Source organism: Meriones unguiculatus, chromosome 16, assembly GCF_030254825.1.
Source record: "Meriones unguiculatus strain TT.TT164.6M chromosome 16, Bangor_MerUng_6.1, whole genome shotgun sequence".
NCBI classification, from domain to species: domain Eukaryota; kingdom Metazoa; phylum Chordata; class Mammalia; order Rodentia; family Muridae; genus Meriones; species Meriones unguiculatus.
The window spans coordinates 3,908,328-4,191,871 of record NC_083363.1 but is presented as its reverse complement, the minus strand read 5'-3'; the positions used below and the strand labels follow the sequence as shown (position 1 = coordinate 4,191,871).

The 283,544-nt window shown below is 52.4% G+C and overlaps 5 protein-coding genes and 1 pseudogene across 14 annotated transcripts in view; 3 read left to right on the top strand and 3 right to left on the bottom strand.

Annotated features, from left to right (window-relative positions):
- The first annotated feature begins 45,066 nt into the window (after positions 1–45,066).
- Tcp11 (t-complex 11) lies at positions 45,067–52,947 on the top strand. Its single transcript, XM_021630269.2, has 9 exons — positions 45,067–45,214; positions 47,218–47,290; positions 48,593–48,713; positions 49,177–49,397; positions 50,060–50,196; positions 50,524–50,732; positions 50,837–51,018; positions 51,907–52,070; positions 52,562–52,947. Exons 1-9 carry the CDS (start codon positions 45,103–45,105, stop codon positions 52,789–52,791), a joined length of 1,449 nt encoding a protein of 482 aa, XP_021485944.1. The 5' UTR covers positions 45,067–45,102; the 3' UTR covers positions 52,792–52,947.
- Positions 52,948–59,805: 6,858 nt separating this feature from the next.
- On the bottom strand, positions 59,806–214,784 carry Anks1a (ankyrin repeat and sterile alpha motif domain containing 1A). Of its 8 annotated transcripts, XM_021630096.2 has the most exons (26): positions 214,489–214,784; positions 151,141–151,221; positions 149,241–149,397; positions 147,224–147,286; positions 140,735–141,031; positions 140,025–140,100; positions 139,711–139,812; positions 139,516–139,617; positions 137,358–137,554; positions 134,524–134,610; positions 130,064–130,184; positions 117,316–117,899; positions 85,288–85,354; positions 80,806–80,912; positions 71,624–71,722; positions 71,151–71,303; positions 70,964–71,071; positions 69,825–69,989; positions 68,537–68,662; positions 68,207–68,278; positions 67,798–67,884; positions 64,565–64,702; positions 63,936–64,106; positions 63,575–63,673; positions 63,078–63,175; positions 59,806–61,985 (listed from the first exon to the last, which is right to left on the bottom strand). In XM_021630096.2, the coding sequence occupies exons 1-26, from the start codon at positions 214,668–214,670 to the stop codon at positions 61,982–61,984; spliced, it is 3,543 nt and encodes a 1,180-aa protein (XP_021485771.1). In that variant the 5' UTR covers positions 214,671–214,784; the 3' UTR covers positions 59,806–61,981. The 8 variants fall into 8 exon arrangements, with proteins under 8 accessions (XP_021485771.1, XP_021485788.1, XP_060225141.1 ...); XM_021630113.2 differs by having other exon boundaries at positions 59,806–63,175; XM_060369158.1 differs by lacking the exon at positions 63,575–63,673 and having other exon boundaries at positions 214,489–214,783.
- Positions 214,785–214,940: 156 nt separating this feature from the next.
- On the top strand, positions 214,941–222,690 carry Taf11 (TATA-box binding protein associated factor 11). 2 transcript variants are annotated; one of them, XM_021630252.2, is made up of 5 exons: positions 215,586–216,665; positions 218,927–219,075; positions 220,947–221,034; positions 221,556–221,652; positions 222,143–222,690. In XM_021630252.2, exons 1-5 carry the CDS (start codon positions 216,495–216,497, stop codon positions 222,271–222,273), a joined length of 636 nt encoding a protein of 211 aa, XP_021485927.1. In that variant the 5' UTR covers positions 215,586–216,494; the 3' UTR covers positions 222,274–222,690. The 2 variants fall into 2 exon arrangements, with proteins under 2 accessions (XP_060225140.1, XP_021485927.1); XM_060369157.1 differs by lacking the exon at positions 221,556–221,652 and having other exon boundaries at positions 214,941–216,665.
- Positions 222,691–223,601: 911 nt separating this feature from the next.
- Bltp3a (bridge-like lipid transfer protein family member 3A) lies at positions 223,602–273,747 on the bottom strand. Its single transcript, XM_021630086.2, has 21 exons — positions 273,403–273,747; positions 250,765–250,927; positions 250,630–250,668; positions 250,188–250,279; positions 246,911–247,100; positions 246,481–246,621; positions 245,958–246,128; positions 244,549–244,747; positions 242,463–242,549; positions 241,754–241,924; positions 241,298–241,437; positions 240,717–240,858; positions 240,117–240,310; positions 238,520–239,967; positions 234,145–234,335; positions 231,628–231,779; positions 231,386–231,536; positions 229,583–229,845; positions 228,392–228,500; positions 228,172–228,272; positions 223,602–227,624 (listed from the first exon to the last, which is right to left on the bottom strand). The coding sequence occupies exons 1-21, from the start codon at positions 273,444–273,446 to the stop codon at positions 227,499–227,501; spliced, it is 4,314 nt and encodes a 1,437-aa protein (XP_021485761.1). The 5' UTR covers positions 273,447–273,747; the 3' UTR covers positions 223,602–227,498.
- Positions 231,778–234,149, top strand: LOC132648314 (large ribosomal subunit protein uL15-like; annotated as a pseudogene).
- A 5,089-nt stretch (positions 273,748–278,836) lies between the features above and the next one.
- Positions 278,837–283,544, bottom strand: part of Snrpc (small nuclear ribonucleoprotein polypeptide C) — an 11,031-nt gene continuing 6,323 nt past the window's right edge. For both annotated transcript variants that reach the window (XM_021629480.2, XM_060369155.1), the window contains one exon: positions 278,837–279,164. In XM_021629480.2, the coding sequence (XP_021485155.1) occupies positions 279,040–279,164 (125 nt within the window). In that variant the 3' untranslated portion in view covers positions 278,837–279,039. The remainder of the gene's footprint in view (positions 279,165–283,544) is intronic.

Genomic DNA, 283,544 nt, shown 5'->3' with positions numbered 1-283,544 from the left:
CCACCCCGGCCCTGCTCCGGGATGGCAGGTGTGTGCGCACAGCACATCCCGACCCAGAACCGAAGCTGCAATTCCCTGGGGTCCTGCTCTGGTCTAGGAAAATCCAGTCTGCAGGAAGTCACGGCGGGCTGCGGAACCAGCGGAGGGCTGAGCCTTCAGCACTTGGTCCAGGGAACACTCAGCCGACGGCGGGAGCGGCTTCCAGGCTGCAATGCCGACCATCACCAGTAGGTGCCGCTGTCCAACATTCCATCCTCCAGCCCCGGGCTGAAGTCGTGAACGAGACCCTCCCAACCCCCCCCCAGCCTCCCCCAAGGGCCACAGGCCTCAAACACGTTTGCAAGTGCATTTTAGAGACGGATGGGAGTACACTGGGGAAGCGAAGATGCAGTGGTTGTGTGCATTTCATTTTAATAACCACTGCTTGATCTTTGACCTACCGTTGTTTGCCAGGGTCTTACAGGACGCTGGGATTCGGCGTGGCGCCTGTGAGTAGGAGAGAGAGAGACACACAGGACTAACTAGTCTGCGGGACTAAGGGCTGGCGGTTTAAGAACACTGGCCCTCAGACGGACTCGGGACTCCCCCAGATGAGGAGGCCGGAGGGAGGAGAACATCTCCCAGAAACTAACAATGGCACTCAGACGGGTGTGGGGCTGGGAGGCTCGGTGGTTAGAGACATTGCAGAGCGTGCATGGAGACCTGGGTTCAGTCCCCAACACCACAGAAAGCCAAGGTGTGCTGGTGCACACCTGTAATCCTCACACGGGAAGGGGGGCAGGCAGAAGGGTGAGTCCTGGGTCATCCTTCGATACTTAACGAGTTTGAGGCCAGCCTGGGATGTGTTAGACCTTGTGTGTGACCCTGTGTGTGTGTAACAGTTGGGGAAAGAGAGGGAGAGAGACAGAGAGACAACTGACTAACTGACTGACTGACTGAGGGGCTAAAGGGAGCTCTGAGAGACAGGACGGGCCTGAAGGACAGTGGGAGGCAGGGGACTGACAGTACTGACTCAGCTTTGGCCGCTTTACAAACTACCATTTCCCAGCACTCAGGTGGCAAAGGCAGGTGTATCTCTTTGAGTGCAAGGCCAGCCAGGGCCACACAGTTGGACCCTGTCTCAAGACAAGCATCTTTACCATCATCTTGCGAGTCAGGGAGGGCATGCGTGCGCACCCATGCTGGTCAGAGGCCAGCTTTCCCAGAGGAAGCGAGTGGAGCGGTTTCTCTCCTGCCGCACGTTGAACTCTGGTCCTCAAAGCTTCCCCGGCAAGCACCTTATCCGCTGAGCCATCTCGCTGACCCCCAGCGACCTCCTTTCTTTTCTAAGTAGCAGCTGGACGGGCTTGAGCCATGGATCTGCTCTTTGCAGGGTGCGCAAAGGTGAGCTTACTTCATCACTGGAAGAGACCAGGGAGAAGGGTAGAAAGGAAAGAGATGCCGTAGGGCTGTGGGGAGGAGGTCACAGAGAGATGTGGACAGAGGAGGCCCAGGGAAGAGGCGGCGTGCTGGCTTCTCCAGGCTTGGTCCACCGCTTAGGAAGATGTGGGTTTGCTGGCCTCTTCTGCTGACCCTGTTTGTTCGCTGTCTGTCTGACAAGCAGCATGTCTGGGGCGGGGCTGAGGAGATGGGTGCGTGTGCCGCGGTGACAGTGGCCTCCTAGCTGTGCTCTGGTCTGCTAGGGTTCTGTCATGAGGATTTGTAGGCATCAGAGCTGGACTTTGAATGTCCCAGTGAGAGGCCTCTATGTGAGTTAAAGGCTTCCTCAGTTTCTTCCCTGCCTCAAACCTCAGTTGTTTAATTTTCTTAAAAATTGTTTACCTTTATTTTACGTGCATTGGTGTTTTCGTCTACACGCATAGCTGTGTTAGCATGTCAGATCTTGGAGCTCCAAACAATTGTGAACTGCTGTGTGGGTACTGGGATTTGAACCCAGCTCCCCTGGAAGAGCAGTCAGAGCCCCTAACCTCTCCAGCCCCTAGCTGTTTATATATTTTTATATTTATGATTTTTATTGTTTTTTTGAGACAGGTTTCTCTGTGTCGCCTTGGCTGTCCTGGACTCGCTTTGTAGGCCAGGATGGCCTCGAACTCACAGCGATCTGCCTGCCTCTGCCTCCCGAGTGCTGGAACTAAAGGGCTGCCACAAGCGGCTTCTTAAATTTTCAGTGATTGCATTTATCTGAGGAGGGGTAGGCGCAGGGTCTGTGGACGGTGGGTGTGTGGAAGTCAGAGAACAGCCTTTGGAAATCAGGCCTCTCCTTCCTTCATGTGGGTCCTCAAGGCTCTGACTCAGGTCATCAGGCTCACGATCTTTACCGGCTGAGCCAGCACTGTGGAGGCTGAGAGGCAGGAGGATCTCTATGAGTTCGAGGCCAGCCTGGTCTACATACTGAGTTCCAGGCCAGCCGGGGCTACACAGCGAGACTCTGTCTCAAACAAACTAAAAAGGGGACTGTGAAGTTAAGAGAGAAGCCTTTTCATCCACGTGCTCTCGCTTTTACTTTGAGACAGGTCTCATGTAGCCTGGCCTTGCATTTTCTATGTTAATAACCCTGAATAACAATAATAAACAATAACAACAATCCTGTCTCCACCTTCCATATCTGAGATCACAGTTGAGAGCCGGCACGGCCCCCTTGTTTCAGCTTGTGGGTGCCCCACAGAAGACCCAGTTGCTTCCACATGAGGGCTTTACTCCCTTGTTAAAATGGAGATATACTGACTCTTGCAAGTCATTGACACGTGTGTATAAGCTGGCAATGAGTGTTGAGGCGATGGGGCCCTCCCCCCGAATCAGATCCAAACCTTTGCCATTAGTGTTTGTCTTCTGTAGTGTTCGGTAACATTTCGTAACACGTTCACCCCTAGTTAAGGTTGGAAACACATCATTAGTGTACAAACGTTCATTTCCCGCCCACCTCTCCCTCTGGCTGGTCAGCCAGACCCTATGGCCCAAGGTGTCTCTCCTGAGGTGTGTGGTGGGAGGGGCCAGAGCAGAGCCCTTTAGCTCTGGGTTGGCCTATCTGCCTGGCAGTGAGCGATGGCTCTTGGTGCCCAGGGGCCGGTCATGAGCGCGCTGGGAGCACAGGACACAATGCTCCCTCAGTACCGGCATCCTCAGCGATTGCACAACACGCTGGGAGGTCAGGAAGGGACAGTGCTGGGCTTCCAGCAGCTGTCTGGAGGGAACCTCCTCGCCATGGACAGCCTCACCTCCTCTGAGGTGCGGCAATGTCTCCAAAAGGCCCCGTGGGGGCTTGGAAGAGGAGCTGAGGGTAGCATGTGTTGGCATCCTAATATCTGGGAAGCAAGGCTAGCCTTGGCTGCTTAGTGAGTTCTGGGTCAGCCTCGGCTACACGAGACTGTGTTTCAAAAACCATGAAGAGAGATGGGGAAAGAAGAGGAGAGAGAGAAGGGAAGGAGGAGGGCCAGGTTAGGCAGGTGGGCCCTTCAGTAAGTGCTTTTCATGCATGCATAAGGACCAAAATTTAACCCTGCCCTCAGCCCGTGTTAAAAATAATAGCAGCCAGGGGTGGTGGCGCTTGCCTTCAGTCCCAGCAACTCAGGAGGCAGAGGCAGGTGGATCTCTGGGTTCGAGGCCAGCCTGGTCTACAGAGTGAGCTCCAGAAGAGCCAGGGCTGCACTGAGAAACCCTGTTTTGAAAAACCAAAATAATTAAGTAAATAGGAGTCTGTTTTGGGGGTGAAAGCATAGGGGAGGGCACCAGACCTCAACCTCCAGCCTCCTCAGGCGCTTGCATATGGGTGCAGCACACACAGAGAAAGCAAGGCTTCTTGGGAAGGGAGCTGGGACGGGCAGTCAGCCAGGGGAAAGCAGAGCGCTCAGGGCAGGGCAAGGAAGGTTAGAGGTCCGTTTGCGGGGTGGGGTTCAGGTGTGCCCGCGCCGAGGCTAACAACCAGTTCACCATGCCCCAGCCTCTCTCTGCGTGTTAGGTTGGTTCCCTTGATGAGTCTGGTGCTCCGGGATCCACCAAACCAGCCCTGAGACCCCAGAAGAAGTCAATAGAGCATCCAGAGGAGCGGGGCCTGCCTCCGTCCTGGCTCCCTCTCCTTGTGTGGCCTCGCTCAGGGCAGGGTGCGGACCCCACGAAGAACCTCTGCGGCCTCCTTTGGAGAACAGTCAGCACACCTGCCCTGCTCAGAGGAGAAATGAGGTCATGCTTGGGCCACGTTCTGAGCTCGGGAGACAATGAATGTATTCTTGCAGGCCGTAACAATAATAGTAATTACGGCAAATCTAACCAGTAAATACACCCGGAGCTGCAGCGGCGGGGGGGCGGGGGGGCGGGGGCACGGGGGACCTTGGAGGGCTAACAATGAAGGTTTGGGGTTGTTTTTGAAATCTCTAGGTGGGGGAGTTTTTTGGCGGCCTATTGATCCGGGGTTTGTGCAGTTGATACTGTGGGAGGGATTGAGGCCCGAGGCAATCTCCCAGCTCTCTTCAGTGGCATTTGCTGACTGTCCCTGTGCCCGAGTATACCCCCCACCCCCACCAGTGGCCTGCAAGTTTCCTTCTTTCTTCTTTTGTTCCTTATGTTTTTATCTTTCCAAGACGGGGTGTCGCGTGTAGCCCAGGATAGCCTAACACTCACCATGCAGCCGAGGCTGCCCCTGGCTTCCTAATCCCCCTGCCTCCACCTCCCTGGTGCTGGGGTGACAGATGCATGCCACCCCCTCAGTGGAGGTAGATTTTCGGACTTTTCAGACCTCTGCCTCCTCTACCAGCCAGCATCCTGTCTGCTCAAAGGGACAGCGAGCTGGCTGCTGGAGAGCCTGGGCCACAAACTCGCCTGAACTAGTGGGTACCGAGTCTCTTCCGTCTGTCCCTCTCAGTGGGCTGAGCCGAGGTGCGCATGTGAAGTCCCCAGGGATGACTCCAGGGCAGCCAGTGCGGTGCTGATGCAGTTTGGGCTTGCTAAGTCTTCCACCTTCCACCACGGATTGTGTGGGGGCTGCCGGCTACGCCATGCTGCCGTGCGGAAGCTGGCTAGTATAAAGAAGCTGGAAGATGGACACCCTCTCCTCCCTGACTCTCTGGCAGGAGGGATGTGGCTCAGCTTGTCCAGCTGCAGGAGGCCCTAGCGGCATCCCCAGTGGTGGTGGAGCCCCGCAATCCCAGCCCTGGGAGGTTCAAGCGGGTGGTCAGGGGTTCAAGGTCATTCCCAGTCTGTGACCCGAGGTAAATTCAACACTCTAGCTCCTACAAAGGTCAGGTTCTGGTTCTATACAGCGTCAGGATAAGACAGGAACTCACAGAAGATCGGACATTTGTGCTGGTTTGAAGGAGACGGTCCCCACAAGTCTTGGGCAGATGAATACTTGGTCCCCCAATTGGTGATATTTTTTGAGGACTAGGAAGTGTGTCATTGGGGGTGGGCTCTGAGGTTTCTTTTATCTCTCTCTCTTCTTTCTTTCTTTCTTTCTTTCTTTCTTTCTTTCTTCCTTCCTTCCTTCCTTCCTTTCTTTTTTTTTCAAGACAGGGTTTCTCTGTGTAGCCTTGGCTGTCCTGGACTCTCTTTGTAGACCAGGCTGGCCTGGAACTCACAGGGAGCCGCCTGCCTCTGCCTCCTGAGGGCTGGGATCACAGGTATGATCCGGCCACCTGCTACCTCAGCTCCACCATCTTGGATTCCGAGTCTCCGGAATCATGAGGCCAGGCTGAACCCTTCTGAGAAGCTGCCTTGGCCATGGTGTTTGGGTCACAGCGACAGAAAATTAAGACAGGGACAGGTGTGGAGGGCGGAAGGCAGACACTCCACAGGCACACGCGTGTGCACAACCGCCCCTCCCCCACACCGGCCACAAAGAACCTCAGAGAACAGAGAAAGGAAGGAAAGAAATGAATCCTTGGATTGGCCACACCCAGGAATCGACACACGTTGTAGTAAAAATGTTTGAAGGAGAAAGGAAGATCTAGCTGCTCCTAGGGAACATTAAGAAAGCAAGTGTCTGATAAAAGAATTCAAAGCTGGCCTCGGGCATGGCGTTCAGAACCAGGAGCATTCTCTCCAACGCTCTGAGGGTGAGGGGGGGCAGTCAGCCTGGGTTCCTTAATCCTGAGTCCCTAGGGTCTGCCCGGCCAAAGACACTGACTACATCGCTGCTGACAGAAAACTTCTCCCGGTGTGTAGAAAGGAGAGAAATACTTTGTGTCTTCTTTCAAGTTTATTGTGTGTGTATTTTTTTAAACACGCGGTAATTTGTCTGCATGTATGTATGTGTACCACATGAGTGCCTGGCTCCTGCAGAGATCAGAAGAGAGAGGTACACGTGGGGGTGAACCACCTTGCGGGTGCGGGGAAGCCGACCAGGGACCTTTGTGAGAGTAGCCAACCTGGCCGTGTTGGCACACGCCTGCAATCCCAGCACTCGGGGAGGCAGAGGCAGGTGGATCTCTGTGAGTTCCAGGCCAGCCTGGGCTACATTAGACCCTGTTTTAGAAAGGGGGAGGGATTTCCATATGTAAGAAGAGGAAGCAGGCTCGGTGGAAGGTGAACCCCACCTCTGAGCTGGCTTCTGCAGGGTGGCGGACACGGAAGCCACACAGACCTCCCCTGCTCTGACACGTCATCTCTCTCATCCGTGTGGCACCCACAGGCCAAGCTCTGGAGGCAACAGTTCCCCACGGCCACTCCTCCTGCAGTTCTAGCCCGAAGCCTTGCTGACCCCTTGAACACTGAACGGGCCTGACTTAGCTGGGGGAAGAGAGGGACACCCCTCTGGTTGCCTCTGGTGGCATGTCCCTTCTTCGCCACCCGCAGCCACAGAGACAGTCCTTGATCACCCTCACCCTCGAGACGGTGGGTTAAGAGGCCGAGGCCGGGGACTTGCAGGAGTATGTCACCTGTCTAGAGTCAAGCCTCCGGGCTCCCTCAGCCTAACCCTGATGAACTAAGCCTGGCATTGCTGCCCCGCCCCCAGTGTCAGGAAAGACCCCTCGCTTTCTCCGTCAGGGCTGTGGGTTGGAGTCATTCCCCGTGGTAGTCAACCGAGAGAAGAAGCCAGGTGTTCGGGGTGTGAGAAGTCAGGGCCCAGAGGACTAACACCTCAGCCCCTGGCGACTTCAAGTCGGCTGACCTCCTTCTCCTCCTGCGCCTGCTTCACTTCTTCTTCCTCTTCCTCCCTCACCCCCTCCTCCAACTCCTCCTCCTCCCCCTCTCCTTTTCCTTTTTCTTCTGTTTTTGAGACAGGGTCCCACGTAGTCTAACCTGGCCTTGAAGTTACTGTGTAGACCAGGCCAGCCTCAGCCTCCCAAGGGCTGGGATGAGGGGCATGTACCACCACAATGCTGACCCTTTCGACTTTACAAATGAGGAAACTGAGGCCCAGAGAGAGGAACTTGCTCAGTCCACCACAGAGAGAAGCCATAACACTGAAAAACAGTCTCAGCTGGAGCGGTCGGGCTGAGGTGGGGGTAGTTAGGGGCAGGGCCAGGAAGGGTCAGGAGGTGACAGCCTTCCCGGCGCTGTGGGAATGGCATCAGCTTGTACTGACCTCTCTAGGGTGGAGGGCTGTCCCAGGCCTGACCAGCACAAGCACATAGAGTCCACTGTCCCCTCATCCAGGCCAAGTGCCACCTCTCCTTGCCTGCGGCCACCCTGCTGAAAGAGGCCTCCCACCCCTCGGTCCAGGGAGAGAAAGTCCACAACAATGCATCCAAACTAAAAACATCTCCGTCTTTCTCCACAGAACAATGGCCATTAACAGGCGTGGAACTGGAGCAGGGAGAGACGTGAACTCCAGAGGCTGAGAGCCTGGAGGGTGTAGACCGTAGGGGTGCTGGGGAGAGCTTTTGTCCCCACCTTCAGCCATCACCCTTTCCCCAGAGGCGTTCCCAGGGAAGCCACCAGACCGTGCCCCTCACACACTCTCCGAGGACCTGAGCCTGCAGAGGACGGCACCCGTGCGCCAGCCTCACCCTGGACTCTTGCCACCCACCGGGAAGTTAGAGACTTCAATAAGCCAACAATTTAAAACAGTTCCCACAACACCCCCAGCAGGCTTCGCCCCGCTCCAAGAAGCCCAGCCTTGACTGTCCTGCTGGAAGGGAGCGGGACTTCAGGGGTGACCTGGAGGCCAGCGCCAGGTCCCCAGTCCCCTTACCGCGGGAACCCCAGCACCCTAGACCCTTTTCTGTTTGTTTTTTTAGGGGGGTAGCTGAGACAGCGAGTCCTTGTCGGGAGCAGGAGATGACGCATTTTTCTGCAGCCACAAGCCGCCTTTGACGGGTCCGCCCCATCGGGGAGCAACGGAAACCTCGCCCCACCCAGCGCGGCCTTTGTCTGCACCACATATTTATCTTATTTGGAAGATTTTTGTGGGTTTTCCCGTCTTTCTCCAGTGCAAACTGCCCTGAGGGGGACTCGGGCTGTGGGGGGAGGGGGCGGAGGGAAGGGTGAGAGGCGTTCTTGGGGGCCCTGTGGCCTGGTAGTCATAGCGCACTTAGGGTGGGGGAGAAATCTGTCCCCTGGCACCCTCTGTGCCCAACAAAGATGCTGGAGACCTAGCCACACCCCAGGCCTCTCTCTTCTGGGTCTCTCTCTCCTCAGGACTTGCTCTGACTGTCTGTTTTGCTTTGTGACGGGTCTCAGGTTTTCCAGGCTATCCTTGAGCTCACTGGGTACTGACCTTGAACTTCTGATCTCTGATTCCTTTGAGTACCCCCATTTCTGCCTAAATTCATCCTTTTTTTCAATGACAGGGTCGCAGGTAACTTCGGCCAGTGCTCTCTAGCTGAAGCTGGCTTTGAACTTCTAATCCTTCTGTCTCGGGTTCTGGGTTTACAGGTGGAAGCCAGGAAGCACCTGCCCACCTGATCTTTTTCTCCGAAGAGTCAATTTCTTGTTTGTGTGTGGATGTGCCTGTCTGAATTTATGTGCGCCACATAAATGTGGATGCTCAACAAGGCCAGGAGAGGGCGCCAGAGAGCCTGCAGTTCTACCCCACGCAGAGACCTGAGCCCAGGTCCTCTGCAGGAGCAGCAAGCACTCTTGACGGCTGAGCCTAGTCTCCACCCATCCCCACACGGTTCCAACCGTGGGGTGGTCTTCCTCTCCTTGAGCTTAATCCCAGCTACCTCCTGGCTTTCTAGCAGCACCTGCAGCTAGGCTACATGAGAACATTCTAGGGGCTGCAGAGGTGGCTCGGTGGTTAAGGACGGGTCTCATTCTTGCAGATGACTGAAGTTTGGTTCCCAGCACCCATGTTAGGCAGCTCTGGGCTGTACCCCTAGCCCCAGGCACACACACATATACAGACACATGTAACGTAAATAAACAATAATAAAAACAACATTCTAGTTTTTTCTGTCTCACTGCTACGGTCCTGCACCGAGGCCTTGTTTATTTTCTCCCTCCGTCTCTTCTCTTCCCTTCTTCCCCCCTCTCTCTCTCATCTCCACCCTGTTCAAGTGAAGAGGTAATCCAGGGAAGGTTTTGAGCTGCTGTGTGGATTCTGAGAGCGGAACCCTGGTCCTCTGGGAGAGCAGCCGGGTGCCTTTACCCTCCAGGTCCTCTCTCCAGCTCCTGTGGCCCTTTCTAATCTGGGGGGGGGTCCTGTTGTACGAGCTATTAGTGCCCCCACAGAAGGCTGCCCTCATGCAGCCTCAGAGGGGCTCCCTGCCCTGTGGTAGCCGAGACGCCCTGAGCAGAATGACTCGACAGGTCAGGGGACAGGAGGGGGATGGGGTAGGCGCTGTGGCGTGGCCTGTGTTTAGTTGTGCCAAGCAGCCCTCCTCCACACTGTGGGAGCCACAGGGCATCCCCACATACCTCAAAAGGCCACCTCCCCGGCGTTGGTGTGCATTTTAAGACAGCTATTCGGAGGGCTACCTGATGTGTTGGGGCGGAGAGGGTGACTCACTGCGGCTTTTCAGGCAGTGAGATATTTTGGGACCAGAAGCCTGGCAGTGCCCGGCTGGCTCCCTGGCCCCTGTGGGTGTTGGACAGCCTCCATCCCCAAGCATATTTGCCTAAGGCCAGGTAATTCTCAAGGGGCTGTCCCTTCCAGACCCCAAGCTCTCCACCAGGCTAGATGGAAATGAGCGCTTTTCTGTCCTGTGTGCATCACCGTCTTTCTTTCTTTAAAATTATTTTATTTTTTAAAGAGAATTTTTTTTTAATTTCATGTGTATGAGTTTTTGCCTGTTCTGCGTGTGTATAATACCAAGGGAGGCCGGAAGGGGGCATCACATCCCTTGGAACTGGAGTTATGAATGGTTATGAGCAGCTGTCTGAGCGCTGGGAACTCTACCTGGGCCCTTCGCAAAAGCAGCCAGTGCTCTCAACCACGGAGAGAGCTCTCCAGCCCTCTTATGTAATTTTAGTGTGTGTGTGAGAAAGTACAGATTCCCTGGGGCCTGAGGAAACAGAGCCTCTGGGCCTGGCAGGTAGAGGCAGCGAAGAGCCACCCTGCCTTGGTGCCGGAAACTGAACTTGGATCTTCTCCGTGCCCTTAGCTGCTGGGCATCGCTGCATTCCCCCACCCCCACCCCCTTCATCACAGATATAGATGTGGGAGATGGATGATGCAGGCGGGGGGGAGGGGGGATGCAGAGATGGTCCAGCACGACAGAAATCTCTCCAGCGTTCTTGAGCCGGTCCGAAAAGGAAAGCAAGTGAAAGAAAACGAGGAAACACTGGCTACCCGTGGCCGGCAGAAAAGCGTGATTTCTTCTTTTCTTTTGTAGCCCAGGCTGGCCATCCTCCTGCTTCAGCCTCCTCACTACTGAGACTGTAGGCGCCCACTCCCATGCCAGAGGAATGGGGTGGTGTGGAGGGATTGCCATTTGCTTTCTTCACGCTCCTTGTACTAGGCTGAGGTCCCCTGAGGGAGGGCGTCGGTCCTCCTCTAAGGACTGCAGGGTCACTGAGCACAGACGGAGGCCTACCCGTCCTGCCTGCTTGTGTGGTGTGTGTTGTGCAGACAATACTGTGTGTATGTTTGAGGGCTGACCTGATTGGCTCTGTTATATTTCAGCCTTGGGAGAGATGTCCCGGGTTCCCCAGACAGATCTCAATGCTGACGAGACCCCGGGTTACCAGCGGCTCAGGCACAGCTGACGCCACGTGACTTGGAACATCCTTGCCTCCATTTTTAATAGTGGACTCGAACCCAAGGCCTCGTGCCTGTTAGGTGAGTACCATATCTCTGAAGCACCTCCCCCAGCCAATGTCTAAACCATTTATTGATTTATTTGTGAGACAGGAAACGGCGCATCTCAGGTTGGCCCCAAACTTCCTATGTGTGGGAGGATGACTTTGACCTTCCCCTCGCCCTCCCTCTCCAGAACACCGGGGTCTGGGGCATGGTGCCCTGTGTGCGGGGCCGAGGGTGGAGCCCAGGCTTTTGTCACCCCTGGACATGCTCTCCAACAACTGGGCTGTGCCTGGACCCCCGGGCGACTTCAGTGGACAGATGATTTGAAGTAGCAGCAAGATCAGGAGCAAGGCCTGTGCCCAACCCCTGAGACTCAGGCGTGGTCGTTCCTGGGGCAGGATTCTTCTGACTGACGCACGCGCGTTTGTGCGTCTAGACCGCTTAATTTTAATATCACCTTATTCATTGTGTGAGCGGGTAGGCAGGTGCCTCAGTGCACACGTGGGGGTCAGAGAGCACTCTCACTTCTCTCCGGGGTTCAAACTCAGGCCACCGGGTTTCATGCAAGCGCCCTGTCCCCACCCCCCCTTAGGCCAAGCGCCACGGCAGGGAATCCTCTGCAGTCTTTCCTTGGTTGTGAGTGTGTTTGGCTGCCTAGCTGCGGACCATGGAGGAACCGAGACTGGCTGTCCAAGGCAATGTCTGGATTTCTTTTTGAATTGTTTGTGGGCACGAGGTGAGCTTGAGGGGGGAGTGCACACGCCTGCTTGGAGGCGGAGGCCAGCATGGGATGCCGGGAGTCTGGCTGTCTCTCCCTTTCTGCCTTGGTCCCTCGCTGAACCAGAAGCACGGTCTCCGGCTGGGTTGGGTGCCTGACCGGTCCCAGCAGCCTCTGGGGGCGTCTGCATCAGGATTCTTATCTGGGCGCTGAGGCCCAGAATCAGACCCTCCATCTTGCTCAGCATCTGTTCTCAGCCACTGAGCGGCCTGAACTGGGGTTTCTAATGGGCTTTCCCAATACCAGCTCGAAAGACTCTCACCTCTGAGCTTTTCCGGCCACCCCAGAAACAAGGCAAGGGGAAGACAATTTTATCACCCAGGTATGAAAACAGAAGCACAGAGAGGGAGAACCAATGGCCTGAGGTCACACAGCAGGATGAGGGTAGATTCTGGTGGGAGAAAGGAGTGGTCCCCAACCTTATCTGCCCCTCTCCCCATCCGAAGCTCTACCATGAACAGCTGAGGCTGTGTGCATGGGGCAGCAGCTTCTGCAGACCGTGAGCCCGGCCCCTCAGAGTCCACTCAGCTCCTCGTGGGACCTGAGAGAGGAAGAGGCCGAGGTCACCCTCCTCCCACGGAGCAGTGATGTCAGGTTGGCTGGCCAGGAGCCCAGTGGTCCCGCCACTGGGCGGCCAGGCCACCGAGCCTGCCAGCACACGGGGGCTGAAGAGGATCCCAACACACAGCAGGGACAGCCTCTGTGGGTGGAAATGACATTACTGGCTTTAAATAGCTGCCTCTGGAGCCTCAGCCGCAGCAGCGCCCCCAAAGCCTGGGTGCTGGGGCCGACGTCACTGTTTGCCTAGGCTGGGGAAGAGCTCAGGCCTGCTCCTGTGTCTCCCTGCAGGGCCCCCAAGCCGCCTTTCCAGGGGTTGGCTCATTCCTGGCATGGGGTTCCAGCTGACCGCAGGTGGGTTTTATTCTCCCAAAGTGACGCCGCTCACGTCAGCGGGGGGTCATGGGCAACTGGAAGATGTTTGTTGTCTCTGGAGTGAAGGGAGATGGGTGCCGGATGAGGGGCCAAATGCAGCCTTATCCAGACACTGGTGTCAGCTCAAGGGGCCCCACATGTGTTTTTCTGGTTCTCTTTTGGGGCTTCAGTTCTCCTGAGACAGAGTCTCATGGAGCCCAGACTGGTGGCTAACTCACCTTGTAGCAACACTGAGTCTGATCCTCCTGCCTCGGCGCCTCCCAATGCTGGGCAACAGCCGTGCCCCACCACGCCTGGCTCTGTGTTTTCCTTATTGTTTTAAACAATGGTTTTGGTATGTTCGCTTTGGGGGAGAGGCAGGTCATCGTGTGCATTTGGAAGTCACAGGATGGCAGGCACCTCCTCACCGTCCACCAAGTGGGTTCTGGGAGACTGAATGTATGCCATCGGGGTTGGCAGCAGAAACCTTCGCCTGCTGGCCAGCCAGCATAACGGCACGGGTGAGCTCCAGGCCCACTGGGAAACAAGGCAGGGGTGAGAGGTATATGAGGCTAGCCTGGGCTACATGAGACCATGTGGTTAAGAATGCTTGCTGCTCTTCCACGCACGCACGCATGCACGCACGCACGTGTGTGTGTATATATATATATGTGAAGGCTGTGACAGGAAGAGCCGCTTCTGCGGTTAGCAGCCCTTTGACAGCTCCCAGCTGGAAGGTGGGAGCCGGGTTCCGTGGACGACTGCTCTTCAGTGGTGAGAATAGATGACAGACACACACAACGGTGCCACGGATGTGACCCTGAAAGGAGCTGGAGAGGAGGAGAGACATCTGTGCAGCCATTCCAGCAGCTCCCGAAAGCAGCTCGCCGAAGGGGCTCCGGTAGTCCTGCCCGTGCGGGCGGCCCGGCTGTATTGAGAAGGGGTGCTTGGCCCCGGGGCTGGCCCGTTATTTGTGTGTATTCACCTGCAGACAATCCGAGACGGTTCAGTCGGTGTCGCCTTCTCTGGGCAAGCAGCAGGACCTGCGCCCAGATCCCCAGCACCCACACAAATGCCCTCAGTACTGACTGGAAGGCAGAGGCGGGTGGAGATCAGCTCCTGGGAATGGGAATGAGTGTCCTGGTCAGCTTCAGTGATAACCCGATTTAGCCTGAGAGAAGGGGAGAAGCTTCTATGGACGGAGGGGTTCCCCAGGCCAGGCTGGTCTCAGTGGATGGTCTTAACTGTTAACTCGGGGCCCAGCCTGCTGCCAGAGGCACCATTCCTCAGGCAGGCTGCCCTGGGCTGCATTCTGAACGAGCCAGGGAAGGAAAGGAGAGCGACCTTCCTCCGTGGGTTCTGTGTCAGTTTCCTGTCTTGAGTTCCTGCCCTGGCGTTCCTCATTGCAGTACAGCTGGAAGATGGGGAGCAATAGCAGATACTCTGGACTGACTTCCCGGGGCCCGGGTGCAAGCATCCCTTCACACACCCACCAGTGAGTGCACACACACACACACACACACACACACACACACCAGAACATAAAAAGTAAAGGAACTTAAACACATAAACAAAGCAAACCCTAGAAGCTGCTTTTCCTGGTCCTCTTTCTCAGCAGTCTTTTTGTTTTCTGGAAGTTCCGGGAGAAAGCAGGGTGAAGCAGCGTGAAGGAGCGGGGAAACTCGAGCCTGAGCTGCACAGGCTGAGCCTCAGGAGCAGCACTTGGGTCTTGTAATTCTCTGCCCCACTTAGGATTCGCACGCCCCCTCCCCCGGCCTCTGGAACTAATTAGATTTTGACCTCACCGAGGAAGGCTTTTCCCACAGCGCATTCTGGGGGTGTGGGGGGAGGAGACCTGGACGGGAAGTGGAGACCCTGACCCCGGGTACCCAGCCCTGGGAAAGAAATCCGCCGTCACCTTGGGCTGGGGCCTGTGTGATCGCCAGCATGTTGGGAAGCTCCTCCAGGGCACTCCGGGCTCTCACTGCACCACCCCTCACCACCCCAGCCGAAGAAGGGGCCCCGGTGGCTGAGGACCCCAGGGCTGGGGCCTGGAGGCCTGACAAGAGCTGTGCTCCTGGCCTGGGCTGTCCCAAGCTGACTCCTGGTGACAGGGAATGCCTCCGTGGTTGAGGCTGGTGGGAGTGCCGGGGGTGGGGTTGTTCTATTATTATTATTGTTTTTGTTTGGTGACAAACTGTAAATGACAGCTCTGGCTGGGGTTTTGGCTTCTCCTCCGCTGACTGACCCATATGTTGGCTGACTGACTCAACGGTGGGTTATTTTGGCCCTGCAGGGGGCCTAGGCTCAGCCGCTGCTCCTCAGGCCTTCCCCTCTCTGCTGTTGGCTAGGCCTCCCCTGCAGTGTCAGGCTTGTTTGCCTATCTGTCTGGGCCCTGAGGACCCAGCTCGCAGGAGGCCTCTGTTGGACTCCGAGTGTCCGTGGGTCAGTCCTCGTCCCTCTGGTTCCCTGGGCCCCCAGCCCTGCAGGGTGCAGCCACTCCTGGCCCTCTCCTCAGAGACAACAGTAACAGCTTTCTGCCACAGGAAGAGAGCTGTCTGACTCCCGAGCACAGGCCTCTCCACTGCCCTCAGGCTGGGGTTAGGGGCTCAGGGAGGCCCTGGACTCACAGAGGTCAGCTCACGTCTTTTGCCCACGCCTCCTCTGACCCCAGGTGCCCTCACAGATGGAGAGTCAGTTATTGCCACCCCGAGTCCATTTCCTCCTAAGCAGTAGAACCTTCTGTGCCCCAGGCAAAAGAAAGCTTCTGCCCCTGGAATTGCTTAACTGGGTGGTGGGGGAGCCAGACCCCTCCTACCTTTCCTCATGGCCTAGAGTTCAGGTGTCACGGCTGTGGCTTCAGCAGCTGCCTTGGTGCTGAAAGTTGCTAGGATGGGAGAGTAGGGATTCAGGAGGGGCCGGAGGTCTACACTTCCCCTCCAGGTTTTTTTTTCCCCTGTAGCCCTGGCTGGCTATGCTGGAACTTGCTCTGTAGACCAGGCTGGCCTGGAACTCAGAGATCCGCCTGCCTCTGCCTCCCGAGTGCTGGGACTAAAGGCGTGGGACTAGACCTGATTTGTTACTGCTCAGTTGGTTGACTGGAGTTGTCTTCCACGCCTCTCGGACTCACTCCACTGTGCCTCATGCCCGTCACTCACCTTGGGAACTGGTCCCTTCCCAGGATGCTCTCTATCCCAGGGTTCCGGAGATGGCAGTCATTTTCCACACACATCCTAACTCACGTGGAAACGAGGCTGGGCTTGTCCCGGCCGCGAAGCTGTGGAGGCTGGCGTGATCCCCTGGCCCAGCGGCTCTCAGCTCTGCACCAGAGGGCCTGTGTCTCCTCACAGCGTAACCACACACGTGTAAATACGTGTGAACATACTCCTGTGACACACGCATGTCACAGGCAGAAGCAAGAAGATCGGCACACGTTCAAGGACAGCCTGATCCCCGGGCCAGCCTGGGCTTCCGAGACTCTGTCTCAGAATCAAATGTCACAAAAAGTAGCTGGGTGGTGGTGCATGCCTTTAATCCCAGTGCTAAGGAAGCAGAGGCAGGTGGATCTCTATGAGTTCAAGGCCAGCCTGGTCTACAAAGTTTCAGGACAAACTCACAAAAAGACACATACCCTGTACTCAGTTGAAACAGTTTTGAAATCGGTCCTCTGTAGCGTAACCAGCTCCCATCTTCTCCAGTCTCCCAGGGCACCTTCCTCTACATGCACATACCCATGGCACACCCCTGTAATTCCTAGCGCTGGAGGCAGGAGGATCAGAGGTCTAGGTCTGTTCTCAGCTACAGAGTGAGTTGCAGGCCAGCCTGGCTGACATGGGACCTGTGCTCAGCACATGACTTCTTGACGTGTGGGCTGTTTCTTAGATCCATCCATGCTGTCCCATGGGCACAGAACTGTTGCATTTACCATTCCTGTTGGCTGACGACGCCTGTCCCGGGTGTGGTGACAAAGGCCGCTGCCCGACACCCCATCACCACCACTCCGGCACAGGCTGATCTGCATTTGGCCCTTCTGCTTGGGTCCACTGATGGCTCCTCTGGTGATTTGTCAGGACCACCGGGCCTTGTCTTCTGCTGCCACACAGCTGTATCTCCGCTGTTGGCAGGTGGAGCCGGGCCACAGTGTCTCTCTTCCCCACAGCGCGGCACTGTGAGCCCGCTGCTGCCCGCAGCCCCTGCGGCAGAACCTCAGAGCTGCTTCAGGCCCCTCGGTGGCAGACCCAGCCTGGGAAAATCTGAGGTCCTGGACACCCGCAGCCTCCCTTAAAAGGCAGGCCATCACTGGGCCTGCTGACTTGGTCAGGTGGCCCAGCCCCTTGTTTCTGGTTCCCCCTGGGGAAGAAGCTTCCTGATGACTGACAGCTTGTGGCCTTAGGTGTAGGAGCCTCTAGGACTCGTGTGTTTGGTGCCCGTCATGGCTGGCCTCTGTCTGAAGAGAAAAAATACTTCCTTCTCGGTCTGGCTCCCTCTGTGCAGCCCCAAGGAGTCTCTTGGGCTACACAGACCCAAACTCTGTGAGTTCCAGGCCAGCCTGGTCTACAGAGCAAGTTTTGGGACAGCCAGAGGCTGAGATGAATGATAAAATCCCCAGACTACTGCGGCCCCCACAGACTTGGAGTCAGCAGGAGGGCTGGGCAGAGGGGGGGGTGCCAGCATACCCTGCACTGAGACGGGGGGCGGGGGACGCCGGGTAGGGCCAGCATCGCCAGATGGGTAATAGGACAGCCGTCCCAGGCGATTTCCCCGGAAACTGGCCGCCCCTGTCTCTCCTCCTCCTCTTTGCCAAGCCCCGATTTCAAGACCTCAGACAGCGGAATTAGGAGCGGATTTCTAAAGAGATCAAGCTATCTCAACCTAAGCCCAGCAAGGGAAGAGGCCCCGGGGTGGGCGGGGGAGCACTTCCCCATGGGCCCATCACGCTGGGCCACCCAGAGGCTGAGACTTCAGACTGCCTGGCCACAGTCCTTCCTTCCAGCCCTGAGAACTGGCTCTTGATCGTTCCTTGGAGTTCTGTTGACTCAAAACCTCGATGCCCTTCGGGGAGAGAGGCTTTGGGGGGAGAACGTGTCTTGATGCCCCTGCAGCCGTGAGGCTGAGCATGGGTGCTGCGCGTCCCAGGTGCCCTGTCTTTCTCCTGACATTTCCTCCGTGTGTAAACATGCACACATGGCTGGTCATTCCTTAGGTGCCATCTACTACTTTTCCAAAGCAAGGACCCTGGCTGGCCCGGGGCTCTCTGGGTAGGCTGGACTGGCCAGCCAGGGAGCCCCAGGGAGCCCCTTCTCCCTGTCTCCACACCTGGCTTTTGACACAGGCCATGGGTTTGGAACATAGGTCCCCAGGCCTTGTAGTGCAAGCGCTTTAAAAACCGAGCAGCCTCGCCAGCCTGGAGCTCCCCTTCTTCCTGCCTCCCTGACAGCAGGGTATCCTAACTAGGACAGGACTAAGATTTGTGGTTGGATTGTTTTTTTCCAAAAAATTTGGGGGACGGCAGAGACGGCTCAGGACATAGGCTCAGTTCCCTAAATTCACATGGTGGCTCACAACTATTCCAAGCGGATCCAACACCCTCTTCTGGCTTCCTTGGGCCCCAGGTACATAGGTGGCACGCATACCGACATATAAGAAAACACATAAAATAACATACATCTTAAAGGTTGGAGGGCAATGCATGAGAATCAGGTCTCCATTTCTACCGTGGTCCTGAGACTCGAACTCTGGCCATCAGGTTTGGCAGCAAACACCTTTAATGTGCCCGTAGTCAGGCCCTTCAGTGGCATCCCTGCCCTCTGTCTCTCACCGTCATTTTTCCAAATGTGACCCCCAAAATGTCTCCTGACATTGCCAAAGACCCCCGGGGACGGGGTGGTCTGGGTCACTGAGCGAGAAGCTATTTCCCAGCCTCCCTTGCAGCTACCTGGGACGGCACCATGAAGCTCTACCCAGCCGTGCGCGGCCTGAGGCACGGGCATGTGCAGAGGCCAGGTCCTGGCCCTGTGCTTCCTGGCGGGTCTTCCCTCTGGCTGGAAGGCGACGGCGGCCATCTCAGGATGAGGCGGGACTGTGCGTCAGCGTGCTGGGTCTCCGCTTCCGCCTCGCTGCTTAAGCGTGAGAAACAACCTCCCGTGGCCTCTCAGGCGAGCTGTGTCCTTGCGGACGTGAGTACCAGAGACAGTGAAGCTGCCTCTGCGGCTCGAGAGATGCTGGCGCGGTGCATCGTTCGCTGCACTAGGATACGGTGGTGTGAGCTTGGATCCCCAGCAACCGCGGAAAAGCCGCGGTGGGGGCAGCTGAAAAGACGCAGACAGGAGCGTCGCTGGAACTCAGGCCCACCAGCCTGGCTGGGTCAGTGAGGAACAGCAGCAACCTCTGGTCTCCATGTGAGCATGTGCGTGCGTGCACACACACACACACACACACACTCACACACACATGCACTCATCACACACACTCACACTCACACACTCACACACACACACATTCACACACACACATCTCCATGGGCCTCCGCCGAGTCTGAGACACCATGTTGGGACCTTTTGTGAATTCTCCAAGTAAGTGGAGGAAAAGAATTCACTGTCTGGTTCCAGAGGGAGACACCCGAGGCGCAGGGAGGTCACGTGACTTGTCTGTGTATCACAGCCAGCCAGGGTCAGAGCTCAGCCCCAGCCCAGGAGCCACGGGAGGATGCTCACGCGAGCACAGGTTTGGTAGGAACAGGATCGTGGCTCTGCCTCCCCTGCCCCTGCTGTGTGACTCGGGAGAACCGCTGTCCCTCTCTGGGCCTCAGTTTCTCCATCCACAAAGCAAGAGGGTAGGCCCTGGGGGGAGGGGGTCACCACTTTGGGCAGCAGGCAGCCTTTTGTGCACCCCGTAGGAGGTGGGAACCAGGCCTGCTGAAGCCTCACTTGTGTAGAAAGAGACCCTGTGTAGAAAGAGAGAGGGAAGGAGGGAGGAAAAGAGAGGAGAGAGAAAGCAGAGCTTTCCTCAAGGTGATGGTTCCAGCATCACCTGTAACTCCACGGCCAACTGTATCGGCCGCCCCCTTCTGGCTGCCCCGGGTATTGCACTCACGTGCACAGACACACTCACTGAAAATAAAAATCCCTCAAAAATGAAAGAAGGAAAGATGGGATTACGGGAGAAACAAAGAGGAAGCAAGCTGGCATGCTGGCTGGGTGGTGGAGACATTGGCTTCCAAGAACTTGAGTTCCATCCCCAGGACCCACTCCTGAGGGTCTCCTGTCCCCCACGACTGTACCGACACAACAAATAAACAAGTGTAAAAAGAGGAAAGAAAGGAGAGAAAAGAGGGAGAAAGAAAAAAAGAAATGGTAGCCGTGGATCTTTAAAAATTTTTTTAAACACGTTTATTCTTATTTTACGTGAATTGGTGCTTTCCCTGCATGTGAGTCCCTGTGAGGGTGTTGGATACCCTAGAACTGGAGTTACAGACAGTTGTGAGCTGCCATGTGGGTGCTGGGAACTGAACCTGGGTCCCCTGGAAGAGCAGCCAGTGCCCCCTACCCCTGAGCCATCTCTCCAGCCCTGAGCTTTTTAAGTTTTTAAAGTGATGGGGAGAGCCACTGAGGTGGTGTACAACTTTAATCTCAGCGCTTGGGAGGCCGAGCCAATCAGATCTCTGTAAGTTCGAGGCCAGCTTTGTCTATGTAGGTAGTTCCAGGACAGCCAGGGCTACACAGAGAGACCCTGCCTCAAAACAGAGCGACAGAAATGGGATGGAACAGTGCTTGCCCTCATAGCCAAGACCAGACGGCAGAGCGAGGACGAACGGCCTGGTGGTCAATTGTCTGGTGATGGTGACCGATTCAGGAGCTGCGTGCGGTCCTTTGCTGTTGGGTGACTGCAGGTAACATGTGGAGGTAGGCACGAAGACTGAGTTGGGTGGGGGAGCCACGGGCCCTGATGCCATGCCCAGGCAAGGAGGGGGCGGGCTGTGGGAGCTGAGGGGCTTTGTAGTTCGTGCCCCTTAAATTCTTCTACTTGTTTGATTATTTTGTCTCCAGACAGCATCTCAGTCTGTAGCGCAGGCTAGGCTAGAACCTGTGATCCTCTGGAGGACCAGCGTGCCGCCACCAGCAGCTCTCCTTGCAGTCTTCGTGACTGTGCCAAGCGCCCCCCCCACAACCTCCGTGGTCATTTGGTCATGGTTGGTGGCACTGAGGATCAAACCCAGGACCTCAGGCATGCCAGACTTGCTCTGCCCGCTGAGCCTCGGGCCTAACTCTGGGGACCAGCTTCGGGAGTAGTGAGGAAAGGCCTGAGCTTGCGTTTCAACCCTGCCACCTACCTTCACCTTGAATAGTCACATGGTTTATCACTGACACAGCCTCACCGCGAAGGAAGGCGGGAAAAGCTGCCTTTTGAAGGGTTCCGAGCACTCGGGCCTGTTCGTGCGCGTGCACGGGCCAGAGCGCGACCCTGGGTTGCTTTTGGGTTCCGTGTTCTACCCTCTGAGCCATGCTAGCCTCGCGTTCAGGAGTCTGTCCGGGTCAAAGGTCGTCACAGCTCGCTGTTCCTTCTTGGGAGGCGGGACCCGGGCCCATGGATGCGCCTGAGCAGCCAGCCAGCTGTAAGTAAATTTGCCCTTGTTGCATGTGGTCTCAGGGGCTCCGGGAGGGGCCGAGGATTTAGGTGAGGCAGGCTGGGGGGGGTGGCCACTCCCCCTACACGGCCATGGGGAGATCACGGCCTTCCTTGCTGAGTGTGGACCTTCCGTCGTGGCTATTTCAGGGTCACCCACGCTCTGTGAGTAAGCCTGATGAGTTCTGGTTACCGCACTCACACCTCAGTCTGTCTCGAGAGCTGGGAGGTGGGTGTTGTCTGGCTCCCCCGGGGAAGGAATTTAGGTAACAGCCACTCCTCACCTTAGTTTTTGAGGCAGGGTCTCTCACTGAACCTGGGACCCACTGACTGGCTACAAGGACAGGCTGGCCCAGGGACTGTGAGTCGTGTGTGTGTGTGTGTGTGTGTGTGAGAGAGAGAGAGAGAGAGAGAGACAGAGGCAAGCAGGGATGAAGGGCATCCCTGCTGAAACCCACAGATGCCCTTTCTGCCTTGGGAACATGGACGCTGTGACATCCACAAACTCGGGCTTCTCCTGGCTGAGCTCAGGGCGGGACCTTTAGTGGGCTCTGAATGGAAGCAGGCGCCATGCTCTCCTCGCTTTTCTCCTACCTAAGAAGGGGTCCGGAAAACCTGTACCAGAGACTTTCCAAAGCCCAGGCTCTTTTCCAGAGGGCTCAGCTGGCTGAGGCCTGGGCCCCCCTCCAGCCTGGGGTCCGTTTGTCCTTTGATAAATGCAGTCCAGGATTTTTCTTGGCGGAGGCCCTGGGCGCACAGCTCTGGGATTGTGTGGCGGGAGCACTCACTCCCAGGTGATTTGAATCAGTAGCTACAAGGAAGTTTGTTTTCCAAGGCTTTAGTCAACAGGCGGCTGTGGAAACTCCGGCCAGTTTCAAGGCAGAGTCAACTGCTTTCTAAATAGGGACTTTCACGTTAGTCAGACTTCTCAAAACAACGTGCTATTTAAACAAAATTCCATTTCCCTTTCCATCCTGGACAGCGGTTGCTAAAGATATTCCTGTCCTGACCAGGGGCTTCCCCAGCCTACATTCAGCTGGTGTGATGTCATGGCGCTGAGGGGGGAGGGCCAAATTTGGTGAGGTTTTTTTTTTTCTTTCTTCCTTTATTTTTTGACTTTTTTTAATTTTTCCTTTTTCATCTGTTTGAGAACGGCCTCAAACCTGCAGACCTGCTGTGGGATAGGCTTGAACTCCTATCCTCCTGCCTCAGACCTAAGTGCTGAGATGACAGGCATGTGCCATCATGCCTGCTTGAAATTGTTCCGCCGTGAGCCTCAGTTTCCCCTCTGGCTCCTCATGAGACCTCAAAGCTAAAGCTGCTCGGGCCGGAGTCTTGACGGATTTCATTCATTTTGAGTCCCTGGCCCCCTGACTGCCTAAGATCCCTGCAGAGATGACCCCATCCTCCGTCCTCAAAGATGCACCCCTAAGCCACGGGCCCCACCCCAGGCTCCTCTCAGGGCCGTCTTTACGATCCCAGGATTTGGCAGGAGACAAAGCAGCGCGTAGTCCAGATGTGGCCGCCTCTCGCAGGCCCAGACTCTCAACTTACATCCTACGGAAACCTGTCGCTGGCGTGCAGCACCCAGACCTGGCACCCCTCCACGGCGGAGACCCCCCATCTCCTCCGCCACTGTGGCTCCTGCTTCTCCTGCCTCTTGCATCAGCCTGTCCCTTCTCTGTGGCTGGTTGGGCTGGTTGATTCAAATCTCCCACACTGACGGGCAGTGAAGGAAGGGCAGGGGCTGCCGTGCGCACCTCACTCGCCAAGGGCGCTTTGGCTGGGCTGCCCCGGGATCGGTGCCTCGGCTGTGTGCCCCGGAGGAGGGGGAAGGAAGGTAGGGCTAGGGAGGAGGCTCAGTTGGTAAGGAGCTTGCCACTCAGGCCGGAAGCCCTGAGTCCGGGTCTCTGGCCAGCATGGTGGCTATGGTGACGGGCGCCTGTAATTGGAACAGGGAGGTGAAGCCGGGGCGCCTGGGAGCCCAGCAAATCCTGCTGACTATGTGAACTCACTCAGTGAGAGTTCACACACTGAGTGCAGTGAGAGGCGCTGTCCCCGAAACTAGATGGAAGGCTGGCTTCAGTGGCTGGGAGTACTGGCTGCTCTCAGCCAGGACCTGAGGAGCCAGGATGGATGGAGCCGAGGGGAACTCCGCCCAGAGCCTGGCCAGACCCTGGGCTAGGCACAGTTAATCTCCAGCCATCCTCCCTGGCTTCACCTGGCTCATTAAAGCCAGACACGTTCTGAGTTTACTTAGCATCTGCAAAGAGCGTCTTTCATCTTCAAAGGCTTCCCGAAGCACCGACCAATTAATCCTTACAACTGCCTCATCTCGTAGACAAATATTTATCCTCATTTCATACCCAGGAAAACTGAGGTGAAGACAGAGAAAGACCAGATGGGGTGGTGGTGGACCACTTAGCTCCCCGGCCCGCTGGATGCTGGGAAGTAATTCCGAAGTAATATGCTCCCTCTCTGCCTCCCACCCCTCCCCTCCTCTCTCCCCCCTTCCCTTCTTTCTTCCTCTTCCCTTCCCCTCTCTAAATGGAATCAGAACCTTTTGCAAGTTCAGATAAATTGCTAGTTTTTTAACGGTGACCCAAAGGAAACACATTAAAAGCGTATTCTATCAGTTACAAATCTTCGTGTCACCAGCCAAGGACGAGGGAAGCAATGCCGGGCCCCAAAATACATATAGTCAGCAACTCCCGAGCAAGGGCGGAGAGGATTTATAGAGTGTGGGCTCTGGCGGCTGGAGCAGGCAGCAGAGCTCGGAACTGAAGCTGATGCGGGGCTGTTCTCAGATGGAGCTGCCCAGGGCAGCTGACTTAATCCTTGTTCTCATTTCTTCCCTATGTAAATCCTCCCCCCCCCCCCCCGTGCTGTAAAAGTCAGGTTTACATCTGCCTTCATTACCTGGGCTTCCATCAAGGGTGCTTTGAAACCCATCGGCCCCTAAAAACGGTCCCCGAGTGTGTGCACACACCCATCTCCAGACAGTGATCGATTGTCCCCGAGGAGCGGCCCCAGCAGTGATTCAGTTGGGAATCTGGACAGTGTGGAGAAAACATTTATATGGTCATCTCGTTAACGTGACTTTAGTTCTTCCAACAACAGGGTTTTTTTTCTTCTTCTTTGCCATAAAATACCAAAACAAAGCTGGTGTGGTGGCACAGGCTCTTAATCCCGCAGATGTGAGTGGGTCGGTGAGTTCCAGGCCAGCTTGCTGGACACACTGAGTCTCTGCACAGTCGGGGCTATAAAGAGAAAGAAAGAGCCCGCTTCAAAAGACCAAAATGAAGGACGCCCAGGGACAGAGAACAGTGTGGCGGGGTCTCCTGTAGCCCAGGCTGGCTTCACAGCCCCAACGTAGCTGCACATGGCCTGGAACTTGGACTCCCGCCCCCATTAATTGCTGGGATTGCGCCGTTATGCCTGCTTTTACTCAGTGCTCTGGATCAAACTCAGGGCTCTGTGACTATGCTGGAGCCATGCCCCCTGTCCTACTTTTTCCCAAATGTGTGTGTCTGTGTGTATGAGGTGGTGTGTGCACGTCCCCTGGATGCCAGAAGAGGGCGCTGGATCCCCTGGAGCTGAGTTTCCCCATGTGGGTGCTGAGACCCAAACTCATGTCCTCCGGAAGAGCATCACATGCTCCTGATGGCCGGGACGTCTCTCCAGCCTGGCATTACTTACCTTTTGGACCCAGTGAGGATTGTGACAAACCTGAACCGAACTCAGCCTGAGGAAAGTCAGGTTTGACTCCGGAGGGCGTCCCGGGCCCACTGTGGGAAGAGGGCTAAACACAAGTGAATGGCACGAGGATGCCACTGGGAGGCTGACCCGTGCCAGCCGTGTGGGAGCTCGTCTCAGAAAAAGGACGGGTGAGCTGTGGGCACGGCCAGACCCACAGCGTCGTCCTCCATGGACCTACGAGAGGAAGCAGGGCGTAGGTCCCATCCCAGGTCCTATGTGGGTGCTGTTCCCTGAATCCTTCTTTGGCCGTGCGCCCTGGCTGGATGCCAGCCCTCGAGGTCTCTCTATTTAATTTTTTTTTGGGGGGGGAGAGGCTGGAACCTTTCTAAATTTGATTCTGAAGACCTTGGCCCTCAGCAAAGAACCTCAGTGGGGCCAAGCTAGCCCCGTGGGCTGATCTTCACCCTCCACCCTGGAAGAACCAGAGGCTCCCGGAGCGGGCCTCAGACCCCAGCTTCACGGTGATCGGCCCGGCTCCGTGCAGCTCGCCCGCTGCTTGCCGGGAGGGCCCGGCGGGTCTGGAATCAGAGCTGGAACCGCTCAGCACAGGAGCCTGGCTTGCCTTTCCAGCCCTTTCTTTCTTCTCTCTCTGGTTTAACTGCTTTTTCTGGCCCCAGGGGATCCCTGGCAAGTTAATAAAACTTACGACATCAAAGGGCACCACAACCATTACCCAATTAAAACCTACCAGGGCTCCTGAAGCAGAGGGGGCATCATTAACCCCATTTTACAGATGGGGAGACTGAGGTTAAGTGGCTTGCCCCCGGGCTACCTAGGAAATGAGGTCCCAGCCATGCGGCTTTGTGGTTTGTTCTGAGGGGACTCCTGGAGGGTGGGTGGGGGCTGCTGCTGCAGACTTGATTTTCTTTTTTAAGAATACCTTGATTCTTAGAGGAAAAAAAAAATCCCCTCCCTGCAGGAAATGATTCCTCCCGGGCTATGATTCCTCCCGGGCTATGCCGGGCCTGAGGAACGTCACCACTGCTTGTCGCCTGGCGGCAGCTCCGGCCTACAGCCTGGAGAAGCACCATAAAAGCAGATGAAAGCCAGAGGTTCTGGGCAGCAATTTGGGAAACAACCTGGGCCTTTCAGAAATGAATGTTGGTTAAAGGTGCCGATTCACCCACCCAGGGGCCTTCTGGGAGCTCAGTCAGCTTATTTTCTGACCCTTAAATCCTCCTGAGCTGTGGTGCAGCTCAGCTCCTGGGGGGAATCGGCAGGAATGAGAAAAAAAAAAAAAGCAGAACCTCTCCCTCTGCCAGCCAGAGCTCAGGCTCCTCCTCTCCAAACAGCATAAAATTCCTAATCCTGTTTATTCTCAGCAGGGCATAAAACTCCAGCGCACAGACAGGGGGTCCCAGGGGCGTCTCCCCTTCAGCCCTGGGTCCTCCCCACTGTGGGTGCGGCTAGCGTGGCTGGGGTATTTCCTCCCCAGCCATCCTCTGAGGAGACCTCCAGATCTCAGGGGCATTGGGACTTAGGTCTGCCCGGCCTGCTGGAGGGATCTATGGATTATTCTGGCTCGTTTCACACGATCTGAGGAAGATCTTGGAGGCTCAGTCTTTCCGAGAGTCTCCGGTACGGTCCCAACCAATTATAATTCACCGAGGCAGGGATGCCGTGTTTATACAGATAATTACCAGATTTCGGGGTGGCCAGACTTGTTTCGGCACCCGAGAGGCAAGCCCGTAAACTAATTTGGGGAATTAAGGGTCAGATGGATTTTATCTCTGCCAGCCAGGCCAGATTCCGGCAAGCTCCGGGGGACATCCAGGGGGGACACCCCGGGGGACATCCCAGGACCCAGCACCTAGGGGATGCTGCTCCCACCACCCCCTCCTTCTCACTTCCTGCCCTCCCCCTTCCTCTCCCCCATGGCTCTGGGACAGGCTTAGGAACTTGCTCTCTGCTTACCCCACAGAGGAGAGAAGCCAGAGAGGGGTACGGGCACCTCAGTCCCCTGTCTGTGTTTTTGTCCTGGACTGCATGTCAGCTAGACACCACCGCCACCGGGGGAGCTCTGTCGGAGCCTCCTCACAGGCTGCTTCTGTGTTGTCGTCCAGCCGGCGTGCAGCAGAGGAGCTGGGGCACGTGCTAGCCTGAGGGGCCCTGGGCATCATGGCAGAGGGCTTGTAGCCCAGGGACCAGCATGCCTACCACTGAATTCTGGCTTTGTGCTAGCAACCTGATTCTCTGGGCCTTGAATTTCTTATCTGAAAGTTGAATAATGACAACACTAATGCCCCCCTCAACCCGCCACACACACACACACACACACACACACACATACACATACACACACACACATTTTAGAATGGGCAAGGAGTAAAGGAAGTCGTTTGTAGAGAAGATGATGCCATCCTCTGACCATTACCTGCTCATAATCTTTTTATTTTTTAAAGACAGGGTCTCTTGTAGCCCAGGCTGGTGTTGCACTTGCTCTGTAGCTGAGGATGACCTTGAACTCCTGACCCTCCTACCTTCAGTGCTGGGAATCTAAGCATGCAGCACAGTTGACTGAGCTCAAGGCTCGGGGTATAGCCATGACCATCCTAATCAGCCATGATCGCCAGCATGAGACCCCAGTAAGGTCTGGCTGTTGAAGTGGGGGGTGGGGAGAGTCCGGACCCTACCTGAGAGTCCAGCTCTTGTGCACCCGCCCAGCTGTGTGGGATCCTTCCCAGTGGCCTGAGGTCTTGGGTGTGTGCAGTTCAGGAGATCGTGCTGGGGCGGGGGGTGGGGTTCTGTGAAGAAGCTGTTTGGGGGTCAGCCCTGCTCCTGGGAATAACCCTTGACCCCTGCTCTTGTAAACCTGACATCTCGCCCATCTGAACTTGGAGAGCGCCGTGTCTTTGGTGCCCCTCCTGGGGTGACCATGTCTCCCTGGCAGTTATCACAGAGGCCGTAGGAGGGGGCCGGGCACCGTGGAAGCAGCTGGCAGGTACCGGCTGGCTATGGCAGCCGCGGGAGGCACCCGTGGGCCTCCCTTAGACCCGGCTGAGGCAGCATGGTCACCCTGACAGGGACATGGAAAGAGGAGGTGGTTACACTGATGGAAGGAAGCTTAACCCGGGCTGGGCAGGTTGCTAGCCATTCTGTAAAGTGGTTCCATCTTGGTTAAACAGTGACAGGTTTGAAAGCTAAAGTAGTTCGGTTCCCGGCATTAAAGCGCCTTAATTTTCTAGATTCTTCCCTCCCTGCCCTATTGACCCCGAGTAATGGTGGGCACCGGAGATGGTTATCGTCTCCTGGCATTCTTTAACTTTCCCCCACCAACTGCCACAGGGAGGGAAGCCCCTCCTCCCCTCCCCCTCCGCCGTTCCCGTCCCCTAACTGAGTGGACACTGGCCTCTGGCTCCCTTCACCCCCGGCCCCTTCCGCTGGCCCTTTCCAGAATAAATCTTGTGTGGCTGAGTCATGTCTCCCCACAGGCCTAAAAAGGATATGTGAGAATCGCCATGAGACGGGGTCAGGGAGCTTAGGCAAGGCCCCCAGGGAGCCGAGAAGGAGGGAGTCCTCCAGTCTGAGGCCTTCACGCCAAGAAACCCAATCTGTTCTCTTAGGTTTCCGAAACAGTGTCGGCCTCCCTCAGAGAACGGAACTGTTTTGAGCAGAGAGCTCGCTCACCGCTGAGCCCGGGGGACTGTGGGAGTGGCTGGCCAGTGACCTCTGACCTCAGCAGGGCTGGGTTACAGCACCGCCACACCTGTCTCTGGTGTGGGTGCCAGAGATCTGAACTTGGGGTCCCAGCTTCTGCAGCGTGCGCTTTTCTGACTCAACCATCTCCTGTAAAGGCCACTAAGCTGTCCTTTGACTACACACTGAGCGCTGGCGATGACAGAACGTGGTCTCTCCTGTTGGTGTGCTCCCTGTTGGTGTGCTCCCTGTTGGTGGTCTCTCCTGTTGGTGTGCTCGCCCGTGTCTGTCGTTTTCTGTCAGTTAGGAAGCAGCTGAGGGGCTGGGATGCGGCTCAGTGGCAGGCACATTGCTTGCCAAGCATGCTGGGCCGTTTTTACCAGCCTGACATAAACAGTCACTGGAGCAGGAACCTCAGTTGGGGAATTGGCTCTGTCAGATTCATCCATAGCGACATTTTCTTTGCTTGCTTGCTTTTATTGAAATATTTATTAAAAAAAAAAAAAATGTGTGCACAAGTGTTTTGCCTGCATGCATGTCTGTGTGCCGTGAGGGTACCTGAAGACGCCAGAACTGGAGTTACAGGTGGTTATGAACTCCCGAAGTGGGCGCTGGGATTGGACCTGGGTGCTCTTTAAGGTCAGTGACTCAGCCACCAAACACCTCTCCAGGCCCCAGTGGGGCACTTTCTTAGTTGCTAACTGATGTAGGAGGACCCAGGCCACTAAGGGTCCTACCATCGTGCCCTAAGCTGGAAGTACCAGAAAGGTGTAGCTGTAAGGTTCTCCTGTAATTCAAATGCTGATTTCTGTACCCCCCCCCCAAATCTGGCTGCAGTCCTTGCTCTCAGAATCTCCTGTCTCAATGTTGTATAAGCTCTGCTCCCCATTTGTCCCCTGATTTGTCAATAAAGCAACTTAGAGCCGTTCACTGAGCAGGGGAGAGAGTAGGGCTGGACTTCCTGCCAGCCAGGGGAGGCGGAGTTAAAGGAGGAAGTAGGGGATTCATGGACCTGAGAGGTCCTGGTGACATCAGGAAAGGAGGGTTGACAATGGAGTAGTGACTGCTCAGTTATTGTGTTGTGAAGCTTATAATTAAACAAATACGAAGAAGTCTCAGTTATTTTGATGCTGGCCGGGGTGAGAGAGAAACTGAGGAACAGAGTCAGTGTTATAAAGAATAACTTTTATAGAAAGGTGGAAAAGCAGGTTAGCAGACAGTACTCCTCCATGGCTCCTGCCCCCCCACCCCCGGGGTTCCTGCCCTGGCTTCCCGTAGGGATAGGTGGCGACCCAGGAGCTATGAGATGAAATTTCCTCCCTGAGTTGGTGTGTTCAGTATTTTGTGACGGCAGCGGAGAAGCCAGCTCTCTCTCCCTACGCATCTGTGAACCAGGTGCTGGTTCGATGGCTTGTGCCGTAGTTCCAGCACTGTGGAGTTAGACCCAGGAGGGTTAGGAATTCAAGGTCATGCATGGCTACATGGCAAGTGTGAGGCCAGTTTGGGGTACAAGAGAACCTCGTCTCAAGGAAAACAAAACAAAACTGAAGTCAGGTCTTCATGAAGCAGACTTAAAACAAAACAAAACAAAACGTTCCTAGTCTGTGAGCCTTTAACAGGTAAGCCATCTCTCCAGCCCTGATGACATTGTTTCTTTCCTTTTTTTGAGACAAGGTTTCTCTGTGTAGCCCTGCCTATCTCAGAACTTGCTCTGTAGACCAGGCTGGCCTCAAATTCACAGACATCCCCTCTGCCTCCCAAGTACATGGATTAAAGGCGTACACCACCATTGCCTGGCTCTGAAAACAGTCATATAGCATGTTAAAAAAAAAAAAAGGTTAGGCTTGGCTCCATGTAATTTCACAAGAAAATTTAGTCTTCATTAGAATAAGAAATGTAAGAATTTCTTCTTTAAAAAATTACCCTGGTCATCAAAAATGGAGTTTCTAAAGACACTTTGCTTGGACATCACACAGCTTACAAAGATGAGTCTATTCCAAAAGCATTCAGCAAATGTGGTGGCCATGGGCCTGGCCCTGCTGCAGCCTCCACAAGACATGAGAAAGAACTGGGAAAGAAACAAGGACTTTTTTTCCTTCCAGCTAAAGTACTGTATTTACCCTCCTGTCTGGTGAGTGGCGGGAGGGGAAGCAGGGAGGCCTGGAGAGGTGGCTCCTCGGCTGCTCTTCCAGAGGCCCCGGGTTCAGTTTCCAGCACCCACAGGGCGTCTGTAGCTCCAGTTCCTGGATATCTGACGCCCTCTTCTGGCCTCTGTGGGCACTGCACTCATGTAGTGCTTGACCAGACAAGCAAGCTAAGGTACAAACAAAAGTAGAAAATAAAGATTATGTTTTTAAGCCAGGCATGATTGCACACACCTTTAATCCCAGCCCTGTCTCAAAACAAACAAACAAACAAACAAGAAATCCAACTCCCCCCCTTCCCCAAATATATACATTGTGTTTTTAAAAAGAAAAGAGGTTATGACGGGGAAGGAAAGGAGGAAGGGCGGGAATAAGGAGCAGCAGTTTTCTAGAACTTCCGGCAGCGTAGAAGATGCTTCCTGACGGGGAAAACGCAACGTGGTATCGCTGCAGCTGATGTGAACTCTAAACCTTGCCCTACCTCCTAGGCCCTAACTGCCACCGTGCCCAGTCACGAACTGGAAATCTAAATTCAGTGAAATCTCTTCAAGTGGGCAAGGGGGGGGGGGGTTGCTGCCAAGCTTGAGGGCCTGAGTTCAATTCCCAGGACACCCAGGGCAGAGGGACACACGACTCCTGCAGGCTGTCCTCTGGCTGTCATGCACGCACAGACACAGGCCAGTGAGCACACACGTTTGCTGCACACGCCTACGTAAAACAGATAAAAACATAAAGAAATCTTTAGGAATAAAAGTATAATGAAAGGCTTTTCCAGACATGGAAAAGTTGGAAGGATTTATCAGCAGCAGAACTGCACTGTGGGAGACTGTCAGAGTCCCCCCAGACAGAGGAAAACGATGCCAGATGGAACTGTGGCTCTGCCCAGGAGAACAAGGGCAAAACCACGGGATTTCAGGCAACAGTTTGTATCTTTCTCAAAGATAATTGACTGCTTAAACCAAAAATGTATGTTGTATTGTGTGGTTTAAAATATGTATATGTAAAAGCATATAACAATAAAAGCTAAAAGGTCAGGAGGAGAAGCGAATTCATACTATAGGAAGATTTTTGCACAAAAAATGGGGAAGAGGAGAGTGATAACATTGTGCGTGTGTGCGTGCGCGCGTGTGCGTGCGTGTGTGTGTGTGTGTGTGTGTGTGTGTGTGTGTGTACGGGGTCTGGACAGATGGCACAGTGGTCAAGAGTGCCTCCTGCTGTTATGACCCGAGTTTGGTTCCCAAAGACCAAACTACCTGTAACTCCAGCTCCAGGAGATCTGATGCCTCCTTCTGGCCTCTTTGAGCACCTGCACCCATGCACACAGACACACACACAGATACATAAATGAAAAATAAAAACTCTTATTATTATTATTTTTTTTTAAGAAAAAAGGTTGGGTATATTGGTGCACACCTTTAATCCCAACACTTGGGAGGCAGAGGCAGGTGGATCTCTGTGAGTTCAAGGCCAGCCTGGTCTACAGAGTGAGTTCCAGGACAGAGAGGACTACACAGAAAACTAATGGACAAAAAGTAGTAACTGAGCCAAGAAAGGAGACAAGTGGAATCACAGTGGATGATACAGGAGAAATGGAGCAGATGAGGGGCCATGGCCCAGCCCGTGACTGGTAGTGCTGACGGTTAGCAGCGATGACCCTGAAAAGGGAGGCTCTGGAGTTTAAGGTCAGCCTGAGCGGTGAGAATCCCCACTGGGAAATGGCTGGGCCTGGTGCTTTATAAAGTGTGAGGAGTTCACACAAGAGTGGGGTTCCTTTAGTGAGGGGACCAGCCCTGGGGAGGCTGGCAGCCCTGGGCTCCTTGGCCAGCCAGTCCAGCCTGTGCCGAGTTCCAGACCAGTGAGACACCACAAGCTTCAGGTTGGATGAAAAAGACCAAATGACATAGAGCCGGGCATGGTGGAGGCACACCTTTAATCCCAGCACTCAGGAGGCAGAGGCAGGGGGATCGCTGTGAGTTGGAGGCCAGCCTGGTCTACCAATCAAAGTCCAGGACAGCCAGGGCTACACAGAGAAACCCTGTCTTCAGAGAAAAACAAAAGAGCATGAGACATAGACATGATAACGTCAAAGACTGGGGCGGGGGGGGGGGGGGGGGCTGTGGAACAAGACAGCAGAGGACTGCTCGGCTGTAAACATCGTTAGCCTGACCATGAGTTCTAATCCCAGGACCCACACGGTGGGAGGGGAGAACCGACTCCTACGTCCTCTCTCACCATCCACCCACGCCGTCGTCCTGTCTTGGCACGTGTGCCCACCCACCACCGCCCTAACATAAATAATAAAGATGTGAAGTGGTTCAGAGCACTGCTCTTCCAAAGGACCCGGGTTCAATTCCCAGCACCCGAATGGCGGCTCACAACCATCTGTAATTTCAGTTCCAAGGGATCTGACACCTTCACACTAATGCACATAAAATAAAATTAGCTGTTTTTTAAAAATCCTGGGATAGAGGCACCCCGTGCCACCGGCGGCCACACCAGCTTAAGTGCGTGTAACCCTGTCTGACCCTGTCTGACCCTGTCTCGGGAGGTCAAGCAGGGGTGAGCCCGTTAGTACTTGGTGGGAGAAATGTGGACATTATTAAAACCACACAAAGAAGGTTTCAGAGTGAAGAATGTTGTTATGTGTTAAGAAAATACTTAAGAGGCAGAGGCAGACAGATCTCTGAATTTGAGGCCAGCCTGGTCTACAGAGTGAGCTCCAGCATAGCCAAGCCTACATACAGAAACCGAAAAACACAAAACAAAACAAAAACAAAAAAATGCTTTAATGATGTCACTCAGCTCACTAGAATTCTTTCGTTGCTTGCTTTGTTGGTTTTGAGACAGGGTCTCCTAGCCCAGCCTGGCTTCAAACTCGCTATGTAGGTAGGGATGACCTTGAACCTGTGACCCTCCTGGGCTCCACTCCCAAGGCAGTCACCACCATGCCCTGTTTGTGTGGTGCTGGGTACCAAACCCATGGGGTTGGGCACACTGGGGAAGTGTGCTATCTGCTGGACTATACCCCTAGCCTCCATCAAACCTGAAAGCCTACGCACCCCAGCCTCCATCGAACCCAAAAGCCTACGCACCCCAGCCTCCATCGAACCCCGAAAGCCTACGCACCCCAGCCTCCATTCACGAAAACCCTGAGAGCACAGAACTTCCAAACCTACGAAGCAGAAAGGGGGGAACTACAAACAGAGCAATCACCATCCTTGGCCGCCTCACCATCCCTTCATTACTTACATAGAAGTCGAGAGAGGCCTGGGTGACACTGCCAGCTTGTGACCTCGTGGGTTCTGCCATCTGACAGCAGCAGAGCACGAACGAATGCTTCTCAGCCTCCCTGAGGACGGTTACCAAAATAGGCCATATTCTTTCCATAAACTGAATCTCGGCACATTTATAAGGATTCGAGTAATATATATATAAAAAAAATGTTTTCTCACCACAATGGAATTAAATTAGGAGCTAATAATAAAGATCCGTGGAAAATCCCCAAATATTTGGGAACTTTGCTTCTAAATAACTCACGGGTCAAGGGAGAACACAAAGAGAAATCCAAATGTATTTTGAGTGGGATAGGAACCCTACATGAAAATGTGTCACCATATCGGTCTTAGGGGTGTTTTGTTTCAGTCTCGTTTCTGTGGCTGTGATAAAAGTCCTCTAACAAAAAAGGGACCTACAGGAGAAAGATTGGTTTTAGCCCACAGTGCCGATTTACATACAGTCCATCTTGTGGGAAAGTCAAGGCTGTGACTTAGCACAACCAGTTACATCTTCTCCCCAGACAGAATGAACCAGGCGGGCTTCCGGTACTCAGTTCTCCGCACAGTCCAGGATCCCAAGGCCAGGGGATGGTGACGCCCACAGTGGACCGGGCCTTCCGGCGTCAGTCAAGGCAATCCTCCACAGGCCTGCCTGACCTAGGCAATCCCTCACTGAGACTCTTTTTTCTTAGGTGACTCTAGGCCAAGTTGAAAATTAAAACCAGAGCCAGGAATAGGCTAGCACTCCACTCGCCTTTAATCTCCGTGAATGTCTGTGAATTTAAGGCCAGCCTGGTCTGCGTAGCAGGTTCCAGGACAGCCGGCCTACACAGTAAGAGCCTACCAAAGACAATTTACAAAAGAAAACTAAAACCAACTGTTGCAGCCACAAACCGATAACTTTAGTTTCCACCTGAGAGCATGAGAAAAAAATCAGCCTTGGTGACTCAGGCTGGTGATCCAGCTACTCAGAAGGCTGAGTCAGGAAGATCACAACTTTAAGGCCTGCCTGGGCAATTTAGTGACATCCTGACTCAGGAAAAACAAACAAACAAACAAAAAACACAGGCTACACAGTGTCAGGAAGGAAGAAGCAGACAGGTCTCTGTGAGGTTCAGGGCAGCCTGGTCTACAGAGCTTCAGGCTAGCCAGGGCTGTTAACGCCTCGTCTCAAAACAAAACAAAACAACAACAAAACAAAAACAAAAAACCAAGTTCGGAGCTGTTCCTGCTGGCAGGAACTTGGGAGGTTAGGGCAGGGGCTCAAAGTTCAAGGCTGCTTGGGTCCCAGGCCAGCTGGGCTGTAGCGTAAGATCATCGCGAAGAAAACAGCAAACCAAAATCAGAGCAACAACAGATGCTTTGGCATAATGGCTCATGCCTATGATCACTGCTCCAGGGAGGCTGAGGCAGGAGGATTGCTGTGAGCTTGAGGCAGGTGGAGGCTACGGAGTAAGTTGCAGGCTTGTCAGGGCTTTGGAGTAAGACCCTCAGAGAACCAAGCTAGCTAACCAACTAGCTACACAAACACAACTCTTTAGGGAAAAGAAAGAAAGAAAGAAAGAAAGAAAGAAAGAAAGAAAGAAAGAAAGAAAGAAAGAAAGAGAAAAAAAGAAAGGAAGAAAGGAAGGAAGGAAGGAAGGAAGAAAGAAAGAAAGAAAGAAAGAAAGAAAGAAAGAAAGAAAGAAAGAAAGAAATAGAATATTTGCATAGGTGCCTCACAAATGAGAGCCTGAACCTGAACTTGGTGGCGCACGCCTGTGATCCCAGCTCTCAGGGAGGCAGACGCAGGAGGAGCTCCGTGAGGTCAAAGCCAGCCTGGTCTATGAATGGGACAGCCAGGGCTACACGGAGAAACCCTGTCTCGAAAAACAAACAAACAAAAAGAAAAAGAAAAAAGAAAAAATACTTGCTGCTCTTTCAGAGGACCTGAGTTGGGTTCCCAGCAGCTATGTCAAGAGGTCCCTGTAACCTGACTTCCTCTTCTGACCTCGTAGGGTTCTCTCTCTCTCTTTCTCTCTCTCTCTCTCTCTCTCTCTCTCTCTTTCTCATGCACGCACGCACGCACGTACTCACTCACTCACAACCTTAAGAAGAATCCCAGATGTCAGGAAGCCTCACTTCCACTCTTCTCCCCAACAAATTCTCAGAGTCAGGAGCACAGTATGTGGTCTTGCTCAGCCAAGCCCCCCCCCGATTCTGAAGCCCGGGGGTCGCTGTCTCTCTGAGCTGTGGCCTTGCTTGGGGCAGGCTGGCGGTGCCGGATCGGGGAGGGGTCTGTAGGGACCCCTAAATGGCTCCTTAGAGAACAAGACAGCTTCTTCATGAACGAAGCCTCCAGCCTGGGTTAGGCTGAGGCGGGGTGGGCGGGAGGTGGCTGGCTGGGCGGAGAACCTAGGCTGGCAGCCGCTGGACGCCCCGACGGTGGGTACAGGAGATGCCACTCCCCTTGCAGAAGGCGGCTCTGCTGTGTTTTCTCTGTGACTGGACTGAGAGTAAGCCTGGGTGTGCGATGAGTCCAGCTTTGTAGCGCTGAACTTTGTTCCCAGCCTTTGCCATGGGGGGGGGGGGGAACCTCAGCCCTTCTTTGTAATTGCGCGTGGACACATTTGTGTTTTTGCACTTCTGTGAAGGGGTGCACTCGGCACGCATTTGGATGCTGAAGGCCACCTTCAGGCGCCTTCTCATTGTGTTTTAGCTGTTTGTTTGGAGACACTGACATCGAAGCCCGTCAGTTTGGCCAGTGAGCTCTAAAGATCCTCTGATTTCACAGGAGTAGGACTACGGACTCTCGCCGTCCTGTGCTAGGCTTTTCTGTGGGTGCTGGAGATCTGAACTCAGGCCCTGCACACACACACCTTCCACACCTTCACACACAAACACACACACACACACACACACACACACATGCCCTCGCACACCCTTTAAGGGAGCTGTTGAGACAGGGTCTTGCTGTAACAGCCTGACTCTGTTCAGCCCTGGCTGCTCTGGCATTAGTGACAATCTTCCTGCCTCTGCCTTAGCATCTCAGGGGGAGATTCCAAAGCCTGGAATCTGAGGGTGCCCAGGGAGACCTCCACGTCTCTTCCTGTGTCCCCATCTCTCTTAGCCCCATACCTCCCCAGTATACGGCTGCAGGGATACGAGGGCTACCATGGGCTCTGGCTACCGAATCAGCCACAGGCTTGTCCTGTCCTTGCTTCCTCAGACTATCAGGGTCAGAAAATTCTTGCCATTCCTCAGCTAGCAGCGGAGGCTCAGCCCCGTGACCTCCCTTTTGTTCTGCTGGGGGCTGCAGACCCTCCAGCGAGGCTAAACCATTCCAGCCAGCTCCAGGGACCACAGGCTCCATCGTGCAGACTCCGCCATGGACCTAGGGCAAGGGAGAGTGGGGAGGCAGCCCTGGCAAGGGTCTAAGAGGGGGGGAAGCAGTGTGTGTGAGTGTGTGTGTGTGAGTGTGTGTGTGTGAGAGAGAGCTCATGCTACAACTTCCCATTCTCTTGTTGTGGGAAGGGAAAAAGGCCCAAAGGAAAACTGATATATGAGACTTTTCAACTATTAGAGATGAAAGGGAGAGGGAGAGAGGGCTGCTGTGGTCTTGGAGGGGAGGCATGGATGGGAGTCATTGTCCGAAGGGTCCAGAGCCTTTGTTGAGGATGAGAGAGGCTGGGTCCAGATAAGTAATGATGTTACTCAGCATTGTGACTCTAATTTATTTAATGTCTCTGAATGGTCCGAGTAGGAATGGGCAAAGTGATAAATGTTATTTTACCACAATTAAGAACCCTACAGCAGTGTCCCCTGACTTCTCAGCCACGTCTTTTGAGATGGGCTTCAAACAGACCGGCCCTCAAATGCTGCATTCCTTGTCAGGTCATTGTCCTCCCCTCCGGTAATTACAGCAGACATGAACTGCTGAAACGGATTTATTTCTCGGGCTGGTTTGTGCCGCCTTCATCCCTGTCCAGTCCTGCTCGTCCTGTCCAGTAAGAGCTCCGTCTTGACTGAAGTCAGGAAAAATACGAAGCCCCAGGCCCCACCTCACGTGGGCCCTCCTTTAAGGAACCGGCCTGTGTGAAATCCCAAGATTTCGAAAACAAAATTGGTGGCCGGTCGCTTGCCTCACAAAGGCGGCCTCCCTCAACAAAAGGGTTTGCTCAAACCATCCTCTAAGCAGGGGCCCCCTGGAGCATTTAATGATATTATTGGATTAAAATGAAATCCCGTGGACCATTCAAGGACACCGAGTTGGAAGTATATGAATGCATTGTATTGTGTTGAGAGGAGTCAGGGTTCTTGACAAATGGGCCATTTGGGCCCGAAGAAACACAAGAAAACATGCGTTTTCTTGGCCTGCTCTCCTGGTGCCTGCCTGGAAAGGCTTGAGGAGGTTTGTAAGTGATTTATTGAACACCAGTTGGGCCTGAGGCCTGTGATGTGTCCATTTTATGAGAAAGGGCTGGTGCCATATTTAGGGTCAGTGTCGTGGCTCCCCCGACCCCTGTCACCTGCCCTAATGGAAATGGCTTGCTGGGACCCGAGCTTGGCTCTGTCCTGCCATGGCAGAAAGAAAAGAAAATATCTCTGTGTCGCCAGAAAGCATGTTGGGCAGAACTGAGGCCATTATTTATGTCTGCATTAGGTACATTCTGGGGCCCAGAAAGGTTTCATTGTCCCTCCAACTCAACTTTTTTTTTTAAAAACCCACAAAGAGGCTGCCAGCTTCCCCCAGAGCTGAAAAACCAACTGAAAATGGTTCTTTGGGAACAGCTTAAGTGTGTAACTCTCGCCCGTGTCCCGGGCACAAGGAGCAATTGTTTTGGGGACGCAGCTAAGGGAGCTTTTCAAGTTGGTGTTTGTGGCTGCTGCCGGGCCTGAGTGGCTGGGGAGAGGGGAGGTGGGAGGTGGGGGGGGGAGATCCCAGGTTCTCCCGTGATGGCATCCCTACCCTCTGCTGCCCCCTCCCGGTCGAGGGGACCTCAGTGTCCCAGGGCCCGGCACGTCTGCTCCCATCATGCCCCACCCCCATTTCAATAAAGAAATGTGACTACGAGTTTTAACGGCTGCCCCGAGGAAAAGGTGTAGAAAAAAGCTAGCAGGGGGCCCCGGAGTTTCTCTGAGGACGTGGGGCCTGTAAGGGGCATGACTAGAGTGAGGGAGCCAGGAAGTGTACTCCAGGCGAGGCCCTGGGGTAGGGCCATGCAAAGCCCCCGGATGTTGGCCAAGGGAGATGGCCAGAAGCAGGCGGTAATCGCAGCTTCCAGAATCTTCTTTGTCCTGGGCTTTGAGCCTCCTCTACAGGATCTGTCATGGTCGCCAGCTTCCCCCCAGGGCGTCCCAGATTACACCAGCCTTTCTCATTACCTTGAGGGTCTGTGGGGAGAAACACATTTGTCAAGGGAGTAAAACCAATCGCGTTGACGTGCGGGCCTGTGTGTGAGGGAGGCCCCCGGGGAGTCAGTCCCCGTTTACACGGCTCCAACTGGTTCCATTTAAATGTCTCGCCCTGTCCCCACCACTTTGGTTGACTGTTCGTCTTCCAGTGGGCCCGACCTGCTTGGCCTCTGTCTAACTTCAGCCTTTACTGTTTCATTTACGCTGTTTTCCTTCAGAAATGCAAATATTTATTTACGGTATTAGCATCGGCTCTTCCGAAGCTCTTTACCTCACACAGTAAATACACAGAGCCATGGGCTCTGAGCTACGGGCTCTGAGCTATGGGCTCTGAGCTATGGGCTCTGATGTCAGTTTTTCCATAAACTGCTGGTGACCTCAGCCCCGTCATGCCAGAGCACAGGGCAGCGGTAGAGAATTTAGATGCGTTTGTCTTGCCTCTGTTTGGCCTTTTACTCCCCCATCTTCATGGGGGCGTCTTTTAAAATTTGAGCTACTGGGTCCCTCTTAGCCACGTGGGACTGTTTTCCTGACCATCTTGGTTTTTAGCCGCTGTTTCTCTTCAGAGCATCTTTGGGGATTAGACCAACATAATTTGCTCCTTAGCGGTAGTGTGCACAGATTTAACCAAGGGGATAGCTTAGATTCAGCCTCACGTGTTGGGGATCGGCTGCAGAGGCCGGACATTTCTGTTGCTTCCTCCTGTCTTCTCCCACTGCCCCACCCAGCTTCACCCTCTCTTCCTTCTTTTTCTTTCTGAAGGAGGTTCTTACGTAGGCCAGGCTGGGCAGCCTCGAACCCTCTCCACAGCCAAGGATGACCTTGAACTTTTGATCCTCCTGCTTCTCCTTCCCAAGTGCTGGGATTAAAGGTACGAACCATCAGGCTAGGCTCGGACTGCAGTATCTTAACGCCTGTTCCTCAAACACAAGACGACATGGAGGCACCCTAACTGGGGCAGGCAGCCCTTCCTTGGAGGACAATAATTCTCAGCTAACCGAGGAGACTGGGGTCTTTTAAAACAGACGTGGAAAGACAGGCATGGAGATAAAAGTAAAGGGACATCACAGTGAGCCCCGAGTCCGGCTGTCCCGGGTACTCAGAGGCTGAGAAGTCCAAGGCCAACCTGGACTATGCAGTGAGTTCCTCCTCAGCCTGAACTCTGACCCTGCCTCAAACAGTCAGGTGAGCTGGGGGCTGGGCAGCTGTGGGCACACTTGAGGGTGAGGGCCAGCGAGGCTTCCACCCCCACCTTTGAAAATCCTTCCGGGTCTCCAGGTTAGCAAGGAGGGGCAGTGCTGAGGAATGGGAGACAGCTGGAGGGCCCATAGCCCTTAGGAGCGAGGAGGGCAAGCCAGGCAGGACCAGAAACACCTCCAAAGACAAAGGGCCTCCAAGGACGTCTCCCCTTCGGGAGACACACACCTGCCCTGGCCTGGAACACCCTTTTCTCTGACTTGCCTTCCCTGGGTGCTCCCTGTGTGGAGGTGGCTGTGTGCAGACCTCAGTGACAGTCTCAAACAGTCAAGCTGGCGTGACTTCACGAGAAGCCCACGAGCAAGAGTCAAGCTCCTGTCCACCCGTGTTTCTTGGCTCCCCCCACAATGCTCTCATGTGGCCTCTTCCGTGCGGACAGTCCAGCCGGATGCCCACCTTGGCCCATTCGCACTCAGGTGGGGTTGCGTGACGATCGTTTGCATTCGGAATGTAGAGGCACCGGGTCAGTCATTAATGGACAAATCAGTCATTAACTAGGACCCCCGAGGGGAAGGGGCGTATCGCCCCTCATCTCTCTGGGCCCCCCGACTTCTGCCCGGTTGGTTCTGATAACTGTTGGTGATAAGATCCACGAATGTCTGCACGGTGCCTGACCCCGGGAAAGAGCTTCGCTGGGGGGGGCTTCTCTGCCACCCACACTGCTCTCCTCTCCTTGCCCTACCCCGACCCGGAGAGCCCGCTCTGCTCCCTCCCCACAGCCCTCCGAGAGAAGGTAGATCGTAAAACTTATTCTACGTGTGTGCGTATGCCTGTGTGTGTGTGTGTGTGTGTGTGTGTGTGTGTGTGTGTGTATGTGCTATGGCACACCTGTGGAGGTCTGAGGAGCGGTGTGGCAGTCAGCGCTCTCCTTCCACTCTAGGAGTCCTGGGGATTGAACTCACGCCCTCAGGCTTGGAAGCTGGCTTCTTGGCCCATTTGTCTGTTTTCCTGATAGGAAGGTGACAGCCGTGTCAAGACTATAATCGGGCATCTAGGGAGATCTTTATAGCAATGTTATTTAAAAACAAACAAAAAAATTTTTTTTTTCTCTTGACATTAAAATGTCCAAATATGCCGGGTGGTGGTGGCACACATCTTTAATCCCAGCACTCAAGAGGCAGAGGCAGGGGATCTCTGTGAGTGTGAGGCCAGCCTGGTCTACAGAGCAAGTTCCAGGACAGCCAAGGCTACACAGAGGAAACCTATTTCCCCCCCAAAAAAAAAGACAAGATTTTTTTTAATTTTAAAAAGATTTATGATTTGCCGTATGTACGTGTGTGTATGTATGTGTGTGTGTATATATGTGTATGTGTGTGTCTGTGTGGTGTGTCTGTGTGTGTGTATATATGTGTGTGTGTATATGTGTATGTGTGTGTATGTATGTGTATGTGTGTATGTATGTGTGTGTATGTGTGTATGTATGTGTGTGTGTGTATATATGTGTATGTATGTGCCTGGTGCCCACAGAGGCCAGAAGAAGGTGTTGGAGAATCTGGCGCTGGCGTGGCAGATCCCTGGGAGCAGCAGGTGGTCTTGACAGCTGAGACACCCCTCCTGCCTCTATGTATTATGTGTGTGTGTGTGTTTTCATGAGCACCATGTGCATGCAAGGGCCCATAGAGGCCAGAGGAGGGCGTCAGATATTTGGAGGCCGCCATTTGGGTGCCGTCTGTCCAGACCCCACGTTTTCCTTTTGGAAGAGAGAACAGCAGAAGAGTCTAAACGCCCCCTCCCGTGACAGCGAAACAGCGTGATGCCACCGAGAGGCTCCTGCCCACTGCAGTTACCCGGAGGCAAACGCCAAGGGCCATGACGGGGAGGAAGGAGGCTCGGCACATCCTGGAGATGCACGGCCCTGCTGTGTGGGCACACCTCCGTTTCCAGAGTCCCATGAACTTTCTAGGGTAAACACGCTCCCCTCTTCACAGCTTTCTGCTTCAAAACTCTTCGTGAAACTCACACTCCAGGCTAACAGGGCGGGGAGCCAGCCAGGCAGAGGTTCTTTGAGGAGACACAAGTCTGTCTTAGGAGGAAGGTCTTGCTGAGCCCTCGGCTAGGGGACTGTGAGCTGGCCGGACCAGATCGTGTGTGTGTGTGTGTGTGTGTGTGTGTGTGTGTCTGTGTGTCTATGCACAAGTGGGCAGGTTTCTCCTTTCCTTCCCATTTTTAGTTCATTTCTCTTTCTTTCTGAGACACGCAGGGTCTGTTTTATCTCACGCTCCCTGGGATCTCATAGGAGACTTGTAGTCTTCCTGCCTCCACCTCCCGGATATTGGATTGTAGGTGTGTGTCTGTGTCTCGGCCATGCCTGACTTGAGCAGTGCTGAGAGTCAAACTCAGGACTACCCACCACTCGACAGCCCTAACCGCCCTTTAAAAAACTTCAGGCACGGCCAGCACTTTATCACCGAGCTGCGTTCCTGCCCAGCCTTATTTTAAAATTTAAGTTGCTTAGTTTGCCGTTGAATGGCTGTCCACGCAGGCCTTGGCCAGTCCATCTTCAGCTGTGTGGTAAGACTTCACGTCAGAGTGAGGAGAGGTGAGAGAGAGTGGGAGGAAGAGAGAAAGAGTCTTTCCACATTCTCGCCCCACGTGCGGGATCCGGGTACATGCCAACATACTCTGTTTTTAAAGACATAGAAACTGGGTAGGTAGTCCACCCCTTTAATCCCAGCAGATGCAGGAAGAGCTGGGTTCGAAGCCAGCCTCCTCTACAGAGTGAGTTCCGGGAGAGCTGGGGCTACAAAGAGAAATCTTGTCTCGAACAACAAGAGACATAGAATCTTGGACATATGGGGGCTTTGCCTGCGCCACGTGCAGTGCTCCAGGAGGTCAGAAGAGGGCGCCCGAGCCCCTGGAATTGGAGTTACAAACGGGACTCGGGACTCGAACCCTTGTCCTCTGGGAGAGAGCCAGCGCTCCTGAGGGCTGAGCCTGAGTTCCCAGGCCCCACCCTCCGTACTTTTTAAGACCCTGAGGTTCGGGGCCAAGCTCAGCGCTGCTGGAGCTCTTCCTGGCGGCTCACACTGGTGACCCCAGCACTCAGGCCGGCAGGAGGAGGGCCAGAAGTTCGAGGCCACCTCCCCTCGGCAGGCTCTCCTGAAGCCCCGGCTCCCACGAGGGATAAAGGACCACAGGGGATAAAGGACCACAGGGGAGCTCCGGGCTGCTCTGAGCGTCCGGATGCTCCCCCTGCTGGACCCGAGGGCCGTTGCCAGGACACCAAAGCGGTTTGTTTCCCAATCGAGGGCGCTCCCACTCCTGCCCCGGCCTCGGGGTGCGTGACGGCCCAACGTGGGGCTCAGTGGCTCTGCCCAGCTACCCGGCCCCGCCGTCCCCGCCGCCGGCGCCCCCGCCCCTGCCTTCCTAGGTGGTTGAGCCCGTTGCCCACTCGCCCCGTGCCACAGAACCAAGCTAGAGCGGGCGGGCCCGCGGGAGGAGGTGGTGAACCGAGGGGAGACGGGACATGGAGGGAGAAGGGATGGGAAAGGAAGGTGAGAGGAGGAGGAGGAGGAGGAGGAGGAGAAGGAGGAGGAGGAGGAGGAGGACGGTGGGAGAAAGGGGTGGGGGAGAGGGAGGGAAGGAAAGGGGAGAGGGAAGATGGGACCAGGAGGAGGGAAGGGGAGAGAAAGAGAGGAGAGAGGGGGAGGAGAAAGGGGAGGGAGAGAAGGAGAGGGGACGGGGAGGGAGAAAGAGGAGAGGGGAGGGAGGGGAAGTGATGAGAGAGGGGAAGGGAAGATAGGAGGAAAAAGGGATAAAGGGAAGGGCAGGGGAGGGAAGAGGGAACGGGAAGGGAAAAGGGAAATGAAGAAAGGAGGAGGGGAGGGAAGGAGAGGGAAGATGGGACGGCGGGGGGGGGGGAGAAGTGGGGGAGGAAGGGGAAGACGAGAGGAAAAAAAGGATGGAGGGGAGAGAAGGGGAGATGGAGAAGGGGGAAGGGAGAGGGTAAGAGGAGGTGAGGGGGTGAAAAGGTGAAGGGGGAGAAGAGGAGGTGAGAGGAAGCGGGGAGAGGGGAAAAGGGAGAGACAAGGGGAGGGAGAGACAAGGGGAGGGGGAGAGGCAAGGGGAGCGGTGAGGACGGAGGGGGGGAGGGTCAGGGCGCGCGGGGGCGGGGGAGGATGGCGGCCTCTGAAGCCTCCGTTTCCCGCTGCAGCAGCCGTGGTCCCTGAGGAGCGTCTGGCCCACCCGGACACCACCACCACCAAGATGCCAGACGTGAAGGAGAGGGCGGCCCGGAAGGAGGGCGGCGAGGCGGAGGGCGCCTCCCGCACGGGACACACCCGCGAGGACCCGAGCAGCGGCCAGGGCCACCGATCGCGTAGGTTCAACTGTCGCCTGACCTCGGCCGCCCTCGCCCCAGAGTCCCCGGAGACACCGGCTGCACCCAGCCGGCCCCGGGTCCCCGTTAGCCCTGAGCGCGGACGCGCGCGCTCGGCCGGCGGAGCGCCCCGGCGCCCCGAGCCCCGCGCCCCAGCGCATGCCCTCCTCCGGGGCGCCGTTTCCGGCCGCCTCCCCGGGCCCTGAGCTCGCACGGGCTGCGCGTGTGCCCGAGGCCGGGTCCCCCCGAGCCGGGCCGCCACCCTGGGCTCAGATGCTCCCGCGCTGCCCTGGGCGGCCCGGCACGCTCTCCAGCCAGTCTCTCCCGTGGCCACGCGGGGGCGCTGCTGGCTAACAAAATGACTGCAAATGAGCCGCAGGTGTCTGGGGTTTGGTCATCTAACTGGGAGCCCGGGCGAGGGGTGTCCCTAAGGGTCGGGGCTGGCTGCTGCTGCTGCTGCTGCTGCTCCAGAAACAGCCCTCACGGTGGTAGTTTAAGACCACAGGTAAAATAGCCGAGTGCACGACCAAATCCCTTTTGAAATTTTCTGGAAGTTCGCTTTGTTGTCTTGCAGTTTTCTTTGCCACCCCCCCCCCCCCCCAGCTGGATTTTTAAGAATTCTGTTTTTCTCTGTTTTACTCTGTCTACTCTGAGCCTTCCCGGGCCCTGGCTGGCAGGTGCGCTTCCGGTGGTCTCTGGCTGTTTCGTTTCAGGGCGCCCTCGAGCTCAGCGCCGCCTGGAAGTGGCTTTTACCTTACCTCTCTCATTTAGTTGTGATGAGCTAAGTCTGTTCACGTGTTTGATGGCGGCGTGCCCGCCATTTCGCCATTTGCAGCAGGGCTGCAAAACTGAAGAGGTCAGCGTCGGTTCACCTCGTTTTTATAAAAAGATTTTTAAGCGTGAGCGGGTGTTTTTGCACACTGGGTTTGCTGAGGGCCGGAAGAGGGACTGGAGTTAGAGAGGCTGGTGAGCCACCATGTGGGTGCCAGGCATGGGATCGTTAGTTCTTGGCAAAGGGCAGCGAGTGGCTGAACCGCTGGGCCGTCCCTCCTGACCCTAGTTTTACCTTTTGATAACCCAGGCAAGGCCTCTGGGTTTCCTGTGATGCCCACAGTCACCCTTTGTACTCTGGAAATATTTTGGATTTGTTGAAAGGGAGAATCGGAGACTGGCTGCGCCGTTAATCTCTGTGTGCTTCCTAATTGTCTGAAGGCTACGGTCGTGACTTTAAAAACTCCGTCATGTTTCCTTCTAAGAGAGAGGGCTCTCCTCTGTGCTGTCTTCCAGGCATCTGTAAATCTTTCTACTATAGGAAACTTCTACCTTTCCAGGCCTGTGGGACAGCTTGGCACCTACCCTCTCCACCCTCCCATGGAAAGGTGGGGAGCTGACCCCACCAAACTGCCCTCCGGCCTTCGGTATTAGTTATTTTAAAAGACACACTTTCAAAAGTAGGATGGCCAGCTTTCTGCATCCCCCACCGCAACCTGGCTTCACTTTCACAGGCCTAGGTTTGGACGGTCTTAGAGTAGAACTTTTTCTTGTCCACGCTTGGCAACACAAAGACTCTGCAACTTGGGATCTTTAATCTTAAATGTTCCTTGGAAATTTTACCAGTCTGTGAAACCCTGAAATCTGGGAGCTACTTAGAAAACCAAATAGCTTTGGCTATTTCCACATGAATGCCCGTGTGTTACCTGTAGGGGGCCCCCTCCCTTTTGTGGGGGCCCCAGACTGCTCAATAAACAAGTGCTTAGTTAATTGTTATTATTATTTTTGAGAAGCCACAAGTTGTTGCTTTGTAGCTTTGTGATCTTTTTTTCCCCTAAGACAACTTTATCTTTCAGCCATCATTTCACACTTTCCTGAGCTAACTTGAGCCTTCCCCGTGTTGGACTCCTCCGAGCATTTCCTGTCTGCCCGTGGCTGGCATGGGGGAGCGGACTGTGGGGGTCAGCCTTGTGTGGGTTGGCTGCGGCCCACCAGAGGTCTTCCGTTTGCAGGTCTGATGGAAAGGGGGCATGATGTTTCCAAGCTTGAGGGCTACTCAGAAGAGAAGATATCATCCTCCTGCAGGTATGGCTTTTACGCCTACTCTGTTTGTTCTATGCCTGCTCTGTCTGGCTTCCGAACACCGTTATTTAGCACCGAGGGATGCTAGGAGAGATGACTCAGTGGGCAAAGACGCCAGCTGCTGGGCCCGGCAATCCGAATTTCAGCCCTCAGACCCACCTGTGCCCCTCCCCAGTACACAGGTGTTCTTAAAAGTGCACTCAGCTGTGTGTGATGGCACGCACCTGTGGTCCCAGTGCTTGGGAGGCAGAGGCGGGTGGCTCTGTGAGCTGGAGCCCGGCCTGGTCTACACAGTGAGTAGAGGGTCAGTCAGGGAGACCCCGTCTCGAGCAAAGAAAACCCAGCCCAAGTGTGTGTCTCCTTGGCAAAGTGTGTGGAATATATTGGTTCCTATTTTGGTTATTAATGTCTTTGAGGCTAGCTACACTGACTTAAATTTCACAGTGGAAACGCGGGATGCCTTTTGGCCACCTTACTGTTTTAGGTTCAATTCTCTCCGTGAGGCTACATAGCTGTTCTCCCAGCATTTGTTGAAAAGATTCTCCTTTCTACATTGAATCTCCTTGTTTTGTTTTGTTTGTTTGTTTGTTTTTTGAGACAGGGTTTCTCTGTGTAGCCTTGGGAGTCCTGTTCTTGCTTTCTAGACCAGGCTAGCCTCTAATAGTGATCCACCTGCCTCGGCCTCCCTGAGTTCTGGAATTAAAGCGGGTGCACCACCATGCCTGGCTTTTAATTTTTTAAGGCCTAACAAGGAATGATAACTAAATGTAACCATGACTGGAGAATGCTAACGCTAGGATAAAAACATGTGAGGAAGAGGGGGTGCGGGAAGTAACTTTCTTGAAATAGCTTGTATGTGTGTGTGTGTGCGCAGCCCTGACTGACCTGGAACCTGCTGTGTAGACCAGGTTGGCCTCAAACTCACAGAGATCCCCCTGCCCCTGCCTCCTGAGGGTTGGGATGCCATCACACTTAGCTGAGCCCACTTATTTTAAGGCTGACTGGTTTGGAGGCATCTGCTACATTCAAGTGTTGTCAAAAAAAAAAAAAAAAAAGGAAAATGTTTTCCTGGATCTTGTGAGTGAAAGAAAATAATGACTAAGCCAGTGGCTCAGTGCATCGGCATGTGAGCACAGCCGGCAGGTCACGCCTGTGAGGACAGACTCCCCGCCACCTCAGGCTTGCTTCTGTTCCCGAGGGAGCCTCGCCGAGTCAGCCCAGCGGTGGTGGTTTCTCTGGGCCTTAGACTCTGGGCCCGGAATGGTTCCTCATGCAGTGAGTTCTCTGCCTTTGGCCCTGTCGCAGCCTGGAAACCAAGGGAAAGGATGCGATGCCCTGCGACTTCTGGGAGCATCTGAAAGAGCAACTGTCAGCCGTGCCCCCCGACTTCAGCTGTTCTCTTGACCTTCTGAAGGAGATCAAGGAGGTAAGCCGCCTCCACCTGGAGGAGGAAGGCTTGGGAGGCAGAGGAAGCCACATCTGTGATTTGGTGGCGGCACGGCCCAGGCTGCATTTCGGGACAGCTAGGGCCACACATCAAAACCCTGTCTGGAAAAGCCACAAAAATATAAATAACTAAAAGAATTTCAGTTTACGGGTGTGGGGTTTCACCTGTGTGTGTGTCTGGGCACCATGTGCAGGCAATGTCCGGCAGGCCAGAAGAGGGCACTGCAGCCCTAGGCCGGTGCGAGCACTTGATTGCTGAGCCTCGTCCCCAGCTCTCCTCGATGTCCCCGTGTGCTTGGCGGAGTCCTGGGTTCCATTAATCTCTTTACCTCACACTGACCGATTTGTCACCCACCGCCAAGCAAGGACAATACTCAGCAGGCCCCCTCGGTCCTAAACAGACTGGGCTGTGTGTAAAGGATTGGGGATCTCTTCTGCCGCAGATCCTGCTGTCCCTGCTGCTGCCGCGCCAGAACCGCCTCAGGAGTGAGATCGAAGAAGCGCTGGACATGGACTACCTGCAGCAGCAGGCGGACCTCGGCGACCTGAATGTCTCCTACCTCTCCAAGTACATCCTCAACATGATGGTGCTGCTCTGCGCGCCGGTCCGCGACGAAGCCGTGCAGAAACTTGAGACCATCGCAGACCCCGTCCGGCTGCTGAGGTGTGGCTGGGGGACAGTCCCCTAGCCCGCCCCGGGCTCTGGGCTGGGACGGGAGGCCTTTGTCCTGAGTCTTCCTGCTCCTCTCTGGCCTGTGGGTTTTCACTTTTCCAAAAAGGACCTTTGGGTCGTCCCTAGCCTGATGGGACCATCTGTATAAGACACTACGGTAGACAGAATTCTAAGGTCCCCAACCTTTCTCTGCTTTCGGTTCTCGCACCAGGGGACAGTGGCAGGTCTCCTGTCTTATGATGTGTGGAGTTTAGGAAGCACATTCAGCAAGTTAAAACACACACACAAACACACACACACACACCCCTACCTCTTCGCCCGAATGGAGAGTAGCATCGCTTAGAACCCTGCTTCTGCTCACGGGCTGCTCTTGCCCTGTAGCCCTTGTGGGGCCTGAACTCACAGCCCTTCTCTCTCGCCCACCCAGTGGTGGGCCTTTCCTGGTGCAAAATGCCCCACCCAGCTGCCAGCAGAGAGGGCGTGATGGGAGGGACGCGGCCTTTTCCTGGGGGCCACCCGCCCACGGTGGGCCTTGGTCTTGCCGGCAAGTCCTTCTGAGCGTGGGAGACGGGACCAGGCGGTAAGAAGCTCCGTCCAGGTGTCCGGGAGCCCGTGCCTCAGCCTCCTCCTGGGGTGGTTCTCTCCTGCGTTAGGGGGATCTTCCAAGTCCTGGGCCTCATGAAGATGGACATGGTGAACTACACTATCCAGAGCCTCCAGCCCCAGCTGCAGGAGCACTCCATCCAGTTTGAGCGGGCCCAGTTCCAGGAGCAGCTCAACAAAGAGCCTAGTATGTACGGGCTGATGGAGGCGGCCTCGCGTGCCCCCCCCCACCGAGGGAGGGCCCCTGCCTCTCCAGGAAGAAGGTGGCTTCTTTACAGGGGGAGGGGAGGAGGCAAACCCACCAACCAGGAACAGACACTTCTTAACGTTTGAACTGAGTGATTCAGTTTAGTGTTCTGAGATGGAGTCTCACTCTTTAGCCTCGGCTATTCTGAAACTCACTGTGTAGTCCAGGCTAGCCCCGAACTCACAGCAATGCTCCAGCCTCGGCTCCACCACGCTCACCAGCAGTGCTGGCCCCGGGAGTGAGCCGCTTCCGCCCCTCCCGCCGCAGCCCTCCTGGATCACACCACTAAGTGGCTGAGCCAGGCAGCCGCCGAGCTCACCAGCCCTCCCCCAAGCTGCCCCGAGGACACCTCCAACTCGGCCGGCCCGTCTCCCGCGGAAATGGCTGCCCCAGAGCCCCTCAGCCCGGCGATGGTGCTGTCCCAGGGCTTCCTGAACCTACTCTTCTGGGACCCTGAGGATGAAGAGTTCCCTGAGGTAGGGGCGGGGCGGGGGACATTTCCTTGTTTGTGGTCCCGGCCTTCTGCCAGCCATGCCCTGACGCTCCCCTCGCCCCCCCCCCCCCCGGCCTGCATCCTTAGACCCTGCAGATGGACAGAACGCGGCTGCAGGAGCTGGAGTCGCAGCGTCAGCAGCTAACCATCCTGGCCTCCGTCTTGCTGGTGGCCAGTAGCTTCTCTGGCAGTGTTCTGTTTGGCTCACCCCAGTTTGTGGATAAACTGAAACGAATAACTAAGACCCTGTTGGAAGACTTCAACTCCAGGTGAGCTGCGGAGTCTCTGCTACAGGATTAGAAGGAAGGAAGGGGAGGGGACTGGCCTAGCTGCTAAGGCTTGGCGCTTTGCCCAGCAACCCTGAGGACCTGCCTGTATCCCCAACACGCCTGGAAAAAGCCCGGCGGGAGCTGGCTCTGGTAGCAGGCTTTAACCCAGCACTCAGGAGGCGGAAACCTACAGACTGCTGTGGGTTCAAGGCCAGCTAGGGCTGGAAGAAACTCTGCATCTCCAGATGGACAGTTCCAAGCCAGACATAGGGGTGCATGTGTTGGTCTGTGGCTGAGGCACTTGTTGGGGTGTTGGGCCAGCTAGCCTGGTCAGCTGGCGAGTTCCAGGTTCAGTGAGAAGGGAGGCAGCGAGCCACTGAGGAAGAGTGCTGTCACCCCCACCTCTGCCCTGCGTGCGTGTGGGCACCCGCAGAGCAGATGGTGCAAAGCAGCGGGATACTGGCAGGTCGTGGATTTCTGGTTCACCACAAGGCCCAGTGAGAGGGCCTCTAGGCCTATCCACGGGTCCAGTTTATTTCTGTGGTGATAGGGGGCTTACGACCCAAAGGGGAAAAAGGAGAACTTTCTAGAAAGGTGTTGTGTGAGCTCTCGAGCTGCCTGGGCTGCTGGGTGGGTGATGGCGCCCAGTGCTGAGCTGGACCTGATGTTGACAGAGGACACAGAAGCAGAACATTTGGGCGTGCGTGCCTGTGTGCGTGCGTGTGTGTGTGTGTGTGTGTGGCTTGGGTGGGACTAGAGGGTTCCCCACGACCTTGACCTCTTGCCTGAGGCTTCCTGGCTTCTGTGCTTCTGCAGAGGCGGCCTACTGGGTGCCCGCTGACTTCTGTTGTCCTACTGGGTGCTAGCTTAACCTCTGTTGTGGTCTAGGCCCGAGGAGGTGATGGAGACTGTGAGTGATCAGGTGACCCAGGAAATCCACCAGAGTCTCAAGAATATGGGCCTCACTGATCTGAGCAGCGACAACACAGAGTCTCTGATTGGACAGCTCCAGAACATTGCCAACAAGGAAAACTGTGTTCGCACCGTCATTGGTGAGTGTGCCCAGCACAGTTACCTGGTCAGGTGACTCAGTACTGAGGAGTCTCTCTGTGGCATCCACACCCACCCCCCAGCAGGAAGCAGCCGGGGGAGTTCAGATAGCAGCACAGACCCCATGTTGGAACATGGCCAATTATTGCCTGCTTTAAGCCACTGAAGGATCAGTTGAAGAGTTCCTTACCGTCAAATCCTAGGTCTAGCACTGTAGCCCAGGTTGGCCTGGAACACCACATGTACCTCAGGCTGGCCGTACTCGCGGTGCTCCCCCTGCCTCTGCCTCTTGGGTGCCGGGATTACAGGCATGAGCCACAGCCTGATATGAAACAGTCTTGAGTACTTAGAGGCGCAGTAAACCCAGCACTCGTGAGAACTAGACAGCTGTCCCCGAAGGACTCGGGGGTCCCCTCGCCCGTGGGAGAACCACCCTGGCAGGACCCAGCCGCCCTGTCCACCGGACTCATCCTCTCCTCCTCTTCCTGCTCAGATCAGCGGATCCACTTGTTCCTCAAGTGCTGCTTGCTTCTCGGCATGCAGCGATCCCTCTTGGACCTTCCTGCAGGCCTCACCCCCATCGAGCCAGAGCTGGCCGAGCTGGGCCAGAAGTTCGTCAGCCTGACAAGTCACAATCAGCAGGTGTTCGGCCCTTACTACAACGACATCTTGAAAACCCTCGTCTCCCCGGCCCAGTCTCTGACGAGAGTGGGCTCTCTCTGACGGCGCATCGGCCCGGAGCCTTCCTAAAGTCATGGCACCCGTGAGCCCCAGAGCAGTGAGTTCCCTCTGGCCCCTGCAGCCAGCACGGAGGGGCTGTGCGGATCAAGTGTGTCAACACCAACTGGCCCAAACCCGCTCCCTAATAAAACTGCAGAACTGCAAGCAGCCAGCCATTCTTCCCGCGAGGCAGCAGGCGCGGGCTTCCCTCAGGCCGCCGCCGCCCCCACCCCCAGTGTGCACAGACGGCCAAGACCCTGCTCTCACTGCCTCAGGTTGTCTAGGGTTGGGGCGGGACATTCAGATCTGCCATGCATGCTCCCATCCCGCGTCCAGTCAGTTCTTCTGCGGCCTCATCACTAAGCATAGAATCCGCTCCGCTCCGCGTGACACGTGACACTCTTCGTGTCTTCTCTCTCTCGGTCAGCCTGGGGCGGTTGTGTCCTGGGCTCACACGCCTGTCACAACCGGTTTGGTGAGGAAGTTGTCCCGGTCAGATCTGGTCCTTCTGCAGACAGTGACTTGCGTGTCTTCAAGGCACCAAGGAGAACACTGGCCCCTTCCCAGGGGCCGGAAGGAGCTGAGGGCGACACAATTCGGGGGCAGCGTGAGGTGCTCTTTGATTTGCGTTGGCCCGGGGCGTGTTCCTAACCCGCAGCCTCGTTAGCTTGTGACAGTAGGGTCAACAAAGGGTCTGGGCACAGGCCACTCACGGTCCTCAATCTTGTCACTGCACAGCCTCACTCACTCTCTCTCAGCTGTACAGAGAGCCGGGGAAATGGCACCCCCAGACAGACAGGCTGCTGCGGCCCCAGTTGCACTTCCTCCTCTCGGCTTCCAGAAGTGCACATCTGGGAAGCCTCACTGCTGGGAGAGCCGAGGGACCCCTGGTACAGATGCTGGGCTTACGGGGGACGGTTTTGCCGCGTTTCGCAATTGAAGTCTGCAGTAACCCACAACAGTGGAATTTCTGAAATGTGTTTCTCTCGTCCTTCCGCGTGGAGGAAGCGGGAACCCTGTCTTTACAGGGCGAAAGCACTGGCTGCTCTTCCAAAGCACCCACGCAGTGGCTCACAACCATCTATGATGTGATCTGGTGCCCTCTGCTGGTGTGCAGGCACACATGCAGGCAGAAAAGTGTATAAGTAATAAATAAATCCACAAACAATAACAAGAAAAACAAAACCCCCAACATCAGGAACCAGCCACCTGGTCCTCCCTTTAAACCAGGCCACTGCTCCTCAGCCTCTGTCCCTGGGATTTCTATTCTAGATAAACATCTTTTAAAGATTTTATGTGTGTGGGTGATGGATGTGTACCAAGCTCATGCAGTGCCCCCAGAGGCCAGAGGAGGGTGGTGGCTCTCCAGAAGTGGAGTTGGTGGTGGTTGTGAGCCTCCATGTAAGTGCTGGGAACCGAGCTCAGGTCCTCTGCAAGAGCAGTAAATGATCCTAATCATCACTGAGCCACTGCTCCAGACCTTATATATATTATATAAATGATGTTTATATAGAGAAGCAAAGCAGCGAGGGGGTTTAAAAAAAGATTTATTATGTATACACTTTTCTGTCTGCATGTACACCTGCACACCAGCAGAGGGCGCCAGATCTCACTATAGGTGGTTGCTGGGAACTGAACTCAGGACCTTTGGAAGAACAGCCAGTGTTTTTAACCACTGAGCCATCTCTCCAGCCCTGTATGTAGGTTTTTGATTGGCTTCTTTCACAAGATGGTTTTTTTGTTGCTTGGTTTTTTTGTGTTTGGTTTGGTTTTGGGTTTTTGTTTTTTTTGTTGTTGTTGTTTCCGTTTTTCAAGGCGGGATTTCTCTACCTTGACGGTCCTGGACTGACTGTAGAGCAGGCTGGCCTGGGACTCGCAGAGATCCCCGCCTGCTGAGGCTGGGCTCGAAGGTGTGCGCCTCCGCCACCCTGTGGCCTTCCAGTTTTTCACTGCTGCGTCTGAGTGCTGCCTAGTTTTACATCAGCTTGATGGAACTAGAGCCATCTGGGAAGAGGGCTGAGAAAACGCCTCCTCCAGGCTGGCCGGTGGGGCGTTCCTTGATTTGTGACCAGCGCGGTTTGCCCAGCTTTGGGTCGCTGGTCTGCACACCTGTGCAAGAATCGTGCATAGTAAGTGCGGGCGGGGGGGGGGGGAGTTCTCCCTTAGAGGGCTGCTGGCGCTTTAGCCCGTTTATTTCTAATACTGTGATTACGAGGACTTGAATAATGCTCTCCAAAGGGCCGTGGTGAATGGCTTGGTGCCCGCTTGTCGTGCCAGCGAGAGGCCTTAAGTCGTTTCGGCATGCCCTTGTGGGGGGGGGGAGGGGGTCCGTGGCTATGCACCTGGCTGGCTCCACCACATTCTGTGGGAGGACTGGGGCTGTTGGCAAAGAGCTGCCTGCAGCATCGCGGGCCCCTCTCCTCGGCCGTGCCACAGGTTTTGATCATGTAATTGAACTTTCTGGACGACCGCTCTGGCGTGTGCCGCTGACTCTAGGATTTCCGGTGTTGGTTCCCCTGCCCTTGCGGACTGCTCCCTCACGGCTTGCTTTGGGCGTATCTGTGCTGGAAGACTGACCCCTCCTGGCCTGTTGTGTAGTTAGCGCTGCAACCCTCTCTCTCCCTCTCGGGAGACTCCCCTTCCTCTGCGCTGGCACCTCACCGTCTGCCCTGCCATCCCGCTCTTGATGCCGCTGTGCTGAACACATTCTGTGCAGCTTTCATCTGAGCGCGTAGAGGCTTGCTTGGTGGCCCCGGATCCGCTCTCGGTGTGTGCTTCACGGGCACTGGAGACAATGCACGCTGCTCTCGCGGGCTGGAGTGTTGGCTCATGCCAGGGGAGCCGGTAGCTGGCAGTCTCGAAGTCTGCGGTGCCCTGCCCGTGTCCTGCCGACTTGGATCAGGCTGATAAAGGCATGTGGAAGTCTATAGTGTAGAGTTGTCCTTCAAATTTTTGTTTTATTATTATTATTTTGGGAAGGGTTTCTCCGTGTAGCCCTGGCTGTCCTGGAACTCTCTCTGTAAACCAGGCTGGCCTCACACTCACAGAGCTCTGCTAGTCTCTACCTCCCGAGCGCTGGGGTTAAAAGCGTGCACCACCTCGCCCGGCTTGTCATCCTGTCGTTTTGATAGGAGATTCCAGGGATCCCTTGCAGACGACAAAATCCATGTTTGCACAAGTCCATACATGAAATGGACGGCATAGAGCCTACACGCTTCCTTCATGCTCGTTCCAACAGTTGTTGGGGATTCTGTACAGTGGCCTACCACGGCATAAATGTCCTGTAAATGGCTGTACTGCATTGCTCAGGGAGTGACAAAAGTCTGTTTAGCATAACTGAAGAAGGGAGGTGGAGAGGGCTCAGCGGCCTGGACTGCCTGCGGCCATGTTTGCTCACAACCTTCTCAGCTCCACTTTGAAGGACCCGATGCCTTCGTGTGGCTGCTGCAGGCCCAAGGCATGCACACGCGCACAAACACATGTGTAGGCACCCCCCGCATACACTTTAAGAATGTTTTCAGGGGCTGGAGAGGTAGCTCAGCAGTCACGTGTGCTTGCTGTTCTTCAGAGGACCTGAGTTTGCTTCCCAGCACCCGTGTCGCTGGGCGGCTCACAACCACCTGTGACCCCAGCTCCAGGAGACCCAAAGCCGCCTTTTGGCCTCTGCAGGCACATGCACACACATGGCATTCATACATGTGGGAACACACACACATGCAGGAGAAAATCCAAATTCAATTCAGTTGTGGTAGCCCGAGGCAGTACAAATAGCATAGAAAGCCAGCTAGAGCCCTCCCTTCCTGTTTGTCCCAAACGCCACAGACAAGGTACACTTATTCCTGGCTGAACTGGAGGTAGGGAAGGCATGGATGGAGGGAAGGCATGGATGGAGGGCGGCAGGGCCAGTTTGTGGTGAGGGCTCTTCCCGGGGGCCTAGGTGGTTTCTGGTCTTTTATCTTGGTGGAAGGATTGTGTGTGTGCGTGCGCGTGTGCGTGCGCACTCGTGTGCACAGGGAAGGTGGAGAGACTGCGGTGTAGGGCCGCCTCCCTCCCCAGTCAGGTTTCATTCCAGCCTGTCAGTCACCCTTAACACTGCCACCATCTTCATGTCCTGACCTTTTGTCTTGATTTGTTCTCAAGTCTGCTTCAGCAGCTCTTTCCTTTCCTTACATGTTTTACCTTTAGTGTGTGCGCGCGTATGTGTGCGCGTGGTTTCCCGTGAAGGTGGAAGGGCCACCTGCAGCAGCTCGTCTGTCCTCCCAGCCTTCGGGTTGCTGGGGCTGAACTCGGTTGTCAGCCTTGGCGAGAGTTCCCATCCACCGCCGTCTTAGCCAGCTCTCCCCGAGTCTTTCAACTCTGAGCGTGCCTCAAATGTCACCTGACACGGGTCCCTTGGGGACATACGGTTGCTCCATGCACGCATCCTGCTCATCTGGGGTGCAGGAAAGCAAACCCCGGCCTGTGCGAGCGGAGCAAGCGCCCTCCATCCAGCCACACTCCCGGCCTGGGGTCACATCATCTCGGCCAAGACTTCTTCCTGTGAGTGTTGGCCTGCGTGTAACTGCCCTGTGGACACAGTACCGCCATCCAGAGGGAGTGCTGGATCCCCGGAGCTGGAGCAGACGGGAGGCTGTGAGCTGCCGCGGGGGTGCCAGGAACTGAACCTGGGTCTGTGTAACAGCAGCCGGCACTCTTGACCACCAAGCCACCCCTCCAGGCCCTCTGGTCTGATCTTACAATCTACTCTGCCAATCTTGTATTCCCCCTCTTACTCACTCTCTCTGGTGTTTCAAAACACTGTCAGTACGCTGTATCTTTAATTTATTTGGGACTCGCCCGGGCTGGTCTCAGACTGGGTATGGAGCTGGCAATGACTTGAGACTTTAAACCGGGGAATCTCCTGCTTCTGCCTCCCTAGTGCTGGGATTGCATGTGTGTTTACCCCTGGCTGGAGACTCACCTGGCAATTGAAAACACCGATGTTTAATATGATGGTTCCATGTGGATCGTTTCCCAACAGGCTCTCGTGTTGGGTCTGATCAAGTCATCCAGATTGGACCCCGAGAAATGAGTCATTTGAGGCTTTCACGGGAGGGACTGGCAATGTCTACGTAGGTGAGGCCCCGGCTGTAGGAGGCAGACGGCGGGACCACGCCTTGTTCTGGGCCTTGCCCTCTGCCCTCTTTTGCTCCTGGCTGCCGTGAAACAAGCAACCCTGCCGTTTGGCACGCTTTCACCTGGAGCGGTGGCACCGGCAGCCAGGGTAGCGGGATTTCTTAGGGAACTAAGCCCAAATCCTCCTCAGGCATTTTGTCCTGACAGCAGCTGCCTGGTCAACAAAGGGGCTGCAGGAGCGCAGGTCTGCTGTTGCTTTCTTTTTCAGTAGTCTAGAGTTTGCATATAACGTGTCACAGTCATCACCTACCAGCTCAACTAACAGGAACCTTATCTCCTAACGCTTCCCCTGAAGTCCCTTTGTCACCGTGACGGCTGCGTCCCCATCCAGGCAGAGCCAAAGCCCTGCGTTAAAGCCTGCTTCTGTTTCTGCGTCTGACCTTCCCCCTGTGCCAAGGTTTCTGTTTGGCTAAGTTCCCCTCCAGCTTTGTAGGGTCAATGTCTGGTGACAGTTTCTTCATTCTCTTTCACCTCCAAATGCCCAGATTCTTGTTCATTCTTGAAGATTATTGAGTTTTCGCTGAGGTAGGCTTCTGGTTTGTCAACTCCCTCTCCCCCTCCCACCGGTGGACTCTAGTCCAGAAGTGTTCTCGATCTCATGATAGCGCTCCTGCCTCAGCTTCCTACGTTGTGGGGTTCTAAGACATGTGCCACCGTGTCCAGCTGTAGGGGCTGAAGACAGGTCACATGTCACTCAAGTTGTTTCTCCCATGTTGGCAAGGTCTCTGCCCTCCCCCTCCCCTTCTCTTGCTGGCCTCGGGAAAGATCTTCAGGGCTTATGCTGCACTGGTATCTTGGCAAGGACTTCCAGGGTAGGGGGATTTGTGGTTCAGGCATTTGTTTTAGTAGTCACCTTCCTTTCTGAAACAGTCCCCCTGGCTGGCCTACAGCCGCTCTGAACTGCTCCGGCTGCCCTTGGCTCCTGACAGCTGACTACAGGCTTGTGCCCCACCACAGGGCTGGCCGGCCTCTGCTCTTCTGGTGCGGGCTGTCACTGTTGGCCACTACTCTGCCAGAGAAGGTGGCGTGGCATCCTCACAGCCACGCTGGGCAGAAATCCAGGCTCCCCCCTCGGCTGACCTGAGGTGTGTGGCTGCAAGGGGAGAGCCGGGCTTCCCGGTGGCACTTGGCTCAAGTAGAGGGACCGTCTTGCCGTCAAGGCTGGCTCTTCCCTGGTGCTGATCTAGCGTGGCTTTAGCTAGGCTCTGTGGGTTAACTGGGGTTCCTAACTGTTAATCTGTGCTGGGGTTAGGGTGTACTAGAAAGGGAAACAGATGTTCCCGGCCACTGGTGACGGCTATTACCAGGTCACCCTCTGTGGCATGCTGAACAAACATTAATTCCAGTTGTTTGTTTTTATGAATGGCTTCACTCTGCTGCGCAGAGATGTCTGGTTTATATACAGCTGAGCACGAGGCAATGTGTCTGGAGTCTGCAGCGCTCTTGGAGGGGCTGCTCTAGCAAGACCCTGCCGCAGAGGCTTTGGGCAGGGAGCTGCGCACGGGCAACCCAAGGCAACTGCGGGAGCTGTGCTCTCGGCTCTGGACCCCACGCTCTGTTATGGACGTGATCAGTGGACATGTGTGGGTGAGACCCGCGCAAGGTGTGAAGAGCCGCCGATGGGCGGCCATGCATGTTCAGGCACGTCCCCAGGAACCTGCTTCAAACAGGGTTGACTGTCTGACCTTGGCATCTCCCTGCTGAAGTATGCTGGCCAGGAGGTTCCCAAACCGCCACGCAAGCCGAGCAGAGGACACGTGCCCCTGACTTGAGCGGCACTTAGCCGTGTCCACACTGAACACCAGAAAAGCAGCTTTCCCAGTGAGACACTGCAGAGCTACGGCTGGTCTCCACCGCTCTCCTTTATTAGCTTAGTCTGTCCTAAGCTGCACACGAAGCTGGGCGCCCGGATGCCCGCTCTGCAGAGGTCAGCCTGCACTGCTGCGCAGCTTGTCGAGTTTGGTGCCACAAGGTGTTTATAATTCAAACAAAATCAGACAGATTAACAATTTTATGTACAGTAAAACAAAAGGGGAAGTCATTCAAGTATCAAAATATGGGAACAAAGATTAAATAACATTTTTCTTGGAGTCCAGTCCCACTGTCCGCCGTGAGCAACAACTCCTGTGACCTGCAGTGCAGGTCTGGACGCCTCACAAGCTGTGAAACGTCTTGATCGCTCGAGTTGTGAGTACTCAAGCCCAAGGCTTCACGAGAACTCCCGACAGCAACCTCCGAGGCAGAGGCCGAAGGACCCTGCTGGGACACAGGCCTGCAGGAGTGGGGAGCCTGCGGCCACTGGGGTGAGGGCACTGGGCACATCTTAACACTCCCATCGGAGTGGCTCCTTCACAGTTCAGGCACAGCCTTGGTTGTCACAGGTCAACATTCACACAAGCGCCAAAGGCAAGACCCTTCCACTTGGCACCTGTCCTGAAAGGGAGAGGCCTACCGGAGGAGGAGGAGGAGGAGGAGGAGGAGGAGAGGAGGAAGAGAAGGAGAGGAATTCCTTGAAAATTCAGAAGCCAATCTTGAAAGAGACCCAGAGCAGACAAGCCAAGACTCTCTGCTAGAAATCACCCTGAATAAATAAGACATAGCAGCGTCAAGGGGAAGCGCCTGCCTGTGATTTTAGAGCAAAATGCAGCGTCAGCTCATCGTAGTGTCTACACCGTCCCTGTGCCCACCGCAGAGCCCTGAGCTCACCTCTGATCCAGGAACCGGGGGTCTCTCTGGATCCGTGAAAGGCGGGAGCTGAGGGCAGCTTTCCAGGCTGAGTGCACAAGGCAGGAAAGGAAGCACTACCCATCGCCGGAACCTAGGTACCTAGCAGTGGGACACCCTGGCTCCATCTCAGGGAGGAGCTGAGCCCGGCACTTCAGCAGGCAGGAAGCCCACAGGTCTAGCAGAGGTGAACCCTGCCTTCCACTCTGAGCAGCTGCAGGGTGGAGGTGCCAGAACCGCAGCTCACAGCCTCTGCTCAGGCCTGGCCACCTGTCCCAGGTCCAGAGTGAAAGCCTGAAGCTTGCCAACGTACCCTCGGGCGAGCGCTTCTCTTTCTCTTTGTTCCCTATTCTAGAAAGGCTGGTGAATGGCTGGCCGGCCTTGGTCCCCCATCCCCCACGCCCCAGCAGTCCCCTTCATTGCCCCTTAAGCCCAGGAGGATGCCACCACCCAAGTCACTTGAAAAAGCACAGCAGAGGAGCTAAGGAGGACCAGCCTGTCCTCATACCACAGTGGGGAAGCAAGGTTGCTGCCTGGCTAGCCTCTTCCACATCTGCAACAGATGTGTCCCGTCAGCAATGGAGGATACAACAGTCAAGGAGAAGCAGAGCGAGGCCCATCAAGTCCCACTCTGGAAAGCTGCACTCTTCGCTGACATTCCCGTTAATGCCCCCAAACAAAGTCACCCTTCCCTGCTGACGGGCCGGGGCAGCTTGTTGGCAGCACAGAGACAGCTGAGTACCAAGGAGCTTCCCGCACCAGAAACTACTTGCTCATCCCTGTTTGGAATCCCAGAGACTTCTGCTTTGGCCCAAACATCACTACCTCAGCAGACAATGAAGCCTCGACTCTGTCCTAAGCCACCCACAGGCCGCGTCCTCTTGTCTCTGGCCAGGCGGAGAGCCTGTTCTGAAGGCAGAGGCTGCGTGAGGGTTTCCGGCCAGTCTCAGTTCCTGTCTTGTTTAAAGATTGGCAGCTTTACCAACTGGCTGGAGCCTGGTGTTAAAAATTTATAAAAAAGGTTATTTCTCCTATTAAAAACGTGTGTCCCAGACAGGCCACTTCTTGGGCCGTCCAGGGTTTCGGTCTCCTTGGCTAGATGCCTGGCGTCGCCGCCTCCAGGGCAGGGTTTGTTCTGCGGGCGGTGGCAGGCCCTGGCCAAGCGGCTGAAAGGAGCTTCTATGGCGGGGCTGGGCCTGGGTCTTCAGAGCTGCAGGTGAGGCTGTCGGTGCTGGGCCGGGAGCCTGTGCTCCCCCTTCTATGTTTCCGCAGCACAGTGTGGCTCCTCAGTGGCTCAGCTTGGCAGAAGCAAACATGGGGGAGGAAAGAGTTAACCAAGGGCCCTGCGCAAGGTGGGGGAAACGGAAAGGACACAGAGAGCAGAACAGAGGTCCCTGCCTCCCCTGAGCCTCTGCAGCCTACAGCCCATGCTACTCCCGGCCCATCTGCTCAGGAAGGCACAAGGAAAGGCCGGCAGCCGAAGGGCCAGCCCTGGCGTGCAGCTTGGGCGCTGTACTGTCTGCGCCACGGCCTCGGGGCCCACTGCTTCTGTCTCCTGCCGGCTACACCCCTCTCCCCACACCAGGACACGTGGATTTCCTCCGAGACTCAGCTCCAGGGGGCTAGCTGCTGGGCGGCGGAGGATGCCTGGACCATGGCTGTCTCAGGTCCCCCCCACCAGAGGAAGCACGAGAGCACTCCGGAAGCCACACAGGCGGCCCAGTCTCTGCCCTGTCCGAGGGCAGCTCTGCTCTGAGAAGGAAGGCGGCGCACACGCCTCAGTGAGCTGGACTCCAGAACCAGGCCCACGCACACACAGGTCCCTCAGGAGCAGGGCCACAGCTCCTGCTATCAGAGCCGACATGTGCTCAGGGGTATAGCTGGTACCAAGCTCTGCCTTACGGAACGTCTGTCCCTGGTGAAGCCAGATCACTGGGTCTGACCAGGAGAGAAACCAGCCCCGGAGAGCAGCTGTGCACAGGGCATCCTGGCACGGGGCGATCACAGTGGTGGTTGGGTCAGGACAGGAGAGGAGAGCAACCTTGGAGGGAGCTGCCGCTGGAGGTACCCGCCCCTGCCCTCACAGTGCCTGGTTCAGAGGCTCTGGGAGCCTCAGAGTCCCTCTGGTGCCTATGAGGCCCCCCTCAAAGGCAAGTCCTCACCCCCGGCTGTCCTCAGCCCAAGGGGAGGGTTCACAGTGTTGGGTGGTAAAGCAGGAGCTGGGAGTGGAGGAGGGTCTAGAGCCGCTGCCAGGAGGGCGGGTCCCATGGAGGCGGGGCCTTGGCGGCTGCAGCTGGGAGGAGAGGTGAGACAGCACAGCGCTCAGGTGGCAAAGGCACAGTGGGGGTAGTGGAGCTGGGGTGGCTGTTTAGAAGATAGTGGTCTCATACTTGGTGCTGAGGCTCCGTTTGGAGTCTGGCTTTGGGTCCACAATCCAGGAAACACTGGCGTGGGATGGGGCCTCCAGGTCCGTATCCGGTGGTTCCAGCTGCCGAAGAAGGAGAGAGGGTTAGGAGTCAAAGTGGGCCCTTTACCCGGGCCTGGCGTACCTGCCCCTCCACGAAGCACCTGAGGACACCCCCAGGACAGTTCTCAGCAGTTCCTTGGGGACTACTCAGCTAAAGGAAGCCTGCCCCACTAGAGCTTCCGCTCTAAGCCTCAGTATGGCCATGGTAGGCAGGAAGGAGGTAAATGGTCAGCAGCCCAGCCCTCAGCTTGGGGCAAAATGACAGCACTTGTCCCAGACCTTTGCAGAGGACACATGACAAAGACAAAGGGCAGAGCACAGAGGGAGGGCGTGAAAGGAAGAAGAGTGTCACACAGGCAGAGCATGAGGCGGCTCAGGGGCTCCAGGGAGCCTGACACAAGGCAGCGGGAGGCAGAAGACCTTGACTCCAGGACTAACAGACGGCAGCGGTAGGTAGGAAGGGCGGTGGGTGGTGCAGGCGTGACAGTGACAACAGCGAGTGTCGGGGGGCAGCGGCACCTGGGCGCAGAGCAGACAGACACGGGGGCGTCACTGGGCGCTTGCTGCAGCCATGCACAGCAGCCCCACGATGACCTCACCCTGGGCTGGGCCTGACAGGGGAGGACACTGTCCTCTCTGGCCAGAAGCAGCCCAGGACGGAGGGGAGGGAGCTAGAGGAGGCGAGCTGCTTTCCTGGGGCAGTTGCCAAGGAGGGGAAGACGCTGGATGTGCCCAGCTCCACCCAAGCCCTGGGGTGCCTTGTAGATGAGAGGCCACGTACTGTGGATTTCTTCGTGCCGACCCGAGGCTTAGGCACCGGTTTGGAAGCTTTTGTCTCAATCATGGAAGCTGCAGAGGCCGCCATGGTTCTGGATTTCTGGGCCTGGAGGGCCAGCTGGTAGGCCACCTCAAACGCCTGCCCCAGGGTCAGGATGATCTCGTAGGTCAGGTTCTGGGAAGAAGCAGAGTGCCCGCTAGCAGTGCGGCTGCCTGCAGACCCGCCCTCCTCACTGGGGGCAGGAACCTTGCAGCGCGGTGAGCTAAGGCCGCGTGTGAGCCCCGGCTGAGGAGTGGGCTGGTTAACCCCACGCCATCTTCAGTGCTGCCCCGGATGGGGAAAGGAGAGGCCTCGGGCCGGGGCTGTGAGGCCCTCCTGCAGCTGCTGTGTGGAGGAAGCCCCCGGGAGCTGGACACCTGCTGCTGGCTGGGAAGGAGCAAGGCGACCAGGCCAGAGTCCACTGACCGCAGCAGCTTGGGGAGCCTGGACGGGGGGTTAGTGGGCAGCCGAGGGGACCTGTCCACCGAGGGGAAACCCGGTGTGGGTAATACCCCAGCCTAGGGCGCTTCCCCCGGGCTGCTGCCTACGGCTGTGAGGACTGCCCCGGACGCTGCCCGCTCAGGGACACTCACCACATCCACAGTGCTGAAGACATGGCAATAGTGGTGGCTGGTCTGCAGGTCCTTGGTGATGTAGGCAAAGGTGCACAGGTCCTCCGGGTCCTGCGCGGCGCAGGAGATGTTCCGGATCTCATGCTCAGCAATGACGTTCTGCCAGGAAGAACCTCTTCTAGAGCCTGGTTCCCTCAGGCATGCCTCTAGGGTTACCGCCCTAGCGTTTCACCAGCCCGCAACTCCAGATCAAGCCCACTTTTTCCCTCAGAAGGACTGAGGACTGTGTCTGAGCCTGCTCACTCAGGCAAATGCATGCTTTGCCTACCCCCCACAGGAGGGCGGGAGGTGGCTCTCGGGTGGACCCTAGACTGTGGGTCACTAAAGACACCACTAAGGCCAGTGCCAAGGAAGAGAAGAGCGGCTGTCGCTACAGTTGGGGCAACAGTTGGATTCCAGGACGGGGACCCGTGAGCAGGTGAGGTGCTGGGACTGGCGAACGGGGAGGCAGAGTCCCAGGAAGCTGGCAGTGAGGTGGGCTCCACCCACTGCTGCCCTTTGGACAGGAAGTGCTTCAGACACTCATGTACCAGACGCTCGTGCCCAGCTTGTGCTGATACTTGGGAAGGTGCTGGGAACTTTGGGTGGCGGGCACAGGCCGAGGAAGTGGTTCACACCGGATCCTGGCCCCTCTGCACTGTTTCCTGTCCACCACAAGCACGCCGCCTCTGACGTGCGCTCCCGCCTCTGTGACTTAGGCACAAAGTGAGAGGACTGAACACTGACGCTTCTGAGACTGTAAAGCGTAACCCTGCGTTGATCAGCCTGACTGGCGGCTTTCACACACCTCTGCAAAGATGTTTGTGGAGGAACTTGGAGATGTGGGATAGAGAAAGATAAGGATGCTACCAGCAGAGCTGGATGGGAAATTCTGGAGAGATGGTGCTTAGGAGGGTCTGCTGGGAAGGCGGTGTCTACTGGGGACCCGGCCATTCAGGTGACACTGTGACCAAGAACTTGACTACACCCCATCCCTGCCACTAGGCTGAGGGTACAGATGACAGGCGGATGAACCCAGGCGGAGCAGGCTGCGAGGATGCCCAGCAGGTAGGAAGGAGGAAGGCTATAGCTGTTTCAGTCCAGTTAACAGGGACGGTTGGGAACAATAACTGAGGCAGAAGATGTGAAGAACGTGCAGTTTGGTCAGAAAAGCCTGATGAAGCTGGGCCAAGGATGACATGGTTTCTGAAGACAGTAGTGGCATTAGAAAGGAGTCAAATGCTATGTACTAGAATAATAGAAAAATGACTTTGGAGATAGTTCAGGCACTGGGCAGACCCCGACCACGGCAACCTCAAGAATATGTTAGAGTAATCTATTCGGGCAGCCTCTTGCTCGAAAAGAACCAGCCTCCAGAGTGCTCTGCCTGCATACGTCACTGAGGGAGGTGTCTCCCCAGGACTCATTTGACCACGCTTAGCCATCCAAGCACTCACGCCTTCCACGCCATGGTCCAAGAGGACCACTCTTTTAGCTAGACGGCACACTTGGTACCACCTATGTGAGGTCAGTTTTGTTGGCACGAAGAATGTAAAGATCCAGGGCCTTGGAGGCCTGCATTCCAGCTAATGGAAGGCCTGGGCCCGAGCGGCGCGCTGTGTCAGGGGCTCCGGAAAGTCTTCCAGAGGAAAATGAAAGGCCATGAAGGTGAAAGCAATGGAGGCTCAGGAACCTGGGGCCACAGGCACTGTGGGTGTTTCCCAAGCAAGGCTGGGAGCAGCGGCCAGAGTCAGCTAGGATCAAGGAGCTGTGACAGAGCGGCTTCCCAAGCCCGCTGGGGCTCACAGTGCCGTCCATATGCCCAGACGCCTGACATGCTGCGGGCACTGCTTACCTTGTTGGGCTCTGGTTCACTTTGGTCTCATCTTTCCAGGCTATTTTGTTTCCTCCTTTTAGAGTGAAAATATTTATTCTGTGTCTTTATTATCTCAGGCGCTATAACTGAGTTTCTGATTTTTATTAATAAAATTTAAAAAAAATGATGTGTATGGGAGTTTAGCCTGTATGTATGTCTGTGGACCATCTGAGCGCCTGGCACCTGCAGAAGCCAGGACCAGGGCAGATTTCCCTGGCACTGGAGTTACAGACAGGTGTTGTGCCACCATGTGGATGCTAAAATGAAACCTGGACCCTCTGGGGGAAGAGCCAGTGCTCTTACTCACTCTTCAGCCCTGATTGCGAATTTCTTTGAAATGTTTTCACTTATTTTTATTTCAGGTGTTTTGCCTGCATGTGTATCTGTGAGGGTGTTGGGTCCTCTGGAACTATAGATAGGTGGAGTTGTGGATAGGTGCAAGCTGCCGTGTGGGTGCTGGGAACTGAACCTGGGGCCTCTGGAAGAGCAGCCAGTGCTCTTAACTGCTGAGCCATCTCTCAGCCTGATTTCTGATGTTTACAGGGCTCACAGTTAACCGTTTGCTTTGAAGCTGGCCATGGTGGCTTTTAATCCCAGCCCTTGGGAGGCAGGGGCAGGTAGATCTCTGTGCGTTTGAAGGCAGCCTGGTTTATATAGTGAGTTCTTAGCCAACTAGGGCTACATAGTGAGACCCTGTCTAAAACAAAAACAAATCAAAACAAAGCAAAAAAAACCATTTGCTTTGGGGTTAAGAGCACTTGACTGTTCCTCCAGAGGTCCCTAGTTTGTTCCCCAGCAAACCTCATGGTGGCTCACAACCATCTGTAATGGTATCTGCTTCCTTCTTCTGGAGTGCGTGGAGACAGAGCACTCAAAAGCATAAAACACATGAATAAATAAATCTCTTTTAAAAACCCATTAGCATGGAACCTCAGAGGAAACTCTGAACGTGTTCTGGAAAGTGCTAGGCCTGCGGGGATCTGAGGGTGCGTTTTCGTTATTAGATGGCCGTGAGCCGTTTGGGCCTGGGAGCAGAATGCTATGGTTAAGAAGCGAGGTGCCCCGCCCCGAAGAGGACCCTGTACTGAAGGTCCGTCCTGGCTATTTTAGGATGTGCTAGAGATTTGCGCCTGCCCCCCACTCCAACTCCCACCCCCGCTACTTGAGCAGCATGAGGGGAACGGCCTCTGCCGCTAGCACCTCATCCCAGGCGCAAACGTGGAGGCAAGCGAGCCCGGTCTGACCCTTTGGAATCTGTTGGGCTGTTTTCTCTCAGGTGTCTGGTCAGAGGGGACACAGGGTCTAATGCACCTGCCTACAGTCCTCCTGAGCGGCGTACCTTGTTGGAGGCGTCGATGAACTTGACGCCTTTGTAGGTGATGGACAGGATGATGGTGGGGACCTTCTTCATGTGCTCCGTAGACTTCTGTAGAGGCATGGGGTGGGCTGAGAATGTGGCTCTGGGCTTGCAGCCCTTCCCGCTCCTCCCCGGTGTGGTGGGCCACCTGCCACCTCCCCATAGGCTCCCGTTATTTCCACGTTGTATGTATATGGTTTTGCTGAGTGCGTGTCAGCACAGCGTGTGCCTGCCAGGGATCCATGGAGGCAAACGGAGGGCATCAGCTTCTCCCGAGCTGGAGCTAACAGCTGGCTGTGAGCTGCCACAGTGGGTGGCGAGAACTGAGCCCGGTCCTCTGGGAGGGCAGCCAGTGCTGCTAACTGCTGAGCCGTCCCTCCAGCCACCTTACCCGCATTTTGGCACAGGCATCTTGGGTGGATTCTGTCCCTCGCAGATCTCTGATCAGCATGGAGCCCAGATACTGTGGAGGGGGAAGGGGGTGAGTTTAGGGACACGTGCTGTCATAGAGGATGACCTAGCCAACGTGGGACCACCTTTTCTCCTGCCCTGAAGGACAGCCCCTGAGACACTCTCAGGCCAGTGTCCTTCCCCACTCAGCACAGTGGAGGTTGGCCTGTGTGTTCTGGGGCCCGCCTTGTGAACCGTCAGAGGGACTGCAGAGGCCCAGGAGAGGAGGGGTCGGGGAGGCTGGCCACCTGGGAGGGCAGGAGTGACTCACATTGGCCTCATAGCCACAGGATTCAAAGATGAGCTTTTCTGGCTGGTGCTGCCAGCTCTGCACAGGAGCATAGGGGGCAGCCAGGCTGGGCGGACGGAGGGTCAGCTTGGTCTCGCTGGGCTCCTCCTGTAGAACACACACAGGTGGACACTGATCGCCTGCTCCAGGGGAGCTCACAACTCAGTGTGGGTCTATCCAAAGAGCAGGGAAGCCAGTGACCCCAGCAAGGGCAGGAGCCAGGTGAGGAGGGCAGGGCAAATGGGTACCTGGGCAGCACCGGGGCCAAGGGAGGCGCTCTCAGAGTACCAAGGGAGGTGCCAGGAAGAGCTCTGGCATCCGAGACAGGCGCATGGACATAGCAGTGTGTGGGGAACACAGCTGCGGGTACCATTCCGCATAAGAGCATAGGCTGAAGCCACGGAGCAAGTCCTGGGTTTCCTCAGGTCCTTGGCAAAGGATGCATTTTTAATGGACCCTTTACTAGCAGCTGGGGTGGTGGGTGGCTATCACAGTTCAGGTAGGAGACAGTCTCAGAAAGTGCCACAGGCTCCTGCTTCTACTATGCGTGGTCTCCACAGAGAACTGAGTGGCCGCACACTGTTCTCCAGGCCTGTAAAATTCACGGCTGTACCGAGGGAAGGAGGGGACAGGAGGGGACAAGAGGCCTAGAGGCCTGGAATGTGTGTGGGGTGTCAGAGCAAGTGGGGGTGAGGCATCACTCTCTCAGAAGAGAAGTGACATCTGCCAGGCTGCGGTTCAGAAGGCAACCTGCAGCAAGGGGCAGAGCCAGAGCGTGGCAAGGAAGGAGGACAAACGGGCAAATGCTGGATGAACCCAGAATGCAAGGCGGATTGTCCTGGTGGGGCACAGTGAGGCGTGAAAGCAGCTGGGTCTACAGGTGGAGGACAGCAGCAGGGCACAGCGCGACCTGTGGTTCTGTGGGGCGGGTGGGACAAGAGGACAAGGAGCTGAGAAAGCTGCAGAGAGGAAGTTCTGGGGATCAAGACAGGTGACGGAATGGGATGGCTGTTGGTATGAGCAAGGGCCTGCAGGGCTAGACCAGAAGACCATGCCACAGGACAACTCCAGATCGAAAGGGAGGGAAGTGGAGGCGTGAGGAGGTGGCTGCTCTCAAGGCTCCCGGAGGCCTTAGGCTCACCTAGCCGTGCGTGAGGGGTGAAGAGAGCAGGCAGAGCTGCCTCCCGACAGCAATGGCGGCCCACCGCTGACCCCCGGCACCGACGGCGGCCCACCGCTGGCCCCTGCAAGCTCTGACCCTCCTGCTCACCTGGGCTCTGAAGCGCTCTGCTCGAGAAGCTGCCCCCGGGTCGTGCAGGCTGTCATGACGCCTCCTGCCTGTGTCTGCCGTGGGCAGCAGCAGGTCCGCCGACCGCCCTGTACAGGAATCGTTCTGGCTCAGCGGGGACGATGTCTGGGAGATTAAATCCTGGCACTGTTGGGCAAGAGACTGGTGAAATTTCCAGGCTGGTGGTGTCAGGCTGCCCTGGGTGGCATGCAGAGGCAGGAGCTAAGGGGTGAACAGTGAGGAGGCGGCACACAGGTCGCATGCTAGCCAAAAGCCTGTGTGGATGAGGCGACTCGGCCTTGCCTGGTCCAAGGAGGAAGCAGTCCTCCTAGAAGCCAAGCCGCCCCACGGCCCGTCCTGCAGAGGCCACATAAGCCTGTGCTGCAGAGAGGAATGGGCAGGAGGGCAGAGGCCACCCCACACTCTTCACAAGTGAAACTCCGCCACACACCACCCCATCAGCAAAGCAGAGGGAACTCCTGTCAGAAGCCTCAGAGCAGCTCCCCCAAGCAGAAAACTGATCCCCAAGGCCCTGAGAGCTGAGGTACCGTATGTGATTCCAGCCCTGGCCTGCCTCAGCTTCCTCATGTGAAAAGCCGCAGGCTCATGAGGCCGCTGCCCAGCACAGAGGCACACGTCGCCCACAGAGTTCAAGAGCTCCCAAGGAGTAGCTGTAGGCTGGCTGTCAGGGACTGGCTGGTCTGAGGAAGCCCCGGCTCTGAGGCCTGTAAAGCGGCAGGCCTCTAACTGCTGCTGTCCTGGGATTTACAGCTCTGAGGCAGGCACTCAGGTGCGCCTGTCTGGCCTGACCAGGGTTCCCCAGTGCTGTCTCAGACACACACTGGAGCCCTGGAAAGGTCTCTTTAGTGATTATGCACAGAGCTGAGTCTATGCCCTAGATGTGGCCCCAGCCTGGGGCTGGACCCCTTAACCTCCCTTCCACAGGGGAAGTGGTCCTTCACTAGCAGCCACCTTGGGCTACACACGAGGCATCAGCTCCGTGAAGGACAGAAACCACTCTCCTGTGCATGAGGCCGGTGGGAGAGGGCAGGGACTGTTGTCTGCTACCAGGACTAACGCACGAAGTGCACTCACGGACCCTCCCCGCCCTTTGAACTCACTCGTAGCTGGGAGAACCGTGGGGGCTTCTGGGGTGGCTCCTCATAGGGCCTGTCTGCAAGGGAGGCGATGATGCGCTTGCGGTGGCCCAGGAGGTGAACCTTCAGGACCTGGCAGAGAGGCAGAGGGGTGGTCAGCGGGGGCGCGGGCCTCGGCGCCTCCCGCCCCGGCCTCTCCCGTGACGCTCACGTTGACAAGCTCCAGCTCCCAGAGGTTCTTCACAGTGTCGATGGAGCTGTAGCCGCTGGACAGGAAGGAGTGCACGTAGTCCTGCAGGCCCAGAGAGTCCAGCCAGGAGGCCACCGAGGGCGGGCTGAGCCCGTCATAGCCAAGAGCCTTCACCTGTGGTACGGGGAGGCAGAAATGGTGCCTCTGAGTCACAGAACGAGAACCTGGGGATGGAGGGCTGTCCTGAGCACAGGCCATCGCTGGTCTAGGAGGCACAGGCTGCTGGGTCTGGGAAGAGGGGCTAGTGGCTGAGCAAGACGGAGAAGAGGGTGACAGAGTGCTTCTCTCTGATTCTAAGGGGCCATAGACTTGTGGGACAAGAATATAGTCTGTGCCTATGAAGCAGTCACTTCCTGAGCTCTGGGTCAAAGGACCAAGGGGACACTGGCCGAAAAGATGGACTGGCATGGCCTGGGCCCAGGCCGGGTGGTCACCTTGGGCAGGGAGCGCGCAGCCTGGAGCAGCTTCCTCCGGTGCTGTGGGTCACTGATGCCAATCTCCCTCAGGTCCTGCTCTTCCATCACATTAGACCCCTGAGACAGAGAAGAAGACATCAGACTCTTCCTACACTGAAGCCTGAGGTCCGTCAGATCAGCCTGCCTCAGTACCAAACTTCCTCCATCACAGCCACTAAGTGAAGGCAGAAGGCCGGGCGCGTCCTAGACAGCGGCCAGTGTAAGCTGTAGGCAAACCTGCCCACACTGCCCATGCCCAGAGCACGTGGAGCTGCCTAGGCCAGGAGGGGGCTGCCCTGCCAGCCCTGTGCATCTTCTCGGGGGGCAGGCTCTACGTTCCCTACAGACACCTCAGTCAGCCGCCGTGGTGAAGCTTGGGTGGACAAATGCCAACAGGCAGGTGCCCTGGGGAGGCAGGGGTCCAGCTAAGCCTTACTCAGCATTCTCACCGACCTCCACTATCCGACAGGGCAGCCAGGGTGGGGAAGCGGCACAGCCGGTTCTGCTGGGTACCGAGTCCTGACAGGGACGGTGGGGGACAGCGGTAGCCACATGCCTGCTCCCCAAGGGCTACCCCACCTCACACTCACAACGGTGTTCAAATTTCTGTCAACGCTGGTCACACAGATGGGACAATGGAGGCACCTGGCCATCAGAATTTTGCAGAACTTACATGTGTAGCGGCAGAGCTTAGCTCTCGAACCAAGCAGCGTGGCTCCACACCTGCAGCCCGCGAGGACGCCCTATTCTAACAGCCACGAGCAGTTTCTGTGGTTTTTGTTTTGTTTTTCAGACAGGTTTTTCTCATTGTGTAGTTCCGGCCTGGAACCCACAGCGCTCTGCCTGCCAAGGGTAGGGAATGAAGGCCACCACGTCCGGCAGAGCTGATTTTATGTGGTCAAAGCTCGTCTTAAGCTCTGCTCTTCTTCCACCTCCCTGTGAAGGGGTTACAGGTGTGCAGCCCTGTGCTGGGATTTCACGGAGGTTGAAGCCAGAGCCTTAGGCGTGGTAGGCGAACACTGCCCAATGACCCACACCCCAGCTCTCAGTGTAAAGCGTAAAGAGAAATCCAGGGGTTTCCCTGCCCCCTCTGCCACAGCATCTCTTCTTGAGTCAACTGCCGTCATTTCCTGGAGGTTGGCATTGGGGGAGGTGATACACAGGCCAGCCTGTTCACCTTTGACACCCAGAGCACACCGTTGTCAACACGGCTTCTTACTGCTTCCCCTTAGCCAGGCCAGGTCACCTATGCAGATTATACCTAGATGGTGCCACCAGAACCTCCAGGCGTCACGCCGGCTGGGCCGCAGCGGCAGAAAGGACAACTTGCTTAGAGGGCCTGTGGATCTTTCTCAGCAGCGCTGTGCAGCAACAGCCAGCTCGTGCCTGCTGTTTCAGGGACACCATTCTCAGCAGACTAGAGCTCTGGGTCCCAGGGAAGGCTGATGTCCTCTCGTTCTGCTTCAGCGTCTGTGTAGGAGTTCCTGCATGGACGTGCCATGTTCTGCATGCCTTGCACACAAACCCTCCTGGTTACAGGAGCGCTCTCCCAGGCCTTCCCAGCTGGGCATCTGTGTTCTCCAGGGAGGAAACACTTTTCTCTGTGCAGGCTAGTTCAGCTATCTCTCCTTGGCTGCGGAACACACCCCTTGCCCACCACACACACAGCATGGGGCCAGCTTCTAGGTCCCTCACACCATTTCAGCAGTTGCTCTGGACAGCTGCCCTCTCGGCTGTCTCGATGCCCTTGTTGGCTTTATCCAAGCCCTTTCCACACCTGAAAGCACCCGGCTCTCTCAGGGCATCTTGGTGTGTCAGGCATGGGAGCCCTTTGACGGTTATTCTTTAAGCGCTGATTTTTTCTTTTATATACAGTGGTGTCCTCAAACCAGTCTGTCTCGTCCAGGCAGAAGCTGGCTGTTTCTTTAGCAAACAGTTTTTCCCCACCATCCTGGAATTATGTCTGCAGTTCTGGCTTCTGTCTGGAAAGGTGGGTGTTTTCGGCCCCATGCTGCACTTGGACATGTTAATTGGCTTGGGCCTATGCATCCTAAACACGACCTGGTGGCCCTACCTTCGCCCCCTGGGTGTGAGGTTAGCCTACAGAGGACACCACCGGACTAGGCTGAGAGAGCTGTGTGGCTTGGTTTGGCTGCTTCTCCTGGCCTGCAGAATGCCCCATGCCTACCATGCACAGGCCCACACTCACCCCACTTCAGGCTGGATCTAGAGCCTGCTGGTGGCGAGGCAGGGAGAGGTGGCCACCGACGACTGTCCCTGTGCGGACACCCAAGCAAGGAAGGACCTGGGCTGAACTAACATGAACTTCAGAAGCATGGCCCAGCAGCCACTGCCAACATGCCCGGCTCCAACACCAGACAGGTTTTCTGTTAATCAGACCCCAGGCCAGGGTCAGGAGCTGTGAAGCCCTTAGAGAGTGGATACAAACAGAGAAAGGGTATGATGGGAGATAGAGACACACAGATCCCACAGTGGCTCCTGCTGCATCCCTTCCTCTCGCTGGGACCTCGGCAAGACAAGCTTGCAGGAGTCGGGTGGCATGGATCAGGGCCCTGCCCTGACTCATGCTGCAACCTCCTCCCCTATGGTTTGTATTTCTAGATTACTTACGAGGCTCAGTACACGAATCCTAACCCCCAGTTGTTACACGCACTGTTTTTGTGTTTGTGCTGGGATGCCAAACACTCTTGGTCAATGGCTGAATCTGCTGCCTAGAACTAGCTGTGCTAACAGTCACACTTTCTTCTCTTATTCTCTAAACACACAGTGTAACAACTGGTACTTCAGTAAGCTCGGGAGGAGGGACGTAGGTGAGGGCGATGGTCAGCTTCCTGGGAGTGGGTTCAGGCGAGCCCACAGTGGGCAAGGGCTGGGCAGAGGAACCAGAGTTAGACTGAGAATGACGATGCCTCTGCCACCGAAAACAGCACCAGTATGTATGTCACAGGTCTCGGCCCTCTGTGCTCTGATGTCAGCGGGGCCTAGTGTAGAGCCCATCTAAGCCTCACATGCCTTCACAAAGGGGTAAAAGACACGTTTCGGAGACCAAGGCGGCCGGGCCACTGCCCGTGTGAACTAGTTCTTGAGCTGCCAGCCTGGCTGAGAGGCCTGGGGAGGGGCAGTGACACCAGGGGCTGCAGGAGAGGGGGGCAGTGGGGACTGCAGACCTCATCTAGGACTGCCCTTGAGGGCTGGAGAGAAGGCTGAGAGGATAAGAGCACTGCCTGTTCTTCCAAAAGTCCCGAGTTCAATTCCCAGCAACACATGGAGATCTGCTGCCCTCTTCTGGTGTGCAGGTGTACATGCAGACAGAATATGGTATACATAATAAATAAAATCTTTAGTGGAAGAAAACTGCCCCTGGCGAGCATGGAGGAAGACCTGAGCTCTCCAGGGAGCCCGTCTGAGGCAGGGAGCTCTCAGCTGCACACAGCAGGTAGGAAAGGTTGTCTTCCACCATTTCCCTGAATCCAGAAGAACATGGCAAGAGGGACAGCTGCCGCATGGGCAGCAGCCAGCGCCAGGCCCTGGACTACAGTGTGGCCTCCCCGCTGTCCCTGCCTTCTCGGTGTGACATCTGTGGGAAGGAATATTCCAGACAGGAGAGACACCAAAGGGAAGGAGATGCAATCTGGACGAGCAATAACTACTTTGCTTTCCAGCCTTTTGGCTACGATCAACTGCAGATGAGACTCGGGAGCAGGTTACGTAAGGAGGGAGGAGGGAGCTGAGAGCCCACTCATCAGAGGGCTGACCTGTGAAGCTGCTGATCCCCAGAACTGAGTGTCGGCATTCACTAGAGCCCTACAGCAAGACCAGGGCAGGGAGCGCCTCTCCTCGCTGCCTGTCTCTGGGTGTGGTTGTGCTCGGGAATCCTGCCTTCTACACAGGTTTAGTGCAGACTATTCTCAAAGTGAAGGGAGCACAAAGCGATTGTGAGGGTCTCCTGTTCACCCAGCCCCTGGGGAGTGGACACCAGCATTTTTCTTTTCCTTTGTTTTTGGTTTTAACCCAGGGGACCTTGTTCTGAGTTGATTTTTGTTGCTGTTATTTTGTTTTGTTCTGTTTTTGAGATGGGATCTCACTATGTCTCGGGATCGGCCTGAACGCTATGTAGATCAGGCTGACCTGGATCCACCTGCTTCTGCCTCCACAGGGCTGGAATTAAAGAAGTGCACCGCCAGGCCTGACGATTTGTTTCAAAAGTAAAACGAGGGCTGGCGGGCTATCTGAGAGTAAAGACGCTTGCTGGCAAGCCTGACAGCTGACTCAATTCCCGGGACCATATGGTAGATGGAGAAGACCCAACTTCCTGGAGTTGTTCTTTGACTTGTGTGTGGGTGTGCACACACACAAACAGAGATACACACAGATACACACAGCCACACACACACACAAATGGACACAGAGACATACACACAGAGTCACACACAGACATGGGGGCCATGCAGTGTAGTAATAACTTTAAGCTGGTTGTGGTGGCTCGCACCTGTGACCCAGCCCTCAGGAGGCTGAGGTAGAATACTGTGAGTCCAGCTCGGCCTAGGCTGGGAGACCCTACCTCACACAAGCTGGGCATAGAGATGCACACCTGTAATCCTGACAGAGGTAGGAGGATCGGGAGTTCAAGGCTAGCCTGGGCCACGTATTTACAGTATAGGTTTGCCGTTTGTCTTCTGACACCGGATGGCAAAAGTGTCTTAGCCCTGCAGATGGCACTGCTGTGCGGGAGACCTGCACCTCCCTGCTGCCTCTTGGCCCCGCGAGGTGACCGCTGCTCTCCAGCTTCCGTGACAACGGCGTGCTCGCTCCAGAGCTTGTGGGAATGCACGGAGGCATGAAGGGCACTGGTAAACAAGTCCTCCCTGGTAGATCTCCCCGCCCAAAGCTTCTGGGAAGGACCCAGAGAGCACGGTGTCCTCACCTAGCTCTTTGCCACTGAACAGAACTGGCTTTTCTCCCGCGCCTTCTACTTCGCCGTGACCATACCTGCCTCCCCATGCAGGCAACATGAGCCTTGGGCCACAGGCCAGGCTGCAGAGCAGAAGACGTCCCTGCAATTCCCTCACCAGCCTTTTGGAGGACGAATGGGTGGAACCCAAAGCCTGAGCACCCTGAGGCGGTCAAGCTCAAGGGACTGTCAGTGCCTCAGGCGCCCAAGAAATTTAGCTTTCAAGAGACAAGGCTGACACAGCCCAGAAGGCGGGACACAGGCTTCCCTGAGAAGCCTCCTACCTCTGCCTCAGTTCCACCACTCCCCCAGCTCTGGGCCCTCTGTCAATGGGACAGAGAATGCCAGCCGGCAGCTGGCTCACAGAGTGCTGTGCAGACAGGCCGCTGAGGCTGGAGGGAGGCTGGGTGCTGCAGCGTCCGGGCAGCAGCTCTGCTCAGGTTGGCTGTGGTCCTCCGACCAGCCACAGACAAAGGTAAACAGGAGGGGTGTGGAGGATGGGGCCATCAGGGAGCAGGAGGTCCAGGACCCCACAGGTTGAACAGAGGCTTATGGGGCTGAAGGAGGACAAGCCTGGGAATAGGACAGGGCACCTTAGGAGCTGGGGATTTTGTCTGAGGAAGCTGGGGGCTCCTGGCTGTACTGAAAGCCAGTCACTTGTCAGCCTTCTCTGTGACCAACAACTGCAGCGGCAGACAGGCACCCAGCGGAGAAAGAAACCAATGGGGGAGCAGGAGGCCTCCCACGTGCAGCACGAGCAGCAGCTTCCTTTCTATCCCATCCACTATCAGCCAACCTGGAGCCACTTTCCCACATCCCTGACTGCCTTCCACCACCCCCGGAGGCCACGCTGTACCTAGACTCAGGCCTTCTGCCCAGGGACTCACAGGGCAAAGGCCCTTTAACCCAGGGCTCAGAGACATCAGGGCGCCCCCTCACATGGTTTGCAGGGCTCCAGGGGCAGGTCCAGCTCACCCTCTTGTTAAGCAGGTCCTGTTCTCAAGCCACCATCCTGTCCTACTGCCAAAAGCCTCTGCTTGTAACCTGCTTTTCCTTTTGACTCGTAAACACAGATCCAAGGTTGGAGCTGGTGCCCCTACTGGAACGGCTCAGCCCTCTGGCCCTCCACCGCGCCACCTGTGATCCTGGGCGGTACTGTTCTGGGTCATGGGTACAGCACAGCACGGTAAAGCGTGGCTCCTGTGGCATCTAGAGCCTCTACTCAGGCCTTACTTAGCACATGCTTGCTCCATCATGCACCTGCTTCCTGAACTTGTATCTTTAGCTGGACCACAGGTCCCTTCCGACACACACACTGGGTTTGTGGTTCGGACTTCACTGTTATTCACGGCAGAAGACAGAGAAAATCATCACGCTCACAAAATAAAGATGAAGCTACCAAGATCAGCATGGCCATGTCTCGGCACTCCTCACACCTCCCGTGCGCAGAGCGCCGGGGGGTCACGCATTCCTGTGTGCCTCCCCGAGAGCCCCACATGAACATTTCCCTACATCAGGCGATCTTTCACTATATGACTTTCCACATCTGTCACGGCCCTCTGGCCTCAGGGCCGCCATCATTTATGCCACAGCTCTTCCACGAGGCTGTCAGAGAGTGGCCCAGCATGCTTGGCGGGGTACAGGTGTGCCAGCCACCAGAGCCCTCCTTCTGAGTTGGCCAAATGCATTTGCTCCTTACTCCCAAGAAAGCCCATTCCTGCGGACATGGTCTGTGGTGAAGATGAATGGACCACGCGGCTTGAGTCAGTGTGGGGGCTGCTGGCTGGCAGGCAGCCACACCCATGTCTGTTTCCTGGTGCTAGGGCTGGGCACCCCATCAGGCCCCATTAGCACAGGGGGAGCATGGTAGCCCTCAGAGCCTTGGCTTCGCCCTTCCTTTCTGCCTGTAGGCAAGAGTGTGTGGAAGACTTTCAGGGTACAAGGTCTGCTTGCCCGGATCCATCATGACGCTACTGTGGGGACAGTCAGGGTTAAGAGCACCGAGCCCAGGCAACAAAGGATCTGTGTGGCCACAGAAGTCCTCAGGTGTGTGTCTAGGGAGCGTGAGTGTTCTGTGTGGCCTCACAGGTGAACCCGAGAGCAGCACACAGAAGGACCCAGGGTGAACGGGAGCATGAAGGCAGCCCAGGCACTGGGTCCCATCACTGAAAACATCAGTAAAGCACCTCAGCCGTGCAGAGCTCCACAGCAGCACTTTGTGAACATGTGTCCAGATGTTCCCAACACATCTGGATCTGGGCTCCCTGGGGCTACTCTGCATCTGGTGGAGTCTCCAGGGACTCTCAGGGCCGGGGGGGGGGAACATTCTCAGTCTGCGTGAAGACACTGTGAACTGTGAAGCACACAGATGCACCAGGCGCACGCCCTGAGCGAGGGTGTCAGGAACGGGAACCCCCCCCCTGGAAAAACCAGCCTTAAGCCCACCTGGCGGTTCACATGCACTGCCCAGGATGCTGTGCTGGCCGCTCAGGCTCCTGAAGCAACATACTCAAGGCAGGTGTGCTCACTCACCTCTGGTGCACGCCTCTGAGGGCAGACTAAAGAAGCCCTGGGGGAAGCAAGCTGAGGGCACCAGGCTGGAGGACCGTTCTCGTAGACTCTGCTCGTTACACGGGCATCTGGCTCAGGGCCATGCTTGCCCCAAAGTGTCAGCTGGCTGCTCTCTGGTCTGGGCCGCAGGGAGGGTCAGGGAGCGCTGAGGCTGCTCAAGCCCTTTCCATGTTTAGCAGAGCTGCCCGTCCTTCCCACTGACTGAACCCACCTCCTTCCTAGTTCGTGGTCCGCTCCTAAAGAGCGTGGTGAGTCAGAAAGAAGGCTCAAGGGACCATGATCATACCCAATATAGCTTAATTTTTAGAAGGGAAAAACAAACTGCTATTTTAAAACTGTAGACATTTTTTAAATTTGAAAAAGAACAGCCCCAAACCTGGACAAGAGAGGGCAGCTTGTTGCAGTTGCCCGGGGACACAAAGGCTTGGTTAAGGCCCTCTCCTGTGGGTCTTCCTGGAAGCCACAAGCAGGGCCCCCCTGAAGACAGCAAACCCTGTGCCCTCAGAACAAACCTACTCATCCCACTGAGACAGCGGGTAGGCTGGGACTCGGTGCCAGCTCTACAAATATGGCCTCTTACAGGAGGTGCAGGGCAAGTGGGCACAAGTGAGAGAGTTCTGCTTCAAGGGAACAGTTTGAAACGCCCCAGGGTTTAGAAGAGGAGGGGATAGGCCTCGGAAGTTGGAAGGAGCAGGACAGAGGGGTTTGCTCGCTTACCAAGATGTGCAGCGTATGAATGGTTCTGCTCCACCTCCAAATGAGAGAATGGGTGACACAGTGGTCCGAGGAGGACCTCTTGCCCTGTAACTTGTGTACATTTTCATTTGGCCAATCATCAGCAGTGTGACGCTGAGCAAAGCACTTAACCTCTGCATCCCACTGCCGGCACGTGGGAAACAGTGGCTGCTGTGCTACCTCAGGCCTGCTCCTGAGCATGCCTGGAATGACCCACGAGGACACAATGGGCAAGGCTTCCAGGAGACAGATGCCTGGGACCACTGGCTCCTAAGCCCAGGGTCTAAGCTGAGCCCCTATTCCCCAGGGAGCAGAGCAGAGGTTCTTATTTGTCCTTTGACCCCTATGTTCTGTGAGTGCAGAATGAACCTCAGAAAAGCAAGCAAACCAACACTGGGCCATTCCCTTGCCAGCTGGGGCCAGGCACACAGAAGGCCTGGCCTCCATCACACTTGGGAAGGAAGGAACCTTTGCTACCATGACAACAGCAAAGTTCTGAAAGAGCGGGGAACTCCTGGCATCCAGCCGGCATGGGACGCAGAGTGCTCCAGGGGCACCCGGCAGCCCTGTCCACCAGAGCTGCTGGGGACTGGCTCCACATGCTGGCCAGGATGCCATGGCATACAGCGCAGCAGCGTCCAGTCTAAGGAGCAGGGCTGGGGCAAGGCTCCGGGTCAGGGGTCCTCCTGAGAGTGCTCACCTGAACCGTATCTGTGGCACAGGGAGTGGGGCCAGGAGTGCCTGCAAAGTTGGCATCAGGCACTCGGCTACTTCCTGGTACCCACGTCCCTCGGCTGGCTCTCCCCTGGGCCAGGTCCGTGAGGGAGGCCAGTGTCCAGCAAGCAGCACCAGTGCTGGCCAGCAGAGGGCCTGAGGCACTTACCAGGAAGCGGACATCATCAAAGCCATTCAGCAGCAACTTGCTCTCATACTGCTGCAGGCCGATGGACTCCAGCCACTCCCCGACGCTCTGCTCCAGCGTTCGAGAACCTGACGAGAGAGGAATCGGCAGACGCTTGAAAAGGGAAAACCCATTAAGGCGGTAGCAGCGGCACTCAGAGGAAGCCAGATGGCACTGCCACATCATAGTCATTACCATGGAGTAGCCAGACTATGTACAGAGAGCAAGAGCAGGCACGCCACTTCTCTGCCGGCAGCGTGCACGAGCCAGCCTGGCGGCTGCTGCCCTCACACCCCACAGAATGAGCTGTCCGGGGCCGGGCAGAGGCTGCACATGCACAGTCTTGCCCCAGGGCCGGGGGAGCCAACCCCCAGTGGTCTCCGGGTCAACTCCTCACAAGCGTCCACACAGAGGCATCGCAGGAAGCCTGTCCCCACGGGCCCTAGAGGGGGACAACTGGAGCTCGTAAGTGGCCGCCAGCCTGGCTGCTGCTCTGATCCATGCAGCTTCTGGAGCTGCTGCGGGGCTGTGGAGGGGCTAGTTCTGCGACCGTGCAGCACAGGCCAGTCAGGAGTGAGGGCGCGTCTTCATGCAGCTGGGGGGCACGGGCACACAGAGAGGGCTCCGGGGAGGAAGCGGCGGCGGCTGTTCACAGGGACCCAGCACATGCAACGCAAGCAGCACACGGCGCGGCAGGGGGAGAGAAGGGACTTTTACTTGTTTTCCCCCAGCAGTCCCGGAATAAGCAAACCATGGCCCCGGCTGTCTGTGCTCCCGGCTCGGGACAGCCGGGGGCTGAGTGAGCAGATGGGCTGGAGTATGAGGCCCGGGCTCAGGTGTGGCTCTGCTGGGTCAGTGGCATGGTCTTCTACTGGACTGCGTGGCTGGCCAGCGGGGTGCCTCCTGTACCGAGGCGCTGCCTTCCTGGCCCGGGTTGGCCTCCAGGAGCATGGTGTTCATTCTCCCTGTCTTCAGAGGTGGTTCCTGTGACCTGCCTGCCTGCCGAGGGGACAGCAGTCGGGCTGTTCAGTTCTTGGTCAAGGAAGACAAAAGCCAAGCAGAAGGAAGAGAGGAAGCGCCTGTCCGTCAGGCGCCGGCAGCCTGCCTATTCACGGTGTGCTGCGCTCCGGCCGAGCAGCACGCACAGCTTTCTTCCCAGGGTCTCTGCTCCACGGTCTCTCCAGAGGCGCAGGCAGGAGGAGAGCCTGCTCGCCGTGCTCTATGGTCAGGGCAGGACCGTGGCAGAGCAGGGAGGACACAAGTTCAGTCCTTCCTGGTGGCCCTCAAATGGTCTCAGCCAGGTGCCCACCTTACTTCCTTGGTTCTTGTAGCAAGAACAGGTAAGAGGAGGGTAAGGAAGGGGAAGAGAAGAGAGGAGCAAGGCGGGAGAGAGAAAAATCCCCTACAGGGGCATCACCTCCCAGGGAGTCTTCTGTGACACGGTGGAAGCCATCCTGCCGTCACTGGCGGGCTCTGCCCTTCAAGGCAGGGCAATGCCAACTTGCTTGTCCGAGGGACCCTGCTGACCAACTGTGGCAGCCTCCAGTCCTCTCCTGTCCCCCGCAGAACAGATGGTGGGTGGTGACCGGGAGTCTCTGGATGCAGGCTGTAGCAGGGCTCCAAAACGCCAGGTCCGGGGGCTCCCAGACTTGCCCTTGAATGGGAGGTCGGCTCCAGGAAACTACGCAGCAGGCTCCTGAATGCTCATGAGCTCGTGTAGCCCGGCTGCTGATTCATTCCTGCTTGTAATCCCAGTGCTGGACAGCTGTGGTCCAGCCTGCTGCCGGTAGATGCGCGCGCTCACGGAGCTGCAGCGGAATGCTTTGTCTAAAGGCTCTGTGGCTCCACGCTGCTGGCTGCCGGCTGCCGGCTGCCAGCGCCACAGTCCTTGCTCACTCTCCTGTCTGGCCCTCCCCTTCCTCCCCTCCCACCCTTCCCCCTTCCATGCTCAGGAAAATACATCAGGGATCGGACATTAGAACAGAAGCTGCTGCTGCTGGGGGAGGCAGAGCAAGAGGGCAGGTTTCCTGGGAGCGATGCAGGCGACGCAGACAGACACCAAGGGGCCGGCAGCAGCATCTCCAGCTCGGGGGCTGGAAACCTCTTGGAGGGCACAGATGAATCGTGCCCGTAACTTGGGCTGGCAGTTCAGAGAACAGCCAGGGGAAGGAACCAAGGGGCAACACAGTCCACAGCTCAGTGCCCCCACTTGCTACTTCAGGAAGCACTGTCCGATCCAGCACAGAGACAGCAAACCACGGCGACTGCCCCTGGTGTGCCTTAGATGAGAACACAGGCCCAGGGAGGAGCGGAGCCCGAGGGCAGGACACTCAGCAACGGCCAGCCCAGGGACACCCGACCAACTGCAAGTGCAGCCAGGGAGGGACAGCAAAGGCCACAGACACACAGGCTCCACACATCACCCGTAAACTTGCGGAGGCACCTGCTGTCTCGGTAGGTCACACACGGGCATCGTGTCCTGAGAGCCCAGGCCCCAGGAGACCACCCTCAGCAGCTGCTCCACAGGGACGGTGGAGTGCAGGCAGAGGAGGGCCTTCCGACAGAGGCCTCTGCTCAGAGGCTCCAGGGCGGTCAGGGGGATGGACGCCTGGTGGTTGGCAGAGGCACGAAGCAGCTGTGAGACTTGTTTCTGGGGATCTGGGGATCTAGCTCCAGTGCTGCGGTCCTGCCCTTCGGGAGAGAACCCTGAGCACAGTTGGGCATTCCGAGCAGCTGCTGCCTGGCCTGGGACCTGCTGCTGGGGGCTGAGCCTCCTCCTTGACCCCCTGACAGCTGACCCCTGTACACTCTAACCCTGACTACTCAAAATGCACTCTGCTCTGGCCTAGCCAGCCTGTCCAGGCTTCCGAGCAGGCAGTGGTGCAGTCCCCATTATCCTGGGCCTCCTTACATGGCATGGCACGCATCTTAGCTGTCCTGGTTGTCCCTAAGCTACGGTGTAGAAGGTGGCTCAGCAAAGTGAGCATGCACACAAGACCACGTGCTGGGGTCAGGACAGCCAGAGTGTAGAGAAGGCCTCTTGCCACCCCATGGTGGGAGAGAGGGCAAGGCTCTCCCCAGGAGGGCTGACTAGATCCAGACGGAGTGGTCTGCTGACTCCAGCCTCCTGGCATATGATGGTGGCTTAGGCTCCTGATCCTAAGACACGGTACAGGAGAGCAGAAGGTAGCCACCCTAAGCTCAAAGCTCTCGGTGCCCGCTTTGAACGTGGCACGGGTCTATCACAAACACATGGTTCTCTAGGAAGACCCAACTCTTGGAAACACCTGTGCAGGCCAGAGGAGCACCAGAGCAGCCGCCACTAGGCAGAGCAGAAGCAGTGGTCTGGAGAGGGAGCTATGGGGTCTCAGCAGTCATCCAAGATTGACAAGGATGGATCTGAGCTCAGACCCACAGCTAGGACCCAGAAACGGGGCCACAGGGAAGGAGGTGCCAGGAAGCAAGGCTGAATGCAGAGGGAGCCAAGGCAGGAGCAGGTGCCCTGTTTTCAGACAGGAATGGGTGGGGTGGCTGCTGCAGGTGCTGGCCTCCTTTCACTCAGGAGCTTGTTCATTTGTGAGTGCTCTCAGGTGGGAGCCTGGCGCCCAGTGATGAAATGAGTTTCCCCGAAGTCTGCATCTAGGACTGTGACTTGAACTCAGGGCAGTGTGTCTCCAGAGGCCAGGCTCTGCTCAGCAAGGCTGCACACAGCACCCTCCTCCATCAGGCGCCTTGGCAGGGCCACAAGGGAGGCTGCTGGGCCAGCATGGAAGGAGGTGGAACCCTGCCCTGGGAGAGGGGGCACACTGATGAGGAAGGGAGGCTGGGCCTCCTCCTGGACGCCATAGTTCTGGGGCCGAAATCAGGACTCTACAGGGGTCGTGAGGCACTTTAAGGCCATGACTCCCAAGAAGGAAATCCGGCACGATGGCCCATTTTACAAAAAAGGAAACCGAGGCAGACCACTCTAATGGCTTGGATGAGAAGACTGACCAAAACAGGGTTGATCTGGGTAATATCGGCAGATGGCTTAGGGAACTAGAACTCCCCCCACCCCCGCCCCACCCACCCCCGCTTCAGAAGGCCTCAACTTCACTCACTATAGCCCCACACTCTCCTGCTGTAAACAAAGCAAACAAGGGGCGTATTTCCACGGCCAGCCAGTGCCGGAGCCACCTTGGGAACTGAGGGCCGGTGTGGAAGCGACTCCAGTCTGCGCCACTCCGATGAACAATCACGATGAATGGCTGATGACCACTCAACAGCACACCCCTTTCCTAACGAGCAGCCTCAGCTTCAACCCACAGACTTCCCTCCAAAACGTAGCATTTCCCTGAAAGTACAGGCCCAGAGCAGCACGCGGCCTAGGCTGTCCACTTCTCCCACCAGTGAGTGCCTTGGGACAGAGGAGGACCCAAGGCTGCCAGAGGCAGAGAGGCCCCGGGGTGGGGCCTAGCACAGTACCTGAGAGCTTGTGCTGTTCCTGAGAAAAGTCAATCCCTTCTCCGATCGAGCTCATGATTTTCTCAATCTGAAACAGAAGAAGAGGAGAGCGGTCAGCTTGGGGTCAGCACTGCCAGCCCGAGGCCAGGGCCACCTGGCTGTCCTCCCTGGGTCTAACTCAGGAAGGGGTGGGGAGTCACTCTGCAGGACTCCAGAAGGTCTACACCTGTCACTGCTCACCTTAGAACTTAGGTCCCTGAGAGGGCAGTGACAGCTTTGCTCTGCGTTATCCAAAAAGCGCCTGGAGCCACGCTTGGCAGACCGTGAGCACAGTACAGACGGGGGTTGGGGGGGTGGTCGCTACTGCCGGCCCTGAAAGGTGGGGGCAGGTAGACCACCTGCACAGAGGGAGCTCCTGGAAGCTGGGGGAGGAGACCCCTTTGCAGCTGGGAGGGCAGGCGGAGCTTTGCGCTTAGTGGGTGGAAAGAGGGCGCCATCGGCATTGCCCTTCCTCTGGCCCACAGCAGAGACAGCTAGCCTCAAAGCATCCACATGCCCTCAGCTTGGGCCCTGGCGTGGACCACCTGTCTCGGCACCTGGCTTTGGTGACGGTGGGCTGGAGCCAAGCTGCCCCATCTGCCCCTCGGTCCAGTATGTGTGGCCAGGGATAGGTCTAGACAGCCAGGCGGGGACTGCCTGTCCCCCTTCTTGGGCCGCAGTGATAATGAGCTCATTCACGGCTTCTTCCAAAGCCATGAAAAGAGGGACCTTTTGTACCAGGGCTTGGATGCTTTTCCCCCTAAGTGCAAGTAAGGCGCCTGGGCCTGACACTCAGAAAAACAACTCCCAGCTGGCCTCCAGCTGGCACACGGGGCGTGCAGCTGACACCAGAAGAGCAGGGGGTAAGTGCCCCGCTCTCCCCGAAGCCAGCTCAGCTGCAGAGCTCAGCCAGTGCGCAGGGACACAAGAGCAGCAGCAGCCAGGGCAGGGCTGCCTCTGCTTGAGAGGGGACTGCAGGCCAGTCTGCGCAGCGCCTGGCAGGAAACGGTCACCCCTCTCTTCAGCTCTCTTCATTTCAGGTGCTGCAGGACAAGGAGTGACCCAGACAGGCAGGAAAGACCTGTCTCCTCTGAGGTAGAGACTGGGTGAGTGTGCCTCCCACGAAGGACTGCATGGATTAACATCTTCCACGCCCGCACAGCAGCTGGGTGTGTGACACGGCTCGTGGTAGATGCTCAATCAGAGTCAGCTGGGCCCACCGAAGACTCCAGCTTACTAAAGCCTAAATTTGAAGCTCAAAAAGTATTTTTACGTGTATGGTGTTTTGGCTGCAATTATGTCGAAGTGCCACAGATGTACCTGGTGCCTGTGGAGGCCAGCAGGGGGCACAGCATCCCTTGGAACTGGAGTTACGGATGGTCATGAGCCACTGCATGGGTGCTGGCCATCACACCAAAGGTCCTCTGCCCGCAGCAGGTGCCCTTAAATGTTGAACCATCTTCCAACCCACTCAAAAAATATCTTGACTTAGGTTCTTTTGTTGTTTGTTTCTGAGACAGGATCTTACTGTGCAGCCTTGGCTGGCTTGGAACTCACTATAGAGACCAGACTGGCCTAGAATTCACAGACACCCTCCTGCTTCTACCTAACAATGCCTCTATCACGATGCCTGGTCCTCGAAGTACACTTTTTTTGTTTGGTTGTTGTTGTTTTGTCTTTTGAGACAGGGTTTCTGTGTGTGGCCTTGCCTGTCCTGGACTCTGTAGACCGGGCTGGCCTCGAACTCACAGAGATCCGCCTGCCTCTGCCTCTGCCTCCGCCTCCTGAGCGTGCCGCTGCCCCTGGCTATACTTCTTTACGTACATGTTACTAGTCAGACACCGCAAAGGAGTGTTCCGAGAGCAGTGTCCAAATGTCCGCCTCCCACTTCCGTGTCCTCCCAGCCTCTCAGGTCACACCTCAGAGACAGGCAATCACAGAGCCCCACCCTGCCACCCCACACACTCCACGTATACTGCTTTCCCCACTAATCACGTTACGGGCCTTTTCACAGTTCATGGAGAAGTTCTAACGGTGCCCTCCTCGTGCTTCACGGTCCCCTGGCGCATCTATGGGGGTGCTCTCACTGCCAGAACTCGGCTGCACCGGGTTCTGCTCCATGTGTGTCTTTAGACACATTTACAAGCACATGAATGGGTTGCTGAGGGCCTGGCACACACCACACGGCAGAGCTAGCAGCATGGTCTGGGGAGGTGGCTCAGTGGGTAGTGCTTGCCATGCAGGTGTGTGGCTTTCTGTGAGGATCCCCCAAACACACATGAAGACCGACGTGGCAGCTGCGTCTACAGCCTGAGCATGGACTGTGAGATGGGAGGGAGAGGGAAGAGAACCCCTAAAGCTAGCTAGCCTCGCTGCAGAGGCAAACAAGAGACCCTGGGTTAAAGAAGGTGGAAGGTGAGGTCCTCCACGTTTGCAAGCGAGGCCTGCTGCCCCTACCCGTGTATACCCACCTGTACACCCACGCGTACGCGGGGGGCGGAGCCAGCAGAGGGTCACAGAGTCCCTCCTCCCATCCGCAGCCAGTTCTGTCCCAGGCTGCCCGAAAATGCTGCTCACCAACTCACACTGTCTACTCGTGACTTCTGTCTTTCCACAGACTTAAAGCTTCTCTGCAATCCGCCTCCTCCAGACCACGCCCTCTCTCCCTGGACAGGCTGACCTAGCCCAGGCCAGCCCAGCCCAGGATTCTTCAGGGCCAGTTCTCAAAGCTTGTGTTTCCTGATCCTCAAAGTGGGGCAGAGAGCTGGTACTCAATAAATCCTGCTCCCCTGCCTTCCTCTTCCCTTTCTAGATATCCGTAGGAAGAGATAGGTGCTCAAGGTGGGGAGATTTTCCCTACACAGGGGAGAAGGGCCTGCATTCCTGAGATTCCCCAGAGGGCCATTTGACAGGAGCGCTGCTGGTGCCCAGAACCACCCACATGTGCCTGGAGGCCAGCACAAGCCAGGATTTCCACAGCCTACCTATGCTGGTGGACACTGCCAGGAGGCTTTGCCCAAACATTTCACTGTTCTGTCAGCTGCCTCAGCCAGGTCAAGCTGAAGCGTCCAGTGTGCAGAGGACCCGAAGGACATTCCAGTCTTCTGCCAGCTTGTGGCCCAGGGAGGCAGAGGCAGCAGATCACAGTGAATTCGAGGCCAGCCTGGTCTACATAGGGAGTTTCAGGACAGCCACGGGTACACAGAGAAACCCTGGCTTGGAAAACAAAAACTCAGAAACAATCCATTTCATCGGTATTCAGGGTGCTTCTGCTCAGATGGCTCCCCTACCGGGGCTGTGTGACACACGCTCCCCAACCACTGGCTACAACACTGGCTATGTCAACAAACACTGGTTACGTTTGTTCAGAGCTCCCAGCATCCTGGATGCTTGCAGCTGCACACGGGAGGTAGGCCCACCTAGCCACTGCGGAATGGATGGAAAACCTCCCCGGGTTCTGAGCAGTGCTGCGTGTGCCAGGAAGTGTGCGAGGTGCAGGCAGTTCCCTGGGCACCCTGGAGGCCAGTGCACTCCTGCTCTAGGACTATGGGAAACTTCCTTTTTAGAAAACACTGTGTCCAGAGGCTCCCATTTGGAAGGGCGCCACCAAAACAACAGGTACCATTTCGGTGTGTGCCTAGAAGCGGGGGCTCTATAGGGAAGAGGGGAGCTGCCTTCCTCCTCCTGTTTCAGGTGATGTTTCTGGAGCTGCAGCGCTGACTTCTGGCATCTCTCACTCCTTCCTGTTGCCTGGGGAGCTGGCCCTGCAAACCTAGGATTCCCCAGTGGTCAGATGCGTGCCTGTGTCCTCAGGGCTGTCCTACAGAGCCAGAGACAGCAGCCTCTGCCCCTCTACCCCGCACTTACAAACTCACTCAGAAACCTGTCTGGCCACGCTGCTTTGGCAGTTCGAATGGTGTGCCCGAGTGCTGCTGAGATCCATCAAGGGGGAAGGCCAGTGTCAGGGCTTTAGATCTGACCCCGGTGTCCTGGTGACGCTCATGTCTGGGGATTAGCTGTGACAACTGCTATTCGGTGCTCTCACCAGGCCGGACACTGAAAACGTGCCTCTCTCTCATACAAAGGAGAAAGCAGAGAGGGTGGCCATGGTGGCGCTTCCGGGTATGTCTGGATTCTGTGGTGTTCCTCCCCTTGCTTTTACATCCTGCCCAACTCTTCGCCAGCCTGGCAGAGCCTCAGCCCATGGTGGAGCAGGCACTGCGGCCCCCACCCAGGGAGGACTCTGAAGTGCCACTCCTTGGCAGATTCTTAAGTGCTCCAGCAGCCTCGCCTGCTCCTGGGCAGGGCCTGACAGTGTTTCTGGGGGTGCGAGGTGTTGAGGACCCACAACAGACTTTCAGCTCGCCAGAGGCTCACCCCGCCCTGTCATTTGTGCACCCTGAAGATGCTGACAGCGACGCTCCAGATCAGGAGCGTTTCTGTGCATCTGCTCCATGGCCTCTCGGAAGAGACAGACGCTCAGCCTTAAGTGGGCTTTGATTCTATCTCTGAAGAAGGGTCACTGGCCGAGGGCTACACTGTTTTTTTATTCCCCTTGCAGACTGAGTTGCATAAAGCTCCAGGAAAGACAAAGATGGATTGAAGTAAATGATTTGCCCTGGTTTTCTAATCTTGTCAAGGGCTTTTAGAAGAGGCCAGGATGGCGTGGAGAGGTAGTGGAGGGAGGGTGCTCAGTGGCGGGGAATAATGAAGACCTGCTGGTGGGCTGAGGGCTCTTCTCAGGCAGGCCAGACAGGCAGCTCCAGGAACAATGGCAATTCTCCTCAAAGCAGTTAGTCTCAGCTTAATTTGTCTCATCACAGGGGGGCACGCAGACCGATACCATATTTGCTGTGGTATCCCCCCACTCCAGTTTCCTTTCCCTCTTTGCTTGCCTTTTCTTAATGTGCCCTTTCTTCCCGGCCAAGGGACAACAGCTGTTTCACCTCCAAAGTGCTTTGTCCTGCCCGACAAGAGCCCGCTCTCTGTGATGCTCCAGACATAGAGGGCAGCCTGGCAGAGGGAAGCCAAGCGTGCCCAGGCCTCGGCCGTGTCCCTCTACTGCTTGGGCTGTGGCTTTGGACTGCAGGTGCCGGCTCCTGCAGCCTCCGAGTGCCTCCAATCCCACAGCCGCCAACTGGGTCCTTCCCCACCCAGGGGAGGCTTGTGATGGATAAGTTCTCTGCCAGTCTGACTGGATTTGGAGTCACGTCAGACACACTTCTGGGCATTTCGGTGAGTATGTTTTCAGAGAGGTTTAAGTGAAAAGACACCCCTGAATGTGGCCGGAGACACCCCACGGGCTGGGCTGGACTGAACAAGGAGAAAAGCGCCTGAGCAGGAGCCTGTCTCTGTCTCCTGACTGGAGCGGTGTGGGGACCGCCACCACCATGCTCGCCCTGCAGCGGCGGACTGCACCCTCCAACTGTAAGCCAAAGGGGCCTTTGATTCCCTAAGTTGCTTCCGGCACAGTACCAGGGAAGCATACGGGAAATATGTGGCTATGGCAGGGCATGATGGGGGGAGCCACGTGGGTCAAGTAACTGTTGCCAAGTGGCCTCCTCCTGTCTGGACAGCCCCCTCTGAAAGCAGCCTTCGACTCAAAGTCCCAGGAAACTGCTGGAAGAGAGAAAAGCTGGGAGACCTAGATTCCAATTAACTTTATTATTGCTCGCCACATAACTCTGGGTTGTGTACCAGGCATTGGCTTTGAAAAGTGGGGCAACTATCTAAAAGATTAATGGGACTTCCTTTTTGGGTGCTGGTCCAGTTTGTGCTTAAGTGTTTGGCACATGTAGGAGGGACACAAGACAAGTCACGCTGCCTGAGGTGGGGCACAGGCACCCACTGGCTGGGGACCCTGCTCCTGGTGTCACCTGCACTCTCCAGGCCTTCCTCAGTCCTGATCTGTGTGTGCTGTGACTAAAGAGAGGCCGGAGAAGCAGCAGCAACAAGTCAGGCCTGGCCCCTTAGCGCTGAAGCCAGGGTAAGGGGGTGGGGCATTGATGGGGGTGGGTATGGTGTCCACCTGCTCCTCAGGCCTACAGGCAAACAGCTGCTTGTAGTATAGGTGGTCAGATCACAGCACGCGTACAACCAAGAGCCAGTACTCCATCGCATCCATCAACCTCCCTGAGGCCTCCTCAGCGTACCACCCCTAATTACTACTGCACAGGAAGAAGTTGGAGAAAGGAAGCTGACCAACCCCGAACCTTATTTTCCTACTAAAGCCTTCAGCTCACACACAAGGGCACACCCTACACTGAGAAACATCTAAATGTTTAGATGAAGCAATAGATCAGGCAAACAATTGCCAAAGAAAATGCCGGAGGAGTAGGTGCCTGGGGAGGCTCTTGGTGGGGATGGGTAGGACCTGCCTGGCAAGGGCAGGAGAGAACATTTTGGGGCCACAGTAATCTTCTGTGTCCTAATGGAATTTGGGATTATACAACGTAGGTGTCTGTCAAAGCTTATGCAATGACATCTGCGATCTAAGCACGTCTTTGAGGATGTATCACCACCCCCGCTTTCCCGGCCAAACTCTAAACAAGTATTCAACTCCAGTTAATGACACAGCCTTTTAAGCCCAGGGAGGAAATGTACTTATGCCTGCAACTTACCCAGAGACACGCCAAAAATAACATGTCTTGCTAAATGGATGGAGAGGATAAGATGCTTAGCAGGCTCAGTGAAATGGCAACCACAGAGTCCAGCCTGAGTCCTGGGCACCAGCATTCTCTGTCCTAATCACTCAAGTTTCTGTAGTTTAAACTAGTACAAATAGAGAATTCTGTGGAATAAAATCTGCAAAAAATGTTTCAGGAGCCAATCTTTTAGAAAATATCAAATACCTAACAAAGGTTTGCTTTTTTTCTGCTCAACGTGCCATAACCAAAGCCACGCCCAGAGGAGGCCACACAGAAAAAGGTGTGGGAAGCTGTATCCCCTCCCATCCTCCACTGCACACAGCTCAGGCTGAGGGCTCCTCACAGCTTCTGTGCTGGGTTGTGTTGTCTCCATTCTGGAACCAGGCAAATTCCAGGCCCTGTAGTTTGAAAACTCAACTACTGGAGTTCTCGAAGAAGAAGAACCTGGGAAGTGGGTCACACCCACCACATGCCAACAGAGCTGATCCCTGCATCGGGAGTGACGTGAACAGAAAAGGCAGCACACAGGAACACCTAGCCAGCAGAGCACAGCCATATATCCCTGACGGCCTGAAGTCAACAGGCCCAGGGCCTCAAACACTCCCCCGAAAACTGAGCACAGAGGGACAGACCTCTAATCCCGGCAGAGGCAGAGACAGCTTGGTCTGCAAAGTGAGTTCAGGATAGCCAAGGCTACACAGAGAAACTCTCTTGAAAAACAAAAACAAAAAAGTGTAAACATTCCTGCCATATGGAAGGAGCAAGATGCAGGTGTGGCCTGCTAAAATCTTGCTGGGCTAGCCTTCCCCTGCTTCAGCAGGCTGTGCTCCAGCCCTGCACACTGTCGGTTGCCAGCAGATCCAGGGGAGTGACCACTGGCACGGCCCTCTTCCACTAACTTCCAGTGTCCAGCTTATTCTGGACTAGCCTGTGCTCTGTGAAAGCTCAGGGCAGAATTTCAGATATGGCAGATGGATATCACTAAAGGCTGCAGAAGAGCAGGAGCGGGAAGAGCAGACTTCAGGATAAAATCCTGATTTTAAAATCTGTTCTCTCCACTCATAGGCAGAATCTTGGAGAAAACATCAACTTCTCTGAGCTTTAACACACTTCCAAAGGTGTGGAAATTCCTCAGGTGCTGGGTCACTGTTATGGACGATGACTCTTTTTCCCTTTTCCTGTTCCCCCGAGCCGGGTCACCAAGATTCTCCTCTTAGTTTGCCCAGTGCCAGGATTTAGGGCATGTGCCAGAATGCCCGGCTATTTCCTTCCCTGAACTCCAGTTTCCTCAAAGGCTGCTGGGAAAGTCTAAACTGTTCTCTAAGCCTGAGAACAGCCTGTGCTTTTCCGAACAGTGTGCATGAGGCTTGTGTTCTGGTGTAATTCCTCCATTCCCTAATGACATCACCCTAGAAGACAAGGTTCTGTGGGTCCTCCCTCAGAGGTGGGTCTGTCTGCATTTGTCTTGGGAAGCTTTGGCCTGGGCCTTCTCAGGCCGGAGCAGGAAGTTAGTCCTAAGGGGCTCCTTAGCCCAGTCCTTCGAAACATGGGCTGGAATGAAATCCTCACCTGGTTCCTGCTCTGTAGCCTACCTGACCAGATGCTATCCTCCTTGCTCTGGGAAACATCTGTAGTCTTCGGAAACTGCACGTGCCAGGGGAGCTGTCCAACCTCCCCCCCCCCCATTCAGTGTACTGCGTTTAGAAAGGCTGCCGTGATGTACATTCATCCCATTCAAAAATAAACAGAATTCCACCTAAAAACAAGTTAAACGCCAGGTCCTTTAGAGATAAACCAGAGGGAAGGGCAGAACCTGTTCACAACGCCCTGTGAACAATAGCTTGCTTCCTGGACACAGCTGGTGGGGGCTTCTCCCTCAGGACATCCCTCCACCCCCAAGAGGGAGGGGCTTGCTGGCAAGAGCTCCGGGACAGCTCCAGCAGGGTGGAGGGAGGACGGCAGGCTGCTGCACACCTGACAGACTTGGTGCCCACGAGATGGGCGGGTCATGAGCCACAGTGCGCTGGAGTCTGCTGCGCAGCTCCTGGCCACTGTGAGCCTGTACGTGCGTGGCCACCTTCGCCTCGCTGACCTGCAGATTCGCTAACGTCACACCACGTCCCCACCAGCCACTGACAGGCCCTGCAAGGCTCTCGGCCACAGCTTTCTGTGCAGCACCCACAGTGAGGGCTGTGCTCATCTAGAGAGCCGGGACTCTGTAAATGGTGCTCACAGTCATGGGTGAAAATAAGAAACCAGGGCAGGGGTTTGGGGCACATCCACCCCCTCAGGGCTTGGGGGGTGAACAGGAGGGTTTAGGATCTGAGGCCAGCTTGGGCTATAGCGAGATCATTGCTAACCTTAAGTAAGTAAATAAAGGAAATGCAGGGCTACGACCACAGCAGTACAGTTAAGTGTCTAACACCTGCTATCTCCAGCCCCACCCCATCCCACAGGGAGGAAGAGAAAAAGAAAATGTAATTAAATATTCCAAACGGGGGCTGGAGAGATGGCTCAGTGGTTAAGAGCACTGTCTGCTCTTCCAAACGGACCAGGGTTCAATTCCCAGCACCCACATGGCAGCTCACAACTGTCTGTACCACCAATTCCAAGGAATCTGACACCTTCACACATAAAATAAAATATTAAAAAAAATGTTCCAAAAGTAATGTAACAAATAAAAACGCTGTTTCTGTGACAACCAAGTAGACACTTTAAAGAGATATAATGGGAGGATTTAGAAAATGTGAAGTGTAGGTGAGAAAATAAGTTTGAGAAATTCTAAAGAATTCTACACTCAAGATGGCTACACGAGGGACTTCATTCTGGCTTTCCTCATAAGCAAGTCAAACAGTAAAAGCCAGTCAATGGAGCATGATGATGTGGCTCACATCACAAAGAAAGGCAGAGAACACAAAATGAGCAGAGCCACGCGGACAGAAAGATCCAGGTTCCCTTCAAAGAGTAGACACACACACCGACAGCTCACGGCAAACTGATGTTTGTACTCCTTTAAAACAAATGACTTCCTTCTTTAACAGGATTTGTAATTAACCTAAGAGGCCCCATGCAAGCGGCTGTGCCAGAAGCTCCCACTAAACACGGGCCTGGGGAGCTGGAAGCCTCGTTAACAAGGCAGCAATAATGTTCCAATCACCTTCATCATCAAATCTGTTCTGCCTCCGGAAGCAGAAGCCCTCAGGCTGCCTCTTCTTAGGAAGTCTCTCCACTGGCTGGGGAACACTAGGCCGCCGCCTCCTCCTACTCAGAAGATTCTGTTTGAAGTGTCCTAAGCTTCCACCTATTTCTCCCTTGGCTGGGGACAAACAGCCGGGACCTGGGCTTTCAGAGCTCCCCAGTAGAGCACATAGACATCAGTAAAGCCTGGGCTCTGCTCTGTGCCCAGAGGCTGGGGGGTCCTAATGCAGCTTCCATCCACACACATGGCAGGTGGTGAGCCAGAGCTGCCCTCGGCCAGCCCAGCGCCCAAGCAGGGAGCACACAAACAGGTCATGAGGCTAACTCAAGCCCTTCTCTGACTGTGGCGCCCTCCCTACTCTGACACACGACTGGACGGGGAGCCAAAGAAACTCTAACTTTCAGCGACAGTTCTGAAGGCTCAAGGACGCTGAAGACTACCTAAGCGAGAAAGGCCGAGCTAGGAGGCAGGAGTTAACCGTGCCCAGTCTGGCCTCTGCCCCGCCAGGAATGCAAGAAGCCACAGAAATGGCTCCGGTGTGCTCCCCAAATGGAATCCTGGAGAAAAGCCTCCACACATGAGAATTCTCAGGACAGCAGCGCTCAGGAATAGGGTAAAGCAGGAAGTCTGGCCTGGGTGGCAGATGTGACGAGCTACCCGTGCGGTGTCCTGCCTCCGTTCCTGCCAGGCGGAAGGTCTCCAGCTAGAGCCTGCAGGCTCTTCACTCTAACGCTGACTGGGGCCAGACAGGTCTCTGCTCACTCTGCATAGAGTCGGATGAGTTTCCAGTCACAGCAAGGCTTCTGCTTGCTGGCCCTTTCAGCGACTAGCTATAACACACCTAAGCCTAACCCACGCACGGGCACTAAACCCCTTAACACGGGCGGCAGGGTGAAATGGAGCGGCTGGCACACCCGCTGCTCTCTCTACCCGAGGTTACTGTGGAGTTCTCGCAGCAGAGGTGGCCTGGCTGTGCATGGGAAGGCCAAGACCCCGGCACATGTGAGGCTTGGTCCCTGCACCCTCACAGGCCTCTCCTGAACTGCTTCCTCTATGTCCCACTGCTGCTCCTGCTGGGACTGGACCCTGAGCGACTTACGGAAAAGTCGTAGGCAAGCCTTTAGAGGTTAAGCCCTAACCGGCTCTTAGGCATGGCTGTCTTAGGGCCATCCTTAAAGAGGAAAGGGAAGGGGATGAATGGTGGCCTGCCCTGAGGGTACACGCATCTTCCCAGCTGGCACTCCTCCAGCTGCGTCCTTCACCAGCTCATTGCCAAGACCCTCTAACAGGATGAGCCCCCCCCCCCGAACAACTGGGCCTTTCCTCTTGGGGGTCCAGGGAGAAGGATAGACAGAGACAGGTTTCTCAGCTTCTGAGTAGCACATCTGCACAGCAGACTCTTCAAGATTTCCACAGCCGCCACCCGCACGCCTTTCCTCCTGCTGCTCCCTTCCTGCTCCTTGCGCCACCATCACCCTGAATGAAGTGTCATTGGCCGCTGGCATTCCTTTCATTTCCCGCCTCGGCCAGTGTTCCTGCAGAACACAGAGCGCAGGAGCAAAACTCATGTTTCCGGTGCTTCCGAGCCCCAGCTTGGGGCCAGGGGCACATCTGGCTGAGGGAACGGAAGGGCACAGAAGGACAGAGGCCAGTAGAAACGCAGCCCAGCACAGGGAGCACAGAAAGGCAGCTCCGCTGGCCACTGTGTGTGTGAAACTATACAACAGTGGGGGTGAGTTCCCCATAACAAGGAAGCACAGGATGAAGGAAAGGAAAGGGTCTAAGACCTATGTGTGTGGTTTGCTGTCAAGGGAGCTGCGAGGTTGAGCTACAGAACGGCCATTTTCTTAGGAGGAATGTTAAACAGTACACAGGACAGGGAAAGGCAGGGGGAATGGCCACAGAGCCACTCTGACGTCTTTGTGCTGGGAGAGCCCTAGGCTGCCCTACCCATATGTTGAGAATGCTCTCCAGCCTCGGCCTACATGAAGCTCCCATGGCAGCCTTGACCCCAAGCCCAGTCGTTCTGTAAGCATGGCTCAGTGCCTAGGCCAGGCCAGCAGGGGCTTTGTGTGTCCAGCTTCAGACAGGAGTGGGTGCTTTAGCCTCTGGGAGAAGGTATGCCAGAGGAGCCAAGAAAGAGCCAGCTTCTTAATGCCAGAGTGAGACCCAGGACAGCGGTTTCTCTTGGTGTTTCTCCTAATTTTCTAAGAGCCCCACTTCTGGTTACCTATCAGAATTCCACCAATTCTCTGTCGTCCACTTTTGTTCCAACAATCAATAAAGACTTAGAAGGGAAATGTGTGCTCACTTCAGATGCAGCAAAAGCATGGCTGGGCCGCTTTGTTCCTTGCCTAGTTCTAGGGCAATGGGAATGAGGAAAGACGAAGGCAGGCGGCCTGTTGGCTTAAATGCAGACAAAGGATCCCAGCAGAGGGCCTTGTGTCCTTATCTGGGCTTCCCCGCCCTGCTGTTAACTGGGGTGTAGCGTGTCTTCTGAGGTGCCCTTTGTAAAACTGTGAGCTGGTGCAGGGTGAGCGTGTGCGCGCCGAAGGAGCAATCTGCAGGCTCACTCTTCTCATAGCTCAGGCTATGTGCACACATCAGAATCTCAAATGTGCTCCTCCAGGGTTGAAAATAAGCAGGATGGCTCTAGGCAAAACTCTGAAGCATAAAACGTCTATAGACTTCGCCCCATCTCGTTTGCTCCCCAAAGTGGGAGTGAGATTGACTGGTGCAGGCGCTTTCCTACATGCCTACGTGAGGGCAGGACAGGAGGGTGAGGACACGGGGGAGGGGGAGGCCTGTGGGATTGGGGAGCATGGACTCTGGGTTTCTAGGTCAGTTGGCACAGCAGTGGAGACCCAGAGATGTTTAGCAACTTAGAAACAGCTGGAGCAGGCGGTACACGGGCCAAGTCTTGCTTTTTGCCTTCGCTTAGCCCTCACTGACTGTGACAGGGAGCAGCAGACATGGAGCAGCCCCTGGTGAAGGCACCCTGAACGGTGTTCCTCTAATTCAGATGCTGGAGCCCAGCCCAAAGGTGAAGAAAGTGCATGGCACTGAGGCCCTTGCCACGGGAGTATGGTACCCATAAGTCAGGAGGAGAAGCGTGTGAGGGGCTGGTCACTTCCTTCGGGGCTCCCTCATCTGTGGCGCTTGCTCCAGCAGCACACACTGACGGGCACCATGGCTGAATACCCACGGGTGGACACTGGCGAAGGCCAGTGAGCATATCCAGCCTTTCCCTCCACTCCCAGTGCAGAAGCACACACCTGTCTCTCTGACAAGATGGCCTCCAACAGGAGCACACAGAGCCGAGGCAATGGCCCCGTCCTCCACCGAGAGCACACAGAACTGGAGGATGGATTGTTACGGCTACCGACTTTTCATGCACACAGATGCGGGAGGCCTCTGTGGCAACCCCAGGGCTCGGTGGAGAACGCTGCCATTGTCTGTCTGTATCAGGTATGGGACTCTTCCCACAGGCAGATGTTAGGGAATGGCCCCAAACACAGAACTACTGGGAACTATTTCTGTAACTTCTTGCGAATATACAACTATTCCAAAATAAAGCACTTAGCTGGAGAGAAAGAATGCTAAATTAACCATATCTTTCTTTTTGTAAAGAAATGCCAACTGAGCCCAAACACTGGGAAGGAAAGACATAGCAGAACCTCAGTTCTCTCTCCTGTGGCCCAGTTGCACAGGGTAGAGGGCAGTCTTCATCCTCACCAGCCTGGCGGGCACGCAAGCTGTCAGGGCACCCACCCCAAGGGAGACTGGCACAGGCTCCTTTCCCAAGTGGGCAGAATGACCACCACTGTGGATGGAGTGTTGGCTGGGGTTGGGGAGTCGGACCTGGTGCCTTTGCTGGTAGGAGGCCAAGTGCCCATTCTGCCCTCTACTCCCCCTGACCCAGAGCCTCTGCTCTCCTTAGTCTCCTGAGGAAAGGGACCTGACGTCAGCTGCTTCACTGCTGGTTTTGCGTTCTTACTGGCTGAGCCCCGTTCCCCTGGCTGACCGAGGGCCGGTGTGCTCTTAGCGTACTCAGCCGCTCCTCCTGCTACCGGGGGCTCCAGCATCTGTGCTGCTGGAGCAAGCTTCCCTCTGCACAGGGGCAGCGCTCCTAAGACTCAAGGGCAGCGCACGGGAGAGCCATGACGTGTGGACGCAGGTCGCTGAGAGGTTCCCCACAGCCTCCCGCATCAGCGCTTGCTCAGCACCCCCTAGCCACCTCCAAACAGGCAGTTTGCATTTAATTTCTACTTCTGGAGAACTCACCCTAAGACAGTTGCACACGGGGGAACGGGTCAAAATGCCGAATACAGTGAGTCTAAATGAGGCTGTGTGAAGAGAATCACCCACAGCAGACACCCAAAGCCACCCAAAAGCCTGCGTAGGGTCGGAGAATGGGACTCACAATGCGAACGTGACTTGGAATACTCACGGCGGTCTCGTGTATGAACTACCTGCATTTGTCTGATTACCCCTGGCACAGTGACAGCCACACACTTATTAAATGTGTTAGCTAAAGCTTGCATTAAATTGTACTTGGCTACCAGCGTTAAGGAAAGCCATGGTTAGGCCCCGAGCATTCGAAATGGGCTCCTCACACTTTGGGGAGCACGGGAGCCCGCAGAGGGCTGGTCAGAGGCAGGGCACTGCTGCAGCCCAGGTTTTAACCCTGAAGGACGAGAAGCAGGGACAGCATTTTCCATGGCACTTCTGTGGAGCCATGGCACTGGCCTCCGATCATACCTCTGTGGCACGCAGCTGGGGGGACACAGACAAGGCAGGGCCGCAGCGTGTGCCACCACTGGTGACACAGGCGCCCAGTGGACAGGCCACAGGGAAACAGGCAGCACCATCTCGTCCTGTGCACCAGCCGCTGGCTCACACTGGGTTTACACAGTGATAGCTTACACCAAAAGAGGTGAAGAGAACTCTGCTACCCAGGCCCATGCCAGGAGACCCGGACAAACTCACGCACTCAACAAGTGCCCCACCTGTGCCATGATGTTGCTAAGCAACAGAGACCCAGGCTCTGTCAAAGGTCAGGTGAGACTCTGAGGTCACATCTTTCTCACTCGGGTGCTCACAAAGCAAAGCTGCAGAAACACCCTGCCTGCTGCAACCAGCCAACCACAATGGCGGCCAGTCCAAGGATTGCCAAGGACTGCCAAGGACTGCCAGCGTCTGGGCCAAAGGACCCTCCTGGCTGGCTGGAGTCCAACACAGTTTGCTGAAGGCCAATGAAGGGATTGCGAAGGTGAGCTAGTACCACGCTCAGGAGCAACCAGAATGCAGAAGCACTCGCGGTGAGCCCATGCTCCTAATTGGCGCTCCCCTGGTATATTATGGTGGTCAATCACAGCACCGCTGAAGGGAGAGCAGGCTACGCACCAGAACTGAAAATGCTGTGATAACCTCGACGGGGGGGGGGGGGGGTTTAAATGAGCCCTCCTGCTTGGAATGCAAAGCAGGCAGGAGTGCAGGGGGTGGAGCAGCCACCTGTGAAGGGCACCCAGCCACATGCTCAGTGAGGGCTGGTGCTGCAGGAAGCCACCAAGCCCTGACCTTGCAGGGAACAAGGCAGTCTTTTTCTGCCTTACAGAGAGTGACAGCCATGGACGACAGCAGAAGGGTGGGAGTGAGAAAGAGGCTGGCTCTCTTCTGACAGGCCCAGGACAGCCAGCCCTGGGCACTGAGCAGCCAGGCTGCAGGTATGAATTCTGTCATACTCTAGACCTAATGTTACTGTGGCATTAGGGCGGAAAGGCTGGAGGCAGAGTCCTCGGGTGCAACCCGCCCCGCCCTTTTCTGGCAGGTTTTCATCCTAACATAGACAGCCCCAGAAAGCTCTTCTTGTTGACTTAACACACAAACCCAAGTCGGTCTGGGAAGCTCACTGAGAAAAGCCCTCGCCTTGCCCGAATAGCCCCGCTCTCAAAGCTCTGGGCACCTGGATGGCTCTCGCACACAAGCAAGCTGTGCCCTTCGGCTCTATCCCTTGCCCGCAGGCGCCCTGCACAGCCTCACACACAGTTGGCATCCATAAATACCTGCTGATAAGTAAAGGATTCTGTCCCAGTCTGGTCAGCTGCTGGCAGCGAGGCTGAGAACAGGGCTCCAGGGAGGCCAGCCAGCGCCCAGTTGTGTGTTACTCAGGGAGAGAGTGTTCCTAAGCCAACCTTTCCCACCTCCTCACATAGCAACGAGTCCCTCGGGTGTTCCTGTGTTGGCTGAGCTGTTTGTTTATGCTTTAAAATGCCAGCCTAGGTCTCAGTATCTGTCTTGGCTGCAGATGCCAAGGTCAAGGCTAAGCCTGGTGACTTCACAGTGTCAACCAGGGCTCTGCTTGGACTTCTGCTCCTTCCACTCACATGTTGTGGCTTTGTTAGCCTCCGACAATTTTAGTTCAAATTTGTGATGTTTCATTTCCCTTTCTAGATAGCTCTCTCTCTCTCTCTCTCTCTCTCCCCCTCTCTCTCGATTTTTCAAGACAGGGTCTCACTATACAGCTCTGGGTGTCCTGGAACTCACTACACGGACCAGGCTGGACTCGCAGAGATCCGCGTGCTTCTGCCTCCCAAGTGCTGGGATTAAAAGCATGTACCACTATGTTTGGCTTGGAAATATATTTAGTTAGGACAATAAAAAAAAAAAAATGGTCTAAGCTAAGCAAATAAAGGGCACACCACAGACTTGACCAGAACACATGCTCTCAAACGCAGAAAGAACTTCCCAGAGGCTTGGGTCAATCCAGGAATGTTGTCATTTACTTGTTTTATGCACTCTGACCCAAGGCAGTAAGTGATCTTCACGCACACCTGCTCGCTTAATGTGTCCTTGAGAAACATGCTGGGTAGGGCTGGGGGTCACCTGCTCCCACCTCATTTGCCTTCCCAGTGTGCCTCAGGTTTGACTCCAGGGAGAAAAAAATTATAACAGCTATGGGGAAGTCAGAGAACCGCCCCATAGCCGGCCCACACTGCAGTGAGACACAGTACTTTCTCCTTAAAAAAGGAAAAGCAAAGATAAAGGCAAGAAGACAGTAAGACAGCAATTAGCTCCCCGCAGACAGCCCCCAGGTCAAGGGTAAACCTCAAAGGTGGGGAAGGGGCTGTTCCTACAAGCAGGGATGCAGCTGTGAGCTGGGTGGAAGGTACTCAGCATCCATTCTCTTGTGGACCAGAGGACCGTGGGTGTCAACGACCTGTCAGCCGTGCCCTTGCAGAGGTCTCTGACAGGCACTGCGGTGGCAGCCTGCCCAGGACCACCCAGGGAAGTAGACCAGGGCAGGAGAGACTTCAAGGCCTCACTGCAGGAGGGCCGGGCAGCCTCCATTCCCCTCAAGGGCAGATACCTAAGCTGTCTGTCAGGGCTGAGGCGAATGCATCCATCACTGTGTTCAACACGCACTGTAAGAAGTGGCAGCTCCTGCCCAGATCGAATCAAACCTTCAGGAGGAATTTAGCACGGCAAAAAGCCTCCCCGAAGGGAGCGAGGCCAGACCTCTGTGCTCATACTCCACCGAGGGACAGTCATCAAGCCTGATTTCTACATCAGCGGCAATGTTCTAACTTTCTTTAAAACTGAGGTTTTGAAAGATTTAACTAAATCGATGCCACCAGCACCCCGTGTGTCAGCGATGTGAACCCTCCACTGACTACACTCAACTAAAGCCATTTGCGGGTGTTTGCAGGGCGCCAGCTGGGGTGTGCCAAGCACTGCACTACTGGACTGGAGTTCTGGTCACTGATGGACACAGATGAGGTTACCTGGGCAGGGGCCGGCTGGTTTCTCTCGAGGTACCGGGTACCACTGGGTCCTTTTCTCCTAGCAGTCTAATGAACCTGCCAAACTGATTTTTGCTCTGGACTACATTTGGGTCTTCGAGAACAGGAAGAACTATAACACACAGCGACTTTACCCAGGGGCATCTGTCTGTGTTCCCTTTCTTTAGAAATGTTAACTGTATTATTTATGGGGAAAGAGCAGAGAATCAAGTTAGAGTCAAATTCATCATCCCAGCCGGGCGTGGGGCACTCACCTGTAATCCCAGTACTCTGGGAGGCAGAGGAAGGAGAATCTCTATGAGTTCGAGGCCAGCCTGGTCTACAAAGTGAGTCCAGGATAGCCAAGGCTACACAAAGAAACCCTGTCTTGAAAAACCACCACCACTACCAACAACAACAAAAAACAAAAAGACCACTACCACCAACAACAAAATACTTCTTATCCCAATGCAGCACCAGCACTTTGGAGGCAGAGGACTGTCATGAATTCCAGGCCAGCCTCTGTGCCACAGTACGTTCCCAGCCAGCAAGGGCTACAGACAGAGACCCTGTCTGAACAGTAACAGCAACAAAAACTCAGACACTTAAATGTTAAGTTCAGTCTCATCTTTTCAAGCCAGTAGGTTTGTGTAAAACAGGTCAAACTTTAAAATAATGGCGGGAGGAGTAAGCCTGTGAAATCACATGAGAAACCCATGGTTCAGCGACACACCTCTCCTGAAACAGGACATCCCTGCGCTCCCACCTCTGAAGCGGAGGGGCTGGTTTTCCTTGTCACCCATGCTGTGGTACGAAGGCACAACTACTTACTACTAGGAAACGAACAAGCGAATTCAAAAGTCAGTGCCCTCAGGAGGCAGGAGCCCATCCAGGCCACGGTGTGTGGCAAGGGCTCCAGTGGCTCAGACTCGAGAGCTTTAGAGGAATTGCGCACTTTAGGGACAGGGACACTCAGCGTCCCTCCCGTCCTTCCAGGGCCTTAACCACGGCCTCCAGTTTTGTTTTGTTTGTTTCCTTCCTTCCTTCCTTCCTTCCTTCCTTCCTTCCTTCCTTCCTTCCTTCCTTCCTTCCTTCCTTCCTTCCTTCCTTCCTTCCTTCCTTCCTTCCTTCCTTCCTGTTCTTTGCTTGAGACAGGCTTTCACTGTGTAGCCCTGGCTGTCCAGGAACTCCCTCTATAGACCAGGCTGGCCCTGATTTCTAAATGGTCTCTGTGGACTGAAGCCTGAGAGCTTGTAAAGATGACCTGTGCTTACCACCTTTGATAGGGCCAGGATCTGGCTGGGAGCTCAGGTCATACGCACAAGAACAAGACGAGCAATATACACAGAGAGGGCTGCCAGCAGACGGCAGATCCAGGCTGGGAGGGGCAGGCGGGGCTTCCTGTCTGCGTCTGGAAGTAGCCCACTCTGCCCAGTCCCTCTGGTCTCCCCACTGAGTACTCCGGCCGCCGCATCGATCAGGTTATGAGGGGCTCCCACCTCACTTACTCCGGTTGTGATGATCTTTCTAGTTTGAGCTCGACCCCAGCCTCTCCCTTCAGTTGTTTCATGCCTCCAAGTGGGCTGTCTTCATTTTGTTGTTAACAGCAGTAGACACTGAACCTAGGGCCTCAGGCATGCCAGGCAAACACCAGACCACTGAACTAGACTCTGCCCATTGTTTTAGCTTAGTTTGTCTTGAGACAGCACCTGGCCTTACGCTAACTCTGCAGTGCAGACTGTCCTTGAATTTGAGATCCTCTTGCCTCAGCCTCCTGAGAAGCTGGGATTATAGGCCTGGGCCACTGGGCCCAGCTAAAGCATGGCCAACTCCTAGAACAATGCTAGGTATGCAGCCCGTCACTGTGGGGGATGGGCCTGGGAGACAGCCTGAGAAACGGGGTTAAAAAGCCGGGTGCCATGGCAGGCATCTATAACCCTAATGCTGGAGGCAGGGAAGACAGGCCACCCCTTGGAGCTTGCTGGCCAACTAGTCTAGACAATCAGCTCCAACAGGGAAGTGACACAGGCCACCCAAATGCTCTTATATGGAGACTGTCCAGCTCTAGGTAAGGAGTCCACGCTCAGCTCTGCAGAAACAGGGGACAGCAAGGAGGCCTGTGGTAGTGACAGTGACGTGAAACGGTGAGGAGCATCAAGAGGCAGCACCGTGAGAGAGCCTTGGAGAAGCCTGGAGGCTGTGCCCCGCCAGGCAATCGGTGAAGAGGAGAGATGTTAGAAAGAAACCTGGGTGGAGGAAGGAGTTCAGAGGGCGGCCCATGGGCTTTGGTTACCCTCTAGGATCTGGTTCGGGACACCTTTAACACCAAGGCTTTCCCAGTCCTCATCTGTCCTATTGATTCACAGTGAAAAACTGGCACAAAGGTCACGGTGAGTGGCGCTGCTGCTGAAAATTGCCTGAGAAAGTCTCAATGACAGGGAAGGGCGCATTCATTAGGAGAACAGCCAGAGCCACTGGTCTGTGGTGGGACACAAAGAAGACTTGTGTTGACTGTGCCAAAATGACAGCATAGGAAGAGGCTCCATTGTATTTCCGGGGTAGGAGTCAGAAGAGGAAGGCCAGGGGCTGCGGCAGTGGGTTGCAGGAGCCGGGGTGGGTGTGGGGTCCTGTGTTCAGTGCCCCAGAGAAACGAGCAGGCAAGCAGGAAGGAAGGGAGGAGACAATTAAAGAACAAAACAGCAATGCGGATGTACACAGCCGCTTCTACCGTAGCCTCTGACGGGAACGGGGTCTTGGGGAGCATCACTCGGCCGTGGTGGACTGACTGGTCTCTTAACTTCTGAGGACATTAAGAGGGAGACATGCTGGGCCCACAGAAGGCTGGGTAGGGTGAAACCTCCCCACGGCACGTGGTGCATCATGCGTCCTGCACACGCTCTCCTGCCTGCCGTGAGCCTCGGCAGAGCAGAGCAGGGCAGAGTAGCTGCGGAACAAGGAGATGAGGGAGAGGCAGAGATTTTAGCAGGAAACCAGAAAGGACTTCCCAGGACCTCACAGGAGTAGTGACGGTGACAGAGGGGAAGGCGGTATCCAGGCGGGAGCTGGCAGGCACTTTAGAGAGTCGTGAGTGTGCGTGGGGACTGGGGCCAGAGCTGCTCACAGGGCTCCTCTACGGAGCTCTTTTCCTTCATGTACTGAGTTGGCTCTCAGAGAGGGGCAGGTGACATGGCTCGTGGGAGTCGGATGACCTGAGTTCCATCTCCAGAACCAATACGGGGAAGGAGAGACTCCCACGACCTGTCTTCTCACTTCCTTATGCGCACTGTGGGATGCGCACACATCCTCTCTAGGTGAGTGTAATATTTAAAGTATTCTGATAACTGAAAAATACAAATTATGCTGGCCGTGGTGGCTCACATCTGTGATCCCAGCACTGGGGGAGGCAGAGGCAGAGATGGAGCTCTGTGAGTTCAAGGCTAGCCTGGTCTACAAAGTGAGTCCTGGACACAGAGCCAAGGCTACACAGAGATACCCTGACTCGAAAAACCAAAAACCAAACCAAACCAAACTAAAAACCACTACCCTCAACAAAAACAATCATGTTAAGAGCACTGCTTTTAACTGTTTCCTCCACTGAGCATCGCCAAGGAAGGCCTTAGGCCAGCTCTTTCAGCTCCCAAATTCTAGTTTTCTCTCAAAAACTGAATTCAAATGTGGACTAGATTAGATCACTGCTACAAACCAACACAGAGCTCAGCAACAAAAATGAAATTCCAAAAGAAACCAAGACTGAGACCTGAAAAACAAAACCATAAGGTTCAGTGGGAAAACAATGCTGCTTTTGGAAAACATTGCATAGGGAAGATCGTTTTAATAATTTATTTATTTTTATGTGCATTGGTGTTTTGTCTAGCGTTATAGACAGTTGTGAGCTGCCATGTAGGTGCTGGGAATTGAACCTAGGTTGTCTGGAAGAGCAGTCAGTGCTCCTCATCATTGAGCCATCTTTTAAGACACAAATACAAGACACAACTACAGAGGTGACTGAAGAAAGAAGACAGAGCCTGTATGAAGCTGTCCATGTCTGAGGCTAGAAAAGCGCACAGTAGTCACGACAGCTCGCCGTTCTCAGCTCCATCAGACGTTTCAAAGCCCCTGGAACCCCAGCTCCCAGGGAATCTGACCTCCTCTTCTTCTGGCCTCTGCAGGTATCTGCATTCACATCCCCCCGCCCCCTCCCATATGTGTTAGTGAAACATGCCTTCAGTCTCAGCTCTTGGGAGGCAGGCCTTGAGTTCAAGGCCAGCCTGGTCTACATAATGAGTTCTGGGATAGCCAGGGCTACACAAAGAAACCCTGTCTTGGAAACACAACAACAAAAACAAGCAAAAAAAATTTTAGTTTTTTTTTTCTGCATATTTAAAGGAAAAAAAAAAAAAAGGACAGGGTATGGACACCGATAGCTCCACTGAGCAATGGAGCATTTCCCAGCATGCACAAGGTCCTGGGCTCCATCACCTGTGGTGTGAGAAAAAAACCTAAAAGGCCGCTGGCATCCTTTGTGAAGGACCATTCCCTTCAGGCACACAGAAACAGGGACTTCAGCAGCAAAGAAGAAAAGAAAAAAGGAATCAAAAAACAACTGTTTCCTGTTTTTACTTTTGAGATTGGGTCTCATGTAGCACAGGCTAGCCTGAATTTATTTTGTGGCTGAGAACGACCTTGAACTTCTCATCTTCATGCTTCTATTCCCCCCCCCCCCCCCCGGGGCTGAGATTCACGTTACACCACAGATGGCTATAATTTCTACTGCTGCTACTTCTAAAACAGTTTTTTAACAAATGGAAAAAAAAAAAAGTCAACCTCATTCATAATAAAACCTATTATGACGCTTTACCAAGATAGTGCTGCTGAGCTATGATTGGTACTGCGTGCCTGTAATTCCAGCACTGGACAGGGCGGGAGAGAGAGAGAAATTTTAAGCTCGAAGACAGACCACATATTTGTCTTAAAAAAAAAAAAATCTGGCCAATCTGCTAACCAAAGTGCTGAAAGGGTTGGCTGCACTGTGACGGTGTGGAAAGCAGCCTTTGCTGGGTGGGACAGCAAGCTCCCCACAAGCTCGGCCGTTCGGCTTCCGGGAACAGAAGCACAGGCTACACGGCGGCAGCAGGGCTCTTCAACAGCAAGGGCTTCCTAAGAGCCACAGTCCAGAAACTCCCGAAGTGAACGCCACAGGGTCCTGCAGGGAAGCTCTGCAAGGTTACAACCATCAGAACTCCGCTGTCAGGTGAAAAGAGACTTGCAACAGCACATTCGAGATGGCGTCGCTTTTACCTTAAAGAGGTTTACCATGTTGGAAATGCTTTCTTGTGTGTGTGCACGTTATTTCTGCGGGGAGATTCATAGCTAGGGAGGGGAACTGGGGGTGTTCGAAGGCAGGGGAAGGCTTGTTTCTCACTCCAGGCTCCTCACTCAGTACTTCTGAATTTGCAGCCACAAGGCCAGTGTGGTGGTTCACACTTGTAAGCCCAGCTGCCCAGCTGGCTGAGGAAGGAGGGTGGAGCATCCAAGGTCAACCCGGGTAACACAGCAAGACCCAGTACAGCGGAAAGAAGACGTTTCTTTCTGGCCACTGGCAGGTATTAGGAAAACAAAACAAAACAAACCCCTCGGGTATGAAATTCCACTTTCAGCCTGGGCAGTGGTGGTGCACCTCTAATCCCAGAATTTGGGAGGCAGAGGCAGGGGGATCTTTGAGTTCGAGAACAGCATCGTCTACAGAGTGAGTCCAGGACAGCCAGGACTACACAGAGAAACCCCATCTCAAAAAAACCAAAACGAAAACCAAAACCAAAAAGAATTCCACTTTGAGCGTTGGCTTTGCCTGGATTTCCATACAGTTGGGCAGAAGCTGGTTAAGTCACAAACTCCCCAGAGGCACAGGACAGATCTGAGACTCAGGCTTGGACAGTCGATCCTGAACCGCAGTGTGAGGACCAGAGGCACGGCTCTGCCGCGGCCACAGAGTTCCAGAGAGCTCCCTACTGCTCATTGGGCAGGGCTGGTGGCCGAAGAGAAACTCCAGGGCACCATCTCAGTGCCAGCGTGGAAGCAGTTTCCCAGCAAGGACCTTGACACCCTTTCCCAACACCCCTCCCCTCGATCCTACCAGCTTAGGACCCCCAAAGAAATAAGAAAACGATAAAGAACAAGGACATCTGTACAAAGCACATATTTCTTTGTGTTCACAATGGCTTCTTGGCTGTTTAAATGAGGACAAGCCAGGAACAGATTGTCAGACAAACTGTCATTTGGAAGCCCCAACTGAGCTCAGGCGGTTTCCCACCTGTCCAGACAGACAATCAGGCCGCCTTCAGCTATGGACAGGTGGGTCCTGTGGTGCCAGACACTGGGTCATTAGAGCTCGGGAGACACAGAAGAAGAGCCCCTAAGTTCCACGAGGCTCAGGGCTCCTTCTTACCACTTGGCAGCACAGAAAGGGACCATCCCTAGGAAAGGCAGCAAGAGTAGAGCAATAGAGGAACCCTGAGCTGCAAGGGCAGCCTGCCACAAGTCTGCCACAAGTCTGGAGCTGAGACCTGGGACTCTAACAGAGCTCGGCAAGAAAAAGCTCTGTGCTGCTTGAGGGTTGGGTTTCCAAGGAAGCCAAAATGAGATCCATGAATCGCCTGTATAAAATAAAAGCTTGTCCTCTCACTAACTGGCGAGGTAATCATTTCCCTCCATGTTAACTACATAGCACCAGTCCTCTTCTGCCTTCATCTCTGGTCCCCAAGAAACTCCTAGTGTATCCAGGGCTACAGGATGACACAGGCCCCTGTATCTCATTCTGCAACTGGCCATGGAGGACTGTTTGCAACTCATTACCATCACCTGGGGGTATGTATGCAAAATGTACCATGCTCCAGGGGATGCAAGTAAGATGCGCCAGGCCCCTGGAGGCATGCACATAAGGCATGCCAGGCAAGTTCTTTGTGGCAGAGTCTCTTGCATGTGCCCGCAGCACCTTGGCACTCCCCTTTCACCTCATCTCCCCCTCCTGAGTCTCTCCTCTCACTGAATCTCTGCGCTAGTGGTTTTGAAAGCCTTCCCCTGTCTTAGAATCCTGGAACCTAGGTTTCACCTGTACCGAGCACACGGTGCCCTCAATGGAACTTCCTTCCTGAGACTCGGATGCCGCAGCTCACCGGGACTCAGCCGGGAGTCCCCCCCCCCCAGTGGGGAGTATAATGGAATCTGACGAAGCTTCGGAAACTCAGATCTCACTGTGTTCCCACAACTTGGAAATACGACGTGTGAGTGCTGAAAACTAACACAGTCTAAAGAAAAGCAACAGACGAACCAAAAAGGCGGAAAAGCAGACGAGAAGAGACAAACAGTAACACTGCACAGAGAGGAGCAGGAAAGGGAATCTAAGTGACAGCGACCATCCCTGCGACAATGTAAGGAGGATGGACAGGAAGAGATGAACAGGAAGTGGCTGAATGATGCAGCTGGCTTCCTTCTGCTGCCACGCTACAGGCCAGCTTTGTCCCATCCTGCGTCAGGTAGCCGGCTTCACCCTAGTTCTCTCCTATGGAGTCCTCTCAGCACTCACACCAGGCACACTACCAAACCTGCTCATCTACCCTTTCCTTTCTTGTTCCCATCCTGCCTTTAGAGTGCCCATGCCATGAGAGCAAGAGGCTCTGTCTTTTGAGCAATGCTGCTTTCCAGCATGTATAGCAGTGCCAGAGACACAGTAGGCTCTTAGCAGACCAGCTGGATGAATAACTGCAAGGAAAAAAATGGACAGGATAAAAAGAGTCCTCTTGCGTCTCAGGTGCAACTGTGCAGAATTATCTAAGGCAAATCATCACTGCCAAAATCATACAAAACCTTCTTGCCCACAACCTGCTGGTGCTACGACCACGAAGCCAGTCAGAGTGTACCAAAAATGTCCTACAGAGTGAACACTGGCATGCCAACGCACCCCTGATTTCACTGCGGCCGTCTCAGGCCAGATTGGGCTACATAGTGAGACCCTAAAGTACCCCTCTCCCCAAAGCCCAGAGAAAGTGTTTCAGTGACTCAGCTCTGGAGTAAGGCTCACAGCTTTGTCATCTACACACTACTTTCACGTGTCCCCAGAGCTTTTGGTTTAAAAAAAAAAAAATGTTGGTGGGCTGCAGAGATGGCTTAGAGGTTAAGAGTGCTGTGTCCTTCTCCAGAAGCCCTGTGGGCCCTGGGTTCAAGTCCCAGTTCCTATGTGATAGTTCACAAACCATCTCCAATTCCAGGGGATCTGATGACCTCTTTAGTCATGCATGTGGTACACAGGCATACACGCAGAGAAAACATCCATACATATATATCTCCAAAACGACCACCACAACAACAAAAAAAACCAACCACACGGTAGCGCACACCCTTTTAACCCCAGTACCTGGGAGGCAGGTGGCTCTTGGAGCCTGATGCCATCTTGGTTTATGCAGACAACCATAGGGACATGGTGAGGTGCGTACGTTGGTGCTCACGCTTGTACACGCATCCCCTCTCTGACTGAAACACACACACAGAATTGCTGCCCTGTTGTGTGTGCTGTAGCAATGGTGCTCACTGGCCCCTCTCTTGCTGCAGGGGAGAGGGTGGGCAGGCTGGGCAGGAGGTGGTCTGGGAGACCGTGAGCAGCATGAATGCTCTGAGGCTGCAAAGACACTGCTACAAATGCTAGAAAGAGAAAAGAGAAGAATAGCCCTTACGATGGAATAAGGAACGAGAGAGAAAGAGGCAGCGAAAGCCCAGCGCTGACACCACCCTGGAAATAGGACACAAAAGGGAAGAGAGAAGGAAAGCAGGGGTGAGGGCAGGAGGGAAGCGGGCTTGGGGAACAAGGCAGGCAGTGGCAGGAGGCAAGAGAAGCCTGCAGCCAAGCAAGCCCGAACTTCCAGGCTAGGGGTTGCAGGGAGGGGGCGCCTTCCAGGCCAGGCCCCCAGGCCCCTGCTTCCCCAGCACGCTGCCATGATGGTCCAGGAAGGCCAGTGGGAGGTTAACTGATCTGCCTATTGTCGGTGAGAAGTCAGGGCTTGCACGGCTGTGTGTGGAAGTTTGGAGGTGGGTGTACAAGCATCCATCAGTCTGGCTAACTGGAGTTCCTACATCTGACACAAAGACTGAAATGCAGAGCTGCCTGAAAACAAGTGCGGCTTAAGCGTGCTTAAGTCAAACCTAAAAGCAACGGGAGCTGAGGGGAAGGCTTCGCCTCCAGCTGTGTGCCAGGAAGCAACTTAAATAGACACTCCAGGCTCCAAGCTGTCCCCAGAGGTGGGAGCGCCACATTCTTGTTTAGAGTGGGAGGGCTGTGCCCAGCAGAAAGCACGCTGCTTGACATACCAAGGAACAATGCACACTGCAGACCTGAGGCAGGCTCGGGTCATGGGTGGAAGGGCAGCCCTCCCCATGTGTTGTCTCCTGAGGCAGCCAAAGCCTCTGCGGAGCGCACCAATCACCTCCCCTCCTGATGACATCATGCTAGCTCTAAGGGACAGAACCAGGGAAGCTCGGGGACTTGGCTGGAAGGATGCTCTTCCTGCCACTGCTGCCTCTCAAGAAGGGGCCACTACAGCACAGCGTCCCCCAGATGGACACTCCGACGCAGGAGTCATTCTGAGCACACGCACACAGAGCACACAGAGCGCGGTCATGCTCTCCACCGCCTCCCACTTGTTTAATATTTATGAACGCTGATTACCAAACACAAACTTATCACTTGAGCCTTCAGCCAAGTGTCCCCCAGCTCAGAGGCTTATGCTAAGTGGACAAGCAGCCTTCTTCGAGAAGTGGGCTGCTCTCCCACCATCTCCACTCTCACTCAAAAGGAGGGGGGCCACTGACGGAAGACTTCCACACGGAGCCACAGCCTGACCAGGAGGCTATTTTTGCTCTTACAGTCAGCTTTCACGCCTGAGTGCCCTACCCCTGCAGGTTCAAGCAATCACACAGTGAAAAGTTATGCAAAATTAAAGTTGTCCTCTATGGTGCACGCCTTTAATCCCAGCGCTCAGGAGGATAGAGCTCTGTGAGTTCGAGGCCAGCCTGGTCTACAGAGTGAATTCCAGGACAGCCAGGGCTACATAGGGAGACCCTGTGTCAAAAAACAAAAACAAACAAGGTTGATAGCTGTATTCTACATGTCCCGATTGCTCTCGCTGTCTGCACTACAGTCAAGCAACTTTATTAGGCAGAGAGGACGGGGAGCATTCAGGAGTGTGTGAATAGTTGTGGCAGCTCCACCATCACGGACGAGGGCCGCACTAAGCCTGCACTGCGGTGTGCAGGGCACTCAATTCTGGCAGCAATCCCTTCGCTGCTGCACGTATGATGGTGTGCAGGAGACAGGCTGGGGGTTTATCTAGGGAGACTGAGGTATAGGAGCACAGCACTGAAACTGCCACCTCAGCAGGACAGAGCAGGGAACCTTTCCTGTGGCTGGAAGTGGGAAAGGCTTTGAGTTCTGATCCCCAATACCCTGCCCTGGCACCCGAACACTCAAGCACTGCAAACAAAGGCGAGTTAGCTAGCGCTAAGCTCTTTGCTCTAGCACCGAGCCATCCAAACTTGCTGAGGGGTGGCACAGATAAGATCCCCAGCTGAGAAAGAGGTCGCACTTCACTGAACAGACTCCATAATGGCATTATTTCTGGGCACAGTGGCACACACCTGTAATCACAGGAAGTCACAGACTGAGGCAGGAGAACTGCTGTGAGCTCAAGGGCAGCATGGGCTACCAAATGAGATGCCCAAATAAAACAAGCCAGCATTTCTTTATGCTCTCCGCGGAAGGTAGGCTGCAGGGACGGGTCACAAGGGGAACCCACGCTGAAGCATAAAGGAGGACGGAGAACTGCAGCTGGCAAAGGCCTCTCACTGGAATGGCAGCCTTTCATAGAGGGACACGCACAGCCCAGCTCTCCCTGGACTGTCAGTGTAGAACTTAGGGCAGGGGAACCAAGGTTGAGGAAGGGAATGGACTTGAAAGGTGGGAGGACCATGGTCTGTACAGCATCTAGGAGGCCCAGCAATGGTCCGCGCAGCCACACAATACAGCACGGAGTCTCCAGATCCTAGTGCGTTGAGACGGCCTAATGGCAGAGCATCTGGCTGGCATGTACAGTGTCCTGGGGTACATTCCTCACCACATACATACAAGTGTGTGTGTGGGGGGAATACTGAGCTCCAGCTCCAAAGCCTGCTTGTCTTGGAAAGGAATCTAGATTGCAATTATTAGGTGACAGAAGTAAGTTATAAATTAGTAAACACACAAACCCAATTTGACTCGGAACAAGTGTTCATATAGGTTACATCTGTGGGTGGTTTTCCCCTCTCCTTGATACTGAAAGCTTTTTTCATATACAGCTTCTCAGTTCACCCTCCCAGGAAGCCACAGGGGTCAAGACAACATGCTCTGACTTGACTGAAGAACTCAGAATATATCTCCTGGAGTTTGGCATCAGAGGCTCTTGGGCAGGGCTGTTTAGTAAGCAAGCGCCATTACTTCTTGGTTAGCGAGACTCTAACAGGACATAAGGAAAGGCCAGTGTCGCTAACAGATGCTCTCTTGGAGGCAGACCGTCACCAGGCCAGCACTCGGAAGTCACCCTGCCTGGGGCAGTTCACCAAGGGCCGCATCACCAGCCGTAAGCAGCATGAGCCCACACCTATGAGCTGAGCTAGAGCACCTCAGCCATCAGCCAACCAGCCCTGCTGGCCACAGTAGGTGCAAGGGGGCTGAGTTCTCCCCACCTCTCATCCCGGAAGAGAAGACCCATCAGCCTCTCACAGATCAACAGCCGTGTCCGCCCGGCTCTCCCAGGCCAGGGCGCGTCCCGGCTCTGGGTGGTGGGGAGGGGCCGTTAGGGAAGACAGTCATGAAGGACTTGAACTCCACTGCTCCCCAGTCCCATGGCACCACCTGAGGACCACCCACCATCCCTGCAGCCTTTCCTGAGGTCTGAGACGGCCTAGGCTCAGTCCTTCCTCCAAAGCTCTGGGCAAGAGATAATGGGACAATCTGCCATGCGGCTCTCTCCTTGGGCCAGCTAGGAGCTGTGCTAGGCACACAAGTCCCTATTTGGGCCTATTTCGCAATAAAAGACAATAGCCCTGACAGCATTCATGACGTGGAGCCGATGCTGGCATTGCCGTAGAGGCAGCTCTCCACTGTGCCCTGTCGACTAGAAGTGCCAGCCAGACTCACCGCAGCTCCACCTGTGCTGGGGTCCCAGCTGCCCAGGCCGTTCCCTCTCCCTCCCAGGCCTCAGCGAGGAGCTGGCTGCGCTCCTGCGCTGCACGCAACGGTCGCAGAAGCACTGGACGTGGGCCATCCCAGCACAGCGCACGGTGGTCACAGCGCTAGCCTAGCATGTCTCTGACTTCCTAAGTGGGGCTCAAACACATGATTCTTTCCAATAATAGCTCAACCACCTTCATACATTTTCAGATTTAAAACATATCAGTGTAGCCTGGCATGGCAGTGCATAGCTGCAACCCCAGGACTGCGAGTTCAAAGCCAGCCTGGGCTATGTGATGAGACCGACCAACAAGACAAAACAAAACAAAAACAATGAACAAAGAACAAGCCTGTGCAGCACAGTGGGGCTTCTGACATTTTAGACACACTGCAGAAGGGCGGGGCACATCGTGGGCTCACCCCTGTGACCCCAGCACTCGTGGGCCATGGCAAGCAGGCAAATCTGAAATTCGAGGCCAGCTTATGCCACACAGAGGAATCCCATTTTGAAAAAAGTCTATACGTATGTGTGTGTGAATCCATGCACACACACACAATACCACACCTGCGCGGAGCGGAAACGCGCTCGCCCAGCATTACGGACATTTCAGGGCACCTTGGAGAGGGAGCCACGAAGAAGGGGTGTTCCCGCACCAGCCAGGCTGCCTTCCAGCACGTCAGGGCAGTTCTGGAGTACTCTCCCCTCCAGGGCTTTCTGTTTGGTCCCAAGCCCACTTCCTACCCTGCCTTCTTACCCGTCCACACTGCACACTCTAGGGGCCCGACCTTTACCCGCTCCAGCTACTGCCTGCTCATGTTGTCTCGTCACTGTGTTAGCCTCAGGCTGGTTTGAGCCAAAGCGCTCACTAGCCGCTTAATTCCACCTCATTCTGCGGCTCCATCGTCTTTCCAGAAGAGCTCTCCCACAGTGTGCCTCCTGCCTACCCTCTTTACTGCTCCTGACTGTCTCCACCCCACTCCTGTGTGACCCTGAAGACGTGCCGAGGGGCACCGCATCCATACTCTGCAGTGCAATCTCCCCGGGGGCCCAGGAGCGACCTCGCACCGTGATGTCCCTCTAGTGCCCGGCACCCCTCTGCAACAGGTCCACCGAGACTTTGACTAAGCAATGAAGATTCTCTTGCTGGGATTCCTGCCTCTGTCTAAACAGCCCTAAGCGGGGCCTTATCTGGAGATAAGGGGCGGCAGGAGCTGCCCCACCCTGTCCCACACTGGTTTACATAACTCTTCAGTGGCAACCTCCTCCAGCTGGGCTGGGCACGGGTTACAGAATGTTCACATGCCCACGGCAGCTGCACTGTCCCCTCCGGTCAGAGAGCTAAGTGTATCCCAAGATTGTTCCTGGGAGACAGACAGAGTCCACTTCAAAGGCAGCTCTGTCCCGGCACGCAGCTTGTGAGGCGGGCACGGGAACATTCCCAGCGTAGTTCCCAATCTTTCAGACACATGTTCTCCCCAGTAAGACACTCCAAAGGCCTCTGGGAAATAGTCCGTTTGTATCGGCCTCTTCAGTCTCAACAGTAAAGAACTCTAGGTCTCACGCTGAAAACGCTCTCTCCTCACCAGTCTCACTTCTTGAGCCTCACCAAGCTGGGAATGCGGGATGGGGTGCATGCATCTGCTGGGAGAGGCTTCTGGGCCTCAGGAACCCGGCAAGAACAGCCAGGAGGAACCCCACAGCAGCTTCTTCCCAAGCGCTCCCCACCCCCACACCTGCTGCCCTGCTAAGCCTGGTTTTCCCTCTGCCTCTCCAAGGACGCGCAGGAAGTGCCATGGCTCGTCTGAAGTAACTCCAGAGTGAGACAGGCAGATGGGTTCCAAATGTTTCCAAACACATGTCATTTCTAGGAACTGTCCCTCCCTCGGCCCTGCTCTGCTGGGCCTCCACCCTCAGGTTTAACTATTGGGGACCTGTCCTCTGGGACCTGAGCTCCTTGGAACCTGCCACAGTCACTATCATTAGAAATACTCCTGGCACAGTGCTCAGGGACGGGGCGGCCCTGGCCCAGATCCTGGTCCCAGAAGCCCGCACACGGGAAGCTGGGGTGGGCTACAGCCAGGCTGGCCAGGCCTGAGCTCTCTGTGAGTGTGACATCACGACAGACTTACCTCATCCCACTCCGAGGCAAAGGAAGGCGACTTCTCAAGCCTTTTCTTCCCGAGGCTGCAGTTGGACAGGGACTCGCTGCGGCTCCCCATTGTGGTGTCGTCCGTTGGGGAGCAGGTCAAGAGGTCAGAGTCAGACTTAGACAAACTGCGGCTGAGCTTGAGCTCAGCTTTGGGCTTGCTGGTGGGAGGGGCTCGGCTTCTGGCCCCGCTCCTGTCTTCTTCTTCCTCGGCGGCGGCGGGGTGCAGAGGGAGTGTGTGAGTCAACGCGGCCAAGTGTGCTCTGCTGGCCAGGGCGGGCAGGCCTGCCGGCAAGCCCACTCTCTCGCTTTGGTCCAGGACGCCCGGCTGCGGAGTTCCAGTGCCTTGTACAGCCAGCTCCTCTAGCTGCATGCTGGCCTCGTGGCAGGCGTCCGGCTGGGGGCACTCGGGGTGGTTCTGGCTGGGGGCACTTAGCAGCTGGAACGGGTCCTGCCCCACCTCACACACTGGGGAGGAGCCGTGAAGGAGACCCGAGAACTGCTCCGGGACCTGCCCGTCCTGCCCCTCCACAGAGTCCTGGCTCCGGCTGCCGCTCTGCCTGTGGTCTTGAAGTGGACAAAGAGAAATAAAAAATTAAACGTGGCAAAACCCAACAGAGGTCCTATGCGGCGCGCGACGGCAGAGCCGAGTTCCCAACAGAGAGGAAGAGAGGGGTTATGCAGGCTGAGGGGAGGGAGAGAAGACGAGAGAGGAAGGAGGGAAACAGTTTCATATTGTTCATGTTCAGTTTGTGCCCAAAGTTAGAGCATTTATGAAATTCCAAACACTGGCCTGCTTACTGCTGTCTGGCAGCCGCCCTCTTGTTAGATCTCTGTTAACATTAACGGCCAGACCTTGCTATATAAGGCGAGAAGTGCTAAGTGCAGACAGAAAGGACACACGTAAGGACAGAGTAAGGACAGAACGAGGGACAGTGAGAGTGAGCCAGCAAGAGTGACTCCAGGGACTGTGGATACATTTCCAGAAAGGCCACAGTGTTATTCAGAACCGCCCGTCCTCCCTTCCTCTGGCAGGCAGCTCCGAGGGGAAAAGAGAGGTCATGAGCGCAACCTGCAACTTCTGGAATTCCTTAACTGAAAGTGCAAAACAGAACAGCGGGGAAGTGACTGTTTCCTTTCTCCTCCAGGCCACTCGGATCCACATCCCCGCCTCAGTCCGTCCTTCCTCGGGAACAGGCTTTTCCCTTTTCTTTTTTCTTTCTTTTTTTTTTTTTTTGAGAATGTGCGCGCCTCACTCCTGCCAAGGCCTCCCAGCTGCTCTTATTTGTTTAAGTTTAACCTTAGCTGATCCGCTGGAAAAGGAAGCGGTCTAGTGTGTCAGGCCGGGAGACAGCTGCTGTTCCCCGGAGACCTCCCTTACCCCCTGGAAATCTGAGGCTGCTAGATCCGGGGCCAACTTCTGCCACGCCCTCCAAAACTCCTGCTCCGAAGCAGCGGAAATAATCGGCCAAGTCCGTATCTCACGGCAGTGCCGCCCTGGGACACCCTGGGGGAACTCAGGCCTTGTACGGATTTTCCCGCGTGCTGTCAGCACAGGCGAGAGCACACCCACAGTCGGCCACTCCCAAAGCTAACGTTCAGGCGCATTCTCTCTGCGTGGCACCTATTCTCCATGCACGGTGCCAAACAATTCCCCAGTGCTTCCCAAGGGCCCAAGGACTGTTGGTGAGGCTGGGGCACCACAGAACCGAGTGTGGTTCCCTGTTTCCACAGATGAGCTGTCTGTGGTCCCCGGTGTGGCTGGCTCTGCCCAAGGCAGCTGGGCAAATGTCCACCCAGGAAGAGGAGCTGGCTGCTTCTCTCCAGGGCTGGGCGGCCTTAGTTGTGGTGACAGATCCTCTCGCTGAGCCTCTGCATCTAACACTGCATGTGACAACAGTGATGAGAATCCCAGGAGTCCCCGCGTGCGGTGATGGCACCTGTCCCTTGGGCGTCACACAGGGCTGCCTGGTGTTCTTTTGCCGCAGAGTGCCCCCCACCCCCGGCTCCTTGTGCTCATACACTGGCAGCTGCTTGGCCCTTAAGGAGGCCCCGTACACGACACAGTGGGCAGGTGGGGAGAAGGGGTGCGGACAACACAGACCTGAGGTGCTAAAACAGCTCCCCAGGGAGAGGTCAGGTCTCATAGTGCTGCTGCTTCTGAGAAGGACCCTGTGGAGCAACAACCAGCATGCTTCGGGAGCCGGGCACCACTCAGCTCTGGGCAAGCCTGCGGGGTGGAGGAGGGGCAGCCGGCTCGCTCACTATGGCTCTGATTACTCATCCACTAAGCCGGAAGTGTGGACTTCAGGGCCTCTGTCCTTTCCGTCTGGCCACTCTGGGACTTTTATACTGTCAGGTCCCTGTCACAATTGAGCAATGCACAAGGTGTAAACAATGAATGAGTTCTCCAGGTAGAAAAAAAGTGAGAGAGCGAGTTCCATTCAGCGTAACTGTGGCCTGAGGAAGCCGTGTCTTTACTGCTGCAAACAGCCACTACGACAGCGGGTCACCAGAACAAAGCTGCTTGGTCATTCTATATGTGAGAAGGCCACCCACGACCCTCCATCGGAGGCTCAGGCCAGCAGAGCTTTCCTCAGAGAGGCTCATGGCAGCAGATTCTCCGACTGTCCGAAGCTCCTGCCCAAGTGGCGCTGTCCCGGTTGGCATTCAGGAAGGGACCTGGGTTGCATCAGCCTCCAGGATCTTCGTTAACCATTTGTGGGTGGTGAAGAAGCGACAGAAGGAAAACTCTGCCCAGAACTGGGGACTGCCTGGCTCATCCTGACTGGGCCTCAAAAGCCAAGCAAGAGAATGTTCTGGCTGCCAGTGGGGTTGACAATGGAGGCCTTCAAACAGCCTCATTCATGCCAGCCATCAATGAAGAATGGGGGGGGAGATGCCAAGGGCTCAATACCAGAGAGATGCCAGGGGAAGGCTGTGGGCAGAGAGAAGGAGTTGGTGCTTGTACAGGACGGAGATCTGTTGGGGGAAGGGCCTCTGTGAGTCACAGAAAGTACACCCTGCAAACGGCCAGTTATGTATCTTCCCCAGGACAGACCGCTGCATCTGAAGAGTTCGCTAAGGCACAGGAACATTAGCGTGTCTGTCTGACCCTCTCCCGCCTATTTGTGTACTGAGACAAGGTCTTGCTAGGTAGCCCTGGCTAGCTTAGAACTCCATAGTCCAGACTGGCTTCAAACTTGCTGTCCTGCTGCTACGTGCTGAGACTAGAACCGTCGTCAGTTCGGCATTAAGCTGGTGTGTTGCCTGTCCCTAAAACTGTACCTAACCAAAGCATGGCGGCTTACGTGACTTTTCTATTGCCGGAATAAAACAAAACACACACCATGACTGAAGCATCTAAGAGAAGCAGCCGAGGGCTCACAGCCTGGGCCACAAGCACTGAGCAGACAGAGTGAACTGGAGACCGTGGTGGGAATGCTAAACTTTCAAAGCTAACCCCGAGTGCCACACCTCCTCCAACAAAGCCATCCCTCCTAAGCTCCCCAAATTGTGCCACCAATTGGGACCAAGTACTCAACGTCGAAGGCTATGGAGAAGATCTCATTCAAACCACCACATGGCTCAAGTCTGTAATTCAATTCAGGATCCTGAGACAGGAGGACTGCTCTGAACTCAAGGCCAGTCAGGACACATAACAAGAGTCTGTCTCGGAAAAGAACCAAGAAAGGAACATATTTAAGATATGCCTGCACAAAAGAATAGATGGGAAATAACTACTCAGTGCCCAGCTCGTGCCCCAGATCCTGCTGCATACCCAGGAGCCATGAGTTTGCTGCCATTCTTCCCCATCTTCCAAATGCTGGGGCGACGCGTGTGCCGCCGTGCCTGGCTCCTGATGGTTTCCTCCTGTTCATGCGGCTTATTACCAATGTGATAGAGAATCATAAACGAACTCCTACACGCGTTATGTGATATCTTTGTGTATTATTACTACAGCTTTACAGACTGCTGAGAGAATTAAGCTGTGCATGGGAAGTGCTTAGATCCATGCCCGAGAGATGCTGACACTCTGCCATCACAGCTCCACTGAGTCTGCTTACAGGTGAGACCACTCCTGACCCCCACAAAGATCAGCAAAGATGCCACACATGAAACAGCTCCAAAAAGGAAAAGTCCTTCTGACCACCTGTTGTCTTCCTCATTCTCAGATCCCGACAACGGAGGAAGAAGCGGCGATGTGAAAAGAAGGCTGAAGCCTGAAGCTCGGAGGCAATACCAAGGGCCCACTTGCCCTCACTCACTCTCAGGAAGTGTGCACGTGTCTGCCTTCAGGGCATGCCCAGGTGATAAGAAGATGAAGGAGCCATGCCTGCCTCTGAGCAGGAAAAGGAAGGCAAGTGCAGAAAGGGAACGCAAAGCCCGATGCCTGGGGGCTGGGCTGAGCCAGGAGGCTTCTCGGGAAGGTGGGCTCTAGCTGGGCTCGGAAGGAGAGAAGCAGGTATGTCCCAGGAAGCAGATACCCAAATCCTGCCCAGAGCATTGCCTCCTTCACCAATGCCCACAGGTAGTCCTTCCAGAGACAGAGGAAGGGCACAGGGAGGTGACTGTCCCTTCCCCCCACACTCTCCCTGCCAGGACAGCAGGCTAGTTCCCAGCTCTGCAACTTCTGATCCCTCCTCACTCTGGGGCTGGTGCCCCTCCCTCGAGAGCTGTGGAGGCAGGGGTCTCCCGTGCTGTGTATTAACTACCCTGATGCTCTGCAAGGTCTCAAGGAGTCTGGAATAACAACGTTTTAGTATTTGTGCATGTCCAGTCAATCATTTATGCCCACTCCAACAAGGTGTTTCAACTGCAAACTGCCGTGAGGAGCTAGCTTGAGCAGGCCATCACACTGTCCTGCTTCCTGTCCTGAGAACTAGGGCTGAGTGCCCAGTCACAGTGAACGGCGCCCCACACCACGTGTGCCCAGCAGCCCCAGCACAGCGGTGTGCTGTCTTTGGAGGGCACGTGCTTTCTCCAGGACAAAGGTCCTGACTAGGTGACATGCTCACTGCTACAGAGCATGAGCTGGAAGAGTCTGTTCAGTTCCAAGGAACCTGAGACAGGACAGCCATGGAGTGGGGAGTCAAGAGGTCCAGGCGACAGTCCATCCCAGCCATTTTCCCTTTTTCAGTACAGCTGGGATGCATGAGGAGGGCTCCGAGACACTCGGGTGTGAATCTGTGATTACTTCACTGTCTCCATGGCCCCTCCCAGGTCTGTGACTCATCAGGGTTTCTGACGAAAAGATTCTGGTCTCCTGGGTAAACTGGGTCTGGCCCAGTGGACTAGGGCTTAAGTCCTAGCTTGACCACCAAGCAGCTCTTCCCCTCCTGAGGCTGAGTCTTGGGTTACACACATGAGGTGAGCAGGGGAAATGACCCGGCATGGTGCCACTCTCAGCAGGCACTTAGCACAGGGAGCTGCTGCCATCTTTGTCATTCTTGATGGAGAGCCATTCCCAAACTCCTCTGCACAACACCTTATGCAGAGGCTGGTTTGCTTTCCAGACTCTGATGGGGATGGTTTCTTCCAAGTGGTCCTGAAAGCAGGGCCAAAAAAAGCCAAATGCTGGGAGTCCAGCAGCTTGAGACTTGGTTCTGGGTGCCCATGGGGATGGCCCAACCCTGGGCTTAAGACTGCTCCACACCTGGTCCTGGTCAGCTCCCCAGTTGCCCCATGCTGTCACTAGCCCTCTGCCCCTCAGATCCCCCTACCCACCCTTCCCATTACTGGCCTTGTCTGGATGAGGTGTCCCTGCTGTGACACCCTCCCGAGCGCTACTTTAACTGCACCCGGCCCTCTCTGCTCCCTTGGCACTTGGCCAATTCCAATGTTGGGTATTTGTAGCCATTTGCTTTCTCTTCTGCAGCTGCTGCCATGCTGAGCCTGTTGAGCCTCAAGAAACAACTCGGAAAGTCCTCCGCAGATTCATCCCACCCTTTGGCTCCCCGGGCACCCTTGGTAGGCGCTGTTCCCACGGCTTCCCTTTAGGAAGCTCTGTTCTCTATGTCCATGGTGCCTTAGAATTCCCAACGACCGCTGGTGCCGCTAAAGATTCAAGAACAAATGACTTTGAAGGTCACAACCAAACAGAAGCGAGCAAGAGCCCAAACGCAAGCCCCTGCAACTGGCCTGGCCATCTTAATTCTTTCCTCCTCTTTCCTGAAAATGATGTTGTTTCCATCACAGCAACTGTCTCTTCTGTTCTTCCAAACCATGCCCTTTACCCACAGCTCCTTCTGGAGGATGTGACACAGTCCCCCGAGAAGACTGCTCCACTCTGTCCCATGACGAACGAAATCCAGAGACTTTCACTTCTTCCCACTTGCCTCAGAGAGGCACTGGCCCCATTAGGATTTGCCAGTGATCACCCAATCACCCAACACTTTCCCTAGTCTTCATATAGACACTGTAAATGGTGTCCCTGTGCTCATTTTCCTCTCTTCCCTGGCCTGGAATTTTTAGGCATCTGGGATAAAGGCTGCAGCTGCTGCTTAGGGCAGCTTCCGCCTGCTGTCCAGGCAGCTCTGAAACTCGTGGCTCCCCTGTGGTAGCTCCCCACAGCCAGCTTTTAAGGCTGTTCTTTTCAAATGTGCCACCTCCTCAGCACACCTCACCACTAAGGAGGTGCCCTCAACTTTGGGGGACTATCTTTAAAATGCTTTCTCCTTCCCATGCTAATGGCTTGAAAGTGAACAGCCACCTGGGCTGTGAATAACAGGAAGCAACAGGTCCCCCAAAACGAACTCCCACCCAGCCCCGTGTTCACTTCTGCAGCAGTTTTCAGCTCCCTGAATCTTCCCAGGTCCTCCCTCTCGGTCTGAGCTCGTGATCTTGGCGTCTCTCCTAATCGTCAGGCCCCTGTTTCCGGGTGTTCTGGGTATAGCCACACATTTCCTCCTAGAACACAGAACACTCAACTGAGACTCAGCACCCTCCCTCAACCACGGCCTTCCCAGTTCCCCATTTGCACTGGCTACACACTACTTCCTGAGCCAGGCTGGAAGCCTCGGCATCACCCTCAGCACCTGCCCCTTGCTCGACCACACCTGGCAGCACCTGCTGTCACCCCGCCCCTTCCTCGTCCCTAACTTGCTCCCGTCCCTTCGGGACAGGTAATAGTTACCATGAGACTCACGAAGATTCCTGGCTGTAAGATATCCCTGCCTCCAGCCTTTCCCAAGCTAAGGCTCCCCAGCTCTCCCCTTTTGAAAAGCGTGGCTTCCATGCTGCCACCCCACTCCGAAGATTTCAACAATGCCACTGTGTCTCTGGAGTAAAGACTGACATTTGAGATCGGCACTCAGCGACAGTTCTCTTTGTTCCAGCCACACTGGAGTCTGGCCATGCTCCGGGCGGGTCTCCACCTCCTCCCTCCACCCACTCTTGGGAGCCACACCCCTGCCTGAACCTCTGCTCGCCGCCCTTCCCAGGCCTGCCTATCACGTTGAATTCTCTATTTCAGGGCTTGGCTCAGGCACTCTCTTCATAGAGCTAGCTCTGATCTCTTAGTGAGCATAATTTGTTTCACTTTTGAACATCAAATTGCTTAAAAAAAAAAAAAAAAAACCACTTCTATGTGAATTTAACATACCCTGCCCCCTATCACCTTTCATCTATTTTCTGTATTTATCACACGTGTCCATATATATAAAGAGCTGTCAAAACATTTTGTGGAAGAAAATACAGGCACGACACTCACGAGGCTCACGGGATCAGGGAAAGTGAGCTGGTCTAAATCCCAGCAGCAGGAGGAGGGAGGCAGCCCCAGGCCTGGCTTTGTCAGGAGCCTCAGTCAGAGGTAGGGAAAAACTGCTGCCTGTGAGAGTCAGGGCTAAGCTGCTTGTTCACAAACGCAGGCGTGCAGGCTTCTGCCGTGAAAAGCCAGCCTGGACCTTCAGGTAGACAGGGTTGAACATGGACTGAACGTGGGCACCATTTTCTCTCTGAATTCCGGCTAGACCAGCGGCGGCGGCGTCCTGCCATGTACAGGAGACCAGGCTCCTACGAGTCACCCGGGGCACGGAGCAGAGGCGAACTGCAGAGGGCAGGTCGCTCCCCTCGGAGCAGTCTTCCTGCTCCAGCCATGGCTCTCAGGAACACCCCCTCGGCCGCGTGCGGAGACCCTGGTCACCTGGCAGCACTTCACTGTATGGTGTTCGCAGGCCCCGCTGCCCTCGGACCCGCCAGCGCTGCGCAGAGGTGGCCGCTGCTTCAGAGAGTGCTGAGGACACAGTGACTACCCCAGCTCCTGGCTGCTCTCCTATGTGCTGTGGAACCTGGAACCCTGTCACTGCAATTCTGAGGGGTCACAGGCCTGGGACGTCCAGTGCACAGGTCAGACACTGCTGTGGAAGCATAGCGAGCAGACAGAAACGGCTCTGTCACACTGGCCCCAAGTTTAGACAATCTGAACCGCTGAGGACCCCTACTTGCCTAAAGCAATCATAATGCCCTGTGGGCCTGGTACCTTTCCGGAGCATGCATTTTCTGCCTCATGAATCTGCAAAAGCTTTCTCCTGTGGCTGGGTTTTTCCATCTCTGTGGGCATGAACAACATTTCTGCTGAAAGTCTCTCTGCTGTGGTAGGCTCAGCACTCTTGTTCTCCGAGACCGAGGGCCAGTTTTAGGCAAGTAGGGACCCTCTGTGATTCAAAGGGTCAAACACAGGGCCAGTGTGACTGAGCCGTTTCTGTCTGCACGCTGTGCTTCCCCGAAAGTGTCTGACTCTGGAACTCCAAACTTCCCCAACAATTCTGCAGGCACACGCGTGTGCACACACACAGGGGTGGCGGCACTCAGCTGCTTCTCACACATGGTTTCTAATCACTGACTGTCAGGCTACTTACAAGTTCCTGACCTCCCTCTCACAGAGCTCTGTGGTGAAGTGTATGGCTTTCTTTCCCTGCTTCTGCAAGAAGGCTGGCGCACCTCCCGCTCCCCAGTGCACTACAGGCTGAGGCAGGGCCAAGCTCCCCCTCGTCAACACTGACAAACATTACCTGTGGAAACAGATCGGTTAGCTCAGAAAAGCTGCAGACGCTAGTGACGCCAATGGAGAAGGAAGGAGGACGGGTCGCCACTAAGCCTACGGTGGTGGGCTGCTGACTGCCTCACTTCTGGGCCAGCGGGTTCTGCTCACTGACAGGACAGTCAGGCTTCTGAGAAACCAGCAGGCCCATTTTCATAGCTAATGCCTCACCCTTGTGTGAAAGCTCCAGTGAGCCATGCCAGAGGGCCAGCCTGTGGGCAGGGTGCCACACACTGTGGTTCAATTAACCAGGCTGCCCACAGCACTCACTCTCAGCAGCCGAACAGGGCAGTGCAGCGGGGAGCAAGGGGCCGGCATGAGAGTGTAAGCAAGTGTAAGCCCTCCTTCAAAGCTCCCAGGAGCTGGGAAACTCCTGAGCTGGGGAGAAAAGGACATCTGGCAGCCAGGAGACAGCCCTCGGTCTTCCTTCCCTTTACCTGAAAGGCTGAGCTGGCTAGCGTGGCCATCACACGAGGCCCCTGAAAGAACACTCTGTCTTCAAATGCACCACCCTTTTTCCACAGAGGAAATATCCATGAACTTTTATTTTTGTTTGTTTTTGTTTTTTGTTGAGACAGGGTTTCTCTGTGTAGCCCTGGCTATCCTGGACTTTGTAGACCAGGCCGGCCTTGAACTCACATCGATCCACCTGCCCCTGCCTCTGCCATGCCCACCTAATTCCCACGGTCTTTTTAGAAAAGGGCTCGCTGTAGTCTCACCTAGCCTTCAATTCTGGAGCTCATAGTAGTCCCCCTGCCCCAGTGTCCAGAGCACTGGGATCAGAGGCGTGAACAGCTTTGCCTGGCGCGTGTGGTTCTGGCTCCAGAGCAGGCCCAGAACCAGGCCTTCTCTAGGTTGAGAAGGAACTCACAGGACTTCCCCGGGCAAGACAACAGAGCTTCCCAAACTGCAGGGCTCAGCACCAACCCACACGTACCAGTGCGATCAGGGATGGAAATCACGCTCTGAGCTCTGAGGGTGAACAGCGAGACTAAGGAGTCAGAATACTCAGGACACTTCTGGGAGAACAGTGACATCGCAAAGGCAATTCAATGACAAGGGGCCGCACAGTGGGATCTGCACACTTAAAAGTCACCTCAAAATGGAACACGACCTTAAGTACAGAACCTAACGCTGGAAAATGTCTAGGAGGAGGAACAGAAAAATCCACTGTGGGGCTGGAGGTGGCTCAGCTGGAACACGCCTGCTGCGTGAGGCTGAGGTAGAGCCCTGAGCACCCACCAAGTGCGCTGTGTGCGGCTACAGCACCAGCTGTGTGTGTGTGTGTGTGGTGGGGGGTGAGCACGGCCAGGGGTGCCCCAAAGGTTCACTGGCAGCCAGCCTAGTTCAAACACAAGACAGGTCCCACATGGTGGCGCAGGCTTTAGTCAGAGACAGGGATCTCTGTGTGCTCAAGGCCAACCTGATCTACACAGTGAGACCCTACCTTAAAAGGAAGTAAATAAATTAGAAAACAACTGAGGAAGACACTTGACAGCGAACTCCAGACTCTGCAACCAACCCACACACACATGGACATGCAAGACAGGCACCCCCACCCATCCATACACAGACACAGACACACACACACACCCATACCCATCCATATACACACACACATCCACACACCCACATACCCCATCCACACACCCCATACACACACACACCACATCCCATACCCATCCACATCCACACACACATCCACACACCCCATCCACACACACACCCACCCACACACCCACATCCACACACACACCCACATACCCCATCCATACACCTCATCCATACACCCCATCCACACACACACACTACACACACATCCATAGCACACACCCATTCACAAAATACCCCACATACCCATATACACCCATACAATCCCCATATCCCCCCACATATCAAACAAACATGATTTATGACATTATGACAAATTGACATAAGGAAAAATTGAATTTCTCCAAAATTTAAGATCTCAAAAGCTACTGTAAAGATGGCCATAAATTAAGAGAAAAGCACATTCAATAAAAAAAAGTTGTCAGCACAGGTCTAACTAGAACTTGCAAGGCTGAGGCAGGGGAACCACTGAGAGTCCAAGGCCAACTTGGGCTATAACAGTAAGACCCTGTCTCAAGATCTAAGAAACAAAAACAAAATGTTCAAAACAAATAAAACACACTAATTTCAACAGGCCAGGTGTGGTGGCCACATATGTGATCACGGTGCTCCTGCTGAGACAGGAGGCCTGCCATGAGTTTGAGGCCAGCCTGGGCTACACCTTGTCTCAGAAAGACCAAGAACTTTGGTCAAAAGCACATCGAATCTCACAGCTCGGAAACGGAGAGAGGCGCCCTCTTTTGGAATGAGCAGCAGGTGTGGCAGACGCTCGGCCGGGAAAGGCACAGCTCTGCTAGGATGGCGGAGGCCCAGAGGCCTGGGGGCGGGGACCCTCCCTGCACGGGCCCGGGATGCTGTGGCACTCTGCACAGTGGCTGAGCGGCCTGAGAAGAGCGCTCTGCAGAGACCCAGAACCTTTGTCCTACGTGGACGTGTTTCCCCGGTGAATGAGGACCTGTGTGTCCACACGGAAAGCTGTACGGAAACATCCAGTAGTTTTACCTGCAACTGACTGACCATCCCGGGAGGGGAACGGACAGACCTCGGCCACCTCTGTAAAGGAGCAACAGCTGACAGTGCGGCACCGACGGCTCTCAACCCCCTGGGCAAAGCCGGGGGTGCACACTGAAGCACCCGCGCACAGAGCATTCTGGAGAAGGCAGTCACTGCGCAGACCTCGGAGGCACCGTCTCCAGGGCAGCCGCAAGGGGACACAGCGGGATGGAGGAAACCGCGCGGTGCTCCGGCGGCCCCCGTTTCGGTCACGGCGGGCAGTTACCTGGCCCTTCTGCAGAAGCTCAGCCTGTACGACACTGGCGAACTTTACTGCGTTGAACTCTATTAACCTCTCTAGGTCTCCAAATGGAAACCACATGACTCAAAATAACCACTGAGGATATGAGCTAAACCCTCCTGTGTGCCCAGGGGAGACCTCTGAGCAGGGCAAGAGGCGGCGGCGGGGGCGGCATATGCGGCCGAGGTGTAACAGAGTGGACTTGAAAGAGCACCTTTCCCCGCACTTGGGGACTACGAGCTGACAGAAGACAGGAGACACCAGGCGAGCACGGTGGACGGACTCATGCTCGTGGGGATCTAGGACGGGCAAGGCCCCTCGGACACGTGGACCACACTCAGCTTGCTGCCCGTGCTGCCTCCGCAGGGCTGGAACATACATGGATGGATGCTGCCCACATAACACAAGCTGTACTCAGGTCACTGTCGTGACCCTGACAAAGAGCACACGGTCCCGAGGTCAGGACTCACAGCGTCCACCACACCATCAGCATGGACCCGAACAACCAAGTGTTAGGCCTGCGCAGCAGGCTCCAACCAGACTCCACAGTGTCCAGCCACCACAGTGCCCAGTCTCCACGGCGCCCAGCCTCCACAGTGCGGCTTCCCGTCCCTCTCCCACAGCTGTCACCCGGGTCCTAACCTGCCCTGCTGCACGTGTGTGAGGCTTGTGCCCCATCCATCTAAGGCAAGAATGACCACAAGGCTCTCTCCCCTGAGACCTGAGACCCCACCATGCCCCTGCCCCGCCATCCTTTCCTGTGCCGTGGGAGTGAGGCAGGCATACCTTTAGTCCTTCCGTCCGTGCTCCCCAGCTTCTTGGTCTCTGCCGTAAGCAGCAGCTCGTACGGGTGCTCCTCCTCTTCGGGGGGTGCGCTGCTCTGGATCCTGGGTCTCACAGCCAGGCCCTACGAGACAGGAACACCCAGAACCCATTGGGCACGGGCAATATGCAACAAAGCTCCAGTCCCCACTATGTTGCACAAAGGAGGGAAGGGAAAAAGTCAGGCCCTGTGGGTTCATAGTCGCCTTTCTGGTTCTTCGCCTGCTCTGGCTCATCCCCCAATGGGGATTCTGGATGCTTGATGCCCAGCGCAGCAAGGGTGGGAAATAGGACATGAAAGAGGTGGGCCATGCTGGGTGGGTGGTCCCTAGGTGCGCCACTCCTAACAAATCCACTCCTGAGTTGTAGCTTATGTGGCACCACAGGAAAGGTTTGTTATCCTGTGAGCCTGGCACCTCCTTAGTCACTGCCCAGTGCACTGCCCTCTGCCACACACTTGCCATGCTGGCAGCTCAAATTCCCCTCACCAAAAGCTAAAGAATGGCTAGAACTGCTTCATTTGTGGCATTCCAAACTGTGAGCCAAATAAACCTCTTTTCTTTATAAAGTACCCAGATTTAGGTGTTTTGCCAAAGCAACAGAAAAACCTAAAACAATTCCTGTATATGAAATCTTCAGAATCTGACCAACTAAACCATTCCCCCTCTCTTTTTTTTTTTGGCTCCATTTTTAATCCTTCAAAAGAGAAAAATATCTAAGCCTCTCTTAACTTCCCTCCCCTTTCCTCCCTCTAGTGTTTTCTGTGGAGAACACATTTCTAGTACCTGTTACTTAAGCTGCACTGTAACTTGTCCTCTTTCTCCATGCTGCGTCTCTGATACGAACATATCCTACCCAAAAGGCCAGTGTCCACTTCAACGGGAAAACAAAATGCTCCTGCTGCTCAACACTAAACAGGTACTGAAAACAAACTGGCCCGTCCCCATCCTCCTTGCTCTGTTCCTGGCTAGCCTGAAACTTGCTGTGTAGACCAGGCTGTTCAAACTTGCAGATCCTCCTGTTTCTGCCTCCCAAGGGCTAGGATTAAAGGCGTGTGCCATGACAGTCAGCTTGTAACTATTTTCTTCAAGGCTCCCAGGAGCTGTGGGAATGGATCCCCCATAAAGCTAGCTTCCTACCACATGAGTAAGTAACTGCAGATTGCCACCAAGAGTCTTGAGAATCAGCAGCTGGCAGGAGTTCCTGGGGGCAAACAGCAGCTCTGTCTACTGAGAAGGTCAAGCAGGAAAGTGCCTCCCACACAGGAACCACACTTTTAGGGCTTCAGTTAGGCAGGGGCCAGCCATGGCACTCGAGCCAAGATGGTAAAACCACAAAGCTGGACGCACAGGATCCTGGTTCTGATAATTCTAGTCATCTGCCCTCATGCCAACGTGTTTTAAAGGCAAGTTACAAATAATCACACGACAGCAACCAAGCCGGAGCCCAGAACTTGCAGGGCAGTTTGAGGTGATAGGTACAGCCTGGGAGCGAAGCGTGGGTGCTGGCACCCACACAGAGCAGTGGGCCCCACTAGCAGAGCTCCTCTGCTCACAGACACCTCTCCCCGTACCCGGGGAAAGCACCGGAGTCCTCCTCTGTGGGGACAGCTCTCCTTCTGTGAGAGGACTGCGGCTCCCAGTCTCAGGCTGTTTGTTAGCGAGGCTGCCACTCTGATGGCAGAACAATGGTCTCCCTCTAAAACTCTGCAGAGCACAGCGGGCACCCCCACCGTGCAAGCCATCTGGATGCTAAAGACTCCTTTATTCTGGGAGCCCTGGGCATCATTTATTCCAGGTCTGTTTTCATAGGAACACAATTAAGGGAACAAAGAGGGACCATTAAGCAGTTCACACCATGTCAACTTAATACCACGGGTTTTACTAACAGGAATTTGTGCTCTGCAGGTTAGTGCTCTGCCCTGGTAATTTGATTCCCTCCCTGTTGGCCTCAGCAAGAGTTCTCACCCAGGCCCAGGCACGCTCACCTGAAAGGGAATGGACAGCCCGGATACCTGCCTACAATCCAGGGCAGGACGGCAGACTTCCAGTGGCAAATGAGTCCACCAGGTAGGACAAGTGTGAGCAGAGACCCATCACCCACTGCAGCTGGGACACCAGTCACAGCCAGAGCGCCTGGTTCAGGCACCATCACCTGTAAACTCAGGAAAGGCCAGGGACCTGTCCTTGGCTACTCAATGTCCGCAGCAGAGCTATGGCTCAACAGATTCTAATCCAGACTGGCCTCATTTTCCCTCCATCCAAGCTGGACGGCCTTCCCTTCTCAGACACCTAGAGAGCGCTCCTCCTTGGATCTAGACAGTAATCTAGGGTGCTCATTTCCTCTTGTTCTGGACCCCACCAAGGGGATTAAACCTTCACAGGCAGCAATATGCCTCCACAGAAGTAGCCTGTGTCACAGAGACTGTGGCAACAACTGGTTTTCAGCAGAAGGGATTCTGCTTTTTACTGGCGACTCCTAAATCTTCTTCCCCTTCCTCAAAGCTGAAGATGCGCAGCGCTGCTTGGGAAGAGAAGAATCTCGAATAGCCATCGCCCAACTGTGGCTTGAAGAATTCAGCTGGGGTGTGGGCGGCTGAGCAGCCCCATGTCAGGGCATGGCTACCCCTATGGTAGCTGGCAGCCCATCATGAGGCTTTCCTGTGTGTGTGTGTGCGCATGTGTGTGTGGTGTCTCATGTCTGGCATCAGGATGGGATCACTACTTGAATAAGCTCTCCCACCGTCAAAGACTGGGTCACACGATTGACGAACACACAGCCCTCAAGTTTGGCTTCCTCAGAACCAGAGAGCTGTTGGGCTTACTCTTCCCTGTTCCACAAACAAGATAAAAATGCCCTAAAGCTTACTGACATCAGTGTCTCAGTATGAGGTTTAGTCTGAAAGCTTTGAGAGTTGGAAACAAAGACGGTGGGGTTGGAGGCCTCACTGCCCCTGCAGAAGACCAGAGCATGGGTCCCAGCACCCATAGCAGTACACACAGGTTACACACGCCTCTGTAACCTCTCAGGACACCAGGCACAGATGTGATGCCCAGACAGACAGACAGACAGGCACACTCTGAATCACTAAGAGAACCTTGATTCAGGCTGTTTCTCTGTGCTCATGCAGCCATTACAACAGCAAACAAAACAGGCAAGTTCAGAGTTCACACGGCTTCCCCAAACCAACTGTGCTGGTCAGCTGATCAGGACTCCAGGCCAGTAGGGAGCATTGCCAAAAAGACCAGCCCCGCAGACGGAGAGCCCACCAGGCGAGACAGCCCTCGAAGCACACGGCGGGAGGAAAGAGCCCCATGCCCCGACCCACACTGTACCATAGTAAAACACTCTTTAAAATGGTAGATGGTTTCCAACAATCTTCTCTTCCCTCCCCACCCTTGGCATATGCCTCCTTTCATTTTTAATTTAATTCTACAAACTTGATTATTTAATAAACTTGCAAATAAAATAAATATCACACAGCAAAACTACCCAGGCCCAAAGCCTCTATCTTTTCTAACTGTCACTTGTGACCTGGTTCATGGTCAGCTACAATCTTTTTTTTTTTCTTTTTAAGATTTATTCATTCATTTATTTATTATTTATACAGCATTCTGCCTGCACGCAGGCCTGCACACCAGAAGAGGGCACCAGATCTCCCTCTAGATGGTTGTGAGCCACCATGTGGTTGCTGGGAATTGAACTCAGGACCTCTGGAAGAATAGCCAGTGCTCTTAACCACTGAGCCATCTCTCCAGCCCTCAGCTGCAGCCTTTACAGGAAGCGGTGAAAGGGAGCACCGACACCGTGGTACTGCTCATGCAGTGGCAGGGTGAGGGTACCGGGTTTCCTTGTGTCGACTCACGACACAGTTGTAAAAATGAAAGTCAGATTTTTCCATTGGGGAGGCCAGACTGAGCCTGCCGGGCTTCCCGTGTGACGGCAGGAAGACGAAGAAAAGCACCCACAGTCCAGCTCTGGCCTGACCACGCACGGGCCCACACACCTACAGCATACACTTAGGTATATGCCTCACACTCACACACAAATGCAACAACCCTCTTTCCCGGAAAAGAGGCTGGGGGTGACTCTAAGACGGAGCAGTTGCTCGGCATGCACAAGGCTCGGGCTCAATCCCAGGACTGGAGAGATGGCGCAGCAGTTGAGAGCAATGGCTGCTCTTCTGGAGGACCCAGACTCGAATCCCAGCACCACACGGTGGCTCGCAGCCATCTCTAACTCCAGTCCCAGGGGCCCTGAGACCCTCGTCTGGCCTCCACAGGCACCAGGTAGGCGTGTGGGGCATACATACACACTCACACAAAAAGAACCTTAGAAGAGAGGAAACAAAGCCTCCTTTAAGCAACACCCGCATGTGCCGTCTAACAAATGCTCAGTCACTGCTGGGATAACCCCAACTCTACCTCAGAGGCGGTCAAGTACTTCTTATCTACTCGTTCCTCCTCCTCTTCATCAGGCGGTGGCTTTGCAGGAGGCGGCGGACGTTCCCTCTGCAGAAGAAAAATAAATATTCTACTGTCTTTCTTCTTCAAGTACTTGTCTTTTTGGTTTACCCTTATTTCAGTCCTCAGAAATAAAAAGAACTGTGCGAAGAATTCCCGGACACTAAAGTTAAGGTCAGTCCCTGAGCCGACAGGGAGCTCCCACACAGATACAATCCAATCAGCTGGGTCATGGTTTGTGATGTCTGCAGCAAAGATCACCAACACCTCCTTCAGTAACCTGGCTTTGAGGAGAACAGCACAGAAGGCTCAGAACTGCCTCGCTGCTACGGGAACTCTGGGACACAAAACACAGAAAGCAAAAAGCAGTGGTTCCACTTTCAGTGTCCACTGAAAAGAAGAAACTCGAGATTAAAAGACCCAGCTCGTCTAAGCCAAGACTCCTGGTGAAGCAACAGGAAAAGCAGCCAAAGATGGAACGTGTGTCCTTACTCAGACTCCAGCACTGTGTTATCGGTCGTCCTACTCATCAGGAAAAGTCCACACCATTCTCTTTAACAGGCAGTCAGGAGGCTGAGGTCACCCTCAACTCAAAACATCTCTTAGTGTTTTGGGGGATAGGGCCTCACTGTGTAGCCCTGGCTGTCCTGGAACTCACTGTGGGGATCAGGCTGGACTCGAACTTGGAGATGTGCCTGCCTCTGCCTCTGGTGCTGGGATTGTAGGTGTGCCATCACTCCTAGCACACCTCCTGTTTTTAATCACCCCCTCAATAACAGCAAGTATAGGGTTACAGGGAGCCCTGTGTGTCACGCCTGCCCGTTTAGACGAGAGCATGAGCACGTCTCCCTAGGCCAGGGGCTGGCAAGCTTGTTCTTAAAGGACCAAAAGTAACCGTACTGGGCGCCACCCTCTGCTCTGCCACAGATAACAGGCAAATGGCCCATGGTACTAGATGCTAAAAGAAACTTCATTCAAAAGCACAGCTTCCTGTCACAGGGCTATAGTTTGCCAAGCCTACCCCACAGCAAGGAAGTCACGGATGAGGCACAAGTGACCCAAGAGCGGACAACTTTTGGGGCCCACGTGGCCCTTGTGTGGCAAAGCCAAAGGCTGGGGAGCCACTGCACCCACGCTTTCCCACTGTGCTCTGCAGTGCTAGAGTCCCTTGCCCAGGCGTGCAGGTCAGCTCTGGGATGCGGAAAGGTAGAGATTCCCCCGAGAAATCTGCGAAGACGGCTGAGACGGGTCTTGGCAGCCAGGACCTTTGTGTGCACCCGTGCTCCTCAGCAGCCTCCATCACCCAGGCCTTCCGGGGCGTCTAGAGGCAGATGGATCGCAACAGCGCTCTCACAGCAGGTCCGCGTGCTCAGGCCAGTGCTGTCTGGGCTTCCCAGGGGTGGGCGCACTGTTCCCTCCCTTCCTTGTTCTACACGTGCCGGAACAGGCCTGGTCAGTGCACCGCGTACAAAGGGACAAGCACGCATCCACCATGAAGCCAGCCCTGGGACCCCAGTGTGGCGGAAGGTAAACGCAACCATGGGAACGGCCCGTCCCAGCGGCAGCGAGACCGCTGAGACGCCAGGGGAGACAAAGTGCCCGCAGACAGTCGGCTACGGTCGCAGGGCCTGGCCACAGCGAGCCAGTGTGGTCAGAGAGCAAGAACGGCTACGACGCGGGCACGTGTGCTCAGGCGGCGCGGCCTCAACTCCAGGATGCCCTGGCTTCTGCACAACCACTCATTCAGGAGCGGTGGCTTCTAGTTAAGGCACTAGCGCCACCTACCGGGCGCCAGCTATGCCAATAGGGAAGCCTTGCAACTGTACCGGGCTCTTCCTCGGCTCACACGCTGACACCTGCTCTGCCAGGCTGCTGTAAAAGAGGATCACAGAAGCCCACACAGTGCAACTGCATCAGCGAAAAGAGGGCAGAGCAGCACCACCACCAAGAAACACCCCGGGAGTTCTGGGCCTTGCCCAGGCCACAGTTAGAAAGGCCAAGGAACACTCTGACCCCCCGACAGAACTAGGCAGGAAGGGAAGGCCGACAGAAACAAACGAACAACCTCCCCAAAACAAAAACAAAAAGAAAACAACGTTCCCCCCCCACACACACGTAGCCCCAAATCTGTGTCAAGGGAGTTAGCGCTGGGATCCTGTCAGCAGCCAGGTTAGAGCGTCAGAACCTGAGAACTCTGACAGGTACTGACTCCGGGGCGGAAGGGGGAAGCAGGAGTCCTGGGGCCCATGAACAAGACAGAAGTAAGCAAGTGCTGGACAAAGTAGCAGCGAGGCAGGAGGGCGCATGAGGAGAAAAAGCGCTAATGAAGAACTAAGCAACCGACGGAACATCTGGTGAATGCACACGGCCTGATGAAGTCTTGCTATGCCTTCTCCCCAGGATGGGACCACCCTGTCCACATGGCTGGCAGGGCAGGCGGGACTGGGAACAGGCAGCAGCTCCTGTCACTGGGCACTGCTGCTCTCCAGAGAGAAAACAAACCACACATAGCAAGATCCCAAAGGCCTGAGCAGCAAGCACTAAGGCTAAACCAGAACAAAGGACTCGAGCTGCCCTAAGGAATTGTGGGAATGGAGCTGCAAACTGTCTACCCTGAAGCTGGAAACACCAAACTTCTACCTCAGCATGATGTGTAGTTTTACCACACTGAGCAGGGGACAAGATAGACCGTGCCCCAGCAGGTGGGCTCAGGCAGCAGACTTCGTGCCAGTGCCCCACAGACACCACCACAGCCGTCATCATAGTTGCCAGGGGCTTAGGCATGTGCCACATACAGGCCTCACTCCAGCAGTCCTTGTTCCTGTGGCCTCGGCCTCCTTGTTTGTGGAGTCTCGGTCAGATGATCGCCCACTGGCCGTGCTGTCCAAGGAATGGCAGGACACAGCATTGTACAGCGCCTCGTAGGGACCCTCCTCCTCAGCATGCGTGTCAAAGTCCACGAGCAGCTCAGTCACTGCTTTCTCCACATTCCCTGGAGAAGAGGAGAGGGCAAGAGCAGCGGTAAGGGAGGGCAGTCCTGGTTTCCCATACTCCGGCCGAACAAAGACTCCATTGCAATATGACCCAGTGAGCACTAACTCGGGAAATGCTCGCTGAGGGACAGGAACTGATTTCTCTAATTCAATACAGAGGAGCAAAGCTCAGAGGCAGAAGTCAAGCTGAGTGTGCCCAGAGCCCTGGGTCCAATCCCCTGCGAAAGGAAACTACTTCACATATGTAAGGGATTCTTCCCATGCTCTCTTTTTAAACTCCCCGGTATCTCGATGCCGTGTGAACACAACCTTGACCTGAAGATGTAGCGATGTGGTGTAAGTGAGAATTAAAAGTAATGCTTTAAATTAGATTTCTTTTTTCTTAAAGCACAGACTCACTATGGAGCCCTGGCTGTCCTGGAACTCACTATGTAGCCAAGGCTTACCTTGAACTCACAGAAATCTGGCTGCCTCTGTTTCCCAAGTGATGGGATTATAGGCATGTGCCACGCGCAGCCTCCACTTTGTTTTTGAGACAGGGTTTCCTTCTGAAACTGGAGTCCATGTAGAAGGCTCTAACAAAAGTTCCAAATCCTGAGACAAGGTACTCTGACTTATCGGCTGTCTCCTCAGCACTGGGATCCACGCCTGACTGCAGTCACTGTTACGGATGGTGTCCCTGAGTGGCTTGTATCAGGGTGCGCTCCTTGAGAGCTAATAGCTGAGTGAATGATCAATCCCACTGCTGACAGATTCCAAGGTCAAGGACAATGTGTGTGTGTGTGTGTGTGTGTGTGGAGGGGGGTGAGCCTGGGGGCCGCCCAGGAACCCAGTGCTGACAGGCCAGGAGCTCGAGGCCGTCCCTCTTCCGTTCTGTTGCAACCTCCTCCCCATTCATGTTGCTTTACTGTTTATCACCACCTACACTGGGGGGTGCTCGCTGCCAATTAGGATTTACTTGCGTGTCATGTACAGTACCACACCCTTCTCAGTAAACTGAGAGGCTTCCGACAGGGGTGCACACCCACCCCCGGACCACCTTCACAGCATCGGCTTATTGACGTCATCGCCACGTGCACACCTACCCAGCAGACCCTCATTAGGCAGCCACGTTGGACCAACTTTCCCCAGAGCACTGTCTGTGTGCTGGGGTAGGGAGCAACAGCAAACGCAGATCTCACTGCTGCCGAGATGACCCGTCAGCACGCATCCCCGCAGAAGCAGAGACAGAAACAAAGCCGTGGGGTTGGAGAAAGGGCTCAGGGACTAGGAGAACTCGCCGCTCTCGCCAAGGACCAAGGCTCAGTTCCTAGCACCCACGTGGCAGCTCACAACCAGCCCCCCCTGACCTCCGTGTGTGCACGCACGCAGTACACGCGATCACGCCTGGGCACACGCACTTCTGAATGCAGTGTACATGCACACACCCGGGCATGCGTATAAAGTATATAGATTGTTTTGTCTCTCCCCCCACACCCCCCCAAAAAAAGACAGGGTCTTACTGTGCAAACCTGGCTAGTCTGAAACCAGCTATGCAGACCAGGCCTTGAGCTCACAGAGCTGCCTGCTTCTGTCTTTCAAGTGCTGGAATTTAAGGCACATGCCTGGCTTAACTAAAATAAAATAAAATAAAACATAAAAGAATGAAAAATGAAGGGGGGAAAAGAAAGGCAGACAATCGCACAGCAAAGCCTCCCCTTGGCCGCTAACCTCTCATGCAGCGGGAGACAGCGCCGTTGTGGATGTGCTGACAACCCTGCAGTTAGCGTCTGGATTAAGAACTTTCTATTTTGCTCAAGCATGACCAGCTCAACACTCGGAGACAGGGCCAGGCAAATCTCCGTGAGTTCGAGGCCAGCCCGGTCTACAGAGTGAGTCCCAGACAGCCAGGACTACAGAGAGAAACCCTGTCTCGACAAACCAGAAACCAGAAAAAAAAAGAACGAGCCGCTCTTCTCACCCTGGGACTTCGGTGCTGGGGCGTCTGTGCCGGGGAGGAGAGGTAGCTGGGCTGTGGACGTCTTGTCTACTTCTTTCACACTCCTTTTTCCGGTCATGTGATCTGTGAGCAAAGACGGGAGGAAAGAGGTGGCAGCAAGCTCCGTGCATGGTGGGTTAACCGCACCCGGCCGCTGGACAGAGCGGGGACACATACCTTCTATGAGCGCGGCTATCTGCTGGCTCTTCTGAGAAGGCAGGTCCCGGACGGTGTCCAGGGCAGTCAGTCCACGGTTGTCCTTTATGTTCACATCGATTCCTAGAAGGGACGCCGGGCGGAAGGGGAGTGAGCGTCCCCAGGCAGGCCCAGGAGGCAGGTCCAAGGACACCCACGGCCTTCAAGCCGCACAAGCATTCTCACTCACAGCTGTCAACAGCCCAGTGCTCCAGGACCTAGCTGCACACCTCTAACCACACACATACGTGAGGCTCAAAGCCCGTCTGGCACATGGGATCAGCTGCCGACCTCACCTGCAGCCAGCAGGATTTGCACCACATCGGTCTTGCCAAACAAAGCAGCCTCATGCAAAGCACTGCCCATCTCCGTCTGGAAGGCAAACGAGAGCGCAGCAGCATGTCATGAGAACAGTTCTGTGTGTCACATGACAAGTGGGACATGGAGGAGGAGGGATGGCAAGTAAGCTACATGGAGCCCTCCCCTCGGGGGGTGAGGCTTCAATATTTCCTGTATTCCAACAAAGTCCACATGGCAAGACCTCCGAGGGCTATCGCAGGCCACGCCACATGTGAATCCCCACTACTTGTAGGCATGTTGACCAAAGAAATTCGCCCAGGCGCCACTTTCTTGGGGACAGGGAATAAAAGCACCTCGTGGACCACGTGGGGAGCCAAGAGCAAGCGGAAGTACTGACTGTCGGAAGCTGCCATCAAAGAGCAGTGCACCCGGCAGGGAGGTCCTGGGAGCATGTACGGGAAAGGGCCCCCAAGTACAGCCTTCAGGGTTTCAGGACTTATCTCACACCCTGAAAAGAAGCAAGAAACACTAGACTCCCTGGCGGTGCTCTTTGGCCTCTAAAATGTCACAGCAGGACACGGTGACAAACGGAAGCGCGAGAACGAGAGGTGACATGTGCTCAGCACACATGGCCCGGCAGCACTGTGCTTGTGCCTCTCCCAGCGACTTAAGCCCCCGGTGCCAGCAGAGGCGTCCGCCCTGCTACCTGGTAGTTGCTGTCCATGCCGGCGTCCAGCAGGACCTGCACCACGGCCTTGTGGCCGTTCCTTGCTGCCAGGTGCAGGGGCGTGTGCTTCCTGGTGCTGCAGCTCAGGAGGTTGGGGTGCGCGCTCAGCAGCAGCTTCACCACCTCCAGCCGCCCGTACAGCGCCGCCAAGTCCAGGGGCGTTTCGAATTTGTTGTTGCGCATGGTGGGGTCTGTGAGCTCCTCCAAGAGGGCCTTCACCACCTCCGTGTGGCCGTACTGCGCCGCGCAGTGCAGGGCGGTCTCGTTGTCGTTGTTCTGAGGGTTAGCAAGCGCATCAGATCAGAAAGCTGGGGTGGAAACTAACACCGCCTGGACGGTGACCCATAAAACCACTGAAATTTAAATGAGAAAAATAGCAGCAATACTTGGGAACCAATAGTCAGGATCCAGACACCACCCCCAACAATCGGCCCGCTGCTCCCACTGGCCCTGTCTGCGCCGGTCCCTGCATGAGGTGGCACCCTGAACACCTGCACACCCCACGTGCCTCCATCTCCATACTTCCGGAGAAGGGACGAGGGAGCCTGGCATGTGTGGACCCCGTATCACTGCCATTGTCTCCTCTTAAACTTCAACTGGTTTCATAAGCATTTCTTTGCGCAGCCCCACGGCTCTGATTCTGGCTTTGTTCACCGTCCGCAGCTTTCCACACAAGCTTTTTAAAGAGGCTGTCATCTGGGTAGCTTCTTGCATGCAAAGCAATCAGCCAGGAGGGAGAGCGACAGAGCAGAGCACCGCACACCACTCTCAAGGTAGCAGCCAGCACCGGTTCCCCAGGAGGAAGGCACAGGCTCGGGCCTGAGGGAAATTCGGGACCCTATCCTGCCCCATGTCTACCCCAGAAGGGCACACGGGGCAACGCATGCAGCTTCTACTGCATAGGACAGTGGGCACACGGGGGACGTCTTCTCATGGAAGAAAGGGACAGGCCCTGGGGATGCTTGGTGTGAGAGGTGCAAAATATTCCTCTGCAGCACTGCCCTCCAGTCAACTCAGGCTGAGGGCCTCCGATGCCAATTTTGTCTCAAGGACACAGAGGCTGGGGTGAAACAGAGAACTCTGAGCTTTCTCAACGGTCAGAAGTAGAATGTGAGTCATTTCAGTTATGTTCGTCATTGAGACGATGACATATTGAGGCAGACGATTTTCCACAAGCTCTCTTTTCGGAGAAGCACTGGTGAGAGCGATGCTCTCACAAGTCTCAGAGCCCTCAGTTTACCCAGGCAGCTCCTGCCACTTTGGGGAAGACGAGGCTTGAGAGCGCCAGTCCTGAGTCAATACTGTGCACCTTTCAGTCGCCAAGAGTTAAAAATTCCCTGTCTACAGCTGTTTAAATTCTGTTAGTGACATTAAAAACTCCCTGTCTACAGCTGTTTAAATTCTGTTAGTGACATTAAAAACTCCCTGTCTACAGCTGTTTAAATTCTGTTAGTGACATTAAAGGACAGATGAGGAGCGACCCAAACATGCATCCATTCCATCTGCTTTTGTTTTTGGTTTTTTTTTTTTGGTGTTTTTTTTCTTTTTTTTTTTCCCTCCAGCTACATAAACATAGATGAGAAAGATCCAGAGCTGCAGAGGCCCCAAGTGGCCTGAGGAACAGCAAAGACCAAAACAAGGACAGAAAACGTGGCAGCAGGGCACATGCAGAGCTAAACAGACACAAATAAACGGGGTGCAGACGAAGGAACCAGAGAGGCAGCCCAGCCCAGCCAGAGCAGCCCGGGCTGCAGCCCTTGGGGGTGACACAATGGCCACAGAAGGATCCTGAGGTCTGGAAGAAGGGCGGGCTGTCCGGAAAGCAAAGGCATGGGCTCCCTGTGCCTTTCAGCACTGCCCGCCTCCTAGGGCCCAAAGGCCACTTCTCCTCCATGTGACAAAAACGCAGCTACTTCAGCAGAGCTTATGGGAGCTTCCTGGGGAGTGCAACTCCAAGACATTAAGAAGAGGCTGAGTTCTCTACCTCAACTTCTGCACGACAGCCAGGACAGTCAGCGCACTCTCACTTAAACTCCATCCGGTCATCTTGCTGACCGGGAAACAGACCATTACAGCCACGATGCCTCCCAACATGCAGAATTACCTATCTGGGAGTTTACAGAAAGTATGACTCAAGGACTGAAAAACCATAAAGCTCTAAAGACTGAACTGTCCAGTGGGGGAGGGAGGGAGAAGGAAGACAGAGCTAGACAGAACATGCAGGAAATACAGCACAGGGGCAGAACACATGCTCAGCACACACGAGGCCGTGGCCTTACTCCCTGGTGTAGCCCACCAAAACAGTGACAGGAGAGTATAGGGAGTGCTGTCTTAGGTTTCTTTATTGGTTCTCACTGGCCTGTCGGCTTTTGCTAGAATGAACAGAGCTGTCTCAAAGTTGCACTGCCAGGCCCTGGCATATCCTGCCTGCTGTCAAACACCATCTAACCACACCTCACTGGCACAGTGCGGAAGTGTCGACGTTGCCAGACATGGGCTGGTGGTGAGCTTTGAGTGTGGTGCCCACCTCACCACGGCTGAGCACTGGCCACCGCCACACGCTCTCCTTGTTTCCTCGTGGAGCTGACTGCTGTCCAGCTAGAGTCCTCTGATTCATCGACCCTCAGGAGGGGCAGCGATCCCACGGAGAGGTGCGGGTTCCCATCAGCAGCGGTGGGCATGCTTCCCTCTCACCCCTTTTGAACAACACTGCACTAACCCGCTTCCTGAGACCCCGACTGGGGGGAAGGTCATGGGGTCCAAGCTGGCCTTGAACTTGGTACTAAAGCCTTTCACAAATCCTTCATGCTCATTAAGTTTTCCCTGCTGGCATATGTCTAAGAAAAACGGGATCTATTCTACTCTGCAGATTCCATTGAACCTCGATTCATATATGTGATTCACAAACACACATACTCATCAGTGAGTGGAGAAAATCATACAGAAATATTCCACAGTCGTCTTCTCTTGGAACCTGTCGGGAATATCCCATTACAGCCTGGCTCAGGTTGTCCCCTGTGGACAGAGGCCTGTGTTAAGGAGCCAGAGGTGTAGCTCTCTGCAACTGTGCTGCAGGTTCTAGAAAACATAACTGGGAAGAACAGCAAGACCTTGTATACAAAATTAGGAAGGTGGAAAGGAAAAAACTAACCCGTGATGGTAAACAAGAGTTCGGCTCCCTCCTGCAGGGCAGACCTTGGACCAAGTGCACAGAAATCATGCCAGTCAAAGACGAGAAACTACAGGTAGCAGTCCAGGAGCAGGTGCTGGGCAGTAATTAAGGCCGTTTGTTATTAGGAAAACATGAAAACAGAAATGACTGTCTGCACGGGTAGCAGAGCAAGGCTCCTCCAGGTAGGAAGCGGGCTCAGACCAGTACATCTCAAGCAGGCTCATTTCGGAACTACGCAGAGCTTAAAAACAACCAGTAATTAATCGGCCCAACTTCAGATTTGGCCAAGAAGGCTGTTAAAGAGTGTGAAGTGCACATGAGACTATTATTTCAAATTCTGCTGACATGGCAGGACACACGTAAGAAAGATCCCAGCGTTCAGGAGGGAGGAGGATGGAGGAGCGTGATTTCAAGGCCAGCCTGGACTCCACAGCCAGAACCTGTCTCCAAAGGGCTGGGCCATCTGCACTCCGAGCGCTTGCCGAGCATCCGCAAGACCCGGGTCTTCAGTCCCTGTCATCCTGAGGAAGAACCCCTGCATGCACTATCGTCATCACGGAGACAGCCTGTGACCTGATGACACACTTAGCAGTACGTCACTTGTGTGCATTCCTGCCCACACATGTAACCTGTTTCATCATGGCTGGAGTGTGGTGTGAATGACAAGTGGGAGGGAGAGGAGGAGGGGGGAGGATGCACAGCCACATGTATTAGGAAACAGGCGCCACCAATTTCCAATTCTGAGTTTAGTGACTGTATCACGGGCTCCTTACTGTTTTCAGACAAGGTCCCGCCATGCTCCCTGGCTGGTCTGTTACTCCCCATGGAGCCCAGGCTAGCCTCGGACTTACAGGAGGGCTTCCGGCTGTGCCTGAGTGATTACAGGTGTGTCTTACAACGTTCGGGAGAAAAGCTGACTGATACTAAATCTAAGTTTTTGGAGCCAAGACAGCAGCAGCTTAATCCTAAACACATCACAAAGCCATGGCCTCAGCTGCAGCACGGGGGAGGGGCGGGAGAGAAGTAAAGGCAGAGCCGTCCTGGCTCGGTCACACTGCGCACTGCGGCCCACAGTCTTCGCCACACTCGCTGGGATTCAGTCCTGAGGGAAGGTCTGCACCGGCTCCTGGTGCTCCTGGTCCGCCCTGGGATGGGAACAGTCAGAAAAACTGGTCTACTCCAAAATGAGCTTGACCATGCTGCCCGCTTTGTGACGGTCAGACTGAGGGCACGGTTCCCACGGCTCAGCCATGGCTGCCTTTTATTCTTCCTGACTCATGACGACTGGCTGCGTGCTGAAAGGGACCAGGAGAGCCTGGGAAATCCAAATGCTCCAGAAATGGTTCCTGAGGCTTCTATGTTTGTATTGAGTCAGACATTATTTAGCATTCACAGATGCTTTAGCAAAGCAACTCCTAGCTATGAGGCAGGCTAGCCAGACCCCACTCGCTGGGATAAACTGAGAGAGGCTGCCTCCAGAGGCCCTCTCAGCACGCAACGCAGCTCGGCCTCGGTGCTGTGTGCACGATAAAGGGAGGCGAGCTCAGGGCAGCACTTCCGGGCATGAGTGTTGAGCCTTGCACTTTTTCTTTTCTGTCCTCACAATGAAAAGATAAGGAAAGCACTTTCAAGAACTAGAGGCCCAGCCTTTGATGCAAGCTTCAGAAGCCAATTTGACCACAAGTGGACACAGTCACCTCAGGCCCCTCCTCCACAAACCAATGCTGGAGCACAATGAGCACTGTTTTGCTACATGCCCACTAGTGTGGAAACTGTGGACATGTCGTTACGATCATGACTCCAAAAGAACCCAGAAAGAAGGGTGGTAACACCCCACTTTATAAGAGGAAAGCAAGGCTCAGAGAAAACTTGCTGCCTACTTGAGTCGGCAGCCCAGAACCCAGTCAGGCCTGGCTGGCAAGCCTCCGATCTAGCCCTCTGCTGCCCCAGATCATGCTTCTCGACCAGCAAAAGCCCAATAGCTACGGTCTTCTCCAAGGCCCCCGAAGTCGGCCCAGGAGTTGCTGAGAGCGATGCCGTCCCTGCCTGCCACGTGCAAACACGGGAAGCAGCGTGCCCCCTTTCCCAGGATGGCTGCATTCTCAGCAAGCACGAAGCACCAAGCAGGACGATCAGTGTGCGGACCAGAAAACAGCTTCGGGGGGTGGAGCACAGCCCAGCTGGCAGGGTGCCTGCCACGCAAACACAAGGTGCGAGCTTCGAGCTCCAGCAGCGTGTAAAAGTAAGACGCGGCGGTGGGCGCTCCAGCACCAGGGCGGCCAATCCTGGAGGCTCACTGCCGGCCAGTCTAGCCAGGCAGCAAGCTCCAGGATCAAAGACCCTGTCTCCAAACTCAGGTAGAGAAGGACTGAGGAAGACATTCAGCACTGACCTCTGACTTTCACCCTGCACACAGGGGCACGCACGCATGCACGTACACACATGGGTGGGAAAGCAGAGAGAGCCAGAGAGAAGGGAGAGACAGAGACAGAGAGGACAAGGCATGTACGTGCACACCAGCCCAAAGTCCATCTAAGGAAAACTCAGGGACATAGATTGAGCAAGTGAGGGTGACAGGGAGCCACACCCACCATCCACTAAGCTCCGCCTCTTTGTGGAGGAGCCTTCTGATGAGACAGGGGCTGGCCAAGAAGGTCTAGCAAACCCCCGCTGCTCCAGCTCCTGGTTCAGAGCCCTTCAGGATCAGCAGTGACAAAGCAGAAAGAGAGGTGACGCCGGGGACTGGACTGAGCTATGAAGCGCATGCCGAGAGGCACACACCCAGGAAGGGGCGGCAGCCAAGAGCAGCTTTTGAAAGGATGAAGTGCGGTCACCACGTCCTGCCCCCACACCACCACGTGGCTATGGAAACCTGAAAGAAAGTCAGATCCCACTTCAAAGGAAACACGGAAAGCAGACGAAAAGTAAAAGGCTTAAATTTCAAGAAGTACACCTAATCACGTTCTGTGCTTATTGAAAGCAAGCCGACTTGCTTGACAGGCCTCTTTGAACCCCATGACTTCACAGGTTGCAAGCACACAGCAGGCTCACGGTGTGGCTCTGGTTCCTACTGCTGCTGCTTCAAACGTTCCCAACTTTCCAGGACTGGACAGTTTGAAAACTAAAGCCTCGGCCCACTGTGCTGTGATTTCCCTAGACAAGCCAAAAGCAGATGGGCTGAAGCAGGCAGCTTGAGAGGGGTGAAGAGGAGCCTGGGTAGAAGGATGGAGGGCCACAGCGGAGGGGCAGCATGGGAAACACAGGGCGACGAGGGATCCTGGCCGTGACGTACACACCTTGGCATTGATATAAGGGTCAAAGGGGCCGTACTTTTTGAGGTCTTTGATCTCAAGAGCATTCTACAAAAAGGAGAGGAAAAGACAATATGATGATAATGGATGGAATATATCAAAGCCATATGTAGCCCTGGGGCCCAGAACTGAGCTCAGGTAGCTGGATGGAGTTACAGAGCGGGCAGCTCCGGGGAAGCTCATCTTGCCCACCTAGCCACTGGAGCACGTTAGTAGCTTCAAGTCAGTGTAGCTACCTGGACCCATCATGTTCTTCCAGCTGCTCCAGACAGCAACACGCAAGCACTGGGCCGGCATCACCTATCCTGGCCTCCTGCAGGCAGGAGGCAGCTGTGAGCACAATAGGCTAGCACACTCAAGTGCCTCCAAACCCCAAGCAGCTGTGTTTCAAGGCAAATGTGGGTGAGGATGGCATTAGAAATGATTGCTGAAAACTGTTGAAGTGAGAAGGACTTTGGGTGGCCAGTTCTTCAGCGCTGAAGAGTGTTAGTTATGAGCAAGCTTCTCCACGCACTTCTTTCAGAGAGGAGAGATTGTCGTTTCAGTAAGGAGAGCTGCACTTGGGTCTAACGAGGCAAGTCTAGGACCCTGTCACCCCATGGCCTACACAGGCCTCCTCCCAGATGGTCTGAGTACCTGCTGCTTACCTACCTGGAAGGCCGCCCGGGAGGAAGTGGCAGGCTGGTGGGCCACTACCTACACCCAGGCTCCAAATGGAGGCACCTGGAACCCTGACGCGTGGCTTTGTGGTATCCTGAGGTCTGAGGAGGAACCTGCTCTACTCTCCAGAGGGCAACAAGCTCCTGCAGCTGGGCGTGAGCAGGACAGCCCTTTCCTCAAGGAGCAGCAGAGTGTAACCAAGGGAGCAAGACCCAGCCCATGGCCCTGCGTGCTGGGACCCAAGCCACAGAGACCTAAGCCTCTCTCCAGAGAAGCAAGAAGTTAGCCTACGAGCATGCAGATGCAGAGGCTCTCTCAGGGTTCTGCTGATTCTCACCTCTCTCTTTTTCCTTTTCAGAACAGATCTCACGTTTAGTCTAGGTTTACCTGAACTAAACTTTCTGCCTCAGTCTCTGAGTGTGGGAATGCAGGCTGTATACCACCAGAACTGGCTTGGGTGATTTTTCTTTTCTTTTTTTCTTTAGCTCTCCCCTCCCCTAAGGCAGGGTCTTATGTAGCCCAGGCTGGCTTCCAACTATATAGTCAAAGATGACCCAGAAACTCCTGCTTCTTCGGTCTCCACTTCCCAATCACATGCTGCGATTACAGGCATGTGTCACCAAACCCAGCTGAGCATTTTTCTTCAAATGCTAGCTTTCTATTTTCTAATAACTGTGTGGTTTTTTCAAAGTATGTAGCTTAAAGCAGCCTTGGAAGACAGCACGGCAATGACCTTCACCCCACTGGATCACCTCTGACCTGCATCCATATTTTTTCTCCTAGCACTAGCACAAACGCTTTTACTTCTGCACATCCTGATGTGTGTAAAATAACAAGCGAGCCTGCACAGCGCTAACGCTGGAAACCCTGCACTGCATGTGGATGGCATAAGCACAAATTAGAATTATGTTATCTCTGCTTAGTTTGAAACTAAATCTACATCATTTCAAAAGATTTATATCAACTTTCATACTGTGAGTCTGTGGATGTGATTTTGCATGTGTGAAATTCTAATGCAAATCTGCATGAGTCAACTGCACATAAAATGCATCCTACAGGTTGGGTGAGGTGGCGAATGCCTTTTGTCCCAGCACTTAGGAGGCAGAGGCAGGCAGATCTCTTAGTTTGAGGCCACCCTGGTCTGGTCTACAGGGTGAGTTTCAGAACAGCCAGAGCTACACAGAAAAACTCTGTCTCAATGCACCCTCCAGAACACGATCTCCCCACTAGTTCTGACAGAGGGTCATGTCAGGGAACAGCAGGATTGTGCCCTGAGGTAAGCCCTGGGCTGCGTGAGGCACAGTCTGGCAGCAGCTGAGGTAGGAAGTCAGCTTCTCCCGACCTGTTCGTTGACTCTGGTGTGCGAAGGCCCCTGGCGGATGAGCAGGCGCACTATCTGGGCGTCTCCCTTCCACGCTGCCAAGTGCAGGGGGTAGCAGCCTTTCGAGTCAGCAACATTGGTCAGCGCATCGTTCCTCAGAAGAACCTCAACCACATCCCTAGAAAGCAAAACCATCCGTGAGCTTACAGGGCTCTGACATCAGCTAGCCTCCTCTTCTGAGCTCGCTGCCAGGACACCCACGGCTACTCATGTGACTGCTAGGTGGCTGACTCTATGTAAAGCCTGACTCACCTTCCCTGGGCCTGACTTGAGAACCCATCATGCCCTGCTACTGTGAAAACGCCTGGACTCCTTGCCTCAGTGTACATTATTCCCTGGTCTGTGATCATGAAAGAGCATTTGGAGAAGAATTGACATAAGTGCAGTAAACAGGACAACTGATGTCCCTCGCTGCCTGGTGGATATGGCGCTGAAAGAGGACGGAGCAGAATCCATGTCCCTGACATAAGTCAGACACCCAGAGCGTCATCTCATAGCTCCGAAAGGAAGCCTCTCTGGTTTTCTTCTTGGTGACACTGCTAATTAAGCACATGCAAGTGTGTAATTATCCCTAGGCACACAAGGCCAAAAAAACCAAAACCTAAACCAAACCAAACCAAACCCCTCCCTGTGAACACAAACAGGCCCAGGAGAGGCTAACATATGCCACATTTGAGCTGAGGATTCACATTATCTCAGATCTTCCCAACTCCTGAGAGGGTCTCAATGTTCCTTTTCTTCCATTGTTGGGGTAGCGTGTGCCATGAAGCACAGATGGAAGCTGGAAGACAACTTGGAAGCCATTGCTCTACATCCACCGTGTCAGTCTGAGGGAGCAAACTCAGATCGTCAGGCAGGCAGCAAGTGCTCTATCCTCCGGACCACCATCCTGGCCCTGGATTTTACCTTTAAAGGTGTTTTAGAAAAGACACGGGCTTCACATTCAACTTGAGAAATGCTCAGTCCTGGGGCCAACAATCATGGCGCATCAGGGCACAATGGAGCCCATGAAGCTCTCACATACTGCATAAGTGACAGAGGCCTGCAAGGTGCAGCGGGCCGCTCCTTGCTTATAAAAGAGTAAAATGAGGGGCAACGGCAGAGCACGAGATGAGCACCAGAGAAGAGAAAGGGCAGGGCAGTCCCAGTGAGCCTGTGGGTCCTGCTCTCCAGAAACACACCCACGCAGCTCTCCTGCCCTGGACTCTGCTTCCAGCTCCCAACGCCACCTTTTTGGTCCCCCTTTCCTGCTCTTCCACACCTGGGCAAACCTACTCCACACCCCGTGACGGCGGTGGAGCCCTCAGTGTCAGTCCACAGTGGCTATGCTCAGCAGGGGACTCGGCGCCCCAGAAGCCATCGTGCGCAGGAAGCTTTCCGCATGTATTTCCCACTCAAGTGCGAAGGACCTCCTCACACTCGGGGGCTGAGGGCCACGCACACGCTTTCCTTCTCTATCAGAAATGGCTCCCAGTGTTCACGAGGCTGATCTTCTGAGGAACAGGGACAGCACGCAGGACAACGGCCCTGACAGAAGGCCAGCCTCTCGGTCTACTGTGCACATGGGGATGGACAGCTGTGGGGTCCCAGGCTCTTCAGGACCTGCCTGTCCCGAGTGTGGTGTTCACAGTCACCGTCGCTGTGTGATGCCTGGACATTCCAGACAGGCAAAGACCACCAGGAGAAAAGGTGAAATCCACCTGCCTAGAGCTTTCTCTGCAGGTAGGGGTAAACAAGGACCATCATCGTGGACTGTGTGAGTCTGCTTCTCTCTGTCCTCAGCACCCTGTCTAGCCAGCCTCACAGGCGGCAGAGGGACCCCGGGCTCCGCAGGGTGGTAAGGGAGGTGCCCGGTACTCACCTGTGGCCGTTCAAAGCAGCGTGGTGTAGTGGAGTGTAGCCGGTGCTATCCACGCAGTTCACGTTCGGCCCTCTCCACATGCTGCCAGGGAAGAGACAGACATTTCAAAGTCACAGCACAAACAGGGGCAGCTAATGGTGACGTAGACGACCAAACCGGAAGCTCCGCACACAGCAGGCGCACAGCACGTGGAGTGGTGAGCAAGGAGCCTAACGTGAGGACCACAGTGTCACGCTGAGGGCCAGCCCCACTTTCGCTGGCTCACCTGGGCTGCATCACTTACTCGGTTGGGAACTTAGGCCTCTGAGTGCTCCCAACTAAGGGAGACGTCACCCAAAAAGCACAAAACCAAACCACCCCGCCAGACCTGGGTGCTGAGCACAGCCCTGTTCTGGTGAGTGAAGCCAGGAGCTACCTTAGTACAGATCACAGACCAAGGCAGCACCTGAGTGTCAAAATGCCCCAGGCCATGAGCTGAGTCACAAATCAGACCCTTCCTTCAGAAAGACTGGCTGAGGAGAACAGTGGTTTCCACATTCACTTCCTCAGAAAGTTGGCTGAGGAGAACAGTGGTTTCCACATTCACTGGCTCAACTTCTGTGAGAAGAAATAGGCCTAAAAATCACCTCTACTGAGCACACATGCCCTTTCCTTATCATTACAACTCACTACAGTCTAAAACCTGTTTGCATAAGGCCAGGCAGAGTGACACACACTTTTGATCCCAGCACTCTGGGGGAAGAGGTGGTTCTCTGAGTTCAAGGCCAGGCTGGTCTAACTAGTGAGTTCCAGGACAGCCAGAGCTACATGGAGAGACCCTGTCTCAAATGTAAAACAAAACAAAACAAAAGCCTTGTTGCATAGCAGTCGTACTGTATCAAGTACAAGCAATCCAGAGGGAGCTACAAACCCATGGAGAATGTACGGTGACATCCAGTAGAAATACCATTTTACATTCCTGGAGCCAGTCTCCTGTGGACACTGATAAACCACTCCATCTTACCTGTGGATGTCTGCGCCTGCTGACAAAATTTACACATAGCCTGAGGATCTGATCTCCAGGAGAGACACCACAAGAGGGAAACAACGCCACCTCACTCAGCTCTCAAAGGCCTAGTTCCGCCTTCACTGCCAAACATCAAGCAGCAGAGGCTGCCTTGCTTGTCTCTGATTCTGCCGGTACTGATGCTCGGAGGCGCGTACCCCTCTCTAACATTTAATTTTTTATGTTTTGGAGGTCAAGGCCAGAGTCTCATTCAAGCTGCAAGGCAATCATTCTGTCACTGAGCTATAACCTGCCCTTTTCTTTTTAAAGTGTTATCAGGAATAGTTGTTTAATTAAAATGTACTTTCTGCATCTATAAAAATAACCAGCTTTTATGTCTAATGACCTAAGCACATGGCTGCTACAGCTTCTATATTGAGCTGCTCTCGTTCTTGGAGTGACCTTATCTGCTGCCACCTGTGAGAGCCTGGCTGGTGCATACCGTGTGGCTGTGTCTACTCAGAACACAGTACTCAATTTTTCACGTCCATGTTTGGGAGGCCAGTCCAGGGGCTCTGCCTTTTTAGTGCCATGGGAACTGGACAGTGTCAGTGCTCAATTTGGGTCAGAAATCAGCTGGGCTGCTGTCTGTTCATTATTATTTAAAAAAAAAACCATTATTCTCATTGGTTTAGATTTGTTTTTATGTATATGAGTGTTCTGCCTGCATGTATGTCTATGACCACCCATGTGTGTGGTGCCTGCGAAGGTCAGAAGAGGGTATCGGGTTCCTGAAACTGGATGGTTTCAGGGATGGTTGTGAGCCACCATGTGTGTCTGGGAACTGAACACAGGTCCTCTGCAAGAGCAACAGCTGTTCTTAACCACTGAGCTTCGCCCCACCATATTTGATCTTTATGTGGGACTCAGGACTCCGCAGTGAAACAATCTGGACACAAAGCCTTCAAGCCTGCGTGCTATATGCTGCTTCATTATAGGACTAATCTGGAAACAAGCTCTGTAATAACTACACAGGCAGAGCAGGCCATCACCCCACCACCTCACTCTAAATAAGGCAGAGGTAAGGCTATAACAAGTGTCAAAACAGTCAAAATCGTAAATGCAGCAGGTCTTGTTCAGAAAGAACCTGTAACACAAGCAGTCAATAGATTGGTAATCGAGTTCATTAGTTTAAAAAGCTCATTTTTAATTTACTTGGAGGTTGGGGCATGTGTGCCACCGACACCTGTGGGGTTTTGTTCTCTCTGTGTCCTGGTGGCCAAACTCAACCCTTGGCTTGACTTGACTTGCTGAGCCCCAAACACCTTAAAGTTTAATGAAGTAACAAGAAAGAAAACCTCACACTTCACAAGTCAGTTCAGCCCAGAAAATAAGGAAAGATCTCACCAACTAACTGTCAAAGTTGAGATTCCTTTCCCCTTTGGTTTCTTTTATTTGGGGTATTGGTGGTGGTGGTGCTGGCGGTGTTGGTGGTGGCGGTGGCAAATTCTCATTATGCAGTCCAGGCTTGCCTCAAACTCACAATCCTGCCCCAAGTTCCCAAGTACTGGGATTACATGAGCAATCACATTTGGCTTTCTGAGACATTTGTGGAGGGAGACAGAGGTCAACCTTCGTCTACTTTTGTTTCTTGAGGAAAGATCTCTCTCACTAGGATCTGAAGTTCACTGATTAAGCTAGATGGGGTGGCCAGCAAGCCCCAGTCAAAGAAAATGCCCTCGCTCATGACAGACAGAATTCTGCCTAGAATGGGTAAGCTTAAATACATGCCAAACTTTACCAACACAGGTAAAATTTAAGTAGTCCTAAAAAGTTCCTGCTTTACATATATGTCTGTCAAATATTCTGGGCCAGAAGGTTGAAGATGATGCTCCAACATTAGAGTTCTAGGTGACTGTTCAGGCATAAAACTGTTTCTGTCAATTCTTATTTTTTGGAGGCTGCTTTCTATTTGCACTTTCTATTTATTCAGGTAATTAATTTTATTTCTTCTCAAATCTCTGATAGTGTTGAAGAGCAGATAGCCATCGTTTTACAATTAGCTTAGTTGCTTAGGAATTAAAAAGATGTTTTACGTCTAGATAGGTATTTTTAGGTTGATAGATACAAACTATAAAAAATAACTTAGGTACAAAACCTTAGAACCTCATAGATAGGATATTTGCTTAAAGGCTGCCAAATACATTTAAACTCGACACACACACACACATACACATAACATATATTATATATATACTATATATATATATACATATATATAGTCTTATCTGTTGGTCTTTATAATTATTTCATAATTATTCTGTTTTTAGGTACCAAAGTGCCAACTTCTTTTATTTTATGTGACAATATAAAAAGCTGAGGTTTCTTCAAAGTCACAGTCACTCTTTTCAAAGATTCAATAATAGAAAAACACCAAATGCTGCTACAATGCATCATGAAAACATCATGCGTGAAAACATCGTGAGTGTAGCTGTCAGCGCCTGCATCCCAGAGACAGTGAGGAGCCATGACTATTCCTTCACCCCTGTTCTCCAATCACTATTTGCACCACGTTTTTATGCCGATCATACTGCAACTCTTTCAGTTTGTCTTTACTGATTTCTGATAGATATTTTGTGAAATGAGGGATTTCGTCTGCAGGACAAGCAGCGCTTGCCAATTCCTCCCTGAGCACGGATTGAACGCAGTCTTTAACCACAGAAAATGGGCCTCAGGATATAGGTGTTCTCGGGCTCCTCTGCATTCTTTTTGGTCCTGGACTCCAATAAGGACTGGCGATGGGAGGGCACTGCCATATCCCTGCCTCCCTATAGCGATGCCGAGCCGCCTGCAGCGGCCCCAAGTTCCTCTCATAATTATTCTTATTGTATAAAAAATGGCCTTTTTACTTGGACAGAAAAGGGGAATTGCTGGGAGTTTTCCTAATGTTTATTTTGATGCTGGTTGCCGGCCCTCGGGATCTGCTCACTGCCTGGATACACCTATCCTTGTTGTGTAAACCTGCCTAACACATGGTTGATTAAACAGCCTATACCTGAGCAGGGCAGAATGAGGTAGGCATGGCTAAGGCTCCCAGGCTTTGAGTTCAAGAAATCATGGGAAAGAGGCGGACAGGACAAGAGGAGGAAGGAGGATGCCACAAAGGGTTGGTGCAGAAAAGGAACCACGTGGGCCGGGAGGGAGGACTCCAATAAAGGCGTGAAAAGGCCCAGATGAAGAACACGAGCAAGTATCTTGGGATTATGGAGGGAAGGTAGCCCAGATAGGAATGATTACGGCAGATGGCATTGGATGGGGCCTGGGAGATGGATGGTGAGGTTATTGAGACAGCGTAGGTACCAGGTAATAAGGCAATTATAAAATCTAACAGGTGTCGGTGTCTTATTATTTTTGCGAGCGGGTTAGAGGATCCCGCCACACTAATTACAGGCTAATGAACATTATTTAACCCAGCACCATTTTTATATACTGCAACAGCCCAGTGACGTATCTGTCAACGCTCCCCACTCAGCTTTTCCTGTGGGTGCTGGGGACTGAATTCGGGTCCACATGATTGCACAGCCAAGCACGTTACTGACCTGAACCATCTCCCCAACCCCTTTATGAGTCTTAAAAGGTAGAAGGTAGATACAGCCGAAAAGAACACAAAGTATGCCCAATATGGCCTATTTTTCTACCTATCAGATCAACAGAAAAGAATGGCGTTATCAAGTGTTTGTGAAGTCAAGCACACCACAGGCGTAAGCTTAAGTCAGTAAATTCCTTTGGGAAGACAATTTGGCAGCTTTTGTCAAAACCAAAAATAGCATTCACTTTGAGCCAGCAACTCCACTCCAGGCCGAGATCCAACAGAAACATTTGTACGTGTGCGCAAAAGCAGGATTGCTTCGGTAGCAGAGTAAGCAAGCGTCTACAGCCCAAGCACATCAGCAGGCAAGCAGTTAGGACACTGCCACACCCACAACGTGAAATACGACTCGGCCATTCACAATAGAAAGAGGAAAGCCAAGCTTGTCCATCCTGACAGGACTGCAGCAAGCCGAACGCCCTTGAGAGGGAGACATCACTGCAACAGAAGCAGCCAGCTTCACAATCGCACAGGACACAAACGCTCTGACCGCGGGTGGACCTTGGGGGCACGGCAGAACGATGGCCAGGCACTTCCACACTGACGCAATGCCGTGCCATGGCATTCGGAACACGGCAGTCATGCTAGGCTCTCACAGTGAGGGCTTTACAAGGAGGCAAAGGCACCACTGTGTCCCACAGCTGAGTGTGTGGCAGCCCCTCCCCTAAGGAGCTTTAGGGAGGAACTGACTGCGGGCAGCCACGGAAACGACCAGCGCAGACAGAGACTAGGCGACGCGAGAAGATACCTGTACACCACACACCTGACAGTGCTCAGGTCTAACACGCCGAGGCCCAACTGACTGCAAGGACACAAACCAATTTAAAGTCGGGCAAAGGACACGAAAACATGCTGTAACAGGGCCTCGCGCAGCCCAGAATGGCCTAGAACTCCTTATCATTCTGCTTCTTCCTCCCCAAAGCTGGGATGCCAGGCTATTTTGTATAAAACATACAGGTCAACAGATTAAAAAAAAAAAGTTTAATGTCACTAATTATTAAGGACATGCAAACTTGAACCTATGTGACCTTATGCCATGTCTGAGAACAGTCATCACAAAAAAGATGAAAAGTAAGAGCTATCAAGGATGTAACAAACAGCCTTGATGCTGCTGGTGGGAATGGAGGCTCAGCCAAAGGAAAGCAATATGGATGTCCTTAAAAAAATAATGCTGGAAGTATCCCCTGACCCAGCACTACCACCACTGTGTAGGAACATCTACCCAGAGCAACGAACCAAGAGCGCTGACCTTAGTGCTGTGTTATAGCAGCCAAGACCCAGAAGCCACAGGAGGGGCCATTACAAGGACAGCAGAATGCTATTCAGCCTTGAAGAAGGAGGAAATCCTGTTATTTGCAATAGAATAAACAGACATGGAGGATGCTAGGATCAAATGGGCCAGGCACAGACACGGCACAGACTCACTCAGATGCGGGCACATCTGTGTCTCAAGTGGGATGCTTTGAGTCCTTCACGGCTTGTGCACTTGAAATCACTGAAGCACATGAACATCAGTCCACACCGGACTTGCCAGTTAAAAGTGAATTAAAGGGAAGTAAAGAGTGTGGGGTCTGTCTGAGCAGACTCTGGAGCTACTCTCTCATTGACAAACAAGGTGAAGGCCAGACAGGGAGCCTGAGGAGCCTGACACTCTCCACCATGAAGTCTGGACCCTCCTCACCTTCCAAGCGAGAAGCCGCCGGCAATTACATCTTATCTTTCCATTTTTTTCCTTAGGTTTTCTAAGACGGTTTAGTTTTTCAGAGACAGTTTCTCTGTGTAGCCCTGGCTGTCCTGGACTCGCTCTGTAGACGAGGCTGGCCTCGAACTCACAGAGATCTGCCTGCCTCTGCCCCCCGAGTGCTGGGATTTTACAGGCGTGCGCCATGGCGCTCAACTCCTTTCCAAGCCATCTCTAAAGCCAAGCTCATGTAATTGTACTTGCTGATAAGGGAGGACGGAAAGGAGGCAATCAGGAGGAGCAGGAAGATAGTGCTCACACAGGGAGTCTAGCACAGAACAGCGACACTGGTGTCCAAGCACAAGTCATGACCCAGATCACCGAGACTGGAACCAACGGCTGGGCGTCTCTTGGCATCCCTCCCGGGGACTTCTGGGCCTTACTGGAATGCAGTGAGGGAGCCGGGAACGCAGCAGCGCGCAGCAGTACTGGCTTAGCAACCCGCCAGGCGCCAGCTACCTCCTGCTAAAGCGAGGGACCCTCCGGCATCTCCCTGCTCCCTCACTGCAGCGGTGATTGCTGATTATGTCAGCAGTAAACTCCCTTGAAACTATGGGAGCTGATGAAGACAAGGCACAGCACAGCCCACTCCATCCCTCCTTCTCTGACTGAGAGGTTTTGGGTCCAGGGCACAGGGCAAGTAAGTGGACTTGAGTACAGAGAAAGACCTGTGGTCTTCTGTTTGGAGTTCAGCTCTGGACAGGATGGCAGTCACATCCTCTCCGCCCAGTGTTCTTCCTTTTTGGCAGCTCAAGAAAAGAGCTATTTACAAATCCTGGTCTTCCTCCCTGTCGCAGCTGTCCTCAAACAGTGAGCCCTGCGGGGCTGTTCACCCGCAAACACAGCAGAACATAATGGAGGTGAGGGTGGGGATCCAAAAGCGGTCCAGAACATTCCTAAACAAGGCTTCTTGTCGGCAGGTTCGGGCGGAGGCGCACTTCCTGCCCTTGACGATTCTCTGCGGCCTTGGAGCGGTCCCAGCCTCCTTGGCATCCGTGGGGGAGCCTCAGACCCAGGCTCAGGTCTAGGTTCTGTCCTCAGCAGCCTGACCTCAAAACCTTCCCCTTCCACGTGGCAGGAACACCACAGGATGGCCTCCTGAGACTTCATCGTTCAGATTTCCAGAGGCTTGAGCCAGACTCACGGCACTAGGGTGAGGAGTGTGTCAAAGCTGTGTCACACTGCTTTGTCCTTGGCCTCTGCCTTGGGAGTGCCAATGCTTAGGGACGACTCTACCTGAAGAAGGCGAGGGAGACACGAAGGCTCTCCTCAGCTGTGAACCTCACCTCAAAGCCTCTCCACCTGTTTCCTGGCAGCACAGTCACACCTGCTGAGCTGGGTTTGTGGGACCAATGAGAAGTTGACACTCCATTTGGCGAGTCAGGTTTGGCCAGTGGGTCCTGGTCAAGGAGCTACTCACGCACGTGTTCAACATCATGTGAAGCACAGTCCACACAGAAGGCACAGCAGGAGCTAGCAAGGCCCTGAGTGAAGGCCTTCATTTCATGTGGGCATGAGTGTGTGTACTTGGATGTGCACAGGGAGGCCAGAGGCCCACACGAGGTCTTCCTCTCTCGCTCTGCATCTTACTGCTTTGAGGCAGGCTGTCTCGGTGGACCTGCAGCTCACAGGTTGAGTCCCTAGGACCCATCCACTTCCGCTCCCCAGGAGTGCACAGCCACTCCCAGCTTTTATGGCTGCTGGGGACTAGAGTTAAGGTCCTCGTGCCTGCACAGCAAGACCTTTACCCACTGAGCCACCTTCCCAGAGGAAGCCTCCATCTCAAGGGTAAGATCCTGCCCCGTGGCCCACTTGGCCTTCTCCAAACCCAAACAGGAAGCTGCCAGATTCTTTCCTGGAGACACAGTGACTCCATAGTAAAGGTCAGTGGATGCAGATTTGGGGCCTCTTCTGGCCTGTCTCATGATATGGCAGATCCTTGACAGCTCTCGAGCCTTTGCAGAGTGTCCAATCAGCCTCTTAGCCTCAGCCTCACACAAGTATAGATGACAGCAGGGGTCCCATAGACCACAGCAGGGGTCCCACAGATGACAGCAGGGGTCCCATAGATGACAGCTGGGGGTCTTATAGACGACAGCAGGGGTCCTATAGATGACAGCAGGGGTCCCATAGATGACAGCTGGAGGTCTTATAGACGACAGCAGGGGTCATATAGACGACAGCAGGGGTCCTAGAGATGACAGCTGGGGGTCCTATAGACGACAGCAGGGGTCCCATAGACGACAGCAGGGGTCCTACAGATGACAGCAGGGGTCTTATAGACGACAGCAGGGGTCCTAGAGATGACAGCTGGGGGTCTTATAGACGACAGCAGGGGGTCTTATAGACGACAGCAGGGGTCCTATAGACGACAGCAGGGGTCCTATAGACGACAGCAGGGGTCCTAGAGACGACAGCAGGGGTCCTAGAGACGACAGCAGGGGTCCTAGAGACGACAGCAGGGGTCCTAGAGACGACAGCAGGGGTCCTATAGATGACAGCAGGGGTCCTATAGATGACAGCAGGGTCCTATAGATGACAGCAGGGGTCCCATAGATGACAGCAGAGGTCCTATAGATGACAGCAGGGATCCTAGGCTCTAAGGAAGCCTTTAGTATGGGAAGGCAGCATCACACACAGGAGCAAGAAGACAGGAGCCCAGAAACCCTCAAAAACAACACATCACACAGGAACAGCAGAGAAAAAGGAAACAATCAGTGAAAAGTTCTTGGAAACTAGAAATGATGGTAGAAGTGTAAACTATAAAGCACAACTGACAAAGCTGAAAAAAAAATTGAAAGAAAAAACAAGACAGAAACAGAAGAGACAACAAGGTCGGAAGACTCAAGAGTTCTAGAAAAAAGACACAAAGAAATAATCAAAGAAGTAAGAAACTGGTCGGGACTGGCGCATCCAGCACTCAGCCGGAGAGGCAGACCTCTGTACTCGAGGCCAGCCTGGTCTATACAGCAAGTTCCAAGGCTGCAGAGTTAGCCCCTATCTCTGAGCAACACACACAAAAAAGGAGGGCTATGTCTCAGTGGTGGAGCACTCTCCAGCATGCCGGAGGCTCTGGGTTCAATCCCCAGACACACACACACCTGTGCATGCATACATGCTTTTGCACATGCTCTCTCACACACACAGAACTTTTGAATTTTGAATACACAGGACAGCACTAACCCTGATTCTAGAGAGAAAATGGCAGCTCACACATGAGCGTTCTCAGTACTTCTGGGAGGCCTGAGTCCGAGGGCAACGTCTCCGAACTTCTGAGGTGAAATAACTCCTCCCCTAGACCGCTCCAGTAGATACACTACTGTCAATGCTCAAGCAGAGAAAGACACTTTCAGACACCCACAGTCTCAGATTTGACCTCCCACACCTTCTCAGGGAGAAAGTAGAGGACACGCTGCCCTACTGAACACAGGAGTGACGAGAGAAGGCAAGATGGGTATCCAGGAAGCCAGGCCCAGACTCAGCCTGCACCCTCAAGATTACCCAGAAGACCACGGAGGGCAGAGGCACAGACTGCCTGGGAATGTCTGTAGGACACAGTGACATCAACCTGCCTGGGATGTGGGGAACGCTTAAGGGATTTAACAGCTGGACTGTGGTTTTGGAAGTAAACTCAGAGAACCAAGAGCTATTACTAAACTGTACAAGAAAAATAAATCGGATTGCTGTAGTCTGACTGCTCAGCAGACGAACTAGCAGGACAGCCACAGCAACACAAGCAAACACTAACCAGGGCAACATCTGCGGGACAGCGACAAGGGAGGACGCTACAGGCCCCACCCCCACAGCCAAGAGTGCCCAACGAAGCCAACTTTTAAGATAGAGGAGGAGGCTGAGGCCATGACTCTGCAAGCATGAGGACTGAGTTCAGACTCCCCGAAGCCACGCAAAAGCCAGGTATGGTGGCATGCACCTCTGACCTCAGGTAGGAGGCAGTCAGCGGTCCAGCTGAACCAGGCAGCTCCGCTTCAGTAAGAGACCCTGTCCCAAAAGCTAAGAGGGGAGTGCAGAGGGAGGTGAGCACACAAAGGGGAGGAAGGGAGGAGAAAGGGAGGGAGAGGGAGGGCCATGGCAGCAGCAACTACCACTGTGGAGGAAAGGGCAGCAGAAAGAACAGCCCTGGCAGGTGGGCACTGCTCCCACTGGGACAGGACCGAGCGGTCTCGAGGCTGCTGCTGGGCTAGAGCCGCTCTGAGAGGTGGGAGTCTGCCTGCCTGGGCCTTCTGTGGCTGCCTTTTGTTTCAGACATGTAACGGGTAGCTCCAGCGCCGAAGGAAGACTTTTCCCTGCAGAGGTGGACACAGGGAGAAAGGCGGTGCCCCACCTCACCTGGGCACAGCCTGGAGGAGGAGGGCGGGCCAGAGGGCACACACACAGGTGACACCACTCTGTGCTGCACCACATTTCCGGTTGGCAGTGTGGGAGACCCAGCACACACTGACAGGCTTCTGAGGAGCAACGACACCTGGGAACTCCTAGCCATCTTCACCTCTGCGGTCAGGCAGGTGAAAACGTCACACCCTGCACCCTGCTTGCTGATGGTGACGGAAAGGGAAGGTGCTGTGCCTGTGGGGCAGAAGACAGGGCAGCCCGAGGAAGGGCATGTCCGCGGGGTTCGTGCCCAGAAGCTCCCACTTCCTTAAGATGATCCACGAGGATTCCAAAATGAACTCATTTTTGGCAGCCACATCTCCCCGCTGGTTCACGCTCTTGTTTGGAACATTCACCTGTGATGTGACTAAACCTCTCTCAGCAGGACTTCACGGCCCTCAAACACCCGGAGCTGCTGATCCACAGCTGTACCTCGCGCAAGCATCTGTGTACCTCACAGGGGCAAAGCCTGCAGGTGTGACTCCTCCCATGTCTTCACTCCCTCGGGTGATGGCATCGCCCTGCATGCTTTAGACAGCAGGGACTGAGTCTGCCACGGACAGGGTGCTCAGCACCAGGCAGAGGGCAAAACAGGGCAACGGTCATGGCTTTATTCTAAAGGTTTAATTTAAAAATATACCCCCCTCACCATACACACACACAAAGAAGCACATGCCAACGGGAGACCTTCTGCCAACAGAACAAGGGAGTCATGGTGGTTGACAGGGATCTGACTAGAAGGACGAGAGATGCAGGAGAGATGGGTCAGCAGCATCTTCTGCAGATGCTTCGCTGGTTTCCGAATGTCCTGGAATACCCAGCCTCTCCTGCCACACTATCAGCCCCTCCCCCCCTTGTCCAGCACCTCCTCAGGGCGCCTGTACAGTCTCCCTGGTCAGCCAGGCCTCCCCATAGAGAGCAGGGTCGTTGGACTTGGCCACCTCAGAGCAGCTCACCACTGTCTGACTGCCTCTCCCCCAGAGCACCGACAGTTCAGGGCAGACTCGGGTGCGTTTATTTGCCACTGTACCCTCACTGTCAGTGGAGTGCTACACCTGGTACCTTCAACACCGTAGTTACTTAAGGAATGAAGACGGCAGAGGTGGCTCAGGAGTTAGGGGGCACTGCTGTTCTTCCAGAGGACCAGGGTTCAACTCCTAGCACCCACATGGTGGATCACATGGTTTGTACCTCCAGTTCTAGGAGACACCTTCTTCTGGCCTCTGCGGGCACCAGGCACAGATGTGTTCATACAGGTAAGATATGAAATAAATTTCAGAAAAGAAAATGAATGACAAAAAATGTAGGGCTGGAAAGATGGCTCCATGGGTAAGCTTCCTGGGCGGGCATGAAGACCCGAGTTAGGACCTGGTGCCCATATAGAGCTGGGCATGCTCTGTAACCCACCACTGGGGAGGGAGGTAGAGCCGGGATTGCTGGGACTTCTTGGTCACGAGCCTAGCTCCAGGTTGAGGGGGAAATTGCAAAGGAATAAAGCAGAGAGCGACAGAGCAGGAAATCAGAATCAGATGTCCTCTTCCGGCCTCTCACAGGCAGGCACACGCCCTCCCACACCCCTGTGTGCACAGACACAGGCATCTGCACACACAGAGTGACTGAAGTGACAGGCTGTTTATTAAGAACCCCCCTGCTCTTCTAGGTTGATTATTGGTGAACACTGGTGCATGCATTTCCCTAATGCTGGTGCAGACTCGTGACAGGACGGCAGTGTCCTGGGTCAGCGGACACCTGTCCTGAGAGTGTTGAGAATGATTTACTCTGACTCGTCATGAGTCCAGTGGACTGAGGCAGGGGGACCAATGACTCAGTCACCTGCCTAGGGTACAGACTTTTCCACTCAGGTGCTCGGAGCCCCACCTCCCCGTCACTCCAGCTTCGGAATGCGCAGCCTGTGGTCTGAACGACACGCCGTCTCGAGAAGACTCCTTGTGCCAAGGGCTCACTAGCATACTGCCTACCTAGGCTTTTGGAAACAAAGTCCCAAGTAGTACTGCCTGGACTCTAACTCAGCATGTAGCCAAGGATGGCCCTCAACTCCTGATCCTCCTGATTACAGTCATGCCACCAGGCTCAGCTTTCCCACCACTCCGTGTGGGTTTGAGATAGGGTCTGTGGCACCATCCAGGCTATTGGTGAACTCTTGGCCTCCCTAGTTGTGGGGTGAGAGGAGAGCAGCACCAAGGCGGGCTCTGTTCACAGGCTTCACTAGTCCTTCTCACAGGAACCGTGAGGGAGCCCCAGGGAGCAGACAAGCGTGAAGGAGAGGAACTTCCCCAGGGCTGCAGGCAGAGCTCGGCGGGGCAACACGGAATTCTAAAATCTTAGCTCTGTGAGACTCTCCTTGACTGATGGCTGTCCTCCTCACCCCTCACTCCCCGACAGCCCACACTCTCTCCTCACTTGCTCGCCTAGCCCCTCCCATCTTGCTCTTTTTGCTTCTCTCCAGGGTTACGGAAAGCTGCAGAATGCTGAGGGTGGGAGCCATAGCGTTCCGTACGGACTGGCAGCCATAGCGTTCCGTACGGACTGGCTCCCAGAGGGAGATGAGGAGGTGGTTAGCTGAAGAGCCACTGACACGTCCAGAAACTGACAGGCTTCCCTACGGAAGTAAGGATAAGAAATACCGACGCTGTGATGGAAGGCATCAGCCAATCCATGTGAGCTTAAGGTAGTAAGATGATAGTCCTGATTGGAGGACGGACGATTTTCACCAGAGAAATGACATATGCAATCGGGACTAGCGTGTTAGAAGTCATTATCAGACTCCAAGTCCTTCAGACAGCACAGGTACTTTCTGAATGTCCAGGGGGCCCTGGTGGAAGCAGGGCTGTGGCTCTGGCTGTGGCTAAGTGGGGACGGCAGGTCTAGCATCACCACTCACGGCTGAACCAAATGAATCCCGGATGAACACAGCAGCTGCAGGCTGCCAGGTGACTTTCATCTTAGAACCCATGCAAAATGGCAATGCAGCGCGGCTGCGTGATGGGAGGCGCCAGGCCCCGGGGTGGAGAGTGAGCCCACCTCCCGCCAACACAGCACACCGGTAGCCTGACGAGTTCCGGGCACGAGGCATGCATCCCTTCTGGCTGGATTCAGGTCTATTGGAGCACCACAGGCCTGCTCAGCGAGGTTAAGGAGGAAGCCTGCTAAGTTTGCTAGTCCCTGGTCAAGCGCCTGGTCCCCGACCAGGGAGAGCTCAGCCTTTGCTGCACCCTCAGAATCCTGAGAGCTTAGTTCCACCCCTAACCTAGACGCCTCCACTGTGGAATTTCCGTCCACCCACTTCCCTGTTGACCGGCTGTGAGTCTGAACGTGGGGTGACGGCCAGCACACGGCTATCTCTGTCTCCCTGTCTCCCCGCCCCACCCTCCATAACTGAAGCCAGGTCTACCCCATGGAGAGATGGGCTGCCGGCTAAGAGACACATGGACAGCGTGCACAGAAAAGGGCTCTGTGCCTTCTTAACACCCTGCAAGCCGGGCGCGGTGGCGCACGCCTTTAGTCCCAGCGCTTTGGAGGCAGAGGCATGTGACTTGCTGTGAGTTCCAGGCCAGCCTGGTCTAAAAGGTCCAGGACAGCCAGGGCTACACAGAGAAACCCTGTCTCGACGCCCCTCAGGGTCCCAAGGTCCCTGATGTTCAGCCCCTTTGGTCACTCTCTGTCCTGCTAAAAGAAGTACCTGGGTCACAAAAGTTGGGGGAGGGGGAGCTTGCTCTGGAGACCAGCCAAGGGGAGGCAACCACAAGGGTCATAGTTCAAAGGCTGGAGGATTTGAGAAGGCCCTATGGGAACTGAGAGACTGAGCTTGGGAGAAGTGAACAGCAGGTCACAGGGAGTACCTGTCTTAGTAAGGGTTTCGACTTCTGTGAAGAGACCATGACCATGGCACTCTTCCTTCAACAACTGCTGGACTGGGGCTGGCTACAGCTCGGATGCTCAGTCCGTTATCTCATGGTGGGAAACACCGGAACACAGGCAGACATTGTGCTGGAGAGGGAGCTGAGAGTTCTACATCCAGATTAGCAGGCAGAAGAAAGCCACTAGGCCTGGCTTGAACATCTGGGACCCCAAAGCCCACCCCCAGCGACACACTTCCAACAAAGCCAGACACACTACTCCGTCAGGGCCACACCTCCCAGCACACCACTCACTATGGCCTGTGGGGCCGTCTCCATTCAGACCACAGTGCCCGAACCTTCCTGAGGAGACAGTTTGTGGATCCACCTTTTCCTCTTCATTTTCAAACCTTCTTCCTCTTGAACCACCCCCAAAATGACTGCACCTGCCTGGAGCCAGCAACAAACACTTTCCAGAAGTTTTCACTGTCTGCAGGGCTAGCCCAATCAGGTTTTGCTCGGAGCTTCCTCAGCCTCCTACACTGTCCCACCACCAGCAGCACCAGCGGCCCCCACCCGAGTTCACGGGTACCGGCTGTGTGTCTGTGTCTCCACAGGATGCTCTCCCCCCTTCATCTCAAGCTCCCTTCCCAGCCCCGCTGCGGCATCACCTTCTTTCCAGGCCGTAAGCAGCTAAGTCCTCAGCTCTTCACAGACCTGCTCACACTCACTCCTTTATTCCCGGTACCTTTGGGGTACTTAAAATATCTGCCCAACGTCTTCACGGATGGGAATGGCCGTAGTGGACGGCATGGCTGTTAAATGGCTGAGCCACACCGGAAGCCAGGCTTCTCATTTTTCAGTAATGTTCTTTCCCCTGCACTAGAGTTTACGGTGAATTTCTTCCCATGCCCAGCCCTCCTCTGGTCTCTCACTCCACAACGTGGCCTACGGTCATTCTAACTCAGCAGTTCTCAACCTGTGGGTCGCAACCCCATGGGGGGGGGTGTCAAATGATCCTTCACTGGGGTCACCTAAGCCCACTGCAAAACACAGGTTTTATAGTATGATTAATAATAGTAACAAAATTAGCTATAAAGTAAGAACAAAAATTATGGTGGGGGCCACCACAACCGACATAAGGAACTGATTAAAGGGTGGCAGCGGTGGGAAGGGTGACAACAATTGGGCTACCTGGTAAGGCTGAACCATTTACTGCTGGGAAAGTCTGGAAGAGAAGGTGTAAGGCATTTTCTGGTGCTGTGGACAGCAGACAACAGGGGTGAGGAAAGTCTTGGGGCTCTTGGAAGAAGCCGCAGTGCTCGGCAGAGGGAGGCAGAAACCCCAAAGGGAGCTGGCTCTGGCCTGCCTGGCACCTGGTTCTCATCAGTGTCTTACTCGGGTACCAGCCCCTCGCCCTCATCCCGCCTCTGAGCTGCTTCCAGGCAGCCAAGGGCACCGCAGCAGGCTGTTCCCTTGCTGTAAGTGGCATTCAGTGTGGGAGAGAAACACGCCATTATTTCCAAAATAGCTGCACAGGTTATACAGATCAAATTCTGCTGCCTTAAGCTCTTCTGTTTAAACTAATTTTTCAAGAAGTTATTTCTCCATAATTTAGTTAGTCATCTAGCTGTAACTTCCGTTAGTGAAAACAGCTGAACAAGGCAAATTACTTTGGAACAACAAAACCGGATTTGGTTTAACCAAGTCCAGGCTCCCCTCGCTCTCTTTGTTTCTATTTGTGTGTGTGTGTTTAAATTTAGCTTAATCCCAGGGTCTGTCTCAGGAACTCCAGGATCTGTCTTTAATCAGTGTCCCAAATCTGCTGTTTGTCAAATTCTTCGTTGAGCTTTCTCGAAAGAAGCGTGGTGCTTTGCCTTGGAGTCTTTCTAGAAGAGTGCTCACTCGGGGTGGCTGTGGCGTGGCAGTCTCCCTCCTGGTTAGAGGAAGCCAGCTTCCCAACTAGATGGTGTCCTACACACGGCTTTTCCTTCCAGGTTATACATTCACAAGAAGCCACCAGCACAATCTGAACAAACGGGAACAAATGAGGCTTCCCATGTGAGAAGAGTGGGAGGCCCCTCACGGCTGATGAGGCCAGACAGGGTGGAGACATTCCTTCCTCAGGGACTGTGGCACTTGTACTAGGAACACAAGAAGACAGCAGTCCCCTGTGGACTAGACTGTCAGAGCAGGTACCTGATCAACTCTACTTTTCACACCAAATAGGAAAGTAAGAATTTGCACTACACAAACTTTAGCATGCTCAGTGGTGTGACATCACCCCAGGAAGGACACAGTCGTCCTGGAAACCAGGATGGATGCTCTCTCCCTGACTTGTTAACTCTACACTCCTCCCTCCTGCTCACTAGCCACCTCAAACTACAGTGTGAGACTTAACTTAGTGTAGGTTCATAAAACTTCTGAAAACCTTAGAAAGTCTATGGATGCCAAAGAGTTCTCACGATGTGTCTGTCTCAGCCGCTAATCCCCATGCCTTTAAGCACACATGTCTAATAATTACTGGCTAAAAAACAGTAACAATTCAATAATACGAATCATTCTTGGCCTTTTAGCTAAGATCAAGTGTAAACTATAATATGAATGAAAATCCCACATTTCAGGTTACTGCTCTGAGAAAAAAAAAAAGAAATGATTCAATTTGATAAACACAGTCCCAGGCTATCTGTGAAAACAACTTAATACTAGCAAGCAGGAATGAGAGGCCACCAGTGAGCTCACACAGGAAGGTGTGAGATGAGTGTGACAAGTGACTATGCCCACACACCTTGGAATGTCCAAGAAGCAAGCAAACTTCTTAAAGTTAAGGCCTCAACCTATCAGGTTCATTAAAGAAGAAATGGACATAAAATGGTCTAGATCTATTAGAGAAACTGAACCAACAATTCCTTCCCTCAACAAAATGCAAATGCCAGGCTCAGGACGTTTTACTTTCTGGTAAATTCTACTGAACGTTTAAAGAGGAAATAGTGTCATCTGCTTGTCCTCCCTTCCAGAAAAGGGAAGCGAAGAGAACACAGCTAACTCATCCTGTAGAACCGGCAGCATTCTAATGTGTAAACCAAAAAGTAATTTAGAAGAAAGGAAAACAGCAGGCATGGTGGCACATGCCTGAAAAGCCAGCACTCTGGAGGCTGAAGCAGGAGGGTCATGTGGCTGAGGCCAGCCTGGGATACAAAGGAAGACCTTGTCGAAAAGGAAAAAACAAACAAACAAACAAAAAAAAAAAAAACAGAAGAAAGGGAAAGAGAAAAGGAAAGAAGGGAAAGGAAAATAAAGGACCACTATCTCCAATGACACAAATAAAAATCAGCAACAAAAGGCAACCAAGCAAACACAGAATTACACACCATGCTGAGTATGTTTAGTTGTAGGTAGTGAGAACAGGGCCAGTATCAACAGCCACAGTCCCGGGCTGGTGAGCTACGTCAGTGGGTAGAGAGGCTTTTATGCGACCTGAGTTTGGTCCCTGAGATGCACAGAGTGGAAGGAGGGAACCAACTCCAGCAAGCTGTCCTCTGACCTTTCACACGTCATGGTGCTCCCCATTAGTTAGTGTTAATGGGCCAAAGCAGAAAAATTATATGATCATATTCACACAAATAGGAAAAGCATTTTACAAAGCCCCAAACTCATTCATCATAAACATCTTCAAAACATAAGGACAAGAAGGAAACTTCCTTAACTCGATGGAGAGACGCTGAGTGCTGCTTGTGCAGAGGGCCTGAGCGGGGGTGGGGGGAGTGGGGGGGTAAGGTGGGGGGGGTGGGGGGGGGCGCGGCGGCGGCACCCTTATTGGTGGCTCCACGGTAGACACTGGCACGTGTGGTTATACGCTCACACAGACCCACGCGCACACACAGAATCAAAACTAATGACTGAATGTTAGCACGAGCTTGTAGATAAGACTAGAAGCATCCTACCTCATCACGGTGAGAAGCTGCGCGCCCTCCTCAGAGGGGAAAGAGATGTGGGCGACCTGCTCACCGTTCAGTTAACTCAGTGGGGGTCCTGACGCAGCAGGGTGGTGAGAGCATGCGCGTGCACACACACACACACACACGCACACGCACACGAGCACACATACACACGCACGCGAGCAGGCCTTGAAACAGTGGACAGTGACAAAACAAGCCAGGTGTGGTGGCACCATGGTGGGCAGCCTCCGAACAAACGAGCCCTCCTTGTGTCGCATTCACCGCGAGTTCCAGGCCAACCAGGGATGATAAGGAGTATCATAATGTCTGCAGAATAAAATAAACCTTTTAAAAATGTATCCGTATTGGTTCACCAGTTACAGTGTGTGGAAGAAGGACGTTTATCACTTGTGTGTGCGCACACACACATGTACATGTATGTGAAGGCCAAAAGTTCATCCTTGGTACCCTGTGCTCTCGCCCTTATTTAGACAGGGACCCTCACTGGGCCCAGAGCTGGCCTGGCCTGACCGACTGGTCAGTAGCTCTAAGCATCCTTCCTCTGTCTTCACCTCCCCAGGACCACCAGGAACCTGGCCCAACACAAACTGTGAACTTGCTTAAAAGAATGGGTTTATTTTTGTTTTTTGAGATTTGTTGTTGTTGTTGCTGTTGTTTCGCTTTTTCGAGACAGGTTTTCTCTGGTTTTTCTGGGTAGCCTTGGCTGTCCTGGACTCAGTCTGTACAACAGGTTGGATGGGAGCTCAGAGATCCACCTGCCTCTGCATGCCGGAGCGCTCGGATTACAGATGTGCACCACCATGCCCAGCCTGTTTTCTGAGATTTATTATTGCTTTGAGATTTACTGTTAAATGGTAACTGGACTGTATAGTTCCTGAGCATGAACTTCATAGATGACCATGTGGTGTTGCAATGTCAAAAGTTTGGACACATCTTTTCACTTCCTCCAGAGTGTGGCCTGGCACTCAAAAGTTATGCAAATATGGCAAAGTGGAACCCACCATGAGATTACAGCCAGGACAGCTGGATTCAAAAGCCAGTACTTGGTGGCTGATACTGTTCATTTTAACCACTCACTTAGAAGGGATCTGAAATGCGGCTATCCTTGGGGTTCCCGACATGCCATACTTACTGCTTGGTAACAAGCCTGTCTGTCTGTTTGTCTGTCTGTTTCCTTCCTTTGCTTGTTTGGTTTTTCGAGTAAAAATATCATGGGACTGGAGAGATAGCTCAGAGGTTAAGAGCACTGGCTGCTCTTCCAGAGGTCCTGAGTTCAATTCCCAGTAACCACATGGTGACTCACAACCATCTATAATGAGATCTGGTGCCTTCTTCTGGTTTGTAGGCACACATGCAGGCAGAATACTGTATAAACAAACAAAGAAATCTTTTTAAAAAATGGCTGCTGCTTGGGGTGAGGGCTTAACCTGTAACTCCATCACCTGAGCAGCCTGCGACAAGAGGGTGGCCTTGAGTTCAAAACCAGCATAGGCCACACAGTGAGACCCTTTCCAAAAAAAAGAAAATAACCTTGACAAATCAACGTACTTTCATTTTATGTAACAACAATAATATAGTTTCTTTAAATTTCTTTTTGTTCTGTTCTTTATATATATATATATATATATATTTTTTTTTTTTTTTTGAGACAGTGAGACAGGGTCTCCCTACATAGCCCCGGATATCCTGGAGCTCACTCTGTAGACCAGGCTGTCCTGGAACTCACAGAGATCTGCCTACCTCCGCCTCCTGAGTGCTGGGATTGAAGGCGTGCGCCACCATGTCCAGCTTCTTGTGATTTTAAAGAAAACCAACACAAGGGGCTGCAGGGGTGACTTAGCAGTTAAGAATGCAGACTGTCCTTGGACAGGACCCAGGTTTGGTTCCGGCTCCCACAACTGGGCAGCTCATAACTGGGTATAACTCCAGCTCTAAGAGATCCCCCCACCATCCCTGGTCTCCATGTATGTCCACAGGAACACACCGTTACAAATAACCAACAATAAAACATCAACCACGCGTTAAATGTAAAAAGCATACAGGCAGAGCAGATGCCACCACTGAAACAAACAGACTGTATGTCTATATGGTCAGAGAAAAAATTCATTTCTTAAAATGTTACAGGGATCCAAAGGATAGAGACAAATTTTATAGTTTGACTTTTGATTTTTAACCAAGAGGGCATATTACTTAAATTTTGTTTTGTTTTTGGCTTTTTGAGACAGGGTTTCTCTGTGTAGCCTTGGCTGTCCTAGACTTGCTTTGTAGACCAGGCTGGCCATGAACTCACAGAGATAGGCCTGCCTCTGCTTTCCTGAGTGTTGGGACTGCAGGCATGCGTCACCACTCCTGGCTTACCTAAATAATTTTAAATAGGTTTTATACTTTAGGAAAAGTTCAAATCATCAACACAACACCTCTGTCTTGGCTCATTTGATTTTATATGAAACATGCACAAAAGACAATCTTATGAAGAATCATCAGGAAAAAGATTTCACCATTCTACACACTGCTGTGAATTGAATTGTGTCTCATTTCTGTTCTTCCTCCAAAATTATGTGCAGATTCCCATAGGTGCTTCAAGGGCAAAGACCCTTCTGAACTCACCGTCTAGAGCGTCCTGCACACTGATTTAACACGTGTGCAAGACAGACAAGAGAACAGTACACTGCAGCCCGCCCCGTCTACCTCCAGGCCACCAGCCACACCGCTCACCTAGCCAGGTAAGGAATGCTAGACTCGACTCTGCCTTCTGTTGCCATCGCTAGGCCACGGTTTCCAGAGCTCACTGCAGGGAACCCACTTCACAGCACAAGGTCCTCATCAGCACAGACTCCCTTCTTACACCCAGGCTGCTGATCCTGCAACTATTCTTGGTGTGAAAAGCAACTGAACAGTACGAGATGCCAACTCTGGAAATGAACTCGTGGCCATCTCTCCAGGACCCAGATAACAGGCCTGAACCCAAGCCACAGGGCTTCCTCCAAACCTCAAGTAACTGGAGCCTCTCCCTACAGGACAGGACATAAGGTGAAAAGGCCACAGGATATAAGTGTCCCGGCACTCCCAGTTTGCTGCAGCTGATTTCTGCCCATCTTCTAAGCTGGATGTTAGAACCATTAGCAAATATCATGTGACTAAATGAAGCACATCAGCTGTCCTTAGGCATTTCTAAATACATTTTACTTCTGATTACTTGAAAGCACAAAGACGGCACCTAATGATCTCACCGCAGCGCAGGTCAGGACATTGATAAATTCACAACAAAATATTTACTAAAAGCATTTGACAACAAGCTGTGAGAAACAAATTCTGATTGGCTGCAGCCTGTGGGATGAGGGGCCTGCCCTGGGAGGAAGGGTTAGTGGCCGCTCTGCGTGTAACTCGCCCGCTGGTGTAAGGGCATGCTTCGGTCGCTACTGGACCATTCCAGCTGCTTTTGAGTTGGTTAGGAAACAACTGCGTTCATCAAATAAAAGAGCCCAAGTCAGCACCCTGGGCACGTATGCCATATAAAAACCAAACAGATTTAAGACTAAAACTTCATATAATGGGTATGGAGGTGCTCGGGAGAAAGATAGGGAGTTCAACCTGGCCTGGACACACCTCAAAAAATAATACACATAGCCGGGCGTGGTGGTCCATGCCTGCAGTCCCAACACTGGGAGAGACATAGGCAGGTGGATTTCTGTAAGTTTGAGGTCAGCCTGGTCTACAAAGTGAGTCCAGGACAGCCAGAGCTACACAGAGAAACCCTGTCTGGGGAAAAAAAAGAAAGAAAGAAACAAAACCCATATATATGCATATTTATAGTTAGGAAAACTACTAAATATTCTAAAGTTGTAATACTTAGGAGTTTTTAAGATACTTTTGTTTGTTTAAGACTGGGTCACACTAGCCAAGGTTACACAGAGAAACCCTGTCTCAAAACAAACCAGCAGAAGTGGCTCATTGAGTTAGCAGTTACAAGAACGGGTCTCAGTGCGGCATCTCACACATGCACTGTTCTTTTCCCTCCTCCTATCTGTCCCTGGCCAAGTTCCCCAGCAGCGCCGCTCCCCAGCAGCCTCCTCCTGCCATCACGCCGCGTACACTCCATTCCTCTCTCTCCCCCTCTCTCCTCGTGCTCCCCCTTTCCAGCTGCATTGCGCATACACGCGCACACACCGTTTCCCTACGTCTGCAGTCACAGCGGAAGAACACCCCACCACGCGTGAACCACGTTTTCTTTCCCCCCCATCTGCTGACATGCGTCTGCATGACTCCCACTTCTTCACTCTGCCGTGAGTGTGGACCTGTGAGGACACCGAGGTCCTTGCGGGACACTGCCAGCGTGGTAAAGGGTCGTTTTGACGCCTTACTCTTTTCAGACAGGAGAGTGTGCAGCCCAGGTTGCCTCACACTTAAGTGTAAGCGTGTGCCAGCACAGCCACCTCTGGTCACAGCTTCTGCTCCCAGTTCCCTGAGGGACCTCCACGGTGACGCCTGCAGCAGCTGCGCCAGTCCACAGTCCCAGCAGCAGCAGCTAAGTGCTGCCCCCTAGCTTTGCGCAACCGTCCTTTACCCACACACCCCTGCTCGCATCCGTGCTAACCCACACACCCCTGCTCATATCCATGCTTTGCCCACACACCCCTGCTCGCATCCGTGCTTTGACACCGTTAGACAACAGGACTGGGGTAAGATGGAATCAGGAGTAACTTTTGTTTCCATTTCCCAGGTGACTGAGGATGCTGAGCACTTTCTGAGAATCATGCCTGAACCCACCAGCCCACTGACTGGTTTACCCTGGGGTGTCTGCTGTTCTGATAGCCTCCGTACTGGCCCCTCTGAGGGAGACTCTCGCCCATGCTGTAGCTGCCTAGGCACTCTGTTGATGGTTACCTCTGCTGTGCATGAACCTTTAAAGTTCACACAACCACATCTGTCTCTCAGGTGATTGGCTGTGCAACTGGGGTTCTTTCCAAAATGTTCTCCCGCCATGCCTCTGCCCTCACCAGCAGTGTCAAAGCTCCACATCTTACACTTGCGGCACTGGTCCATACCGAACTGACTTTCTGCAGAGGGAAAGGCAAGCATCGTTTCGCTCATCTCCAGAGAGCTGCCAGTGTTCTCGGCACTGCTTGTTAAAGAGATGGTCTTTATAACCCAGTATATGTTTGTAATAGCTTTGCCAAAAATTAAGAGGCTCAGGCTAGCTGGATGGCTCAGTGGGTAAAGGTGCTTGCTACATACCCCTGCCCACTGGTGTGTTCAGGTTCTGGAGCCCCGTGAAGGTGAGACGAGAGAACCAGCCACACACTGTGACCGCCACACTCTGTACCGCCAGCAGTGATTTAAAAACCAGGTAGCTGCGGCTATGGGAAGTGCTGGGTCCTGTGCTCTCGTCTATTGGTCCACGTGTCTGGCTTGTCATGCTGTCTTTGTCACTTTGGCTCTATAGCACAATTTGAGACTAGCTGAAATGAGGTCTCTGGCATCACTCTTCCTGTTTAGGCCTGCTCTAGCTATCTGGGCTTTGTGTTTTCAGAGAATTGCCTGCTTTTCTGATGGGGATGCTACTTTTGGTCACTCTGCCGAGCGAGGGCACCCTAAGGGTCTCTTGTAGCGGTCTTTCACCACCGAACTGAGGCTTACTTCTTTCTCTTTCTGTCTCTCTCTAAGCTATTGTGAATGAGATAGTTTCCCTAATTTTTTTTTTTTTTTATCAGTGGGTTCATCAGTGTGCCAATTTCATAAACGGCTACTTTACTGAAAGTGCTTTCAGCACTCTGAGTTTTCTGGTGGCGGCTTGAGGGTCTTTTAAACATGGACTCACGCTGCCTAACAGGTGATCTGACTTCACCCCTTCCTCCTGCACCCCTCTCCTTTTTCTCCCAAGGCTCTAAACCTGCAAGCACCATACTGAAGAGGACGAAGAGTGGGCACCTTGTCTTAGGCCGTATCGGGCTGGCCCCACCGTATCGCACGCAGACCTCCCGGTGCTCAGGAGACGCCCCAGGACTGACTGCTTTGGGACTTACTTGAGAATACTCAACTGTCCAGTGTTCTTTCTGCATCGGCTGAGATGATGACGCAAGTCCTGTCCCCAGGACTGCGCGCTGTAGTCAATACGCAGTGAGCCGTGGTCTCTGTCTCTCTTAACTGTGAAGTTGCTTCATCAGACACTAGAATGACTACAGCAGCTTGTTCCTGGCTTTTAGTTGCTGGGTGGGTTGGTTCCCATCTCTTGGCTCTCCATTTGTGTGTATTTTTACCAGTGAGATGGGTTTTTTTTTTTGTTTTGTTTTGTTTTTTTATAACCTGACCTTGGAAAACAAATGATTTTAATATTTTCTAATTGTTATTACTTATGCAAAACAAATCAATATATCAAATTGACTTGTATTAGACAAACAAGACATCATTAGTCTGCAAATTTTCTTTCAGTCAGTATGTAATAAAATTATATGTAAACCAAACAATTTTAAAATAAATTTCTTTATGAATTATTATCAATAAATATTTGAATTGTATACCTATTTTATGTATTTATATATTTTGAATCATATTAAAATTCCTTGCAGCTCTATTTTATGGCTCTTCCACTCAATGGGAAGAAAACAGGGAAGTAAATACTACTAGGGATCCCAGAAATCACAACATAAAACCTTTAAAACATTCAGCTGGGGCAGACATCGGCTTGGGTGGGGGCGAGGCGCTGGTGACCTGTAGGGCAAACGCCAGCACATCTGCCACCAGGGAGCAGGAAGACCCAGGAGGGCAGTGACACAGGCGTCCTGCATAGCGGGCTTACTGGTCCTCAAGGGCCAGGGCAGCTCTCTGGGGGGGGGGGATGTGGAGCCTCCCTCGCCTCGTTCTGAAAAAGTGGAGGGAGACTGAATCCTCCGATGCTGGTTGAACGGGCCTGCAGAGCTCTCCCAATCTGCGCGGAATCTGCCCGGTGCTGATGAGTCTCCTACGGAGGAGCGCTCCCCTAGAACGGGGTGAACTGCCGCTGCACTGCAAGCCGCTGGCCCTTAGGAATGGTGCCGGGTCGAGCCAGGAAAAGCCAACGCCTTGGCTGAGCAGCCACACTTACGAGATCTTTATTAGTCCTCACACCAACCACACTGACATTTCTGCCTTCCTCCTCTGCCTCCCACTGCAGATGGAGTGCTACGGTCCACGTTCCTTCTCTCACCCGCCACCAGGGAGACAAGGCCGACTGAATGTCAGCACCCAAGGCTGTCCCACATCACAGTGGCTCCCTTACCTGTGGGGGAATGTGTTCGAAGACTGCAGGTAATGCCCGGAACCACGCCCAGCAGTCACGCAGACCCTGTGGACGCCGTGCTTCCCCACACATGTACAAGGGAAGAGATCACAACAGTACCTCACGAGAGCACTCTGTAGCCAGAGCTATTCAAACTGGGCTCTTGCTGACCGAGCATTCGGATCTGGCCTCTATCTGCCCTATCGCATATTTGATCCAGGTCTGACTCCAAGGGTGAGGCCAACCACCCACTGACCCCTAAGGGCAGCGGTGTCTTCCCTCTCCCATTGGAAGTCACCTAGTAAAAAAAGGAGGAAAACAAAAGGGAACTCAGCATGTCCACGTGTGCCCCCTCTCTTGTTTAGGTCTCACGGCGCTGGCCCTGGCTAACTCAGAACTCACTCCAGAGAACACACCAACTCCCAGCGGCCTGCCTGGGAGTTAAGGTCACCGCACTTGAACAGCGAAGCTTCTAGGGCAGGGTCAGCCCTGAGAGTTTCACCTTTGTATTCACGTGGTGCTCGCACAAAGCAGACGGGAGATGGAGTGTTCCACAGGGGGCTGGAGGGATGGCAGGTGCTGCCTGTGGTGGTTTGAACAGGAATGGCTCCCAGACACTCGTGTGTGTGTGTGTGTGTGTGTGTGTGTGTGTGTGTGTGTGAATGCTTGGTCACAGAGTGACACTGTCAGATGTGGCCTTGTTGGAGCATGGGTGGACTGTAGGAGGAAGTGTGTCACTGCGGGGGTTTCCGGGGAGCTTTGAGGTCTCCTATGGCCAAGCTATGCTCATCTGGCACACAGTCCCTGCCTGTGGATCAAGATGTAAACCTCTCAGCATTGCCTCCAGCACCATCTGTCTGCCCGCTGCTTTGCTCCTGCCACGATGATAATGGACGAAAGCACCAAACCTCTGAACCGCAGGCCAGCCCCAGTTGAAAGTTCTCCTCTCGAAGAGTCACCCTCACTAAGGCTGCTCTTGCAGGGACCCGGCACCCCTATCAGGAGCTCACAAATGCCCTCCTCTGGCTTTCGCTGGAACATGCAGATTCGTGTGTACATATCCAAACTCAGGCGTGTGCATAAACACCTAATTAAGAAATAGCGAGTAAAAAGAGTGCATGAGTGGGAGTATCTTCCATTTGAACGGACAGCAGGAGGGCCAACGGTCCTACACACTGGGATGGGGGAGTGAATGCTGTCAGCAGGATGTTAGGCAGGCTTGCTCTATTGCCATTCAGCAGATACCTGGTATAGAGTTAGAGTCCAGACTGGTCTGCGAGCATAGCAGCACTATGACTGTCATGGAAGGACACACATCTTACGCACTGGGCTTTCTGAAATGGGATCAAAGGAGCAATGAAGACATAACTTGTCCACGTGGCCGACAAGAAATACAGAAAGTTTAGGCTGGGTGATGGCCCAGCGGCTAGGAGCTGGCTGTGCCCCCATGAGGAACTGAGTTTGGACCCCCAGCACCCATATCACCTGGCAGCCCATTACTCCAGCAGCTGTCCAGATGGCTCAGAAGGTAAGGCCACATGGCACCAAGCTGGACATTATCAGTCCCCGGAAGCCACATCATGGAAGTAAAGCACCAGCTCCCACAGGTCTTCTTTAGTTGATGCAGAGTAACATACACACGCCAGCAAGAAAAGTAAACTTAAAAACGTAACCCCGGTGCTGGGGCCGGAGGTGGGGGCGCCCGAAGCTCACTGGCCAGCCAGACCAGCTAATCAGCGTGCTCCAGGCGCAGGGAAGGAGAATGTCGGGGGACACAGGGTGGAGGGAAGGCTTGGGGATTGAGCTCAGCGCTTGCCTAGAGCTCAAGGCCCTGGTTCAGATAAGATGGAGGCCAACGAAGGAAGGCACATGATGGAAATGTCTTGCCTTCGGGCACCCACAACCACAACCACACACTGCACTCACAAGTGCACATAAACACACAAATAAATACACACCGAAACACAGAAGATTTGAAGAGAAGGACATTGGTCCTAATCCCTTGGCAGCCACAGCCCACTAGAAGGGAGCCCTGCACTGAGAGGGCAGGCACAGCCAGCACCTTACAGTCTCTGGCCCCAGTGTGACTCACCACCCCAGGAGGTGAGAGCTGGTTTGCCTGTGCCCTCCTTTAGCAAACACTACACATCAGGGGTTGCCAGTACCCTAAAACAAATTCCAGAGCCTCCCTGAGCAGCCCCGCCTCCAGGGACATGAGAAACTGGTCCCACTGCTCCAGAGGGACTGTAGGAAACACACCATCCCTTCTTTCAAGGGTCTGCTGAACAGCCAGGGCCGGACACAGGAAGTGTCAATGGAACCTCCCTCCCTGCTCAGTGCTGGGGGTCAAACCCAGGGTCTAGAGCACTCAAGGCAAACACTACAATCGAGCTGTACCTCCAGCTCAAAAACAGTATAATTATAAAGTCGGTGTCCCATAGGCATGCCTTTAATCCCAGCACCAGGAAGGCAGAGGCAGACAAACCTCTGTTGAGTTCCAGGCCTGCCTGGTCTACAGAGCAAGCTCCAGGACCAACAGGACTACACAGAGAAACCCCATCTTAAAAAAAACCGAAAATGATATAAAAGAAAAGAAAAGCAGATGGCCATAAGTTACCCACTGGGCCTTTGCTGGTTTTGTTGCTTGTTTTTGTTTTCCAAGACAAGGTTTCTCTGTGTAGCCCTGGCTATCCTGGAACTCACTATGTAGACCAGGCTGACCTCGAACTCAAGAGATCTGCCTATGTCTGCCTCCCAAGTGCTGGGATTGACGGCGTGCGCAATCATGCCTGACCCCACTGGGCCTTTTAATGAGAGGCAGTAATTGCCAATGTTTATGACTTTGGGTTTAAGGACAGATGTGAACAGGAGCACAAACACTGTATGCTGTTCTAGTCCTCAGTTTCTTTCACAGTCACCGCAGATGACAAAAGTCTGACATCAGCAAGTCTGGGAGCTCCCTCTCTCTCTCTCAGCAGTTTTTACTGCAAGCTGGCATCAGGGCAAGCAGTTTCTGATGTGAAAGCTAAAGACTGAGAGAGAGGGCACAGGGCTGAGAGAACAGCTCGGTCGGTAGAGCGCTTGCCTTGCAAGCGTGAGCGAGCACCTGAGCTCCGTCCACAGACGCCACACACAGAGCCCGAGTGGCAGAGAGGCAGCGTGCGCAAATCACCGGGGATCAGGGACAGGAAGAGACTGCTCACAAAAAGCGGAAAACACAGAGGAATCCACTTGATTGTCTTCTGACCTCTACACAAAGGCACACATGCACACGAACATATGCGCATGCGTGAACACACACACACACACACACACACACACACACACACACACACAGCCTGCAGCAGTCCAGGAATGTAAAAAAAACGAAGTCAAACCTTCAAGCGTGGCTAACTGATAAAACTTCAAAGCGTTTTTTTCCTTCTTAGAGTGACCAGGAATGGCCTCTCATGGCCACTGCATGCTGAAGGGAGAGAAACTGAGGAAAGGCGAGATCTGAGCAACCCTCTAAAAGAAAACTGAGAGAGGAAGAAGAAAGGAAGGCTGGGTGGGGAATGAGGAGAGAACAAGGCAAGGCTGTTCTACCTGGAATGTGGACGATATTTTCTTTAAATGTCTCGGCCAGAACAAACAGGTTTCACATGTGTAAGAGCAGGCGGCCTGGAGCACCGCCAGCTTGTCATGAACCCGGCGTCTAACACGAGGTGGGAGGCAAAGCGTGGGGGATTTTATTCCTGCGAAAGGTTCAGTGAAAGGGACGTAGGCGAGAATCCTGAGCTCCGTGCAACTGGCACCAAGAAAACGGCCGACAGCCGGGCAGGGGTCTGGCGTGAGGCCAAAGCGAAGCTAGCAGACCCCTAGGCGAGTTCCAGAGCAATGATGAAAGCCCACTGTCACCTAGTCCTTATGTGTCCCGGGAACAAAGTGAAGGCCTCCTTCCTCCTCAGCTCTCTGCAGGAGCCTGCATCTATGAGAGGAACACAGAAGTTCAGCTCTCCAGCACACACAGCCACCTGAGTGAAGCCCCTCTTCTCACCAGTTCTCCTCAGCCCTGGTACCCTGGTCTAGAGCACAGTCTTCAGAACGACAGCCATAAAACATCAGCCCCGGGCCACCTAACTCGACGAAAACAGCAACTCTCAACCGATGTGACAGGCGCTTTGCTGTTGTTTCCGGGCTGGATTCTCTAGTTGGAGCTGTTCATGCAGGTGAGGCAAGAGCTCTACAACTGAGCCACACCCCCAGCCCTGAAAATAGCTTAAAATCCCATTAAATCAATCCAATCTGTCAGTCCTTTTCCAAAGATACCAGCTTTGACAAGCCTTTTGAAAGATGCCAGTCAAGTCACAAAAGAGCTGGAAGAAACGACACGGTCCAAAGACGTCAAACGTGTAAAGGAAAGACGGTGCTCCCAGAAGGCTGTGCGTTCCGCCGGGCACGGTCCTGCAGCCCCTCCCCTCGCACACTCGGGACCCTCTGCCAGCCTGAGCTCCATGTCCTTTTACGCTTCCACTGCTAAGCGCTGATTTCAAATATCTACTTAGACAGTGATGTTTAGTCTACAAGTATCAATGGAATGACCAGTGATGTGAATTAAGTTCCAGACTGTCAAATGAAACCTTCAAAAAGAACCTACTCATTATGGCTCAATAATTAAAAAGTGGACCAATTCCAATATGGCCAACAACTTGAAAAGACATTTATCTCCCAAAGAAGTTATGTAAATGGCTGATAAGCCTGTAAAAGATGTTTCATAGCATTACCTATGAAGTAAATGTAAAAAAATTAAAAACCACTGTACATGGCCACTTAGGGTCCCTCCCAGTTATGCCAAGGACTGAGGTAGGAGAAGCTGAGCTTAGAGTCCTGGGGAACACAGCAAGAGCTCGTCTTTGAAGGGGAAAATTTATACCCACTTAGAACAGCGACAGTAGCCAGTGGTAGGTACAGGCTTGGTACCTGACACCAAGCCTCATGGCCTGAGTGCAATACCAGGACCCACACGGTGGAAGGCAAGAGCCAACTCCGGGAGGTTGTGCCTCGACCTCCAAGGTGCACCTGTTTCACCATGCTGTGCCTCAGTTTCCTCACCTGCACAGCAAGCGCACAGTGCACAGCACAGGGCTGCAAAAAATGCCTAGAGTAACACAGGCCCGTTGTGCAATAAACACACAACAATGAAAATAACTAGCCCACAAAAAAACGGGGGAGGGGTGGCACAACTGTGCCCTCCTCAGAGAGGTGGCTGAGAAGACCAGATGACTGGATAACATACAGTGTGAGGCACAAAGCAGCGATTAAAAAAGAACAGGGGCAAAGGGTTGTTCTTCAATAGTAACAACCATGAGACGGAGACACTGGACTTGAAGGCGGCTTCAGCCCTGCCCCCACTGCGAGAGCACACTTCCCAGAGCGCCCAGGCTAAAGCCTCTGCCCGAGGACAGCAGGGTGCTTCCATAGCACACCGGCACAGCTCCTGTGACAGAGCACTCCTCACAGCCAGGTCCCAAGCATGAAATCCCAGCCTCTCCAGCGACCCCAGAGGGCTTGCGACTACAACACCCCGTTCTCCCCTTCCGCTGTGCGGCGTCCTTCACAGCCCCAACTGTAATCACCACCAGTGCTAAACAGCAGCCTGACCAGGCCGGCCAGACAGGAGCGCAGCCCTGCTTGCACACTGCTTGGACAGCGTTCCCAGTCTCTGGAGGCACGGACTCCAGGCGCGGGCAAAGCCAGACAGCAGCCACCAGAACGCAAAAACTTGTGAAACAGGCCAGCACAGAGCAGGCCATCTGGTACACAAGGAAGGCGTCAGCTCTGTCTCTGCTTATGGTTTCTACGTACGGACCAAAGCCAGCTCAGATCCGAGACAGGTCCGCTGGGCCATAAGGAACCACGAGGAACTGTTCCCTTGCTCTAATAACTTGCCCCTTCTGCCCACCTTCATCTCTCTCTCTCTCTCTCTCTCTCTCTCTCTCTCTCTCTCTATCTGTGTGGATCCTGAGATTTGGAACGCCTTGCACTGTCTCCCTTGGCTCTTCAGCCCTCAAATCCTGTGCACGCAGTGCTGTTTCAAAGCTCTACTCCTGCCTCTATCCCACAGTCCTCGCTTGACACCCCTGACTGCAAGCCATCGGAGCAGCTTCCTGGGGTCTCCACTGTGTCACTGTCCCTCTTTCAACACTTATCTATTCAGACTTCAACATCCTTTTGCTATTCCAGAGCTCAGCACCCTGCTGTTCTAAATGGCACCCTACTGTCTTTCTGGTTTGGTCAGTGTTGGGGACCCACCTGGGACCTTACTCCTGGGAAGCAAGCACTCTGCACCAAGCTACACCCCAGATCTCATTTCAAAACTGAGACAGTCTCTCTCAAGTTGCTCAAGCCAGTGGTGCGCTCCTACTTCTCTTGCTCAGCCCCCACGTAGCCCAGACACTAGCCTGCATGAACAGGGCGGGCTTGCAAAAGCCAACCTTTAGTGCCTATTTATGAATGAATCAACTTCCTGTCCTCCAAACCACACATCCAGGCTAACTTTCCACTACCCTCTCGGTTTCCTGGTAGCTTCTTAGAGCAAGGCCCTTCTCCCACTGCAACCCTATGCACAGTGAGGCCTTGCTCGGACACCATAGAGGCCAACTTGGACTTCAGTCCACGGCCAGCCTGAAGAAGGATGCCCCAACACTCCCCTCCTGAGCTGCCTCCTCTGCTGCAGTCCTGCTCCAGCACGTGCTCTGAGTCCACACACTTGAGGTACTAAGAACAGCAATACTGATTGGCTACTGTGTGCCAGGACCATTCCAAGCCTGATCATTTTGACAACCGAATACAATTATCTCCAAGGAGATAAACTGAGTCACAGGCAATCTGGCCCAAGGTCACAAAGCAGGAAAAACCTGGTGCCAAAACTTACCTCACTTGTAAACTCGACAGTAATTACAACTGGCTTTGTGTTGCACCAAGATCATAAATTGCTCAATAGTAGGACCGTGACTCCACCGCCCAGGCCAGGCCCAAGGCTGCACATTAGAATACTCTGTGACAGACAGCTGGACGCAAGGCTGAGCCCCTAGTCGGGGTCCGGTTCTGGTGCCTGGCAGCAGCCACAGAGCACTTTCCTTCTCCTGGAGCTGCAGGGAAGGGCCAAGGACCACGGCAATGAGGCTGGGAAAAGGCAGAGCACCCTTTAAATAACACCGGACTGACAGCGAGTGTCCCCATGTGGCATACAGCTCTTGTACATGGACAGGACACGCTTTTCATCCCCACAGCCAGGGCTCTGGGTCTGCAGTGCCAAGTACTTGTTTTAAGGTGTAAAAGCAGCTACATGGCAAACTGGAGGAGGTCACAAACCAACTGGTCAGGTTCTTCCTGGCGCACTGTGACTAAGGTAGTTGGGCTGTGCTCTCCAAGCCCCCTGAAGACGCTGCTATGGGAGTCTCTTTGTCCTGCAAATACATCTCAGCCCAGGCACAAGGTTGGAGGGTTGGTTTCCTGTGGCACTGCCATTTGAGAACAGAGGTTAGCCCTGCCCTAAATTGTTTTCTTAAAAATATGCAAACAAGCTGGGTGTGGTGGAGCGAGACAGAGGCAGGAGGATCTCTGAGTTCAAGGAGAAACCCTGTCTTGAAAAACCAAATGAAGTAAAGTCCACAATGAGAAGGCCCGTGTGACGCCACTGCTTGGGGAAGTGAAGGCAGAAGGATTGCGTGTGGAGGATCACCCTGCAACTTAGGTCCTATTTGGAAAACAAGATTAGGAAAACTAATGCAAATGGAAACTTAAAATGTAGTGACATTAAAAGGCTGGGGCCCCAGTGACCCATGAGTAAAAAGCAGACTTTGCGCCATTTTGGCTAAGTAGCAAGCCTGCTACTTCTAAAGCCAGACAGAATCACAGCAAACTCTAGTTCCTCATACCTTGTGTTTTCTTACTTGAAAAACATTCAGCAGGAAACATGTTTCATCCAGCAGTGGACTCTGACAGAAAGTCTGAGATGGGGGCAGGGAGAGGGGGCAAGATTAACTATTTTTAACTTTGGGAAAAGAAGTCATGAAAATAGATGTTCCTGGGCTCGCTCTCCTCCCACGGTCCCCTCGCTGGCTGGCTGTCCCTCCTTATCAGCTGACAGCCCATTGCCTGTGCTGCTGAAACACTGCAACGGCAGGGTAACAGGCCCGAGCCACAGCCCTAATGAAAGCAGCAGTGCCTCCAAAGATCAGGCCTGAAGTCTGTGCAGCTCCCAGGATGATGGAGGCTCACGGTTACAACCACAGCTGTGCGCTAGCTCCAAAGCCTCAGCAAGTCAGAGTGCCAGAAAATAGTCACCCAGGTCAGAGTACCATCCTCCCATCCTCCCATCCCCCAGGCCCCTACCCTAGGACTACAGCATGTGCCATCAGGCCTATTAAAATTCTTTGGAGTGGAAGGGTTTTTTTCACTGGTCTCATGTAAACGAGGCTGGCCTTGAACTCCAGATTCTCCTGTCTCTACCCTCCAAAGTGCTGGATTACAGGTGCCCACCACAGCCTACTTTATTTACCTAACTCCCAAACATGCACCAGCACCTAAAGCAGGAGCATGTACAAGGACGAGCCTGCAGAGCTGACTAAAGCCTGGCACAGCAGGCTTACCGAATGCCGCTTCAAACACTCTATGCATGTTAAAAACTGCCCTCATTGGGGGGAGGGGGCGAAAACAATTTCAGGAAAACAGTTTCAACCTCTTGGTTCTGGACCGGGTGAGCAGATCTGCTCTTCACAGTGAGAGGGAGGGGAAGGCATGGCACACACATGGTGGAGGAAACCAGCCACGAGGAGAGGGCTTCGGCCAAGACACAGACTCTATGTTCTCCCGGAAGCTGGCTGAATTGGACAAACAGCAAACAGGAAATAACAATGCAACATAATAATCGCAATGATGAGAGGCAGAAGCCAGGCTCTGGGAGACAGGGAGAGGGCACGTGTACAGTCTCTGGGTGTGTCGCACCAGGTTTTCAGGAACTGGAAAGGGCTCAGTTGTAGATGCAGAGAAGGCACCCACTGTCAGGGGGAGCGGCACTGCAGCGTCTCCTGTCCAGCGAACAGTGAGCGCAGTTCGGGGAGCTGTGAACACAGGAAAGCAGGCCACAGTCCCAAAAAAGACACCTCAGTCAGGGCTGGATTTCCTGTTAGAAACAACGGTCCTCGGGAGCCTTCACCAGGGACTAATTCCCAAGTTTTCCATAAAGGACTGGGGGCCATATGGTTTACCAACTGTAGCTGAGTCTTAGCTTCAGCTTTCTCCTTTTCTTCACTGTGGGGTTGAGGATGGAAGCCGTGATGCTGCACAAGCTACGCAAGAGTTCTTCCACTGAGCTACATCTGTACCCTGGGAATCAACTTTCAAAAACAGGGAAACTTCAAGACACAGGGGCAACTCATAGGTTGCTCATAGCAACTCACAGCAACTCATGCTAGTTTCATGGTAATCTGGAAAAAAGGCACACTTACCTTTTTACTTCAACAATTAAGAAAGCAACAGGACACTTTTAATTGGGCTGTAAAAGTCAGAAGACAGCAACCCTCTGGGGAGATCCTGCTTTATGGGAGGCCTCATGCTGTGCTCCCGCCTCCTGAGTATCCCCACAGAGTGCAAAGGTCACTGGGAGGGGGGTGGAATGCTGGGTGGCAGCTACTCTGGCCCTGCGTCTTCTCCAAGCACAGCACAACAGCTGTAAAACTGATGCTTAACACAAACTGAGCACTAACCGTCAGGCTCTGCTCCAAACCCTGCCAAAGAAAGGCCTCTGCAACTCACATCAACTGCTTGAGGCAGAGGAGTCACTGGGAAGTGAGGAAACTGAGTCAGTGTTGGAACACTTTCTGCTAACGGGGAGCGAGGAGCCTTCCTAGCCACACTTCCTTAACATGGATCAAAGTCTCCCCTGACGGGGCTTGATGCCCTTTGATTCTCAGCCAGGAGTTCCACACCAAAAGCGCTAACACTGATTTCCTGGTGGCCAAACTCAGTCTCTGGAAGGAGCAAGCGGGGAGCTGGCCTCAGGGACAGGTGGTGGGAACACTGACTGGAAGGGCATTTCTGGAGAGCGCCTGAGGTAGGAATGGAGGGGGGAAAGTTCTGAGGGAGGCCTGACACGTGGGAGCAACTAGTCTCAAGAGGCCCACAGTCCCACAGCTCCAGAAGCTGCTCCACAGGCCCCGGGGCTCCAATTCTGTCCACAGCAGCCATGGCCAGCTGGGCCGAGGCCGCCTTCTTAGGTCTGGAGGAGAGGCCAGGCCAGAAGCAGCGCCGCGGGCGTGCACTCTGCACTAACAAGATGTCCTCCACCCTGCTGCAGAAACGCCAAGACCTTCTGCTCACCAAGACCCTTATGCCAGGTGTGATAGTTCACACCTTGTGCCAAGCAAGGAGGTAGGCACGCGCAGTGTGACAGAAGTTAGAGCATGCTGAGGGTCGTCACTCAGGGTTCACATTCCGAAGGAAGGTCCTAGGCCTATGCCCCAAGGCTGCTCACCTGTGCGACGTTTCTCATCGGAAGGTCAGGTTCGCTAACAGAACTCTGGTTCAGGGGTCAGGGTCCTGGGGGGGGACTCTCCAGCACAGGGCGTCTCTGCGGACGTGCGGAGCAGAGCATTGCTCCTGGTCCCTGCTTCTATGCTAGGCAGTGGGCGTCAGGGGGTTCTAGGACAGTGTCTGGTTACTTGAGTGAGTGACGTCCCTGGGTTATCAGGTGCAGCAGAGATCCTGATTAAGCCAGTTTGAAAGACTGCTTTTGCTGTGCTCATTACATCCCTGAAATCCCACCTCTCAGGAGGCTGAGGCAGGAAGGCAGGCCATGACCGGAGGCCAGCTGCACAGCGAGGCCTCAGTGAGGAGAAAGACGGCGGGGGTGGGGATGAGGGCAGAGAAGGACTAACCAACTGTAAGCTGGTGAGTGTAACAGAGACTCGAAATAAGGTAGGGCAGCAGGACATCTCATTTGCAATGCAAATTCTTCTCACGAAACTGTAATTCTCTCCACTCAGTGGCTGCAGGAATCTCACAGGTCATCTGAAACCCAGGGTGAGGCAGCAGAGTTCACACGGGTTTGAAAAGAACACCAAAATAAAAAGTGCTGGGAGGAAAGGCCACTGTCACCTGACTGCCTCTCCCTCAGCCCAGGGCAGCCGCTCCCCTCCCCTAACCCCCATCCTGTGGTCCACCCCAGCAACTCTGTCCTTCCATGCCCATGTAGGGAGAACTGCCAGGAGTTGCTGAGACTGCTCCTCAAAGCCCCATCCCAGCTTGTCCCCCGGCAGCTACGCTGCCACCGCCATGGAGACCTACGTAAGATGCAGGAAGGCCACTGTATGTTTGCCCTGGCTAGTTTTATCTTGACACAAGCTAAAGTCATCTTGAGAGGAGGGAACCTCAATTAAGAAAATGACTCCAGCGGGCGTGGTGGTACACACCGGTAATGCCAGTGCTCTGGGAGGCAGAGGAAGGTGAATCAACGTGAGTTCCAGGCCAGCCTGGTCTACAAAGTGAGTCTAGGACAGCCATGGCTACATAGAGAAACCCTGTCTCAAAAAAAAAAAAAAAAAAAAAAAAAAAAGTGACTGTAAGATCAGGCTGTAGGCAAGCCTGCAGGGCATTTTCTTAATTAGTGATTGATGGCAGACGGTCCAGCCCACTGTGGGTGATGGCATCCCTGGGCTGGTGGTCTCAGTTCTATAGGAAAGCAGGCTGAAGAAGGCTTGGCAAGCAGCCAATAAGCAGTACCCTCCATGGCCTCTGCATGAGCTTCTGCCTCCAGTTCCTGCCCTGCTTGAGTTCCTGCCCTGACTTCCTTCAGTGATGGACAGTGCCGTAGACTTGTAAGCTAAATGAACCCCTCCTCCCCAAGTTGTGTTGGTCATGGTGTTTCGTCACAGCCATAGAAACTAACTAAGACAATGATGTTCCAAAACAGAATTGTCCACTGCAAGGACCTACAGCGATCTAAAAGAGGGAAAGGTCCTCTCCTAAGCATGAGCCATTTACTCTAATACAACAAGCAAGGCAGCATGATAAATGTGTCAGGTGGTCGTTGCTGTAAGGAAATGCCTGAGGCTGAACATGGAGTAAGGAAGAGATGTTTGTTTAGTTATCACTTCTGGAGGTTCTGGGAAATGGGCTGGCATCAGCAGAGCTCTAGCGAGGACCTCATGACAGACACCGGCACGGCAGGGATGTGTGAGAACGGCTGCCAGGAGCAGCGCTCAGCCTCTCTTCTAACCACACGCTCCTAAGAGAATCCTGGGTCCCTCAGACATTGACTGCCACCTGTACACAGCCGGACACATCACCTCACCGTAGGACAATCTCCAGCACGGACTCTTGGCAAACACCCAATCACAGCAGGCGGCTGGAGGGCAGAGACCCTCGGGACAAGCCCCTTCCAGGCGGTGCTGATGGTGACGGGGCTGCCTCAGAGAACAGGAGCTGTCGTTCATAGCAAGTGATCACTAGTGTGGATGGGAGGTCCAGCACCACCAAGTGACCTCAGGAAATGTCGCAAATAATGTGCCATCTCCTGCCTTCATTTCTTCATTTTGGGAACTGCAATGCTGTTCCCAAACGAACTACAGAGAATTACAAACCCAACACAGACAGGACTCTGAATAGTCAAAATACGTTTATTTTTAAGTTACGTGGGCGCGGAGCATATTTCAGAGCAAAGGAAAAGTTTTCCAATAGACCAAATGAGGAAATGTTTCCTTAAGATGAGACATCTGGAAAACCTGGCAGCTCACTTCTTGTTGACATAAGTTTCTGAGACCAGGATTCTCTCTGCACCGTTTACAGAAGAAAGAGACTTTACAGAAGAGAAAGAGAGTGTGTATGTGAGCGTGTGTGAGTGAGTGTGTGAGTGAGTATGTGTGAGTGTACGGGTGGGTGTGTGTGCCAGAAGACAATTTTGAGAGTCAATCTTGTATTGATTTTTAGATCTGCTGCTGTTCCAGTCGGGTGTCTCCAGGCAGTCCTGGCTAGCCTTGAACCTGCCGTATAACCAGGGTGGCCCTACACTCACAGCTCGTCCCACGCCTTTAACCTCTGCCTCCAGAATGTTACTGGTCAAGCCAGCGCTCTCCACCACATTTTTTTGAGACGGGGTCTCTCGCTGAACTTGAAGCTTGCCTTAGGCTAGGCCCAGAACCCTCTTGGTTATACCTCCCAATCATCAGAATTACATTCAGCTTTTCTTCCACTGGGTCTAGAGATCTGAACTCAGGTCCTCCCGTTTGTGTGACAAGGACTTTAACCAGTGAGCCATCTCCCTGGCCACAGAGAGAGCACCCTGTCTGACAACACAAAGGAAGCAAGTTCAACCCAAAGCAGTTTCTTGGCTCAGCAATAAGCACTAACAGGCATGCTGCTCATCTTTATGAGTTCCAGGCCAGCCTGGTGTACAAAGTGAGTTCCAGGATAGCAGGGCTATACACAGAGAAACCGGTCTTAAAAAAACAAAGAGCAAGCTGTGGCAGGCTGTGAGAGGCCCAGCGGGTGCCACACCGTGGAACTGAGTTTGGTCCCTGGCTCCCACATGATGGAAGAGTACCGACTCCTGAATTCTCCTCTGCCCTCCACATGGTCCACGGTGTGTACCCATATATAACACACAAGCTAATGCTCTGCTTTGTTTCTAAAGCATGCTGCAAGCTGGCGGTGATGGCGCACGCTTTTAATCCCAGTGCTCAGGAGCAGTCAGGCAGATCTCTGAGTTCCAAGCCAGCTTGGTCTACAGAGTGAGTCCAAGACAGCCAGGGCTACACAGAGAAACCCTGTCTCAGGGGAAAAAATAAGAGGGAAAAGGAAAAGAGAAGAAAAGAAAATAAGATGAAAGGAATGCATGCAGAGCAGCTGCGGCCAGCCTTGCCTCACGCTCAGCACTGCGCAGCCAGCTTCCTCCAAGGCTTGGAGCCTTTCCCCCAGATCCCCAAGAGGCTTCCCAGGCTCCTGGATGCAGAGGCCAGGACAGGAACGACTGCTCGGCCTTCCGGATGGACCCCGGGCGAAACAGAGAGCGGGCAGAGTCCAGAACCGAGGACCAGCTGGTCCTGCTCAGGACAAAATGCACAGCAAGCTCCCTTGTCCTTCACTGTCATATTTTTCTTCTTATATGTGTGCGCGCACATGTGTATGAGCATGCGCGCGCGCGTGTGAGTATGTGTGTGTGTGCGTACGCTTGCCAGAGATTGATGCTGGATGTCTTCCTAAATTTCTCATCACCTTATTGCTTGTGAGAAAGGGTCATGCAGCTAACTTGGAGCACACCAAACTGTGCTACACTAGCTGGCCAGTGAGAGCCTCTGCCTCCCCAGTGCTGAGCTCTCGGACACGTCACCATGCCCATACCCAGCTTCAACTCAGGGGCTAAGCAGCTGAGCTTGGGTCCCGTGCCTTCCCAGCAAGCACTTTAGCAAACAGTTCACCTCCCTCCCCCACCATTTCATCCTTCAAGCTAAGCAAGAAAACCCTCTGAAAATCGTGACGGCAAGGCACACCGCCCTGTCACCCCAGCACTTGGAAGGCAACTGCAGGACAGTTCTGAGAAGGCTACTTACCAAGACCTAGACAAAGGAACGCCACTGTGCAAGCAGGAAACCCCAATATTACCAAATCCAGACCTGTGCTGCGCGATGAATGCGTACACACACACACACACACACACACACACACACACACGCATGCATGAACTGTGCAAGGCAGGCCTGAGGACATCCTAAGTGCTCAGTGCCTCCGGGGCAGGAGCCCAGGGAGCAAGCTCCTGCCTTTATACCTTAGTGGAGGGTGCTCAACCTTGCGAACACTGCCACCCGTCAGCAGGGTCACGTCCTCATGTGTGCCGACCAGCCATGAGCAGTTCTCTTGCGACCTCCTAACTATAATCTTGTTACTGTGGGAACAGTAAATATCTGCTATGCTCCCGTCGGACACGGGACCCCCAAAGGGATAGAGACCACAGGCTGAGACCTGCTGAGACCTGCTGCCCTCGGGAGCCAGACTGCAAACATCCCAGAGGAATGTGAAGGGTTAATACACTTCCCACAGAAGGACTCTACATATGATACTACAAAGTTCCATTTTAGAGTAAAACACAGCCCACCTCACAGCCGAAAAAATGGGGAGGCCGGGGCTCGGGGGATGACAGGTGGAGTTGCTCACCGAGCACACCTGGCCACCTGGGTCACCACTCCCCAGAGGGCAGAAAAGGGCAGGAAGAACCAATCCACGGAGCTTCCCCCCGCCCAACTCACACGTACTACATGAACATGTTAAAAAATCAAATCCATTAAGCAACTTGCCAGAGGTCATGCGACTGACGGCATCTGTTAGGCAACATTTTTCAGTCGTGTTCGCCACCCATGGACCGCTCTGCCCCTCACTGCTGCTCCCAGACGCCCTCATTAAAACAGCCAGGAAGAAAGAACCCTCCACCGGCTCAGTGTGGAGCCGGAGCCTGGGATGGGCTGTAGCCGGCGGCCACAGTGCAGGGCCAGGGTGTCCTCACCATAGCAGCGCGTCCTCCTCAAGCTCTTAGGAAGCTGAGCGGGGCTGTGACACGGGGAGATGTGCTCGTGGGCAGTGCTTTCTGCACCCTGAAGGGAGACGTGCACGAGAAATGGCAGCACACTGCGTTTCCCCAGCCTGGCCCAGTTGGCACTGGCCAGGATTTTCAAAAACCAGACACTTGCCAGGCGGTGGTGGCACGCGCCTTTAATCCCAGCATTCAGTGGGCATGGCAGGCGGATCCCCCGAGCTGGAGGCCAGGCTGGTCTACAGAGTGAGTTCCGGGACGGCCAGGGCTCCCTAATTCAATTTAAAACACACAATGAGGCTGCAAGTACAGGTCAGCGACGCAGTGCTTGCCTAGCACTTCAGCACTGAAAACACAACCACCACTAAGAAGCAAACGGCAAGCACTAAATCATCCGGGGCTCATTAGGTCACTCCTGGCATGGGGAACACTGTCAGACAATGCGTGAGCCTTTAGTTAACACTCCTCGTGTCCTGGTACTTTGTTTTTCCTTTATTTTATTTTATCTGCATGAGTATTCTGCCTACTTGTACATACGTACAAGACACCACATGTGTGCCTGGTACCTAATGAGGCCAGAGAGGGCATGGAACTCCTTTGACTGGAGTTACAGATGGCGTGAGGGACCACGTGAGGGCTGGGACTCAAACCCAGGTCCTCTGCAAGAACAAGTGCTCTTAACTGCTCTTAATTGCTGAGCCGTCTCTCCAGTCCCGAGAAAATTATTGCTTTTTTTTTTTCTTTTGTGCTTTTGAGACACACTTTCTCTGTGTAGCCTGCTGTCCTGGAGCTGGCTTTCTAGATCAGGCTGGTTTTGAACTCAGAGATCCGCCTGCCTCTGCCTTTCGAGGGATTGAAGGTGTGATCCGTTGGCACTGCTACCACCCGGCTGACAGGAGTATGACTTCAGCCCAGCTCTCTGATGCTGACCGTCTGTGTCTGGCTCCCAAGACAGGCCCCACCCAACACACACAGAAATACATTAAAAACATCTGAAGAAAGGGTAAAGTTCTCTCTGTAGAAGCTGGTGGTTTTCTTAAAGCACAGGAGAGAAAACCCAACCTTAGTAAATCACACGATGGGTCCTGTGACCCTCAATACAAAGAAGTCGAACACCCTCAGCTCCCAGGCCCACAAGAGAAGGTTCTGTGTTTCCCGGAAACACTGCCCCACTGCTTCATGCCACAGATACACAACGACAGGCCAAAGTGATACTCAAGCCAAACATGGTGACGCAAGCCTGAGTTTGAGGCCAGCCTGGGTTACAGAAGAAGCCATGTCTCAAAATCATCAAGCAGGGATAGGGATATAACTCAGTAGAATATTTGCCTAGCACAGACAAAGCTCTGGGTTTGGTCCCCAGCACTGCATTAAAACCCCAGCACTCGGAAGGGGAAGGTAGGAGGATCAGAAGTTCAAAGTCATCCTCAGCTACAGAGTAAGTTCAAGGCCAGCCTGGGAATATGAGATCATGTTTTAAAAGGCAAATAAATAGGGACTGGAGCAATGTCAGTCAGCACTTGCCATGCAGGCATGAGGACCTGATTGTTCCCCTTTGAACTCACGTGACAAAGCCTGGTGACAAGCACCTGTAATCCCAGCCTGGGGAGGCAGAGACAGGGTGTCCCTGGGGCTTGCTGGTTAACTGGGCTAGGCAAGGCCCTGAGCTCCAGGATGAGGGAGACCCTGTCTCAAGACTTGAGGATGATGGAAGAAGACATGTACTGTAAAACTCTGGCTTTCACACGCACACACGCACCTGAACACATACGCACAGACACAAGTAAGCAAAAATGTTATTCAAAATTATTTTTTTCTCAGTCCAAAATATACCATGTTCCTTTCAACGGTCCCCCAGCCACCCATCAACAGGCTTCCTCCTAGTGCTCCCGCCAACCTGCCGGCTCTGCGGCAGAGCGAGGCGGCCCTCCAAGCAGATGTTCGTCCACTCCTTCCTAGCTGCTGAGCTTTCTTAAACATGTTGCCAACTCCTTCTCAAAGACGGAAGGGTCTTTGTGGCTGCTCTTGTAGAGGGCCCAATTCCTACCTCAGCACCCACATGAAGGCCCACAACAGTCTGTAGCTCCAGTTCCAGGGTTTCCCACTCGCCTCACTGACCTCTGAGGGCAGCAAACACATATGTGGTGCGCACACACACACACACACACACACACACACTCAGGCAAAACACTCATGTCTTCCTACCCCAGGCACATGCTGCCCTGCCCTGGAGGCCACTTATTCCCAGCACTTGTTTCCTGAAGACCTTGGCCTTTCACAAACGCCACGGTCTGGAAGAAGCCCCAGAGAGCCCCATCCACTCCCTCCAGGGGCTGCTGGGAGGAAAGCTTTGAGGTGCCATCCTCAGAGGGAGGACCAGAAACACCTAGAGCAGAGAAACAAGGACACTACTGACTAATACAGGAGAAGCAACAAATGCACACTCTAAAACTGTGATCTGGCCCCATGAGCAGCTGCTGAGGAAGGCCGTCTCCGTAATCACCGTGAAATCCTGACATGCCTGTCATTAAAGCGCCGGCTTATGGGTTTTATCACCACATGGGACTCAGGCTGAACGTGCTCGGCCCGTCGCTGCGGCTCAGGCAGCACGCCTGTTTCCTGGCAGCCCTGAGTAGGCCAGGACACGTGCTGCTGCAAGGATGCTCACTGTCTGGCACACGGCTACGTCCCAGAATGCAGCTACTCCTCAGCACACAACACAGTCCAAAGGCAAGAAACAGGCCCTGTACCCCAAGGCTGCTGTGGCCACTAGGCTACGCGCTGGAGCGAGGAGTCTCGGCGCTGAACACCACTGACCTTCATTCTAACTGCCAAGGATTTGTGGCAACAGGAAGTCTGAAGCTGGTGTAGGAGATGTCTGACTGTGGCTCACCCAGGAGAGCTGCCTCCTTTCCACTCGAAGGGTATGGTAGGTCTTTTGTGGCCTCTCAGAGTTAGGACTCTAGGAATCACTGATCACAAAGCCCTGGGAACTTTGGTTTGTTTGCTTTGGTTTGGGTTTCTCCCAAGAGGGGGTTGCTCTGTGGAGCCCTGGCCATCCTGGAGCTCACTCTGTAGACCAGGCTGGCCTTGAACTCAGAGATCTGCCTGCCTCTGCCTCCTGAGATTAAAGGTACGCACCACCACACCTGGCTTGGTCATTTTTTTTTTCTTAAGATGTTTTTTTAAACCTGTGTATATGTACGCGCCTGTGTGCATGTGGGTACGAGAAGAGGCCCACAGAGGCCAAAGGCAACAGATGCCCCTGCAGCTGGCGTTCCAGGTGGTTTGAGCCAGGTGACACGGTGCTGGGAACTGAGCCCCGGTCCTCTGCAAGCACAGTGAGTGCTCTTTCCTGAGCCGTGGCTCCAGCCTCTAGTGTTGTCTTTTCTACATGTCCTTGGGGCCACCGGCACAGTCCTTAGGACAGAGTCTGGCACAGGGGTGGTAGCCACACAGTAGGTGGCTCCTAAAGCAGAGCTCAGACCAAAGAGGAGACAGGGCGAGCTGCGAGCCGCACGAAGCTCCCAGCCCTCACACACTAAGCCACTGCAAGGAAGCGCTGACTTTTTCGCGTATCGGTGAACAAGTAACTTCACCATGTCCTGACATGGGTGAAGGAAGGCCGGCCCAGGCCTCACAGGGCTTCTCTGTGGAAGGGCCACCTGAAGATGGAGCTTTGGCCGTAATAAACAATGAATGAAAAAACAAACTGAAAGACTGAGCCATTGGCTTGTTTTTAAGTTATCGTTAGGCCAGGTGTGGTGGACACGCCTTTAATCTCAGCACTCGGGAGGCGGAGGCAGGCGGAGCTCTTAGGAGTTTGAGGCCAGCCTGGTCTATACAGGGAGCAGTAGGCCTCATGGACAAGCTCCCGTGTTCAGCAAACGAGGAGAGGTGTTTGAAAGCAACAACTGCCCCTCAAGAAGGAAAAGCATTTTCTTTCCGTTGTGACCCACAAAATCCAGTCCTTCCACACAATCCTGCAGCTTGACAACTGCTGCAGGCAGTTTCCTCAGCGTGCCCTTCTCCTCCAGCCCTTCTCTGCCTGCTCGGCTCCTTAGACTGTCCCAGGCCTTTCCTGTTCTGGGGGCGGGGGGGGGGGAGGGCTGGAACCCCCTCCAAATCTTCCCATTGTGTAGCTCTCACCACAGTATTACTGCTTACTCGCTCTCCCAGGCAGACAATCAACCAGCTAGATGAAACTTCTTTCGTCCCGTGACTCCTCTAGCCAGCAAGGTGACCTAGCACAGGCTAGGCACTCATTAAGTGAAGAAATTGCCAACTGTCCTTTGGCTCCACATCAGCTCCACATCTCCTAACTTCCCCAGAGAGCAGTGAGAGTTCTGATCATGTGAATGCACCTAGAAATGTGGACTGGGTGCTAAGTGCTGTTACTGGCTCCTTGTGAACTGTGAAAGGCATTAAGCCAGCTTTGTATTTGGGTGCTCAGGACACAGCAGGGTGCAAAGGAGGAGGCATGGGGCGGGAGCACTTGAACAGTTACATAAGCCCAGGACAGGTGTTCCGGAAGGTACTACATGTGTCTGGAAATGTGGTAGCAGACCTCCCCCTCTCCTGTCCAAGGGCATCGTGGAGTAACCGACATGCTTCTAGAGAATGCCCAGGGCCAGAGGACAAGACAGGAGCTACCTCAGGGAGGGCGCTCTGGGCTGGAGTCCACAGGTACACTCCCGGGGAAGAACATAGAGCTCTTTGCCTAGGATCCTCATGTACCCAACTGCATCCCCCTCTTTTTCTTTTGCAGCACTGGCCTTGCACACTAGGCAAGTCCTCCACCACTGAGCTGCACCTGGGCCAGAAGGCAGCGCACAAGCAAGGCCTGGGGGGCTGGAGAGGGGGCTCCGGGCTAAGGGCAGTGGCTCTTCTTCCGGAGGACCCACGTTTTCCAAGGACTCGCATGGTGGTCCACAGCCATCTGTAACTCAGCTCCAGGGGATCCAGTGACCTCCTCTGGCCTGTGGGAGCACCAAGCACACAAGTGGTGCACATACACACATTAAAATAAAGAAATGAGGAGATTTTTAAAAATAAGATAAGGCTTGGGAAGCAAGCCCACACCGGGCGGACAATGACTTGGCCTGAGCCTGGTGTTTCTGTAACAGGTCTGTGGACACACACCCAGGACGACAGCATGCGGAACAGTGCACTCAGTAAATCCCTGCGAGGAAATTCTTCACCTAATAGGGCACTCTGGTAGATAGAATTCACTTCAGAAAGTCACTAGGTCCACAATCACCTGACTGCAGTGCATCTTTCCCAACAGGGAGCACAGAACTCCACGGTCCCGCTGAGACTGTTTTAATTGTCAATTCTCTCCCAGCCCATTCTCCCTGAGGCCCAGCATTCAAGCCTGGACAGCCTCGGAGCAGCCAACCAGCAGCCTCTCACCTGCACTGACCACGCCGGAGCCTCCCTAGTGCTGCCTGGGCGGACAGGTCTGCAGTCCCACTCCGGCCTCTCCATTTCGCCCGAGCAGTCCCCCTCCCTCCTCCACCCAATCTTCTCGGGTCTGGACTCGGCAATGGTGGGAGGGTGCAAACTCTACTTCCCGAGAGACCACTGCATGGTGGAGAAGGACTTCCAGACTACCCTCAACCAACTGCCATCTCCTCCCCCACAGTCCTCAGTGCTGACAATTCACACCCACGACTGCATGGCTGAGCGCCCAGGAGGAGGCTGGGTCTCCTCTGTGTAAATATTAACAGTCTGCAGCTGCCCTGCTACCTTCTAGCCACCTTTAAGCACTTACGCATATTCGTCATTGACCCTTCACACAACCTCTAAGGAGGGCTCGGTAGTTGTTTTAGGCCCAGGCTGGGCTTGAAGTCACCATGTAGCAAAAGATGACCTTGAATTCCTGATCCTGCAGCCTTCACTTCCCAAGCTCTAGAATTATAACATGTGCCGCCATCCCTGGGCTGGGGGTCCTGGGTTTTATGAGAAAGCAGGCTGACCAAGGCATGAGGAGCAAGCCAGTAAGCAGCACCCTCCATCGTCTCTATGTCAGCTTGGCTGAGGAATTCTATTAATAGATGATGGAAATAAGATTAAAAAATAAAAAAGCTGTCTATATCTTCAACTAGCAGGTACTAAAGACAAGGTCCAAACTCAGGCAGTTTTATTCTGCATAGGATCGGACCCTACTCCTGGTATCAACTTGTCTTAATTAAGGTTTTTATTGCTGTGATGAAACACCATGTCCAAAAAGCAAGTTGGGGAGGAAAGGGTTTGCTCAGCTTACACGTCCACAGCACTGTCCATCACTGAAGGAAGTCAGGGCAGGAACTCAAGCAGGGCAGGAACTGGAGGCAGAAGCTGACATAGAGACGATGGAGGGTGCTGCTTACTGGCTTGCTCCTCATGCCTTGGTCAGCCTGCTTTCTCATAAAACCCAGGACCCCCAGCCAAGGGATGGCACCATTCACAATGGGCTTGGCCCACCCCATCCACCACTAATTGAGAAAATGCCCTATAGCTGGATCTCAAGGAAACATTTCCTCTACTGAGGCTCCTGCCTCTCTGATGACTCTAGCTTGTGTCAAGCCAACACAAAACCAGCCAGTACAACTTTTGCTCACACCCACAGGACACACTCACACACACACACACACACACACACACACACACACACCTACACATAATTTACAATGTTCTTAAACAAATCTTTAGAACTAAAGAAATCAGTTTGCGCCACCGAGATGGGTCTGGAACACTGGCTCTCAGCCTCAACGACCCTTTCACAGGGGTCCATATCAGTTATTTATTTACAATTCCTAACAGCAGCAAAACTACAGTTATGAGGAACTACATTAAAGTGTGAGAGCATTAGGAAGGTTGTGAACAACTGGTCTGGAGGTAAAGACGCTTGACACACAAGACTGGGGATCTGAGTTTGCGCCCCATAACCCACGTAAAGGTTGAAAAGAGAATGGAATTCACAAAGTTGTCCTCTGACCTCTCCCGTGTCACGTGCATCCACATACATGCTTCCTCACTGCCATCCTCAGTCCAAAGGACGAACTCACAAGCACACACGCATTCCTCTGGAAGATCACGGACACATTTCAATGACTGTGCAATATCACTCAAAAAATTAGGTCTTCCTAAGTGTCTGGCAAGGGAATGAGAAGCAGCTAAGGACTTGGACCACAGATGTTGTCTGTCAGTGAACTACAAAGTTGTTGAGAGCCTACATTACCAGGGTGTGGGGGCACACAACTGTACCCCTAGCCCTTGCTATGCTGCGGCAGAATGATTACAAGTGCAAGACCAGTCTGTACAAAAACATACAGCCAGTTCACGGTCAGGCTAAACTAATACCACGTGTGCACGCCTGCCTGTGTCTGTCTGTCTGTCTGTCTGTCTCTCTCTCTCTCTCACACACACACACACACAATCGTCCCGGCTGGACCCAGTACACACCTATCACCCCAGCCCTGGGGATGCTGGCAGTAAGAGGTGGGAGGGTCAGCAAGGACTCAATAGTAAGACCCTATCTGAAAACCGTGGGTCTGATTTCTCACGTACTCTTTAAAAAGAGAATACTGCTAACCAGAAAGGAAAGCCATAAATACCGAGCTGTTTACTTAACGCCTTTCTGAAAATCTGTACTGTGTCTGATAATGATGGCAAAATGAACAGCTGAAGAGTGACTAGCGCGGAAACGAGTCTCCAGCTGCATCTTCTATGGACAATTACGGAGAAAGCAACAGATTACAAGTGACAAATCCAGACACTCTGCCAGTTTCCACATCTGAGCTGCGCTTATTGCTAGGTAAAGTAATCGCGCGTCCCACGAGTGCTCGTTACACAGGACCCAGGGGCTGCCTCTGAGCCAGTCTTTTCCAGGAGCCGTGCGCTCCACACACAACACACCCTCCAGACTGTGCGGGAGGAGGGCTGCAACCCGAGGCTCACCTCCTGGCCGCTCTGAATCTCATCAGTAAGATGGACACTGGTGCGCTCACTGAAGAACTGGAGGTTAAAACACAAAGGATTCCGGGAAACAGCACTTCCATCTCGGCACTCCAGGCCACAGTTCCTTGACCAGGGCAGAGTGGAGTCTGAATTTGAGAGAGCAGGAGCTGGTTGTTAAGCACAAAGGAAGGTGGGGCGAGAACTGGGAAAGGAGAGCTGAGAGCCACAGCTGGACACAAGCACAACCGCATACAGCCCAAGAGTGCACACATGCAGACAAAAGTGCAAGCGGTGCGTGGGCATGCGTAAATACACAGTGTATGATACGGACACACGCACACACACATTCCCACAGACCTCCAGCTTTTCATCCCTTGTTCAGACCCACCTCCTGGCACTCACTCTGGCCACAGCAGTGTACCCGGCCTTTCACTCATCCAAAAGTTGTTACCACTTTCGCCTGACGGAAGACTGTCTTCTCTCACAGGTAAAATTCACGGCTCCATGAACCTGTTTTGAGGAGGGCAAGACTACCCTGAGAGGCAGATGAGAGGGGAGACTCTTCATGAGGACATGAGCGACAGTTCCCACACGCTCCCAAACATTGTTAGCTGCTGTTTGTTAAAGACTTTCCTTCATCCAACTTTCCTATAGTCCAGACAAATGGCCAGTGATTAGAAAGAAATGAGCTGGCCTAATTTAACGTAATCAAAGTGCTCCACAGGGATTCCTAATTCCAGTCTGGGGAAGAAGGAAGAATTCCCAGCTGCTTAGGGGCTAAGCAAGACCTCTGGAGCCAGGGTGCCGGGGTTCAAAAGCAGGCTCCGCACCTCCCCGCAGCTCACTACCGGGCTGTACTGCACATGCCCTTCCCCGGAGACTTGTTACAGTGACTTAATGTTGCTGAAATGCATGGCACAGAGCAAGGTAAGTAAAAGCATCTGTTACAGGAAAATAAATAAGCCTTAATGAAGTCCCCCAGTGTTCCAAAGGTGCTGAGAGCCAGGGTTTAGGGGTTGCAGGGACTCCTGGCTCTGCCCTCTTCCATGTGGCCCTGGCTGGCCAACTTGAAGCCCTCTAAACCTTTGTTGTTTCATCTGTGAAGTGGAGGCAGCCACTGGGCAGGTGAGCTATAAAAGTAAACAGAGAAGAGGCATGCAGAGGCAAGTATGAGGAGTGCGAAGGTGAGACAGACAGACAGACACACACACACACACACACACACACATGTGTTCTCGGCCACCTGCTGACACAGCTACCTACAGTGGTCAGGAGACTGACAGCCGTAAACACGAGAGCGGGCCAGGCTTTGCATCAAGTCGTATCAGGGAAGACCACCAACGAGCCCTCAGCCTCCAGACCCCGTGAGAACGAGGGCCAGCAACGGACAGCTTTCTTCAGACTGGATCCAGGGACCAAGCCATTGATGGCTGGGGACAAAGCCAGGTCTGGCTCCTCTCCAGGCCAACCCAAGTGTTCAGACTGGGATCGGTGGCGAACAGCTGTAACCCCAGCATTCAAACTGTGAAGGCACGAGGATCAGTTCAAAGTCCTTCTCGGACGCACGGCGAGCTCCAGGCCGGGCTGGATAGGGAGACCCCATCTCAACAAAAGCAAAGTAAGCAAAGACGCAAAGGGACACTGGGAAGTCTGAGTGTCTTCTACCCATTCATGAAAGTTGCCCGGGCTGACCAGCTCTGTAAGCTTGCCTGTGGTAGGGCTTTTTATAAATAGTTCTCAACTTTAATTTACGGAAAAGGAAACTTGAGAAATGCAACTTGTTTAAAGGAAAAGGAGCCAGGAGTGGTGATGCACACCTTTAATCCCAGCACCCAGGGAGGCAGAGGCAGGTGGATCTCTGTGAGTTCGAGACCAGCCTGGTCTAAAAAGCAAGTTTAGGACAGCCGAGGCTACACAGAGAAACCCTGTTCCTCAGGTGAAAGGACACAGACGAAGGCTGTTCCCTGTGTCTGAACTGGGCTGGGACACAGGCAGACAGGCCCTGGAGAGACATTGGTATACAGCTAAAGTGTGATCACCCAATGCCCTTGGCTATGTTTCCTGGTTATCTGACACCTCAACACTACCACTCTGCCCCCTTTTCACAACTGAGACAGTTTCCATTTTTAAGTCATTTTGATTGTGGGAGGGTGGTACAGGACTTGAACCCAAGGCCTCAGACATGCTGGTGAGGCAAGCATTCCATCAAAGAGCTGCATTTTCAGCCCTTTTCAGATTTGCCATTTGGGGGCAGGGTCTTGCGCTAAGTTGCCCAGGCAGGCCTTGATTTTGTGATCCTCCTGCCTCAGCATTCAGAGTAGCTGGGGTCACAAGCCTGTACCACAGACCCAGCTAGTCTCTACTTTCAATAAAAAGCTCCTGAGCTGGGCGTGTAGCTCCGCAGTAGAGCGCTCGCCAAGAACGCATGAGATCCTGGGTTCCATCTCAAGGGGGGGAAATTAAACATGCCCCTTAAAAGTTAACATTGTTGAAATTTTAAACCTTCTACACAACTGAAAGAATGCAACAGGGAATCTGTACAGACCGTATAAAGCTGAAACTCAGGAAACACCCAAAAGAAGGGACAAGTGAACCCGGTCTGACGGCACAGGCCTATCACCCCAGCCCTTGGGAGATGGAGGCAGGAGGAGCACAAGTTCAAGACAGGTTCTGCAAGTTGGAGGCCTCAAGAGACCCTTTCTCCACAAGTAAATGAGTAATTTGTAAAAGGCCAGCAATTTAAAATTCTAAAAATCACTGTGAGCGAACACTTCCTGCCTTGCAAATGTAAATTTCGTCCTACAACGCAGTGATCAGTGAACACACAGTAAAGGCAGAAGAGCGCTACTGTGTCCACATCCCTTAGGAGTGTCCTCCTCCACACACGTTATCCACGGCCTTCTTCTGAACGCTTGGCCTTCGAACAGCACATGAGCCCTGAGCTGACCGCTAAAATCCCCATGTTTGGGCTGAAGAGCTGGCTGGTGATTAAGAGTGTGTGATGCAGAGCCATGAGGCTGGGGACTGGAAAGATGCTTGCTGGTAAGAGCACTGGCTGCTCTTCCGGAGGACCCAGTTTCCATCCCCAGTGCCCACATGATGGCTAATAACCAAGAGATCCAATGCCCTCTCTGGCCTTTATGGGCACCGGGAATTCACATGGTGCACAGACATAAATGCAGGCAAAACACCCAAATATATGTGTTTTGTATACATAATAATTGTAAAAGAGGAATTTTAATCGTAAGGACTGGACTTCAGATACCCATTTTGACAAGCTGGATAGCCTACAAGCTCCTGTAAATCTAGCTCCAAGAGATCCATCACCCTCTCCTCAAAACAAAGCAAACAACAAACCCACTCTTACTTTTAGCCCTGCACACACGCGTATGTCCACGTGGGACCGTGTGCATGGCTGCTGTCCTTGGAGTGGAGGGGACGGTGCTGGGCCTTCTGGAGCTGCCCAGCGTGGGTACTGAGCACTGACCTGGGTCCCTGCAAAAGCATCGAGAACTGTAGGTACTGGACCTCTCGGCATTCTCTTGCCTCTAAAAGGGCCAAGGCACATGCGCATGTGCAAATAATTTAGGAAAACAAAAACAAAGAAACAAAGCACCACAAAACCCTATCCTAGGGGCAGACATGGGTTGGCCAGTAAGGCTCTTGACGTCACGCACAAGCCTGAGGCCCGTTCCTGGGTATTACATGGTGGAAGGAGAGATCTTACTCTTCCAAGGTGTTCCCTGAGTTGGTCACAGTGGCACAGAGCTTTAGTCCCAGCACTCAGGGGACACTGACCAACGGATTTCTGTGAGTTTGAGTGAGGCCAGCCTGGTCTACATAGCAGGTTCCAGGCCAGCCAGAGCTACACAGTGAGACCTTGTCTCAAAACAACAACAAAAGTTTTCCTCTAGCACGTGCACACACAAACAGAAATAATTAAGTAATTAATTAAATGTGCTTAAAAAGGTAAAAATTCTATGTGTGCACAAAGGCAACATTCTGAACGTAAGAAGCACTTGGCAGCCATAGACGAGGCATTTTTCCTCCCTCCACATGGACCATGAGACAGCAGGGGACTCAGAATTATTTTATAAGCGGTCTCAATTTCAGCTGCATGTTTATGATTTTGGCAGTACTGAATCCTCAGTTTACCTACCATTCTACTGAGTTCTCAAATGTTAAGTATCCGCGCATCTAAAACTCCTCTACAGGGACAACTGCGGCTGACAAGCACGAAGTGTTTAACAATGGCCAGCAAGGCCAACACAAGTGTCATCGGGACAGAGGACATGCATGTACCGAGCTTTCAGACCACTTCCCATAAATATGTACAGTGACTTTGCCAATTAAAAATAAAACCATGGGCCAGGTGGTGGCGGTGCACGCCTTTATCCCAGCAGAGAGGCAGAGGCAGGTTGGATCCCTGAGGTAAGGCCAGCCTGGTCTACAGAGTCAGGACAGCCGGGGATAGAGAGAGAAACCCTGCCTCAACATAACTAACTAACTAACTAAATAAAATACGGCACGGGCTGAAAATGGCTTAGGAGCACTAGCTGTTCTTCCAGAGGACCCAGACTCCATTCCTAACACCCACACGGTCATTCACAGCCGTGTGTAAGGCCAGTTCTGGGGAGCTGACACGCTCTGCACACACACTGTGCACAGACATTCATGCACTCAAAACACCCAGAAACATAAAATAAAAATAACATAAACCCAGACCCCACGGCAAGCAAGAGGTTAAACGGCACCTCCTTGCAGTAGAAGTTTTGGTTTTTGGTGCCTTTACAAAACTCAATTGTTATGTAAACGTGGTTTTGTCTTAATCCCAGGTGTGGGATGTGGGGCTGATTCAGACTGTCCAGAGCAGCAGACTCTGCCTCGTTCGGGCTCTGAGAGGGGCTCTTAGCCAGCTGCAGGACCTGGAGAGGGCATAAACGCCAGAGCTCCCCCCTCCAGGGGCTGTGAAGGAAGAAGAGGCTGCTGACATAGTTTGAGGAGAAGTTGGAGATCTCCTGAAAGGAAAATTGGACTTGCCCCAAGAAACTGTGTCCCTAAGCAGCAAGTGGTAAAGAAAACCCACCCTTCTCCCCACTATCCTTCTTCCTCTTCTACCTAGTGTGTGAAGAGAATGGGGAGGTAGAGGCATAGGAGACCCCAATGAAATAAAACAGGTCTAAAAAATATACTTGTACACTTCCCTAACTACCATAGATATTATAAGGCTCTCAAAACAAGGCTGGAGAATATAGAAAAACGACAGAGACATTTTCATAACACATCATGTTAAAGTCTGACACAAGTTACTATCAGAATGATGTCATTTCCATTTTTAAAAAAGATTGCCCAGAAAAAAATTTCAAGTATGCATAGCACAATTGCAACAGTTAGCCTTTAGGTGGTAGGATCATAAAAATTGCACGTGTGTTTTTGTGTTTTGAGATTTTTCTACAACAAAGGCGGGAGTCTACAACCCCAAAATTAAAAAACAAAACAAAACAAACAAACAAACAAAAAACCCTCTCAGCCAAGGACAGTGGCACACGCTTTTAATCCCAGCAGCAAGCTCTGTGAGTTCGGGGCCAGCCTGGTCTACACAGTGAGTTCAAGTGAGACCCTGTCTCGAATGAACCAGTCAACCAAACAACCAAACACACACAAAGAAACTGAGATTATATTCCCTAAACCAGCACTAAACCCGTGCGCTGCAGACCCTGGCCTGGACTGGCATGAAGCTTCGTCCCTGTCACATTCACTGTGAACAGACACAGGAGTCACCAAAGAAACACACTGTTCCATGCCACAATCCCACTGCTGGGTTTCCATCACCTCCCCTGTGTCTTACCTAGGGTTTCTGCTGCTGCATTAAACACCTTGATCTAAAGCAGCTTGGAGGGGAGAGGGTTTATCTTAGCTCACACTTCTGTGTCACATTCCGTCATCCAGAGGAGTCAGGGCAGGAACCTGGGGGCAGGAACTGAAGCAGAGGCCATGGGAGACTGCTGCTTTTGGCTTGCTTTCATATACAACCCAGGACCACCGCCCCAGGGCGGCATCCTCACAGTGAGCCAGATCCTCTCACATTAATCACCACAGGCTTGCCCACAGGCCAATCTGATGGAGCTACTTCCCAGCTGCGGTTCCCTTTTCCCAGACCTCTTCCCAGAGGACTCTAGCCCAAGACGAAAAAGCTAGTCAGGACACTTCACAGCCCCCAAACTCCATTCCAAACTTTAAGCAAGAGACTGAAGGCCTGGCTTAGCTCTGACACTCTGCTGTTTTAAAAATGAGATTCCTAGGACAGGTATGGAAGTGCAAGCCTCTAATCCCACACTTGGAAGGCAGTCAATGGATCTCTATGAGGCCAGCCTGGTCCACAGAATGTTTCAGGCTTCATAGAGTGATGCTGTTGGGTGCGTAGAAGGACATTTGTCTCTGTTAAAGAATCCGGAACCTGCATGATCAATACCACAAAGTTAAAATGGCAACAGTGAAAAAGACAAGTCCTTCACAAGCGGGCTCATGGATCTAATCACCAAAGGTGGAGGCAAGTGGCTCCCCAGGATGACCCTAGTGGCCATGGTCTACTAACCCGGGACACATGCTAGGCCATGCATGCCCTGCATATTTTATCTTGACTCATCTGCCGTTACAGAGATGGAGACCAGTCCAGGCCGGCTCTACCTCTGAGGACGTTGGCCTGGAGAAGCTTCCTAAGCTACCTCGTCACAAGCTGTGAGTGATGTCCTGAGCTCAGAGCAGCAGCCTGAAGGCAGCTCTGCCCCCGTAGGTCACATCCGCCCCACCGACACCGTGAGCCCAGTGACAGGGCCAGCAGATACAGCTGGCTTTAAGACAGACAACTGATTTATTTTAAAAACGCCTTTTTGATTTGTAAACTAGATGAACTTGATCTATAAATTACTGAGGAAGGATAAATTGGAAGCCCTACCCTATAATTTCTCATGCTGCTACCACTAACTCTAACCACACCAGCATCATTTGAGGATGTTCTATGGGTGCAACACATTACACGAGGTAATTTTCTTCACCACAGAAGAATCTCCCGTAATCTTTTGGAATCAATGTGGGAAACGTTTTCCCAGGACGCTCCAAAACGGGGCCCTTGCTCCCACCTGACCGGCAGTATGGCTTCCAAGAAGTCCTCCAGTGTCTACTTTCAGGCTTTCCTTGGTGTCTGCACCACAGAGCCCAGGGTTTACTTTCCTAGCAAGATGAGGGCAGAAATGATCCAGACTTCCCTCTCAAAACCCAAATTCTTTGGGGTGAAAAAAGACTTGGGAAGCAGACTGACGGGCTTTTTGTTTGTTTGGTTGGTTGGTTTTGTTTTTTCTGGAGAAAAAATCTTTATATCTACTGTATTTCTACTTATATCTAGGCTCTTGGCTTGGGAAGGAGTGCAGAGCTAGGGTTTGCCGGGGCCTGTGAGGCCCATCCTTTGCTGGTCCCAGTCTCTGCTGTCTCCTAACAGCGCTCAGGCTGAGGCCGACCCTTCACACCACAGGCTCTCCATCCTCTGTAACTAACAAGTGGGAACGGAACTGGAGAATTTGGAGAAATGGGGAACACAGACTTACTAAAAACAAGAATTGTCTTCTGCCACACATACTATCCTATTCTTAGTGGCACTCTTAGCCTGGCGGTGGCGCACACCTTTAATTCCAGCCCTCAGGAGGCAGAGGCAGGCGGATCTCTCTGAGTTCGAGGCCAACCTGGTCTACAGAGTGAGTTCCAGGATGGCCAGGGCTACACAAAGAAACCCTGAAAAAAAAAAAAAAAAAAAAAAAAAAAAAAAAAAAAAAGGAGAGAAAAGAAAAAGAAAAAAAGAATGGCATTCGCCAGACTGTTTTTCTCTCCTAGGACAGATCCGAGTCTAGGCCTGACAGGCACTGGCAAACTCTGGCCTTGCGTCCATTTCCAGACGTAAGGCAGCACAGTGGCAGGACTGCTTTGTTCTCTTTCTTCTTCGTTGTTTTGAACAAGGTGACCATTCTCCTTTGGAGGACGCAATACCATATAGCACCTCCAAAATTAACGAAGATGGCTGCCAGACAACAAAACCACGCTGTGAACAAGGCATCCCAAGAAGTTCTCGGGATGGGAAGAGGCTCCGTCACCAACAGCTCTGCCCTGCCCGCTCCTGACCCGCAGTGGCTCACACCCGCCTGTAGCCCCGATTCTGGGGGCTCCGGCACCCTCTCCTGGCATGCACTGCTGCGGCACACATGCAGGCAGAACTGGTTTAAGAACTGGTTGGCTGAGGCCGCGGCTCAGCGGCAGGGTGCTTGCCCAACAAGCACGGTCCTGGACTCGGCGGTACCCTAAAAACGTTTTCTAAATACTAACAGTCTAGTGAAAGATCCTGGGGGAGGCCTGTGTCCTGATCTGTGCAGTGGCCTTTGTTTTTATTTGGGGGCCACTGTTTTCTTTGCCTTTGTGTAGACTTAGAAGGGGAACTTAAATCAGGCAAATCCATAGGGTCATACCACGGTGCCCTTTCTGTCATCCTACGCGGTCAGTGTTTTCCTCTTGGGATGTTTAAACCATTTCATGTCATTTGTGTGGATTTTCCCCTTGTTTGTTTTTATTTTTTCACAAGATGGCGGGGTAGAAATGAGCTTAAAGCCACATCTACAGGTACTGTCCACAGATTCTTGGACCTCTTCAGCAAGCCTCTGTGATGGCCAGCACCTCTGGCGCCGCATCTCTGCCTGGCCGCCATGTGCCTCCCTGAGCCTTTCCTCTCACACACGCCAATCCATGGCTTGGGACTTACATCACAGATTTAACCAGGCAAATTTTAAGTTTCATAGTCTCTGACCTTTTGGCCTTTTAACCTAAATCTTACTGTATTCTCAGACATAAATTGCTTTCCTGGAAATCAGTAGTTTCACTGTAAACCAGACAGCCAACTGGTTACAGGAAAATTTCATGTCTTCCGTGTGCTTGGGGATAAAAACACCCAAAGCAAAAGTGTAAAGGTGTCTGTCCCCAGCTCTCAAATTTTGTTGTGCGTCCATGAAGTGGAAAATGAACCCATACCACACAAAGCACAGTGCATGCGTGCAGGGCCTCTGTAGCACGGGACACTTCAGAGAACCAGCTAACCTATCAATCACTCAGAAAGGAACAAAATTATACTTGCATCATTTCGGACAGAAAAATTAAACATCTGCTGAACATAATCGTTACTGAATGGCTAACATTCATGAGACACAGCACTGAGATACAGTGCGGCAGTGCGAGCCCACTCGGGTGTGGGGAGCCTCCACCCCCACAGCTTCCAACAACCGAGGGCTAGGTGGGTGCGCCTGGCTGCATGCTCCGGTTGTCTGCGCACTGTGCCATTATAAACGCTGCAGGCCAACCGTGCGCCCGTGAGAGGGCTAATTCTGTCACGGCACCCAACGGCGCTAACGCGCAGTAAGAGATGATTTCACAGCGCATCTAGCAATCACATGGCCTGGAACGAAGCAGAGGAGTCAATGAATGGCATCCCCGTGTCTGTCTGTCCTCTCCCTTGCTGCCTCTTTCTAGCCTGCCACTGCTCCAAGAAGAAATCACCAAGCACGGGAGAACACCACGGAAAATGTGTCTGAGCCGGGGCACAGTGGAGCACACCCGCAATCCCGGCACTGGGAAGATGGAGAATCAGAAGTTCAAAGTCACCCTTGGCTACAGATGACTTCAAAGACAGCCTGGGCTACACCAGACCCTGCCTCTAAAATAAATGAAGCCTGTCTGCCCCAATAATTTGCACAGAACAAGTGCCGCCTGATACAGAACAAGTCTGTGTGATGACCTGGGGACGGCTCGGCGCACAGGAGGCGCATGAACTCGGGCGCGGTGTGCTCCCTACACCCCCGGGCCAGTGTCTCCATGGCAGGTAACAGCACCCTCCTCCTCCAGAGTAGGGGTCAAGGGAGCCAACAAGTCAAGCAACCGTCAGCGGTGTCAGCGGGTTGCGGATTCAGACAGCCTGATTCCAGCACGATCTGTTGCCCTGTGCTGCAACAGGAGGACGGTAAATCCCCGGGAGTCAGCAGAACACAGAACCTGTGCGTCCTTTCGCAGCAGGCTGGATATCCTCTCAACGGATGAGGACTGCAACACGGAAACATTACAGCAGCGGGTTGTCTTAGCTGGGGCGTCTATTGCTAGGACAAACACCACGACCAAAAACAGCACGGGGGAGGGGGTTTGTTTCAGCTTACAGCTCTCGGGTCACACTTGACACTCAGGGAGGTCAGGGCACGAACACGAGGTGGAGGCTGAAGCAGGGGCTGGACCGCCGCTCACTGGCTTGTTCCATATGGCTTGTGCAGCCTGCTTTCCTCTACCTTCCTGATGGCACCCCTCACAATGGGCTGGGCCCTCCCCCACCAATCAGGAGGCTTTTTCTCAACTGAGGTTCCCTCCTTTCAGGTGACTCTGGCTTGTGACAGCTACAAAACAAAACAACAAACCTAGCCAGGAAGCGGACCAAAGAGGTGAGCTGTTAAAGGGAGGCAAGCAAAGGACGGGACAGTGACCACTGCATATTACGGGCGGGCAGCACGTGCCCCAGAGAAGCCGGCGGGATCTTCGTGTATGAGCGCCGTCACGGGCCGTGTGACGCTGACAGCCAGGGAGAAGAGGGCTCTATGAGAGAAGAGGCATGTGGGGAGACAAGGCAGCAGTAACTTCAGAACAGACCCTGGGGCCCGGGGAGATAGCCCAGCTAGGAAAGTGCTTCCCTGGAGGCATGAGGACCCAAGTGCAATCCACACCCATATAAAAGCGCCAGGCGTGGTGGAGTCTGCTTGTAAACCCAGGGCTGGGCGGGAAGCAAACAGGAGAAATCCTGAGAGACTGTCTCAATGGCTTCCACATATGTGAACATGCACACGCGCACACACACGCACACACACGCACACGCACACAAAGAATAACACATATAAAACCTCTGTGGAATGAACTGGGGGGGGGGGGTAATCTATACCCAGCGCAGCTATAAGCTCCTTAAACTTCCAGAGAAAGGTGGGCCACAGTTCACAGGATTAATGAGGCTAGGATCCATCTGCTGAAATGCAGTCAAGATACCAAACCCCGAGCCCATAGACTCCTAGAGAAAGAGGATGAATACGCAAGGCATCGCGCGCCTCCACCATTGCCAAACCTACAGTGGGGGCGTGCTGACCTAGTGGTTATTTAAATGTGTGACCTCAACCTGTCAGTAGGCTAATCAGAGTCATCCCTAATTAATGACACGCCCACTGTAACGAGGGCCTAAAGGTCCTCCCTGCCCTACCAGTCAAAGGAGGGGGAGCCTGGGAGGCTCACCGGCACCCGGCACCCAGCACCCGGCACCCGTAGCCTCCGTTAGACACAGGGGCCAGCGAGGGTCCCAGCAGCTCTGCGGCTCTAGGGAAGGAACACACCACTCGGGCTCTATGGAAGAGCTGGAAACAGCAGCAGGGAACCCTCGGCAAAACCACTGTGCTCAAAAGACCTCACAGTCTCGCTTAACGACATGTCACCTGCCTCTGAGGGGCAGCAATGAAGGCATGCAAGAATCTCTGTCCCCCAGCGGAGCAGTCGGCGGGGGGGGGGGGGGTGTTCCTGGCAAATCTACAAGTACTACATCATCGATGCATGGGAGGGACTTCCACACATAAGGAACTTTTCCCCTTATGTCTCAGACACCAAAACTGCAGGATGCCAAAAGAGTGCTAAAAGGTGGGATTTTAAAAAACGGGGCGGGGGTGTGGGGGAGAGGCAGGTCAGGTGATGAACGTCATCAATCCCAGCACTTAGGTGGCAGAGGCAGGCGGATCTAAAAAGAGGAAAAATGTGTTCAATGTTTACTTGCTGAGGGCCTGTGTGCTGACTCTGAAAGGAAGGAGCCTCAACAGAGAAAATGCCTCCAAAAGAGCTGGCTGTAAGGCATTTTCGTAATTAGCGATCAGTGATGGAGAGCCCAGCCGATTGTGGGCGATGCCATCCCTGCTTCCTATAAGCAAACCCAGGGAGCAGGCCAGTAAGCAGCCCCCTCCACAGCCTCTGCGTCAGCTCCTGCCTCCAGGTTCCTGCCAGCTTGAGTTCCTGCCCTGACTTCCTTCGGTGATGGACTAGGATGTGAAACTACAAGCCGAAAAACCCTTTCCTCCCCAAACAGCTTTTGGTCATGGTGTTCCACCACAGCAATGGTAACCCTGACTAGGAGAAGCTGGGACACTGTCACCTGGCACTAACAGAAAATGAGACTATGAGCGTGAGAAAGACTGCCAATATTAGAGGCAGGAGTGTCCAGAGCCATTCTTATTTACCTTTAAGGGGCCCAACTCCCCAGGATCCCAAGCAGGAAGCTCCCAGAGGAGCCCACAAGCAGCAAAGAAGTCTCCTTTCTCTGCCCTGATCAGGGTGTGCTTCCCTGGAACACTCCCCACGCTGCTACACGATCTACCCAAACCTTCCTAGCTTTCAAAGTCAGCCTGAGTGCACCTTGCCCTGGAGGTCCTGACCTCCAAGCCATCCCCAAGCGATGCCTGCACTCTCAAGGTCTGGCCACTACCAGTGAGGAGCACCAATTTATTCCAAGATCAACCTCCGCCCCACCCCCAGAAGGTGGCTCTGTCCTTAAAGTGCTTGTTCAGCAAACAGAGACCCCTGAATTTAATCTGGCACATATGTTTAAAGAAGGAGGTTAAAAACCAGCATGGCTGTATGTGCCTGTAACCCTGAGTCCTGGGAAGGCAGAGGAAGGGGGAATCCCGGGGACTGCTGGCCAACCAGTCTAGCCCAGTCAGCAAACTCCAGGTTTGCTGAAAGACAGTCTCAGATATGATGAAAAGCAACTGAGGAAGACAACGGATGTCCACTTTCACGAGTGCGTGTGCAGGCGGGTGCAGGCAGACACACGCAAGCGCAAACACACACACACACCAAACAGTACTTCTAATCTAGTCAACAAATCTTGAGCACCTACTAGACCCAGTACTGTTCAAGGGACTGGTGAAATTGCAGCCAACAGAATTGGGTCTTTTTCCCCCCCAAAGGAAGGGGAGGGTTCCTCTGCAGTGCTTTTCAAAATCTTCTTGAAAAGATCTGGCCTGAGACTCAGACCGGAATACCTGTTTAGTGGAACCTTGGGCTTCTCGGGTCCAAGCTCTCCACGCTCACTCAGACTGAAGGTACATAAACCCATAGGGAACAGAAGCCCACACAGCCACTTCTAAGTGAACTTCCACTTCTTAAAAACCTCAAAAGAACAAGGAAGGAAAAGAAAACAGCTACGAAAGCGCTGCTGAACCAACACATTTTAGGCACCGTGACAGAGCATTCCAATCCCCCTTGTAAAATAAAGAATGACCCCCCACCCCACCGAAGCCTTGCAGCCCCGGATTCAAGCGTCTAACAGACCTTAGAAAGTTGAACGCACCTCAGCTTCCCTAAGCAAATCTTTCCAACCCTTGGTTTCTTACCGATTAAGAACCCAGGGGAAACGAGCATATGCCACTTGGACGAACCCAGCGAGAATGACAAGAAAACGACAGACTGAGCTTCAAGCACAAGAGGGGCCCGAAGACCCAGCCCCTGGTGCGCGATGAACGCAGAAACAATTTTAAAAACAAACAAAAGCCGGGTCCCGCTCAGCCCGGCGGACCGTTCCAAGTTCCTCGGAGAAGGAAACGCGAACGGGCTCCAGGGGAGCCGCGAGGACCTGCTCGGCGTGGGAGTCCCCGCAGGATGTGAGAGGGACTCGGCGAACTCGGTCCGCTCCGCGGCGGCTTTTGTGAGCCGCGACAGCGGGCACCCCAGGGCGGGCGAGGGGGAGCGCCGAGCGGTGCCATGCGGCGCGGGCTGCCACCTGGGCACTCCCCCCGTCCTCCGCAGCGCCGACGCCAGGCGCCGGGAGCCCGGCCTGCGCCGCGCGCGCCTCGGGAGCCGCGACCTCTCCAGGGACCCCGCGCCGCCCCGGCCGCGAGCCCCGCCGCGCGCACTCACCTCAGCAGGCTGGAGAGCGGGTGGCTGGAGGAACCCAGGCCGCCGCCCCCGGAGCCGCCGCCGGGGCCGCCGCCGCCGCCGCCGCCGAAGCCCGAGGAGAGCCGCTTCCCGGACAGCAGCTTCTCCACGGCCGGGAGGTGCCCGGTGCGGGCCGCCTCCAGCAGCTCCTGCTCCTTCCCCATCCCCAGGACCGCCACCCCTCGGACCCCCCGCCCGGGGCCGCGCGCAGCCCGCTCCGGCTCCCAAACTTTCCGTCTCCGGGCAACGCACCCCTCAAACCGGCCGGGGACGCCACCCCCTCTGCCCCCCCCCCGCCTCCCTGGCTTCCCACCCCCCCGCGGCGCGTCACTTCCGGGATCCGGCGTCACGCGTCACCGCGCCCCCGCGCCCCGCCTCCTTGCCCACCTAGTGGGCGGGGCCGCCCCGCAGGTGACTGAGCGGAGCGTGGCTTCGCGGCGGCGGGGTTCGCGCCCAGAGCGCCCGCCCGTTCGCCGGGTGGGCGAGCGCACGCGCGGCAGACCTGTAGGAGCCTCCTGAGGCGCTCGCTTCCCAGAGGTCTGCGACCTCGTGGGGCTGGAGATACGGTAGTTTGTCCGGGCGCTGTAGCAACAAAAGAGATTTGGTTACGCGCCCGTTTTCAGTCCCATTCAAGACGCCAGGATTAAACAGGGAGTCGGCGCGGACAGCGAGAGCCGGACTTGAGAGATCCCGCCCCCTGGTGCCTCCTGGAGGCGAGGCCGGAGAGTTCTAACACCGCGGTTCGCCAGGTTGCAGCGCGCGTCCTTCATCCCAACATGTGGAAGCAGAAGCAGGTGTGTCTGAATTTGAGGCCGGCCTGCTCTACAAAGCAAGGTGCAGGCTAGCCAAAAGAAGGGGGACGAGAGCGGCGGGAGAGCCGGCGTAGGGGGAAGAGCACGGGCTGCCTGGTCAGAGGGTCTGGGTTTGATTCCCGGCGCCCACTTGGCGCCTTACAACAGGCTAGGTCCAGTTCCAGCGGAACCAACACCCTCTTCTGGCTTCCCAAGGTACCGTGAAAGCATGCACAGACACACACGTGTAGCCAAAACACCATACACATGATTTTTTTTTAAAGAAATAATTTTTTAAAAAAGCAATATCCTCAGCAGAGCGTGGTGGCGCACGCCTGTGATCCCAGCACTCAGGGAGGCAGAGGCAGGCGGATCTCTGTGAGTTCGAGGCCAGCCTGCTCTACAGAGTGAGCCCAAGAAAGCCAAAGCTACACAGAGAAACCCTGTCTCAAACAAACAAGGGCAATATCCTCGCGCTCCACCCTACTAACCCTTCAGTGAAAAGGTCAGAAGAGACCTTCTTCCTTAGTTGTCGTGAGACTGAACAAACATTTTAAAAGTCAGATGTGGGAAGCCAGCCCCAGCTTTGAGTATTGGTTGGCTGCGGGGAAAATGTAAGTGGGAAGGGGCGACTGTCTTTTCTGGTTTTTCTCCGGACGCTGGCCCTAGTCTGGCTCGAGGCAGGCGGCCAACACTTGAGGCGTTGGGTGAAAGCGTTGGATACACCCTGCTGGAGCTAGGGATGCTCGCGAAGCAGAAGGGAAGCCGTGGCAATACCCTGCTGAGCACGAGCCTTAGTGCTTTGGGAAGTGCGAGGTTGGCCCTGCCGAGGGCTGGTCAGTCAGCAGCAAACCGCCGGCCCCCGACTTCGCGCTGGAAGAGTCAAGTTAAAGAAGGATTCGTTGCCATTGCCTCCCTAGAAAGGAGGAGTCTCTTAGCAAACGACTCCTTTAAAAACTCTCATTTCCTAAGACGGAAGATCCACACCTCCAAACTTCTTTCTCGTTAAAACAAATTCAGTCTGAATGAATCCCTCGAGCGATCCTCGCGCTCCTGAGAGTGACCCCTCCGAGGATCGGTGGTCGTGACGTCATCGCGGCGCGACGACGAGCCGTCAGCGTCACTCCGGCGCGCCGCTCGGCGCACCGCGCCCTAGCCTGGCGGCGCTGCTGTCGTCCCTGTCCCGCTCCCGCCGCCATGGACAACCCTGGGGAGTCGCCTACGGACAAAGGCGGGGAGCCTGAGGAGTCAGAGGCGATGAGGGCCGCTCCTGGCGCCCCGGCGGCCGCCGGCGCTGAGGGACTCCCGGAGGAAACGGACGGGGATGGAGACGCGGACCTGAAAGAAGCCGCCGCGGAGGAAAGCGAGGTAGGGAGAAGTTTGTGGTAAGGCTTGAGGATTGCGTTTCTGACTGCTTCCTGCCCTCCAGAGCTGGGAGGACTAGAACTCCCTACGACTCTTTGTCATTGTGCAGCTCTGCGGGGCAGAGGGGGGCCGGGAAGTGTAGTAGGTGCTGCTTGCTGCTTCGTCTCCAGAGACTGCGTTCAGTCATGCTCTTACTTCGTGGGACGTTGAACCAGTGTCCTTGATGTAAATTCTAGGGGTTTCGGAGCCTTATCAAAATCCTCGACTGTGTCACCTCAAAAGCTAAGCATTGCTGCCTAGTTAACAACCTCAGTGTTGTTTAGGTTTCGTTTCCGCAGGTAAAATCTCTTGAGTTTAAAGCTGGGAATGACAGAGAGACCACAGAGTGAACATTGGATAAGGTGGAAATGGACTCTGTAAACGTGACGGCATGAAAACATTTGAAACTTTTAGGAAAAAGAAAATGTAACACAACTTTATGGGATTTTGCTTTTTTCTTTATGAGGAGCGTCAACCTAGCGCAGACTGGCCTTGAGCTTGTGATCCTCGTGTTACAGATTGTTTTCAGAAGAAAAAAAAAAATTAAGCTGAATGTCCCACTCAGGCAGCTGAAGTAGAAGGAATGAATTCCAGAAGTGCCTGGGCTACAAAATGAGACCTGCTTCTACTCCAGCTCCCTCAAAGAGGGGAGGGGAGGAAAAGGAAGATGGGGAGGGGGGGAGTTAAGGACAAATAAAATTGAAAATCTGAAGCACAAAGCTAGAAACATGAATAGATCCGTAACTGAAAAGAAGTTGAAAGGATTGTCAGGTATATGTCTCCACTTCCCTCTCCCAATTTCCATATGAGTTTAAATATGAATTTCTTTGTTCTTCGACACAGGGTTTCTCTGGGTAGCCCTGACTGTCCTAGAACTCGCGCTGTAGACCAGGCTGGCCTCCTCAGAGATTTGCCCGTCTCCCAAGTGCTGGGATTAAAGGCGTGTGCCATCACTGCCCAGCATGAATTTCTTTCTAAAGAAAGAAATTAAATTTCATTAATGAGTTCTGATGTATTAAGATTTCATAGTAAGTTGGTCTAGACAGAGTTTGGATTATACTTGTCATGAATAAAACTGTTAAGTGCTTGTGTGAAATGTAAATAATAAACATCTTCAAAGTCTTTAGTTTGGGGCAGGTAAAGGTGCTTGCCATGAAAGCCTGGGAACTGGAGTTTGATCCCCAGAACCCACATAAAGGTGGAAGAGAGCCATGTCCACAAAGTTGTCCCATGATCTCCATTTGCAAATCCACACGCAATATGTATGAATGTACGTAATAACTTAAAACTTTTGGTTTTTTAAACATATTTTTGTTATATTAATTTTTTGCCTGGGTGTATCTGTTTGCCATGTATGTGCCTGGTCCCTGTGGAAATCAGAAGAGGGCATCAGACCCTCTGAAATGGAGTTACTAATGTCTGTGAACTGCCATGTGGGCATTGGTAATGGAATCTGGACCCTCTTTAAGAACAACCAATACTCTTAACCTGTGAGCCAGTTCTCAGATTTTAGTTTAAACTCAGTATGGTGGTACAAGTCTATAATCCCAGCAAGGAGGCTGAGGCAGAATAAGTCAGAAACTGGAGACCAGGGAGAGATGGGCCACCAGCTTAGGCTACAAAATGAGACCTTGTTGTAAATTACAAGAGAAAAGAAAAGTTTCCAAACTGGGCATGGTGGTGCCCTTTCATCCTCGCACTGAGGAGGTAGAGGCAGGTAGATCTCTTAGTTCAAGGCCAGCCTGGTCTACATAGAGAGTTCAAGACTGCTAGGGCTAGGTAGGGAGACTCTTATGTTTCTAGTCTAATAATGGGAAAGATCTCATGATCCAGTAGAGAAAGGGGCAGAACAGAGCACTGTTGGGCAATGCTCCCTAGACACACTCACTGCTGAATAGAGAGAACTGTCCTGGAGTGAGCTTGGACGGGTGAGCCCACGGGAGAGTGGCTGTTTGGATCCTTGGCATTTTCCCCTTAGCATATCAAACAGAGCCAGGACCTCTATGTGATCATGGCTAAACTGGATTATTCATTTTCTTTCCCAGCTGGGCTATAATCCTCCTTCAGGAGACAGATGGCCTCTTATGCTGGCGGTATAAGCAATGCCTAGAACCAGACAGCTGCTGCATAGGCGGATTTGCTGGACTGGAAAGAGGAGGACATTTGATGACCTTGCCTGAAAAGTATACCAAATATGTAATGAGAGTTTCTGTCCATCTTCCTAGCTCAAGAGTCAGGACGTTTCAGACTTAACAGCCATTGAGAGGGAAGACTCGGCATTACTTACTCCTGCAGCCAAAAAACTGAAACTAGACACCAAGGAAAAGAAGGAGAAGAAGCAGAAAGTGGACGAGGATGAGATTCAGAAGATGCAGTGAGTCACTGACTGTCCTGGTTTCAGGGTTCTAACTCAGCTCTGCACGTTCAGTCTCGCTTGCTTGTTTGCTTTTGAGATAGGGTCTCATGAGGTTGAGGTCAATCTTAAAGTATTGATCCTCCTGCCTCAGCCTCCTTGGTGCTGAGATTACAGGCATGAGCCAGTATACCTAGATATAATTTCAGGCCAGCAACATGCCAGGTAAAGGTGCTTGCCACCAAGCCTAATGACCTGAGTTTGATCCTAGGAAACCACAAGTTCCTAGGAAAGAACAAGTTCCTGGAAATTGCCCTCTTACTACCAGACATAGGCATACTCCTGACATATACAAAATAAGTACATAAATATCAGGGTATAAATAATTTCTTTTTCAAAATGTTTTTGTTTTTATATTACATTTGGTCAGTATTTGCCTTATCAGTAATTATACATCACAGTCATTATTCAAAAAAACATGACTTTATTTTCTGGTTGCAATAATATAGGCTCATTGCAAACAACTCAAAATACAAGAAATAAAAATTAAAAAACAATCCAGCTGCTAAAGCTTATCCCAAGAATGTCTTCTCTGGGTATATTTGTGCAGACAGCATCTCATAAATACTTGTTTCCTGGCTGCACTGCATCTCACCTGTACCTGAACCATACCATCAATCTCTGTAACTATTGTGGTTGGGGGCTTTGAAATTTTGTTTCTTTTAACAACATTGTGTTACATCTTTGGGCACATCTCTACATCTTTCCATTTCTGTCTAAGATAAAATGTGATCTTGCTTTAGATGATCATTTCAGGTTTCTTCGTAATAATGTTTCTTTGGGCTTTTTTCTCCATTTTGCTTGGCCATTGATACTTTTGGGAATTTCCTATTAAGTCTTTGGTACATCTTCTAAAACTGGGTCAGCCGTCTTTTTATTTATTTAAAAGAATTAACTATAATGGGGGATAGAGAGAATGCTCAGAAGTTAGGAACCATCTGTGCTAACAGAGGTCCATTAAGGTCCCAGCACTCATAAATCAGGCTGCCTACAAATGCCTGTAACTAGTTCCCAGGGATCTGGCACGCCCTCTGGCCTCCATGGGCACCTGCACATACATGCGCACAGACAGACCAACAAGCACGCATACTACCATTGAGAAGTTCGTTGTTTCTGAGGAAGATAGGGCTAGTGATAAGGCCCAGCAGTCTGCCGGCCCGAGTTCAATCCCCAGAACCCACATGATGGAAGGAGAGAACTGACTCCCTCAAGTTGTCTGTCTTCATGAGTGTCCGCACTACACAGACGTACACCACACAGACACAGTAAGTAGACTCAAGAATGTAGAAGTATTAGGGCTGAGGCTAGAGCTCACTTTGTAGATTGCTTGTGTGTGATTGATCCAGCACTGAGTAAAACCAGATGTTCTGGCACATCTGTATTCCCACTCTCTGGGAGGTGGAGCCAGGAGGATCAGAAGTTCAAGTTTCTCCTGAGGCTAGCCTGAAGTATTGTGTCTCATAAGCTTTCTAACGACTGTACATATTTTTAATATTTCTGTCTAAACTTGTAAACACTGAAGAACCCTGATGTGCACGTAAATTTCTGTTACATGTTGAACGTCAGTGTGGCATGCAGTCAGCAGACTGTTTTCTCCTCATACTCCTGAGAAGGCATGCACCACCACATCCAGCTGCTTGTCGTTAATGAAAGGAAATTGTGTTTTGTTCTCCTCTTTCCAAAGTTCCTTAGGAGTGGAAATGTTGTTGACATTCCTCAAGCCTAAAGCCGTTGACTCCCTGACGCATGTTTTTGTCTGAGGCTTGCTTTTATTGACTTATGCCCTTAGTATTCATTCTCATTAACCAACTAATTACTGAATCTTTGTCTAGAATCCTGGTCTCTTCTTTTTCTGAGGAGCAGCTGAACCGCTATGAAATGTATCGCCGGTCAGCTTTCCCTAAAGCAGCCATTAAAAGGGTAAGGATGGACTGTGTGTGCTCGTTTTCCCCATTGTGTGGGGAGGGAGCTAGGCTCCACAGTTGTGCCGTCAGCATTCTCAAGTGAGATGGCTAGGAGGGAGAGACAGTCGCCTCTCACTGTCTGGCTGCCTCCAGCTTTGTATGCCAAGTACAGCAAGTTGTAACACATACTAACCCTTGAGGGTTTTAGAGTGTTTTCAATTGGTGTGTCTGTGAGTATATGACACGTGGTATATTCACGTGTGAGGGTGCCCATGAAAACCAGAAGAGGGCATTCGCTCCCCTCAACTGCAGTTAGAGGGGGTTGTCAGCCACCTAATGCGGGTGCTGGGAACTGAATGCTGGTCCTCTCAAAGAGCAGCAAGCACTCTTAACCACTGAGCTGTCTCTCCGGCCACAGTCATTATTTCAGTAGCCTGTTTTAGCACTCGGCCTTCAGTGTGGCCCTCACTCACTCAGTGTCGCTGCCTTCCAAAGCCAGGTGTTGACTATGTTAACACAGTTCTCCTTTCTCCCCAGCTAATCCAGTCCATCACCGGCACCTCTGTGTCTCAGAATGTTGTCATTGCCATGTCTGGTATTTCTAAAGTTTTTGTTGGGGAGGTGGTAGAAGAAGGTGAGTGGCCTTGCTCATTGCTGTCATGGAGATCTTATTTTCAAGAATCTCTGTCCCAAGGCATTTAAGGATCTGTGGGGATTTCCAACTGCACTAGAAGCTGATCCTGTAGGAAGCCTTGTCTTGAGAGCATGGCTATTCTTGTAATTTTTATTACTGGGGGGATGGGTATGAGACCAACCACTTAGGAAATCCCTTTCCTTAGCCCAGGATGACAAGAACAGTTCTGTATATTTCCTCAGCAGACCCTCTGCCTTTCAGTGTGAGAAGAAAAGCAATGCCCCATGAGAGTCTTCCCTCTGGTCTCCAAACTCAGAGATCCTCCTGAGTGTTGGGATTAAAGGTGGGCACCACTGCGCCCAGCTTATAGCGTTCTCTTAAGGGGAAACATCTTCATTTGTTTCTCTGACAAATTTCACAAAAGCCAGAATTAAAACTCAAGGGTTGTGATTAGCAAATCTTATGGTATTGTATCCTCTCCCCACACCAGCCCTGGACGTGTGTGAGAAATGGGGAGAGATCCCACCCCTGCAGCCCAAGCACATGAGGGAAGCTGTTCGGAGGCTCAAGTCCAAGGGGCAAATCCCCAGCTCAAAGCACAAGAAAATAACCTTCTTCTAGCTCTGGCCGAGAACGTCCGGGACTCTCTAGAGTTGTTGGCGCTCCAAGGACTCACGGTGCTGATTTTAATGTGTCTGTCACACCTGCAAGGTGGCGCAGTGTGGCTCAGACTTGCCTTCACTCAATCGTGGACTGTCTTCTGGCATTTTGAAGAATTTCACTCTTTCTTGGCTAGTTTGAAGATACAAGGCCTTTAATATCTCCAGGAGAGGAAAGTGCTTTCAGAGAGAATAAGAGCAATGGTGGCGTCACACTGAAGTCTGACTAACTTGTGACCATCCGCTGTGAAGACAGTCACAGCAGCGAAATACGTTGAGTGTTGTACAATAGGCTTTCCAACTTGTGTGGAAAAGTTTATTTTGTTGCAGACAAAATTCATCATTCTTCCAGTGTCTAAATAAAACTAGTCTTGTTTTTTGTTGTTGGTGGTGGTTTGTTTTTTCCAAGACAAGAGTTTTTCTGTATAACCCAGGCTGTCCTGGAATTCACTTTGTAGACGAAGCTGGCCTCTGAGGACTGCCTGCCTGTCTCCTGAGTGCTGAGATTAAAGGCGTACGCCACCCCTGCCCAACATGTTAGGGTCTCACTAGTTCTGGCTGTCCTGGAACTTACTGTGTAGACCAGGCTGGCCTTGAAATCATAGAGCATCACTATGCCTGGCACTAATCTTGGCTTTCTCATGGAAGAAAAAAAAGTTTTTGAGACAATCTTAGACCAGGCTGGCCCTTAGCTCAGAGTACTCCGGGGGCCACCACACCTGGCTCTTTTTCCTGAAAATAAGTAAACTTCCCATGTCCACAAGAACCTTAAATTTGGACCTGGAGAGAAGGCTCAACAGTTAAGAGCACAGGATCCACGTTCAGTTCTCGGCACCCACACCAGCCACTCACAACGTCCTGCACTGCAGCTCTGGAGGATGCAGTGCCTCTTCTGACCTACACAGGCAAAGTCTCACATGACATATGTCAACACACACACAAAAAAATAAAAAACCAAAAAGGTATGTATGTGTGTAGCCAAGGAGACAACCCGAACTTGTGGCCTTCCTGCCTTTACCTCCCCAGTACTAGGATTATGGGTGTGCCGCTGTACTGGGCTGGTCATGCAGTGCTGGGGACGGATCGGGGCTGGAGAGTCCCATGCCTAACAGGCAAGTGTGGTAACAACTGAGGCATATTCCCAGCATCAAGCCTTGTTTCCAGCCTAAGTAAACCCCACATCTGGCTAGACTTGTGAATTTGAGGTCAACTGGGTATATAGCAAAAAAGAACCATGTACAGGCTTACCTACTTCAGCTCCTATAAACAGATACACGAGGACCAACGCCGTTCAATAATGTTGTTTAATTTGCTTTTCAGGTGGTTCACAGAACCAGTACACTCAGGGTTTGATTAGATATTGTAACTTAAATTTTCCCAATACTGACCAGGATTCCAGTTCGTTATACATTCTCACTGCGTTTCTCTCGGAGAATGGGGTGATTTTGACAGTGATTAGCAGTGGTAAGGCTGCCTGACAGAGTTGGCAATCCACTGGCCTGTTTCCTGTGCACTGCTGAGCATCACAGGAAGAAGGCTGGGAACTGTTCTCTGCTGAAGCTTTCCTGAGCAAGGCTCTTGTTTTTAGCACCCTGAGTTAGGGAAACAGCTCAGACGCACGGAACTGGACGGCTGTGACTTTTGGTAGCTTGTGTTAAAGCTCACTGGCTTTGCCAAGGCAGAAGACACTTCAGCGGAGCGTTCCACAAAGAACGTCGTAAGACTCAAGCAAATTTTGATCAAAACCTAGTAAACTGACAAAAACATCTTTTTCCCTGCTAATAGGAAATTCTCAACACAGGAGCTACACCTATTTTGATATAGGATACAAGATGAGGCAGGGACATAACAGCAGACAGGAAGCTCAAATCCCAAGTCTAGCCACTTAGCAAGGCCTCACTGTTAAAAGTTAGCTACAGCGTATTTCCCTGTGCCATGGGGACAAAATGCCTCCACTAACAGCCACTCTCATACCCACCCTGGAAAAACAGAATGCCCTGGTAGATGTGGTGGTCCTGAGCAATGCCCTAGTCACCTAGGATTATGCATTGCCTCTGCATCTCCGGGAGTGACTAAGCCACAGCTGTCAATCTTCACCAGATGTTATTCTGCTAGCTTGGGGTAATAAACAGTTTTCAGTTTTGTGGCCTGCCATCACTGATGTCAGAAATTTAGGCTTGAAGATCAAAGAAAGGGGTCTGAAATAGAAAGTTTCCGCCCAGAACTCACAATCTTTGCATGCTCAATCTCTTGATCCCCGAAGGAGAAACTAACATGAAGTATCAGCAGACATTTGAATTACAGGGTCTGTGGGATGTGGTACCAACCCTTTCTATGTCACAGGTACATTCTCTCAGAGCACAGAATTGTAAAGATTGTCCCATGGCACAATAAGGTCAGAGGAAGTAAAACAGTTTAAACAGCTCTTGGAGGCAAGCGCACCCATGTTGGCTTTCCATCAGACTCAGTTAATCCTCCAGAAAACTGAAAGCCAGTTGGAGATTGACAGCCATCTCTGCAGTTAGGGCTCACTCTAGTCTACACACACCAGCGCAAATCCCCAGCACATGCATGTAAACAGGAACTGGACAATCAGATGAAGCTACAGTAAGTGCTTCACAGCAGAGAGGGCCAAGTGCAGCGCCTGAGGCCTCTGAGGGGCAGGGTTGTGCGCCCTCCACAAGTCCCTTGAGGTATTATTTCATGTTGCAACTTCACAGCAAAACTCCAAAAGTGCTGCCCTGCTCTTCATTCTATTTTCTCTTAGCCTAACCCTGAAGATTCTCACAGCCAGTTTCATTATGGCAAAGTCTCCTATTCATCCCCAATGAGTAGGGGAATGGAATTACAAAAGATGTCATTACCAAAGTCCCATGGAGTAATAATCTTACCGTATTTCCTGAGGGATGACTTCAAGACACAAAAGGCCAAAGCCACCACGACATAAAAGAAGCCAAAATGGAGACAACTCCATTTGCACATGGACAAGAATCCCAGACAACCTCAGCTGAAACCTGACATTCTGGCCAGTAAGGCATTAACCTTGACACAAAATGAAAGCACACCAAGAATTTTTTAGGCATCTTTTCATGAGGCAAGGGGGACGGGGCAGGCAGGGCATGGGTACCAAAGGGATGTGGTGAGCAAAAGGGATGTGATTTTAAACCAACTCAAGTGATCCTGAAGCTGAATAATTCTATTTTCTCGTTACTGGCCCTCCCTTCTCCAAGATTCGTTAGAAACACAGGTGTCACTCCTCCAACAAGCTCAAGTTTCTGACTTTGCTAAAAGTGCTTCCTTTTTCCCTGAGGCAGTGACGGAGCTGTGGCGCTAATGTTTCAAGACCGGGTGCCACTCCTGACTGAATGTGTAGTCAGCTGCTCCCCTCAGCTTTCCTCATTGCAGAACAGTCATTTTCAATGCACACCCTTGATCACTCTCCCTACTCTCTGAACCCTCGTTGCCTTCTCCATCTCCTAGGTAAATAAAGACAACAGAAGTGCCCAGTGGCTGCGTGAAGTCAGTCCCATGGTCCTGCACGAGACACTGCTATTGTCCAAAGTGACGTCCTAATGATGCTGAGAGCGCCGTCAGGCTCTAGGCCACAGCACTCCACTTCCTCCTCCCTCTGCAAGGCTCGTCGTTCTTTCCTGAGTATGTGTTAGTATTATTAGTTCAAATGTGCATAATCTTTATTTTTGTCGCGGTGTTTGTGATGCTGGGGGTGAGCCCAGCCCCTCCCCGTGATGAACCTCACTGTCACACTGTAGAGTCACAGCCCTGCTCATTGCAGCTTCGTGGCTGTGTCTCTCTTCTGGTCTAGAGGCTGTACCATCTGACCTCATTTCCAGTTGTAGATCATTTATAAAAATCTGAAATAAGGGAACTTCACCTGTCAACACTGTCTCCAGGAGATGTTATTCTCGTCTGTAACAGATCTCCTCAGTGCAACAAACCACAATCTTACAAGAACTGGTGGTGTCCTGAAATTTGCCTTCGTGAAGAACATGACTGGGTCCTGCAAGTCTGAACAATGCAACCTCATTTCTTTCACAAATGTGTTCCTTTTTTTCTTTTTACCCTTAAAACACATGGCATAGTGCTTTGCCCCTCGCCATGTGCAATCAGTGGCGGAACCAGTTCACAATGATGGACCATCTTGCCAAGTCAAGTGAGTTAGGAACATTTCTGGGCAGCACTTGGAGCACACCACGGAGCCAAGTGTGGACAATCGAAGGAAAGGGGAAACATTTTTAGGGCCAGAAGGGAACCTAGATAGACTGAAGGGCTCTGGTCTTGTTTTTACTAAGTTGAAGCACATGATTTTAAAAAGCCATCGAGGGAGTACGGCAGCATACTGCGGTGTTTACGACTAAGCTAATCGTAAGACTACGTCATGTAGCAGTTAGCTCCCAAACCACTAAGTGCTGATGTCAGCACAGGCAAAAGTCGCAGTGCCGGGAAAGCAGGTGAGCAGGAACTCCAGAAGAGAAGGGAAGCGGCCTGCCAGGTACAGCCGTGCAAACAGACAAAACTCTCTACCCTCCGCGCCTGCAGCTGAGCACTATCTTTCTTGGTTTAAATCACAAACCAACTGTTATTCAGGAAAGAATGATCCGGCCAAGTCACAGTCACAGCATCACAATGGAGAACTCATCAGGAAAGTGTGACCCCAGAGTATCAGCCAGGGTGCCGGGAGCCTAGCTCCCATTCCAAGAGGTGAGTCCGTGTCTCCCTGATCACAGGCCTCCTCTGCCCCAACCCTGAGGCTGGGCTCTTTCCTGATCTATGCCAAAACTCAGGCCAAGGACTTTACAGTTGTGCCACAGGAAGCGCTGGGTGGCTGTGTTCTGACTCAGTCAGACACTTGTTCACGCAGGCCATGAAGGAAGCAAACCCCACAGCCATGAAACGAAGAGAACTGTTCTACAGTGTTGAGAAGATTTCTCTAGTCTGCAGAAGGCTACAAGGCTACATAATGGCAAGGCATGGGCAGCCAGGTACAGAGCTATCCCAGTTCCTGGATGTAGCCATGCTCTGCCCAGCCCTCCACCCAGGCTAGCAGCCATCAGGAAGCACGTGAGGGAGTGAACTGTGCACTCCCTGCCCCGCAGGCTCTGCGGCACCTCTGTCCTCGGTGGCGCTATTGCTGGTGATACCTCCTTGGCACAGACAGCTGAGCTGCTGTCAAAGCTCAAAGAGAGGGTTGTATTTCCTAATCTCCTGGAGAAGTTTTTCTTTGTCCTGGTTGGCAATGGCCAGTGCTTGTTTGGTGTCCATAAGCTCTTGCTGTATGGTGGGCAATTCTCTCCCCTGAAGGAGAAATAATTCACCATTAGGGAACAAGCAATATCTCCTTGCAACAACCACCAATAGTGAGGTAGAGAGGAGGACTTCAACAGAAGCAAAGTGGGGCAGTGATTAAGAACTCAAGCAGCAGTCTCTCTCTCTCACTCCTCTTACTCTTGCTTCTCTCTCTCTCTCTTTCTTGGGGCTCCCCATTCCCCTTTCTTTCTCCCTCCCCATCATGTCCTGCTTCCCCCCCTTCCCTCCATACCCTAATAAAACTTTTGCATAGAAAAAAAAAAAAAAAAAAAAAAAAAAACTCAAGCAGTTTCCCAAGGGCCCAATTCCCTCTGTAGAGCCCATCAACTACAGGGACAGGGACAGCAGTGGGCACTTCCCACCAGCTCCTGTCCAGAGCCCCTTCCATCTCTTCTGAAGCTGCTGCTAGTGGCGGGAGGCCAAACCACCTGCCGCACACAACAGCCAGCCTTTTAGACCCCTGAGTTATACGACCGCTTCCGGAGTTACAGCTCCTAGATGTTTATGACAAGCTTCCATTTAGCTTGGTCCTCACCTGGCCTACCACACCCTGTCCTGTGGGCACCGGGAGCACCTGTTCTGTTGGGAGCTGCTGCTTCTCAGGTACTTCAGCCAATGGTCTGTCCTGAGCAGGAGCTGGAAAAATAATGACCATTTTAAGTGAAAAAGGCCTGCCAACAGCTGACAGTTCCTTGTCAACATACTGACTTCTCAGAGAAAGAGACAAAGCAGAGAAGCCAAGAGGCCTGACTCACCGCCAAGGTGAAATACACCATCGTCACTCCGCTTCAGCACAAGATGTTCCATTACCAAAGTGATGGGGACAGGGCCAGGGGATGTTGGGTAGATAGGAGGGATATCATCCTGAAGGACAGAGAGGAACCATGTGACTCCCCCACCTAGCTCAGGGCAGCATACCCATGCGTCTGCCAGTTAGCTCAGAGCCGTTTGATGCCACGGATTTTGATTACATTTATGTATTATCCATGTATCTGTGTGTGTGTGTGTGTGTGTGTGTGTGTGTGTGTGTGTGTGTGTGCATGCCAAGGCCCTCATGTGGAAGTCAGAGCAATTTGTGAGAATAGGTCTCACTTTCCAGCATGTGAGCCCCAGGGATTACACTCAGGTCATCACGCTTGGCAGCAAATGTGTTTACCATCTTGCTAGTTCACCCATACATTCTTGAAAGATACAAGAGGCATAACCAAGCCTCATCCATCCTGGAGAGGGTGAAACTGAGATTCAGACAAACCAGGAGCCAGGTGCGATTATGTTACATGTCAAAGAGAGGATCAGGGTTACAGATAACCTAGGCTTTGTGAGTGTGTGTGTGTTCAGATTCACATGTGCTCAGGCACATACATGTTCCTGTATGTGCGCATGTGCAGGCCAAGGCATCTACCTCAATCATGCTCCTCCTTAATTTTTTAAATGTTTATGTGTATAAATGTTTTATATACTTGTATGTATATGTACCACACGCAGAGGTCAGAAGATAGTGTCAGATCCCCTGGAACTACAGTAACAGATGGCTGTGGGCCACCATGTGAATGCTGGGAAAAAAAAACCTCAGGTCCTCTGCAAGAGCAGCAAGAGCTCTTAACCACTCAGCCATCCCTCCAGCCCCTCCCAGCTCTACTTCTGAGATGGACTCTCACTGAACCTGAAGCTCACTGGCCGGGAAGTTCCAGGAGTTCATGCTCCTCCTCCTCAGAGTACATCGTTTAACTGAGAAGGGACTTAAGCTCAAGTCCTCATGCCTGAGCAGCGAGCACTTTACTGGAGAGCTGTCTTCCTGCCCCAGTTTAGGCTTTTACCTGGGCTGCCCATTTCCATACTACTGAATACTGGCAGAGAATGCCAATCCTTTCTTCACTTGCCCAGCGACTGAGAAGAGATGGAAGACACTGTCACTCAGAGTCCAACACACGCCACGCCCTGCTCACCTTGAGAGTAATACTGGAGTGCAGGAGCTCAATCTGCATGGGGACTACCACTGGGACTTCCTCGTCCTCCAAGAAAGGCCCCAGACTGTTCAGCACTGATGTGAGCAGCTCCAGGTCACAGCCCCGCAATAAGAACCGCAGGAAGCCGTTCTGTATGGCCAGTGGGGAATGAACAGCTGCACCAGGCCCCACCTCAAAGCGCAGCCCCACAGCGGGCCTGGTGTGGCCAGTCTTCAGATTTGAGGGTTCCTGAGAACTTGTGCCTTTGGGAAGAGAGCCCAAAAAAAAACATATTAATCTAGGACTATTGCAAGCACTTCAGCTATGCCCATACTCATGACGGCCCTATGCCAACACACCAGCACCATCCAACCTCAGGAATGAACTAAGGCACAGGAAGTGACTTGCCCAAAGTCACACAGTCAGGTGCCGCCAAGGCAAGACTGAAGCCAGGCAGTCTGAGCCCATAACCTTAGACTCTTTGTCAAAATGCCCCTCGAGGCCTTGCCACGAATCTGAGGCACCAGACTATTGGCACAGCAAAAGTGTTTAAAACACAGACATGCAATTCCCAAATTTAAGCATTTCTTCCTTCTCTAAAGCCTTGGCACTGGCATCTGTACCTTATCAATGCTAACCTGCAGAGGAATTTTAATCCATCAACATGGCTGCTCTGGCAAGTCTTTCTAGGTCTATGTGACCCGGCTGGAATGTAGACATGTTCTGGATTACATTATGATCTGGCTAGATTATAGACACACCCTTATATACACCTTTAATCCTAAACAATGAAGGTAAGATTAGTTTGTAGAAGGAGCAGCCATGTTTGAAAATGATGTCTAATTGAGGGGCAAACAGTGACAATCAGAGAAAGATTTGACAAAATGAGTCAGAGATAAGATACACCCAATAGACAGAAAAGGGAGGCTGCTTCAGAGCAGTACAGGGAGAATTAATTACTAGGACAGTTTTACAGGCTGCAGAAAGAATAAGCTAGACACAGGTGAAGACAGAACAAGCCAGGAATAAAGAGCCAGAAAATTAAAACATATTGCCAGAATTAGTTTGAGGCTAGGCAGAAGCCAAGGCTAAGAGAAGCCAGTTTGAATCAGTCAGCTTGGAGATGAAGAGAAAGAAGAAGAGGAAGAAGAGAAAGAGGAGGAAGAAAAAGATCTGTTAATAATAACAATGTTTTGTGAAATAAAAAATAACACTATGAGTCTATTTAGAAAAATACCCAAAGGTAAACGCCACATCGATAGAAACACACAGAAAGTGGGATGTGAAGCAAGAGGACAGTGAGCACTAAACTCAAGCAGAGAGTTGCTCAGGGCCCTGCTCAGAGGCCGTTGGGGAGGGCTCCCAGCAGCCGCTGCTGTGCGGACAGAGCAACTGGGAGGAGTAAGCGTCCCCTGCAGTGCTGCTGTTTGATGCAAACTTTATAAATATCCTTTGTACCTACTTAAGATTTTTAAAAATGTTAAATGAAACCTATAAGTCATGTTTGTAATAAATGATCATTTATATGAAATAAATGAGCATGAATGAGTGAAGTCCCCCATCAGATAAAGCTTTCTGTTGGCAGCCACAAGGCCAAAAAAGAGGGCATGCCTCCTGTTTAAGCCCGGTGGGGCCTGGAGGTAAGTGATGTGCAGGAAAAGCTCCGGGAAGCCTCCTGCAGTCAATGGCTACGACAGAAAAGAGAAATCAGGTGCCCATACAGCACAGGGCTCGGTGCCAGGAGCTAACCTCCTCCACCGCAGGTCAATCCCACCACTTTTCTGGAATGTCCATCATCCATACCTGGGCACTGTCCATGAAGAAACTGCCAGAGTCCCACGGTGCCCAGCTGCTGCACGGCCAGTTCCTCTGCTTGCAAGGCTACTGTCAGGTCCTCACCACGAACCTCAATCCCAAATGATACTTCATTCACTTTCAGGACCAAAACTGACACCTGTCAAAACAGATTCTCTTAGTTTTAAGTCCCAAGCGTCACACCTGACCGAGAGCCTACCCTCTGCACAGAAGAGAGTGTGGCAGCTGACCGAGTGAAGGACGAGGTCACCGCTGGCTGACACTGAGCTGTTGGTCTCTGGCAACCCCTGGCCACAACTATCCGTAACAGGGCTCCCTTGAACACCACTGTCATCCAAGACACTTGTCCCAGATCCTGGTGGAACAGACTCTGGACCAGACTCTGCATGAAGAAGGTAATGAAAGAATTGAATTCAGAAGTCAGAAAGATCCGTTCACATTAGCCTCTAAAGCCAGCAACAACTCTAAAAACAAATAAAACTGGACATTTAAAAACTAACTAGAGAGTCTATGGATCTAAGGACTGTTAATTTTTAAAGTGCAATACTGTATTTGGAAAAAAACTTTTCAAAATGCTGTCTTTGGTCAAATTTAATACAGCCTGTCAACAGGAGAACCTGCACGCCCGCTGGTGGTCAGCAGATGGTCAGCACAGGGTATAGGCGTACAAAGAACTACATGTGGACCTGAAGTGCAAGGAAGGTCCACGGCACACACTAAGCCTGGAGTCTGCTGCGCACTGTATTAGCGAGCATAAAGGGATCAGAAGTAGACGAGCAAGCAGCTGCGGTAGCACACGCCGGGGCCCACGCACACAGGCGAACAACGAGGACCGCGGGTTGGAGACCAGCCTGGCCTACAGTGAGACCTGACTCAAAAAGCCAAAAGCACGACTGAGGAGATGGCCCAGTGGTTCACAGCACCGGCTGCTCCTGCAGAAGACCTGGGTCTGTTCCCAGAGGCTAAGAACTGCCTGTAACTCCAGCTCCAGGGAGCTAATGCCCTCTCTGGCTTCCGAGGGCACCAGTACTCACATGCCCTGCCCGTACGGACACAGAAGTAAAGCAAATAAACGTCTTTTAAAAAGCCACAGCCACCCCCAAAAATACAGAACAGGTGTTTGCAAGAGTGTGGGAAGAGCTGGACCATGCGGCATACGCGTCTCATCCCAGCACTAGGGAACGGTCAGACCATCTCTCAGAGCTCGGGGCGCCTACAGTCAGGGCTACACAGACAAACCTGTCTCAAAAACCGAGGGGCGGGGAAGAACAGAAGAAAAAAGAAAGGCGAAGAAGACAGACTCCATCCCCACACAGCGCTGGGGCGATGAAAATCAGTCCAGGCGTATGCACAACAGCAGCTCTCAAAGTAAGAGCTCCCACTCTTTTCTTTCTGCTGTCACGATGCCATCCAAAATGAAGAAGACACAAACTCCGGGGCCAAGTAAGCCACAGTCACAGCGGCATCGGTAAGCGCCCAGGAGGCCGCGGGAATGCTGGAGGCATGCATCACCACAGGATCAACTTCGACAAATATCATCCAGGTAACTTTGGGAAAGTTGGTATGATGCATTACCCACTTAAAGAGGAACCAGAGCTTCTGCTCAGCCGTCAACCTCAATAAATTGTGGCCCCTGGTCAGTGAGCAGACACGGGTCAATGTAGCAAAAAAAAAAAAAGACTGGGACTGCTCCCATCATTGACGTTGTGCGATCAGGCTGCAACAAAGCTCTGGGGAGGGCAAGCTCCCTAAGCAGCCTGTCATCGTGAGGGCCACATTCTTCAGCAGAAGAGCTGAAGAGAAGATGAAGGGTGTTGGAGGTGCCTGTGTCCTGGTGGCTAAAGCCAGCCAGGGAAGTTAAGTAAATGCTAACATTTTGCATGAAAAATAGAGAGTAGGCGCTCCCGCATGACCTAGCGACCGCACTCTCAGCATGCTCAAAGACATGCGGCCAAGGGCGCGTGAGCTACCATGGCTACTGCAGCCCACTCACCACCGCCAGGCCACACAACCCGCGTGCCCGTTATCCAGCCAATGCGGGGAACGCGCGCACGAGTGCGCAGGAGGTCCCATCACTTGAGACGGGCTGCACAGAAGGCACAAAGCACACACTGCCACTCCTATGTGGTACAGGGCACAATCAGACACTGCACACAGAACGGTGGTTACTAGGCGCTGTCAGTGCAGAGAATTTTGGAAAGGTGGCGGTCAGAGGCCACAATCCTCCGGCTGCACAGGAGAGCAGACAGGGTGCACAGGGTGCATTTGTGAGACAGCATACATTATCTCACAGACACATACATTCCAGTTTGCCCAATAAGAAATAAAGGGAAAAGGAAGGAGGGGACCAAGGTTGGGACTCGGCCAGAGCACTCACCAGCACCCTGAGAGCCTCCATTAGAGCAACACCAAAACGGTAACTACAATAACATATGAAAGACATAAATGTGTCCTTCAAATATTCTGAGGGAATCATTTAATAAGTTTCTGTTTTGATAAGCTAAGAGCATGTGACTTCCAAACTGATAAATTTAATTCCTAAAATCTAATCGACATAATCTAATCGACGTATGGGGCTAAACAGACAGCTCAGTGGTGACCTAAGGCCATGAGCACGATCGTCCAGTCCTCTCTTTTGTTTTGGTGAGAACCGTCTACTCTCCTGCCTCAGCCCCACTTGAGTCCTCCTGCGGTGAGCGTCAGCCACAGAGTTCTCTCTGCGCCGATGCGGCCTCATACCCACATACCAGCCTCCAAGAGCATCACAAAGCTGTCACTGCCATCACTGTCCACCGAAATCCGGTCCTCAGGGCCAGTGCTGTCCACCGAGACACCATCAAATGACTGCTGAGAGACTGTCCTCTTCATGGAGAAAAACCGGAGCCGGGCAGCAGCTCCAGTCACGGGGGGTCCCTCATCAGGCTTCACCATGGCTTCCCTATGTTAAAAATAAAAATAAAAATAAACCAAACCCACCAAGTCAGCTTTGAAGACCTGTTTGTTCTCAACCTCAGGCTAATATGTTTCCCTAGCTCAGCCAGTTAATGTGAACACATGCTTGCTATCTCCAATGGCCTTTCTGACTCCTCCTGTTTGAGCATTTTAAAACTTAAAATAAACTAAAATAAATAAACTAAATGTCAAGGTTTCTGGGGTTCACAAAAGAGGCCAACCACCCTGGTGATAAGTGGTCCCCAAAGCCACCTGCATTCACCCTGCAAGTCTTGTTTCTTTTAATGTGTGTATGTGGGTGCAGGCACATGTCTTTGTGTATGTACAGATGCACAGTCCCTGCAGAGGCCAAAGATTTCCTTGAGCTGAAGGAAAGAAGGCTGTGAGCTGCCTGACTTGAGTCCCGCTGATTGCTCTTAAAGGCTGAGCCATTTCCGCAGCCCCATTCCGCAAGTCTTTACTCAACTGCTCTGGAGAGACACGTGCGGGGTGGGTAGACTGATGGGAAGGGCATCCCTGCCCGCAGGAGGAAGACTGGCAGATAGTTAGGTTCAGAGACACCGAGTCATTCCTGCCCTAAGAGGCTGAAGGCCAGAGGACAGATGACCAAGAACAGCGTTTTAGGAAACGTTTTCTTTTTTTCGAGACAGGGTTTCTCTGTAGCCCTGGCTGTCCTAGAACTCGCTCTGTAGACCAGGCTCTGGCCTCAAACTCACAGAGATCCACTTGCCTGCCTACCAAGTACTGTGCTACCACCACCCAGCTTCTTCCTCTGGTTTTGAAATTAAAGTCTTGCCCTGTAGCCCTGGCCAGCCTGGATCTCAAAATCTTCCCAAGTTCCAGGGTTACAAGTCTGTGCCACCACACGAGGTTCAGGCGCCAGTACTAAAGTGTATCCTTGAAGGGCCGTGAAAGGGCCAAAGCTGACAGCATTTCAAGAGGGCAAGGGCACAAACCGCAAAGTGAGACACGACGTGACTACCCAGCAGCTCGACCTGGCTCGGCTCAGGCACAGAGGGTGGGTCATGGGAGAGCAAAGGAGAACATGCTAAAGACAAGTGGTTGACTTATCTGAGAGGTGAGTCAACAGCTAAAGGTGGGATGAAGACCAACCTATGTCCTCTAACCTCCACCAAGTGTTCTCATACATCACAAGGATTGCAACCAGATTATTAAAAAAGCTTTAATTAAAGATTTTTTTTAAAAAACTTGGTGGGGGTTGGTGTCTTTTTGTGACAGGGTCTCAAACTCATGCTAATGTTCTAGATTACCAGAGTTCTGGGATTACAGAAGTGGGTAGCTTTAAAAATTCTTAAAGATGGGCTGGAGAGATGGCGCAGAGGTTAAGAGCACTGGCTGTTCTTCCAAAAGTCCTGAGTTGAATTCCCAGCAACCACAGGGTGGCTCACAACTATCTATAGTGAGATCTGGCGCCCTCTTCTGGTGCACAGGCACACATGCAGACAGAACATTGTATATATAATAAATAAATAAATCTTCTTTAAAAAATTCTTAAATGCAGCTGGATAGACAGCACAGTGGTCAAGAGCAAGAGCTGCTTCCCCTGAGGACCCGAGTTCAGTTCCTGGCAACTATGCAGCAGCTCAGAGCCACTTGTAAGTCCAGTTTCAAGGGATCCAACACCTTCTGGCCTCTTCAGATGCTGTGCCCATGTGTGCACAGACAGAAATGCAAGCAAAGCACTCAACATTAAAATTAAGAAAAAGAAATACCTGGGCAGTGGTGGCACATGCCTTTAATCCCAGCACTCGGGAGGCAGAGGCCCTCGGATCTCTGTGAGGCCAGCCTGCTCTACAAAGTGAGTTCCAGGACAGCCAGAGAAGTGCTGTCTTGAAAAACCAAAGTAAAATAAGATAAAATAAAGCTTTAAAAAGAAGAAAAGAAACAGGGAGGCCAGGAAAAGGCAAATGAAGGCCATCAGTGTGAAGGTATTCAAGAGTCTGCTGTCCATCCTTTTCTTCTTCCCCTCTCTTCTCCCTCCCTCCCTCGTCTCCATCTAGAGAAGGGAGAGTTAGTGACTAGGAGCCTGGCTTTCACCTTTATCCCTCCACTCACAAGTTATGTGACTGACACAGGACTTTAATAAAATAGTAATAATTCATGTTGCAGTGGAGCCGTATGATCTTCGGCAAGATCCTGCCTTGCCACGCTGTTTCCTATGGAATGGGACATGGAATCAGTATGTGTCCCATGGGACCACAAGAATTCAATGGGCAAATGCCACACTAAAGGCAGAACCTGGCACACAGAAATCTTTAGTCTAGTGTTATTACACCACCCATCCCCTTTTGCATTTGTGCGCGCTCACAGGTATTCACGTGTGCTTACGTGTCTACAGACGCACATGAAGGCTGGAGGTCAGCATAGGTGTCTTCCTCAACTTCTTCACCACACTGTATTTTGGACAGGGTCTCTCAGTTAACCTCTCAACAACTTGGTTAGAAATGGTGGCCAGCAAGCCCAAGGCATCCTCTTGTCTTCTCCTCATTGACATTAAGACTGCAGGGGTGTGCCCAGCTCCCTTGCATGTTCACATCGGGGAAAGCAGCTAAGCCATCTCCCCAGCCTCCATGGATCCTTCTGAGGACTCCTCTCCTTCCTCCATGGCTGCCCACCCTTGCAGGTACTTCACACACAGACATTAGAGACCCACAATTCGTATAGAAGGAGCTGGGGAGATGGTTGCTCAGCAAAAGCATCTGCCAAGCAAGTATGAGGACCAGAGCTCAGATCCCTAGAACCCACAAACTGCCAGTGGACATGGCACCCCTCCCATAACTCAGGTGTGGAAGGCAGAGACAAGCAAGCTAGCCAGCTAGACTAAATGGACAGATGAGCTCTGGGTTTGCCGGAGATCCTGCCTCAATGAGAAAGGTGAAGAGTAACCCAGAATGATTCCCAACATCAACCTAAGACCTCCACATAAATGCACACCCACATAAAAATGAAAAGAGGCCTGGAGAGACGGCTCACTGGTTAAGACCCCCGCTGTTCTTCCAGAGGTCCTGAGTTCAATCCCCAGCAACCATACGGTGGCTCACATGCATCTGTAAACCCAATCCCAGGGTATTTGATGCCCTCTTCTGGCCTCCTTGGGCACTGCATTTTTATGCAGAAAACAACATCCATACACAAAAATAAAGTTATTTAACAGAAAAAGAAAAGAAGTGCTACTTCTTGACTGTAATAGTTTGTGAGCCACCAAATGTCCCAGAGGAGACTTCCACGTGCTCCACTGTCTTTTCTAAAACCACAAAAAAACTCACAGAAATCCCATTGTCTTCCACCTCCTGAGTACGCTTCTGTTTCTCTTTCACCCTACTACACCTCTAACAGGTAGCACAGGGCCTGGCACACAGTTAGATCTCAACATATTTCCTTCTCTGTCCCTGACAGACACCAGTGTGGCACTGCCACAAAGAGCAAGTGCAAAGACCTGCTCTTCTGTTCATCGGATGAGTCCATGAGCACAGCCTCCCTCTCTCTCTCACCAGTTGTCTAGCTACAAATCAGAAATACAAAGGTCCGTATGGGGATCAAATTAAACAAAGAAATTACAAGATAATCCACTGCAATGATTGTTACACCAAAGTCAGGCGCAGTGGCACACACCTGTAATGCCAAGACTCAGAAAACTGAAGGTTACATGAAAAAAAAACCTGTTTCAGCACTAATAAAATTTTTGTTGCATTATGGAAGGAAGGAAAGAAGGGAGGGAAAAAGAAAGAGAGGCAGGGAAGAACAGAGAAGGAAGGAAAGAAGGGAAGGAGAGAAAGTTAGGAAGTTAGGAAGTCAGTCAGTCAGTCAGTCAGTCAGTCAGTCAGTTCTAGACCAATCTGGGCAATATCATAAGACACTATCTTGTCCCAAAACACAAGCAAACACACAATATTTAGACCAGGAGTTATGGCCTGGTGCTGGTGATAACAGTACTTGCCTAGCATTTCCAAGGCCTTGGTTTCCTTAGGAAATGAACAAAATATGGGTGTCTGATATAGCCTAGTCTGTGCCGGTAATTGTGAGGCTACACACCCTAAAAAGCTACAGATGTTGACTTGGAAGCCTTCGCATTCACCAGTCACACTTTCTCTAAGACTGCACATGGCAGAGAGCCGTGAGCCCAAAGGTCACAACTGGAGGACCACTCACTTGGCAGGAGGCAGAGACAGCATCTTGTGCATGGTGGAGGTCATCCGATCTCTACCCAAACTGAAGGCATCCCTAGTCAGGGACACAGCTTCCTTGGTGAGGTCCATGGTAGCATGAAGAGCCTCTTTTGTGGCATCCTTGGTCAGGTGAATAGCACTGGACAATTCCCCTTCAATGTTCCTCAAAGGTATGGGCTCGCCTTGTCCATTCAGAGCAGCATCCCTATCAGCTGGGGACGTCAAGGCAGCTGGTGAGCTGGCGGTCTGAGCTCTGTTCAACTTCTTGGCCTGCAGAGACTCGACTGCCTCATGGTTCTTCCCTGCTGGCTGCTGTGCAAATGAACCAAAGTCCTGTAGCTCTCCATCACTATGCAGCCTTTCCTGGGATGCGCCGAGGTTCCCAACACTGCTGTCCTTCAGGGCCTTCTGAGGGCTTCCTGGGCCCTGGTCTGAGGAGGCATCTGACTTCAGTTCCCGGTCCTCTGACGGAGAGAGCTCTGAGTCTATGAGGCTGGTGGTATCTGAGCCTGCAGAGTCAGCACCAGCAGTCCCAGGGGCAGGATGCATGAGGAGAGCCACCTCAGCACTAGGGAAGAGGACACCAATGCAAGCTGTCTGGTCCTGCAGGGGAGAGCCGGTCATGGCCTCCGTGTCCTGGGTCAGCTGCTCCTGAAGCCCCTGAAGCACCTCCTTGAGGCGGAGCAGAGCCAAGTACTGGTAGTGGTCCAGCCTGACTCTGACGTGGGCAGGAGAGTGCACGAGCACATGGACATCGGCCACGTCCCCCAGCTCTGCCACGTGCCCTCTGTGCTCCGAGGCGGCATCACCCTCTCCCGGGAACGCTGGGACAGCTGCAGACCCCGAGAGGCTTTTCAAATCTCGTTCAGTCTTTGACCTCTGATGGGACACAGACTCGGGGGCAAGAGCTTCAGAGCGCACAGGACTACCAAAACTGGCTGACGGTTTCAGCCTCCCCTCTGAGGCCAAAAGGAGCCGCCGTGCCTGGGCTTGCTGCCAGCGGAGAGGAAGGCAGGCCCAAATGGACAAGGGAAAGGGGGCCACAAAGTTCAGAGTATGGCCTTTGAAGTTTTCTGTGCCTTCAAAGTCCAAGCAGACCTGAGTGAAGTGCAAGGACCAAAGATCCTGGGATGCTACAGGCCTCTGAGGAGGGACAAGGCTAGGCTGAGCTGGGTGGGAATCCATCTGGAAAGCATGATGCAGGAAGAGCATGTGCAGAAGGCTGAAGCCCCCCGGAGCCTTGGGAAAGTGACCATAACTAGAGCGGAAGAACTCGGCAGCAGCAAAACCCTGGAAGAGACTCTGGAGGTCAGGACAGGTGCAGTGTGGGGCGTGCCGAGTGTTGGTGGCAATCACGCCTGACGTAGAGAAGACAAGTGCCTGGGGTCGATGCAGCTTCGCCTGCTCTCTCCTCTCCAGCGGGAAGCTCACCTTCAGAGAGAAAATGAAACACAGTTAAGGCCTCTGAGCAAGTCTGAGGCATCTAAAGCCGATTTTGTTACTTCCGTCAAGTGGACACAGCAAGAATGCAGACCAGAGCCTCGGAGCGCATGTAGCTGTGTCTATAGGCAAGTCCCTACCTTCAACGAGAATGCATCCAGTCGAATGTCCAAGTGCTCATCTTTCTGCCTTGAATCTTCCAGCTTATAGATGGCTTTGAACTGCTCCAAGCTGCGGTATAAATCTAGACAAAAGAGGTTTCCCCAAAGCAAGCTGACAGGATCCACAGTAAATGCCAGGCCATTTAACTGGACGTAGAGGTTGGGGCAGGGAACTGGAAGCAGAGAAAACAAGGATCGTCATCGACAGCACAGCACAGACTGACTGACCATCTGACATCTCCCGATCACAACAGCAAAGAGAGCCCTGCACGCAGCACAGAGCTTTGCTTGTTTTGCTTTTGACAGGATCTCACGCCCTCCAGGCTGACCTCAAACTCACTATGTAGCCATGGATGATCCTGGAAGACCATCAACCTCTGTTCCCCCTGCCTCCACCTCCCAGAGTGCTGAGGTTTTAGGTGTGCATCTCCACAATCAATCATGCATAATGGGCACGGCCCCATGGCAAAGTTTAACTCAGACATACAAAATTAACTTAAACACAGACTATAACCAGCAGCCTCAAAGCTGACAAAGGTGACGGGCATCCACAGAGGGAACGGCCAGCCTGATGCTTACCTGGAAGCTCCTGATTATCCGGGAAGTAATACTCAGTGAACTGTACATGGACAGCAGCTACCTGAGGCGGGAGGTGGTGGCGTTTGCGGCTGCAGGAGAGCAGAGTGGATGGTTTCTTACTCGGCTGTCCAGCTGTGGAGACCTAAGTAACCACAAGTACAACTGAGCCTGTGTCACCGCAACCAGGGCAGACTGTGCTCCGAGGAACACAGCCATCCTCCCACAGCCTTCCCTGAGGGGAGCACAGAGCTTTGCACACATGCTCCAGGCCCTTTCCCAGTGTTCTGCACTACCCCCAAGCTGCTGATCTTTTTGTTTGGGGGATGGGCTGGTCACAAACTGGAAATGTAGCACAGGATGGCTGAAGTCCTACCTGCAATTTCAAACTACTGGCTCAAAGACACCTTAGCCAGTCCAAGCTTGTTCTCAGCAGAAGGCTGTAACGCAGCGCTCTGAGAACATGCCGAGGCCTTTCTCAGAGGCCATGCTCAACACAAACTGAACAAACTGTCCATCTACTCAGAAGTGGGGCCTGCAGGCCCTGGCTTCCACATCATGCATGCTGTCCCCCATGTCCTCACCTGGTGGATGTCCAGGTCATCTACTCGCACAACCAGGCAGCTAGCGCGCAAGCGATTCCATGCTGGAGGCCCCAAGGCAGCCTGCCGGCCCAGGCCAGGGCTTCTGTCAAGAGGGCTCTTTCCAGGACCAGAGAAAGAGTCTACAGAAAAGGGAAAGAAGTAGCTACATTCATTGCTCATTATTAATAAAATTTAGAAAGTAAAACCCCAAGACCATTAATACCATGAAGAAGCAAAGAGAGCGCAACACTCTGGGTAGGATCCCGGTGACAGTCTCTGTGTGCTCAAAACAACAAACTACCGACAGACGGTGAGCACTGCGGACAACGGGAACTCCAGAGAGTGCCGCTGGCACCACGCGGTGAGATACGGCTGGGTGAGCAGACACGGCACCGCTTCACCTCCATCAGCAATTCGCAGCCGCGCAGCAAGAGCCTCCACGCCCCCAAGACCTACCTGCTTTCTTCCGGAAGGGAGCCTCTACCCCCAGGTTCCACGGTGGTTTCACACTGGTCTCCTCAAGCCACTTCTGCATCTTACTCTGAAACTCCGTCACCAGTTCCTGGGCCCAGTGGCCTCGGGTCTCCATGGCCTCACAGTGCCGCACCCAGTGCTTACAGCTGTCACCTTGGGATAGAGAAGGAAAGGGGTTCAGCCCAGTACTCCAACGTCTTCTTCCTGTCAGAGTTTAGAATTAAGCCGGGCATGGTGGCTCATGACGTGATCCCAGCACTCGGGAGGCAGAGGCAGCCTGGTCTACAAAGTTCAGGTCAGCCAAAACTACACAGAGATACCCTGTCTCAACAACAACAACAACAACAAAAAGGGTTCAGAATTAAGATCCCAACCACAACCCAGAATTTCCTGGGATAAGAAGAGTGGCTCCTGAGAACAGCATGCTCTTCCAAGCTTCATATACGATTCTCACTCCCTGGGGCTCTAAAAGGCCACTTTTGACTACGGATTTCTAGGAAGGTTTAACCCTGGTGATCTTGAGGGGTTGAAAGACCACCCAGGTTTGCAGCTGTCACTTATCAAGCTATCCCCAGCACCCCCTGAGCACAGGCAGCAACAGGCAGCACCTTTTGCTGGCTGGTCAGGGTGTGAACCGAGAAATCCACCTCCAATCCCTGGAGCCATGCTCAAGGTGTTAAATTTCTCTAACCTGCCCGGTGGAAGGGGTAGTAGTCGAACGCCATCTGGCGGAAGGTCAGCTGCATGGCGCCGCCCGTAAGTCTGTTTGCAGAGACGCCTGTGAAACAAAGAGCCAGGTGAGCAGCAGGGAGGGGCGGGGACCCAAGCAGCACACGAACCACCAGGGGACTGAAGCCTGATCCTCTTGCAAGAGCAACCAGTGTTCTTAACTGATGAGCCCTCATCTGTGCTTCATATGCGAAAAATATACAAAGGTTCCTTTGTTGAATTTGTGGGTAAGAAACAGTAATTGTTTTAAATTAGCTATTTTGAAGCTATTAGTATTTAACTTAAATTTCAACCTATACTATTAGTATTTAACTTAAATTTAAACCTATAATTACTAATAATTTTGGGGAGATTTTTGGTGATTTTTAGGCAAGGTCTCATGAAACTCAGGCTAGTCTCAAATTTACTACCCACAGCTACAGTGACCTTCAACTCCTGATCCTCTTGCCTCTACCTCCCAACGGCTAGAATTATACCTTGGACAACTACAATAGTGTGCTCTTTCTATTTGGGGAAAGGGTGCTCTTGAGACAGGGTCTTGCCACATGGCACAAGCTGAACTCAAACTCATGGCAGGGCTTCTGCCACAGCCTCCAGAGCACTAGGATCACACGTGTGCACCACCACAACCATCCAGCGCACTGAGGAGCCCTGGCTGGCCTCAAACTCAAGAGGCCCATCTAGGATAAAAGGCACTCACCACCACTCCAAGGCCCGAAGCAACACTGGGAAGAATCATCACTTCCTCTGGTGGGAAAAGCCATGTTTACCTGCCATTGCTCATGTCTCCTCTACAAATGGAAGTGGGGTCACTGCAAGACCAAGGAACAGCAAACTAGAAAGGCAGTGCTGTTTGGTGGCCCAGGAGGAAAAAGCAAGCGTGCTCCTCTGAAACGGAACCCTAGTCTCACCACAGAGGACAAATATGCAGCAGGAGGCGGGGCCAGTGCTACAGCACCTGCACAGCGCTCACAGCCCCTGGCACCACAAAATAAGTAAGTAAGGGGCAAACAAAACGCGGGCTGCAGAGTTAAAATACAAAGGGAAAGCTGCCACGTGTGAGCAGGAGAAAGCATGAGCGAGTAAAAGGTGCACAGACAGTGGTGAAGAAGCAAGCAGTGGTCTAATGACTGTGATAGCTGCCAGCAGATTCTCTTACTTGAGCCTGACAATGGCTTTGAGGTAAATGAGCAAAGGCTGATCACACTCAATTTCACAAATGAGGATATTCAAAGAAGTTAAGCAAAAGGTTATTGATCCTAAAGAAATAAGTCATTCTGAATAAATACAAGTATAAATGTGTGATACTGTTTTAAATATGCCACTAACTTCACTTCCCTACACATACAAACACAACATATACAACTGGGGGAAGGACTGAGACAGGGTTTTTCTGTGTAGCCCCAGCTGCACTAGAATTCACTCTGTAGAGCAGGCTGGCCTCAAACTCTAAGAGATCCCCTTGCTACTGTCTCCCTAGTACTGGCATTAAAGCTGTGTGCCACTACATCTGACTATCACAACACAGTATTAAAATGACTCCAAACTGAACATTCTGGTTCTGGGTGGGGCTGGAGGGCAGAGCATGGGTCTGTTTGGTATATACACAAGGTCTGGATTCAAGCCTTAGCTCCAAAGACAGAAATCTGAAAACTGAGGCTTCCTGTAACTGAATTTATTTTCCGTACAATTACCGACCAGTGGTTCTCAACCTCTAGCGAACACCAGCATTTCTCCAGAGACTTGGGGAGAAAGTTTCATGCCGGTTGGGCTCGATCCTTGAAGGTCTGCAGTAGCATGGTGGGAAAAGGGCCAGCCATGTGCATACTATGTGCCAGGTGGCTCCCCCCCTCTAAGGGCTGGGTGGAGGGCACCACTCATGCCAACACAGAGCTGCCACGGGGGGGGCGGCCCCCAAGCAATGCCTGAGATTAAGGGAGCTGACCAAGGCTGAATGCCAGTGTCTGCAGGAAGAAACCTTCATTCCAGGCTCTGCCCTCAAGACAGACGATGATGTACAACCAGTCAGCCCCAGGCCTCATGGGTACCTGGCTCTCGGGACTGGCTGTCATCACAAACATGCAGGTCCAGGCGGGAGATGAGGAGATGGTAGGAAGACTCTTTCACATCAAATTTCTCAAAATACTGGCTCAGGCGACTACTGCTGCTGTTGCTGTTGCCCTGGCTGCCACCAAATGCCTGAGCCCAGGTCTGCTGGGCACTGGGACTGGGAGCAGGTGGAGTGATCTACATGTGACAGAGAGAGAAACGTCAGTCAGGATCTGAAGGCTGCTCTACCCTGTCAATTCCCAGCACCCACATGGTGGCTCACACCTGTCTTTAACTCCAGCTCCAGGGCTTCTAACACCCTCACACAGACACACCTTCATGCAAAACACCAATGAATATAAAATACAAATAAATTAAATATTTAGAAAGAGAGACAGGGGTTGGGGAGGTTGCTCAGCTGTTGGGAGCACTGGCTGCTCTTCCAGAGGACCCAGGTTCAAATTCCTAGCACTCACATGGCAGCTCACAACTATCTGTAACTCCTATCCCTGGGGATCCAACACCCTCATACAGACATACAAGCAGGCAAGAACACCAATGTACATAAAATAATTATTTAAAAAAGACAGAGTGAGGGGCTGGAGAGATGGCTCAGTGGCTAAGAGCACCGTCTACTCTTCCAAAGGACCCTGGTTCAATTCCCAGCACCCACATGGCAGCTCACAACTGTCTGTAATTTCAGTTCCAAGAGATCTGACACCTTTACACTAATGCACATAAAATAAAATTAAATAAATTTTTAAAAAAGAGTGAAAAAAAGACAGACAGACAGACAGACATCAAGTCCAGACTCTGAGAGGCTCCTCCTGATGCTTTTTGTAAGCTCAGGTCCACATGAATAAATCCAAAATTTTAACAGCATCCCTTCCACCTCATAACTGCTGTCTAGATGCTCACTTAGCACCACCCCGAGAAAGCAACTCAGACTCCAAAAAGCCCACCCTCAACAAGTCTGGTAACTACTCAAGTGTGTCCTCAGGTTGGAGCTGCCCCCTCACTCTCACATACCAGGACTGGACTGACCTCAGCCACATCAGAACGTCCTCCCTGAGTGCACTGTCCTGCTGGGTGGGCGGTGCCCCTTGTCTGTGCTCTGCGCCACAGGTTTTACCTGTTACAGCACCTGGCACACCACATATAAACAACTTGTCAACTGTCTGCCTTCCAAGACAGCGCAAGTCTCAAGGGCAGAAGACAGGCTGACACACTGCCTTCTCGGAGGCTAGCACTCCATCTGACATCCAGGAGGGACCCAGTGAACAGAGCAAACTGAAGAGGCACAGCAACCCCTCAGCAGGCCAAAACATTGGCACATTGCAACATTGGCACAAATTAGGGCTGATCAACTACCTCACCAACCCAAGTAGATGTCCAGTCAGTCTCTAACCTGCACAGGCTCGGGAGCCATGCTCTTTCTCTGCTGGGCTGACTTCTCCATGGCCTCACTCAGCGACTCGGCATACTTCATCATCGCCTTGAGCTGGGAGTCAGTCAGCACCCAGAGCAGGTCATCCAGCAGGAGCGTCAACTTGGAGGCAACCACATTGCAATCTTTGGTCTGAGGGACACAGAGAACATAGTTTAGCGCCTTGCAACTACCAAGGCCTCAAAGAGACTGTGGCCTGGCTTCCTTGGCAGCCTTTCGCCTTCCAGAAGGTGGAAAAGAACCACCAAGCACTTTGGAAAGCCTGTTTCTTACAAAATATCTCAGGTTTGAGTGATTATAAAAAGCACCGGCCAACCTGGAGATGCTCAGGCCAGTGTGCGCATGACAGGGATAGAAACCATGGCTTCTAAAAGTACCAAACCAGGATGATAAAAAGCTTTCCTCCCACTGCTGGGGCCAACAACAAGGACAGTGGTAGATACCAACTTCCTGACGTTTTCGTGGCACGGGAACACATACTCACTCTTCTCTTGAGGGCTATTTGGATTCGGCCTTGGTTGGTAATGAGCCTTAGCGGGGTGGTAACTGGGTCCTGATCACCATTATCTGTGGCATCTGCCTCAATTCGAAGTGTCTGCCAAGTTATTTCCTTAAATGTTAAAACCTGGAAGGAGGGAAAGTAAAACCCCTTGATTCTGTGGATCAGATCAACCAGGAGACAGGAGAACTGAGGGACAAGGCGGGCAAGGCGGAGCTGCTGCTCTTCAACTAACATCCCAACAACAGAAGGCAGTGGTCCAGATCTGTAACTGAGCAGTAACACTGGGCAGAAAGGATCCCAGGTTTCCCAAGAGTGGGGACAGCACCATCCAACCAGGAATAGCATCTTTTAGGGTTTTCTCCTACTTCGAATCCCTCTGTTCACACAACCCCCAGAATGCTAACGCTGTTACCTCTCCTCGGCGGGGGTCAGTGATGCGGGTCAGACGCAGGTCACTCTGCTGCCAGCTGGGGTTGACACTGTAACCCTGGAGCTGCCACAGTTCAAACGAGGCATGGAAGGCCTTGGAGTGGATCTTGATGGTGATGGAGTTGACAATGATGAACATCCCCTCCACCACCTTCTCGGCAAAGCCATACTCACTGCAAGGGATGAGGGTCAGTGATCAGAACCACAAGGCAGCACACAAAACTGCTTATTTTTCTTTCTTCTTTTCTCCTTGTTGCTTTTTTACCCCCTGAATGTTTTGGTTGGGGTTTTTCTTAGCATTTGTTTTAATTCATGTTTATGTGTGCAAGTGTATTGCCTGCATGTCTGTCTGTACATCACATGCTTGTCCTGCCCAGAGTCCAAAAGAGAGAGTTGGGGGGCTGGAGTGATGGTGCAGAGGTTAAGAGCATTGACTATTCTTCCAAAGGTCCTGAGTTTGATTCCCAGCAACCACACAGTGGCTCACAACCATCTATAATGAGATCTGGTGCCCTCTTCTGGTATGCAGGCACACATGCAAACAGAATATTGTATAATTAATAAAATAAATCTTTAAAAAGAGAGAGAGAGGGTGTTGGAGCCCCGAAACTGGAGTTACAGGTGATAATTGTTGCTGTGTGGGTGCTGAGGACGGAACTCAAATCTGCTAAAAGAACAGCCAGTGCTCTTAACCTCAGAGCCACCTCTCCAGCCTCTTCAAAGACACATAATTCTATAAAAAGGGAATAGAAATGTGAAAGACACTCAGACAGGCCAGGGGGTATCAGTGTCACCTCCACACAAGATGCTGCCATCTCCACCCTGCCTAGTGTAGCCAGGATAGCTCCTTCCACCAAGAAGCCAGAAACGTCAGAGAGAAGAGGCAGACGCCTAGAAGCACACAGGCTACAAAACACACATTCTTGAGTCCCATGCTCGTCCACGATGCATTGGCCACTTTCACCACAGTCCACCCTGCTCCCTCCTCTCTGGCCCGTCCCACTTGAACAAAACAGACAGTCTTCAGAACATCATTTCTTTCCTTTTTTTTTTTTTTTTTTTTTTTACTTTTATTTGCATTTTCTCAAGACAGGGTTTCTCTGTATATCCATGGCTGGCCTGGAACTCACTCTGTAGAGCAGGCTGGCCTGGAACTCTGCCTCCCTGAGTGCTGGGATTACAGGTGCGTGGCTCTTATTTTTAACCTTTAAGAACTGGAGGGCATCCTAGGGCCTCAGTCTATTCAGAGGGGCTGGTTGTAAACTGCACTGTTGCCTTGGCCAAGGAATTGTAAGCTAAAGCCAACTCTGGAATCACTTTTCATCATAATATCAAAAACAAACAAACAAACAAAAAAAACCATTGTAGAACTAGGTGGTAGCACACGTCTTTAATCCCAGTGCTCTGGAGGAAAAGGCATCCAGATCTCTTGAGTTCAAGGCCAGCCTCGTCTACATAGTGGTTCCAGGATAGCCAGACAGAGAAACCCTGTCTCAATAAACCAAAGTGGGGGAGGATATCTAGAAATTAAAACTGAAAGTTCACATTTATATGCAATTTAGCAACAAAGGACTAATAAAAGTTCCAAGATCCCATAAAAATAGAACAAAATACACACAGTTCACAGAAAAAAACCACTCTGACCCTCACACACAAATCAAAACTGCAGTGGCCATCTGGACTGCAGTGGCCGTCCGGGGCGCGGCGACGTGGCAGACCACTTGCCTGCCGTGGCACAAGCCTGGGTTTGATCCACAATATAGTAACAGCACGAAGAGCGGTGGCGCACACCTGTGATCCCAGCACTCAGGAGGCAGAGGCAGGGGGATGTCTGTGAGTTCAAGGCCAGTCTGGTCTACAAAGCGAGTCCAGGACAGCCAAGGCTACACAGCAAAGGTTTTCCAGAAACCCTGTCTAGAAAAGAGAGAGAGAGGAAGGTACGCAGATCTCTGTGAGTTTGAAGACAGCAAGTTCTAGGCCAGCACATAGTGAAAACATGTCTCAAAAAGAAAAAGAGAGAAAAGAAAATAAAATTGAGAAGTTATATTCCTTTAGAAAAGGAAAAAGAAGCCCCATGAATCCCCACCTCCAAAGAAAAGCAGAAATGTGACTCTAAGACATGAGAAAAGTACATAAAATGTGAAAAGCAGATAAACTTTGGTAAACTGTTGGGAAGAATCTGAAAGTTTCTTCCAAAGTAAAAACCCCCACACCATTATCACCTTAGCACAGCCCTAGTGTTCATCCGAGACAAACACAAATTCATCTGAATGGGTATTCACAAAAGCCAAAGCGTACAATTGATATGGCCATTAAGTGAGTGGAAAGCAGGGCGTGGTGGCACAGCCTTAATCCCAGCTCTTGAGAAGACCAGGAGTTCCAGGCCAGCCTAAGCACAATAAATTCAAAGGCAGCCTGGGTACCTGAGACCTGTCATGGGCTTGTGGGAGTGAAATGTAATGAAGTGTGAGTCAGTGGTAAGCTCTGTGCCCCTAAGTTCAAAGCGCTGTTAGTAACACAGAATATGCAGGTACAATGTGGCATCTGGAACTTGCTTTCAAATCCTGAGTACACAGAAAAAAAATTGGCAAGATGTTGGTAATTGTTGAGGTTTGATATTTGAAACATGGGGATTTGATAGACTAGCCTATCTGCTTTAGTTGTATGTTTGACTTTTTCAGTAATCAAAGTTTTATTTTAAGCCAGGAAAAATAATTCCAGCATTCATAGGCTAAAGTAAGAATATCAGGAGGGGCTGAAGAGATGGCTCAGAGGTTAGGAACACTGTCTGCTCTTCCAGAGAGTCCTGAGTTCAATTCCCAGCAACCACATGGTGGCTCACAACCATCATATAATATGAGATATGGTGCCCTCTTCTGTCATGCAGGTGTACAATCAGGCAGGACACTGTATACATAATAAATAAATAAATAAATATTTAAAAAAATATGCTCATCAAAAAATAAATAAATCTTAAAAAAAAAATAAATAAAAGAATATCAGGGTCCTAGAGAGTTGGCTGCTCTTCCAAAAGTCCTGAGTTCAATTCCCAGCAACCACATGATGGCTCACAACCATCTATAATGAGATCTGGAGCCCTCTTCTGGTGTGCAGGCAGAACACAGTATACATAATAAATAAATAAATCTAAAAAAAAAAAGCGTAAGTTTGAACCAGCCCAGCTGCAATGTAAGACAATCCACCACTCAGTCAGCCATTCAATCAATCCCTTGCCTTTACCTGGGTGCATAGGAACTAACCTCTGTCCTGAAGCAAGGGCAATGGGAGACTGCCCATTGGGGGGCCGTGGGGTCTCACAAGTCTTCATCTCCACCTCCACCTTATCCAGACACTGGAATAAAATTTATAGAGAACTGAGCTGCCACCCAGAACTCACACAGTGTCGGCGAGACAGCTGGACTGAGCTGCAGGCTACCCACCGCCACACAAGCATCCTTCTAATTTCCTGTCTGCATCCCAAAGGAAACTTAAGAATAGAGCTTGAGCAGCAAAAAACATCATTCTTTAAAAAAACAAATGGCAGGCGGCAGTGGTGCACACCTTTAATCCCAGAGCTTTGGAGGCAGAGGCAGGCTGGTCTCTGAGTTTGAGGCCAGCCTGGTCTACACAGTAAAGCCATTTAGAGAGACCCTGTCTCAAAAACAAAACAAAAGCTTTCTTGCAAGTAGAAAAGGCCATTACCAAGCAGATGGGATGTGTCTTCAACTTGGTCCACTGGATCTGAAAGAGAAGAGCAGACACAGGCTTGTGATGGCTTCCCTCCAGTAAACAAGCCTCCTGGCTCAAGACAGCAACAGCACCGGACCCCGTTCTCACCCGGATGGAGGCCCTGTTGCAGTAGACCCTGGTGATGGCTAGCCAGGTGGGCAGCTCCAGAACATTCTGCAGCACCTCTTCATCCAGCTCCAGGTTGGTCAGCTGCCCCTCCCCTTTCAGAGTGCTCAAGTTGATCTTGTCTGGGGAAAGATTCTTAGTGAACCTGCAGAGAGAGACAGTAAAGCGTCACGGTTTCCAGGGCAAGGCGGTAAGTTAGCACCACTACAGTCAGTCACCATAGGGTGACTTACAGTGCTACAGGCCAAACAATTGTGAAAACACCTAAGTAAGTTTAAAAAGATGCTCATAAAACAGAGGGGAAACACAATATCTTACCAAAATAGATGAAATCATGATTAACCAATTTTAAAATGTTTAAATGGGATAAGTAGCACACCTGCTAAGACACAGTGGAATTTAGAAAGGACTGCTGAATTAGAGCAGCATATACAGGTCCTAATTCCACAATAGAGAACAGGGAATGTGTTACCCTGGGGAAGAGGTTTTCATATGTTCATACAGAAGAGAAATTATGGCTTCCATCAAAACTAATAAAAATCAGATATGACAGGAAGACTACCTGAAGATCTTGGCCACCCACAAGAAGAGAGAAATCAAGAAGACCAACCAAAAGAAGTAACATAAAGTGCTGATCCCTTCACATGGGAACAACTCTGAAACTGACTGAGACATAAAATATGTCTCCAGCCAGAACTTCAACAATACGTGGCCAATAAATCCTTGGCTACAATATCCTCAAAATTTACTATGCCATTCTTTTAATTGGCGTAGATAAAATTGGTTTACAATTTATTTTTATACTACAATCTCATACATTTATAACTTTAGAACTGTATAATGCTTGTGAGAAATTATATGTTTGCAGAACAAAAGAACCAGACACAGGAGACGCTGGATCAAACCTGACAGAATTCATCCTTCCAGCATGCTGAGACACTGACACATCTGTTCCAGCATCTTGCCATGTTTCAGCCTTCTGCTTGTTCCTGCCTCAACTGCTTCAATTGCTGTTGCTCATCAAAGCCTGCTCGAAAGAGAGCTTTGAAGAAAGCTACTAATCTCAATTGCTCCAGCATTTTACACTGTTCCAAACAGGACTTGTATTAAGCCTGAAATTTCTCAACATTCAAAGACTGGACCACAAATGTTAATGCTTGCTTAACTAATCATTTTTCCCATTTGGGCCCCCTAATAGGATTTCTTCGTGTCCAAAAAGTCAGCTAGAAAAAAATTCATGAGAATGACGTCCAATTTCTTTTAAGGGGGTTGGGTAGGTTTTTGGTTGTTTTCTGTGGCTCTGAATGTTTACTGTCATTGAGAGATGGTTACAAATCATTAATGATCTTATTCAGAGAGAATACAAGATTAGACTCAGGGATTTCTCTCTTTTCCTTTTTCTTTTCTCTTTCTTTCTTAGATAAGGAGAAAAGGGGTTGAAAGAAGGGGGAATACAAGGATATCTTATAAAATAAAAGGTAGATTATTGAATCTACTCAACTAAAGGTTTTATTTGTTATTCTCAAATAAGGTTATTTTTAACTCTGGTATAGGATTTTGTATATTGATGCAAATATATGTATTTTTAATCCACTGGTAAATTTTTGTATATTAATACAAATTCAAGGTTACTTCCAATACTTTTAAACTCTATTACAAACTGTTTAGGGTCTTAGGTGATACAAGTTAATTGTTTAACTCATAGTCGTGTCAAACACTAGTGTAATTTATCACAGGAGTATACATCCTAGATTTGACAGACAGATATGATTTTGTAGGCAGATCGATTACATAAAGATAGGTAAGTCTTCAAAAACCTCAGAGACCTACAGAATATGGCACTTAAAAATGTCTCTATTATTTTAAAGATTCTTTGACAATGAGACAGGTTATCTCCTGGCAGCATCCCACCATCCCATCAAAGATGATGAGACTTGAAGAACCTCCATATGGAAATGGCTTCAAATGTGGCAAATGAGCCAACTGGGCAAAAAAGAAAATGCACTCATTTCACAACAGAGAGAATTCTGCCAAAAATGGGCAAGCTTAAAGGAAGGACAAGTCGACTGCCGAACTCTGACAAGACAGGGTAAGCAAGTCCTAAATAGTTCCTGCTTCCCATATATGTCTGTCAAATATTCTGCGCCAGAAAGCTGAAGATGATGCTCCAATGTTATAGAGAGTTATGGGTGATTGTTCAGGCAGCAAACTGTCTCTGTCAGTTTTTTATTTTTTTATTTTTTGGAAGCTGATAACATGCACTTCCTATTTAATTTTAAATAATTAATTTTATTCCTTCTCAAGTCTCTGGTGGGGTTGAAGACCAAATAGTTACAGTTCCACAATTAAGCTTAAGTTGTTTAGAATTTAAGAAAATGTTTTCATATAGGTAATACCAATAAGGATAAAAGTTAATTTAGGTATAGAACTCTAAACTTGTCAAGATAAGATAATCAAATCCTTTCTCCTAAGTTGTCAAATGCATGTAACTAGACATTGCACATATAAATCTTACCTAATATTTTTCATAACTTTTATAATTATTTTTGTATTGAAAGAAAAGGAGCCTTTTTATTGGACTTAAAGGGGGGAAATGTTGGTATTATGTTCTTGTGGCAAATGAGCCAACCAGGCAAAGAAAATGCACTCAATTCACGACAGACAGAATTCTGCCAAAAATGGGGAAGGTTAAATGAAGGACAAGTCCACCGCACACAATTTCCCCTTGTTCATTCAAATGCTGATTTCTCTATTTCACTATCTGGTTTCAAGCTGGACGTTGCATTGTGATGTTTATTTTAAGTATCACCTGTCTCAAGTTTGTGTAAACATGCCACCATTTGTCCTCTGTATTGTCAATAAAACAACAGCCACAATGCTGAGCAATGGAGAGAACAAGGTGGGACATCCTGGTCCGGAAGGGAGGAAAAGGAAGTGAGCGAGAGAGATTGGCAGGACAGGACTTGGAAAGAGGAGGAAAGATGAATGGGCCCTAAGATATGACTAAAAGCAAGAATAAATGTGGGAAATCTGAATGGGAGGAAACTATGCAGGCTTGGAGATTTAGGACAGAGTAACTACTGCCCAGCATTGTACTCTAGGTTAATTAAATAAATCCCAGTCTCTGTGTGGTGATTTGGTTTAGGAATAACCACTGTTTAAAAGATAAATCAATAATAAATATTAATATTCAACAACAAAACATCAAAAAACAAAAAAACTGTAAAAGGACAGCAGATGCCCAGAGAGGCTTTATCTGACACTCCTTTATTTGCTTGATGAACAAACACACAAAAGGGGAAAATCACATCCCTTCTCTGAGTATCCACTAACTAACTGCACATCTAAAGAAAAGATCACAGCACATAAGCACACTCGGGAAGCCTGTCTCTAAAAGCAATTTAGCTCCTAAGAAAATCATTTACTAGTGCACTGTCAGGAACTGGGCCCTTGGTGACTTTCATGACCCGGCAAAATCCCCCACTCATGAATGTCACATGCTAATCTCACTGCTGTGATTGTCCCTGAGGACATAAATACATGTGAAACCCATTCTCACCTACAGTTACGTCCTTCCAGCAGCTTCAGCGAGCCAAGGGCAAGTTTTTCCCTTTAGTTTCACAATGGAATAGAACAAAAAGAAATTCCCAGATTTTAACATATAGGCTGACTGATTTTAATTCAGTGTGCGTGTGTCTGTGTGTTGCTGGGAACTGACATCAGCCTCGTACATTCTGAACACTACATCCCAAGCCCTTAAACAGATGGTGTGTGTGTGTGTGTGTGTGTGTGTGTGTGTGTGAGAGAGAGAGAGAGAGAGAGAGAGAGAGAGAGAGAAAGAAGAGAGGAAGGCAGATCTCTTTGAGTTCCAGGAAAGCCTAGTCTACAGAGCTAGTTCCAGGACAGCCAGGGCTGCACAGAGAAACTCTGTCTCCAAAAAAAGAACAGTTCTTTAAAATCAACGAAGTATGCACCAGCTTCTTTCTTTAAACCACAGAGATTAGCTTTCTACTAATGGATTCTTTCCTCTGAAAATTAGCTTGCCACAGTAGGAAAAAGGATTCCTTTTTTTCCTGAAATGAATGCCTACCTACAAGCAAACAAAAATGGAGAAAAAAGTTCATCTACTTGAAACACTTTCTAAAAAACAAAACAAAGAAAAAGCAAAGAAAAAGCAAAGGAGGCTTGCACAGGCTGTAGGGGAGGCCCTAGGGAGGACACTCAGGCAGAACAGGAAGTGCCGCATGTCTGCTGTCACAAGGTACTGCACGATCCCTCCAACTTCCCCCGCAGCCCTTTCTTCAGGATGTTAAGAATGCTTGCTGCTCTTGCACAGGACCAATTTCGGTTCCCAGCATCTGTCAGGCAGCTCACAACTGCCCGTAATTCTATCTCCAAGTACCCAGTACCCTCTTCTGGCTTCCATGGGCACTCACAGACTTGAACATACACAAACACACACCTACATACACATTTTAACAGCAGCTCCAATCTCCCTGCTTATAATGAGTCTGTTTATTTGTAGCTTATATCAGGTCTTTCCATCGTTATTCTGATGCTCCTTTACTCCTTTATCTACTAATCAATCACACAAATACCAAAATATGTCAGTGCTCATTCCTTAAATGCAAGGATGTATTTGTTTATCACATTTGCATGTCCTCCCGCATAAGCGGTTTCCTGAAAGTGGGTCTTGCTATATAGTCCAAGCTGGTCGTGAACTCATGATCCTTCTGCCTCGGCCTAACAACGCTGGGAGCACAGGGGTGCACCACCACACTCGGTCCCATTTCTCTTAACACAGTTTCTCCAAAACACACCTGGCACAGAATGAACTTAGAAGCTTCTCTCAGAAATGGTTAGCGGATGCTTGGTGTGGCCAGTGGTATACAACTTGCCAAGCATACCCAAGGCTCTGAGTTCAATCCCCAGGCTCAATTTTAAATTGACACAAAAACCTAAGGGGTAAGGATGTCCCCCTTGGGTCACCTGTTGTGGACATTTTGGCTTATGGTATGTGAACATGTTTGTGTTAAAATTCCAAGTTGGGGATTTTAGTTGTCCACTCCTATTAAGTGTCTCGTGCAGAGCCATGGTCTTTGCCTGGTGGAATTGGCTGAATTCTGAGGACTCTGAGGGGTAACGTGACAGCCCAGAGGAAGGAGGCGCGGCTGCTTGGAGGAGGGAGGGCTGCTTGCTGCAGGTTCATCCTGCTGCTGCGTGTGCTGTTTGCGGGTCACCCGGGCTTCTGGATTTCCGGACGACTGATACTGGTATTGCCCCCAAAAGGATCCTACAACCCTACCCAGCGGGAAGTAGCAGAGAGAACTCCACCCCCGTCCCCACTAACCTTTCCTCCTACCCGGTGTTGGGGGTTGGAAGGGAGGTAGAAGTGTTTAAGAACCCTAAATAAAGTAAGAAATCAAGGTCAACAGTCATTGCCTGTGTAACCTGTGAATAAGTCTCAATCTTTGTGTAAAGTTATAGTGAAGTATCAGAAATCTTTCTGAACTTGACCAACCCAATGAAATTGGCAAGCCTCTTCTTGAGGATGCCAGGGCTAACTTGTGTCCCTCCCAGCAGCAACACCAGTCCCCACGATGACGCCGGCTCGTGAGCACAGAGGCACCGTGGTGTCTGCGGATGACCAAGTACAGAAGCAAACTGCACTCGCCAAACACCAAGAGCAGAACACAGTACTCGAGGTTCTCTAAGCTGGGGGTGGGCATTTAGCTCAATGGCAGAGGGCTTGCCCAGCAAGTGTAAGGCCCTGGCTCAGTCCTCCGCAGAAAGTCTGCAGGCACATTATCAGACACCATCAATGGCCGTGTCCACGTGTACCACGTGCAGATGGAGGTACGATCTGAGCGCTGCGTTCTCAGGCGATCTGGACACACCACACACCTCGGCTGCACACTGCGTATCTGGTCTGGCACAGACCAAAGTATCGTATGCAGTGCATGACTTCATCTCTCTCAGGAGTAAGCAGATCCCACCTCATAAGCATCTCAAAATGCAGCAAGAATTCCTTGAAGTAAAGCACACGCCCAGCACACATGAGGCCCCAGGATGGACCCCTAGGGCCAGAGACAAGTAAAAATTCAGAACACAGAGGTACCTTTAATCCCAGAACTTTGGAGGCTGAAGAAGGTGGATCTCTGAACTCAAAGGCAGCCTGGTCTACACAGTGAGTTCCAGCTCAGTCAGGGCTTCACAATGGGACCATCTTTAAAACCATCTTTAAAACAAATGAAAAAAAAAAATCTCTAAACTGGTATTTCCTAAATCTTATAGCAATGATGAAGAATAGGTTTTTAAAGGCAATCCATGAAGCCAGTTGTTATGGGGGAGGAGGCAGAGGTTTGCTGAGCTGTGGCCTCAAGACTTCTATGAGAAGTCCAAGTGGCTCTCTCAATATCCACACAGGGAATTTCAGCACAAACCCTAGGCCCATCACGGAGTCCAACCAGATTAGACTTAGGTGATATAAGGCCAACTGCTCCAGTCAGCCTCAGCCACCAAAGCTCTCAAGGAACAACTGACTTTGAATTATTGGGAAGAGCCTTGCTGAATGCATCTCCGCCCTCCATAGTCCCTGGCACAAACTTTACTCACCATCTGTGTTCTAACTCAGCGTAGTATCTGGCGCCTGGTACCTGCTCTGGTCGGGTGCACAGGGCCACCTGTTACCATTACTGAGTACAGAGGCTCAGAGGAAACCAACTTGGAAAACAGACTGATCACCTTCATCTCTGCCAGAGAAATGCAATCTGCCCAAGACGCCATAGAAAGGTGCCAACCATCCTTGCAAAACTGTACCACACAATGTAAGGAGGCCAAAGTTTTTTAACCTGAAGACTTTAAGAGCCAGAAACTTTCTTGAGGCAGAGGCTCTAGCCCAGGCTGCCCTTGAACCTGGGTACTTAGGAATCCAACTCCTGACACCTCCCCCCCCATCTCAGACATCCTAGCACTGGGGTAACAGGTGTGTGCCAATATGCCCAGCCAAAAAATACCCCAAATATCTGTTCACTCAAAATCTATAATTTGCAAAACAAGAAACAAGTGACCGGAAACGAAAAAGGGCTGCCTAAGAGTCACAGCTCGCTGGTGGTTAAATCGGGACTAAGCACACAGGAGTGGGACAGAGCCCGGCATTCATTCCACTCACTCTCCTACCCTTCCCCAGGGGCCTGCAGACAGCACAGCTTGCAACTATCCCTCTGTTCCAGATCCACAAATGCGCGCTGCTCCCTCACCAAAATATATAACAAGACCCTGTTTCAAAAATAAAAAACCAATGGCTTGGAGAGATGGCTCCATGGTCAAGAGCTCTGGCTGCTCTTCCAGAGGACCCAGGTTCTATCTCTAACACCCACAAGGCAGCTCCCAAATGTATATAACACGAGTTCCAGAGGATCTGAAACTCTTTTGGGCTCCTCCGGCATAGCATGCACACAATGCATAAACATACATTCAGGCAAAAGAGAAACATACACACATAAATCTTCTTAGATAATAAATCCCCAAATACGGAAGACTCTTTTTCTAGTTACTGCTTTCTAATTTAATTCCACTATAGTCAGGGAACATACTAAATTTTTGATATTTTACTTTTTTATGTGTACGGGTGTTTTGGTTGCATGTATGTATGTGCACCACATAAATGTCTGGTACCCACAGAGGACAGGTTATCAGATCCCCTGTAACTAGAATTACAGACAGTTGTGAGCAGCCATGTATGTGCTGGGAATCAAATCCTGGTCCTCCAAAAGAGCAGCCAGAGCTCTTCACTGCGAAGCCATCGCTCTAGCTGCTCAATATCTTGAAAACTATTGAAAGTTTACTAATCAGGATTTGGTCTACCTGGTGAACATTTCTTGTGGATTTGAAAAAAGAATTCTACAGTTGTCGTGTGTACTTTTCTAGGAATGCCTATGTATATAACATATAAATATAGAACTTCTATGTATGACTTAGATCATGAGACAGTCACCAGTGTGGTCTTTTAAAGAAATAAGAGAACCATGCAGTCTTTTTATATTTCCAGTGATTTTCACTATTTCCTGAAAGCCTTAGCTTATATTTGCTTTCACTCTTCATCAATATGAAGAACCTCCTTCAGTAAGTATGCCTTGTTTGGGGGCTAGAATCTTCAACTTTATATCTAAAAATGTTTTTATCTCATCTTCTGTTTCGTCTTAGTTGCTTTTCTATTGCTGTGATAAAACACTGACATCAAAGAAACTTAACAGAAGAATGGCTTTAGTTTGAGCTTACAACTCCAGAGGGTTAGAGTCCGTGACAGAGCAGAATAGCTGCAGCAGCAGCTCAGACCTTGCATGTCAAGCACAAGCAGGTGACAGACCCTAACTTGAAAGGGCGGGAGTCTTGCCCCGGGGACATACTTCCTCCAGCAAGGCCACACTTTAAACAGTACCACCTGGGGACCAAGTATTCGAATGTCCAACAACTGTGAAGGAAGTCTTCAAACCACCGCATGCCTTTAAAGGACACTTCCACTGGGTAGGAAGTTGGCTGAGTCTCTCTGGCGATTAAGGTCTCACCCACCGTCTTCTGCTGTTGGAGGAATGACTCACTGCTATTTAGGCAGCTCATTATTGTTTTTCTCTTTCACTGTCACCAATACAAACATGTGTGATTTGTATTGTCCAGAAATGATTTTGCTATTATTACTCTGAGATAGCTTCACGTGTAACCGGCTGGCCTTGACTGGGCCTGTTATGTTGCCAGAGATGACCTTTACGGCAAGCACAATATCCCCACACCAGGAATGATTTTCTTTGATCTTTTCCTGCTTTGGCTGAGCTGCCTGTATTTAACTAAAACCCGCCTGTGGTAAGTAATGCCTTCATAGAAATACAATCCACATGCCATGCAGCCATCCATTGAAAGTGTACCAGGCAACGACTTTAGTATATTCGGTAACTCGGTTATGGTAAGCAAAGGAGAGAAGGAGATGCCTCAACTGACAGACGCTATGGTGTTTCAGTGGTTGGGCCCAAAAGACTCAGCAGAATCTGAAGGCTTTTTAATCTCTCTAAAGATGATGATGTTGGCCGATAGGCTGTCAGAAAGCCCTTAAACCAGAGGTTCTCAGCCTGTGGCTGGCAACCCCTTTGGGGTCACATATTAGATATCCTGCAATCAGATATTTATAATATGATTCATAACTAGTAAAATTACACTTATGAAGTAGCAACAAAATAATGTTCTAGTTGGGTCACCACAACATGTGTTAAAGGGTTGCAGCATTAGGAAGGTTGAGAATTTCTGTCTTAAAGGTAAGGAGCCCAGAACCAAAGCACTCAAGAAGACTTGGCATCTTGTTGCCACATGTGTCCTGTGACATAAATGCCAATGCATTTTCTCAAAGAACACCACAATTAAAAGGACAAGGGGAGTAGAGAGTACATTAGACTTTGGGCCAAGAAAATGAAAGAAGCCAAAGTCTGCTTCTAAAGTCTGAGTCCAGTCAAAACTAAGTCTAGGATACCAAATAAGTGCTCAGACCTTAAAGAAAAAGAAACCAGAAATAAGTAGGATAGACTAGAGGGGCAGTAAGCATCCGGGATCCCCCTGATGCCACCACTTCCCTTACGTCAGGACCACAGGCATGCACACCCAGCCTGGCTTTATTTTTTCCCCAGCTTTTTTTTTTAATTATTACAATTTATTCACTTTGTATCCCAGCTATAGCCCCCTTCCTCATCCTCTCCCAATCCCACCCTCCCTCATCTCCTCCCATGTCCCTCCCCAAGTCTACTGATAGGGGAGGTCCTCCTCCCCCCTCCATCTGATCCTATGAGGTCTCATCAGGACTGGCTGCATTGTCTTCCTCTGTGGCCTGTAAGGCTGTCCTCCCACCTCCCATCAGGGGGAGGTGATTAAAGAGCCAGCCACTGAGCTCATGTCAGACACAGCCTCTGTTCCCCTTACTAGGGAACTCACTTGGACACTGAGCTGCCCATGGTCTACATCTGTGCAAGGGTTCTAGGTTTTCTCCATAAATGGTCCTTGGCTGGAGTATCAGTCTCAGAAAAGACCCTTGGGCCCAGATTTTTTTGGTTCTGTTGCTCTCCTGTGGAGCTCCTGTCTCCTCCAGGTCTTTCTATCTCCCCCTTCTTTCATAAGATTTCCTGAACTTTGGAAATCAATGTGGCACTTTCTCAGACAATTAAAAATAGTGCTACCTCAAGATCCAGCTATACCACTCCTAGGCATATATCTGAAATATGCTCAAGTATACAACAAGGACATTTGCTCAACCATGTTCGTAGCAGCTTTATTTATAATATCTAGAATCTGGAAACAACCCAGATGTCCCTCGAATGAGGAATGGATACAGAAAGTGTGGTACGCTTACACAATGGAATACTACTCAGCAATTAAAAACAAGGAAATCATGAAATTTTCAGGCAAATGGCGGGAACTAGAAAAGATCATCCTAAGTAAGGTATCTCAGAAGCAGAAAGACACACTTATAAGTGGATATTAGACATATAATATAGGATAATCATATTAAAATCTGTACACCTAAAGAAGCTAATCAAGGAGGAGGACCCTAGGTAAGATCACACACAGAAAGGCAAACAGGATAGACATCGGAAGAGGGAGAAAACAGGGAACAGCCTATCTCCTTACTGGGCTCGGGGATCAGAACTCAGGTCCTCCAGCTTGGAGTAAGCACTGTCCTCACTGAAGTGCCTCCCAGTGCTCCATCATCACCTCATTCCTCTTTATGGATAATAACGTGCTCCTGAAAGGTCATCCTGTTCTCCTTATCCACTATGTGGGCATTATCAGCTGACAGGCATCCACTTGGGTTTCATGGCTGGGGCTATTACAGTGCTGCAAACATGCACATGACAGTTTTGATGTGGGCACCTAATTTTATTTCTCCTGGTGTGAGAAGGAGTGGAACCCCTGTGCCCACTGTTGCTTTTGGAGGAGGGTTGGAATGTGTACCAAAGGGCTCCACATCATGTTCCTCCAGCCGCATATGCAGTTCCCCTCACTGCAACCATCCTGTGGTACAGTGTCTCTCTCCCCAGCTCTTACCTGCACTTACTTGATGGCATCCTTTCATGTGCTTGCTGGTCGGATACATGTCTTCTTTGGAGAAACGCCTACTGAGATCCTTTGTCTATATTTGCATTTCTTGCTTCTTTATTATTGAGCCAGCAGCTTTTTGTTGTTTTTTAATTAAAAACAACAAAATGTATCATGTACCTTAGGCTGATCTCTCTGTACAGTAAAAGAGAACCTTGAGGGTTTGTTTGTTTGTTTGTTTGATTTGAGATGATGTCTCCTTCTGTAGCCCTGGCTGTCCTGGACTCACTGTGTAGACCAGGTTGGCCTCAAACTCAACGACCCACCTGTCTGCCTCTTGAATGCTGGGACTAAAGGTGTGCACCACCATGCCAAACCCCCTCTCTCTTTTTCCTTTTTTAAAGATTTCTTTTTATTTCATGTGTATGGAGTTCCACCTGCACGTGTGTCTGTGCTTACCATGTATGCCTGGCACCTGCTGAGAACACAAGAGGGTATTTCGGATCCCCTGGAACTATAGTTACAGATGGTTATGAGCCACCATGTGGGTGCTAGGAAGCAAACCCTGGTCTTCTGGAAGAGCAGTCAGTGCTCTTAACCACTGAGCCAGCTCTCTAGCCCCAACATTGAATTTCTGACCCTCCTTCCTTGAGTGCTAAGATCACAGGCATGAGCTACCGCTCCCTGTACATGTGGTGCTAAGGCTGTGCTCAGAGCTTCATGCATGTTAGGCAAGAACTCTACCAACTGAGCCATCTCTTCAATACCATTATTTCTTCAGATATTTTTCTATCTTGTTTTATTATCTGCTGCTGTGTAACAAAGCTCTCTATGCAAGCATGTCATTAAATTCACGAACTCTGTGTTATAATTCAAGGAGGGGGCTCAGGTGGCAAAGTGCTTGCCGTTCACATTTAAGACCCTGAGTTTTAATTCCCCAGCACCCACATAAAGATGAAGCATTGCCATGGCTTCTGTACCCCCAGCCCTTGAGGGAGGTAGGGAGGGGCTGGAAGCTCGCTGACCAGACAGTCAACAACCAGATGTTCCAGGCTTAGTAACAAGCCCTTTCCCAAAAAAAATAGAGCCCAACACTGACCTCTGCCCCAACATGCATATCCTGGGCACACGCACTCAAACCTCTGCATCTGGCCTTTAATACTCCGTGGTTCTCTTTTCTACCCTTTATTCCCCCCACCCAATTTACCCCCTATAACTAAATAGGAGAGAAAGAAGGATAGAGGGGAGAGAATGAGAAAGACAGAGACAGAGACAGAGAGATTCCTGAATCTTGTTTTTTTTTTTCTTGTTTCTTCTTTGAGGATAACTACTAATAAACCATAACCAAAACCCCTTAACGACCACCAGCCACCAACCCACCTCAAAACAAAAACGTATTCTTCTAATATTTCTGTGCTTTTTAAAGAAACCAAAATTCCAAATTTATTGCTGCACCCCTCTCCCTAGCAACACACACATTAAAAAAAAAAAAAATGGCTTCTGTGGCTTCTGTGAGCTTAGGGAATCGTCCCACACTGGAACACTATTTTAACTGCACCACAGGCTCCGAATTCCAAAGCTAAGACATGAAACTGCTGGAGCTGAAGAGATGGCACAGCAGTTAAAGAGCACCGGCTGCTCTTGAAGAGGACTGGGGTTCAGTTCCCAGACCCACACAACAGCTCACAATTGCCTGCAACTCCAGTCCAAGGGATCCAGTGCCTTCTTCTGGCCTCCACAGGCACTACATGTAGTGTACAGACATACAAGTAGGCAAAACACACATATAAAAATACAATTTAATTTTTTTAATCAAACTTGGAAACACTACACTTCCATTCAGGCAAACTTGTAAATACTAACACTTCACTATCAGTGTTCTTCAAAACTTCTTTTAAATTAGATTGATTTTATTTTACGACTAAAAGTGCATGCATGATGCATGCCATGTGCAGTATCCACAGAGGTCACAAGAGGGCACTGGTTCCCCTAGAACTGGAGTTTCACGCAGTTGTGAGCTGCTGTGTGGGTGCTGGGATCTGAACCCAGGTCCTGTGGAGAACAACCAAAGTTCTTACCTGCTATAGCATCTCTCCAACACCCTTCAAAACTTTTTAAAATTATGGGCCAAGTCATATGTGTTACTACTCTGAGCATACATGTAAAAAGATTACTGAAGCAGGCAAATAAAACCCAGCCAACCCCACATGTGCGTTCAGTAGGCACCTACTTCCCTGGCAAGTTGGTACAGACTTTATGTCCTTCACCAGAACAGAGAACAATGTTTTTAACTCCCCCCGCTTTACAATCAATACTGATTGATAACATGGAAAGTACTATTATCTGTTTCTGGCACCCATAACGTGTACTTGCCTTCAACACACACTTGATACCCTGGCTAAATTGGAGCCCCCTTTCCCAGAGCGAAGGTTTCCTGAGTTCTAACAACACTCTCAAGCACACACTTGGGGATGCTAAGGCAGGAGGACTAGGGGTTCAGGACAACCTGGGCATCCTAGAGAGACACTGCCTCAAACATGAGTCTCACTCCAACTATCTTCTCTCACACTCACCTGTACTGGCTCCTCAAACTCTGGGTTTTTACTATGTTTTCTGCAGTTACTGACTGTATGTGTGCCATGTATAGCATGCACATGGCAGAGCACATATAGAGTAAAAAATCAACCTGCAGGTGTTGGTCTCCTCCCACCGAACCCAGGTCCTCAGGCTGGGTGGCCTGAACATCTATTTCCCAAGCCACGTCACCCTCAGCCTCAGACGCTCTTGAAGATGCTGAGAGGCACAGTTCCTTTGTTATGGGGCCACTATCCAGCTGGCAGAGGGCTGTGATTAAAACCATCCTGATTATTCTTTAACCAGGTTCTATAAAGTGAAGGTAACTAAATGCCCTCTAGTGCTTAAGTAAATTCTCTAAGGGCTCACTCCTGGGTACACACTCTGGCTGTTTCACCCTGTGATGATCCGAATGAAAATGGTCCCTATAGGTTCATGTTTGAACGTCTGGTCCCCAGTTAATAAACTGTTTGGGAAAGATTAGGAGGTGTGTTCTTGTTGGAGTAGGTATGTCTCTAGGGAGTAGGCTCTGAGGTTTCAAAGGCTCAGGTCAGGCTCAGAGTCTGTCTGCCTCTTTCTCTGCCTGTTGGCTACCTGCAGACCAGGATGCAAAGCTCTTACTAGCTACAGCACCATGCCTGTCTGCTCCCGCCATGATAAGGACTAATTCTCTGAAACTATAAGCAAGTCCCTGATTAAATTCGTTCTTTTATAAGAGTTGCCTCAGTCAGTGTCTCTTCAGAGCAGCAGCTAAGCGATTAGCTAATAAAGAACACACACCTCTGCTAGGGTCCCAGTGTCCCTGTGTCACATGACAGGGCATGAGAAGACGCTTCCTTACCTCCTCAAGCGCAGTGAAAAAACACTCATCCCCACTCTGTATTAAATGTCTAGAAACATAACAGTAGAGGCTAGGGAGACTCCTCAGTGGTTAAAGTTCTTACTACATGAGCATAAACAGAGTTCAGATCCCCCAAATTCAGTGAATCTGGAGCCACCATGTATTCAGATGTCAACTGCTTACTGACTCTTCCTGAGCAAGTCCTCACATAACCGAAGTGATGCTGTGCAACCGTGCCTCCCAAACTACCCTTGATTGGCTAAATAAAGTTGCCTGCCTACCTTGGTTGGGCAGAAGTGAGGTGGGGGGAGCTAAGGGCCAAAGGCTTGGAGGAGGTCAGGGGATTGCAAAAGGGAGAAGAGAAAGAAAGCAAGCAGAGTCGCTATGGGTTAGCACGGAGAAGGGTGGCCGGGAAAAGCCTGCTCTGAGGAGCAGCGTGGCTGGAAAGCAGCAGCCCAGATGGAAAGCATGTGCAAGTATTTATTAGATTTTTGGATGGGAACTAGCCCAGACAGGAATGATTAGAGCAAATGGCACGGGATGTGGGGCTGGATGATACCAAGATAGCTTAGGGGGTTAGTTCCGCCCAGTGCCAGTGTACAGGCATAAAGAAGCTAACAAGTATCTGTGTCTTTTATTGATGTGACAGCAAGTTAAAAAATAACCGCCCAAATAAGTATATGTATTAGTAGTAGATATTATTAATAGCCCTTTCACTACTACACCGAAACCCATGTACATGTTAGGCAGAGTGACAGCCTGCCTGTAATTCCAGCCTCAGAAGGTGGAAACCGAGGAACCTCAGAACAAGCTGCCCACTGGGACCTGTACTGGGGAGGTCTGTTCTGACTCACAGATTCTGCCTCCATGAATAAGTTTGAAGAACAATGGGGAATAATTCCCAATATCAACACTGAACCTCCTCAGGCATAACATATACTCCTGCCCACACATGTGAAAAATCATGTTCATACACACACACATACACACACACACACACACACACACACACACACACACACGAATGATGACCTGAATTTGGTCCCCAGAATCCAAATAAAGTAGAATGAGAAAGCTGATTCCACAAATTTGTCCTCCAATCTCCCACACACATGCTGGCACACACACCCTCTACAATAAATGCATTGGTTTGGTTTGTTTTGTTTTAAGATTGGGTTTCTCTGTGCGGCTCCATCTGTCCTGGAACTCGCTCAGGCTAGCCTTTAACTCAAAGATCCACTTTTCTTAGGTGTAATATTCCAAAGAAGAGCTGCAAGGCCCCTGTGCCAAGATGGGTAGTAAGCAATTTGGTTTCTTTAAAAACCCAGTTATGAGCCAGGCATGGTGGTGCACACCTGTAATCCTAGCACTCAGGTAGGCAGAGGCAGGCAGATATCTGTGAGTTTGAGGTCAGCCTAGTCTACAAATCAAGCCCAGGACAGCCAAGGCTATGCAGAAAAACCCTGTCTTAGAAAGCCAAAAAGCAACAAAGAAGCAGTCAGGCTTTTTGTTTGGTTTGCCTTTTTTGTTTGTTTGTTTTTTGAGACAGGGTTTCTCTGTGTAGCCCTACCTGTCTTGGACTCACTTTGTAGACCAGGCTGGCCTCGAACTCACAGCTATCCACCTGCCTCTGCCTTCCTAGTGCTGGGATTAAAGGCATGTGCCACCATGCCTGGCCAGTCATGCTATTTTTAAAATGTGATTTCAGAAGCAGCCGGCTCTCTGAATTCGAGGCCAGCCTGGTATACAGATCAAGTTCCAGGACAGCCAAGGCTACACAGAGAAACCCTTTCTGTGGTGAGGTTGAGGGAACAAGGACACGGGATGGGCCACGTATGATATGAAGATGCTGGGGGGTATGCAGGTGAATTTAGAGGGAGGAAAGGGCAAGGGAAAATGATGTAATTATAATTTAAAAAATGAAATGCATTTTAAAATTAAAATAAAGTGGTTTTTATAAGCAGCAGCCTGACTGCCTCTGCCTCTCTAATGCTGGGTTTAAAGCAAAGCACACACCTTTAAACCCAGCACTAGAGAGGCAGAGGCAAGCAGATCTCTAAGAATTCAAGATCAGCCTGGTCCATATGAGTTCTAGGACAGCCAGGGCTACACAGAAACACCCTGTCTCTTAAGATCTCTGTCACTGGGCTGGAGAGATGGCTCAGAGGTTAAGAGCACTGGCTGTTCTACCAAAGGTCCTGAGTTCACATTCCCAGCAACCACATGGTGGCTCACAGCCATCTATGATGAGATCCTGTGCCCTCTTCTGGCCGCAGGTGTACATGCAGGCAGAATAATGTATAAATAATGTGTTTGGCTTAAAAAAAAAAAAGATCTCTGTCACATCCAATCCAAGTAAGACATATTTTGTGCAATGGTTGGAAACACCCCTATCTCCACTTTCCCTTTGTAATTCGAGTATTATTCTGGAATGGCAGTGCATGTTCTCAAGATTGGGACATCAGAATCTGAAAACTGAACAGAGCCTAGGCAAGTTTAGCTCAGTGCTGGGCAGAGCAAAGTCATGGGTTCGATCCTCAGCATCACACACAGACTGGACAGACAGCAAAACAAAGCATACCTCTGGTTTACCACAAGTAAGAGTTTTTTTTAACTTTTTTGTTTCCTGTGGGTTTTGAGGAAAGGCCCCATACTGCAACCCAGTCTGGCCTTGAAATTGTAGGCAATTCTCCTGCCTCAGCCTAATTGTTGGGAGCCACCACATCCAGCTTTTCAAAATAAAATGAATTCATCTTCTAGAAAGGCCACAAAGAAAAGGACAGAAAACACCAAGTGCTAGCAAGGCGCTAGACCCAGAATCCCCACCCGCTTCAGTAGTAGGCATGCCAAGTCATGCAGAAGGGGTGAAAATCCACACACATTCTACAACCCGGCAGACCCAAAGCCTGCTCTTAAAAGACTCCTCACAGGTATGTGTACATTTGTCACCAGAAGACATGTACCAGAACACTCCTAGTAGCACATAGTAATTCATAACGGCCCTACCTGGGAAAATACAGAATATTCAACAGCAAGAATAAGGAAATTAAATTACGTTCCCGTCAACAGAACAGCATGCAACAGCACAGTCTGCAACACGATACAAGCATGCTCACATATTCAGCAGCCAGACAAAGGCTTGGGAGCTGCTCAGTTGGTAAAGTGCTTGCTGGGCAGCACGCGGGCACGTCCTAGCCCCAACACCACATAAAGTCAACTGTGGAAGCACATGTTTCTAGTCTGCTCTACGGAGGCAGGCAGGAGGGTCCCGGGAGTTCCCTGGCCACACAGCTTAATCAGCGAGTTTCCGGTCCCAGTTAAAAAAAAAAAGACACACAGCTGAGAAATGATTTATAAACAAGAGCACACACATACACAAGAACACACACACACACACACACACACACACACACACACACACAGTTTAAGCCAAGCAGAAGCCAGATATAGCAGTGTAAACCTGTAACACATACACACATAATAAAAGGTTTAAAATATGTACATGAATAGATAAACAACAGGCCAGGACATAGCACAGTTGCTAGTGTTTACCTTCCAGGCATGAGGTACTGGGTTCAATCTCTACGACCACAGAGCAGGAAGCATGGGAACTTGGGAAACTGAGGCAAATAGACTGCTGTGAGTTTGAAGCCAGTATGGACTACAGAGACCGTCTCAAAAAGAAACTCTGGAGGCTGCTCAGAGGCAGAGCAGCTGTCCCAAGTGCACAAAGCCCTGAGTTCTATCCCCAGCACTACAAACCCAAAATATGAATTTAAAGGTTTTTTAAAGCACATGCACTGTACAACCGTTTACATAAAACAAAACAGTGGCTCATTTTGTGGGAGAGGCAATGACCGGAAGAAGGCATGGATGGGTGGGAAGCCTCTGAGTGCTGAGAATATTGCTTCCCAGCAGGGAATTTGAAGCAATTTGAACGGGTGCCGTGTTCAGTTTGAAACAAGCAAGCGATGCGGAGCATCACAGCAGCGGAGTTACCGGGCAGCTCCAGCACGGAGCCCACACCTGAACCCTTGCACACTAGCTAGTGTGACTTTGGGCAAGTTATTTAAGCCTGCTGCTGCAGTTGTTCATCTATAAAGTGTCCCTAATCCTCAGAAAAATTTTGCCAGCTTCTTATGTCTGTCCACCATCCAAGGCCATCAGCTGAGGTGGCAGAAGTTAAAGCAACAAGAAATACCAGACCCTCACACCAAAGGCTGAGACAAGAGGAGGGAGGGAGGGAGGAAAGAAACAAACATCACTAAGAACTTAATTTAGTGAAAAGGGTACTTTACCATTTATTTATGAAACCAGGTCTCAGTAAATGGCCCACACTGCCCTCTAGTTCAAGACCTTCTGGACCCCATCTCCCAGGTTCTGGGATTCCAGGCGTGCACCACCACACCTGACAATTCTGACAATGTTTTAAATAAACAATTATTTCATGTTGCTAAGAAAAGGTCTTTTCATGGGTCCATCTAAATGGACATTTAATGGGGCATTAAAATTATGCATACTGGACAACAGTCATCCAAAGCACGGGTGAAATCCCTATGACATTAAATCCCAGCTGCCCCTCCAGTGCCCAGGTCAGTACCTAGCATAGAGAAGGCATTTAAAAGAAATATTTTAAATTAATAAAATTACCGGAATGCAATTTATTATCACTGGCCTGTCCTCTGCTCTGGGACCCTGCCAGTCAACAGAGCTCGTCATACCTCCCCAGCTTCCCTCCTGCCCTATCAGGTTCCACAGGCCGAAGGGCCACAGCTCCGCCCTTGCCTGTGGTGGTGGAAACAAATCGTATCAGTGTCACACACGATCAAGTAGTGAGTCCAAGATAAACAAAGACCCGGCAATTTGGCCTTTCCAACCAGATCTACATCCCACTCCTTGGCAGGAGCCTGAAGCCACAGCCTTACCATGACCCCTTCCTCCTCACACCACCACACCCAGGAAATCAGAAACAGCTCTCCCTCCATGGCGGGTCCACTATACCTACTGTATTTAAAGCAAACAGGCTTTCTTCTCCCAGGAAGACACAGCTTAGGTTGGTTACATGACACCATGTCTCAAAAAAAAAAAAAAAAAAAGGCTTCAGCATGTATCATTAAAAGTTTATGTTCCAGGGCTGGAGAGAGGGCTCAGAGGTTAAGAGCACTGGCTGCTCTTCCAGAGGTCCTGAGTTCGGTTCCCAGAGACCACATGGTAGCTCACAACCATCTATAGTGAGATCTGGTGCCCTCTTCTGGCCTGCAGGTGTACATGCAGACAGAAGACTGTATACATAATAAATAAATCTTTTTTAAAAAAAAGCTTATGTTCTCAGAAGGTGCACAGAACATGTGTGCACATAGGGGAAGTCACCTAGACTTAGGAAGCACGTTCTCTCACAGTCCTCTATCTTCTGGACAAGTCACTTTCCTTTTTGTTTTGTTCTGTTTTGGTTTTTTTGTTTTGTTTTGTTTTGTTTTGTTTTTTTGATACAGGGTTTCTCTGTGTAGCCTTGGCTATTCTGGACTCACCTTGTAAACCAGGCTGGTCTCGAACTCACAGAGATCTGCCTGCCTCTGCCTTCCTGAACGCTGGGATTATAGGTGTGCACCACCACAGCCAGCTCTGGACAAGTCACTTATCCTTGCTGGGTTTACTTCCTCAATCAAAAGTGAGGGGTTGAAGCCAGACACTGTGATATCCCCCTTTAATTCCAGGCCCTGGAAAGCAGAGGCTAAGGAATCTCTACGACTTTGAGACCAGCATAGTGTGTGCATTAGGCATTCATAACTGCCACAAAAAACTTCTATAAGAAATTACCAGAGCAAGGCATTGTGGTGCATACCTTTAATCCCAGCACCCAGGAAGGCAGAGACAGGCAGATCTCTATGAGTTCAAGGCCAGCCTGATCTACAAAAAAAATTACCTGAAGCCAGGCATGTGGCAAATGCCAATTATTGTAGCACCCGAGAGGCTAATACAGGAAGATCATTAAGTCCAGGCTACCTTGGCCTACAAATGAGGGAGGCACTGTCTTAAGAGAGAGAGATAGAAGAGAGACAGAGACAGCAAGAGAGAAAGGAAAGGTCAGCAAGATGGCTCAGCAGGTGTTTGCCATGCAAGCTTGATGGCCTGACTTTGCTCCCCAGACCCATATAAGTGTGGAATGAAAGAACTGGCTTCCCAAAGCTGTCCTGCACCTCCCTGCACACCCACAGCACACGCATACGCAGTAATAACAAATAACCTTCTTTTGTTGTTTGTCTGCTTTTTTCCACATGGGTTTCTCTATGTAACAGCCCTGGCTCTCCTGGACCTGCTTTGCAGACCAGGCTGGCCTCGAACTCACATTGATCTGCCTGCTTCTGCCTCCCTGGGCGCTTGAATTAAAGGTGTGTGCCACCTACCCGTGGCACAAATAACCTTTTTGTTGTTGTTTTGGTTTTTTTGAGACAGTATTTCCCTGTTTAGCCCTACCTGTCCTGGAGCTCACTCTGTAGACAAGGCTGGCCTCAAAATCAGAGACCTGCCTGCTTCTGCCTCCCCAAATGCTGGGACTACATGCATGCACCACTGCACCCGGTACATAACCATTTTTAATAATTTAAAAAAATATTTATTATATATATATATATATATAGGTGTTCAGCATGTACGTCTGTGAGGGGTGTTGGATCCTATGAAAGTGGAATTACACAGTTGTGAGCTGCCATGTGGGTGGTGGGAATTGAACCCAGGTCCTCTGGAAGAACAGCCAGTGCTCTTAACCACTGAGCCATCTCTCCAGGCCCCACATAACCATTCTTTAAACACAGTATATATGATTTTTTTCCAGGTCTATGAATGGTACTAAACTGCCACACAAGTTATAGAAATAGAAACAGCCTGTGTCCTGCTGAGTGCTTACGTGTAACAACTCTACAGTCCTAAACCTTCTTCAGGCTGTCTCACCACACAGTCCAGCTGACTAGGAACTCCGTGTACTCCAGGCTGGCCTCAGAAGCCCACGCCTCCTGCCTCAGCCCCGAAATGTGAGGGCTGCAGGCATGCGCCGCCACAACACCTTCGATAATCTTTGCAGTCTATCTCTACTAGCTCTACGCTCAGTTTGAAGACGATGAAAGTAACTGAGCGCGTGCTCTGCGGGCAGCGCTTGAGCCCACGAGTGTCTGATGCAGCTAGCCCTAGGCTGTGTCTGGGATCTAGCTGGAAGAGCCTGAGATAGTACAAGCCAGTGCCAGCCAGGAAGGGGATGTCGGCAAAAGAGTCTCACAGACTTTTTGCCAAACGCTATGAGAAAGTCTGAAGGGATTCATCAACCCCAGTCCTGGTGCTCCACATTGACTAGCAATACACACGCAGACACACCTCCCCGCCTGGTTCACCACTAGGCACCGTACCGCCCAACAGCTACTGAGACCACCTAAACCAACAGCCATCACCAAGGCCAGGCTGGAGAAAGGAGAGAAAACGAACGTGGGCACGCCAGCTCCCAATTCCTGCAGTGGCCAGCTCTAAGAGGCGGCCTCCCGCGTGGAGACCGGGAGTCATCAGACAGAGCCCAAAGTAGTTTAGCCAGCCAACCGCTCACGCCCCAAACACCGGGCCGACCGAACCAAGCACAAGTGGCCGCTGCCTGTCAAAAAACAAACACCCTCCGCGGCACCTGAAAGGGAAGGCTGCTGAAACTTTATCCCCACGCCGCTGACCTTTCTCCGATCAGTCTGTGGAAGGAGAAGAAAGCAGACAGGGAAAGGAGGGAGGTCGAAAGCACGGCGCGCCGAGCCCCGGGTGGAGGGCTACCGTCTTCTCAAGGGTGATGCAACAGGGTCAGACAGAGGAGGAGCTGCCTCACGGAGGGGGAGAGCCAGCGCCGGCGCTGCCAGCGAGGGACAGCGGCAAGCGGCCCCGGGTGGCAGGGCGAGCCCCGGAGCGGCGGCCGGGCGGCTCGGGAGGCGGGAAGGGGCCTCGGGAGCTGGGCAGCGGGGGGAGCCGGCGGGGCTGGGCGGGCCGGGGGTGGAGGCGGGGGACCGGCGGGCGCTGACAGCGGCCGGCGGGAGTTGAGCCGGGGCCGCCGGGGCCTGACGGACGCCGGGGCTCGGGAGGGGAGCGGGGTGGCGGGGTGGCGCGCTCACCGGGACAGGTGCTTCAAGATCTGCTTCTTAATGATGCCGGCCATGCCGCAGCCGCGGCCCGCGTGGACGGCAGGCGGGCAGCCGGCCGTGGCCTCCTCGGCTGGGGAAGGGAGGCGGCCCCTCACCTCGCCGCGGCGCGGGCGCCGACCGCCGTAGCCGCGGCGGCCGCCATGGCGTCCGGTCGCCCCTGCCGCAGCGCCCGGAGTTCCGCCGCGTTCCCCCCGCGCCGCCCGTCCGCGCGGCGCCGCAGCCTCCCGCGGAGGAGAACCGCGACCGCGCGCCGCCCTCCCGGCTCCCCCGAGGCGACAGCGCGCGGCGAGGGGCGGGGACGCGCGCGCCGGCGGCACAGGCGCACGGGGCGAGGGGCGGGACGGCGGAGGCTCCCGAGGCGAGCGGCGAGGCCGCGGGAGGCGGGGCCTGCGGGGGGCGGGGCCTGCGGCGGGGCGGGGCTCACTCTGCGGAAAGCTGGTGGCGGCGCTCGCCTTGGCTCCAAACTATCTTGGAGACAGAGGCAGGCAAATCTGCGAGTTCGAGGCCAGCCTGGTCTATATAGGGAGGTCCAGGTCAGCCGGGATTACATTGAGAGACCTTGTCTCCAAAAAGTAAAAAATGAAAATACGCAAGTGCCCTCTGGGTGGATCTGCAACTTCTAACCTGAAATCTCAGGCTGAGGACACATCCACAGTACCAAAGGAAAGTTCCTCCGAGCCTGAAGAGCCAGGACAGCAAGCCGTCTGACCAGCTGTTCTAGCAGTTGATTCTGAGCCAAGAGATCTAACCTTTAATGCTTCCAGTTTCAAGGAAAAGAAACATCTGCGGGTACTGAGCTTCTTTTAAACACATAACGCCTTCGGGGTAAACAAAGCAAGCCTCAGGGCACTGTTAAGCACAGGTGAACAGGCTGCTTCCACTTTTCGCCACATCTAGGAATCTTAAAAGTGCCAATCGGACCAGAGCTATCGACTGGGACAGGGGTTGAATCCTGTTTCATGCAGGACGGAGGCTCAGGACAAGGATCTCATTTCTCAGGGCAGCATTTTGGCAAACTGCCGAGAGGTCAAACTCTGAACAAACCAAACCAAACCTGAACATACTTTGCATACAGCCTACTTTTCGAAAAAAATGAAATTAAAAAAAAAAGCCCACAATCTCTCTATTGATTGGTACTGTACATGACTCAAATGAGAAAAAAAAATCTTAGCAACATACTCAACTGCCCTTGGAAAGCGAAGATTTCAATTCCTGCTTTTGAGGGTGGTTTCGCTTTCTGGGTTAGTAATTTGGCAGTGGTAGGAATTAAAGCAAATTCACTCCTCCACAAAGCCTCAACCCAGACACCCCTGTTCCCCCCAAAGATGTATGTTTTTGCTTATCTACATTTGCGCCCCTGTGTGAGTTATGCAGGTTCGTGGCAGAGGCCAGAGCTGTTAGGCCCTTTGGAACTGGAGGTACAAGCAGCTCTGAGCCGAGTGGTGTGGGCACTGGACGCTGACCCTGGGTCCTCTGGAGCAGCACGTGACTGCTGAGCCAGCCCCGGTTCTTCTGACTCTTGGTTGTTATTTTGAGACGAGGTGTCCATATATAGCCCTAGATGGCCCAGAATCTGCTTTGTAGACAGAGGAGGATGGCGGACTTGTCCCGATTCTCCTGCCTCTGCCTCCCGAGTGCCAACAACACGGCTGTGAACACCGCGCCTGGCTACACGCCTGTGTAATCACTGCGGTTAAAATTCATCAACCTTTCACAAATTGCCCTAAGATTTTCTGAAAATTTATTCCAAGACAAGCATTGCTTCCAGGATAGAGGTTCATTTTAAACCCAAAAACAAACACTTTGAACTGGAGCAGTGGTGGCACCGCCCCACCACTCAGGAGACAGAAGCAAGTAGATCTACTGGAGGTCCAGGCCAGCCTAATTTACAAAGTGAGTTTCAGGACGGCCAGGCTACACAGAGACCCTGTCTCAGGAACCAAAAAAAAAAAAAAAAAAAGTTTGACAAGGTAGTTTTTTCTTGTTTTTGTTTTTTTGTTGCTGTTGTTTTTGTTTTTTGGTGGTGGGGTTTTTGTTTTTTGTTTTTGTTGTTGCTGTTGCTGTTGTTTTGGTTTTTGTGTAGCCTTGGTTGTCCTTGGTCTACTCCTTGTAGACCAGGCTGGCCTGGAACTCACAGAGATCCACCTGCCTCTGCCTCCTGAGTGCTGGGATTATAAGCGTGTGCCACCACATCTGGCTTTGATAGTACACTTTTAAAATCCCAGTCCTCATGAGTCTGAGGTATAACTGCTGTGAGTTCAAGGTCAGCCTTGGCTAAGCGGCAGAGTGCTGTAGTGAGCATTTGGAAAGTGTGCTCTCGTTTTAATCCTGGGTGTGGGGATATGGGGCTGTTCTAGCTGTCCGAAGAGCAGCTGGCTATGATTTGCCTCATGCTCTAACAGCGGCGTGGTTTTGCCCGCTGCAGGTGGTTTCTGCAACTGTGATCCTTAGAATTCTGGGGACTTTCTCAGGGACTACATAAATGCTAGAGCCCCAGTGGGGGACTGGTTATCTGCTCTGTTTCAGTAATCACAGAAAAAAGAAGGAACAAGAAATTAGATATCCTGACTTTGAAGATCAAACTTGTCCCAAAGAACTCAAGCCCCTAATCTACAAGATGCCTGCTGATGAGGTTGCTTCCTTTCAGACCCGACTTTATTCGGAGATCTCTTTACTTCCTTTACTCTCTATCCTGTCTTATCTAGTGTTAGGGGTATGAGAGGGAGTAAGACATGGAAGCTGGCGCACATCTTTGATCCCAGCCCTCAGGAGGCAGCGGCAGGTGGATTGTGCGACCAGACTGGTCTACAAATAGGCTACACAGATAAACCGTGCCTCTTGAAAAAAACAAAAACAAAGAGAAGGGGAGGAGGGTGGAACAAAGAACCCCCAAATGCCTGTTACATGACGCTATCTCAAAAAAAAAAAAGCAGGCATGGCGGCACACACCTGTAATCCCAGCACCTGAAAGGCAGAAGCAGGGCCATTAGAAGTTCAAGGTCATCCTACAGAGCAAGTTCTAGGAGAGGAGGCTGGAGAGACGGCTCAGTGACTGAGACCGCTGGCTGCTCCTCCAGAGCACACATGGCAGCTCACAGCCAACCCTAAGGGCTTCTGAACCCTCAGACATACAGGCAGGCGAAACGCCAGTGCGCATAAACAAAAATAAATAGTATGGAAAAAACAAAAGACTAAAAATGTTTCACAGCTTTTCTGAACTACAAATTTCCCCTACCCAGATCCATTAATCCCAAATCTAGACTTTGTATTTAGAAGCTAGAGCAGGAAGGTCACAGGTTTGAGGGCGGCCTGCCTTACCCACTCTCCAGCCCCCAGTGATCCTGATTACAACCCCCAAACCCGTGACCTGCAGGCGTGGGCCGCTCTCCGCCACCTCACTGCTATTGCACCATTAGCTGGCAAGGATATTTTGTCTTTTGATTACTTTTCAACATTAACTCCAACCACAACCTAGGTTACATGAGACCAGATACCAGAGAGGGACAAACTTTTCTCCACTCAACCGTGTCTCCCAACTACCATTTACTCTTTCTGAGCAGCTTACTAGATGCTTACCTGCTACATAGGCAAATAGAAATAATTCCTTTTGGGCAGCAATGAACTTAAAGAAATTCTCTGTTAATATTTATGTAACATATAATCCATAAAACTTATTTATAAGAACCAACCACGCGTATCTTGGCTTTTTCTAGCAGTACACAAAACATCTCTTTTAAAAAATCCATTATGTAGCCTGACGTGGCGGGGCATGCCTTTGACCCCAGCGCTCAGGAGGCAGACAGATCTCTGAGTTCAAGGCCAGCCTAGCCCACAGTTCCAAAGACACCTTGGACTACAACAGAAAATCCCAGTCTCAAAACATATACACACACAAATTCCCTAAAGCCAACTACGGCAGTGTGTGCCTTTAATGCCCACACTCAGGAGGCAGAAGCAGGCACACTTCTCTAAGTTCCAGGCCAACCAGAGCTACACAGAGACCCTGTCTCCAAATAATTCACTATGTAGCTTAGGCTGGCCTCAAACCCCAGGCCCTCCTAACGTGCTGGGGTTATAGGCATACGACATTGCAACTAGCTTTCTGTATTCTGTGTGTTCATCCACGGTTATGGCACTTCCCAGCTGAGTCATGTAAGAAGTCATCATCAGCTTTCCCAGCAGCCAGCAAGCAGCACGTAACAGTTGACCAAGATAGCACACATCTCAAATGCAAAAAGGCATTACATAAACGATGCTCTGTGCCAAGCGTGGATAGCCCCATGACTTACTCAGGCATGTCAGGAATACACCTAGCTTTTGAAGCCTGGAGACAGAAGGCCAATGCAAAGGTCTTCTGAACCGAAAACCCCTGCACAGCTGGTAAAGATAGCATGTGGGTGGCCTAACCGAAAAGTACTTCTGGGACTGGGAGGTGACTCGGTAGGTAAAGTGGTGGCCTCGTCAGGAATTTGGATCTCCAGCACCCACACAAAAGCAGAACGGGCTTAATGGCTGACCCTGTCGGGAATGAGATGGGATCCCTGCTGCAAGTGGGCTGCTAGCCTAACCAAACCATGGAGCTCTGGGCTCAGCAAGACATCCTGCCCCAGTAAACAACCAACGGACCTCGCTCTGTGGACCAGCCTGGCCTCAAACTCCTTTGCCTTGGCCTCCTCTGTGCTGGGATTAGAGGTGTATGCCACCAATGTTTGGCTATGAAATGAAATTTTAAATTTGGTGTCAAAGTCATGCAAGGTAGAACACACCCATAATAATCGTACCAAGGCTAACCTGGGCTTTACACAATCCTATCTGAGCCAAGTAGGGGACATTAGCCTTGTCCTCCACTGCACTGAGATCAGCTTGAGGCACTTGAATAATCTGTCTCGGGGCTGAGAGATGGCTCAATAGTTAAGAGCATTGGCAGTTCTTCCACGTGGGTTCAATCCCCAGCACCCACATGGCAGCTCAAAACTGTCTGTAACTCCTGTTCCAGAGTATCCAATACTCTCACACAGACAAAACACCAATGCAAATAAAATATAAATATTAAAAAAAAAAAAATCTGTCTCAGAGATCAAACTGGTAAAGCCAGGCAGGCAGTGGTGGTACTCCAGGTTATTCCCAGCACCCAGGAGGCAGAGACAGTCACATCTCTGAGTTCAGTGCCAGCCTGGTCTACAGATCAAACTCAAGAACAGCCAAGGCTACACAGAAACCGTGTCTCAAAAGAAAGAAAATCCTATCTGAGAATCCAAAGTCGTGTAACAAGGAAGTTTAAGTAGGAGAGCACAGGATTCGTACCATCACTCGCAAAGAATCTCACTGCACACATGCTGGAAAACAAGCTAGCACAAAGCTGGCCCATCTCCACAGGACACACAAAGAAAGAAAAGGGACACACTTTTAACTAAAAGAGCTGACATTTTATTTTCACATCCCACAATGTAAGTGAAAACTGCATTTTATACCACTTCTCCCTCCAAAACTATTCCGTTAGGAAGGGGGAGTTCTCTCGTCATGCAGCTAGAAAACACAGGCTCAGCACCGTGATCTCCTGGCGAAACAGAGGAAGAAATACAAAACTGATGAAGAGCCGCTCTGCTCTTATCTGTCTGGCCGAGTCATTCCAGGGCGAGTGGGCACCATCATAGGGCGAGCCGGAGGTCTCATCATTGGCGGCCCAGGCATCATGGGCATGTGGCCTCCCATGGGCGGCCTCATCCCAGGAGCTGTACAACAAACAGAGCCAAAGGAGTGAGAAGCAGGTTCATGCGACAGTAGTATGGGACGTCAATTAAAACCCACAAAGTCAGCTGGGTGGTGGCGCACACCTTTAACCCCAGCTCTGGGGAGGCAGAGGCAGGCAGATCTCACAGTTTGAGGCCAGCCACAGCTTTATAAGAGACTTTCTCAACCAAAAACAACCCAATAAAAAACTGAGCAGAGCAGACCTGGTCTCCCTGGTGGCCTGTGAGTAGTGGTCTATATAGCCCCTGCTGTCATCAGACCAGCACCCCAGAGCTGCCTGGGCTGACCTTTTCATTTTGAGAATGTCTTCAGTAACTTAAGATTTGATGAATATGTTGCATTTTTTTTCTGTCAAGTGTGTCTTCTTTTTTTTTTGTATTTTACTATTTTCGTTTTTTAGTATTTTTCAGGGTCCACTTTTTAGGGCTTTTGTTGTTGCTGTTTTGTTTTCCAGACAGGGCTTTTCTGTGAAGCCCTGGCTGTCCTGCCACCACACCTGGCCTGCTCAGCTTTTTCAGCCAATTATCTCCACCATGCAAACAGGAGCTGTCTCCTCCATGTCTAGGCACAGAGGACAGTCTCACACACTGAGCAGCTATTGGCAACCATGGGAAAGTGATCAGGCTCAGGTTAAAAATCTGATAGTAACCATTTTAGCTCAAGTCACAAAGACAGCAAGTAATTACAAGATTCGTATCAATGTAACACACAGAAACTCACTTTCCAAATGCAGTTTAGAGACTATTAATCACCTTTGTATGTGTGTGGTAACAATGAACCAGCCTCAGGGAAGGTGATGGTCCCTCTCCTCAGCCAGATGCAGTCGCATGAATATTCAGGTGGTGGGCTCATGAATATTCATTTTGTTATTATGCTCTTTACTATTTCTGCTGTATGAATTCTTTACAAATATCAAATTTTGCAAGCATTGTGCCACATGCCTGTAATCCCAGCACTTGGGCGGCAGAGACAAGAGGACTGTAGCGAGTCGGAGGCCAGCCTGGTTACTTAACAAGCTCCAAGCAAGCCAGGGTTACATACTGAGTCTTTATCGCAAAAGGGAAAATAAAAAATGAGTCGGGGGCTGGAGAGATGGCTCAGCACCCACATGGCAGCTCACAACTGTCTGTAACTCCTGTTCCAGGGGATCCATCACCCTCACACAGACATACATGTAGACAAAACACCAACGTACATAAAAATACAAATAAGTAAATTAAAAAAAATAAGTTGGGAATGGAGTACACAGGAATTATAGATACATCATGGTTTTCCAAAAGTTTCTTTTTAACTTATTTTGACTGAAGGTTTGTGGTATAAGTAGCTTAAGATATAACCACCTTCTAAGTTGGATATGGAGCACAAGCCTACAGTTCAGCACTATGAGGAGACAGGGTTCCAGAGTTACAAAAGCAAAACTTTTTCTAAATCCTCACAGTCCTCCCTCCACCACAGGAGGGTGACCAATATACAGAGCTACCACACAAACACTTACCAAGCAGATTATGTGTGTGAGGAAAGACAACAGGTACAGAAGCAGCAAGGACCAGTGTCAATGGCAGCCCAGAACACTGTGCCCTGAGGCACACAGGCGGGTTCACACTTGTGTATTACAGGAAACTGGTCCAGATAAAACAATACAAACCTGGAATATTTGTTCCCTTTTCTCTCCACAGTGGATTTACCTTAAATTGCTAATAACGGGACTTCATATAGAAGTCTAGCCTCTGGGAGCCTCTCTCCTTTTTCCTATCGTTTATTTCATTGCTGTTGTTTTTACAGAACTAGGGTCTGCTGTGCTGTCTACAGTGCCTCATGCAGGAAGGATTACAGGCATGGGCCACCCTGCCCAGCTTCAAGGTGACTCATTCATCCCTGGTTTCCAAAGGTTTTGTTTGTTTGTTTTTCTTGAGACACGGCTTGTCTGTGTAGCCCTGGCTGTCCTGGAACTCACTGTATGGACCAGGCTGGCCTGGAACTCACAGAGATCTGCTGCCTCTGCCTCCCCGAGTGCTGGGGTTACTACAGGAGTGGACCACCACCGCCCAGCAGCTCCCAGCATCTTTAAACTCCCTAAATCCTTTATTTTGTGCCACTGATTTAGAGAACAGACAAGTCACAGTGGCACAAGCTATTACTTCCAGCATTTGGGCGACTGAGGCAAGTGGATCTCCATGAGTTTCAGGCCAGCCTAGTTCCACGAGGGGACTGTGACTGTGCCTCCATCTCTACTACCTGGCCGGATCTTGAGTTCATAGGCCAGTGAATGGCCTGAGCAGGTATGGTCCCCACAGACTAATATATGAATGCTTGGTCCACAGGGATTGGCAATGTTAGGAGGTGTGGCCTTGTTTGTGTCACTGTGGGGACAGGGCTTGAGGTCTCCTGTTCTCAAGCTCCACCCAGTGTGGTACAGTCTCCTGCTGCCTGTGGATCAAGATGTGGAACTCTCGGCTTCTCCAGCACCACGTCCGCCTGCACGCCGCCATGCTTCCCGCCATGATGATAATGGACTAAACCTCTGAAACTGTAAGCTGCCCCAATTAAATGCTCTCCTTTCTGAGAGCTGCCGTGGTCATAGTGTCTCTTCACAGCAATACAACACTCACTAAATCCGCATCTCTATGTTCTCCCAAAGCTGTAAATAATATCCACATAGGCCCTCGACAGTTCTGGCTAGAAAGCTGCTTGAGTTTATACCCTTGTTTCTCCAGGTAAATTGGAGGTGCCACTTATCAGTTTTCACACCTAGTTAGCTATGCCTACCATTTTATTACTGTAATCCGATAATGCAACTACTATGCAAGCAATAAAATATTTGAGACATGATACAGTTGGAAAGAGCCTCACGGGCTCAGCAATGTGGCAGATTCATCCTAAAGACTGGAGGTAGGGACAGCTCACGGCTACAGGCTAGGTCCCCAGGACATAACTTGCTCCCCTACAAAAACCACCGGGAACTAGATTACACAGTCTCTAACCACTTCAAGGAAACTGAAACTCAGACTGTGGTGAGCATTGGTGAGGCAGAGTAGGCAGATCTCTTGTGTGTTTGAGACTAGTCAGGGATATTTTAGTGAGACTTCATCAACAGAAAAACAAAGCCCTACCACACCTCCAATCGGGGAGGGGGTAAGCTGGCTGGGGCAGCAGCAGATCTTGCATGCTGCTGAAATGGGTCCTTCCACCTATAGGTGGCAGGAGAGGACCAGCACCTACACCTGCCCTTTGACCTCCACAGGTGCTACTGTGTATGGGTGTACACATGTACACATGAGAAACACACTCCCTTCCATATTTAAAAATCTGCAAGGATGGACTGGAGTGATGACTCAAAGGATGAGAACACTGGTTGTTCTCCCAAAGGTCCTGAGTTCAATTCCCAGCAACCACATGGCAGCTCTTGACCATCTACAGTGAGATCTGATGCTCTCTTTTGGTGTGCAGCACACATGTTGACAGAATGCTGTATAAATAATAAATAATCTTTAAAATCTGCACGGAACTGGGCATGGTAGCCCACACCTTTAATCCCAGCACTGGGGGTAGGGGAGCTGCAAAGGCACCACTCAGATCTTTGTGAATTCAAAGTCAGCCTGGTCTACAAAGTGAGTGCAGTACTGCCAAGGCTACACACAGAGAAACGCTGTCTCAAAAACAAACAAACAAACAAACAAAACCCCTAAAACTCTGCAAGGCCTTGGATGCACTCTCATGCTCTATAAATACAATGTCTGTAACTAAGGCTAAGGGGTAGAATTTGAAAGCACATCAAGGCACTAGGTTCAATCCCTGGCAGCAAAAATAAAGTATTTGACATAAGCTGCTTTTTTTTTTCATGCTTCCTAATTGTAAAACAAAAACGAAAGAATTCTGGGCACAGTGACGAACACCTTTAACACTGGCAGAAGGGGGCAGAGGCAGGAGGATCTATAGACCAAGGACAGCCTGCCTGGTCTACAAAGAGAGTTCCAGAACAGCCAGTGCTCCAAAGGGAGACCCCGTCTCAAAAACAGAAAAAAGATAAAAAGTACTAAGCCAATGGTGTCTAGTATACTGAACAGGTATAGTTAATCGGAGAATAAACCTCCAAGGAGGCAGCTCTGCACCAAATCAAAACAGAAAATACCTTTCCTCTACCCCCAGGCGCCAAAGGTCTCATCCACATCATTGAAAGTGGCCCCAAGTCAGACTAAGGCCTCGCCCAGCTTTCAGGAGCACAAACCAAACCTTTATCATCAAAAACTGACAAGTTCAATGTTTCAATACTATTCGTTATTTTTAAGTATTTTGTTCTTAAGTATTTCAATTTGTTAGCGGACTCTCGGCAGCTAACAAAGAGCACTCCTTAAAGCAGACCT

Excerpts from the sequence above, each read along its gene's own strand:
- Tcp11 (XM_021630269.2), top strand. The coding sequence starts at position 45,103 with ATGCCAGACGTGAAGGAGAGGGCGGCCCGGAAGGAGGGCGGCGAGGCG. Across the intron at positions 50,197-50,523 it reads GCAGCTCAACAAAGAGCCTA|CCCTCCTGGATCACACCACT; the intron begins GTATGTACGGGC and ends CTCCCGCCGCAG. Across the intron at positions 50,733-50,836 it reads AGGATGAAGAGTTCCCTGAG|ACCCTGCAGATGGACAGAAC; the intron begins GTAGGGGCGGGG and ends CTGCATCCTTAG.
- Bltp3a (XM_021630086.2), bottom strand. The coding sequence starts at position 273,446 with ATGGCCGGCATCATTAAGAAGCAGATCTTGAAGCACCTGTCCCG. Across the intron at positions 250,669-250,764 it reads GCAACAGGGCCTCCATCCGG|ATCCAGTGGACCAAGTTGAA; the intron begins GTGAGAACGGGG and ends CTTCTCTTTCAG. Across the intron at positions 228,273-228,391 it reads TGGTGTATTTCACCTTGGCG|CTCCTGCTCAGGACAGACCA; the intron begins GTGAGTCAGGCC and ends TTATTTTTCCAG.
- Anks1a (XM_021630113.2), bottom strand. The coding sequence starts at position 214,670 with ATGGGGAAGGAGCAGGAGCTGCTGGAGGCGGCCCGCACCGGGCACCTC. Across the intron at positions 151,222-214,488 it reads CCGCTCTCCAGCCTGCTGAG|CATGTGGAGAGGGCCGAACG; the intron begins GTGAGTGCGCGC and ends CTTCCCTGGCAG. Across the intron at positions 140,101-140,734 it reads GCATGGACAGCAACTACCAG|ACGGAGATGGGCAGTGCTTT; the intron begins GTAGCAGGGCGG and ends TTTGCCTTCCAG.
- Taf11 (XM_021630252.2), top strand. The coding sequence starts at position 216,495 with ATGGACAACCCTGGGGAGTCGCCTACGGACAAAGGCGGGGAGCCTGAG. Across the intron at positions 216,666-218,926 it reads CCGCCGCGGAGGAAAGCGAG|CTCAAGAGTCAGGACGTTTC; the intron begins GTAGGGAGAAGT and ends CCATCTTCCTAG. Across the intron at positions 221,035-221,555 it reads CTAAAGCAGCCATTAAAAGG|CTAATCCAGTCCATCACCGG; the intron begins GTAAGGATGGAC and ends CTTTCTCCCCAG.